Source organism: Homalodisca vitripennis, chromosome 8 (genome assembly GCF_021130785.1).
Source record: "Homalodisca vitripennis isolate AUS2020 chromosome 8, UT_GWSS_2.1, whole genome shotgun sequence".
Classification (NCBI taxonomy): Eukaryota; Metazoa; Arthropoda; class Insecta; order Hemiptera; family Cicadellidae; genus Homalodisca; species Homalodisca vitripennis.
Genome location: NC_060214.1, coordinates 3662931 through 3928705, shown reverse-complemented (window position 1 = coordinate 3928705; position 265775 = coordinate 3662931). Strand labels below are relative to the sequence as shown.

Below are 265775 nucleotides of genomic sequence, written 5' to 3'. Positions count from 1 at the left end.
ACAAACTTTCTGCAAAGACTGCACAGATAATCCAGCGATGTGTTTGGACTGTTTCAATAACAAACATTAGACGAAAAATGTCATGTTGTAGATTTAGAGTTTTTTTTTAATACTTAAGTTATTTTCATTACTTTATTTCAATTTACGAAGTATTTGTTAGGTTAGACTTGTCACTTTCTGCAGATTAAACTCATAACTTTATAACGTGAGCAACTTTTTTAATCTACCCGTAATAACTACTCTAAATGTATGAACATATATTAAGTTTAAGAAACATAAAGGTTTACAGGTTGTATCTTTGTCTGATAGGCTTATTAGCTATCACAAACACGGCAAACAACTATTCAGATACTATGCAATTTTTTACACCAATTTTGGGAAAAAAAACGAGTTTGCATTGAATGAAAAATATTATAAGAGTTTTATAGATGGCGTAGACAGAAATGTAGAACCTTCTAGGCAAACGTTAGTTTCAGAGAGCCATTTGAAAATGCATTGTTCGTGTACCACGGGTGGTACATGACGCGCTGCTGTAATGTGGGCCGTGCGCCACACGTGGTACACGACGCGCTCGTGAGAAGATCGCCGTGTACCACACGTGGCGCACGTCGTCGTGAATGTGTTAATTACTTTAAAAAAAGTAAAGATTTAACAATTTCAAGCTAATAAACATTTCATAGTAAAGTTGGAAAGTCCATATAATACTTCTTTATAAAATCCAGTAAATAAATACCCAAGTTCAATTCTAATAGGCGAACTAGAATTTTTTGTGAGTGCCAGTTGTTATTTTCAAACTTTTATTTTCAGACTACTAGAGAAGCATTAACTGTAAATGTTGAGTTGAGCTCCAGTTCACCATGTGAGTGCAGCGTCTGGAATCTGACGTTGTGACAGACTTGACTCCTGGAAACTGGAGTCATGTTAATCTGATGAGATTATGAGATCAGATTTAGATTTATATTTAGATGAGATTGATGAGATCAGATGATCTGATGAGATCCAAAAAAAGTCGGTGACGATAAAGCTCAAAATCGACTCCTTACATCGCTTCGATATCAGAGGTACATATCCTGCAAAATATAGTTTAATATAGGTGAAGAGGGTATTGTCTCATCCCGTGCACAAATAGGAAGGTAAACCTCAACATTCAATCACATAGAATCAACCCTTCCCACCATAGCTACGTTATGCGTTACTATTATAGCAGTTCGAAATTCACAGTACCCCCCCCCCTTCACCCCTTCCCCCTTCACCCACAAGCAGCTAACAATGAGGAATCCCAACAGCAGATGTCTGGAATACATTCGTACAAGAGATGAAATTCTACGAACGTTTCTTAAATAGCAAGTTTTAATGTTGCAATAACAATAAATAACGTGATGTGTAAAATTTCACGTTATTCTTCATCCGTCATATAAATGTACAATAATGCATAAAATATAGCTAGAAACAAAATATCAAATAATCCGCGACTTATACAAATTAATTAAGGTTTATCCATTGCAGGAAGTCAGTGTATACAATATTCATCGCCCCTTCAATTCAATACCGCAATTTGCGCCACAGTGATGTAACTAGTAGAACGAATCAATAGTTGAAGGCGTTATCAAAAAAATAACGTTCTGCTAGGAAAAATTAAAAACAACTTTATGTTGAAATAAGTAAAAGGATAAACTGAATAATTATGTATGACTGTAGTGTCTCAATACATGTCATATGTTAAACTTTCTAATCTGCGTATTCCATGCTTACTTTTTTATGTGTCTGCTTATTTTTAATAATAAGAATCTTTAGTAATAAGAATCATTTTACAGCACAATATTCATAATTTACATACGCTTGGCGTAAGGCTTTCATTTTAAATTTGACTTGTCTATTGACCATAAAGTTTAGGAATAGAATTATTATATTCGTGTATAATAAGAAAAACAAAAATACGATATTTTGAAATCCAAAATCTTTTTCCTGGCCCTCATTCCTAGTACTCTTACATGGTAACCTGGCGATAATTATCTCAATGTAAATATTACAGTACACTACGAGTCTTTGTGAAAGTTGTACCAAATTTTCTCAAATCCATTTTCTGTACCTATGTGCTATATGTGCTATTTTATTATAATTTAATTAAAATTTATTGTAGGCTATAGTAAACAAAAAAAACTACCTAATCATTACATGTTCTCTTTGAAGCTGCTCTAATATGTAACATTATTAACTTTGAGTTTCGATATATTTGCTACAAATACTTCCTATATAATATAATATGTGACTTCATGTTTTAATTTATTTTCGCAAGAAATACAAGAAATATTCAATGTTTATCAAACAGTTTATTATATAATATAATGGATAACCATTATATAATAATTATGATAGAAATGTTACGTTAATAAACTAAACAAAGGGTAAAAACATTGCAATTAAGTAATAAAGAGTAAAAGACATAGATTTTTGTTACCCCTTATTTTACAAACCCTATAACATATATCTTCTGCCTCTTAAGTTTCTTATTTGATTTTATGTACAATATATCATGATTGTTGTTAATTGTATTATTTAAAATAGTGAAGAACTAAGAGGCTATCTGCGTTAAACAATGGCACTGCGTTGCTCTGGAATTTGACTGCCAGCGCACTCAAGCGGCAATGTCTGCAACTAGATGCGCCTGTACCTAATAACAGACCGACTGCTAACCACCTAGAAGTAGAAGTAATAAATACCTAAGTTACTGTGTATTGCTAAATAAACTTGCAAGGTATGATACGATGGATGGTTACGTATTAAAAATTGATAGTGTTATAAATAATAATTCCAATCTTAACTAATTAAGGTACTCTCATATTTTAGTCGATGCTGTATCTTCAAAATTATACAGAGTGTAACAAAACTCTGTAAACAAACTTTAGGATACTGATCCATGGACCAAGATGAGGTAAAAACTAACTACAACCAAAGGTCTATCTAACTCTTTTCGTTTATTGTCTGTCTGTTCTTCCGTGTGTTTTTGTTTTTTTTTATTTCAGAAAGCAGTAAGATATAAAACTTAAATTTGGTGCTGTTTTTTGCAATCTAAAACCATGAGAAAATTAATATTATCTTACCATATAACGTTTCAAGATGATGGAAGGTTGAAGCTTTTGAAGCCAACGTAATAACTAAAACCATATGGACATACTTTAAAGAATAATAAATACTTTAAAGAATAATAAAAGTTGCTAAATGTAATTAAAACATTTTGTCAGCTAGATTAACATATGAATAATGATTGTATATAGAGGTTTTAACAGTAGTAATTCATGGTTGTGCCGTAAACGTGTAAACAATGAAAACTTTCCCGAGCATTACAACAGATAAAAACGTACATCTACATTATTCTCTGCCGGTTTTTATGTTTTGAGCAAAAATTTGTCAAATTATATTAGTACTTCGGTGTTAAGCCTAAAATACTTTAACTGCCATTATTCATATAGAATAAAATTTTTTTCTAAATGTATATTTTTCCCAGCTTCATACTCTCAAAACCTTTTGGGATGAAAAATGCAAATTTTAGTGTCATCATGTAATTGTCTGACAGGTGTATAACTTATTGTTTCTGTTCATTTTGGTTTAAAACCGAGTCAATCTAAAAAAATATGATTCGAGAAAAATTTCTTTAATGTTTAATCTTTTTGGGTACCCTCCAATTTTGACCCTGCCGCTAAAACGAGCGCGACTGACGTACGATTTCTTGCTAAGTCGAAATTTCTGTATCGATTTTAAGAAAAGAAAAATTGTGTGCTTATAGAAAACAATTTATTTCTTTGCACCTATTTTTAAAATTAAATCCCTGTTTAATAATAGCCATAATTTATAACCCTTATCGTGGACTAGGACAGTACAGTACAGAACAGTCCGTATAGAACAGTCCTATTGGCGTGACGGAAACACATAAATACGGCTTCGGAGAAATAAATAAACGAGTCGAAAGGTACTCTCGCGTGCTGCGGGACATTGGGATATTTTTTGAATTCATAAAAGTGTGCTGGACTCGGCAGTAAGGCAACCAAATCTCGGCACATGCGATCGACCGGAGGCTCATACTTTGTTACGGTTGGCAGTAAGGCAACCAAATCTCGGCACATGCGATCGACCGGAGGCTCGTACTTTGTTACGGTTGGCAGTAAGGCAACCAAATCTCGGCACATGCGATCGACCGGAGGCTCATACTTTGTTACGGTTGGCAGTAAGGCAACCAAATCTCGGCACATGCGATCGACCGGAGGCTCATACTTTGTTACGGTTGGCAGTAAGGCAACCAAATCTCGGCACATGCGATCGACCGGAGGCTCATACTTTGTTACGGTTGGCAGTAAGGCAACCAAATCTCGGCACATGCGATCGACCGGAGGCTCCTACTTTGTTACGGTTGGCAGTAAGGCAACCAAATCTCGGCACATGCGATCGACCGGAGGCTCGTACTTTGTTACGGTTGACAGTAAGGCAACCAAATCTCGGCACATGCGATCGACCGGAGGCTCATACTTTGTTACGGTTGGCAGTAAGGCAACCAAATCTCGGCACATGCGATCGACCGGAGGCTCATACTTTGTTACGGTTGGCAGTAAGGCAACCAAATCTCGGCACATGCGATCGACCGGAGGCTCGTACTTTGTTACGGTTGACAGTAAGGCAACCAAATCTCGGCACATGCGATCGACCGGAGGCTCATACTTTGTTACGGTTGGCAATAAGGCAACCAAATCTCGGCACATGCGATCGACCGGAGGCTCGTACTTTGTTACGGTTGACAGTAAGGCAACCAAATCTCGGCACATGCGACCGACCGGAGGCTCGTACTTTGTTACGGTTGACAGTAAGGCAACCAAATCTCGGCACATGCGATCGACCGGAGGCTCATACTTTGTTACGGTTTGACAGTAAGGCAACCAAATCTCGGCACATGCGATCGACCGGAGGCTCGTACTTTGTTACGGTTGACAGTAAGGCAACCAAATCTCGGCACATGCGATCGACCGGAGGCTCATACTTTGTTACGGTTGACAGTAAGGCAACCAAATCTCGGCACATGCGACCGAACGGAGGCTCGTACTTTGTTACAGTTGGCAGTAGGGTAACCAAATCTCGGCACATGCGATCGACCGGAGGCTCATACTTTGTTACGGTTGGCAATAAGGCAACCTAAATCTCAGCAAATGCGATCGACCGCAGACTCGTACTTTCTTACAGTTGGCAGTAGGGTAACCAAATCTCGGCACATGCGACCAACCGGAGGCTCGTACTTTGTTACGGTTGGCAGTAAGGCAACCAAATCTCGGCACATGCGACCGACCGGAGGCTCCTACTTTGTTACGGTTGACAGTAAGGCAACCAAATCTCGGCACATGCGACCGACCGGAGGCTCCTACTTTGTTACGGTTTGACAGTAAGGCAACCAAATCTCGGCACATGCGACTGACCGGAGGCTCATACTTTGTTACGGTTGACAGTAAGGCAACCAAATCTCGGCACATGCGACCGACCGGAGGCTCCTACTTTGTTACGGTTGACAGTAAGGCAACCAAATCTCGGCACATGCGACCGACCGGAGGCTCATACTTTGTTACGGTTGACAGTAAGGCAACCAAATCTCGGCACATGCGACCGACCGGAGGCTCCTACTTTGTTACGGTTGACAGTAAGGCAACCAAATCTCAGCACATGCGACCGAACGGAGGCTCATACTTTGTTACGGTTGACAGTAAGGCAACCAAATCTCGGCACATGCGACCGACCGGAGGCTCCTACTTTGTTACGGTTGACAGTAAGGCAACCAAATCTCAGCACATGCGACTGAACGGAGGCTCCTACTTTGTTACGGCTACTGGGTATTTCGGCTCTACTTCGTCGGACAATATTCCCTATTGTGGCTGTTGTGGCTTATCTGTTCAGTAAATACGTTGTCTGTTGCCACGACATACCACTTCCTTATACTACACAAAACGAAGGACGTCTATATGATTGCTAATGTATGTTTAATCTACTGACAACTTGAAGTAATGTTTAAGATGTGAACTACAAGAAAATTAACTAAGCTTTTCAAGAAGGAAAACGCGCTGTTTCGTTTACATTTGATAAAATTGGCTCTCTATTGACGCTTCCTATCTCATCTGGGTATACTTAATTAACTAATAAACTATAGTTTTATTGCAACTTCCATAATTTCCTCTAAAATAGATAACACATAGTTAGTTACACGTAAAGAAGCTGTAGTAGGAAGGGTTGATTCAATGTTAATGTTGAGTTCAGCTCCAGTTCAACTTCCTCTTAGTTCAGTGTCTGAAATCTGATGCTGTCAGATACTTGATTCCTGGAACCTGGAACCTGAAGAGATCCAAAAGGAGGCAACGAAGAAGCACAAAATGAACTCTTAACTTCGTTACGACATAAGAGACAACTAGACTAAAAAATATGGTGTAATATAGGTGAAGAGGAATTGTCGATGTCTCATCAGATGCATAATTGAGTGCACTACGATGTGATAAACACGATCTCTAAGCACTGTGGAGCAACCCACATGATGAAGGAAGGGTTGATGCAATGAGAATGTTGAGTTGGAAACTTAAAACACAATTTCTATAGTCCCTTAAATTATAGGCTCTCAGCTCTATTGAGTACAACAACGTTTGTGATTAATAGATGAAAAAACTGCTCATCCCTTTTTAAAATCACCTCAAGATAAAAAATAATATAAATAATTTGCATGTTGAGTCTGTTCTCATTTATTCGTAGCTTTAACTTCCTTTTAAGGTTTTGCTTATTTGCCTCCTTATTAACGGAGAAAACTGTAACCAAGTCTATTGGCATTACCAATTTGGAATTAAGTAAATGTATGTTATTAATTCTTGACGTGGAAGCAGTCTGTAATAACCGTCTTCACGAATCTAACAATTTAGTTATCCCTGAAGTGAGTTTGCTCCACAGCTTAATTAAAACAGTGATTAACGACTCCCTTTCAAATGTGATCCTCGCCTTGGCATCCCTGAGCCCCTAAATTATCGAATCCAGTCTCACAACCACTAGTCCTGAACTAGATCAAGGCCTGTAACAGTTCCATTTGCAAAGGCACGTCCACTTCTGTAGAGTTCTGTGTGACCTTTTCAATGGTGGGATTCAAAACTACGAAAAACTACGTGCAGTATATGAAAGTACACGGTTTTACCCATTATGACTGAATGTGCTTCAGTTCACCTGTGGGTTGACATTGACCTTGAGGCAGGTACTATGTAGTTTACACACACACAGAGTGGAGTGGCCCGGTCAAGGCGGTCGAGGCACTCACTCACTGGTCGCGAGGTTACGTAACAGTCGAGTTACATAACCTAGCCTGACTCACTGACAGTCGTCTTGTTGTTGCAGACATATCAACATCAACATGGTGTCCTGGCTCTTCTGTACACTCCTGGTCACTCCTTTCCTCCTGGCTGCAGCTGAGGTACGTCACACATCTGTATCTTAGTTTTGTACACACACTAAGCTACATTTGGGCAAAGGGATTATTTTAGAGAGTGTCTGTGTATGGCACTGCAATTATTTGTGATTTTTTAAAGCGTAAATGTATTAAATAATTTTGAAAGATTCCTCATGAAATATTTCCCAAAAATATTATCTCTGCATTGCATTAAGATTACATGATTGTTCATCCTTCTTAATATATTTTATGGATTTGTTTTAATCTCTAAATTAAAAAAACTATAAATATGTAATATTATATGAAAAAACTACATCTTTATAGTTCTTTTTGGCGAACTACATGACATTTTAATTTATTTTCTCACTAATTATTTATCTATGTTTAATTTGTGTTATTCGAAATAATGTTTTGTGTTTCAGTGTGCGTAGTACATTTACAGTGTTTGTGTTTGTGTTGTTATGATATTTGGTTCAAGCACACATTATGAAATGTTAAGGTGTGATTCAAATATAAAATAAAACCAGTCCTGTGTCAATTTGGATTTTTTCTCTGAATATGCGTTGGAAGCCAAACCATAGCGCACTTTCGGTCTCTTCCAACAATCAACCTCGAATATAATAACTGATAAAAATAATGCTTAACCGGATGCAAAAATTTGCATTGTCAATTTCTATGACGTAACAGAAACAAAATGGTACAATATTTAAAAATTCTAATGTGGTGTAAGTAGCAGAAGCCTGCAATTAACTTGAAACCGATGTTCATAGAATAACTCTCTTCCATAGTTGGCAGTGTTGTCGGAACCTGGTATAAAAAGAATACAATCACCAAGGGATTTAAATATGGTTGAACTGAGAAGAAATCGCCAAGGGATTTAAATGTGGTTGATGTGAGAAGAAACCATCAAGGGATTTAACTGTGGTTGAGCTGAGAAGAAATCGTCAAGGCTAACTGTAATTGAATTGATAAGACACCGTCAAGGGATTTAACTGTGGTTGAGCTGAGAAGAAATCGTCAAGGGCTAACTGTAGTTGAACTGATAAGAAACCGTCAAGGATATAACTGTGGTTGAACTGAGAAGAAACCGTCAAGGGATTTAAATTTGGTTGAAGTGAGAAGAGATCGTCAAGGGATTTAACTGTAGTTGAACTGAGTGGAAACTTTCAAGGGATTTAACGGTAGTTGTGTAGTTTGAGCTGAGAAAAAATCGTCAAGGGATTTAACTGTGGTTGAACTGAGAAGAAACTGTCAAGGGATTTAACTGTAGTTGAACTGAGAAGAAATCGTCAAGGGGTATAATTGTGGTTGAACTTAGAAGCAGTAGATATCTTTGTACACGAACTGTTAAAAGGTTCCTTTCATTAACATACTTTTGTATCTTCTTTCAAATATTTAATAGCGGTTTTATAATATTATAAAATTAAGTAGATATATAAACCAGCAATTACATTTATTTTAGACGTTCGGTACCTAATAGGAAACTAGGAAAAATACTTTAACTGGTTGACTTACGTCCCTTTGAATATTCAATAAACTTTAGGGACCGTTTTAGCTAGAAAGACTGCAGGGTTCAATTAAATAATGAATAAGATCAGTTATCAAATAATTTAAACTCAAGTCTTTAGTCCGTAATGAATATTATAAAATTAAAAAACATATTCTTTATTCATTTTCATCATCGATGGGGGTATCTTTAATTACTGCCTCCTGTACAAGTTGTTTGAAAAAGTCCTAGTGCGCGTCAATGGTATACGGCATTACTGTCTTTGAATCTTCAATCTTTTTATTTTTGATAAGTATTTTTCTGTGTGTATATGCTTCTTGATTTGGTAAGGAGCACATATAATACTGTCATTCTATGTTTAAAATACGTTTACTTACTATAATGTATTTTATATACTATGATTCATTGTTATGACATGGGAAATAAAACAAAAGGTATTTCATATTGAAAAAATCTCTTCACTGCGTTAAAAATTATTGTTCATTCATTTACAGCACTAGAATGTGAGTTTTGTAGACCAACGTAAATACTAGTAGCTCTATTTTCTCTTCACGAGTTCTCGCTTTCTGTTCAACACGACCTATCTGCGAGATGGAGAAAACGATAATTACATGTAAATTGGCATCTATATCCTTCAAAAACCGGTTTCCGCTGAGAGGATTCATTGACTTTGGTGCTTTTATAATTAATCGTTTTCCAAATATAGTTACTTCATAAATGGCTATAGCTATTGACTCTATTAGGTTTTCAAATTTCTGCGAAGCTTTATATTAGTGGTATTGATATTTTTAGGGTTAAATAGTATAAAAGCTAAAGAATCAGTAATTTTTTATTTGTTGCATATCTACTGATAAAAATTAAAAGTTTTATGCATCACCGACTGTACCAAGAGCCTGAGCCAAATACGGGATTCGGGAAACACCATTCCTACAGCATCCAGTCTGACAATGTGGCAGTATTGGCTGATTTCAGATCTTCATTCCACCCTGATAAATTATACCAGTGGGACCAAACTCTTTCCAACGCTATTCAAAACGCAAGTCAAAATCCTTTGCACATTGGGATGATTAACCATCCAATAGACAGGAAAGGAATAACAGGTATAAATTAATACAAGCTATTCCTTAAATGTGATTTAAATATACAAGCAGTTACCCGCGGCTTTTCACGCAATTTCATTTTTATAAACTGCGACGCCGTGAGCATATTTTTTGTAAATGGCATTCCAAGGAATATTGAGATAAGTGATAATCACTGGAAGATATTGCAATATCTGTTTTTCATAAATAATTCTGAAATGTCTCGAATTTCTCTCCATGATATTTTATTGAATAACTCCAACGATTTCAGTATAAAAAAGTGGTCAGTCAATTTCCAAAAGTGATAATGTTTATAATTATGTTTATATTGATTGGAAATAAATTCATTTATTCATTATTCATTTATTCATAACTAAACTACATAGGCCAGTATGGACAGATCCTAAGTCTGAAGGAGACTAAAGTCGAAGTTAGCTTTTCAGTTAACGCACTTGTGATGAAATAAACAATGGCATTTTGGTGTATCTGATTAAAACCTCAATAAAACAGACCTAGACAAAGAAAAGATGCCGCTCATAAAATGACATATGTAAATTAAAAATTCAAATTAAAAATAATTTATTTTTTATAAAGTTTCAAGAATAGTCGGTACCGCTATACATAATGCAACTAAATGATAAATGGAATCTAGAAAATTGTTTATATTATTAGTGTAATATTAAATCTGACTGACTACCTAACAGATTAAAAAGTCAGTACCGTTTATAAGTTTTACTTGTATAAGTGGGTGGTGCTAAAACATTAAGAAAATAAATTAAAACAGTTCTTTACGAGGAAGTATGATACTTATTTTTAAAGTATGAAAGGAAAGGTTGATTTTCAAATAATCTGGCTATCTGTTATAAACTATAGGTTCTAGATATTTTATTGATTTTCAGAAAATGTTATTATTATGATGGGGTACAATGACACTGTTTTTATTTCTGGTAGAATAATATGATTATGGGTGGTAATATCTTGAATATGTTTACAAGTGTAAACTGATACAGAGTAGATAAAAATAGAAGTTGTAAAGTACAGCTGACTTTTATATCTGAATAACAACAAACATTTAGTGTAACCTGTTAAACAGTTTAAGGACTATTATATACTTATTATTTTTTACTTTTACAGATGATAGAAAACCTATTATCATCTGCTGATCAACCAAAACCAAAATAAAAAGGGAGCATTCGAGACCAGTGGGGCGTAGCCCGGATTTCGGTACGCGTTCCCTATTATGGGGAAGACGTGTTGGTCGGCGGTCGGTGGACACCCATCACCTTGTGTGTTTGTTTGACTTCGGAAATAGGAATAGATCTATGTGTTAACCAAAAACCCTAAGAATATCCATGTAAAATAAATTTAAAAAAAATACACATAAAACACAGAAAGACGCCATTCGATCTTTACACATTAGTACAGATTAGAAGATTCTTTAAAATCAAAATTGGAACATCATTTAATAATTACGTCAATTAGGCTTATTGGAATTCTTAATTAACCTAACTAATTATTTCAGCTAAACAAGATATTGGGTTCTTTTACAACTGTTTCTTAAGCTGTACTAACTTTAGACTTAAAATATTAAACTTAAAAATAGAGTAAATCATAGTGTTAGTGTTAGTTTTCAATTTTGCAGATTTTACTTTTTAATAGTTGGGAGTCTGTTTCCAATACTTTATTATAATGTTCCAAGGAATAAAAACATGTTCAGGTTTACATAATAAAAATTCATATGTTAAATTCATCTTCAACAATGCGTACAATTGTATGTATTATTAAAATATAGACGAAATAGAACGCGACAAAAAAATTAAATGTATAATATAAGTTAAAACCTTTTGATTCATTAGATGAATTATTAATATCTTTAAAAAATATTTATTTTAAACATGCTACGTGATCATATAGTCGTTAGGAACCTTTACTATGTTGTAAGAAATGATAGCGCGAGATCAAAGCCCAAATAATATGTAAATTCAGCCATAGAACTATAAATTAAATACATTATACTCATACCTTAGAAGGAAATATGCAAATAGGAACGATTGTTTACCAATTCATGAAGATTATAAAAGTGATATTAAACTCGTGTACCGATTCTGCATTGGTAATTTCAATGTTTTATTTATGAACTCATTCAAAGGGAAAGGTCTCAATAATTGTGAACCAATTAAATAATACTCTACTCACAAAATTCTTTTGAAATGTATTGCTGTTGAATGTATTAATGTCAATTATTGCTTATAACTTGCTACGATGTCATTGCTTGAAGTTTATTGAACCCTTTTACGTCTTTGGACGTAATTTTACGTCTTTTGACGTAATTCAACGTCATTGAACGTAATTTAACGTCATTGAACGTAATTTTACGTCATATTTCTTTTGTACGAAACCGTTTCATCTTTCTGTAAAATCTTTTTCGAGACCGAAGATCTGTGAATGTGACCTCACTATTAGCCATCCGATAAGGAACCACTCTGAAGCTCTGTTAATACATAATGTATGACACAGCTTTTATGTAAATAACATGACACAATTGCCAGTACAATGCAAATCACAGAGCCTTTTATCATTAAATTTCTCTCATGAATGATTCACGAATTACAACCTATGTTCGGTTTTCAGGCCAATATTGCTCTTTATTGTCTGGTAAGTGAACGATAATGGTGCATAAATTTTGTAGGGCATCACCATATGGTCGCTGAACGTAGACTGTGGACATAACGTATTCAAGTTAGGACAAATGCACAAGCAAATATTGATTGTAAGATTCGAAAGTAAATGTAATTAATCAGCCTTTTCCATAATCCAAAATAAATATACAACTTATCAAAAACAACTAATAATTGAGAACGAATGTTTAAGAATTTACTTTTTTACGTAAACACGCGTCAGTAATTCAACTGTATCACCTTGAAAAACAGGAAGCGCAGAATTCTATTTCATATTTTTCACAAGGAAATTTCCTGATCTAGATTGAAAGGACAGACTGAGTTAAATTTGAATAACAGATTTTTCTTGTAGTGACTTAAAGATGACGATAAAAATAAATAATGACGTGTAATGATTTAATAAACTCGTTTTATGTAATAATAAGGAACAACTTCTTCCTACCTAAAAAGAGCAGACAAATACTATGTCCCTGCTGATGTACCAGTATCTTGCTTACTGCAAACTCTGTATTTGTAACTTCCACCAGTGCGAAGAATGTTCCACAGATATCCATGGCGGGTGATTAAGTCCGCTATCCCAGAAGATAACATCCTACCATATGGGAAGGCAAATGAAGAAAAATGTTTCTTGTGCTTGAGCACATATCCTCCGGTATCCCAAGGCTTTTTGCTGCTCTAGATCCTACATGTTGTGAACTCCAAATGGAAATCATTGAGCAAAAAAAAGAGGTCTGATGAGAAATGTCTTCCTGGTAGATATATAAACGTATTCCTGGTATCAGTAATGATTCCGAGGGGAAACATTACCTCATTTTATCTCGTAAAAATACCTTTTGGAAGAGCATCAGCAAAAATAGATATAAATTAGTAACACTGCATTTAAACGGTAACATCTTACATCGTATTAAGAGCTTCCTGCTAGAGTACGAACGGATTGAACGGATGACTCGCCCTAATATGCGTATTGATGCAATTCAAAACGGGTAGGGTACGATAAGCGGACCCGGTTTTTTATATCGAAGAATATAATCATCGATACCTAATAGTCGCATCTCGAATCCTAGACTATCAATTGATATAGGAATATCTAAAGTCCTAAATAACAATCATATGTTTTAAATTAAAATATGAATATAAAGGAATATTGGAAAACTCTAATTATGAGCCACAATTCATATTGTTTATGTCATAATTATTGAATTGTTTATAATTATACATTACGTGATATTATATTATTACGTGTATGTATAATAACAATAATTGTTTTATATATATATATATATATATATATATATATATATATATATATATATATATATATATATACATATACATACACACACACACACACACACACATATACATACACATATATATATATATATATATATATATATATATAATAGTTATACGATTGCGTGTATTATTTGAAAGTGTTTACAGCTGTTGATATAGATTATTTAAGTTAATTGTTAAAAATAATTAATCAGTATCGATTGGTTATATCAATGGTTATGATTAAGTAATATCGTTTGGCAATTTCGATATAAAAAACCGGGTCCGCTTATCGTACTCTACCCTTGAAAACTGCAATACAATTGCGTTCAATATGGATTTTCGTGAAAAAGATTCATTTTCAATCTCCCAGATCGACAAATTATAGTATAATATATGGCACATCATAAACCCCAAGAAATACCCTGGCGATGGTTGAATTACCAGTGAATTAATGAATGAAAATACATGATTTAAAGCAATATTCAGGTAACACATCGTAATCCATAATTGGTCCAGCTCATTTAGTAGAAAATATACGGAAAAATGTTACGTACTACTGTTTGGCAAATGTGTTATAACATTGGTTAGATCATGAAATAGCACATTTAATGATAAGAAGTAGGTGGATTTTGTACAAATGTAAAAATCAATACTAATACTGCTTGCTGTGTTATAATATTATTAATGAACTATAATAATTAGAATCATTGTTTGTCGAAAAACCCTTCCAGCTTTCACATTATATCTGGACAGAGAATACAAACTCCAACTTTTGAGTGAACTCGATTGGTGAGTCCGCAGGAAATATATATTGTTATTGAAGTGCTCTTGGCTCTTTGCGTTGCCCAGTTGAGTAAGCTGTTATCTCTAAATTTCATTCTTTATTTGTTATATTTTAAAATAATCTTTCTTCGTTTTTAACCACAAACACATTATGATATAATTTAAATAAAACACAATAAACCTAACAGACGTCTGTAGAAATAATATCATGGTCTATAATTCACAACGAAAATTTTTAGTCAATTGGTTATGTAAAATTCAATCGCAAGAACACAAAAGTTACCCACGTATTTTGCAATGTAAATGTATTACGAGAAACACAGTTTTAATTGAAAGGTTTATCGTACGAACTTACATTGCTGAATGAAACTACATCAAAATATTTCATTTTAACGTTTTTATCTGTAGTGATTCAAAGAAGTAAAAAGTCTTTTTGATTAGCTTTTTAACTACACCAGTTCTTTAGCTCAGTTTGTCTCGTAGGTTTTTACTATACGGACAAGTCAGTGATTTCTGAATAATAAAATATTAAAGCGTGAAACGTTCCATTTCCAATCAATTTTCTTAACAAGTGTTGTTTTTCCATTATGATCCTAAGATGGTGAAATACATTCTGTGTATGAATCAAAAGGAAATTACCTAAGGAACAGGTAATACAATATGTTGTATTGGGATTTATTGAATAATAATATAGTTTTATGTTTCTCAAGATAGTTTAAAGAATACAGCTCGAACCATGTAGCATGAAGCGCGGAGAGGAGAGTATAATGCGGCCCCCATCACCCAAAAATACCCCTCTCTTGGCTTGACCTAGTACAGTCCGCTCAAATTTTTGCGCCACTGACCACACATTCTGCCCCGGCTATATCAGTACTACTTTTGGTTCGACTGTACCGCGTGCTTCATGTGGATTGGAGGGGGAAGGTCGGTTCATCCTCTGACTGACCGCGCTTTTAGGTACATGGCTCGTTCTGTATCCACACTTATTTACATGACGTACTTAAATGTATTTTTGATACAGGAAAGGAGAGCCATCGTGATCTTGAAGGGAGACCCAGGGGTGTCAGGCAATGTGACGTTCAGCCAGGCCGAGGACGGAGGTCCGGTCACGGTCAGAGGTACAGTCAGTGGTCTGAGCAAGGGAAAGCATGGCTTCCACATCCACGAGAAGGGCGACCTCAGCACAGGCTGCAAGTCCACCGAGGGCCACTTCAACCCCGACAAGGTGAGTAAGAGTTTCTAGTCCAGGAGGGGCTGTAGGTTCAATTATCTGATGTTGATTCAATCAGCTATCTCTAATTTATCATTTATTTTAGTGTGCCAAGCTTAGAAAATGTGATCTTGAAAAAAATTACTCCTTTTTAACCCTTTTGATACCTTCCCATTTCGACCTACACCTGAACTAGTGCATCTGACGATTCGTTTCTTTGATAAGGGAGATTTCTCTATTATTAGAAATCTTGCAATTGGCTCTGGGCTCCTGAAATATCCCACATTGTAAATTACAATGTGCTATAAATTTTACGAAAACGGATTAAAATTGTGTTTAGCCTCGAAAGAAACGTTTGATGCAGATGGTAACCAGGCGTTATAAATAATATGTGAAATCTAACTTTGACTCGAACTCGAAAGCCAACGCTTATACTGCATAAAATAAAAAAAGCCAGGCACTATCAATAATATCTAATAGTGAAATATGTCGTATTGTGAGAAAGTGGGTTACTCAGAACATTAATTCGCAATGTTCCAAAATGTCTCAGGGAAGAAACTTAAATTCTAAGAAGAACGAATGTCGTGATACCTGTGTGATTTGGCTATCACGTTCATCACTGTGAAAATTTGGACTCTTAAATTCCTATTTAAGAAACTCTATTTAAAGATTCCTTGACGCATTTTACAAGTAAATTAGCAATACCGTGGTAAAAATAGAGCTTAAATGGACAGTGTAGAGTCTGTACAAATTACAATAACAATGGTTGAACTTGAAGAACAAAACACTAACTAGTTCAAGATTCTCATTATGAGCATTCTTGCAGATAGCTCTGAAAGGTCTCTTCCAACTTCTGCTGAAGTACCTCTTCCTCGTTTTTTCATAAGGAAGGCAAGATCATGAAGATCGTACTGTTTATCGTTACTTCAGTTCAGAAGGAGACGCCTGACAGCTGTCCGAGTTGAAACAAACAAGCCAGATTTATTTAACCCGCATTATGCATATCAATCCTCAAAAACATTGTGATCTATTTTTTTTTTGTTAACACAGCAATGCTAAATATCAGAGTTCTTTCAGATAATTCATCGTCGTTAACAAACTTGAAAGAAATAATTCAGCATATGTTGGAACATTTTGAGCTTAAAGCTGAACCAACGAGCTGAATTATTTAAACCAATTAAATGACGACTGGTGAGGCAAATAATCAGCCACAGATGACAGGTTCTTACTATAGAAACCGTACAGAGAGAGAGTAAGGTTGGGGAAGACTAAGGTTTCGTGTCATAACACTTGACTGTGTGGCAGTTAGGGGTGGGTTGGAGGGGAGGGGTAAGTGGCCCTCTTCCCCCTTCCCCTCCGTGGGAGGGGAAGGGTTGTCTACTTGTTGATTAAAATCATAATCTTCCCCACCCTCCCCTCCGTCTTATCGTCACGGAATAGTGAGAGAATCCCCTGAGCTGCTGACGCCCAAAATAGAGATCACCTTACTTAATTGTTTTAATTCCTCTGATTCTTTTAGAGGACAGTTTTATCGCATTGAATTGTTTCATGCAACAATACGCAAAGTTCACTGAAAAGTCTATATAACATTAGTTTGCAACTTGTAGTAATTTTATTTTAATTTAAGATAAAGAAGAGGATTATCCCCCGAGAGATCATAGGATTTATTTCAGTGAAAGTTAGTACAATTTTAAAAATTAGTTTGTTCCATTTCCACTTGAAACTTTTCGACTTTATTGCAAGTAACTTATAAAGGACCTCCCTGAATGAAAGGAAAAAACAGGAATGTCTCAATATGTACACATCGTGCACTGTGAAAGCTAGACGATAGCAGTAATCTATGAGGACTTTCATATCGATATTGTGAAACGGGGTGTCTTTATAGTAAGATAAAAAGTCGAGCGACGACGATCGAGGCTTGTGTGGTGTATGGTGACCGCTAAACGAACTTGTCCTCTAAAGCAGCTTGGTAGTTGAAGCGGTTGAAGTCATTGTAAGCAATTGGTCCTTATCACAAATCAAAATTAATAGCTCATAGGTTAACGTTCCTTCAGTGGGGTCTCTTGTGAGTAAAATATAGACGTTTAATACAAGTTTACCATTCCGGCCATATATGCACTATGAATAATAACTTTCTCACCAATCCAACGTCTAAAAGACATTATGTAGTATAGGTTGCAACTTTTTTCGTGAATAACGTAGCTATTGTCATGTATATCGTAACTACGATAATAAATAACGTAGCTATTATCATGTTTATAGTCACTATGATCATGTATAATGTATCTATTAGCATGTACGAGTATACAGTAACTATGATCATAAATAATGTAGCTATTATCATGTAGTATACAGTAACTATGATCATAAATAACGTAGCTATTATCATGTATATCGTAACTATGATCTTGGATAACGTAGCTAGTACGATGTATATCGTAACTATGATCGTGGACAACGTAGGTATTATCATGTATATCGTGGATAACGTAGCTATTATCATGTATATCGTAACTATAGTCGTGGATAACGTAGCTATTGTAATGTATACCGTAACTATGATCGTGGATAACATAGCTATTATCATGTATATCGTAACTACGATCGGGGATAACGTAGCTATTAAATGTATATCGTAACTATGATCATGAATAACACAGTTATTACGTGTATTTCGCAAATGAATAACTTAGCCATTATCGTGTATATCGTAACTATTATCGTGGATAACGTAGGTATTATCATGTATATCGTGAATAACGTAGCTAATATCGTGTATATCGTAACTTTTATCATGGCTATCATAACTACACTCATGGACGTATAATAAATATCATAGAAACTTTGCTAATGGACAGTTGAGTTTGATCATGGGTATCGTAGCTTTAATCATGGACATCATAAATTCGATCATGATCTTGATAGACTTTTCCCGCTGTTTCCAATTTAATGCGAATGGCAGATTTTAGTACGATATCTTAACCAACAATTTTGTCAGTAAAATTTCCTGCACTAAAAATTTGATTGTTCCAGAAAAACCACGGAGGACCCAACGACGAAGTGAGGCATGCAGGAGATCTGGGCAACATCTTCGCAGAGGATAACGGTGTTGCGGACATCATGATCACCGACTCTGTGATCTCGCTCGCGGGCAAATACAGCATCATAGGGCGCGCTGTCGTCGTGCACTCTGATGCTGATGATCTGGGACGCGGAGGCTTCAGCGACAGTCTGACCACGGGCCACGCCGGCACTCGTGTCGCTTGCGGTGTCATCGGAATTCAGTAATTATCCAATCCCCATTCCCATTCTTGTCTAACATTGCACTTGCACCCGTAGTCATAACGTAACCCCACTTTTAGTCAGTTCTCCTTTGGTGCTCACTGTGTTAACGAACAGTATTATTCCTCTCTGGATTTTCATGATACCTCTGTATTTTGTGATAATCACGCATTTATTTTGTTCACTAGTGTTAAGATCATCTATTTTGTAATAAAATAAACTGAACGTCTCATGTGGACAGTGGTTTGGTTCCCGCAACCCCCAATCCTTGCTTGTGTGTGAGCGTGTGTTCGTCTTTACCGAATCACTGGTGGCTTTGAGTTTTTATGACATGTATGAAGTTGATGGCACATTTTAACAGAACAAAGAACAAGTTCAAGTTTAAAAGCGAACATATTATATAAATTTTTTTCCGAATTTCCATATTTAAAATGTATGTTGAAGTAAATTAATACTTAGCTTTAATCAATTCTTTTGTCCGCAAAACCATGCTTTAAGAAACACAACTTTCTGCACGAGAGTTTTTCTCACTTCGTATTGTTATAATATAAATCAAAGTCTCTATAACGTAACGCTTAAAATCTAGAACGGCCTATTTAAAAAATCCATAAAGCCATAAAAACGTCTAGATATAATATGAATATTTTTAGTTTTAGTAATGCAGAGGTAAACAAAATACTTCATCGTACACGGCAATGTACGATACTTACTTCAAGTATTCCAAGTATTCGTATATTCGACATTTTTCGGAATATCATTTCTTGCAGTAAAAATAGTATGATTTGAAACTGATTTAATACCAGACATTTCTTACACATGTTTACAAACGAACCTAGCAACTATCTTTTGACGATTTAATCAGCCCTGTGACAGAAAGGCGAGACGTTGTTTGTAGTATCGATCAATAATTAGAAAGTCATTGAGTCACACATTCGACGTGTTTGTTCTGCCACTGGAACACAGCTGGAGAACAACAATAAGTTGATAAAGACAACTGGAAACTCCGGACGACTGTTGATTTAGTTCGAAACGTCAGCTCCAACCGACTACCAAGTCATCGCTGGGGCAAGATGCTATTGGTCGTTTTTATGTCATATATAAGTTTAACAACTTATAATATATAAATATATAGTCTTCGAGGCAAGAATATAAGGACCCAAATCTATTTCTAATCGATAATATCAGATAAATTGAGAAAGAAGCCGGTCGTTAGTTCCACTCGTTTTGGTGAGAACCAAAGTGGCGAGGTAGTGAAAGGGTTTAAAATCATGTTTTTTTTTATAAGAAATCGCGCTTTTTACTCTTAGGTCGTCAAGTGCCGATGATAGGTGCCGAGGGCTGACTTGATCGGCTTGCGAATATTTAATATTCTGTTACTAAACATTGACATTTTATTGTATTGCACTTAGTCTCATTTTATACATGATAATTCAATTAAAAATATATTCTCTATATTGTTTTGATTTGTTGCTGATTAAGTCATTGGCACTTAACATTTAGCTCTAAAAAGAAATTCGGAACTCAATTATGAAAATACTTTATTTTTTGAAACTTGGTATATATAGCTTCCTGTTTATATAGGAAACAATAAAAATGGTGCATACAAATAAATAATTATCAAAAATACAAATTTTAAAAAATAACAATTTATTTGTTTACTTTTTATTTTAAAAATATTAACAGATTGTACAGTTCAAATAAGTATTATAAGTATAGGCTACTTTCCCCCCTACAAAAAAATCATCGCACTGTTTTTTTTTTTAACAACTGTGAATTATAGTAATGATTTATACATTATCACCTCACAAATCCCAAGAGTGCTTTGCACTGAGGGACAAGACCGTCGTTAATGCAGGTTTCAACCTCAATGCGGGGCGCCACCCGTCAGTAAGCGCTTGGTACTCAAAGGGTTAAATTATACAAGTTAAACCAACCAGTCAGAAACTTATTACAAGTTACACCAGCATCAGTCAGAGATGAAATTCCTGAAAACAATCACTTTGTGTTTTTTGTCCTTTATCTGGTTGGCTGATACAGAAATACTCATAATTATTAGCCTATACTGTATAGTATCTGACGATTAAGTAGATAGTACAAAGCAACAAGCGTTTGGCATTTTAACGTTCTACCCTAACATTCTGAAACCACTAAAACAAACGTAATTGAAACTCGTTTCTTTCTGAGGAGAAACTATTTTTCACCTCAGGATATTGTAAATTAGCCTTCTGGAGATTGGCGAATTAAAGGTAGTATTGAATATGCAATAATTATTTTTGCAACAATTTAATATGTTTTCGAAAACCCAAGGGGAACTCTTGTCAACGATTTATCCTCTTTGCAACTTTCTTGTTCAATTTTCTTTCTCCTGTGATCGCGATTGACGAAAATCTTTAGATCGGCTCAATTCCTTGCTTTCCTAAGCGCGGCGATCCTTCTATTTTACGTGTTAAATTGATAATGTTTTACGTACATTCTTCGGTCAAACTCAAGCCGATTTATAGTCGTGGCCTGATACAGTCAAGATTTGCTGATACCATATTTTAATGTAATATAAATATCATATTTTCAAGCCGAGATGATACTAATAGAAATTATCAGATCTGACTACAATATTGTAAAGCAATAAAAAGTAATGTCAAATATTTCACATCGCCAGGTGTGAGGCTTACGCAGGCTACTAACATATCAACATGTGCCATTTAGAACCGTGATAATAGTTTCTTCAGATTATTCCAATAGAATCAAATCTGCCTTCTTTGAACTCTTGTACGAATCATACAACAACATGCCTTTACTTGGATACAATGTGGATCCGTGAAGGAAATGCACATAATGTTGTTCGATTTGTTGACATTTGTGTTGCCTTAGGACGTATATGGTGAACTTTTGCACTATTTACCAGACTCTTGCGGACTAGTATACTGATGATCACTCTTTACACTTTGTTATGTCATCTTCTAAATTTGTCATATTTTGACACACACACACATATATATATATATATATATATATATATATATATATATATATATATATATATTGTTACTTCGCCGTTGTCCTTCTATAAAATCTTAGCCGGTTCGCAATCACTATTTTCTCTCTTACTAGTGAATGAACATTTCGATTGGGGCATTAAGGCATGCCTCAAAGTCTTTTCAGAAGCTAGCTGAAACAGTTTATAAAATATTAACAGCCAAAACTAAACAACCAAACGAAATGTGTTGACAAGGACGTATCCAGGGAGGGGGCTTAAGTGGCCCGGACCCTCCCAAACTTTTAATAGTTTAAATAACATTTTTAGTAAACTATTATTATTTTTAATGACATGCTGAAAGATCGTTCTTAACATATAAACGGGCCAAAAATGGTGCCTTACTTTCGGTCCACTATGGGAAAATATCAGTTGTCTTGATCTCCCCCTCCCCAAATTGTTTTTTTTGGCTACGTTCATGTGTGTCGAGGTGTAGTTATAGTCAATCTGAGGAGCTTTATGGATAAATTTAATCGAAAGCAGTTTACCAATGCAAGTGTAGCCATTTCTCACTTGTTATGGTGATGAGCTCAAAATAAATAAATAACTTATGAAATTATAAAGAAAACTCCACAAGTCAGTTCCAATTCAGTTATGTTATTTATGATTTAAATTAATAAATTCTAGACGTAGAGTAAAAGAGTGTAAATATAACTTTCAAAATAATATTTTTTAACTTCTTCTATACTGTTGTCTTAAATTGGAACACCATTCTCTTATAGCCCTTATTCTCTTATTTATCATAAATTCCTTTGAAGAAAGCAGTACTATTTCCCCCATTATAGGGTTTACCATTTGTATAAAATACAGTTTTTATTACTTATAAATAGCGTTAGGAGCCGACAGTTAAATAGACCTATACATCAAACTGTGTGTACTTATCATACGCCCAGGTTAAAGGCATGGCAGACTTAGGGTGTGTGTGGGAGGCCTAGCGCTCGCGCTCTCCTCACATCATACAACCTCCTGGCTCGGGGAGCGGTTTCCAGTTAACCGATGTTTACCATTCTCAATGTAGAAACAGAGGTAGTGGAGACCGTATTTCAAAGCAAATTCAACCCTCCAAATTCTCTTTCGTTTATCGGTATCGTTTATGAAGGTGGACACACACACACGCACACACACACACACACGCACACACACACACACACAAATAGAGAAATCTGTTTTCGTCGTTACTGGTGGGAGAACCTAGAGGTGCCTATTTACAAAAATAAGAATACGTTTTAAGGATATAGCACTAGATAAAAAAACCTTGTAAATTTATTACTACATTTCCTTGAAACGTTGTCAGCCAAAAATATGTTTACCTGTTATGTTGCTTATCCGGTGAAAGGCAAAAATATGTTTACCTTTTATGTTGCTTATCCGGTGAAAGGCAAAAATATGTTTACCTGTTATGTTGCTTATCCGTTGAAAGGCATAAATATGTTTACATGTTACGTTTGCTTATCCGGTGAAAGGCAAAAATATGTTTACCTGTTATGTTGCTTATCCGGTGAAAGGCAAAAATATGTTTACCTGTTATGTTGCTTATCCGGTGAAAGGCAAAAATATGTTTACCTGTTTTCAGGTGAAACAATAATACAAAAGTGAAAAGGGTGATTTAAAAATGTATAATGAAGCATTCTTAAAACAGTCTTAACAATTAAATTTTGTTGGTAGCTTTCAATGTTTTCTGCTTACACTACGATTGGAACGTAAATATTGTAGTGTCCAAGATTGTAAATATTTTAATTTTTTATACATTTTTAAAACAAATTACTTTTTAAACTGAAAATATATGACAGTGCTAACGTAGTTTTGATGCAATACCAATGTCGGAGAAAGTTTTAAAATGTTAAGTAAAAAAAGTTTAAAATAAAGAAATCATACTGACTTATGCGTGTCACAACGCTCTGGTATTATTTGTATATTTTAAACTAGATTTTAATTATGGGTTAGGTTAGTTATATACCTGAAGAAGATCTCGAAACGTACCGTTAAAAAATTCTTTCCTTTTTGGGTTTCAAATGTTATGGAATACAACATTTTTGAAATTTGGTGTGTTGAAAACTGTCCTACACCTTTTGACTTTTTGTCGATTAATTTATTTTAGCTGGAACAAGTTTAAGTGGACTTGGATGGACTAGTTTGTAGCGTAGTTGAAGCTACATTTTAAAAAGTTGGAAACAAGTGTTAGTGTTGTTGCGTAGCTTGGATGGGTGACCATTGAGGGATCCTGTCCTTGCAAGCAGCCCGCCGTTGGTGGTGGTTCGGAAGCCACCTTAAACCGTTTTGGTTCCCGGTTAAGTGTTAAAAGAAGGCTTTTTAGCCCTAACTTTGCCTGATAAAATAAGAGATCTTTTCTTTACTTTACTTTATTATTTTCGGTTGTGTGATTTGCATACCAATAAGGGAGAGTTAACCCTTTAACCTTTTCTCAGCCTAAAAAATAGATTTAATAAAGTCTGTTGTATTTAATGTTTTCTCTATCAATTCTAGTCAGCAGACATGATCAAAATACCATTTAATAGGAAATTCAAGAACCATTATCTCTTAAAGTAATCAGGGACTTCATAGTAGGTCTAAAGATGTTCATCCAAGTTTTGTAAAAGACGAGGAATCAAGTTTTACAGTGAATAGCATGATCATCAACCAAGTAGTCGGGGAATTGTTATTGTTGTTGTTGTTGTTCTTGCTGGAAAGAGTCCGGAATGCTGAAACAGTTGTCTGGATAATCAAGTTGTGATTGTATTAAACATCGTGTTTTCTAATGAAAGCACCTCATAAATTTATAATTAGTTTAGTTCTCTCTGAGAACTCTACTGTCAGACCAGATCTTCCAACTGATTTATTATTTTGTGAGTAAACAAAATTTAATTATTCACGTAACATTAACAAAGTTGTTTGCCTATCATCTAAATTTATACAGATTGTTGTATATGGCATTTGCCTAATTAACATTCATTATATGAATGTACTATTTATCTATAAACATTTTTATATGCTGAAAAAGTAGACTAGTTACATTGCTAAATAAAATCACGGAGAAAACGAAATAGAAATATATCGCAACACTATACTCCTGCCACGTTTACTTCATATCACACATCACACATATTGCTACGTTTAATTCCTATCACACATATTGCTACGTTTAATTCCTATCACACATATTGCTACGTTTAATTCCTATCACACATATTGCTACGTTTAATTCCTATCACACATATTGCTACGTTTAATTCCTATCACACATATTGCTACGTTTAATTCCTATCACACATATTGCTACGTTTAATTTCTATCACACATATTGCTACGTTTAATTCCTATCACACATATTGCTACGTTTAATTCCTATCACATATATTGCCATGTATTGCTACGCTTGGTGCACATTTCAACAATAATATTATTTCATCTTGTGCAATATTTTTTACAACTGTAAAGTCAAAAGGATTTTAACATTATTAAAACAGATTTTGCGGTTGAAAATTTATTTTATGTTGTGAACAGTTATTTAAGCTATCTTCCATAATACAGGAACAAAAGTTTTAACACTCCACGTGAATTAACTCCACGGGCAGTTAAAATGGGTAATCATGGCAATTTTGTAATCGAAACCAAATGAAAACGGCTGCAGATAAAAATTTGAAATGTTTACTGAATGTAGCCTTTACGAATTATTGCTTCATGTTGGGAGTGGCCTGTTTAAAACAATTTAGTTTTGTTTCCAAAGAACATTTCAATCATTTAATTTTCTTAATTTATATTTAATATAAAACAGGCAGAAAGGAAAAGATTTCACACTCTGGAGCCTATAGCTCATGTTCTGGATATAACATTTTCACAATTTTATCTTCAGCCATATTTGTTTGGACTAGTTTATAAAGAGGCTGAAAAAACCTTACTCTATATGCTTGTAATTTTCACGTAGAGTGGTGAACAAAGTTTTAAAAAATTGTCTGTATTCGGGTAGTTATCAATTGCACCACCTTAAGAGCTAGTCTTGATCAATAACAAGGCTTATAACACATGACAATAAAACGTTCATAACCAGCTATTAACACAATCATGTAAGAAATCCTCCCGTTGATTAACACGAAACGATTTCTAATTGCTTACAATGAATGTTGTCAGATGAGAATACTTTTAGAGGTATTTTATGTCTTTTAGGACACAGCCTAAATAAATAATGATGTAACATGTTGCATCAAGCCTTAGGGCAACTGTACCCATTAGCAAAATCAGGGTAAGGTTGTTTTATAACTGTGAGTTTGGGGAAAGAATGCGCTGGAGTGTGCACGATGTTATTCGTACAGTTAGTAGCGAAGGATAACACAGTTTTTATGCTTGAATAATATTGTGTACTTTTATTATGGCAGTAACAACGATCATTTCATATTATTGAAATAAATAAATACATACAGGGTGTAAAAAAAGTCCCGCAAGGTCTTGATAATTCCTGAACAAATGTAGATAAAACAACAAACTTGGTTCATCATTACGGCAATTACCTCATTTTATTTTTAAAAGTAACTACTATTTTTTCATGCTAGGAGGATGACCTGCGGGGAGTGAGAAGGAGATCTTAATCAAGATTATAGGTAATAAATCAATACTGGACTTAAGAAATGGTTTCTAAAGTGGTTATTACCTCTTCACATTTACTAAAGGATAGTCTAGAGTTCGGCAAAAACATTTAACGAAAGCATAGCTGTTGATGTTTGATGACATAAATATAAAGGGTTTATTTTGCAGAGATGAATGATAAAAGGAAAAACCTGTTATCAGTTGTTATAATAGAAAGTTTCCTTTTGTTAGGATGGCCTTTGGACTTTACTTGATGTACATCTTACAGTGTACTTTTAAACGATGGACATGTACTTAAAGTCCAGTATTAATTTACTAAGTTGAACTTTCACAAGTCAAGAATGTTAAATCATGTAGAACACGACATACATTGTAAATTATACAAACTTTAAACCAGCGTATTTTCTTTAAATTGGTGAACCTTTAGGAGCCGGATTTTGCGGTATTTTACTCTTCTAAAAAAGACCTTTAATTTGAAGTACTACTCGACCTATGCTCTCATGATTCCCTTCTGATTCCTTGCGGGCCACCCCCCTGACAATACAAAAAAGGTAAATAGTTCAAAAATTTGACCTAAAAAGGTATATTGATATTATAACTTTCAAGTTGAAAATGTCTTAATTACTTTCTTCATAATGGTTTGCCAACTTTTCAAAAGTACAGGTACATCAATGATAAATAATCACGAATAATCATGGAGTACTTTTTTCATTTAATATGATTTTTTAAATCTCCCCAACTTGTCATGGTCACTACAGATTTATGTATATACCTGTATGTTGTAGGCACCCTCCAGGAGCATGGATGCAGGGATCCTCAGCCGCCACCAGCCCGCTACTCAGCACTGCTGCTCTCGCCACTACTCTTGCTGTTAGATGATCCATATACCTGTATTTTGTAGACACCCTCCAGGAGCATGGATGCAGGGATCCTCAGCCGCCACCAGCCTGCTACTCAGCATTGCTGCTCTCGCCTCTACTCTCGCTATTAGATAATCCACATACCTGTATGTTGTAGGCATCCTCCAGGAGCATGGATGCAGGGATCCTCAGCCGCCACCAGCCCGCTACTCAGCACTGCTACTCTCGCTGCTACTCTCGCTATTAGATAATCCACATACTTGTATGTTGTAGGCACCCTCCAGGAGCATGGATGAAGGGATCCTCAGCCGCCACCAGCCTGCTACTCAGCATTGCTGCTCTCGCCTCTACTCTCGCTATTAGATAATCCACATACTTGTATGTTGTAGGCACCCTCCAGGAGCATGGATGCAGGGATCCTCAGCCGCCACCAGCCCGCTACTCAGCACTGCTGCTCTCGCTGCTACTCTCGCCTCTACTCTCGCTGTTAGATTACTCATCTGAGTCTCGACGTCAGCACGCTAAGTCTGTGATGAGGACAAATCAAAATTACCAATCTAGTGTTTTAAGCTAATACTAAGTATTAGACTATTATTTATCCAAATATGTGGAACTTGTATTTAATATTATTAATTATTTAATTAGATGTACAAAAGTAATATTTTTCATTAATTTTATATGTGACGGAAAATGTTATGTAAGTTATTTCTATTCTAGCTGTGACCAATAAAAGTTGTTGATATTGAATGTTAGTATGAGTGTGATTTGCAAATAAACGTTTGTAAATTTTAAATACTCACTGTTTCATTACCTCTGTGCTACACTGCAATACCTCTTAAGTTCAGTGTAATTGTATACAGTAATGTGCACTATGTAGTTTCCCTGGTGGTTTGATTGGCACTAATTATCAGTAATGTGGACATTCCTAGAATACCAAGTGTCTCAATATAATTATTGTCTTGTTTGGGCAACGATATCTGGCGAGAAATGAGTACGAAAGTGATTGAACCAATACAAGAACCAGACTACGTTTATCGCTTGAACCAATTATAACAACTAGGGCATTGGTGTTTTAGTTTTATTTTATCCATTAATATCTCATCGGTAAAGTTTTTGTAAAATGTGTATGGATTTTATTTGTATAAATAGCCCAGCCCATTATTATATCTATTTTATCGTGTAGAAACCATTTAGCTTTAAGTTTTAATACAGGAAGAATACTTACAGTTCGTTATAAAATGTTTGTATAATTTTTATAATAACATTTGAAATGTTCGGGCAAAGAATTTGCTAACATACAAATTTCTAGAAATCAGACCGGAAGCACCATCTATCAGAATTGTATACAAAGTATAAGTTACTGATAGGTAGTTTTTTAATATTCCTGGTAGGTAGTGCTTATAGACAATGTCATTTTCTTTCCTCATGTTGGTTTTGCCAAGAAATGGGTTGAAAACAATGCTAATCCTATCATCTAACAATGGAATCACATCGTGTAAAACTTATCCGTAACAAAACGCTTCTTTAGAGATGATTAAACTGATAGCGACATTTCTTGCAGATCCTGATTTTATTTAATCTTGAACTTCTTGTGAGCACGGAAATAATGTAAATGTGGTTTGCATTATCTTTACTCACCTTACACTCACTTTACATTATAATGAGAACTACAGGCAAGTGATTGACAGATGGATCTGCCTGCTTTATTTCAAGAAATTTATAGATTATCACTTTCTTCACCCGACTTTTTCATTTCATAATAAAGATTAATAGAGAGCCCATCCTTTAACTACCAACATAACTTCTGATCTATATAAAAGTATTTCAGTTTCCCACCAGATAAGGGGTTTCGTATATTTTATCTTTCATCTCATTGACATTTTCCACGAAGTTCAATTTTGATACCGCCAGTTTTGTGGGCTCTAGTGAAAACAAACCACGAATTATATATGTATAACTTTAACTGTACTAATCTTAGAATATAGAACTCAACAAATATTATACATGACTGTTTTGAAAATTATTAATTCAGTGAAACACAACAATACGTAATTTTTGTGTATCCTTATTAAATATATCCTTACTTAATTTATGGTTCTCATTCATCCTTCTAGCATAGCTTTACAAGCAAGAAGAACATTAGATTTTAAAATATACTTTCACTACCTTCCATAGCTGATTGAACTTGTTATTATACGCGTATATGTGAATAGGTCAATTTACGTTGTAATATTGCTCATTTATGGTTCTCAAAAATATATTTTGTATACATACTTCATCCTGTAGTATGTTACTAAAAATACTGGCCTGGAAATTTACCCAATTGAATTAAAACGAGCCTACCAAAGTTCATTTTTTGGATGATATGTTATTTAAACCTTCCGTAAATCTTTTAAATCCAAAAATATGGTGTAGCGATGCTTTGCACTCACATTTGTATGAGAAAAATATTCAGATGAAATAATCGTACTCATAATACATTAAGTCATTATTAACAATTATATACACGGAAATGAATGCTTAGAATCTAGAAGGTCTAAGATAACAAACTAAATATTTATACCTACTTCTTGAATATTCAGAATCTATAAACGCAATAAACGCTTAGAGGCTAGGTCTAAGACACCAAACTACATATTTAAACCTACTTCTCGAATCTTAAGAATCTATGAAAGCGATGAACGTTTAGAATCTAGGAGGTCTAAGATATCAAACTACATATTTATACCTATTCTCGAATCTTAAGAATCTATGAACGGTATGAACGTTTAGAATCTAGGAGGTCTAAGATATCAAACTACATATTTATACCTACTTCTCGAATCTTAAGAATCTATGAAAGCGATGAACGTTTAGAATCTAGGAGGTCTAAGATATCAAACTACATATTTATACCTACTTCTCGAATCTTAAGAATCTATGAACGGTATGAATGTTTAGAATCAAGAGGTCTAAGATATCAAACTACATATTTATACCTACTTCTCGAATCTTAAGAATCTATGAACGGTATGAATGTTTAGAATCTAGGAGGTCTAAGATATCAAACTACATATTTATACTTACTTCTCGAATCTTAAGAATCTATGAAAGCGATGAACGTTTAGAATCTAGGAGGTCTAAGATATCAAACTACATATTTATACTTACTTCTCGAATCTTAAGAATCTATGAACGGGATGGACTTTTAGAATCTAGGAGGTCTAAGATATCAAACTACATATTTATACCTACTTCTTTAATCTTAAGAATCTATGAACGGGATGAATGTTTAGAATCTAGGAGGTCTAAGATATCAAACTACATATTTATACCTACTTCTCAAATCTTAAGAATCTATGAACGCGATGAATGTTTAGAATCTAGGAGGTCTAAGATATCAAACTACATATTTATACTTACTTCTCGAATCTTAAGAATCTATGAACGGGATGAATTTTTAGAATCTAGGAGGTCTAAGATATCAAACTACATATTTATACCTACTTCTCTAATCTTAAGAATCTATGAACGGGATGAACGTTTAGAATTTAAGAGGTCTAAGATATCAAACTACATATTTAAACCTACTTCTCAAATCTTCAGAAGGTATGAACGCAATGTACGCTTAGAATTAAAAAGGTTTCTGATGCCATCGGGAATTGTATTCCATAGTCGGCTTTTATGAAAATAGACCGACGGGTAGGAATTAATAAAATAAATGCTTGTTCACTGATGTTAAAATCTGTCGTTCAGTTTCGGAAAGATACAGTGTATATATGATGAAGTAGACCAAGAATGTGATAGTCCCGGAGTTCTTTCAATTTCAAGATGGATAGTTGGTGGAAGAAGGAGTGACATGATCACCCCGTCTTAAACTGAAAACAAATTTTGATGGAATAGTTTTGAGCTCTTTCCAGCCTGTGCGACAAGCTCAACACTTATGTCACTGAGTACAAAGTCACATGCGGCACAACTAGGGTCTTCACCAGCATAGTTTTAGCTTTATGCGAGCTGTTTACTGTTAGTTATAGACGCCTGGTTTTTGTGTCACTTTGCTGAACAAAGTTGGTGAATTTGGGTTTGCAAAACATCAGTGTGTGGATCAACTTTACCCATTTGTATCCTACACACAGACTTTACGTACCAAAACACTTAAGTTCTTATAATAATTTATAAACTTTTATTTCTAATTTAAAATAATTTACTAATGAGAGACTTTACTTTTGCAAACAAATTGATACGTCGTTTGGAAATGCATCGTTTTAAAATATTATTATTGTTAGTTTTATTATGTATTGACAAACAAGTATTAGGTCGACAAGGAAAATTCATTGTATTAATCTTGACTTGAAATATGATTAAAATTTTATCATAAGAGCGCTTCTCATTTTAGACAAGTACTATTATGGAAATTCCAAAGGACTGATAGGCTCTATAAACGTTCTTTTAGCGCCAATGTTTGAAAGGGAAATAATTTTAAAAATTTTACTGAACTATCCAGGAGTTGAACCCGTGATCTCTGGATTAGAGAGCCTCAGTTTACGCCTAAGTTACGTTGAAATTCGCCAGCTATTGTGGTAATTCTCATTATGACACCCAGCCATAAAAGAGTGAAATGGGTGCCGACCATAACCTCTAGAACATATTTATAATTTCTTTCAATACTTCTCAATTTACATTTTTCCAATCCTGTAAATTCGTTTTTAAATTTTTATAACTATCCAAAAAATTCAAATCAAATTCTTAATTGAAAGCAATGAAGAAGCATCACCTCCATGCCTTTTAACTTGTGGGTTTCGATTCCAATTTAACAACCGATGTTTTTGGTTTGGAAATTGGTAGCAAATTTTGGCAATTATTATTAAGTCCCACAAAGTTCTATAAAAGTGCTTCATGATATATTTTATGGGCAGCAATAATGTCAATGATAAAAGAATTCGCTGTAATATTTTTCATGTCAACGCTTCTAGGTAACAAAATATCTAATTTTCCACATCACTTTTAAACTTCAAACATAAAATTCATACATACATATTACGTTCTTGTTATCATCCACACTAGATATATACATCCATAACCGATACATGCGAATATACATTAACTCAGGTTTTAAAATATTATTTCCTTCAACCATCAACATTAATAATCTATTCAACAACGTAGCCTGAAAACTGTAATTAATTATGTTCTTTGTTATTAATTATAAAAGTTTCTTTGCAACCTTTACGGTGACATTCATTTGACCTTTACACACGCTTTTGTCTCGGCTGACAGCCATTAGGAACAACACCTTTAGCCAACAACCTTCTTGTCTTGCTCTATTATAGTTTATTAGCACTATAAGCCCTTCATTTTTAAATGAAGTAATTTGCTTTTGAGTGGTCAGTTGGCAAAACTGCTTAAAGATGTTAAGAAATCAAGATTATGTTTGTTGTATGGCAAAAAGAGATCGTAACGTAACCCAACGTTTTTCGTGAACTGTAGGTGATGGTGTTTAGTGATATAATAAACCCTGTGAAGTCAGAAAAGACACGTCGACCTACATCTTCCACTGAAGAGTTGAATTGAGTGATTTTGTTGCTGACTGTTTTGGCCACGACAAAAGTAAAGTCTTTAAGACAATATACTAAGGACCTTCTTGGAATTGTGGCGTGGTCCGTCCATTTGTCAACAAATCTTAAAAATGTACTGGACTAAAGATTTGTAATTTGAATAAGTTCTTCTTTGCCTAATGAAGGATTCTAACGATTTTTAGGTAAAAAGTTTATAGGAGAGCCGTCTGTCTGTCTCTGTTTGGAATGGTCTTGAAACTTGGTTCTCTCCTGGTCCAAGGTAGAACTGTATTGATTTTAAGGTCAAAATTTTGCATGATTTATTGAAGTTCACCTGAAACATAAGTCAAATGATTTTTTGACGGGTATGGCTACCCAAACATTATAAGTATATCAGATGAGATTATACGTATCGATGGTAGCTTTTAGTGCTTTTCTATGTAAAAACTGGACTTAGAATTCTTAAAGCCCTGGGCGTATATAGGGGGCTCATGGGGGCTAAGCACCCCCCGAAATCTTAAAGTTAAACATTACAATTGCACTCAATAGTTTGTTTTAAGCAAGAGCACGTTTATGAGATCTGAAAGCTCTAAAATTTCCCGGAGAAAAATTCCCGAACCCCCATATATTTTGAAGGTATGTTACACCTCCTAAACCTCCCATTATGGAAGCCCCCCGACATGATTTTCTATATACGCCGCTGCTTCTAGCAGTACACGCAGAGCTTAATTTTTCTATCAAGAAAGTATTACCAGGTTTATAAAACAACACTAGAAAACTTTAGCGAAGACATCTCTTCTATGTCTTGACATATACAATTTTCAAGAACTGAACCCTCCTTAGGGAATTTCACGTTAATCAGCACTTACCGGTTAGATGTGGTAATCCTTATAGCAAGCATGGGCTTATTTATTTTAACCCGTGATTTCAAAATGACCAACTACCCTGGACTTTATTTCTTTCATTTCCCCATCGTACATTTGTTTCAGTGGATCTGCTACAATATACTGAAAATCTTTAATTAATATATTAGCTTCATATTTGTACATCGTCGTTTTATTGTTAGACCCTGTTAGACCCTGCAAACAAGTAGAAGTTGTATACGTTATAAAAATTAAGAAGGCATACAAACATAAGACGGTTTTCAACCCTCATTAGCGTTTTAGCCACATGTTTCAGTTTATATTCAGAGTACCTCGAGAAAGGAATTTATTGATTTAAGATCTCTCGATTTATAGACTCATTCCTTATTTAATCTACCTTAGTTCTACTGCGTATTATAAAATAATGACCAGCTTCACTTTGCACTTTAGGATAAATATATTATTTTTGGAATATCGTTATCAAATTGGTTAATAAACTGTTATTCTTATTTTGATACCACTTCTCTAATTAAGGCAATATATACAATGACCTAAAGACGACAACATTATGAAGTTCAATTATTATTTCTAATAATCAATTGGTTTTCATTTTTTGTTGGTGTTTAATCAATTCAATCATAGAAACTAACGATATAATTGTAATGAAAATAAATTTGTTTCACGTTTTTTTTTTTTTGTTTTTTGGTCTCTTAAGACTAGCAGATTCATTTAGTCCTAAAAGGATCTTTGTGCAGCTTGAGGAATGACAGGATATTTTGGAAGATGACAGGTTAGGGGTAGGGACTGTCTCCTGTCAAGATTCATGAGGAACGATTCTGGTCATGAATCTCATTAATGTCTTCTAGGAAGAAGGGGAGGCCAGCTCTGTACCAGCCTCTCCAGCCAACCTGGGCAGAGGGTAGCACGCCCTTATGTCCAGTCTAGCAACAGACTTTATCTATTAGGGAGCTCCACCAACTCGAATATTCATCTTCCGAGGAAGAGTAAGAGTAGATTTTTCGATCTACCTTTGCAAACTAATATCTTGACATTTGCCACTCATAGTGATGTGCTACTCCTGGACATCTATAGGGTTGCCCAGATTTAAGTAACACGTCGGTTTTTGCTACACCCAGTCGTAGGTTCAACTGGAACGTATAAACCAGAAATAAGTCCTCCAGAGGATCGTTTCATGTTGCTAAACGTGCTAGTTGAAGATTTATGTTACTAAATTAGTTGCCATTAACTTAGTTTCGTTTTCATATCTCGTCGTTAAAAATATAGTCTATAAATATTTAAAATAAAGCCTTAATACGCATCTTAATGTTATTAATAAACGGGAACTCTTCTATACATTTCATAACTCTCACTAACTTATTTACTACTTTGATTTCTAGGTCAAATCATGAAATTAATTTTATAGCAATGTACATTTAACGTCTTTTATTCTAAACGTTCATCCCGTTCATAGATTCTTAAGATTCCAAAAGTAGGTTTTAAATATGTAGTTTGATATCTTAGACCTCCTAGATTCTAAACGTTCATCGCTTTCATAGATTCTTAAGATTCGAGAAGTAAGTATAAATATGTAGTTTGATATCTTAGACCTCCTAGATTCTAAACGTTCATCCCGTTCATAGATTCTTAAGATTCGAGAAGTAAGTATAAATATGTAGTTTGATATCTTAGACCTCCTAGATTCTAAACGTTCATCGCTTTCATAGATTCTTAAGATTCGAGAAGTAAGTATAAATATGTAGTTTGATATCTTAGACCTCCTAGATTCTAAACCTTCATCGCTTTCATAGATTCTTAAGATTAGAGAAGCAAGTATAAATATGTAGTTTGATATCTTAGACGTCCTAAATTCTAAACGTTTATCGCTTTCATAGATCCTTAAGATTCGAGAAGCAAGTATAAATATGTAGTTTGATATCTTAGACCTCATAGATTTTAAACGTTCATCCCGTTCATAGATTCTTAAGATTCGAGAAGTAGGTTTAAATATGTAGTTTAATATCTTAGACCTCATAGATTTTAAACGTCCATCCCGTTCATAGATTCTTAAGATTCGAGAAGTAGGTTTAAATATGTAGTTTGATATCTTAGACCCCTAGATTCTAAACATTCGTCGCTTTCATAGATTCTTAAGATTCGAGAAGTAAGTACAAATATGTAGTTTGATATCTTAGACCTCGTAGATTATAAACATTCTAAACAGAAATATTTCGTGATTAAATTCTGTTTCACGATATATCATAATTCAATATAGAATATCCAGAATAGAAGATGAAAGAAAATGTTAAATATAATGTGCAATAATTGGGATACATGAAACCCTAAACTATGTTAATTACCACACTAAACGGATGTAACGGATCGTATACTAAATGGTGTATTGACGCGGTTGAACAAAATACAGACTACGTGTACTCATTATTGAAATTTGAGTAAACTAATTTCCTTAAGTTATGTTATAGAGCGCAATTTACAATTTTTAAAGTTATGTCACAAGCTACTATCTTAATAATTAACAAAGTGATATGAAATCACATTTGAGACTGGACTGTTACATGCAAATAATTAATTTAATCTAGTACATATAGTTAGAAAAATACATTAATTAAACCGATACAACGAAATATCTATATATTGCAGTTATGTCACAAGCCACTATCTTAATAATTAACAAAGTGATATGAAATCACATTTGAGACTGGACTGTTTACATGCAAAGAATTAATTTAATCTAGTACATATAATTAGATAAATACATTAATTAAACCGATACAACGAAATATCTATATATTGCAGTTTATGTCACAAGCCACTCACTCAACTAACAAAGTGAATGGAACCAGTTTTGGGACTGGACTGTTTCATGCACATTAATTGCTTTGATGTAGTATGATAATTGGAGAAATAAACGACGTAAAATAAACCGATACAACGAAATATCGAAAACTAGATAGAAGGAAACGAAAGAATTCAGACAAAATCTTGTACAATTACAGAGCGAAATGTATAATTTTACTAATTTTGTCATTTATATATTCCTGAAATAAAAAATAAAAACGAAAATAAACGAAAAAAGATGTACTTTTGGTTACATTTCGTTTTTATCTCTTGGTTCGTGTAACAATTAAGTAATCAGTTTTATTACATCAAGTATTTTTCTCTGTTATATTTAATAACGAGATATAATTATTATTGTTTTAGCTACAGAATGATACGGCATTATATAAAGTTTTCAACATAAATATTTTATTTCATAGGAATGCAGTTCTCTCAGTTGAAACTCTGAAAGACCTAATACGTACCCTGGCTTTAGATATTCAAGTTAAAGCCTTTGGGCTCAAGACGTAATTTCAGTATGTAAATGGGGAGTCAACACCCCCCCTCCCCCCACAACTCAGGACGACGAACCGCTAAGCTGTTGTTCTAGCCACAATTACAACTTTGCATAAAGTATTAAACTTAGAATTTATCTTCACTTTGTTACTCTTCATGACGCTGCTTTTCGTATTTGACTAAGAACTTCTTCATAGCTTAAATGTGACAAAAAAGTACAGCGTGTATCAAAATGAATGACCTGATTTTAAAACTCAATATCCATTGCTAAAAATGTACTACAAAAATAACATTTATTGCAAAATACTCACAAAATCTTAAAGTTTTAGGTATGTTATTACAAGTGTTTTATATGTCCACCAGCAGCAGCACGAACAACATCCAGACGATAGCTAAATTCCTCATAAACCTTATACAACGTATCTGCGTTCACAGACCTTATTGCGACAGTTATTCTGTTCTTTAGTTCTTCGATGTCATGAGTTAGAGGGGGAACAAACACGTTTTCCTTCACATATCCCCACAAGAAAAAGTCGCATGGGGTCAAGTTTGGTGATCTTGGAGGCCAAGAATGAAGGGGATTGTCTCGAGGTCCCGTGCGCCCTATCCAGCGGTGGGGCAAAGTGTTGTTGAGAAGCTGCCGAAAATTGTTGTGCCAGTGAGGCGGAGCTCCATCCTGTTGGAAAATGAACCTAAAACTTTAAGTTTTTGTGAGTATTTTGCAATAAATATTTTTTTTTTGTAGTACATTTTTAGCAATAGATATTAAGTTTTAAAATCAGGTCATTCATTTTGATACACGCTGTATTTTATATGTTCATAGATAATTGTAAATTAGTCGATTATGGAAAAACATATTTCTGATTATCTGTCTCCCCATCAGTTAAACAAGCATGATGAATACAAGCATGCCCATCATCAAGAGTGTTTCCTAGAAATCTTAAGAGAGTTTTTAGAAAGAAAACTGGTACCTAAAAAAATTGTGGATATTTCTGGTCAGACTAACCATTTTTTGTCTAACCTGATATCTAACTACTCCTCATACGCCATTAAAAATAGTAAACTGAACTTTTTTGGAAACCTCATTATTTACCTTGGTTTGTCAAGGTCAAAGTCATGCTAATTTGCCAGATAAATTTGAATTCTTCCTATTGACACAATATTAGGCTATTTAACTCTGAAGTATGCGGCTTTCTGAGGCTGAAAAGGAAAAAGCCCCGATAATTCGTCAGTTTTATACATACATCTATCGTAAACATATCTCTACACCTGCCTATACACATGTATATATTATAATGTAGACAAAAGAGCACAAAAACCTACTTAATTCACTTTATTTTTATTTATTTTGTCAACATTTATAAAAACTTTGTATGAATTAATACAATATTAACAAAATAAAAAATGTACATAAATACAATAAATTTGTGAGACAATTGAACAGTTAGGAAATATATTAACACAATATTCTAATTTTTTACTCTGTTAAATAAAAAAATCCAAACTGTCGGAATAATTATAAAACCATACATTTGGAAGTCATGTCTATTTATCAAAAATAAAGTGAAGTACAATAAGATTTCTCTCGTACATTTGACATCGTTCAGAGATATAAAAAAATCAGTCAGTTTTTATGATGGTACGATTTTGAAGGAACAGGGGTTTCAGAATATTTGTGATCGTCCAGTGATACAAATGATAATGTAACACTACGTTACGAAATATACAATCTCATATATTCCTCGGTTCAATAACTAACCTATACACAACTACAATTAGGTTAAAATATCAGTAATCAGTAATGTATTGCCATTAAACAGGGCAATCTGTAATAAAAAACATTAAGAAGAATACAAATCTAAAAAAATTATTCCAAAAATTAATTTTTAATAATAACCTATTGCTAAGCGTTCTCACATTAATAAGACTATCAAGTTGTACTAAAAATTTGCACTGGAGTTGTAAAGTTACAGATGTAATCTAACTCAGTCAAGATTTTTATGTATTGTATGTACTTATAGTAGTCTGAAATATACAGTACTCTTCATAACGGTTTGAATATAAAACATATTAAAAAACAATTAAAGTAGGATAGAAACAATAAATCTTAAAAACAAGAACACCAGTAAACTTATATACAAAATTGTAGATATATCCGTCATTAAGTTCAAAAACAGGTCATACAAGTGACAAACGTTTCTTCTCTCTATATAAATTTACAACAAAAGATTATAACATAAATCAGTTTTATATATATATATATATATATATATATATATATATATATATATATATATATATATATCTATATATATAAAAATGAATGTTTGTATGTTTGTCCTTTATGGAATCGTGAACTATTGGACCGATCATGATGAAAATTTGTACGTATATGTATTTTTCCACGGAGAAGGTTTATAAGCTATGCCCATCCCTTTCCCGATTCAGGATTCCGCCCCACTGGTTACAGAAATACCCATAAGAAATGCATTGCAGCAAACATATGTTAACGTCTTTTCAAATTTTTAATCAGCTGTTCTTTGTAAACATATATTACACTTATAGTTTTAAAGCATAGAGTAAGCTTAAGAGAAACGACAAATTTTGTTTAAACTGTTTTTGCAATCACTGTTAAACATAGACTTTACTATCCAGATAATACAATTCAAATTTGACGTAAAAATTCACCTTTAACTGCAATATTTATTTAATATAAACCATGCTCATGCTTGATCAGAAGAGTAATGCAGATATCATAATTACTATCTTACGTTGGCTACAAATATAAAGAATGTTATAAAATCAACCTTAGTTGTTTTTTTTGACAGAAGTATGGTTCTCAAAACTCCGTGTGTACATATTCTCTCGATCGAGACAACAAAGCAAGCTCAATCGTGGCATCGGAGATATAACTAATTTAATCTAAAATTTATTATAGTAAAAAAAAAAAAAATTACTAAGTAATATAAGGACTTCGGTTCTTAAGATTTGCGTGCGAAGCCGTGGGTAACAGCTAGATAGAGGCAGGAATATGGTACATACCTTCATAATACGCCCAAGAGGCTCACGATGGAACGACTATCAATTATCTCAGCAATGTTTAGAATGTGATAGAAAAAGAATAAGTGAATATAGTGTACTGTTTTCAACGGGAAATTGCGTGCGAAGCCGCGGGCAACTTTTGCAAAAAATTATTGAAATGCGCAGCAAAGCGCGCCGGGCCCGCTAGTATATATATATATATATATATAGACTCAGAAACTATTTGACCGATATTATGAAATTTATATTTATATGTATATATATATGCTATGTCCATTGACGTATGCAAAATATATAAGTTATCAAAGCGAATGTGTGTGTGTGTTTGTCCTTTATAGGACTCAGAAACTATTTGACCGATCATTATGAAAATTTATATTTATATGTATTTTTCCACGTAGAAGGTTTATATGCTATGTCCATTGACGTAGCACCACCAGAAGGCGCTGCAAAATATATAAGTTATCAAAGCTAATGCACATGTGTGTGTGTTTGTCCTTTATAGACTCAGAAACTATTTGACCGATCATTATGAAAATTTATATTTATATGTATTTTTCCACGTAGAAGGTTTATATGCTATGTCCATTGACGTAGCACCACCAGAAGGCGCTGCAAAATATATAAGTTATCAAAGCGAATGCACATTGTAAACTACAATTACGAGATAGTTGTGTATAATAACCACACACTATGTGAAGGAGCTAAGTTTTTATGGATATTTGTCTTTGAAATGAATTTCTGTTTGGCCTTATAGTTTGAATGTTAGTCCACTTTATTATTAAGTACATGTACGTGTACAATGGTTATAAAAATACACTTTTGACAGATTTTCTTGATAGTGTCAACAAGGTAAACTCTACATCGGCGTTGACAATATAATTCACTTGAACCAGAAGTGCTCATACACCGAGCAAAGCTTACAAAAAGCGTGCGAAGCCGCGGGGAACAGCTAGTATTATTATAAAAATAATCATCTATACACTATAAACATTTATATTTAAGTCACTTTTCCAGGGTAGTTTTGTATTCTTAGCCTGAGTGTACATCAATTTGGTCTTTTTGCCTGGTACTGTGATCATAGATGCGACTTTTCTTAAGTTACAGTTCTTAAAATGTACTTTAACATATACTAAAATATACAGAAGTGGATTTCCAACTCTTGCTGAGAGTGGCCTACAGGATTCGGTGTCTCTTACCCGGTATTCACCTTACAGCCTTTTTCTGCCACTTGGAAACCACCTTTTCTACAAACGAGTTCCCTGAAAGCGTTATTAATCCATATATAAATGAATGTTTGTCTGTATGTCCTTTATAGAATCGTAAACTATGTGACCGATCATTATTAAAATTTGTATCTAAATGTATTTTTCGACGGAGAAGGTTTATATGCTACGTCCATTGATGTAACTAGCCACCAGGCAGCGCTGCAAAAGATGCAAGTTTTCAAAGCGCCTGCACATTGTAAACTGCAATTACGAGACAGTTATGTATATTAAACAGCCAAGCACTATTTGAAGGCTTTAGGTTATGATGTATATTGGTTTAAACATACAGTTCTGGTTGAACTTAAAGCTTGGGTGATAAACCACTTTATAATAAAGTACGTGTACCTGTACAATACACTTTTGAAAGTTTTCTCGATTGTGGCAACAAGGCAAACTCTACATAGGCGTTGGAAATGTAATCCACTTGAACCAAAAGTAATCATACACGGACAAAGCTTACGAAAAGCGTGCGAAGCCGTGGAAAACACCTAGTACCATGTATAATATGTACACGGAAAAAGGCATAATAGGCATTTAGTACAAGGTGAATACGTGCAGTCTCTAAAGTTTTTTTTATCAAGTAAGTACTACACTATTGCTAGCCTAGTACATAGATTGTCGGTATGTTTATTTCATGGAATTTGAAACCCAGTAATTGAACATTCTTACGTTCAGATTTTCTTGGACAAAAATGATTTCTTCAGTTTCTTCAAAATTTATTTCTTAATTTGTATGTATTAAACCAGAGTGTAAACAAAAGAGTTTACACAATCCATACCAGAGCGTTGTGACACGCAGAAGTCACAACAACCATGTTTTATTAATTTATTTATTTTTTAATTTTTATTACATTCTAACGGCAAATAAGCCAAAGTACAAGCGGGTAGTATACATATATAAATATTTAAATATCAACTGAAAGAAAGAAACAATAGAAGTGATAACAATCTAACAAAAACAACAACAAATTATTAAATATAACAATTAATAATACAAGTAATAGTTGCACGGAGTTTTGTCAACTCCGTGCAAACTAACTCTAAAACATTCACCTAATGAAAAAAAACCCTATATATCTATTATAACTGAACTACAGAATAGAGAACACAATAGTTCTGCTCTCAACCAGACCTATTTAACCAACCACAGAAAACCGACCAGGGGCCAATATTAAATGGCGATCGTCACAGCAGAAACAAGATAGCAGCAAAAAAGGAAGAAACGGAAGTGGACGTTCTTATTATTGGTTCATCATAATATGAACTTCTTAAACCCATACTGTGTCCCAGCATTGGTTTATTACAATTCTCTAATGTTTGATACTTAAGGTTCCCTTGTTTAGTTCATTTATCGGGATTGGCAACCAAAACGGTACAATTTCGACTGAGTGTTGACTGATCGGTTGGTCTGTCAATTTACTGTATGAAGGCTCGATTAATTTTCTTTTAGAGAAATGAGGTTCCAACATATTTTGTTGGTTTCATCCCAATTCATGCGATAGTCTTCGGACCAACAATGATGTGTGCAATGCTTTGTATCGCTCAACAATGGTAAATGTTCAGATGGATCCAGTTTCCTTCACAATCAAATCAAATCAGATTTTTATTGCCGGAACATTGTACAACGCATGGCAAATGTCAAATGTTTACTTTTTACTTGCTAATTTTTTTGTCAAACACACCACAAGAAATCTCATTCAAACATACAATTTTGCAAACGTACCTACATCCATTCATTCACCAATTATTCCCACTTCCAGCGACAAATTTTGTCAATCTTTTTAATTGGGGGTCTCCCAATCTTAAGCAAAAAAAACTCGTCAACATTATAAAATGTTTGCGACACTAAAAAGCGTTTCAAACGAGTTTTTAAAACTTTGAGCGTTGAAGTGTTTTTATCCTTCAATCCTTCTATCTTCTCACAAACAAAAGAAATACAAGTTAAAAAGTATTAAATATTATTTTTACATTAGTATTTTATAACATTGGACTTTCGTTTGGAATTATAGTTGAAAGATGTGTTTATAGATCTAATTAATATACAATGTTTAAAACGAACCATTGAAGTTCAAAGTATATTAAAAAAAAGGAAGTACCATTTGAGACTTGATTAAGATAATTATTTGTATCTGTAAACTAAACATATATTTTGTCAGATATGTTATAAACTTAAGGTGACACTCCTATAGCTTGTTTATAACTTATATTTGCATATAACATGTTTAAATAACTTTACTTAAAATTTCTTTATTGCCATAAAAAATAATATAATTCTGTCATTGCTCTATTTGTTTAATATTTTCAAAATTATATATAATATATTCTGATAGACATTCGAGAAAATCTTTATGTGACGTCTCCTAGAGGTGTTAAAAGACCACTTTACATTAAAATTAACATACTTTATAATAAATGATAAGATAAATATTAATTTAATGTACAATCCATCGTAGTCTTAAAATAATTAGCGTAAATAACAATAGATGTATAATTAGTTATACATAATTCAAAGAGTAAACACATATAACTTACGTAATGTTCTATGTCAAAGTAAATGGTTACATAAATTTTATGTCGTGTAAAATGGAGTATTATAATTGGAAATTTTATTTACATAGAGTCTAACAGATTCAAAACAATAAAACAACTTGGCATAAAATTTATTCTGGACTACATTGTTTTGTTTGGGACAGAGATCCATTAATTCGTAAATAAACACAGTATGTAAAAATATGTACATGCCAATAATCCCGCCTGACTTCAAAATATAAGTGACGATGTTGCTGACTGTATAATTTTTGTTTCACAAAATATTTAACACTCAGCTCATTTGAAGCTGAATATCACCAAGCACTGAAACAGTGTTTTTATGAGACTACCAATACAGATGGATCAGAGTTGTAGACAAGCTGATTTATCTTGCAATTGATATAGGTTTCTATCTAAGAAAGAAATCCAGCATCAGACAGTCGTGCTAGTTTTATTGGAGTTCGAAATCTAGGATTATAAAATTTATAATTTTGCTCTCAAATTGTACTTTTCTTACCTTGACACATTTAAAATCGTCATTCAGATGCAATAATAATAGTTATATCACAGTCAGAAAATTCTATAAAAAGACTGAAACTCGCTTCTTATCCAGTGTGTCAAGCTAGCTAAGAAAATATTACCGTAGAAAGTTTTCATTTTATATGTTTAACCCTTTTACACCATCCCGTTCTGACCTGAGTCCGACGGTTGATTTTATTCTTAAGGAAAATTCTGTATCGGCCCCAAGAACAATCAGGTTTTGTGATTGTATAATGCAAATTAGCTCTTTAATCCTGGACTTAAAACATGGTTTTTGTCTTAATTTATTCTGAAAAGGCTCTCGATGACGTGTTAACAGCTAATTGACTCATGAGTTAGTTTCGTTTTTATATAAACAAATTAATTAACGATCAAACCAAATAGTTTATATGCACCGAAAAGACTTTGTAGGTATATAAAATGGCACATGTAAGACAATTATAGTGAACAATACATAAAATACATTCTACCAGCTTCTTCTGATTGGAATAAAATGTTTAATTTATGAAAAAACACGCCAATAATTAAGAAATGTTATTTTTGTGAAGCCTTTCGTGTTCAATGAAAACATTATCAGACCCACATAACTGAATTAAAAGAACGGTAAAGTAATAATAAAAACAATTTGGACTTAAATAAAAACACGTGTCATTAAAAATACAAAGAGATAAAAATTTAAAGACCAGGAAGTAGGTGTACTGTATATGTAAAAATTAATATTTAATTAGATTAAAGGCAGTAACGGTGAATTTTGGAAAGGTCCAGCTCATTATTCACTAAATCATTTTGATTCTTCTGCATAACAATCGTTTCGTAAGCTTTGAGCAATTTGTTTTATATTTTGATTTCTCTTAATAATTTTACTTGTTACTTCCTGGTCTTTAAAATGTTCTCTCTTTGTATTTTTAATGACATGTGTTTTTATTTAAGTCTAAATTGTTTGTATTATTACTTTACTTTTATATCAGTTATGTGGGTCTGATGATGTGTTCATTGAAACATGATAGACCTCTAAAAAAATTTTTTTTCTTAATTATTGGAGTGTTTGTTCCTAAATTAAGCAGTATACACAAAATATAAACATGTTTCAAATCGTCATCCAGTTTCATGTTGATCATTAAATTTGTATTGATCAACAATATAGTGCTTCCATCCATTGTGGATTCAGTGGATGCGGGAGGGGGGAGGGTTAGTCTTTGAGATATTGATTGTAAAATAACATCAATACATTTAAAAATAACAACAACAAACAACTTTCCAAAATATCACAAATATCCACATATGCTCCCTATACTTCGTACGTAAGTCGATACAATGCTACAGGATTACAGTAGACACTTATTGTTTAGATGCCACAACAAGGCCGTTCAAGATAATCCATTGGTAGTGAATGGAAAATATGCCAATATCCGTGTTCACTTTGGAATGATTGAATATTTTTGTCGAAACAGCAGTGTTTAAGGAGCTGCTTTCGTTATTCAAAAGTAAGTTCAGGTTGGAAATACAATAATAATGGTTACTTACTATATTGTCGGTGATGTTAAACTGAAAACTGGCAGATCCTAATTTGCGTATCCACTTACGAACCTAGGCCAAATAACGATAACCTAAAAGGAATACTGATATTTGTTTTATGGTACATCACTCAATATTTAAATTTAAAATAAACCTCAATAAAACCTTATAATTAATTATCTATTTCAATAGGACGATCCGTTTCCTTTCCCAATCATACGTCACAAATAAAAGTGTATATGACATTTTGTAACTGTAAGGTTGGGGAAACCTAAAACGAGAAGTTAACAAAACGACTTTCTTCCTAATTTGGGTGTGTCATAATCTTATCATTTTCGGCAAGTATGATACCAAATAACAATAAACCATGGTTTTTTTTTAAATTAAAGACATTATTTAGAGTAATTTAATGTAATTTCTACAATGCACCAAGTGAATGGCTAGAAGTAAGACGGATGGACAAATTAAACATTTGCCTAAGAGTTTATGACGTCAGCGAGTTACATCAAATATGTATGAGAACATTTATAAGCACATAGTTTATGAATACTAAGCAGGTGTGTTTTTATTAAAAATTATAAAAACCTAGCTGTATACAAAACCCAAATACTGTGCACGATCAAGTTATTATTTTAAAACTTTATGGCTGTATATATATTTAGAGTTAGATTGAAGACTGAATTTTTTTATCAGTATTTATAATCTAATTTTGTACATTTTTGATTTCTCAAATCTTATCTTAAAGTTTGAGCATATCGAATTATCGCTCCCCACATCGTTGCAATCACAATTATCTACATTCTAAAATCCCTCTAAGTGCTATTTATTATTGCAATCTTTACGTAAAAATTGTTATATGTACAAAGTCAATGAGCTTAAATATTTTTAGATATTTTTTGAAATAAATCAAAAAAATTACATACTTAAAGAATGCATAAATTAATCAACAAAGGAAAAAAGTTTTAAACACATCTCAGGTGAAAACCACTTTGGTCTCAAAGGAATTTTTACTCTGTTGACGAGTTTATGATAAATCGCTGGCACAATTAAGAAGACAAACATTCACAAAATCGTATTGCCGGACCTTTAAACTGTTAGAGAGAAGTCATGTGTCGTATGTTTATTGTCAATAAAGCGGGTCACTGTCAGCGAGAGGTTTGATGTAAGACGATTGTGATACAATTTTTATATTGTATTTTCACAATAAACGTCATTATTATTATTACATCCCACATACACAACTCGTGTAGGTGTTGCGCGTACATTTTTATCAGTAAAAAAGCAAAAAAAATAGAATTTGTCAGTAGATACTGCATAGAACTTATCTTTGTTAACTCTGTTTATGGCGCGAGTAGTCACTTTATGTATTCTTCATAGTAAAGGTAAGGCACTTGAAGAAGAGGGTAGATTTCATTTCACGAAACTTAGTGATCTATTATGGCCATATAACGAAAGTCACTATCTAAAGTTTTCCGGTTCTTGCAACAGATTTCTTAGAGGATATATGAAGAATTTTTAGTGTATGGTACTATTCAAAATGAACTTTGCTGCTCATAGTAATAAACTCCTCTATAATTTATCAAAGACAAAAGTCAGATCCCAAAAGGGTGACCGGGATCTACGAGCTTTCGGATCCCAAAAGGGTCAAAGATAAAAGTCTGATTTGCAAAATGCAGTACTTAGGCAAGGTAATGTTGTTGTTATATTGTTATTATTGATATAAACAATAACATTACCTCCTCTATAAGTTGCTTTTGCTACGCTTTTATCTCTGAAATACAGACTAAAATATTTTAATATAGATGGAAAGTTTTATATAAGATTCAATATAGATAGAAATTAACATTACTTATATTTTTTTGAATACAGATTGAATTGTTCTAAAATATTCGTTTTACATATCAAAATACGTCTATGATGTTTTGCGTAAACTGCGTTTTCAAAATCTAAATTAAATTTTTGTTGAAAACGTGAAAACAAACTACCTCCGATAGCAAATATTCTAAATGCTGTTCATTTCGTAAATTCTGAATTCCAGAACAGACGAACATTATAAACATAAGTTTCTAAGTTGTGTGGTTATTTTAAAGCTGATATAGTTGAAATTTTTAAATGGTTGTGCCGTAGCATAAAATATAAATAACGGCATTTAAATTTACAATGTGTAAGTGAATATTCCTAATTTTCCAGCGATATTTTGAATTACTATATTATTATTATTATAGATTAAAATGCCTTCCAATATCAAATCTAGTAGGCTTTTCGGTTCACACAGTGATAGGATATTACTAAGGTAATGGAAATTCTGAGACGTTTTGGCTTAACTTGAGAGAACCATCTTTAATCAAGAGATTTTAAACTCAGCTTCTGATCGACAAATCTTGGCTAAAAGCAATGACATTTGATACGTGAGCCTAAGAGCTATTAATAATTAATATATATATATATATATATATATATATATATAATATATATATTTAATAATAATAATATATTTAAATAAATTAATAATATATTTAAAAAATATATTTTGAGTTTCCAAAATATTTTTAAAACGGAATTAACGAATAAAAATTAGTTCCTCACTTATAATATGGTAAGCAGAATAATAATGGCATGAACTACATAATGCATCACTTAATTACTTATGATACATTGTATCAACTTAGATAAATACACATCACCACTTCAAGTAACAAAAAGTTATGCAATATATTTCACGAACAAAAATAATCAATACCAAACAAAGTTCAATTGAATAAAGTAAAGTTATTGAATGACAAAACAAACATTGCTGTCTCATAATCATACTCGTGTAATACTTTCGTGGGGACACTTTAGGATAATTTTGGGGTTATTCCTTTTATCTGAGAAGACAAAAACGAGCAGTCTTCCATTAATTGATTTACAAGTAATTAAACACTCCTCTATTACAAGAAAGATTTAAAAAAGAACTTCAGTATATAAAAATGTTACTGTTTTCAATGGATATATCACGGATTTAGTTAATTATGTGTATAAAAAAGGTAAAAGGAAATATGACAAAAAGTTAAACACAAAACTTTGATGTATTAAAGACACAAACACAATTATTGTATTAGCACTACATGAATAAATATATGGAAAAATGTACAAATATCATTAAAAAAACATGCAAACAAAAAGGTCACTTATAAAACAAGTCACCTGAAGAAAAGTTTAAAAATCCAAAAGATGATGAAATTATTAATAAATCAGGCATATAAAGTCATCACTGCAACAAAAAATACATTGAAAAGACAAAAAAAATCTGATACAAGATATAAAGAACATTGCTAACACACTAAATTCAACAGAAAAGAAAAATGGCCGTCGCACACCACTGTATCAATACTGGACACACTATATCAAAGGAAACCCTAAAACTATTAAAACACGTTAATACACCTAGATAATTAAATGCATGGGAGTCATATTACATAAATCAAGAAAAAACAGAAGATATTAATTCAAGAACATGGATGGACCAATGCAAAGTTCAATATTAATTTCACGACGAATACAAAAATAATATTCAAAATTTATATAGTATCATTCCAGTATGATTTAACTTATTTTACACATTACGCCACACAGGACATATTAATATTACAATCATTTGTATTTAACTATTATTAAAATCAAATTTAGTTTTGCGATCTGAAGAAGATAGCCTTGGTATCGAAAGGCCTCACAAAAATAAAAGCTTTTAAGTATTGGTTTTGTGTGTTTTAAATGTAATTAAGTTACGATTCATAGAGAATACATCCTTTTATACATAAACACGTATCATAATAATCTGTATTTTAAATTCGTTGATCATAACGGTCAATGCGGTGTACATATCAATATGCAACTATCGAATGTATCATTTAGTATGATGTAAATCAGAAAGTTTCATTGGGTTACTTCGGAAACTTAACATATTAATTAATAAAAATCTTAATTAAAAGTAGGCTACTGTAATAATGACGGAAATGTGTGTAATTGGTAAATGTAATATTAATTGTTATTATAAGTGTCCATTTACAATTAGCACCGCTTTGAAAAATTGTGTAGTATTGGCTTTGAATATAACAGAATATTTCTTAAATATTTATTTTTAGTTTCTCGTTTTTAGTAAAAATATTGAAGTAGGTTTAGTTTTATTTCAATATTTGTATTATTGTTTACAGTTTTCATACCGTATTTTTACTACAGTACTAATGCATTTTTAATTTCAACTATTGTGGAGACCAGTACATTTGAAAATAAATATTAAGTATTTTCACGTTAATAAACAATTAAATTTTAAACATTAAAAATTTCAAAAGCTATAAATAAATGGAAAAATGTTATGATTTGTGAGTTTACAATGCGTAATTTTTGTGAAATGACAAAAGTGAGTGAAACAATAAAAAACCCACACACCAGAACGAAAGAGACACTGATATTGCAAGTCAGTCTTTGTTATTCATATGTAAATGTTTTACACGCCGTGTGAACATCTCGTATAAATACTGCTTCGATTTAACGTGGGCAGTCAGCGTATGCGTATTTTCCAAGAATCACATACGATTGAAGGCATTTTAAAACTCAAGGCACGTAAATTGTACATATATTATAAAATTTATTTATGTAGTATATAGGTATTTAGCAAAACCTGGTGTAAGTATAGTAGAGAAAAACACAATTTTAGGTTAACCTAATCCGCTGCAGAAGGTGCCATTGTATCGAATGGGCGAAAAACTTTGGGTTGGGGATCTCTGAGGTCCTAGTAATACATATTCGGTATTGCAAAGTTCAACACAAAGTAACATCCATACGATGTATTATTCAGTAGATAACACAGTCCAACTGTACTGATAAGCAGGCCAGCGTTATCAGTGAAATACTCAAAATGACTTCTGCCTCAAGCAGAGTTTCAGGTGGTGATCGGTTTATTTTACGTCTCAAGTGAAACCTGCACTTTACCTATGCAGTTCAGCATGCACCATCATCAAACTCGATGTTACGAACACATAAATGAATGTCCATGCAAACTTTCATGCCTTTAGATGAATTCGTTCTCAAGAATTCATTAGGACAGATTCTTTGTTTGAAGTTTGTTTTTCACGATGGTACGATCGTGAAGGAACAGGGGTTTTCCGAATATTTGCCAACGTCCAGTGGTACAAATAATCTGTAACACTACGTTTCGAGAACTGCAATCTGATCTCTTCTTCAGGTGAAATGACTAACCCTGTACATTCACCTGAGGAAGAGATCAGATTGCAGATCCTGAAAAGTAGTGTTATAGATGTTTTGTGTCATTGAACTGTGACAAACGTCCGGAAATCCTGTTTTCTTCAGACAGACAGAAGTAAAGATTTAAACAACCCCTTATGAAATAGTCTTCGCTAACTTTCGGTCAATAAACATTAAAAGATATTCAGTAACGATCGCATAAAATATACCGACACTCCTACTGGGTCTGAAGTAACGTTTTTCAATGAGATCGCAGATTTATTGAAAACAATTGTGTTCTTACTTGACGTGGGGTCGGGCTTTATGGCTCAAAGGAAGAGTTCGACAATCCAGTGTACGTAATGACTAGCCATTTGTCATTCAATTACAGGTTATCAATGATGAAAGAACGGTGCCGTGTATGTAAACACAAACCTTGATTGGACTGTAATAGAGCGCAATTAATGATTTATTCCCATCACAGCTTTAATTGCTACAGTTGTTAATTAACAGATGAAGTCGAAGCGACAACTGTAACAGTCCCGGCCTGTGATAGTCTGAGTTGTAAATGGAATACCTAATTAATTGCATGGAGTACCGTTTCACAGCTTGTGTTGGATACCGTGAACGATATGCCTTTGAAAGATACGAATTTCACTGCAATGATACAACACGTTCAAGGATAGTTATTGATTATTATTCCTTTTCTATATACAAGTATTGACTTCATGATTTCTAAACCTATGTCTAGTATTGAATAGTGGACTGACCTTTGATTACACAATGCGAGTCTTTCCATCATTACCATAGAATATCCTAGGAGATTACAACAAGACTTATATTTGGTGCCTGAGGACGAAGTTAACAAACAAGGGAACAATCAATGCAAATTTTAGGAGCGCGAGAACTAAAACACTGATATTTAATATTTTCATTGATGTCGTGGTTGTTTCGTCGACTCAAGAGAGGTCGATTTACTGCACTGCGATTTTCCCAGTCACAGTAACCCGACTTGGACAAACTAAATTTAGAATGTCGAGGATCCCTCGAGATAAAGATCTCTCACCATTTTCTTATATCACCACTACCAGTAGTGGGTGTGCCGATGGCTGAGCGGTCCAAGACGTTGGACATTGAGTCTGAGTTAGAGATAGCGCAGGTTCAAATCCTGTCTGTGACCGTTGCACTTTTTATCAGTACAATCAACCTCGTACTGTATCGACTCTTCCCCTTTTCTGTTTGATAAGATCCTCACAGTGGCCCATGAGGACGGACAGAGTAAGGCTTCAAAGGGGATCGGCTTCTCCTTTATTAAAAAAAAGTAATTGACAAACATTGATTGCAAGAGAGTATTGTTAATACGCGTTTTTCGTTATTATCACCAGATCTTATCAAAAAGATATTCTGAATGTTGAGTATTCTCGTTGTCTCATCCGGTGCACAATCGATTGCACTACGATGTTTCAGACACGATATCTAAGCGTGGTGGAACAACCGAGTGTTCTACGCATAAAATAGCTGTGGTGAGAAGGATTGATTCACGTGAATGTTAAGTTTAGTTCCAGATTACTACATATTTTGTAGTCTATGTGTCTCTCGTGTCGAAACGGTGTAAAGAGGTAGTTTTGAACTTTTTCCTAGATTCCAGGAGTAAACTCTGTGACAGTCAGATTCCAGACGCTGCACCAAGAGGAAAGTTAACTGGAGTTAAACTCAACATTCATGCTGAAATAATCCTTCCCACCATATTTAAGCTATATGTTTTATGTTATTAACGTGTGTGCTCATTTAAAATGTACGCTTTTTGTATCTTGTCTTTTTTAACTTCTCGGTTTTACGAAATGTACTTCATAATTTTAAAAGACTGCCATTTTGAAAATACGAATGATATTTTTTTTATTTCAGCAGTAATTTATACCCTAACAAGACGTAAAAATACAAAATTATAATGACGTAACTTAGTTAAGGCGGACCTAATCAAAGAAAAAAAACCATAGTGTTAGAGAATATTTTTGTTTATTTTAACCTATTGACCATATACCAAAATATTTTACATCTTTTTAAATTCTCTGTATTATTTTGCAATACAATGAAGATTTACTTTCTTAAACATTATTTTATACTAAAACAAAAAGAACTGTTCGTGGCTTTACTTACAATTTCTAGTACTGATCTAAGTAATAATTTTAAAGATTCCTTACATTCCAATAGAATAGCAAATGTATTCGTATTTCTTAAAATTGGATACTAAATCTTAAAACTTTAACTATAAAATAACTCTGATATCAAATTTCAAACATTGTGTTTTGATTTAAAATGGATCTTTATTCATTCGATCAGCCTTTTGTGTACCTAAATCCTTATTTTATTAAAGAATATATAAATATATCTTTGAAAGCAAAATCTATAGTGGCATGTTAATAATAGTTGCTAGGTGTTAAAAAATAAATAATACATTCATTATTAGTTACATTTATAAATCAAAACAAAATAATTTTGAATAGAGTTAGTATAAAATATATAAGTTTTATACTTAGGAGGAGAAGTTATAATTATTGTGGTTGGAACAACAGCTTAGTGGAGGTTGCGTGGGAGTGGGGAGGATGATGGGGGAGGGGGTGTTGTCTCCCATTTACATACTGAAATTACGTCTTGATCCCAAAGGCTTTAACTTGAATATCTGGATCCAGGATACGTAATAATCCCTTCTAGGTTTTAACGAAGACAGCAGGATGAGTATACGAGTATGTTTCAATGTTACTCACGCTGTCATTCTGTCGAAAAACATGAATAGTGAACAAATAAATTAGTACATCGACAAAACACAACGTTTCGACAGTTAGTATCTGTCCTCCTCTTCAAGTGTCAAATATTAAAGTTATTTAAATGAGTATCTATGCAGAAAAAAATGGTGTGATCGAATGAAAATAAAAGTTGATACAAAGATGTTACACATAAAATCATAATCAAATGCAAGTACTTCAGCCAGTAATAATTTTATTATTATATATTGTAGTGTGTGAGGGGTTTCACGGGGAATAATTTTCTTTATATCCTAAAAATGTTTGCAATTTTCTATTTCGTCACAAATTTATTTTCAAAATGTGTGATTTCTTGAGTACAATCATATAAAGCTTTTAACTCCTAGCACTCAATAATCTTCCAGTTATACCTCTTCCATATGCCTTCCAGTTGAACCTACCTGAGGCGAGCTAAACACTCGATGGAGCACCTGGACTTTGGCAACCTCATCCAGGAGCAGCACATCACTGTCGATATATTGGGGTAAAAGGCTGGATCGATAGGTCCAGTATGGTTGAGTGGATGGAGCTCCCTCAGTCTTAAGAGACGTTGGTAGCCTAACATGAGGGAGTACCTTTGGCTGAAAAAGACTGAACCAGAGTTAGCCTCTCCTTCCTAAAAGCTGACAAAAGTGGTATAGAAAAACAATAACCTTCCTCTTTGAATCATGACAGGAGGCGGCTTCTACCACAGTCCTTCTCATCCTTAAAGTACTATCACTCCGGAAGAAAGTGAAATGATGCAAAACTGCAATGAGGAGTTTCTTCACCTTCACGTACTAAGTGAAAAAACTTATTAGCAAAGAACTCTATCTGTATCTAAGTATAAATACCTAAAACAATACCATTGTCGCACATATTGTGACTTGAATCTGAATTAGATGTGATTCGTATACATCTGATGGGGTACGTTCTGTGTAATATATTAGTACAACTCCAAAAAACAAATTTTTGAAAGCATGTATTGTTTGAACATTCTATCGGGATCAAACACTGAGATGCTATTCCACAGACAATGTTTTCAGAAATTATAACTGATACAGTATAACATTTAAATATTTTTCCTGTTCGAAAACTGGAGTAGATATTTTTGCTCTATAATTTTTAAACATAATTTTAGAAGGAACATCAATTTTATCGTATAGCACTAGCTTAATTAAGTGTTATATAATGTAATTGTAAAATGAACAAATCCTACAGTTTTGTAATTTGTTTCAAAAACTAGCTTCCTTTCAAAGGATTATAACAAACATATTGATCCTTTCAACCAATACCTCATTACCTAATTGACGTAGTAGCAATTAGCCATCATGTCACTCAAGTACTAATCAATCAGTACGTTCCTGTAAATGTGGTTATATTTTCATGTATGATTGTACTTTGTTGAATGACATCTTGAATAGGATATCAAGCGGTTACCAACTATAAACCGTTACTTTTTTGTCTCTTTTGCAGTTCTTTGGTGATTGTGATTTCTAAAGTTTGTTCAGCCGTTGTGGTTCCCGACATGACCTCACATTTAGGGCATATTTAATAAGTTAACATAAATAATACATTAACCTCAAACTTCATAAATTTTCAAAAATTTTAACAATTTCTCTTTCATTAGTTTCTTAAAATCTTCGAGAAGCATGAAAGTAAGGAAATCGGACGATATTTACTACTTTTCATTCTAGACCCACTTTTGAAAACTGGTATTACACGTTACAGATGTAGCCTCGATAAGTGTTTTATAAATATGTATAACACAATATGAATAAACCTTTTAACACTTTTTTAAACTTTTATTTTTCTTACGATGTACATTTCGAAATCTGTGATTTCATCTTCAGGTACTAACTGAGGTTAAGATAATTATGGTATTACACTGCATTTTTTAATTGTACTGGAAAAACTCCACTACTGAAACTTAAATTTATTATGTACAACAGGACATCTATAATTTTAGGAGAGATCTTTTTAGCAAGAATGAACTGCTACCATCCATTCCTCCAGGTGATGTGTTATTTTTTAAAGATTTAATTACACTTGCCAGTTCCTCAGGTAGATCAGGATTAATAAAAACTGAATTAACCACATATTTTTTCGGAAACTGATACTTGTAGTGCATTAAAGAAAAGTGTTGAAGTTGAATGTTATGAAAATTTAGATTACCGACTATATTTAAAAAATAGTCATTGAAACAGTTTGCTAGAGATAAGAAATCAACAATATGTATGTCATTAATTTCCAGAGTTACTGCTTGATTAAAATGTCTAGTTTTACCAATTATTGCATTTACCACCATCCATGTGGCTTTAGAATTACCATTGCAACTATTTACAACTATCAATTATTTTCTTCCAAAAATTATTTTGTTCCTTTATTCTTTTTGTAATTTTTTTATAAATTTTAAGTAATACTGCATGAAACCTGTGAGTGTTTCTTAACCATTTTAAAATTGTAATTTCTCCTCTTAATTCTTTAGCACATCAAATCATTAATAAATGTTTTTACGACCCCCCCCCCCCACATATTATCGTCTGTTAGGTCTACTTTACATTGCAACAACAATTAATAGAACACATTTAAGAATTCATCAAACAAATTAGACGTACTCGCCTGATTGTAGACATCAGTCAAATGATCGTTATTTAGCAGCTTATCTAGCCTAGAATAATCAGTACGATAGCAGTGAGGAAATCAGGAGAGGCAATCTCAGACTTCCCCTCCACAGCTCACATTCGACATCGAATAGTAAGTTATGCCCGCGTGTATCACTGACCTTACTACACCAATCTCATTCTTATCAGATACTTTCGTATACTTTCTGTACAAGTTTCAGACTATTCCGTAACTCGTGTTAGTTCTTGTACTAAACATTCAAGTCCGTTTAAAGCCATCAGAGTTGTATAGTGCAGAAGAACTAGTACAGAAGGATTATGTATATGTAAGATATTAATGTGTATATCGCCTATAAATAACAAATTCTAATTATTATTTTTTTAATAATGTTTAAATCAATAAAATGAGTTAGTTGTTGTGAAAAGTAGCTGTAAATTAAATGAAAAACTTTACAAAACATAAATGTAATTAATAAAACATCCACTGATTGTAATTAAAATAACGTATAGTTAACATTTTTCAAATTATTATTTATATAAATTGGTATACCCCCAGTTCTTCAGTCATCATTACATTTAGTTATTTTTTGTAGTTTGGTATTTTTTAAACATCTTTTTCATTAGTGTTTATCCATATTTCAGACCAAATTATAACCAGGAAACGTTTTATTTGTATTTAAATCAACAATGAAAGTATCAAAGCTTTATCTCAAACTTCTAATGCTTTTATGAATTACTATAAACCGTTTATTCATTAAATATTAAAATATAATACCAACACAATTTTTTTTTACATTTTAAGGACGAATATGCGTCTTAAAATTTGAAATACAATACTGATCAAGAAAACAAAAGAATATAATACATAAACCACACTTAATATTAAGTGATATTTCTGTAAAAATAAATGAATGTAATCCTTTATTTAAGTTTGTCGAAAAGTAAATTACAATTTAACTACGTCAGGCATAATCACAGGGGTTCCATCCTCTTTCCGCAGAAAGATTTTTTCGCCACGGCCCCATACTTGTAATCCCCATACTTGTATCCCTTTTCCCTCTTCATCTGTTTCGCCGCTGCCAAAAGCCGCCTCCTCGCCGGTGTCAGGGCTTCGTTCACTGCTAGGTTCATGGCCATTTGTCTCGTAGAGAAGTCTCTCTTGATTCTACGTTACTTCATAACCTCTTTCTTATCATCCATTCGCCGCACAAACTGGACAATAATACCCGTTGGTGTATTGTTGGACCCCACTTTGTTACCTTGTCGATGGCATGCGTCAATCATGGAGTCAGGTCCACGACTTTTCCCACTTCAATGTGAACAATGTCCTCCTGTTGCTGCATCGGAATGTCGGGAATATTGTTCCATATCCTCGACACGGTCTGTTTCAACTAAGCTACCTTACGATTTAATTTTTTATTCTCTTCCTATAGCTCGTTAATTATTTTTGACACACTTTTCTACTGACTTATTTTGCTCCTTTATTTGTTTATTATTCTCCTCTACTTTTTTAGTTAGAAACTCATATAATTCATTAAAGCTCTTTTCCTCCTTTCGCTGGCCCTCGGTTATTTCCTGTATTTTTTCATTACGTACTCAAGAGTCAGCTTACATTCTTGAGCTTCGGAATCGAACTTTAAACTCTCTCTTCTCATGACACTGCATAGAAGGCACCTCCATACTAGGCCCTCAGAAGTAGTACAATCCAAATCGGCCTTACCCATTCGCAGATAAGTTCCATGGACTTTTCCACTACTTTTGACAGTCACTACACATCAGTTTAGGCTTTTTAGAGTTTTATAGATTTCGCACAGAAGTCACAGTTGACCATGTTGATAATATATAGATAAAAAATAGAGAAAAAAGTAGAATAAATCACTAAATAAGAGCATACTGCGAATATAAAACACCGCTAAATTAAAGCATAGCACAGAGTTAAATAGCAAACAAAATGTGTTCATGTGTTAGCACGAACTTAAAACTCATTAAAAATAGTTTCAACTGATACCAATATTATTTAAAGATTTTTCAGCTTTACTAATTTAAGTTATGATTACCAACAGATTCGCTTACAGAGTATTCGATGAAAACCTAAAAATCAAAAACTTTGGTTCTGTCTGTTATTGGCTGAGCGCTAGCGAACACGGTCACTCAAGGAGATGGAAAATTTTAATTTCTGTCAGCTTGTCTGCACTCGAAAACAAAGAAACCTTCAGGCTTGAAGTATTGAGTGAAGCTCCATTTATAAATAAGCAACATCGAATTCTATGATGGAGCATTTCATTGCATGGGATTTTGCTGAAGCTTTAGTGATTGTAGTGATCGTCATGGCATTAAGACAATTTCAGATGAAATAATATTTTTAGTAAACCGGCTACAATCATATCGTATTTTTGCGTATGACGTAGTGACAAACGTACCTATAGTATTTAAAAGATTGAATTTAGCCTTAGCGAAGCTTCTTACGGAACAGATAGGAAATAACACTTTTGTAATATACTCTTTACTTTAGGCCTAAAATATTATTTCTACGGTGTATTGTTTTATCATTGTAATTTTTAATATACCTGGTATAACGTTAGAAGGAAACTAACAACCGAAGCATCCAGTACGGGTAATTAACATAATTACTTTAGGAATTTATCAATGTAATAGTAATAGTATAATCATCTCTGTAATAATAATTGTCACTGATATTTATGGAAATCTACCACTGCACTGTATTGAACCATCGATGTTTTCACACGAACACACAGCTAATAAGTAATAAGGTTTTAAATATAAGTGAATTGATGATAGCACTTATTTTTAATTAACACTTCATTTGCATTGCTTTAATTCCTACTTTAATTTTGAAAGTATGATTCACCTTCCAGAAGAGTGAGAAAAGTAAAGCAGTTTATGAATGAAACATTCGCACAAGATGGCAATGAAGTCGCCGGGTCAGATTTAATATGTAAAAATATGTATGGAGCAGCTTTGTAAGCACATAACTTATATATTACTCTGGTGTCATGGCCATATCACACACCTGAGCTAAACTTTTCTTTTTGATAAATCCCAACCACCAATTACCTTCTATTAAAATTATCACTATAGTAAAAATATAACAAAACTGTACAAATATAGTTTCAAAAAAAATGTTTTGTTAAAGGTAAGTTTTTACAAATCTGTCCGAAATCTTAATTTTGTACGATAATAAATTATAAATGACGTATAAAATAAACGTTTTTATTATGTCAATATACCGGGTGTCCCAAGAAGAAGTTTAATGGTTTAATTTAATATTGCTTGCCCATTATGTACCGAATATTTTCAAACTCAACAACACACAATTCATTAAATAGAGTTTTAAAAATATTCTGTAAAAATTTTAGCTTTCTAGAAATTGGTGAAAAAATGGAGGCATTTGAAAAACTATACTTTAACAACAGTAAAAAATGTTTAGTTTCTTAAAATTAAATATTGTCATATTCTAGAGAAATAAAGCCTTTCAATCAGAAAATTAGAATATAGCCTATTAAAAAACCTACAATTACAGTCCACAATTTTTCGAACTGTAATTCATCCACAGCGACACACTGATAACAGCGCTTAACAAATGAATCGTACAAAGATATTCTGCGGTATCCGGAGAAGTTCCTCTTCAATTGATTGTTTTAATTTCTCATCACTATTGACGCGACGAGTATACACTTGTTCCTTTAAGTAACACCATAGAAAAAAATCACACACGGTTAAAATCGGCCGTCGCACACCACTATATCAATACTGGACACACTACATCAAAGGAAAACCAAATCTATTAAAACACAATAACACACTTAGATATTTAAATGCATGGGAATCATATCACATAAATCAAGCAAATACAGAAGATTTATTAAGAAGATGGACCAATACAAAATTCAATAGGCCTATTAATTTCACGACGACTGCAAAAATAATATTCAAAATTTTTATAGTATCATTACAGTATTGTTTTACTTATTTTACACACTACGCCACAAAGGACAAATTAATATTAAAATCACATTTGTTTAGCTATTAATAAAATCAAATTAACTTTTTCTATTTAGTTTTGTGATTTGAAAAGATAGACTTGCTATCGAAAAGCCTCACAAAAATAAAAGTTTTTAAGTTTAGGTTTTGTGTGTTTTAAATGTAATTAAGTTACGATAAATAGAGAATACATCCTTGTATCATAATAATCTGTATTTTAAATTCGTTGGTCATAACGGTCAATGCGGTGTACATATCAATATGCAACTATCGAATGTATCATTTAGTATGATGTAAATCAGAAAATTTCATTAGGTTACTTCGGAAACTTAACATATTAATTAATAATACTCTTAATTATAAGTACTGTCATAATGACGGAAATGTGTGTAATTGATAAATATAATATTAATTGTTATTATAAGTGTCCTTTTACATTTGGCACCGCTTTGAATAATTGTGTAGTATTGGCTTTGAATACAACACAATATTTATTAAATATTTATTTTTAGTTCCTTGATTTTAGTAACAATATTGAAGTAAGTTTAGTTTTATTGCAATATGTGTATTATTGTTTACAGTTTTCATACCGTATTTAGGGTGTCCCATTACTATTGTATTTTTAATTCCAACTGTTGTAGAGACCAGTACATTTGAAAAAAATTACGTTTTTTCACGTTAATAAACAATTAAAAAATGCTTTACAATGTTTATTTGTAATAAGTAAAAAATCAAAATGTTATTACTTGTGAGTTGAGAATGTGTAATTTTTGTGAAATGACAAAAGTGAGTAAAACAATAAAAAACCCACACACAAAACGGAAGAGACACTGATATTGCAAGTCAGTCTTTGTTATTCATATGTAAATGTTTTACACGCCGTGAGAACATCTCGTATAAATACTGCTTCGATTTAACGTGGGCAGTCAGCGTATGCGTATTTTCCAAGAATCACATACGATTGAAGGCATTTTAAAACTCAAGGCACGTAAATTGTACATATATATTAACATTTATTTATGTAGTATATATTTAGCAAAACCTGGTGTAAGTATAGCAGAGAAAAACACAATTTTAGGTTCAGCACTCCACTGCAAAAGGTGACATTATATCGAATGGGCGAAACATTTTGGGTTGGGGATCTCTGAGGTCCTAGTAATAAATATTCGGTATTGCAAATTTCAACACAAAGTAACTTCCATATGATGTATTATTCAGTAGATAACACAGTCCAACTGTACTGATAAGCAGGCCAGCGTTATCAGTGAAATACTCCAAATGACTTCTGCCTCAAGCAGAGTTTCAGGTGGTGATCGGTTTATTTTACGTCTCAAGTGAAACACGTTACCTATGCAGTTCAGCAAGCTCGAAAACTCATGTTACGAACATACAAATGAATGTGCGTGCAAACTTTTAAATCTTAGGATGAATTCGTTGTCAGGATATCATTAGGACAGATTCTTTGTTTGAAGTTTGTTTTTCACGATGGTACGATCGTGAAGGAACAGGGGTTTTCCGAATATTTGCCGACGTCCAGTGGTACAAATAATCTGTAACACTACGTTTCGAGATCTGCAATCTGATCTCTTCTTCAGGTAAATGACTAACCCTGTACATTCACCTGAGGAAGAGATCAGATTACAGATCCTGAAAAGTAGTGTTACAGATGTTTTGTGTCATTGAACTGTGAAATCCTGTTTTATTCAGACAGACAGAAGTAAAGATTTAAACACCATTATGTAAATAGTCTTCGCTAACCTTCGGTCAATAAACATTAAAAGGTGTTCAGTAAGATGATCACATAAAATATACCGACACTCCTACTGGGTCTGAAGTAACGTTTTTTCAATGAGATCGCAGATTTATTGAAAACAATTGTGTTCTTACTTGACGTGGGGTCGGGCTTTATGGCTCAAAGGAAGAGTTCGACAATCCAGTGTACGTAATGACTAGCCATTTGTCATTCAATTACAGGTTATCAATGTTGAAAGAACGGTGCCGTGTATGTAAACACAAACCTTGATTGGACTGTAATAGAGCGCAATTAATGATTTATTCCCATCACAGCTTTAATTGCTACAGTTGTTAATTAACAGATGAAGTCGAGGCGACAACACTGTAACAGTCCCGGCCTGTGATAGTCTGAGTTGTAAATGGAATACCTAATTAATTGCATGGAGTACCGTTTCACAGCTAATGTTGGATACCGTGAACGATATGCCTTTGAAAGATACGAATTTCACTGAAATGATACAACACGTTCAAGGAAAATTATTAATTATTATTCCTTCTCTATATACAAGTATTGACTTCATGATTTCTAAACCTATGTCTGGGATTGAATAGTGGAATGATATTTGACTACACAATGCGAGTCTTTCCATCATTACCATGGAATATCCTAGGAGATTACAACAAGACATATATTTGGTGCCTGAAGACGAAGTTAACAAACAAGGGAACAATCAATGCAACTTTTAGGAGCGCGAGAACTAAAAAACTGATATTTAATATTTTCATTGCTGTCGTGGTTGTTTCGTCGACCCAAGAGAGGTCGATTTACTGCACTGCGATTTTCCCAGTCACAGTAACCCGACTTGGACAAACTAAATTTAGAACGTCGAGGATCCCTCGAGATGAAGATCTCTCACCATTTTCTTATATCACCACTACCATTAGTGGGTGTGCCGATGGCTGAGCGGTCTAAGACGTTGGGCATTGAGTCTGAGTTAGAGATAGCGCAGGTTCAAATCTTGTCTGTGACCGTTGCACTTTTTATCAGTACAATCAACCTCGTACTGTATCGACTATTCCCCTTGTTCTGTTTGATAAGATCCTCACACAGGCCAGTGGCCCATGAGGACGGACAGAATAAGGCTTCAAAGTGGATCGGCTTCTCCTTTATTGAAAAAAGTAATTGACAAACTTTGATTGCAAGAGAGTATTGCTAATACGCATTTTTCGTTATTATCACCAGATCTTATCAAAAAGATATTCTGAATGTTGAGTATTCTCGTTGTCTCATCCGGTGCACAATCGATTGCACTACGATGTTTCAGACACGATATCTAAGCGTGGTGGAGCACCCGAGTGTTCTACGCATAAAATAGCTATGGTGAGAATTGTTGTTTCACGTGAATGTTAAGTTTAGTTCCAGATTACTACATATTTTGTAGTCTATGTGTCTCTCGTGTCGAAGCGGTGTAAAGAGGTAGTTTTGAACTTTTTCCTAGATTCCAGGAGTAAACTCTGTGACAGTCAGATTCCAGACGCTGCACCAAGAGGAAAGTTAACTGGAGTTAAACTCAACATTCATGCTGAAATAATCCTTCCCACCATATTTAAGCTATATGTATTCTTAGTTATTAACGTGTGTGCTCATTTAAAATGTACGCTCTTTGTATCTTGTCTTTTTTAACTTCTCGGTTTTACGAAATGTACTTCGTAATTTTAAAAGACTGCCATTTTGAAGTTTCAAAATGGCAGTCTTTTTTTTTAAAAAAAGCAGTGATAAAAAAATATCATTCGTAGTTACGAATGATATTTTTTTTATTTCAGCAGTAATTTATTCCCTAACAAGACGTAAACATACAAAATTATAATGACGTAACTTAGTTAAGGCGGACCTAATCAAAGGAAAAAAACAATAGTGTTAATGAACTTTTTATTTATTTTAACCTACAGCAACATATACCAAAATATTTTCCATCTTTTTTAAATTTCCCATATTATTTCGTAATACAATGAAGGTTTACTTTCTTAAACATTATTTTATACTAAAACAAAAAGAAACTGTTTGTGGCTTTTCTTACAATTTCTAGTACTGATCTAAGTAATAATTTTAAAGATTCCTTACATTACAATAGAATAGCAAATGTATTCGTATTTCTTAAAATTGGATTCCAAATCTTTAAACTTTAACTATCAAATAACTCTGATATCAAATTTCAAACTTTGTGTTTTGATTTTAAATGGATCTTTATTCATTCGATCAGCCTTTTGTGTACCTAAATCCTTATTTTATTAAAGAATATATAACTATATCTTTGAAAGCAAAATCTATAGTGGCATGTTAATAATAGTTGCTAGGTGTTAAAAAATAAATAATACATTCATTATTAGTTAAGTTTATAAATAAATAAAAAAATGTTGAAGAGTTAGTATAAAATATATAAGTTTTATACTTAGGAGGAGAAGTTATAATTGTGGTTGGAACAACAGCTTAGTGGAGGTTGCGTGGGAGTGGGGAGGGTGATGGGGGAGGGGGTGTTGTCTCCCATTTACATACTGAAATTACGTCTTGATCCCAAAGGCTTTAACTTGAATATCTGGATCCAGGATACGTAATAATCCCTTCTAGGTTTTAACGAAGACAGCAGGATGAGTATACGAGTATGTTTCAATATTACTCACACTGTCATTCTGTCGAAAAACATGAATAGTGAACAAATAAATTAGTACATCGACAAAACACAACGTTTCGACAGTTAGTATCTGTCCTCCTCTTCAAGTGTCAAATATTAAAGTTATTTAAATGAGTATCTATGCAGAAAAAAATGGTGTGATCGAATGAAAATAAAAGTTGATACAAAGATGTTACACATAAAATCATAATCAAATGCAAGTACTTCAGCCAGTAATAATTTTATTATTATATATTGTAGTGTGTGAGGGGTTTCACGGGGAATAATTTTCTTTATATCCTAAAAATGTTTGCAATTTTCTATTTCGTCACAAATTTATTTTCAAAATGTGTGATTTCTTGAGTACAATCATATAAAGCTTTTAACTCCTAGCACTCAGTAATCTTCCAGTTATACCTCTTCCATATACCTTCCAGTTGAACCTACCTGAGGCGAGCTAAACACTTGATGGAGCACCTGGACTTTGGCAACCTCATCCAGGAGCGGCACATCACTGTCGATATATTGGGGGTAAAAGGCTGGATCGATAGGTCCAATATGGTTGAGTGGATGGAGCTCTCTCAGTCTTAAGAGACGTTGGTAGCCTAACATGAGGGAGTACCTTTGGCTGAAAAGACTGAACCAGAGTTAGCCTCCCGTTCTTCCAAGCTGTCAAAAGTGATGCAGAAACAATACCCTTCCTCTTTGAATCATGACAGGAGGCGGCCACTACCACAACGCTTCTCATCCTTAAAGAACTATCACTCCGGAAGAAAGTGCAATGGTGCAAAACTGCAATGAGGAGTTTCTTCAAATTCATGTACTAAGTGAAAAAAACTTATTAGCACAGAACTCTATCTATATCTCAGTATAAATACCATTGTTGCACATATTGTGACTTGAATCTGAATTAGATCTGATTCGTATTATCTGATGGCTTACTTTCTGTTTAAAAATATATTAGTACAACTCCAAAAAACAAATTTTTGAAAGCATGTATTGTTTGAACATTCTATCGGGATCAAAGACTGCAATTTCTCTTTCATTAGTATCTTAAAATCTTCGAGAAGCATGAGAGTAAGGAAATCGGACCATATTTACTACTTTTCATTCTAGACCCACTTTTGAAAACTGGTATTACACTGAATTTTTTTAATTCTACTGGAAAAACTCCACTACTGAAACTTAAATTTATTACAACCGAACAATAATACTTTTAGGAGAGATCTTTTTAGCAAGGATGAACTGCTACCATCCATACCAGGTGGTAAGTTATTTTTTAAAGATTTAATTACACTTGCCAGTTCCTCAGGTGGATCAGGATTAATAAAAACTGAATTAACCACATATTTTTTCGGAAACTGATACTTGTAGTGCATTAATGAAAAGTGTTGAAGTTGAATGTTGAAAAATAGATTACCGGCTATATTTAAAAAGTAGTCATTGAAACAGTTTGCTAGAGATAATAAATCAACAACATTTATGTTATTAATTTCCAGGGTTACTGCTTGATTAAAATGTCTAGTTTGACCAATTATTTCATTTAACACTATCCATGTGGCTTTAGAATTACCATAGCAACTATCAACTATCAATTATTTTCTTCGAAAAATTATTCTTTTGTTCCTTTATTCTTTTTTTCAGTTTTTTTTATCAATTTTAAGTAATAATGATTGAAATCTGTGAGAGTTTCTTAACCAGTTTAAAATTGTGATCACCTCTTAATTTTTGAGCATATCAAATCATTAATACATGGATTTACGACCCCCCCCCATATTATCGTCTGTTAGGTCTACTTTACATTGCAACAACAATTTACATAACACATAATTCATTATGTATTATGTAAATTGTTGTATTAAAGAATTCATCAAACACATTAGACGTATTCATCTGATTGTAGGAATCAGTCTAATCAGCGTCATTTAGCAGCTTATCTAGCCTAGAATAATCATAGCAGTACGATAGCAGTGAGGAAATCAGGAGAGGCAATCTCAGACTTCCCCTCCACAGCTCACATTCGACATCGAATAGTAAGTCATGACCGCGTGTATCACAGACCTAACTACATCAATCTCATTCTTATCAGATACTTTTGTATACTTTCTGTACAAGTTTCAGACTGTTCCGTAACTCGTGTTAGTTCCTGTACTTCAAGTCCGTTTTAAGCCATCAGAGTTTTATAGTGCAGAAGAACTAGTACAGAAGGATTATGTATATCTAAGATATTAATGTGTATATCGCCTATAAATAAAAAATTATAATTCTTTTGTAAACATTGTCTAAATAAATAAAATGAGTTCTAATTTCATCTATGAAAACATTTAGTGAGTTAAAAAAGTATCTGTATATTGCGAGGGCATGAAAACCTTCATTACAAAACATAACAGAAATTAATAAAACATACACAGATTGTAATTACAATCACGTAAAGTTAAAATTTTTAAATGTATTCTTAATATAAATTCATATACCCCTAGCTCTTCAGTCATCATTACATTTAGTTATTTTTTGTAGTTTGGTATTTTTTAAACATCTTTTTCATTAGTGTTTATCCATATTTCAGACCAAATTATAACCAGGAAACGTTTAATTTGTATTTAAATCAACAATGAAAGTAGCAAAGCTTTATCTCAAACTTCTAATGCTTTTATGAATTACTATAAACCGTTTATTCATTAAATATTAAAATATAATACCAACACAATTTAAGGATTAATTAATTTTTACATTTTAAGGACGAATATGCGTCTTAAAATTTGAAATACAATACTGATCAAGAAAACAAAAGAATATAATACATAAACCACACTTAATATTAAGTGATATTTCTGTAAAAATAAATGAATGTAATCCTTTATTTAAGTTTGTCGAAAAGTAAATTACAATTTAACTACGTCAGGCATAATCACAGGGGTTCCATCCTCTTTCCGCAGAAAGATTCTTTCGCCACGGCCCCATACTTGTATCCCTTTTCCCTCTTCATCTGTTTCGCCGCTGTCAAAAGCCGCCTCCTCGCCGGTGTTAGGGCTTCGTTCACTGCTAGGTTCATGGCCATTTATCTCGTAGAGAAGTCTCTCTTGATTCTACGTTACTTCATAACCTCTTTCTTATCATCCATTCACCGCACAAACTGGAAAATAATACCCGTTGGTGTATTGTTGGACCCCAATTTGTTACCTTGTCGATGGCATGCGTCAATCATGGAGTCAGGTCTCACTTCAATGTGGACAATTTCCTACTGCTGCTGCATCGGAATGTCGGGAATATTGTTCCATATCCTCGACACGATCTGATTCAACTAAGCTACCTTACGATTTAATTCTTTATTCTCTTCCTATAGCTCGTTAATTATTTTGACACACTTTTCTACTGACTTATTTTGCTCCTTTATTTATTTATTATTCTCCTCTACTTTTTTAGTTAGAAACTCATATAATTCATTAAAGCTCTTTTCCTCCTTTCGCTGGCCCTCGGTTATTTCCTGTATTTTTTCATTACGTACTCAAGAGTCAGCTTACATTCTTGAGCTTCGGAATCGAACTTTAAAACTCTCTTCTCATGACACTGCATAGAAGACACTTCCATACTAGGCCCTCAGAAGTAGTACAATCCAAATCGGCCTTACCCATTCGCAGTTCCACTACTTTTCACAGTCACTACACATCAGTTTAGGATTTTTAGAGTTTTTTAGTTTCGCACAGAAGTCACAGTTGACAATGCTGATAATATTTAGATAAAAAATAGAGAAAAAAGTAGAATAAATCACTAAATAAGAGCATACCACGAATATAAAACACCGCTAAATTAAAGCATAGCGCAGAGTTAAACAGCAAACAAAATCTGTTCACGTGTTAGCACGAACTTAAAACTCATTAAAAATAGTTTCAACTGATACCAATTATTTAAAGATTTTTCAGCTTTACTAAATTACTTAATGATTACCAACAGATTCGCTTACAGAGTATTCGATGAAAACCTAAAAATCAAAAACTTTGGTTCTGTCTGTTATTGGCTGAGCGTTAGCGAACACGGTCACTCAAGGAGATGGAAAGTTATAATTTCTGTCAGCTTGTCTGCACTCGAAAACAAAGAAACCTTCAGGCTTTAAATATTGAGTGAAGCTCCATTTATATATAAGCAACATCGAATTCTATGATGGAGCATTTCATTGCATGGGATTTAGCTGAAGCTTTAGTGATTGTAGTGATCGTCATAGCATTAAGAAAATTTCAGATGAAATAATATTTTTAATAAACCGGCTACAATCATATCGTATTTTTGCGTATGGCGTAGTAACAAATGTACCTATAGTACTTAAAAGATTGAATTTAGCCTTAGGGAAGCCTCTTCCGGAAAAGATTGGAAATAACACTTTTGTAAGTAAACTCTTTACTTTAGGTCTAAAATATTATTTCTACGGTGTATTTATTGTTTATCATTGCAATTTTTAATATACCTGGTATAAAGTTAGAAGGAAACTAACAACCGAAGCATCCAGTACGGGTAATTTACATAATTACTTTAGCAATTTATCAATGTAATAGTAATAGTATAGTTATCTATGTAATAATAATTGTCACTGATATTTATGGAAATCTACCACTGCACTGTATTGAGCCATCGATTTTTACACACGGACACACAGCTAAAAAGTAATAAGGTTTTAAATGTAATTGAATTGATGATAGCACTTATTTTTAATTAACTCTTCATTTGCATTGTTTTAATTCCTACTTTAATTTTGAAAGTGTGATTCACCTTCCAGAAGAGGGAGAAAAGTAAAGCACTTTATGAATGAAACATTCGCACAAGATGGCAATGAAGTCGCCGGGTCAGATTTAATATGTAAAAATATGTATGGAGCAGTTTTGTAAGCACATAACTTATATATTACTCTGGTGTCACGGCCATATTACATACCTGAGCTAAACTTTTATTTTTGATAAATCCCAACCACCAATTACCTTCTGTTAAAATTATTACTATATAAATATAACAAAACTGTACAAATACAGCATCAAAAACATTTTTTGTTAAAGGTAAGTTTTATAGTGTCCGAAATCTTAATTTTGTTCGATCATAAATTAGAAATAACATATAAAATTAATCGTTTTCATTATGGCAATATACCGGGTGTCCCGCGCAGAAGTTTAATTGTTTTGTTTTTATATTGCTTGCCCATTACGCAACGAATATTTTCAAACTCAACAACACACAATTCATTAAATAGGGTTTGAAAATATTCTGTAAAAAAGTTCAGCTTTCTAGAAATCGGTGAAACAAAATGGAGGCATTTTGAAAAACTTTACTTTATCAACAGTAAAAAATGTTTAGTTTTTTAAAATTACATATTGTCATATTCTAGAGAAATAAAGCCTTTTCAATCAGAAAATTAGAATAGAGCCTATTAAAAAACCTACAATTACAGTTTGCAATTATTCGAACTGTAATTCATCCACAGCGACACACTGATAACAACGCTTAACAAATGAATCGTACAAAGATATTCTGCGGTATCCGGAAAAGTTCCTCTTCAATTGAATGTTTTAATTTCTCATCATTATTGAAGCGACGAGTATACAGTTGTTCCTAAGGGCACTGTGAAATGGAAAATATGAATTTTTTGACATTTTTAGATTTTTATTGATTCTTATTCCTTGAAATATTACCTTTAAAATGATATACAATACATATAGGTAGCTGTTTTATTTCATTTTGAAAAATTTGATTATATATGGTGATGTACGCTACTATGGAAACAAAAAATCTAGATCTCCCACGACATCACAAGTTTTCATCACTATACACAATGCTTCTACTTATTTCTGAGATATATTTTACTTTCCAGGTTGGCTATTCTGTCTATTACAAGGTGCTGTTGTTATTAGTGAACTCAGCTATCTGCTCTAAACAATATTATTGCCTTCATTTCTTTGCATTTAGTGAAAAGTGAAGTACAACAAGTATAGATACAACAAGTATAACTGTTTCATGTGAAGTGTTGTATTATAATATATCTTATTAGCCATTATAATGGGTAATAATACAAAGGTGGGATCTTTTAGAAGTTGTTACAAGAAGAGGAAAAACTTTGGAAAGCCTAAACCTAATGAAAGCTTAGTTGTTGAGAATAATGAACAAAGTAGGCCTAGGCTTCCACCTATTTCTTCGTCTAGGTTGAAGCTAGGTAAGAACTTTGAATATTATCGGAAGAATACTGATAAATTGGAGTATGAAATAGTGGACATAAATGAACTATCTGATGCCCTCACTGCTTTGGCAGTATGTAGGTTTTGCCACCATAGCCTAAAAATAACCAAAACAAACATATAAATACTGCTTCGATTTAACGTGGGCAGTCAGCGTATGCGTATTTTCCAAGAATCACATACGATTGAAGGCATTTTAAAACTGAAGGCACGTAAATTGTACATATATTATAAAATTTATTTATGTAGTATATATTTAGCAAAACCTGGTGTAAGTACATATAGCAGAGAAAAACACAATTTTAGGTTCAGCATTCCACTGCAGAAGGTGACATTATATCGAATGGGCGAAACATTTTGGGTTGGAGATCTCTGAGATAATAGTAGAAAATATTCGGTATTGCAAAGTTCAACACAAAGTAACATCCATATGATGTATTATTCAGTATATAACACAGTCCAACTGTATTGATAAGCAGGCCAGCGTTACCAGTGAAATACTCCAAATGACTTCTTCTGCCTCAAGCAGAGTTTCAGGTGGTGATCGGTTTATTTTACGTCTCAAGTGAAACAAGTTACCTATGCAGTTCAGCAAGCTCGAAAAGTCATGTTACGAATATGCAAATGAATTTGCGTGCAAAATTTCAAATCTTTGGATGGATTCCTTATCAGGATATCATTAGGACAGATTCTTTGTTTTGAAGTTTTGTTTTTCACGATGGTACGATCGTGAAGGAACAGGGGTTTTTTTTCCCCGAATATTTTCCATTTTTCAGTGGTACAAATAATCTGTAACACTACGTTTCGAGAACTGCAATCTGATCTCTTCTTCAGGTGAATGACTGACTAACCCTGTACATTCAACTGAGGAAGAGATCAGATTGCAGATCCTGAAAAGTAGTGTTATAGATGTTTTGCACCTAATTGTGTAATAAACATTAAAAGATATTCAGTAAGATGATCATATAAAATATACCCACCCTCCTACTGGGTCTGAATTAACGCTTTTCAATGAGATCGCAGATTTATTGAAAACAATAATTGTGTTCTTACTTCGCGGGGAGTGGGGCTTTATGGCTCAAAGGAAGAGTTCGACACTCCAGTGTACGTAATGACTAGCCATTTGTCATTCAATTAAAGGTTATCAATGATGAAAGAACGGTGCCGTGTATGTAAACACAAACCTTGATTGGACTGTAATAGAGCGCAATTAATGATCACTTTTGAAAACTGGTATTACAACTGCATTTTTAATTGTACTGGAAAAACCCCACTACTGATACTTAAATTTATTATTTATAACAGGACATCAATAAATTTAGGAGAGATATTTTTAGCAAGAATCAACTGCTACCATCCAATCCAGGTGATGTGTTATTTTTAAAAATTTAATTTCACTTGCCAGTTCCTCAGGTGGATCAGGATTAATAAAAACTGAATTAACCACATATATTTTCGGAAACTGATACTTGTAGTGCATTAAAGAAAAGTGTTGAAGTTGAATGTTGAAAATTAGATTACCGGCTATATTTAAAAAATAGTCATTGAAACAGTTTGCTAGAGATAATAAATCAACAACATGTATGTCATTAAGTTCCAGGGTTACTGCTTGATTTAAATGTCTAGTTTGACCAATTATTGCATTTAACACTATCCATGTGGCTTTAGAATTACCATTGCAATTATTTACAGCTATCAATTATTTTATTTCAAAAATTACTTTGTTCCTTTATTCTTTTTGTAGTTTCTTTATAAATTTTAAGTAATACTGCATGAAACCTGTGAGTGTTTTTTAACCAGTTTAAAATTTTGTTTTCACCTCTAAATTTTTTTAGGACCACCCCCACATATTTTTAATATGATAGGCTTTAATAATATTGTAAAATTATTTGTATTAAATGCTGCAATGTTATTGGATTTACATCTGTTTTGTAGCATCAATAAAGAATTAAGAATCAAGAATTATCGTCTGTTAGGTCTACTATACATTGCAACAACAATTAATAGAACACATGTAAGAATTCATCAAACAAATTAGACGTACTCGCCTGATTGTAGACATCAGTCAAATGATCGTTATTTAGCAGCTTATCTAGCCTAGAATAATCAGTACGATAGCAGTGAGGAAATCAGGAGAGGCAATCTCAGACTTCCCTCCACAGCTCACATTCGACATCGAATAGTAAGTTATGCCCGCGTGTATCACAGACCTTACTACATCAATCTCATTCTTATCAGATACTTTCGTATACTTTCTGTACAAGTTTCAGACTGTTCCGTAACTCGTGTTAGTTTCCTGTACCGTTTAAAGCCATCAGAGTTGTATAGTACAGAAGCATTATGTATATCTAAGATATTAATGTGTATATCGCCTATAAATAAAAAATTCTAATTCTTTTGTAAATATTGTCTAAATCAATAAAATGAGTTCTAATTTCATCTATGATAACATCTAGTGAGTTAAAAAAGTATCTGTATATTGCGAGTGCATGAAAACATTCTTTACAAAACATAAATTAAATTAATAAAACATACACTGAGTGTAATTAAAATAACGTATAGGTAACACTTTTAAATTTATTATTATTATGAATTGATATACCCCAGCTCTTCAGTCATCATTACTTTTAGTTATTTGTTTGTAGTTTGTTATTTTGTAAAAATATTTTAAATTAGTGTTTATCCATATTTCAGAACAAATTACTCCAGGAAACATTTTATTTCTATTCAAGTCAACAATGAAAGTATCAAAACTCTATCTGAAACGTATAATGCTTTTATGAATTACTATAAACCATTCATTCATTAAATATTAAAATATAATACTAACACAATTTATTTAAAACAATTTAAGGATGAGTATGCGTCTTAAAATTTTAAATGCTGTACTGATCAAGAAAACAAAAGAAAATAATACTTATACCCCACTTAATATTAAGTGATACTTCTGTAACAATAAATTAATGCAATCCTTGATTTAAGTTTGTCGAAAAGTAAATTACAATTAAACTACATCAGGCATATCACAGTGGTTCCATCCTTTGTCCGCAGAAAGATTTATTCGCCACGGCCCCATAGATACTTGTATCCCTTTTCCCTCTTCATCTGTCTCGCCGCTGCCAAAAGCCGCCTCCTCGCCGGTGTCAGGGCTTCGTTCACTGCTAGATCCATGGTCATGAGTCTCGTAGAGAAGTCTCTCTTGAATTTACGTTACTTCATAACTTCTTCCTTATCCATTCGCCGCACAAACTTTACAATAACACCCGTTGAAGTACCTTTGTACCTTGTCGATGGCATGTGTCGATCATGGAGTCAGATCCATGACTTTTCTCACTTCAATGTGGACAATGCCTTCCTGCTGCTGCATTGGAATGTCGGGAATATTGTTCCAAATCCTCGACATAGTCTTTTTAAACTAAGCTACCTTACGATTTAATTTTTTATTCTCTTCCTATAGCTCGTTAATTATTTTGACACACTTTGCTACTGACTTATTTTTCTCATTTATGTGTTTTATTATTCTCCTCTACTTTTTTAGTTAGAAACTCATATAATTCATTAAAGATATTTTCCTCCTTTCGCTGGCCCTCGGTTATTTCCTCTATTTTTTTCATTACGTAATCAAGAGTCAGCTTACATTCTTGAGCTTCGGAATAGAACTTCAAACTTTCTCTTCTCATGACACTGCATAGAAGACACCTCCATACTAGGCCCTCAGAAGTAGTACAATCCAAATCGGCCTTAATCATTCGCAGATAAGTTCCATGGACTTTTCCACTACTTTTGACAGTCACTACAACATCAGTTTAGACTTTTTAGACTTTTTTAAATTTCGCACATAAGTCACAGTTGACCATGTTGATAATATTTAGATAAAAAAATAGAGAAAAAGTAGAATAAATCAATATATAAGAGCATACTTCAAATATAAAAACACAGCCTTATTAAACCATAGCACAGATTTAAATAGCAAAACAAAATGTGTTCATGTGTTAGCACGAACTTAAAACTCATTAAAAATTGTTTCAACTGATACCAATATTATTTTAAGATTTTTCAGCTTTACTAATTTAAGTTATGATTACCAACAGATACGCTTACAGAGTATTCGATGAAAACCTAAAAATCAAAAACTTTGGTTCTGTCTGTTATTGGCTGAGCGTTAGCGAACACGACCACTCAAGGAGATGGAAAATTTAATTTCTGTCAGCTTGTTTGCAGTCGAAAACAAAGAAACCTTCAGGCTTGAAATATTAAGTGAAGCTTCATTTTTTATATAAGAAACATCGAATTCTATGATGGAGCATTTCATTGCATGGGATTTTGCTGAAGCTTTAGTGATTGTAGTGATCGTCATGGCATTAAGATAATTTTCAGATGAAATAATATTTTTTAGTAAACCGGCTACAATCATATCGTATTTTTGCGTATGACGTAGTGACAAATGTACCTATAGTACTTAAAAGATTGAATTTAGCCTTAGGGAAGCTTTTTCTGGAACAGGTTGTAAATAACACTTTTGTAATATACTCTTTACTTTAGGCCTAAAATATTATTTCTAAGGTGTATTGTTTATCATTGTAATTTTTAATATACCTGGTATAACGTTAGAAGGAAAACTAACAACCGAAGGATCTAGTACGGGTAATTTACATAATTACTTTAGGAATTTATCAATGTAATAGTAATAGTATAATCATCTCTGTAATAAATAATTTTTACTGATATTTATGGAAATCTACCACTGCACTGTATTGAACCATCGATGTTTTTCACACGAATACACAGCTAATAAGTAATAAGGTTTTAAATATAAGTAAATTGATGATAACACTTATTTTTAATTAACACTTCATTTGCATTGTTTTAATTCCTACTTTAATTTTGAAAGTAATGATTCACCTTCCAGAAGAGTGAGAAAAGTAAAGCAGTTTATGAATGAAACATTCGCACAAGATGGCAATGAAGTCGCCGGGTCAGATTTAATATGTAAAAATATGTATGGAGCAGCTTTGTAAGCACATAACTTATATATTACTCTGGTGTCACGGCCATATCACACACCTGAGCTAAACTTTTCTTTTTGATAAACCCCAACCACCAATTACCTTCTGTTAAAATTATTACTATAAAAATATAACAAAACTGTACAAATACAGCATCAAAAACATTTTTTTTTTTAAAGGTAAGTTTTATAGTGTCCGAAATCTTAATTTTGTTCGATCATAAATTAGAAATAACATATAAAATTAATCGTTTTCATTATGGCAATATACCGGGTGTCCCGAGCAGAAGTTTAATGGTTTGATTTTATATTGCTTGCCCATTATGCACCGAATATCTTCAAACTCAACAATACACAATTCATTAGATAGGTTTTAAAAATATTCTGTAAAAATTTTAGCTTTTGAGCCGGTTCAATACCTATATCTCCCCGGCTCATGTGTGTTTTATATAGTGTATGTGTGTGTGGTTTATTGGCTGCAGAGCCCACTGACCTTTTGAAGGCGTTTGGCCTTTCCGGTAGAGTGGTAGAGTGGTAGAGACTCCGAGCCGTGGTGTACAAGTTAGGAGTAGCTCCAGTTTAATATTTTGTTTAATTAAGTGTTTTTTGTTAGTTTTGCTGAGCTGTTCTCCTTCTGACATGTGCGGCTAAGTTTACGGCCCCTCACTGATGAGGTCCAGGAGATGAGTTGATTTTCTGCTGTCATTTCTCCATCATGCGTGGTCGCAGAGAACCTTCGCTTTTGCGCTCTGCTGAAGGACGGCCACCATGATGGACATTTCTACTAGTCAACATCTGTGATACCCTGATCATATTCTTTATTTATTTGTTATTGTTATTGTTGCCATTTATATAGTTTATATTTTGTTATTTAATTTTAAGTTAGTTTTAGATATTATTTAGTTATTTCTTGGATTTCATTAGGAGCCCGCCCTTAGCCGAAGGATACCGAGTGGAATTGGCATTTCTTGTTTCAAATTATGGCGTTTCTAATTTTTGTATGCAGGTGCACCTGACAAGGATTGTTTGAGGTATCTACTACTGCAGGCACTTTTTATTTTTTTTTATTTCTTTTATTTATAGTATATATACATATATATTTCTATTGACTGGATAGGCCTATGTTTTGTCTTAGTGAATGAACCTGAGTATACTGACCACGGTGTTCTTTATTTTACCTAGTTGGTTTTGATCCGGCATCCCGTTCGCCACCATGGGCGCGCGCTTCCCTGATGTTTGCTGTGGGTGTGCGAGCGGCGATGTACCGGTTTCAATGGTAGCAGAGCGTGGTTAGCTGCTCTCTTAGCTGTCTCTCAGTTCTGGTTTTGTTTGTTGGTGTAGGTTAGTGTTAGGTAGGGGGAGGTTTAGAGTACACAACTTTTTTTCATTAGGAGCTCGCCCTAGCACTGGATACCGGGTGGAATTGGTTTAGTGTCTTGCTTCCTGCAGACTTACCCTTTGCAGGGAGCAAGGGACTCTAAATTGCTTAACCGCTAAATTTATTTAACTGTACTCTACTTCTCCCCTATCAATGTGTTGTTTTTGTTATATTTATTGCTTCTGTGTTTGTAGGTTGTGGTTAGTGTATATTTGCAGGGTATCCTTCTATTAGGTAGCAGGTATTAAGTTCTTCACTTGGACCTCGTCAGTGTAAGCCTTTTGTGAGTTGAGTCCACTTAGGTTACTAAGTAATTGTTGCGTACGTTTTGTTGTTTATTGTTGTATTTATTTGTCTTAATTGTTTGGTATGGCGTTTTCCCTGGTGCCTGAACATCTACGCAAGCCCGAGTTGGTTTTTGAGGTCCTGGCGAGAGGACAGAAGCCCGAGGGAGATGTGAGGGCATTAAGAGCTCAATTACGGGCTTGTATAGCGTTGGACCGCAGCTGGAATGCAGAGTTCCAAATTAACACAGAATTTGAGTTTTGTAAAACCCGAATGGAGGAATTAGAAGACGATATTAATTTTGAGTCACTTCCCATGTCCGGGTCAGCAAAGGCTAGATTGGCATCTCAGCTTTTACATTGGCGTGACAGAATAGTTTTACTTATGTCAGCTCCTAGTTTAGACTCTGATATTAAAAGTTGGGCTTTTTCGGCCAGTAACAAATTAAAACAAGCCTTAGATGGTTTGAGTGAGGTGCGCTCGGTGAAAGAGAAGGGGGTACTATTTACCGCTGTCACTCCAACGGAGGTTCCCACTACCATTACTTTTGCTAACCATCCACCGGCTCTTTCTTTCGAGCCTCCCAGAGTTACTATGTCTCCGATGGGTAGTGTCCCTCCTGAAGCGGCTGGTGAGGCATCATCTATAGTTGTGCCTTCCTTTTCTAGCTTTGGCAAACTGCCCCATCCTTTGGGGAGTGTTTTACAACACTTCCCCAGAGTTGATGGGCTTGACACTAATTTACTTATCCATTTCCTTCTGGAAGTTTTTAAGCTAAGAGAATTTCCTGGTATGACAGATGCCATGCTTATGCAGATGTTAGCGCAGTTTTCCTTAAGGCCGCTTTTTGATCGCCTTCTAGACTGCCTTAAGAGAGGTGCCACCTTTGACCAGTTCCACGCCGAGATCTTGGAGTTCTTTGTACCTGCTCGGGTTAGGGAGCGCTTGCGGGTGGAACGCGTTTATCGTCCTCAGGCACCAGACGAGACGTTGAGCCATTTTGTCGGGGAGATACGGGATGTAGCCCAGGTGTTGCGCTTGAGCTTGAGCGAAACTGAGTTGGTGAGCCTTATTTTGGAGGGGCATTAAACCTGAAGAACGCTCCCGTTTGATTTTTTGTAGCCGTCCCGCATCTTTTGCGGATTTGGACCGCCTCTCCATCATCTCTAGAGGGGTTCAGGATGCGGATGATCAAAGGGAGGCCATGTCGAGGCATCTTCCTCACTTGCCTCCGGGGCCGGTCCATGCTCCGGTGCAGTCTGAGCCAGCAGCTGCTCCTTCCCGTAGGAAGCCTCCTACCTGTTATGGCTGCAAGCAAGTGGGACATATTAGACCGTTTTGTCCACTTAATAAAAAAAACTAGTAAGCTTGCGGACGAGTAAGCCCGACTCGTGCCGTAAAGGTAATTTTGAGGGCAAATATGTACCTGATTTTGATGGTAAAGGGGTAGCTGGTTTAATACAGAACAGAAAGAAAACAGAAAGAAATAGACTTGGGGACAGTTATCATCGTTGGCCGAGAGGGGAGGTTGCTGCTCTGGCTGCGCAGGGAGTAAGGGCTGCCCGCTCAACCTGCCCACAACTGGATGTACTTGTGGGGAATGTGGTGCAGAAGGCCCTGGTTGATTCTGGGTCAGCACGCAGCCTGATTTCTTTGTCGTTTTTTGAAGATCTAAAATCCTCTGGGCTTAATACGGCAGGTTGAGCCTAGTTCACTTATCTGCTGGACTGCTTCACGCACACCTTTACCTATTATCTGTAGTGCCCAGATTCACATCAAAATTAATTATTTCTCTTGGGATTGGAGCTTTTTGGTGGCTAAGGACCTGACTTTTCCTTTCATCTTGGGAGCAGATTTTTATCGGAAAAACTGGCATGATTTTGGATTTGGCCTCCAGTCATGTTTTCTTTGCTTTCGCCAGGCGGGTGCTCGTTCCCTTTTCAGATGTCGAGTCTCGTGGGACTGCTGCCTTAGAGATGGAAGATAAGAGCTTGACTCCTCCTGACCAACTAGGACATCTTACGCCGAAAGAGGCTGAGGACATAAGGCAGATTTGTTCCAGTTTTCCTGAAGTCCTAACTGACAAACTGGGCACGACCAATCTCTTGGAATACGAGATTCGTCTTACAGACACCCGTCCTGTACGTTCCCATCCATATAAGCTTGCTCCGCCCAAGATGGAAATTCTGAGAAATATGATTGATGATTTACTTAAGAGTGGGGTAATCGAGCCGTCTTGCTCAAATTTTTCCAGTCCAGCGTTTCCTAGTGCCGAAACCTAATGGGAAGTCCAGATTGGTCCTGGATTATCGAAAGCTCAATGCTTAGATAGAAATTGACTCCGTGCCTCTCCCCGATTTGCATTCTGCTTTCGACTGGTTTGGTAAGGCCAAGTATTTCTCCATTTTTGATCTTAATCAGGCATATCATCAGATTCCTCTAAAACACGAGTCTCGACCTCTCACTGCCTTTTGTGTGCCTTGGAATTTGTACCAGTTCACCCGAGTGCCAATGGGCTTGGCTATGGGGGCCCAGACACTCACCAGACTCCTGGATTCTATCTTTCATGATGTCAAATTTAAGTTCGTGTTCAACTATCTGGATGACCTGCTTGTGTACAGTGAGAGTTATGAGGAGCACTTGACTCATCTAGAGGAAGTTCTAACTAGGCTGCGAGAGTCTGGCCTTACCGTCAATCCTGAAAAGGTGAGTTTTGCTCAGCCTGAAATATCGTTTCTCTGGGTCATCTTGTCTCTTCTCGAGGTGTTTGTATTGATCCAGAGAGAACCCAGGCAATCAGGGAGTTTCCTCCTCCTAAGGATGCCAAGGGGATTGCCCGTTTTGTGGGAATGATAAATTTTTATCGTCGTTTCATCCCCAATGTTGCTGAAGTGGCGGCCCCTCTGAACTCTCTTAGGAAAAAGGGTGCCAAGTTTGAGTGGGGTGAAGCGCAACAGACTGCTTTTGAGCAGCTGAAAGAGGCAGTGATGCAGCCTCCAGTCTTGGCTATGCCTGATTTCAGTCGTAAGTTCGTCTTGCAAACTGATGCTTCCTCCTTAGCCGTTGCTGCTGTTTTATCGCAAGAAGTAGATGGTATCCGGCAGCCCATAGCTTATGCTTCACGCAAGTTAACCCCTTGTGAGAAGAAGAGTTGTTCTGTTTATGAGCTGGAATGTTTGGCTGTCGTGTTTGGAATTAAAAAGTTCAAGCGTTACCTAGAACATAAAGAATTTTTGTTGGAAACCGACAACCAGGCACTTTCTTGGCTCCTTGCCCACCCCCGTCAGCTCGGGAAGATTGGTCGCTGGGTAGTCCAAATTTCTGCCCTTAAGTTCACAGTGCAGCACGTGCGAGGCACCCAAAATATCATAGCGGACACTCTGTCACGCATGTATCACTTACCCAACGACCACCAGAATTTATCAGAGCCGCCATGTTGTGGCGTGCTCCTAGACTTTCCTCTGGCATTATCGGACATTGTTCCACACCAACTTAAGGATCCCGAGCTGACTGCTATCATCAATGAGCTTAAAAACGGAGGTGCCCACCCTCCTTATTTTCTGTACCGAGGTGCTCTATGCTGCCGTGACAAGCAGCGGAGAAAACCTAAGTTAGTGCTGCCAAGCTTTCTTGTACCGATGGTCTTTTCAGTATTTTCATTCTTCTCCTGTGGGCGGACATCTAGGAATTCATAAGACCATCGCGAAGATTAGGGATCAGTTCATCTGGAAAGGTATGGACCGGGATATTGCAGCTCGATTACGTTCTTGTGAACTGTGCTCGCTAAGCAAACCCGCTCAAAATACCAAGTTGGGTCTTTTGTCATCTGAGGTGGCGGAAAAACCTTTGGAGAAGGTTTTCATTGACTATGTTGGGCCTCTCCCGCGTAGCAAGTCCGGAAATAAGTTCCTACTTGTTTGTGTGGATGCCTTCTCCAAGTTTGTTTGGTTGTTCCCATTGCGGAGTGCTACCGCGCAGCTCACGGTGCAAGCACTTCGTAACCATTTTTTTCAACACTTTGGAATCCCCGCCACCTTAGTTTCCGATAATGGTTCACAGTTTGTCTCCAATATCTTTAAAAGAATGTGCTTTGGGCACGGAATCCGCCATGTGACTACTTCCCCTTTCTATCCTCAGCCTTCTCACGCCGAACGGTTTAATCGTAATCTTCGATCTGCTCTCATTGCCTTTCATGCGGAAAATCAGACCACCTGGGATCAACAACTACCTTGGATCCAATTTGCCTTTAATACGGCCCAGCATGAAAGTCACAAGGCGGTACCTTTCGAGTTATTATTTGGCTTTCCACCAAACAACCCTTTGGCGAACCTTTGGAAAATTAGCGATCTTCTGCCACCTCCTGGTACTCTCCCCAATGTGAAAGCCACTTAGGAGGCAGCCAGGCGGAATCTCATTCGGGCTAGGGAGTTAGTAAGGAGGAAGTACAACCGAGGTCGTATTGCCAATCCCTTCCAGGTGGGGGATCTAGTTTACTGCAAGGCTCACCCAGTCAGTTCGGCTGTGGATAAAAGAGCTGCTAAACTTTGCTACAAGTGGACTGGTCCCCACCGCATCTTGAAGTTTCTGACTCCGGTGACTGCCCGACTGGGAGATCCTCAGTCCGGGAAGATTTTCAGGAAGGCGCACATATCCCATCTGAAGCCTTGCCGGAATCATCCGTGATTTCTCTTTAGTCTGTGCGGGAGGGTTTTAGGTCCAGAGGCCTGATCACCTCTGCTCTTTCTTCCTGATCAAGGTTCCTGTTTTCTTCTTTGTACCCACGCAACTCTTGGAGTGATTTCTTGCCTCCAACTGGATTTTCTTGGTTTTCCCTTCTGCAGACTTCAGGGTTTCCGGTTTATAATTCTTCAACCATTGGGGGGGAGAGGCATTTCGTTTGGTTCTTCATTTTGAAGAAATTAACAGAGGGGAGTTCCTCCTTTTTGGGGGGGAGTCTGAGCCGGTTCAATACCTATATCTCCCCGGCTCATGTGTGTTTTATATAGTGTATGTGTGTGTGGTTTATTGGCTGCAGAGCCCACTGACCTTTTGAAGGCGTTTGGCCTTTCCGGTAGAGTGGTAGAGTGGTAGAGACTCCGAGCCGTGGTGTACAAGTTAGGAGTAGCTCCAGTTTAATATTTTGTTTAATTAAGTGTTTGTTAGTTTTGCTGAGCTGTTCTACTTCTGACATGTGCGGCTAAGTTTACGGCCCCTCACTGATGAGGTCCAGGAGATGAGTTGATTTTTCTGCTGTCATCTCTCCATCATGCGTGGTCGCAGAGAACCTTCGCTTTTGCGCTCTGCTGAAGGACGGCCACCATGATGGACATTTCTACTATTCAACATCTGTGATACCCTGATCATATTATTTATTTATTTGTTATTGTTATTGTTGCCATTTATATAGTTTATATTTTGTTATTTAATTTTAAGTTAGTTTTAGATATTATTTAGTTATTTCTTGGATTTCATTAGGAGCCCGCCCTTAGCCGAAGGATACCGAGTGGAATTGGCATTTCTTGTTTCAAATTATGGCGTTTCTAATTTTTGTATGCAGGTGCACCTGACAAGGATTGTTTGAGGTATCTACTACTGCAGGCACTTTTTATTTTTTTTTATTTCTTTTATTTATAGTATATATACATATATATTTCTATTGACTGGATAGGCCTATGTTTTGTCTTAGTGAATGAACCTGAGTATACTGACCACGGTGTTCTTTATTTTACCTAGTTGGTTTTGATCCGGCATCCCGTTCGCCGCCATGGGCGCGCGCTTCCCTGATGTTTGCTGTGGGTGTGCGAGCGGCGATGTACCGGTTTCACTTTCTAGAAATTCGTGAAACAAAATGGAGGCATTTTGAAAAACTATACTTTAATAACAACAGTAAAAAATGTTTAGTTTTTTTAAATTAAATATTGTCATATTCTAGAGAAATAAAGCCTTTCAATCAGAAAATTAGAATACAGCCTATTAAAAAACCTAATTACAGTCCCACAATTATTCGAACTGTAATTCATCCACAGCGACACACTGATAACAACGCTTAACAAATGCATCGTACAAAGATATTCTGCGGTATCCGGAGAAGTTCCTCTTCAATTGATTGTTTTAATTCCTCATCACTATTGACGCGACGAGTATACTCTTGTTCCTTTAAGTAACACCATAGAAAAAAATCACACACGGTTAAAATCGGCCGTCGCACACCACTATATCAATACTGGACACACTACATCAAAGGCAAACCAAATCTATTAAAACACAATAACACACCTAGATATTTAAATGCATGGGAATCATATCACATAAATCAAGCAAATACAGAAGATTTATTAAGAAGATGGACCAATACAAAATTCAATAGGCCTATTAATTTCACGACGACTACAAAAATAATATTCAAAATTTATATATTATCATTACAGTATTGTTTTACTTATTTTTACACACTACGCCACAAAGGACAAATTAATATTAAAATCACATTTGTTTAGCTATTAATACAATCAAATTAACTTTTTCTATTTAGTTTTGTGATTTGAAGAGATAGACTTGCTATCGAAAAGCCTCACAAAAATAAAAGTTTTTAAGTTTAGGTTTTTGTGTGTTTTAAATGTAATTAAGTTACGATAAATAGAGAATACATCCTTGTATCATAATAAACTGTATTTTAAATTCGTTGATCATAACGGTCAATGCGGTGTACATATCAATATGCAACTATCGAATGTATCATTTAGTATGATGTAAGTCAGAAAGTTTCACTGCGTTACTTCTGAAACTTAACATATTAATTAATAAAAAATCTTAATTAGAAGTACTGTAATAATGAACGAAAATGTGTGTAATTGGTAAATGTAATATTAATTATTATTACAAGTGTCGTTTTACATTTGGCACGGCTTTGAAAAATTGTGTACTATTTGTTTTGAATACAACACAATATTTATTAAATCTTTATTTTTAGTTCCTAGATTTTAGTAACAATATTGAAGTAAGTTTAGTTTTATTGCAATATGTGTATTATTGTTTACGGTTTTCATACCGTATTTGGAGAATCCCATTACTACTGTGTTTTTAATTTAAACTGTTGTAGAGACCAGTACATTTGAAATAAATATGAAGGTTTTTACGTTAATAAACAATTAAATTTTATTATAAGTGTTTCTAATACCTTCCAAATATGCTTTACAACATTTATTTGTTATAAGTAAAATATCAAAATGTTATTACTTGTGAGTTCAGAATGTGTAATTTTTGTGAAATGACAAAAGTGAGTGAAAAAATAAAAAACCTACACACCAAAACGGAAGAGACACTGATATTGCAAGTCAGTCTTTGTTATTTATATGTAAATGTTTTACACGCCGTGTGAACATCTCGTATAAATACTGCTTTGATTTAATGTGGGCAGTCAGCGTATGCGTATTTTCCAAGAATCACATACGATTGAAGGCATTTTAAAACTCAAGGCACGTAAATTGTACATATATTATAAAATTTATTTATGTAGTATATATTTAGCAAAACCTGGTGTAAGTACGTATAGCAGAGAAAAATACAATTTTAGGTTAAGCTATAATCCACGGAAGAAGGTGACACTGTATCGAATGGGTTAAACACTTGGGGTTGGGATATCTGAGGTCCTAGTAATAAATATTCGGTATTGCAAATTTCAACACAAAGTAACTTCCATATGATGTATTATTCAGTAGATAACACAGTCCAACTGTACTGATAAGCAGGCCAGCGTTATCAGTGAAATACTCAAAATGACTTCTGCTTCAAGCAGAGTTTCAGGTGGTGAACGGTTTATTATACGTCTCGAGTGAAACCATCATTTTACCTATGCAGTTCACCATGCACCATCATCAAACTCGATGTACGAATACATAAATGAAGATCAATGCCAAATTTCATGCCTTTAGATGAATTGTTCTCAAGAATTCATTAGGACAGATTTTTAGTTTGAAGTTTGTTTTTCACGATGGTACGATCGTGAAGGAACAGGGGGTTTCCGAATATTTGCCATCTTTCAGTGGTACAAATAATCTGTAACACTACGTTTCGAGAACTCCAATCTGATCTCTTCTTCAGGTAAATGACTAATCCTGTACATTCACCTGAGGAAGAGATCAGATTGTAGATCCTGAAAAGTAGTGTTGTATATGTTTTGTGTCATTGAACTGTGGCAAATCCTGTTTTCTTCAGACAGACAGAAGTAAAGATTTTGCACCTCCTTGTGTAATAGTCTTCGCTAACTTTCGGTCAATAAACATTAAAAGGTGTTCAGTAAGACGATCACATAAAATATACCGACACTCCTACTGGGTCTGAAGTAAAGTTTTTTCAATGAGATCACAGATTTATTGAAAACACTTGTGTTCTTACTTGGCGGGGAGTGGGGCTTTATGGCTCAAAGGAAGAGTTCGACAATCCAGTGTACGTAATGAGAATCCATTTGTCATTCAATTACAGGTTATCATTGATGAAAGAACAGTGTCTTGTATGTAAACACAAACCTTGATTGGACTGTAATAGAGCGCAATTAATGATTTATTCCCATCACAGCTTTAATTGCTACAGTTGTTAATTAACAGATGAAGTCGAGGCGACAACACTGTAACAGTCCCGGCCTGTGATAGTCTGAGTTGTAAATGGAATACCTAATTAATTGCATGGAGTACCGCTTCACAGCTTATGTTGGATACCGTGAATGATATACCTTTGAAAGATACGAATTTCACTGCAATGATACAAATATTAATTATTTTTCCTTTTTCTATATTCAAGTATTGACTTTCATGATTTTCTAAACCTATGTCTGGTATTGAATAGTGGAATGATATTTGACTACACAATGCGAGTCTTTCCATCATTACCATAGAATATCCTAGGAGATTACAACAAGACATATATTTGGTGCCAGAAGACGAAGTTAACAAACAAGGGAACAATAAATGCAACTTTTAGGTGCGCGAGAACTAAAACACTGATATTTAATATTTTCATTGCTGTCGTTGTTGTTTCGTCGACTCAAGCGAGGTTGAATGTACTGCACTGCGATTTTCCCAGGGAAAAGTAACCCGGCTTGGACAAACTAAATTTAGAATATCGAGGATCCCTCGAGATAAAGATCTCTCACCATATTCTTATATCACCACTACCAGTAGTGGGTGCCGATGGCTGAGCGGTCTAAGACGTTGGGCATTGAGTCTGAGTTAGAGATAGCGCAGGTTCAAATCTTGTCTGTGACCGTTGCACTTTTTATCAGTCAACCTCGCACTGTATCGACTCTTCCCCTTTTGTGTTTGATAAGATCCTCACAGTGGCCGATGAGACGGACAGAGTAAGGCTTCAAAGTGGATCGGCTTCTCCTTTATTAAAAAAAGTAGTTGACAAACTTTGATTGCAAGAGAGTATTGTTAATAAGCGTTTTTCGTTATTATCACCAGATCTTATCAAAAAGATATTCTGAATGTTGAGTATTCTCGTCGTCTCATCCGGTGCACAATCAAGTGCTCTACGATGTTCCCGACACGATATCTAAGCGTGGTGGAACAATCGAGTGTTCTACGCATAAAATAGCTGTGGTGAGAAGGGTTGATTCACGTTAAATTTAGTTCCAGATTACTACATATTTTGTAGTCTATGTGTCTCTCGTGTCGAAACAGTGTAAAGAGGTAGTTTTGAACTTTTTCCTAGATTCCAGGGGTAAACTCTGTGACAGTCAGATTCCAGACGCTGCACCAAGAGGAAAGTTAACCGGAGTTAAACTCAACATTCATGCTGAAATAATCCTTCCCACCATATTTAAGTTATATGTATTAACGTTATATTAGTTATTAACGTGTGTGCCAATTTAAAGTATATGCTTTTTGTATCTTGTCTTTTTTAACTTCTTGGTTTTACGAAATGTACTTCGTAATTTTAAAAGACTGCCATTTTGAAAATACGAATGATATTTTTTATTTATTTCAGCAGTAATTTATACCATAACAAGACGTAAACATGAAAAATTATAATGACATAACTTAGTTGAAGCGTACCTAATCAAAGAAAAAAAAACTATAATATTAGAGAATTTGTTTGTTTATTTTAACCTATATACCAAAAATATTTTTAAAATTCCCTGTATTATTTTGCAATACAATGAAGGTTTACTTTCTTAAACATTATTTTATACTAAAAAAAAGAACTGTTTGTGGCTTTTCTTACAATTTCTAGTACTGATCTAAGAAATAATTTTAAAGATTCCTTACATCCCAATAAAATAGCAAACGTATTCGTATTTCTTAAAATTGGATTCCAAATCTTTAAACTTTAACTACCAAATAACTTTGATATCAAATTTCAAACTTTGTGTACAGATTTAAAAATTATCTTTATTTATTCAATCAAGCTTCAGTGTACCTAAGTCCTTATTTTATTAAAGAATATATAAATATGTCTTTGAAAGCAAAATCTATAGTGGCCATTTTAACGCTTTCAGGGCCAGGACCAAATATGAGATGTTGCAAAATTTTTTCACATATCTATCCCCTTGTGACTAGTCAAAAGTGCCAGGCTAAAATTGGCGATTTTTGCAGTCTCTTAGATTAAAATTTATAAATTTTCATAAACATTAGAGAATGACCTAAAAGTTGCACCAAATTACTCGTATAGATATATACTATCAACAAAAAAATATAAAGAATGTAGTTTTAAGTAATTTAAAATTTAAAAAAAATAATGTTTTAATGGATTACATAAAAAAAATTTAATTTTTTAATTTTTTTCGTAAATAACTAAAAAAGGAAAAATAATTTTACCGTAGAAAGCTATGTTATTATATTGTACATTTATAAAGGAACAACCATACAAAATTTTTGTGTTATTTCTCTCATAAATAAATTTTTTATGACACATTTTGTATAAATACGCATAATTGTACTTCGCAACAAGTGATAAAGCAACTGACTCTTAACTGCAAGAAACTTAAAATACATATTCACATTACGGATGTACCGGTAAACAGATGATTGTAGGATCCATAAGCAAGTTTCAATACAGTTAAAAACACTATTTACCAAGAAATATTTACACAATTTTTATTTGAAATTTATTTACACTTTTTTCTATTTACAAATATGCTACTTACAATTTCACTCCCGTGAGATCGCAAATTGTCAGTCATTGTAACTACTACACACAATAGCTAAGCAGGTAACACTACTAATATTTACAACCACAAAATAAAATAATGAAGAAGAATCCAGCATACAATGGTACGATTGCACTAAAGCATAAAGAATTAACAACAATAGATCGAGTCACCTGATAATGTCACGTGACAATTACGAAATAAAAAATGCATAGACCTCCAAAATAAAAATTATATTCATATTAAATATCTACAAATATACCAGGGAATAAAAAAAACATAAAACTTTAATCATTTGATGTCGTATTTTTTAAAGAAAATTACGAATATCAAGGCGGCAATATATTTATGTCACCTATTTATTGCCGTCCGCGTATGTCACCGACGGCAATATATTGCCGCCTGGCACTATTCTGACACGATCTATGGCGGCAATATATTGCCGCCTGGCCCGAAAAGGGTTAATAATAGTTGCTAGGTGATAAAAAATAAATAATACATTCATTATTAGTTAAGTTTATAAATAAAAAAATGTTGAAGAGAGTTAGTATAAAATATATAAGTTTTATACTTAGGAGGAGAAGTTATAATTGTGGTTGGAACAACAGCTTAGTGGAGGTTGCGTGGGAGTGGGGAGGATGATGGGGGAGGGGGTGTTGTCTCCCATTTACATACTGAAATTACGTCTTGATCCCAAAGGCTTTAACTTGAATATCTGGATCCAGGATACGTAATAATCCCTTCTAGGTTTTAACGAAGACAGCAGGATGACTATACGAGTATGTTTCAATATTAATCACACTGTCATTCTGTCGAAAAACAAGAATAGTGAACAACTAATTAGTAACATCGACAAAACAACAACGTTTCGACAGTTAGTATCTGTCCTCCTCTTCAAGTGTCAAATATTAAAGTTATTTAAATGAGTATCTATGCAGAAAAAAATTGTGTGATCGAATGAAAATAAAAGTTGATACAAAGATGTTACACATAAAATCATAATCAAATGCAAGTACTTTCAGCCAGTAATAATTTTATTATTATATATTGCAGAGTGTGGAGGGGTTTCACGTGGAATAATTTTCTTTATATCCTAAAAATGTTTGCAATTTTTCTATTTCGTCACAAATTTATTTTCAAAATGTGTGATTTCTTGAGTACAATCATATAAAGCTTTTAACTCCTAGCACTCAATAATCTTCCAGTTATACCTCTTCCATAATGCCTTCCAGTTGAACCTACCTGTGGCGAGCTAAACACTCGATGGAGCACCTGGACTTTGGCAACCTCATCCAGGAGCAGCACATCACTGTCGACATATTGGGGTAAAGGCTGGATCGATAGGTCCAGTATACTTGAGTGGATGGAATTCCCTCAGTCTTAAGAGACGTTGGTAGCCTAACATGAGGGAGTACCTTTGGCTGAAAAGACTGAACCAGAGTTAGCCTCTCCTTCCTAAAAGCTGACAAAAGTGGTATAGAAACAATAACCTTCCTCTTTGAATCATGACAGGAGGCGGCTTCTACCACAGTCCTTCTCATCCTTAAAGTACTATCACTCCGGAAGAAAGTGAAATGATTGCAAAACTGCAATGAGGAGTTTCTTCACCTTCACGTACTAAGTGAAAAAACTTATTAGCAAAGAACTCTATCTGTATATAAGTATAAATACCTAAAAAAATACCATTGTCGCACATATTGTGACTTGAATCTGAATTAGATGTGATTCGTATACATCTGATGGGGTACGTTCTGTGTAATATATTAGTACAACTCCAAAAAACAAATTTTTAAAGTATGTATTGTTTGAACATTCTATCGGGACCAAACACTGAGATGCTATTCCACAGACAATGTTTTGAGAAATTATAAAAATGATTTTCCTGTTCGAAAACTGGAGTAGATATTTTTGCTCTATAATTTTTAAACATAATTTTAGAAGGAACATCAATTTTATCGTATAACACTAGCTTAATTAAGTGTTATATAATGTAATTGCAAAATAAACAAATCCTATAGTTTTGTAATTTGTTTGGGTCTTTTTCGTATAAGGGCCAGCACCTTACAAACATACTATACCTGAATGACAGTGCATTTAATCGTTTTTTCGGTGTTATTAGTTCTTAGGGCAGTAGTCCAGGTACTACTTCTAGTATAAAACTCGTCTTATCTTATCAGTGATAAACGCGCGCCGCTTATCTTTTGCCTGTAATGAAACCTGCGTTAGTTCTGTGAGTTATACTTAGTTTTTCTTGTTCAATAAAGCGTGGTGAGTTGATCTGGGCTTGGACTTTGCAGGCTCGAGTTAATTTTTTTTGTCTAAAAGAGCAAGCAGCGCATAGCGCTGCGCAGCGGGCAAGCATCGCGTGATCTGAGTTTTGAATAGGGTCTTTTGTGCTGGCCCTTAAACGAAAAAGACCCATTTGTTTCAAAACTAGCTTCCTTTCAAAGGATTATAACAAACATATTGGTCCTTTTCAACCAATACCTCATTACCTAATTGACGTAGTAGCAATTAGCCATCATGTCACTCAAGTACTAATCAATCAGTACGTTCCTGTAAATGTAATTATATTTTTCATGTATGATTGTACTTTGTTGAATGACATCTTGAATAGGATATCAAGCGGTTACCAACTATAAACCGTTACTTTTTGGTCTCTATTGCAGTTCTTTGCTGATTGTGATTTTCTAAAGTTTGTTCAGCCCTCGTGGTTCTCGACATGACCTCACATTTTGGGCATATTTAATAAGTTGTATTTTACATACATTATTAACCTCATTTTAACTTCATTTTTAACCTCATTTTCAAAAATTTTAACATTTTCTCATTCATTAGTTTCTTAAAATCTTCGAGAAGCATGAAAGTAAGGGAATCGGACGATATTTACTGCTTTTCATTCTAGAACCACTTTTGAAAACTGGTATTACACGTTACAGATGTAGCCTCGATAAGTGTTTTATAAATATGTATAACACAATATGAATAAACCTTTTAACACTTTTTTTAAACTTTTATTTTTCTTACGATGTACATTTCGAAATCTGTGATTTCATCTTCAGGTACTAACTGAGGTTAAGATAATTATGGTTATTACACTGCATTTTTTTAATTGTACTGGAAAAACTCCACTACTGAAACTTAAGTTTATTATGTACAACAGGACATCTATAATTTTAGGAGAGATCTTTTTAGCAAGAATGAACTGCTACCATCCATACCAGATGGTGTGTTATTTTTTAAAGATTTAATTACACTTGCCAGTTCCTCAGGTAGATCAGGATTAATAAAAACTGAATTAACCACATATTCTTTCGGAAACTGATACTTGTAGTGCATTAAAGAAAAGTGTTGAAGTTGAATGTTATGCGAATTTAGATTACCGACTATATTTAAAAAATAGTCATTAAAACAGTTTGCTAGAGATAATAAATCAACAACATGTATGGCATTAATTTCCAGGGTTACTGCTTGATTAAAATGCCTAGTTTGACCAATTATTTTATTAAACACTTTCCATTTGGCTTTAAAATTACCGTTACAACTATCAATTATTTTCTTCTAAACATTATTATGTTCCTTTATTTTTTTTGCAGTTTTTTTAATCCATTTTAAGTAATACTGATTGAAACCTGTGAGTGTTTCTTAACGAGTTCAAAATTGTGATTTCACCTCTTAATTTTTGAGCACATCAAATCATTAATACATGGTTTTAGGACCCCCCGCCCCATATTATCGTCTGTTAGGTCTACTTTACATTGCAACAAAAATGTACATAACACATTTAAGAATTCATCAAACACATTAGACGTATTCATCTGATTGTAGGAATCAGTCCAATCAGCGTCATTTAGCAGCTTATCTAGCCTAGAATAATCAGTACGATAGCAGTGAGGAAATCAGGAGAGGCAATCTCAGACTTCCCCTCCACAGCTCACATTCGACATCGAATAGTAAGTTATGCCCGCGTGTATCACTGACCTTTCAACAGTTTCAGACTGTTCCGTAACTCGTGTTAGTTCTTGTACTAAACATTCAAGTCCGTTTAAAGCCATCAGAGTTTGTATAGTGCAGAAGAACTAGTACAGAAGGATTATGTATATGTAAGATATTAATGTGTATATCGCCTATAAATAACAAATTCTAATTATTATTTTTTTTAATAATGTTTAAATCAATAAAATGAGTTAGTTGTTGTGAAAAGTAGCTGTAAATTAAATGAAAAACTTTACAAAACATAAATGTAATTAATAAAACATCCACTGATTGTAATTAAAATAACGCATAGTTAACATTTTTTCAAATTATTATTTATATAAATTGGTATACCCCCAGTTCTTCTTCAGTCATCATTACATTTAGTTATTTTTTGTAGTTTGGTATTTTTAAACATCTTTTTCATTAGTGGTTATCCATATTTTCAGACCAAATTATAACCAGGAAACGTTTTATTTGTATTTAAATCAACAATGAAAGTATCAAGATTTTATCTCAAAACTTATAATAATGCTTTTATGGATTACTATAAACAGTTTATTTAATAAATATTAAAATATAATACAAACACAATTATTTTAAAATATTGTAAGGATGAATATGCGTCTTAAAATTTGAATTAGTACTGATCAAGAAAACAAAAGAAAATAATACAAAAACCACAACTTGATATCCAGTGATATTTTCTGCAAAAATAAATTAATGTAATCCTTTATTTAAGTTTGTCGAAAAGTAAATTACAATTTAACTACGTCAGGTATATCACAGTGGTCCCATCCTCTTTCCGCAGAAAGAATGTTTTCGCCACTGAACCATATATACTTGTATTTAATTACCCATTAATACTTGTAATTAATAAGCAAAAAAAACTAAGGCACCCAATAAACCTATAGATATTGAAATCAATCGGGAAATTATTAAGGACCATTCAGGTGTGGCAAACATTTTTAATGACTTTTTTCCTAATGTTTCAAATCAAAATCTTAGGTGTTCTTTTGAAACGAGTCAAACACCAAGTCCATGTCAATGGCGTTAAACTCCTGTAACAGAGGAGGAAGTGGCTGGCGTGATGCGTTCTTTTAAGGGTGTCGAAGTCAAGCAATGTTTACATGCCTCTGCTGAAACCACTGACAATGATAATCAATACATCTTTCCAAGAAGGCATGTTTCCTACGGCACTGAAAAGAGGCTGCAGTAATTCCAATTTTTATTAAGAAACATGATCCTTTGAAAGTAAATAATTATCGGTCAATCTCAATCCTACCAGTGCTAAGTAGGGTTTTTGAAAAACTTTTCTTAAGTAGGATGCTAAATTTTCTTTGAGAAAAATAATATATTATCTCCAAATCAGTTTGGCTTTAGACAAGGTAAATCCACAATCGATGCAATCACGCACTTAATTGAGCTGATTGTTGATAGCTTGGACAAGAAAACAGTAACGTTTCAGCGTTTTCGTTGAATTGACTAAGGCATTTCGATTGTGTGGATCACACCATTCTCCTCTACAAATTGCACAGTAAACGGTATTAGAGGTTTGCCGCTAAAGTGGCTTCAGTCATACCTCTCTGATGGAAAACAACAAGTATCAGTTTAAAATTCATTTTCACGTACAACCAGTCTTAGATATGGGGTCCCTCAGGGATCCATCCTCGGACCAGTTTTGTTCCTGGTGTACGTAAAAATTTAATTTCCAAAGGGGTGGGGGGGGGGGGGTGGGGGGGGGGGGGGGTGGGGGGGGGGGGGGGTGGGGGGGGGGGGGGGTGGGGGGGGGGGGGGGTGGGGGGGGGGGGGGGTGGGGGGCCAACTTCTTTAGTGACCCCGCTACTTTCTTCGTGTGAGGGGTCATGGGGCGTATGAAACGCTGATCTTCTTCGAGGTTTCTCTAAATTTTGCTGTTGGAACTATTTAAAGTTTTTACTGTTTTGAGGTTCTCTACGTCGCGTCGTTAACGTTTTCAGATAAATACTATTTTTCATATTGCAATTATTTCCCTAATATGTGTTATAGTTTTATTCTTTTTATGACTATATTATTATTGGTACTAAGAAATTAAATTGTCATTCGTAAACTGTTATTATTATATTTCATTATATTTGACATTTTAACATACGACCACTATTGATATTACATCACTTGTATGTATTTTTTACTTGAATTACTGCTGCTTTCTACAGCAGGTTTTGGTCCAAATGTGCAATGTTGCATAGTACGATAACTTCGGTAACACACCGACTGGGTTTGATGCAACCTACTACTTCTCCAGCTCTCCCAAACTCAGTACATGACTGATGATTGCTGCTAGAATAAAAAATAAATATATTATTACTATTTTTTAAAGTTCATTTAATTACAATCGATGACTTGAAGGAATAACATTTCATGAAATGAAGAGACCATTTAGAGTGATGTCGTGTTTCTCTTATTGCAACACACTTGTTTAAGCTGTCGACAATCGACAATTTTTTGGCAAATTTGTTTAATGCCATCAATAATGTATTATTGTTTACATATTGGATCTTTTTAGAAGTTTTCGAAAAAATTAAAAGTGGAGGTATAAGTGTAACTGCAACCTATCTAATTAGTTCTCTAATTTAGCATACTTTTAAACTTTAAAGAACAAAAGAAATAGCAAACTACTTAAACGGTTAGAAACATCAACAGATTATCCCCCAAGCTTGCTTACACGACATATTGGTGTGAGATATCGGAAGCAGAAAGGAAACAAGAATTCTGATATAAGCTGTTATCAATAAAGGATCAGACGGATTATCTCTCAAGCTTGCTTCCACGACATATTGGTGTGAGACATCGGAAGCAGAAAGGAAACAACAATTCTGATATAAGCTGTTGTCAATAAAGTATCAGACGGATTATCCCTCAAGCTCGCTTACGCGACATATTGGTGAGAGACATCGGAAGCAGAATGGAAACAAGAACTCTTATATGAGCTGTTGTCAATAAAGCATCAGACGGATTATCCCTCAAGCTCGCTTACACGACATATTGGTGTGAGACACCGGAAGCAGAAAGGAAACAAGAATTCTGATATAAGCTGTTGTCAATAAAGGATCAGACGGATTATCCCTCAAGCTCGCTTACACGACATATTGGTGAGAGACATCGGAAGCTGAAAGGAAACAAGAACTCTTATATAAGATGTTGTCAATAAAGGATCAGACGGATTATCTCTCAAGCTCGCTTACACGACATATTGGTAAGAGACATCGGAAGCAGAATGGAAACAAGAATTCTTATATAAGCTGTTGTCAATAAAGGATCAGACGGATTATCCCTCAAGCTCGCTTATACGACATATTGGTAAGTGAGACATCGGAAGCAAAATGGAAACAAGAATTCTGATATAAGCTGTTGTCAATAAAGGATCAGCCGGATATAGTATCCCTCAAGCTCGCTTACGCGACATATTGGTAAGAGACATCGGAAGCAGAAAGGAAACAAGAATTCTGATATAAGCTGTTGTCAATAAAGGATCAGACGGATTATCCCTCAAGCCTGCTTACACGACATATTGGTGTGAGATATCGGAAGCAGAAAGGAAACAAGAATTCTGATATAAGCTGTTGTCAAGTAAGGATCAGACGGATTATCTCTCAAGCCTGCTTATACGACATATTGGTGTGAGACATCGGTAGCAGAAAGGAAACAAGAATTCTGATATAAGCTGTTGTAAAGTAAGGATCAGACGGATTATCCCTCAAGCTTGCTTCCACGACATATTGGTAAGAGACATGTCACGTGGTGTTGTAAACGTTATGTAAATTGTCTCTTATTTTTATATACATTTGTGATCAAACGCTCGTAATTAAACGTTTAGTTATTTGTAACATTATACGCAGCTTTAGATTAGTATAATAAACAAAGTTGCTATTTTAATTACTCTTAACAGTTCTCCTACAAATATGGAACAAATATGACACGTCACATTTCAATGTAAAAATAATATTGTAATTCATACATCTTACATTCGAATTACATACGGCAAGTAAGTTACACAATGGTTGGTTATGGAACAACTGCGAGCAAGTTTGTCTGTTTTCAATTCAAACTAAGTTAGAACAAACTTGGTTTCGAGTTATAATCAAGTTATAAGGTTCGTGATTGAACTTGTATTCGATTAATGTCGCTTTATACGACTGTGACAATACACTTTCGACGTGTAATACATATCGTAGTTGTAAAGGTGTAATTAATTTTAGAATATCAACGTCCACGTCGGCCAATTTTCTTACTTATACAGTTTTTGAGATAGTTTAAAAAATGTTAACCAATCTCAACACTTTGATTCCCTCTATACTATGGACTATTTTTAGAATTCTCCAGCCTCATGTATTGGTTAGCCAAGTTAGTTCTGTGCCACCAAAGATAATCCAGCAATAAGTACTTATGTTGAACTTTTTTCATTTGTAACAGCTATTCATTTCTAGAAGACCTATTCATGTGTAAAATATAAGCATTTTGAAGGTCTTATATGTTATTTCTAATTTTTATGATTAAGCAATTTTGCTTACTATATAGACTGATATTGTTTTGTGAATTTAAGGAGGTGGTATCTATAAATTTTGTATAAAAATTAATGAACAGTTTTGTTAGTACATCGTTTCACTGAAAACACTATTCAAATTTTTTGTTGTGAATTTTTCCGAATTTTATTTGGGTTTAGCTTGCGTACTAAAAATTTCAGTTTAAATTTATTAGGTTCAAAATTCTTGAATTCTTGGTCACACAAGCAAGATTGGAAAGTCTGATGTAAGTTTGTTTTGTGAAAAACTCCTCCGTCAGATCTTAAGTTGATGCCTGTAATAGTATCTCTGAAACTGTAGCAAAATAAATCATTTTAACTCGTACCAAGAATTCGTCTAATATAGCATTAGAGTCTTTGTTATGACTAGTAGAATAACATTTAAATCTCGAAAAACAAAGTAGATTTGTTTTTCGCCGATTTATATCCACGTACGTTCGCTGTTACGATAGTTATTTACCGATCGTTAGCATGTGTTTGTATCATGGTTTGTTAATAAATACATAAAATTTAGTGCATGGGCAGTACTGTAATCCAGATATAAAAAAACAAAGTTATTATCTAACCTTTTACTACTTTACTATAAATTAAAACCTTCCTATTTTATTTACTTCACCATTGCGTTCGAATTCGCAGTTTAACTGCAAGTGGAATGGAGCAAAGCAATACACCAGACACTAATTTCAATTTTTTATGTCATAAAATCGTTTGAAGGACTTTGTGTACATTTTTCGATCCATTGTTTTGTCATTAATTGCTTCATTAATTAAGAAAGCTAAGAACTTCGACTTTGAGGTTTCTTCACATTCGTCTAAAATAGTTTCAAGGTTACTGAAACAGTTGGAACTATTCAATGAAATACATGGAATGTTAAATGCAATGCTGAGAAATTGAGGGCGAAGCCGCGGGTAAATGCTAGTACTAAATATTGTACCCTTCTCCCCAGCCACATTCGGTCACATAATCTTTGTCTAGTCTAAGGCAAAGATTTCAACACAATTAACTGTGGTATTAAAATTGTATGTCGTCAAGAATAATGTCTCTGTCATTGTTGTCGGAGTGACTGCTCATTGGGGGGTGGGGAGTGGAGGGCTTTATTGAATAAACGTTGTAAAATATGTAAACAAGCACAGTAGCTTTACTGTCATGTAAGTTATACAGGCAGCATTATGATGCATGAGAAAGGAAGTCCCGGCAACCCCCCCCCCCATCTGCCACCCTCCAACACACCACACTCCCTTATCTTGTCAAACAATTTGTTCTAATTCCCTGCCTCGGAGCAGCCATTGTTTTCCACTCATGTTCCTACCACTGCCATTTATTTTCGTGTCACTTTCCCGCCATTGCGACCAATGAGATTATTGATCTATGTGAAAATAATTACGTTTATTTTCTAAACCAAAAAGTCTATGTATCATGTGGCATGATATTTTGAGAAAGATTTCATACGTATACTTTAAATTTCGCATGAAACATAGGCAACAATGAATTCCATAGAACTCATGGTGCATGTCCAACCATAGGCTTATGTAGGAAGACCGAATGGGGGAGTTTCCCACTTCCGGAGAATCTGGGAACTTTCTGTAGCCTACCTCTCAATTAAGTTGGAGTCCGTGGGCACTATCTTGTGTTCAAATGCTAACAATAATACAATTTACAAGTTTAATAGCCTTTTGAGATTATATTATGAGGTGATGGCGATAAAGGTAATAATTTGATTACATTATTAATATTTTGTGGTCTAGAAAAACGGCTAGCCTTTTCGGAGACCATCCGATAATACAAAGAACAAGCCAAGAAAACGGCGCTATTTTAAACGGATTTACTGAAGCTCTGGACAATGGCTATAACTTAAAACCACAATGACATGTCTTCTACATCCCTTACCCCTGCCCTTTTACCTTGAATTTATAAAATAAGTTTCCAGAATACATGTAGTTTTCTTTAAAAACGTGGGCATATATTTGTAGTAGGTATACTAAATTGATATGTATTGTAAATTTAAAATTTTATTTCAAACCATGTCATCCGCGATAAAAAAATATTAAGATATACCATACTCCTACATATACAGGGTGATTCATGAAGTTCTCCCCCCACTTCTACAGCACATTGTACTAGTAAAAATAATGAAAAAATGTTATATAAACATAGGTCCGAAAACGCTTCGTTAGCGAGTTACAGCTAGCGAAAGATTTCGCCTGAATTCCTGGGTAAAGAGCAAAATAAAGCCCATACTGAACTTTTGGAAAGGTTAATTAAGTAAGAAATATCGTGGATTCTTATGTATTTTTAGAATAAGTACCAAAAAAATCGATTTTATTCAGTATAATACATTTACTAGTTTTAAGCAAAATTAATCAGGTTGGGCCAACCGTACGCACCTTTTTATAATAGATGTTCGAAAATGAGGCCATCGTTATCAATACATTTTGCAGCACGTTTGTGTATTGCTTTTGTTGCGTTTCTTAATTTTTCAGGACTTCCCTGTATCTACACAGCCGAATCCATAATACGGGCAATTAATTCATCACGAGAATTCACTTTTGTCTTGTATACAATGTCTTTCATCCATCCCCAGATGCAATAATCCAATGGAGATAGATCTGGTGATCTTGGTGGCCAAGGGTGAGGCCCTCTCCACGACCAATCCAGTGTCCAGGAAATTGATGATGATTTAAGTAAGCAGAAACGGCACGTGAAAAGTGGGGAGGTGCTCCGTCATGCTGGAAGTACAAATTTTGTCTGAGATGTAAAGGAACATTCTCTAACAGCTGCGGCAACTCTTCTTGAAGGAAATGCAAATAGAACTCAGCATTTAGGCGTCCCAGGTAATATGAAAGGTCCAATCAGCCGATTGTGCAAAAGGCCACACCAGACATTGACGCTAAATCGGTGTTGAAAGTTCTGTTCCACTACCTCATGTGGATTTTGTTCTGCCCATGAGTGTTCATTGTGCAAGTTATTGACACCATCCCGAGTGAATTGTGCCTCATCCGTAAACAAAATACGCTTGTAGAGTTGATTATTAATATTCAAAAAGTTGCAAAACTCCAAGCGAAGCGGACCATCCCCTAGCTGTAGATGTTGAACCTTTTGTTTATGAAACGGATAAAATTTGTTTCGATTAAGTGACCTCCACAGCCGTTGACTGCGAAACTCCTATCCGCCTAGAAATACGTCGTGTACTTACACCTGGACTGCGATGAACAGCATTAATAACAATATCATCATCAAGTTGGACAGCTCGTTCATAATTGGTTCTAGTACTTGGTAGTGATCCTGTTTTCCCGAAGAGTACGAAAAGTTCCTGAAATTGTTTTGGTATCTGGAATCCTCCTATTAGGGTAACGTAGTTCATATTCTTCTACAGCAGCTCTAGCATTACCATTACAGTAACCCAAAATAAAAACCATGTCAGCGTATTCCCTCTGATGTAAATAAGTAAGGCATTTTTTCGCTAATAAACAATCGAATTATAACTCACAGAAAAATTGCATTTAATAACACGATTCACAGAACCCGATCTCCTGCTGTAGCTTGCAAAACACCACTAATACACAGTTCTAACGTAACAGTACAGAATACCATTGTTGATCAGCTGTTATTCGTGCGTTACCAACTTAGAAATTAATAAAACAAAAAACTGCATTTCGATGATTAGTAAACAATAATGGGAAAATGTTTGCTTCATTGACAACGTAATAAAACATGATATTTTTATTTACAAGCAAATTTATTTAACAGTTAATCTTGTTTTCTCAATTTATCTCATCATTAAGGAACAAACATTTTGTTTTTGTTTTATTTTAACTAAATACCGTACGGTATTTCTTTACAGCTAGTAATGTATTATACTGAATAAAATCGATTTTTTGGTACTTATTTCTGTTTTATTTTAGACTTTGATTATATCAATTTTCTCAGAATTAAATTCTCTACAATTAATGTCTGTTGATTTTATGTATTTATTAACAATTTAACAAAGTTATTGTACATCAAAACATAAAAAAAACATTGTTTCGTGCCCCAATTTTTTGCATTTAACCCTGAATCCCTCTAAAACTACTACAGGTACAGTTCTGAAACCTATTTTTATTAGCTTTATCAGGTAAAAATACATAAGAATCCACGATATTTCTTACTTAATTAACCTTTCCAAAAGTTCAGTATAGCTTTATTTTACTCTTTACCCAGGAATTCAGGCGAAATCTTTCGCTAGCTGTAACTCGCTAACGAAAAGCGTTTTCGGACCTATGTTTATATAACATTTTTCATTATTTTTACTAGTACAATGTGCTGTAGAAGTGGGGGGAGAACTTCATGAATCACCCTGTATTTTATAGAGGATATACTTACTATGTAATTTGTTTATTTTCACAAATCACAGTATAACCTTCTTGTATTTCTTATACAATTTCGCTTTAAAATAAGTTTCCAGAATACATGTAGTTTTCTTTAAAAACGTGGGCATATATTTGTAGTAGGTATACTAAATTGATATGTATTGTAAATTTAAAATTTTATTTCAAACCATGTCATCCGCGAACAAAAAATATTAAGATATACATACACCTACATATATTTTATAGAGGATATACTTACTATGTCATTTGTTTATTTTCACAAATCACAGTATAACCTTCTTGTATTTCTTATACAATTTCGCTTTAAAATATGTGACAGGTGTTCCTGAATAAAGTTGTAACTAGTTAACTTGTTATACTGTATTTGTATAACAATGGTAGACTATGTGGAGAGGGGTGAATAGGCAGAGGACATAAACCAGAATCACACCAAGTATTATCTCTAATGGTCCCATTCCCGCAGGAACTACTGTAAAGACTTGGCCCCGACCCAGAACTGACTCGCTCTCCTGCTTTATTGCCCTGATAATCCTTGATTTATAACTAAAAATATTCTGTCATTTTTTCCCTTCTTGACTCACTAATATCATTACAGTCAAATACAAATCTGTACTACATAAAAGGAGAAAAATTATTTTTTTCTGGACAATTGCAGTCGTTCAGTGATACAATCGTTCTACATTTTGAATCGGCCATTGTAAAACCTTTGCATCGAAAAGGTAGTACTATCGATAAAAATAATTACCACTCTATTTCCATAGCGTCAACACTTTCAAAAATGTAAGAAAAGATTTTCCTTGATCGCCTTTTTCTATTTATAACGTTGTTTGGTTTCCGTTGCTGAGGATGCTGTTTCATTTTATTTTGCATTTTTTTAAAAGCTCTGGATGATCACAAACATGTTTTGGTATATTTTTTAGATTTAAGTAAGGCCTTCGATATGATCAGCCATAGGATGCTCTTAAACAAGTTTGAACATTTTGGAATTGGAGTAAAAAGCCTTTCATTTCATTTCCACTTTTCTTATAGATAGAACACAAACAGTTCAAATTTATTATGTAGATGGTAGGAGGTGCATTTCTCATCAGGAATCACAGGGAATTGTTGTAAGCTTTTGAGTTCTTCAAGAATCAGCCCTTGAACCAATTCTCTTCTTGCTTTATTTTAATGGTGTTTGTAATGAACTTGTGCTGATGCATGCTTGTTTGCTGATGCCACTTCGATAAGTGTTAGCAATCGTTCTCGTAATGATCTTTAGATTGATGTGTTTCTAAAGACCTGAAATCCCTGATGAACAATGGTTGCTGGATGATAATTTGTTATTGAACACGTGTGCTCGTTGAGGAATTCTGATGGAAATGCTATCAGATTACTTGTGGGCGAGGACGAAATTTATTCAAGCCATCGCACTAATTTCCTCAGCCTTATGATTGAGTCTTATCTTGATTTCACAAGGCATATCGAGAGGTTTTTATACTCATAATCTTTCGATTTTTTGTATCTATATTTTTAACATCCTAACTCTTTACATGAAACATAAGAATTAATTTGAATTAAAAAAAATCCAAAATTTTAAATTCCATCCATAGCCTTAACAAATATATTCACATTCCCTTAAATGACATCAATAACAGACGCGTACTGGTGTTTCTTGACCTGGCGAAAGCATTCGATTCTGTCGACAGGCGAAAATTGTTACAGCAATTAAATTTTATTGGAATAAAAAATAACACCTTAAAGTGATTTTTAAACATAGGCTACTTAGCCAATCATACACAATACTTCACCATCAATAATGCCAACAGCAAGCAAGCATCTGTTGATTTTGGAGTAGTGCAGGGGAAGCACTCTAGAGCCTTTGTTATTTTTAAGATAAGTGAATAATTTACCAAAAATTAATATATGGAGAAAATTATACCTTTTTGCTGATGATACAGCAATTCTTTTGAAGACAAGGATTGGGATAAGGTAAGGGAAAAGACACCTAGAGATCTATCCATATTTTTAAGAAATGGTTTGATCAAAACATGTTGACGTTAAATGTTTCTAACACTAAATTTATCCCTGTTTCATTTCGGAGTGGTGAAACACTCAATAATGGGTTAAAATTACATTCATGTGGGATTTCGAAAATTTGAATTGCAGTTGTAACAATATTGAAAAAGTAGATTCTTATAAATATCTAGGGGTGATACTTGATAGTAAATTAACATGGACTGCGCATATAGATCATCTCAATAAGAAACTGAGGAAAATTATATTTGCATTTCACCAACGTGCCCAAATTTTAAATATTACAAAGTTAAGAATTGTATATTGTGCTTATGTGCAGTCAGTCTTGGAGAGCGGACTTATAGCGTAACCTCCGTGGGGGGGGGGGGTAAAAAACAACACTGCAACCTTTGGTAGTAACACAAAAAGCTACCAAGGCTGACCTTGGTAAGAGTCGATTGTACTCATCGGATGCGGTGTTCAACGATCTAAAAGCTTTTGATATTCGGTAATTGTATGTTAGAAACCTGATGACCTACATCTTTAAACGTTCAGAGGGAACTTTTCAGTGCAGTTAACGTGGGGATTTGTTTTCCAAGACTTCATAAAACCTGTTCCACTACAAATCCCTTCTTAATTGCCCAATACTTATACAGAAATATACCAGTTATGATATTTGAGGAGTACACGTTGTCTAATTTTAAATTTACAGTAAACAAGTGGTTACTGAGTGTAGGAAGGACGAATACAGAGTTGTCGGTAAACTCGCAGTATAGATTGCATTAACTCGGGTAGCTGATCTATTACGTGATGTTCCCGTATGTGTGAGCGCGCGCGCGCGCGTGTGCGTGTGTGTCTGAATGTAAGGTCCGAGTATGTGTGGGGTTTGGGGAAAGAGTGGTTTACCTATTTATATAAACCTATATAGCCAGGGCATTAAAACCATATCTCATATGAAAAAATAGAAGAACAATACATTTGTACCATTTGTAAATGGTAAAGTAAACTACGGGGCATAATTTTGTTTTGCTTTACTGCAATTACCCTTGGAAAATAGGCTCCCAGAGGCAATGTACAAATTGAGTGATTTGTTATCTTTCCCATCCGGGCTCTCGGTGGTCGCAGCTGCCCGAGGGGTGAGGGGGGGGGGTGGTCAGGTAGAAAGACTTTCTTATCTGACACGCGAGTTGGAACTTGCTCTGCGATAAGACGCTTCTAAGGCCAGTCTGACTTGAACGTACCAAGTGATATGACATACGAGCGCTGCAACTGAGCTGAGGCGACCTTGGCGACTGGATAGTACCGAGTAAGTAAACTACTCATTATCATTGCTAATTTTTAAATTGATTCTCACCTTTTGATTGTTTTAGGTACCCCAATTATTTAATGTGAATTAGCTAAATCAAAGTTATAGTTTGCCCATCTTAAAAACTGGTCTAAATCGCGTAAGATTGTAGAAGCCTTTTGTAATTTGTTGTTTTTGTCGCTAGGTGCTCTCAAGGAACTTTTTTAAATATAAATATACTCACTCAGTAAAGTGCCAATTTATCAATATATTATTGCAACAAATATATTGAAGTAGAGAACTAGGTTGTAAGTTGAGGAGAGCAGAAATGTATTTACAAGCTTAATAATAAAAACTGTATGCAAGGTATTTTTAATTTTATTTATTTGTTTTGAATAAGTTTATTACAAGTGACTTTTAATTTTATTTTATTTATTTAATGAAAAGTTCTTATTAAGAGGTGTTTAAATTTTTAGTAGGCCTATCATTTTACTCTAATAAAGTCCTTTATTTTCAAATCAAGTGAAGTTTTATCTTATGTTATTAGCAAGTAATAAGATCCACGAATATAGTTTTATATTCAAGCTTTGGGTACAAATTATAGAATTAAAATCCAAACAAAGAAATAAGCTAAATCAAAAATCGTTTTTGTTTTAAATAACAACTTAATTTATAATATCCTTATAAGCAAACATAACATATTAAGTATTAATTAATAGACAAGAAATTATCTCATATATTATATAACCTCAATATATTTGAGGTTAAGTGGTAGAGAGGACTTTATAGTCTTAACTTCACCTCTAATAAAGACATTTTTCATTTCATTTCATCAACCGATTTCCCTTTTTGGCACCTTAGTCTACAGCTGGTAGAGTTGCCCTAAATATTATGTTCATGTACATTCATCTGTCTTAAAATTATTCACTCCTTATAAATTCATGTAAAAATTTATAATGTAATGAATTAATAGCGACCCTTCCCATACACAAGCTAAGCTTATGTGGGAAAGTACATTTCAGTAAATAACTAATAACAGAGGCAAATGTTTTTTTGTTAGATGTAAGTAAAAATAGCTGCTATCAATGTTACATATGTTGTAATGAATGAAACAAAACATTTTTTGATTTGAAGAACATATTTCAACCTACACAACACAACACTAACAGACACAATTTTTGAAACTCCAGATCTTTAGTTACACCAAAGCCACAACACTACATTATTTGAAAGACATACTTATTATTCTGCAATTAAATTTAAATGCCCTTCCTCCAAAGCTTAGGTCAGAGTCGGATGTTGTTTTGTTTATTGTAGGGAGGCTTACCATATTTAGTCCATTTTCGAAATGTTACAGTGTTCGAGAGTATTATGCCCAACTGTCCAGTATGTAAAATAGTCATACTCTAATATCATATCTGATATTTAATATCGGTTCCACTGTATCCAGGTGCTTTTCAGAATCCATTGCTTATGCCAACTATTTTTATTGATAAATAATATTGATTTGGTCTTTTTCAATGCTATGTATACAGTGTGCTTGAAAAGCCCGGAACGGTTTAATAATTTTGTAATGATTTCTTGTAAATAAATGAAACTTGTTATATCAAAGTTACCCATAAAAATAGGGTAAGAAAAACTTTTCTGTTCATGTGAAAGGTTCACTTGCGGTCTCCTCATTTTTTAAGGAGCGGGATTCTCATAACAACCAATCAAATATCAGGGAAGGGTAAGCGATTTTAAAAACATGCCAATCTGGCAACGCACATCCTAAAGTGTGTGATGTGAGATTGATACAATACAATACAATCTTTATTTACAAATTCCCTTGGAGAATTGTAAGGGCGTCAAAATATCTTTTACAGTGCATAATTCTATATACGTATATATAAAAGTTTTAGTTGAGTTCAAAGAATTCCTCCAATGAGTAGAATGGGTGATCTTCAAGCCATTTTCTTAGCATGTGCTGGAAGTGATTACTTGTAACATTCAAGAAAGGTATCTCATAACAAGTAATGAATGAGTACACTTTAGAAATATAACTATTAACAAGCAAACTGCAATTCATTCTATTTAGTTTACATTCTTGTCGACAAATGTAATCACAACTCATTTGTTGTAAAAATTAGGAATTTTTACAAATTTTTCTCTGTTTTACCTTGTATTTATTATGACGAAGTTGTAGTTTTAGTAGATGTTTACGTGATATACAGTTCTAATTAATTATGGTGGGTGAGAAGTGGAGTGACAATTTGGGAGGTTCCACATTAGAAATTTGCTCTGGGCAAAAAACAGAAGCTAGGGGCCACCCCTGATTATTCTCAATGCCTGTTTTTGAAAATTACCTTTTACTGTTGGTTGCCCTATATAATCTAAAGTTAGATTCAACATGGGAAGATATGAAAGGGAAATAAATAATTTAAGTACGAGTATCAATTATTGACTATAAATAAATTATTTTTAAAATTATTCATACTAGCAGTCATATCTCTCTTCACAATGGATATGAATCCCAAGTATTTTTTATTTCAAGTAATTCTTCTTATATAGATACACATATCTTATATGTTAAGCGTAGGTATTTATATAAAAATATCAACATACCCTTCTATATAAATAAATATGAATATGAATTATATAAATATGATGAAACTACATTCCATATCTGTTTAACATACTTTTCCACTTGAACATCTCCAACAAATTAATATAAATCCAGTAGAAGAAAATTCTTCTATCTATGTTTTACTGAGCTTAAACTCTCTCCATTGAACATTCCAATTCCACTGAAATGTAACCTGTATGGTGCTTTACTAAAGAAAAAAACCCCACCAACAACAATACTACAATATTAGTTTGTGGGTACTAGGTGTTTGTTGTTGTTGTTTGTTTTTTTTGTTCTTTGTTGTGGGAATAGTCTTTTGTAGTTTTTGAAAAAATGTAAGATAGGGGTTTGTCCTTTAAATCTCTGGTTTATTTAAGATAAACTTGTAAAGAACTTTTCAGAATTCATTCTTTTTTCCTTCAATTTTGTTCCACAGTGGATAAAAATAGGTCTACTACAGTACTTTCATTACTATTTACTATTTTTATTATTTGATTCATTATACTCAAAAGTAAATTAAAGCAACTTGCTGATAGCATATGAATGGTTGAATTAAATATAAAATTTATAATTTTCACTGACAATGAAATACATTATTTGTCAACATCTTCACACTGAGATAAATTTAATATTGACTGTTTAAAGAACCTCACTGTTTGTCATTATATGCATGTCTCAAAGTATTCTGAAAACAGACAATATTCAGTATTATTGTTGAAAAAGAAAAACATAACAATGATTTGTATAGTATCAGAATAGTGTATAGTAACATAACAGCCGAGTAATTTTGATTATTGCAACTGAAATTTAATTTGGCGGGAAATATAATTTGCAAAGTAAAAATAAAAGGCAGTTTAAGAGTGGTAATTGGGAGGAAAATAAGTGGAGTAAAATGTTTTTTTAGTTTAGATATCCCATTGGCAATGTTTTTTTTTATTTCTCTTCTTTTGTAAAATAAAAAGTATGAAGCATTACTTAAAAGTTAACAAACAACTTTACACCAGGCAAAACGTTGACGGGGCTACTAATTAAGTAACTTTTATTACATATTCCCGAAACAAACAAAATAACACTGTCAGACAAGAAACAATGACTGCAGAGACAATAGAACAATAGCAAACAAAGGGCATTGTGAGGGCATATCAACAATCCGTTCTACCTCTCTTCTGAGTAATGTTGAATTATTCTAATGGCAGTTTTATGTTCTTGTTCACACAATTAGGATGGCAGTGGTTATATTTATGAGCAATTTGTTAAATTTAAAATAGTAGGTCACTTTATTTCATTTCCTTTATACTTATAAAAATTGTATTCTTCAATGAACACGCAAACGGGGTATTAATAAATTAGCTTTTTAGAGTAGTCTTAAATAGGCTACATCATACCAAATAATCTTAGTGTTTGAAAAATGTGTTTAAGAGTATAGATTTTTTAAATTCCTAAGACATTTTTGTCGGTAATGGATCTATAGGAGATGTCTCATTATAAAGATATGATGAATACACAATACATACACTTTTTAAGTTTTTTTGTAAAGTGTATAGTTATTTCATTGCATTTACAAGAGAAATACAACAAAGTTTTAGATTTTTGTATAAATAACTAATTAACAATAGTGAAAAAAATAAAAAGCATTTGGATGTGCATAGATTACAATTATATCTTATTAAGTACACTATGTAAAGGTTTGAGGACTATTATTTGTCTGAACAGAAATATTTTTAGGTAATCGAGATCATGAGGAAACCCTCTTTAATATTATTTTGTATTTAAATTTAAATGTTAAGTTTTCAAAAAATTTTGTTTTCTCAAAAAGTCTAGTTGTGAGCCATGGTGAAGATCAGACACGAGTGTCAGTCTGGACTAGATAATGAGCATGCTCACAGCAAAACTGAGCAAACCCCCAGTGATAAGTAAGGGCTCACACACCAATGTGGTCCAGCAGACAAGTGTGTTGAGAGCCATTTCAAATCCTATACACCTATCACAGTGTTCCACTGTAATTGCTTCACCCGCAAAATACCCGAGAGGATATCAAAAGGAATAAAAAGTATGAAACACTCAAAAACATTTTTGTTAGACACTCAAAACCGCTTGACACGCAAATAACAGTTATACTGCAAAGACAACTCAAAATCAAAATCTTTTTTAGTGCAGCAACAATATGTACATTGTATGGCAAACATCAATGCGGGTTTTCTAAAATTCCAGAATTCATACAAACAATAGACATTAATACATATAATTTTACAATCAATCACCCCTCTTTCATTCATTGCCAATTCTATTCGCTTAATACAGCGGAGTCAGTCTTCTAATTGGGCGGTCTCCCAGTTGAATGCCTAAAACTCACCCGCATTATAGAATGCTTGAGACACCAAGAAGCGTTTGAGGCGAGTCTTTAATGCCTTAGGCGTTGGAGCATCTTTAATTGAATTGGGCAGTCTGTTGAGGAAATGCACACCCGCTTACAAGGGCAAGCGTTCAAAATTTGCTGTTCTGTGTCTCCCAATTCGGTAGTTCGCTCTGCCACGTGTCTCATACATGTGTATGTCTCGGCCTCTGGTTAAGGCAGATTTACTCACACAAAACAAAGTAGTTTCTAAAATGTAGAACCACTGCATAGCCAACACCTGCAATTCCTTGAAAGCTTGCCTGCACAACTCTCTAAATTTGATTTTAGCGATTATTCTAATTGCTTTTTTTTGGAGTCTGAATGCTCTTTGAAACTGAGTGTTTGCACAAGTTAACCAAAGGACCACTCCGTACTACACATTGGGTAAAATCAAGCCACAATACGCCGTAATTAGTACCTGACTCGAGCAGTATTTGGCTTAAGATCTCAAAACAAAAATGTCTGAGCAGATTTTGGCACAAACATGGTGAATGTTCTCATCATTGTGCATTCCTCAATCAACGCATTCCTAGGTATTTTAAAGAGCTGACTTCTTACAGCTTGGAGTCAGCCAAAAAAGGTGGCAGGCCCACAGTGTGCAAGACAAAATTCAAAACGTTGATTTTTGAAGAGTTTGTTGTGAGATTGAGGCTGTGGAAGTAGATTCAAGATTTTATTCATCATTAAACATACAGTGATGCAATAGATTTTGTCAATAGAAATATAACACAATTTTACCTTTTCATAAGTTGCATTCTGTTTGGAACTACTATATTTAAGTAAACATTTTAATAAATATAGAATAACATTATAAATACTAATAAATGTTGAAAAATTTGTTATGGCAAGAACATAACAGATTAAAAAGACTCACACATTCACAAATAAATAGTTAGACATAGTTAACATTTACATCCACAAAATTAAGAACAATGAAAACAGGTAAAAATTAAATAAATGTTGTACAATAGTATTGTAATGGAAACTAAAATCCACTTAGTAAAGTAGCAGAACAAAGGTTTTAATCATCTCAATATAAACCGTAGAAAATTAATACAGCCAAACAATACAGAAAAATAAAATAAGTTTGGACAAAAAGACATGTGATGTAAACATATGATAGTTTGTATTAATTATTCACCACATTTACCCCCACCTTGGTAGGGAATAGTCTTCTAGGTATTTCGGAAGATGTCTATTTCTTGTAGTTCGTCTTAAAAGTGGGTAATCAGAATTATGAATGTGTTTAGTTGGTTGAGGGGAATCAATGTTTTGTGACGGAGCGTATGAATTACTTGGTTTAGATGAATAAGAAAGTGGTTGCAAGACGATCACGATCCAGCGAAGAGCTTGTAACAGGTCAAATTACGACATTTGAATATTCGCGGGGAATTGGCAGACTGTGACGTCAATGAATCGGCAGACTGTGACGTCAGTGAATCACATGTTGTCGGAATTGAGATTTATTTAATAACGAAGAAATTTATTGAACTTTATTCGGGAAAAAATTTGATTAATTAAAATGAAGTAAACATAACCAAAATTCGTGTTTTACAAAAACATTAAATAGAATTACGCAGAAAAGCCAATTGTGGTATGAATGACTTGTATATTGATGACGTCATAAAGCACATGTTGCTAAAAATTTAAATAAAAAGCTTTGAAAAAATAATAAAAAGAAAATAGAAATACTTAAATTGATTAATTATAGTAAACGTAATAAATTTCGACAATTATAAAGAAAGAATCAAATTATATTTATTCGTGAAGACGCTGATTTGAACGAGAGAAGGGATGACTATTGTTTTGAGTCGGTATCCGTCGTTTTATACGGAGATTCCTTCTTCTTTCACCAGACTCGAAGCAAGGAGGTTGTGTTAGTTCTCCTGGGATAGTAATGATCTGTTGTATAGTATATTGAAATTTAATCAAGGATGGGATATTGTTTAGACTTTTAAAATTATCAAAGCACTGCAAGGTGAGTGAAGTTATAATATGTGTTGAGAGTGTGACATTTAATAAATTAATCTCGTGGTCACTTGCTTTGACTTTCTTTAAATATCCCTTTTATAAAAAGTGTGGAGTGATGTTAAATTTTGTAATCATTACTTACCACATTTTGGAACCCTGACATACACACAGACTTGTCTCTGGTGATAACACCAGAGACGTTCAAATCTAATAATTTTTGAGTAATACCGAGGGAATACAGCTAGCATTGGGCAAGATGGCGACCGATACCATGATGAGGAACATGGTACAACAACGTGCCACTAGTGACAAGGGGCGTACAACTACATGGTGAGTCAATAACTCTAAAGAACTGACTTTCAGCAAATTATCGCAACCAAAGTGAAGGTGACACACAGCAAATTGGCGTTATAACCTGGGACTCTCATCAAATTGACATCACTTCAAATTTACATTCATCAAAAAGGCGCTGCAACCGGGGGACATATATCAAATTGGGGCAGCAACGAGGGGCCTTCATCAAATCTGAAATACATCAAGCTAATTCTCTCATCCATCATAGATATTCCCTGGTTTGATATTTGTGAATCTTCAGAGATATTAGTGTCCGGTTGGTCCACTACCAAAACAGATTGATCTGTGTTATCTTTTGATAGTACAGTGGCATTGCCTCAATTTTGGAGCTAGCTGATTCAGGGAAACTTGTCTTCTCATCTCCGTTATTGAGACGTATAGTTGCATAATTGGGATTTACATCTATTAGTTCGACCTAGTCTACCAGCGGATTGTACTTGCTCTGTCTTACATTTCTCTTCAAGAACACTTTTTCAGATTCAATTAGCCAGTTTGGTAAAAATTGGCCGTTTGAAGATTTTCTGGTGTTAATAAACATTCGTTCATGCGGTGCCACAATATTGTAGCAGTGCTTAGTAAAGACCTCATAGAATGTAAGGAATCATTTAAGACGTACTCCCATTCATTTATTCTTAAATTGCGACTTTTTACCAACAGTGTAATAGCCTTCCAGACTATGCCGTTGTAACGTTCGATCTGGCCATTTCCTTGAGGATTATATGGTGTAGTTCTACTTGTTGCTGTGCCTTTGGAGTTAAGAGAGTCTATAAAATCTTTTGACATGAAAGATGAATGTCTGTATGAATATATGAATGTCTGTATGAATATGAGAGGGTAATCGTAGTATTTTGAAGTCAATCTAATCAATTTACCCTTTGTATTTTTTTAAAAACACAGAACAGTATTTTATTAATTAAACTATAGCATTGCAAGTAAGCAAACTTATTCGTTCTCAGATAGCACAGATTTATCCAAACAACCTCATTCAAGTTTCAAGGTCAACAATCAAGATAAGAGTTAATCAATTGTCAATGTCAAAGCTAGATTGTACTGTGGTTGAGGGTGGAATAGTCTCCAACAGGAAAATACCACAGTTATAATGCACAGGAAAATGTAGGTTACAACTTACTGTCAAAGATAAAACTAGGAGATTGTTAATACTACTATTTCCTTATTGAGGCACTGGAAAGAGCGTCAGTTTTTAATAAAATACTAACTACTTGCAGTGTTTCACAGTCATAAGCTTGAAAAGACACACGATTCAGTGAAGTAAAAAGGTGTGTATTTTACAATTTTTCTATCAGTAATGTTTAAATTTATGAAGTAAAAATTACTATCTTAAAATTATTTAAATACTCAATCAAAACTATTGTGTTCTATTCTACATTTTATTATCAAAACCAAATATCCTGTTTATCTGCCCGATCACTTCAAATTTATCTCTGATATTAGTGAACGACCTTTAAGAAGGGGAGCTACATTACTATCAATACATCGTTCAACAATTTTTAATAATAATGCCATAGAACTCAAGTTTGTCGTGCAGTGTGCCATGGTCAACACAGTCGAATGCTTTGGACAGGTCTAGGAACACACTCATTGTGTGGTTTTGACATTCAATTCCCTCTACAATCATATTGACAAGACTCACTACTACTTTGTTGTCTATTTGCCCTTCCTGAAACAAAATTTTTCACTTGATAGCTGATTGCATTTGTTCAAAAAGTGAAACATCCCTATTAAAGCTGTTCAAAAATGTTGCTTAGCACTGGCAAAATTGAGGCAGGCTGATAGTAATTGAAACTGGGTCGTCCTTCTTGAAAATGTTAATAACTTTAGCAATTTTAGTTAATCGTCTCACTAAAAGCTTGCAGCATTTTGTTATGAGCCATGGAGACATTAGATTGATGTCTTTTGAGTTTTTGGCTGGGAGCTGCTGAATAATTCGGTGAAGCTCATCCTCAACGACAGGCGACAACACCATTGACGAAATGGGGCTGTCTTCGCGAGGGGCGTACTTGAGGTTCAGATGGCCGAAGACCTTGCCCAACAGCAACGGTGAATTGCACCCCAAGTTGTTTCTGGAAGAGGGAATTGATTTTAAGACATCATATACTTTTGCAGCTTAGGATCACTTTCCTGTATGTTTTTTATAATTCTTGAAAAAAATTGTAAATTGTTCATTTAATTGTTTTGTAAATTTCGGAGAAAAATTTTAGTTTCTCTCTAGAACTAAATTATCTGCTGTGATTCATTTGTTTTTGGAATTTTTTTCACAAACATTGATCATTTTTGTAGAGCAACAAGAATATGGATAAGAGTCACCAAGGAAAAAAGCACCACTGACGAAATGGAAGTGGAAGAGACCAAAAAGGTATCAGAGGTATCTGAACATACCTTCTACTCCTGTAGCCAGTGCGGCGGTCTATAAAGATAAACCAACTTGCTTCCTCTGCCTGAAGAAGAGACCCTCTCTATAAGGACCATCAGTCTCGGCTAGGGGAAAAAAGGGGAGCAGTGTCCCCAAACACTCCAAGAGGTCGGACAGGGATGGACCACCAGGAGGAGGTGGTGAAAAGGCTTAAATGTACGCCTCATACAACTGATATCGTGGGTAGGAGGTCAATCACAACAGGCTTGGATATCACCCTAATCCCGAAACCTTGGACCAACAGAGGTTACATCAGAGGATTGATGATTCAGGTTGGTAATCTCATATTATTATTGTTTATTGACATTCTTTTGTGCATTATCATAGAGATAAGAACAGGGGCCATAGAAATACATGTTAAAATTCATCAAGTTGGTAGAAAGGATGTTCTTGTAGCCAGTACTTCAGGAGTTGTCCAAACTGCAGCCTGCTGGTCTTCTTCAGGTCCTCTGGAAGGGCATTCCATAACTTGGCTCCAGCGTAGGTCGGTTTCCTTTCTGTGGCTGTCAGTCTGTGTACAGGGAGTTGGTAGCTAGAGGCAAAAATAATTTTTCCATAACTTTAGAAAAAGTTGGTATCAGTGGTATCGGCCGATAGTTAGCAAGTTGTTTGGTGTTTCCTTGTTTGAGCTTTGGATAAACTTTAGATATTTTTAAAGCAGATGGAAATGTTCCAGAAGTGAAAGATTTGTTAATGACATTCACTAGAGGACCAACTATTTCTTCTTTACATATTTTCAACACTTTTGTAGAGACACTGTCATATCCAGCAGAGGTTTTGGTTTTCAATGATCAGATTAGTTTGTCTACCTCTTCTAGGGATGTCAGTTGTAGTATTAAATTTGAAATATCTGGATTTGCGTCTGATAGTATTCTTTGAACACTGTCTTGGTTTTTATGTATTGTGTCTTTGTCTATGTTTATGAAAAAATTGTTAAAATGTTCTGCAATTTTGACTGGGTCACTTATCAGTTCTCCCTATATGTCTAATGCTAAGGGCAGGGGCTTAACCTCTTTTGACTTCCTCTCTGAATATATGATTTGCCATATTGCCTTTGATTTTTTATCTGCTACTGTTATCACGTCAATGTTTTCTTGTCGTCTCAGATGTTTCAGCCTAAGGTCATATTCTTTCTTTAATTGAGCTGCATTATTTTTGTGAATCTCACTTCCAGTTATATTGTGCAAGTCTTGAGCTTCAATGTAAGGTCTCCTCAACTGCGTTGCTATGGGGTCAGTCAGAATTTGCTTATTTCGTTTTTTTTATTCTCATTTTCGTTATAGGGCCTGTCATATTATTGCGTTAGAAAGAATACCGCTAAAACTGTTGTAAGACTCCTCTGCATTCGTTGAGCTGTAGACTGCTGTCCAGTTTTACTGGTGAAGGAGAGCTTGTAACTTAAGGTAATTGTAAGCAAATTTCTTGTACTCGTGTTTCTGCATTCAGCCGATGGTGGTGGGGGTAAGTAGTTTTCCAAGTTGACGGTACAGAGTTGTCCTGTGTGGTCTGAGATTGCTGTGTTTTAAAACCTTAACATGCTGCTTTTCTAGCTGCAGGTTAGTGCATACACAGTCTATGGATGTTCTGGAGGTTGGTGTGATTCTAGTGTATGGGAGGTCCAGTCTCTGGATGTTGTAACTAGTCAAGATTTCTGTCATTAGAATGTAGTCATTCTTTTTAGCCTTGCTGTCAATATTAATGTCACCCATGATTTTTTTTCCCTTGGGGTGGTCTACTGCCATGCACTTAAGCCTCAAGGGCTTTTTGCGCACCCCGGAAACACACCATGAGGCCCACCAGTCTACAACTTCAGCAGTTCAACAAACGGTTTGGGATTGCTCTCAGGCCGTTTCCTCCTTTGCCAGAATCAACAATGTAACCGTTTGTTGGGTTCCTGGTCATGAGGGGATTCTTGGGAACGAAAGAGCTGATGCCCTGGCCAACCAGGGCTCAGCGACAATTATGACGGGCCCTCAACCGTTCTGCAGTGTTCCAAGGTGTGAATTCCTCTAGGGTTGTCTCGAAATGGATTCGCGCGGAGCATGAGAGAAGGTGGAGGTTGCATCCGGGTTTGAGAGTGAGTAGAATGGTATTACAGTCAAGGTGGCTTCCTCCAAGGTGGCTTCGGACCTTCTCTCATTAAACAGATCAATGTCTTCTAAGGTCATTGGTCTCATTACGAGGCATGGTCACCTGAGGAAGCATCTTCACAGAGTTGGCATCCTTTAGGAGGATCCGCTCTGTGGAGGATGTAATGAGCAGGAGGAGACTGCTGAGCATCTGCTCTTTGATTGCCCTGCAATAGCAAGAGAGTGGTATGCCATCTTTGGTAGTTTGGACAGGGGTAGTGAATTTTCCCAGGAGGACTTGAATGTCACCCATGATTACTACTGGCTTGTTAGTTGGTAAGCGTTCTAATGCGTCAACTACAACATCCAGACCCGCCTCCAAGTTTCCTTTAGGTCCTGTAAACCCCAACTAGGTAGAGACTGGACTTGCCAAGTTCAATCTTAGCAATTGCTACTTCACATATCACTTCCATACTGTATTCATAAGTGTCAATTGTTTCAATTTGACATTTTAAAGTGTCATTTGTGAATACAGCAATTCCTCCCTTCTGATGGTGTTTTTCTGCAGTATTCTGCTATCAGTGAGTTTCCTATTAGTCTTGTTTTTGACAATGTGTCTTTTGCCAGTCCATGTTCCGTCACGATCAGGTCAGGTTTTAAAATGTTGAGGAGTGTTCAGGCGTTCAAATTTGTTCACAATTCTGTCTGTGTTTTAATGTAGGATAGTAAGGGATTTATGTTTCACTTTCTCTGGCACAGGGCTGTGTTGTATTGAACTGTTTAGGAATTGATTCCTTGTTTTTTCCGATGCTCTAAAAAAGAAACATGATTTTGCTCTGTGGAAGGAGTATCAGGCTGGTGAACATCCGCTATTACTTGGATTTGTTGACCAAATGCAGGTGGTGAGGATGGAAGCACGAGAGGCTGAGCATAGGTGGGGAGCATGGATGGTGCAGGTTCAGTATTTAGTTGTTGAAAGAGTTGACTATATTTCCTAGGCATGTGGTCAATATAAAAATTTATGTGTTAATGTAAAACTCTTCTAGACTCTCATTCTCAGCTCCTTTTTAGCATTAATTGGAGGTCCTTGCATTACTTTTACCTTGTGTTTAGGTAAGTTAGCAGGTTGTTGCCCTGGGTTGTTTGACTTTTTTGCAGCTTTTGCAACTTGCAGAGACACACTAAACTTATTTCTATTTGCCTTCTTGCCTGTTTCCAAATGGAGAGAGTGCTTATTTTTTAGGGGTTGGTTTTTTTTCTCTGTAGGTGTGATAAGTTTTTTGTTGCAGGTTTGGCTGTCTCCTGTAGTCATAGTTTGGCCTAATACTGTCATTGGCATGGTCGAGGTTTTGTTCAGTTTTTTATTACAGGTTTGTCTGTTTCCTGAGGTCACTGATAAAGGTGTAGTCACTAAATGATCCAGTTTTTGAATGCAGGTTTGGCTGTCTCCTGTAATAATAGTTTGGCCTAATACTGTTATTGGCATGGTCAAGGTGTTGTTCAGGGTTTTATTACAGGTTTGTCTGTTTCCTGTGGTCAGTGATAAAGGTGTAGTCATTGAATAGTCCAGTTTTTGACTGCAGGTTTTGACTGACTCCTGGGGTTGTAGTTTAGTTTGTTTCAGTCATAGGTATGGTCAAGGTTTTGCTTTGTCTTTGATTAGTCAAAGTTTTAATAATGACCTCTATGTGATCTACTTTTGTTTTAATTTCGGACATGCCCAATAGGAGAGCAATGTGATTACTCTCGATTACTGGGGTAACTTCCTCTGGGGGAGAAGTCTGTGAGTCAGAATCTATAGTCGGCACTTCATGACTTTTAATTTTCTTTTGCAGTCCTGAGATAGTTTTCTCGAGTTCTCATATTCTTATTGCTTAGTCATCTACAAGTTGACCTAATTTTAGGTCATTTTCCTCATAGATACTCTGAGCTTCTAGTCGTACGTGCCTCTATTATTTTGGGCTTGAAGATCTGCATTTAATTGTAATATATGATTGTTCAATTGATAATCCAAGAGCATGTGTTCTAATTTCAAAATATATAACAGCTTTTCCTGTTGCAGACTTGATCTCAAGAGATTTGGTGGCGGTCACTGTGAAAGTGGCACCACAGGAAGGGGTAAAAGAGGTAACCATAGCCTAAGCCTACTTCTCCAACTCTTCAACAAACTGTCCAACCATTAGAAGTAGAAAGATTATTGAAGAGCTGCAGAGAGAGAGAAGCTCAGTCTTTATTCTCAGCTGTGACTGCAATGTTCATCACATCTTCTGGGGAAGCACCAACTTAAACCTAAGAGGTGAGTTCTAGAAATAAGAGGGTCTGATCCCACTTCATTATTAGAACTAGATAAGGAGTTCTGGATACAACCTTATCCAAAGGACTAAAAAATATAAACATAGTAAGGTGGCAATTTTTCACAGGCCTCACTTTCGGACCAGACATAGAGGCGATAGGGGAGATAAACGTTACCCACAGGGTCCCTCTATATCTACTAAACTGGAGGGGATACTGTGTGTCCCTAGCCAAAGAGTTGGAGGAAATAGAACCCTACCAGAAAAATGAACTTTATTTAGAAAGGTCTGCTCAATTTGTTGAACAAGCCATCACAAAGGCCTATGAGAAAAACTGTCCTCTCAGACAAAACAGGCTAAAGAAAGATGTGCCTTAGGTGGGCTGGAAGCTTAGAGACGCTTAGAAACAAAACTCAGAAATTATTAAAACTAGCAAAAAGGACAGATGACTGGATCCCTTATCTACATGCCCAAAATGGATATAAAACAGAAATTAGAAAAAATAAAGAAGAACCTGGAGAAATTTGTGTAAAAATAAAAACACTACCAGAGGCTGCCAGGCTTAAAACAAACTCTCCAATCTGATTACTCTAACCCAATGGGGTCCTTAGTAAAGGCCAATGGTGATCTTACAGAGAACAGGAAGGACACTAGAACTGATCTTGGAAACGCACTTTCTGGGGGGGTCACTTGAATCGAAATGAGGATACTTATTCTCTAGTCGAGGAGAAATCCAGTTGGGAAAGTAGCAAAGTCCAGACAGAGGTCTAAAAGAATATTCACACATGAAAGAATTAAATGGGCAATAAGATCCTTTAAACCATTTAAATCTCTAGGGGCGGATGGAGATATTCCAGCCATTTTTCAAGAAGGGTTGGACATCTTATTAAATACTCTAATTATTCTGTTTAGAAGCAGTTATGCCTTAGGATATATTCCCAAAAACTGGAAGATGGCACTGGTGGTGTTCGTGCGGAAAAAAGACAGGGATCTGACTCAACCTAACTCGTACAGACCCACAAGTCTAACCTTCTTCATGGTGAAAACTATGGAAAAAATTAATCAATAGACACATTAGGGATGAAACCTTACAAGGACACCCACTCAGTCTATCTCAACACGCTTATGTAGAAGGTAAATCATCTGCCACCGCACTCCACAGCTTAGTGAAACACCTTCAATGAAAAGGAAGCCCTAGTCAGCGTCTTCATGGACATTGAAGGAGCTTTCGACCGAGTAGCATATCAATCCATGAGGGCTGCTATGGAACAATTTGGAGTTCCCTCAGATGCAAGTGGACAGTAACCCTCCTAAAAAGCAGACAAGTGAAAGCAAAAAACGGAGATGAATTGGTCACCTTCACGGCCCGGAAAGGCTGCCTCCAGGAAGGGGTTTTGTCTCCTCTCCTGTGGGAGATGTTGGTTGATGACCTTTTAATTAAAACAGAGAAGAGGGGAACTAGGCTACTATGTTATGCGGACGACCTTGTGCTTATGATCAAAAGAAAAAACAAAGGCACGCTGGAACGCCTAATTCAAGAAGAACTAAATTTCATAAGCAACTGGTGTCATCTGGAAGGTCTTCGGATCAACCAATCATAAACAAATATGATGACCTTTACCAGGAAAAGAAAGTTCCAGCTTACACAACCTGTCCTGGAAGGAATCAGAATAAAACAATCAAAGGAAGTCAAATATCTGGGTACAGTCCTGGATGAGAGGCTGACTTGGAACCTACATTTCAAGAACATAAAATCCAAAGCGACATTGGCCCTTGAGGCCTGTAAGAGACTCTTTGGATTTAAATTGGGATTGAAACCTAAAATGATTTACTGGATTTATGAAACTGTAATAAAACCAATGGTCACATATGCTTCTTTAGTGTGGTGGCCGAAAGCAGAACAACAGCTGCCAAGAGGCTATAAAGTCTTCAAAGGCTCAAACGATGAGCTCCTGCCCAACCCTGGCAATTGAAGCGGTCTTGAGATACACTCCTCTGGGGCAGGAGGTGATGAGGAGAGTTGCTCTAAGTGCAATGAAGCATTTAGGAACACAGGTATTAACCTTCTCAGAAGGTCACATGAAGATAGTGCAGGAATTTCCTGAGGCTGAAATGCTAACCAATGTGTCAGAAGCAATGGTTAAGAATTATTGAAGGAAGGTAGAAATGAGGCCTACCCTACAAAAGGAGTCCTGAAATTTTACACAGATGGTTCACGCCTTGACTCTAGGGTGGGATACGGAATATACAGACCAGGAGTTAACATAGCAGTGCCCCTGGGAAAACATGCCACGGTCTCCCAAGTGGATGTCACGGGAATACAATCATATGCCAGAAGACTCATACAAATACTTGACAAATACCTTGACAAAATACTTGATACTGTCTGATAGTCAGGCTGTAATAAAGGCACTTAATACTTACTTGTTTGACTCAAAAGCAGTCTGGGAATGCAAGAATGCTCTGGCTACGAATAACAGAGTAACACTCGGTTGGGTGCCGGGCCATGAGGGCATTCATGGAAATGAAAAAGCAGACATCCTCGCCAAAAAGGGAGTGTTGTCCTTTATGGTGGGGCCTGAGCCAGGTTGCAGGATAGCTTTCTCCTACAGCAAAGCTCTGGTCAAAGATTGTGAAAAGATAAAAAAACTTTAATCGGAGTAGAGCCTCAGGATTAAGACAATCTAAAATGTTTCTCTCCTTATGCTAAAGGGTGGGCATCTCTCCTAGATCAGAATATTGAGGATACAAGAATGATATTAGGGATGTTGACAGGACATAGCCTTCTTAGAAAACATCTTATGAGGGAGGCCCTTAGCCAGACTGATGAATGCAGACTCTGTGGGAGGAGGAATTAGCGGAGCATATTTGGCTTAATTGTCCTGCCAAAAAAAATTCAGAAAAGATTCCTGGAAGCATATTTCCTTAGACCAAAGATATCAGAGAACAGGAGCCCTCAAATCTGCATTTTTAAAATCATTTGGTGTTACTATGGTCCATTTAAAATTGACTGTATTATTAATAATACATGTATCCATAAAGACATGAAAAGTAAAACCTGAGCTGGGATTGTCAACTTTTTTTATATTTTGGGCAGATTTGAGAAAACATTTTTTAAATACATCAGGTTTAATACTACAAAACTTTTGTTTTTTATTTGCTGTGTTATGTTTTATCACATCCCTGGCAGCTTTACAGCTATTTTTACTATTTATGATAAAATCATAATTTTTAGCACATTTAGCCTGAATTACAGCATTTTTGTATTCACATTTTAACGTACTAAACATAATTTTTAAATTTGTATTATTTTTATTACTTGTATGTTTAATTACTCCATCCAAGAACAAAAGTCTTTTTTCATGGCTAGTTCAGCAGTATACCAATTGGTTTTATTTCTTGCTCTTTTTTTATTTAGGTTAGCAACAACCTTGAAATTATTTAAACTAATGTCATGAAATATCTTAGCAAATGGTGTTACAGAACTTTTATTGCTACACTCACTTAACAAGGATGACCACTAGTACAAAGCCAACAATAAGAAAAGAGGTTCAAAACTCTTTTTAGGCAATATCAATTTGTTTTGATTATTACACCGAGATATATCTTGATAATAATAATACATGTATAAATGTTCTAGTATGTTTCAATTTAATTCATTTACCCTTTGTATTTAATAAAAACACAGAAAAGTATTTTATTAATTAAACTTTAGGATTGAAAGTAAACAAACTTGTTCCTTATAAGATAGCTCAGATGTATCAGAAAACCTTGGTTAAGTTTCGAGGTCAACAATCAAGATAAGAGTCAAAGCTTATCAATTGTCAATCTTAAAGTGTGCTATGGTTGAGGGTGGAATAGTCTCCAACAGGAAAATACCACAGTTATCAAAAGCAGGTTATGACTTCCTATCAAAAATAAAACTAAGAGATTGTTAATACTACTATTTCCTTTTTGTGACACTGGAAAGAGCTTCAGTTTTTAATAAAATATTAACTACTTGCAGTGATTTTCACAACCCTAAGCTTTTTAAATAATAAACCACAGTTAATCCAACAGTAAAAAACACTGATTTAGTGAACTGAAAAGGTGAACATATAACAATTTTATTTATCACTAATTAAATATTAGAATTAAAAACTACTATCTAAAAATGATTTAAATACTCAACCAAAACACCTTTTACACTTTTCTTTCTAAAAAAAAACACCAAAATGAACTTGATATAAAACTGACACTTGTCACACACATAAGCTCAGTCACTCAAGTATTGGACACAGTTGTTGATGTCAACAAAAGCCCATAGCTCCGGTCTAACGGTTTGGATGGTTTATTTGATATCTGGAAAATTTGGGATCTGTGACTGGGAATGAGCTAAGCCATTTAAGAGGCACGCCTCGAATGCCGTGGGACTTAAGTTTGTCGAGCAGTGTACCGTGGTCAACACAGTCGAATGCTTTGGACAGGTCTAAGAACACTCATTGTGTGGTTTCGACATTCAATCCCCTCTACCTATGTCTTTTAATCTAATAATAATTTATGTTGTTAATGTTAAAACTATTACAGTTTAGTTTTATATAGTGTTATATTTATTATGTTATTCTATATTTATTTTAATTTTCACTTATCAACAATCATATCGACAAGATTCAAAACTGTGTATGTTGTCATTTGCCCTTTCTGAAACCGAATTGTTCACTTGAGAGCTGATTGTATCTGAAAGTATCACCTGGACACCACATATTGATCAACTTTGTTCAAAACTTAACTCCTGCATCTATGTCCTTAAAAGACTAAAGGCTACCAATACTCAGGAGATAACTAGAATTGCCTATTTCACACTTTTTGAAGCTCATCTCCGATATGGCATAACAGCCTGGGGCAACTCCTCAGCAAAAAATGTGCAACGTATCCTGGCAACTAAAAAAAAAGCGATTAGGATCTTAGCCAACCTCAATCTACTTGACTCCTGCAGAAGTACATTTAAAGAACTAAAGCTACTCACATCAGTATCCCTCTAAATCCAGAAAGTTATTCTTTACACTACTAATCGAAAATCTAACAAGAACAGGACAGCTCCATTATTACAACACCAGGCATGGAAACAATTTTATTTTACTGAACCACCGTCTCAGCCTATATGAAGAGAAGCCAAGCTACATGGGACCAAAATTGTTTAACTGCCTTCCTGACTACTTGAAGAAGATCTCCAGACAAAAACATTTGAAGAGGAAACTTCAAGAATGGCTCCTGGAGAGCTGATTGTATCTGCTCAAAAAGTGAAGCTTTATTATAAGAAAAATCTTTTCAAAAATTTTTCTCAGTACTGGTAAAATTGAGACAGGCCGATAGTAATTGAAACTGATTAGCAATTTTCAGAAGAGAGGAAAACACTCCTGTTTGGAATGAATTTACTAATTGAGTTAATAGTATCACTAAATGCTTCCAGCATTTTTTATGAGCCATGGGAACATTGGATTGAGATCATTTGAAAATTTTGTTCAGATGAGCGAGGACCTTGCCCACAGCAACGGATGCGAAAAAACTGATTGGAAATTTCTGTTTCATCCTCCACAAGCCTAGACACAATTTTAATTTTGATTGGTTTGTGAGCTTTTGTTTTATTGTTAATTATACCCCAAGTTGATTTTTGAAGACGGCATTCATTTTAAGAGTGCTTTTGCAGCTTGGGATCACTTCCCTGTGCCTTTTTCTAATTCTGGAAAATATTGTTCACTGAAGTGTTTTTGTAAATTTCAGAGAAAATTCTTATAACTAAATTACCCATTGTGATCCATTTGTTTTTGGAATTTTTTTCAAAAACATTGATCATTTTTGTAGGGCAACAAGTTAATATGGAAAAAAGTCACCAAGGAATAAAGCACTGCTGAGGAGATGGAAGTGGAAGATACCGAAAAGGTATCAGAGGAATCTGAACATACCCTACCTAAGAGGTCCTGTAGACAGCACAGTGGTTCAAAGAGATAAACCAACTTGCTCCCTCTTCCTGAAGAAGGGACCCTTTCTGAAAGGACCATCAGTTTGGGTAGGGGAAAAAAAGGTGGCAGTATCCCCAAACACTCCAAGAGGACTGACGGGGATGGACCACCTGGGGCAGGTGGTAAAAAGGCGAAGTATGCTCCCCTCATACAGATAAACCTTCACCATGCCAAGGACAACCAACATCTTGGGTAGGAGGTTTATCACAATAGGCCTGGATATCGCCCTAATCCAGGAACCTTGGATCAACAGAGGTTACATCAGAGGATTGAAGGACAGGTTGGTAATTTCATATATGATCGTTCAATTGATAATCCAAGAGCATGTGTTCCAATTTCAAAATATATAACAGCTTTTCCTGTTCCAGACTTGATCTCAAGAGATTTGTCGGTTAGGCCTACTGTGAAAGTGGCATCACAGCAAGGGGTAAAAGAGGTAACCATAGCCTCAGCCTACTTCCCCAACTCTTCAACAAACTGTCTAACCATTAGAAGTAGAAAGATTATTGCAGAGCTGCAGAGAGAGAGCCTCTGTCTCCATTCTCAGCTGTGACTGCAATGCTCATCACATCTTCTGGGGAAGCACAAACATAAACTCAAGAGGTGAGAACAGAAAATAGAGGGTGTGGTCCCACTTTTATTACTAGAACTAGATAAGAAGTTCTGGATATAACCTTATCCAAAGGACTCCAAAATATAAACATAGTAAGTTGGCACGTTTCACAGGAGGCCTCACTTTCGGACCACTGCCCCATTATGTTCGACATATAACAAAAGGAGATAAACGTGACCCACAGGGTTCCTAAATCTACCAACTGGAGGGGATACCGAGTGTCCATAGCCAATATGATAACCTTTACCAGGAAAAGAAAGTTCCAGCTTACACAACCTGTCCTGGAGAGAATCAGAATAAAACTATCAAAGGAAGTCAAATATCTACAGGGTACAGTCCTGGATGAGAGGCTGACTTGGAACCTACATTTCGAGAACATAAAATCTAATGCGACATTGGCCCTTGAGGCCTGTAAGAAACTCTTTGGATTTAAATGGGGATTGAAACCTAAAATGATATACTGGATTTATGAAACTGTAATAAAACCAATGGTCACATATGCTTCTTTAGTGTGGTGGCCGAAAGCAGAACAACAACAGCTGCCAAGATGCTATAGAGTCTTCAAAGGCTCAAACGATGAGCTCCTGCCCAACCCTGGCAATTGAAGCGGTCTTGGGATACACTCCTCTGGGGCAGGAGGTGATGAGGAGAGTCGCTTTAAGTGCAATGAATCTTTTAGGAACAAAGGTAATCCTTCTCAGAAGGTCACGTGAAGATAATGCAGGAATTTCCTTTGGCTGAAATGCTAACCAATGTGTCAGAAGCAATGGTTAAGAAAGTATTGAAGGAAGGGAGAAATGGATTAGAAATGAGGCCTACTCTACAAAAGGAGTCCCAAGCATTTAAGTATGCAACGACTGTGATAAAGTGTACATTGGCCAAACTAAAAGGAACATTAAGACACGATTCAAAGAACACTTTGCACATATAAAATATGGAAGAAATGAAAAATCTGCTGTGGCGAATCATTGTATTGAATCTGGACACACCATCTCTAATAAAAATTTACGATTATAAAAAGAAGTTACTAACACAATACATTTAAATGCTTGGGAAACATTTTACATTAACACAAATCAAGGAAAACTTATCAATAATGAAGACGGACCAATTCAAAATTCAGTTTTACTCTCATCTCAATTTATAAAGAAATTAAAATGTAATTCTGATTAAATATTTTATACTGGCTAACCGTAAATCCAAATTGTTTACCATATGTTATTATAAAATTAATTATTATTTAAAAAATGTAAACATTTGATAATTTGTAAAGTGCCTGATGATGGAATCGATTCAGAAAGGCCTTGCACAAAATAAAAATGATATTGAAAAATGTTGTATTCGTTTATACTGGTTTATACATGTCAAGGTAAGCAAAATATGATCTGAGAAAAAATTATAGTTTTACATTTTTAACGCTTTTGATACACTTATTTCACCCTCTACTAAACCTAGTACCGCAATTTGTTTTCAATCTTATAAAAATTCCTTTATCGATTTCAAGAAAACCCAGGCTCTGTGTTTATATGGTGCAAATTGGATCTCAGCTCCTGAAATACAAACAGTGTGAATTTCTCAGTAAAAGAATCATCAAACCAACGATGTGTTTCTCATGGAGTGTTCAGAAGGAGATTAAAACACAGTTGTTATCACCATAACTATATTTACTCTTACAAAACACAAAGAATGCTTAATGTAACTTAATAAGTCCCTTGGCGAGGATAAAGTTTGAATCTCAATAACAAATATGAGCTACATTACTGGATCACACATAGATTACAGTACGGTAATGTCCCCCTCAGCGTCACAGGCCGACTGGTCCTGTCATGCTCAACACACAAGACCGTGGTTATGTGCGCGTCACTGTTCAAAACCTTTTCTAACAAGGATTTCCATTAGGTCGAGTATCACACATATTAAAGCTTCGCAGTCGAAAATGTATAAACAAAATTCAACAAAAAATGTTAAAATAAAACAGATTAAAATGGTGACAAGAATAAATTAACATAACTATACGAGTTATATACTTAGTTTTTACTTTTTAGACACCTTTTACAGGTGAAAAATATAATTGGGCGGTATTAAATCCGAATAAAAATGAACCGCAGAAATATATATTTACTAACTAAAACAGTTCAGACAAATATTTCAGTATAAACCCCCCTTCAGTATCATAAATAAATATCGGCTTATATATTAGTGGCAAAGAAGACGTTGTAGGCCTACGGTTCTAAACAGCAATACTGAACGGTTTGACGTAAGGACTGACAGTATAATTGTAAATTTGCTGACGGAAAGTGTAAACTTGTATTTCTGTGATGGGAGGAGTTCACGAGAAGAACGATTTGTGCAAGTGATTGTGGTGACAGGGACCAGTCGGCCCCCCATCTAGGGGGTGGAGGGGCAGAGGGGGGTCGGGGGTGTAATCAAGTCAGCAGTGTATCGTCCAGCTCCTCTTCCTTGCCCTCGGGCTGGTTGGCCACCTTGCGCAGGTTCTTGGTAATGACATCACTCAGAGCATCTCTGGCGCCTCCGTCCAGCAAGTTCAGACATTGCTGCAACAGATAATACATATTAACACCTAAAACATTAAAACTGGTTAAGAAATATATTGTAAAGCCTTTATTGAGTGTTTCCACATTTACAGCATCACTACAACAGTCAGTTAGCCATCTTGAAATGTGATTTGATAATATAATAATAATAATTGTGCCAAATTTGATATTATTTGTACTGATTTCTTAAATAAAAAAAAAGACTCCATAAAGACAGACAGATGGTAAACTAAGCATTTCTGATCAATAAAAAAATTAATTTTGTATCTAATAAAAAAATAAATTAGTTTTGACACGAGATCAAATTTCCAAAATATTACCAGAGAGTTTAAAACACCCTGTAAATGAGCGTGTTAAAGCAAAATACAGATTTTAAAATAGCGATAGATGGAAAGATTTTCCCAACATTCCATGTTAGTGCATTATTTTGATTTAGACCAATAAATTTATATTTCATTAAACATTTATTTCCTCTTGCACTAACTCTGTCTTATCTACAGGACTAAGTGGACAAACCTGCTGCATGGTGTCGCCCTGCCGCAACCTCAACACTGTGACCAAAGACAGCTCACTGTTGGCTTTGACGTAGCCATTCTTCTCCTTGGTACCGTTGACCAGCATGGGCAGAGCGGCCTTCAGGAACTCGGGCGACAGTGCCGGCTCGGTGCGCGCCAGATACGAGCAGACCCGTGCCACCAGCTGCTTCACCTCATTGTTCGTGTGGTTCATCGTCTGTGTCAACAAACAGAAGAGGTAAACGTTGGTGTCAACTAAACAAACTGGTAAATACATGTACATTATGACAAAGTTTGATTTTGAACTCCTGAGATAACAGCATTTTACAAATTATTTAAGTTCCATTTTGTATAAGTACAGCAGACATCTTAGACATGTATTGGGCCCAAACATGCAATTATGACCAATTAGTTTGTTTAATTATTGTAATGTTATTGCACTTTGATGCTTTTTTGTTATCACATGAATTGCTTGTGTTCGTGCTGTGCATCTAATTAAAAATATAGAGCACTTGTAGTATGTACCCAAAACATTATCCTGTACAAAATGGCGGCCGATTAAGTTTTAATATTAAAACGACAATTACTTAAAAAACTATTTAAGCTAACTAGGCAATTTAAATGTCAAATTGAATGTGAAATAACTAAGTTATGTTTTCCTTGTAGCATGGGTGGGAACGTTGGCAATGTAATGTACAGAACTGAGACGCTGTCCGCGCAGATACGTATCGGATTCATCACACGTTAATACAGAACTGCAAACAAAATATTACAACAAAATAAGTTTTCGCATTCATAGTTAGAGAGTCATTGCCATTCAGTTGCTGTCTTTTAATACACATACAGACTCACTGCACGAATGTTAATGTAGGAAATACTTGTACTAACTGCAAGGAAAATATCAATTATAAAGGTATGATAATTTCAGCGGCAATATTCAAATTTGTATAGAAGACAAGAATTGGATCAGTCAGTACACAGGTGTGCGCACATGGATGTACAGCACTAGAAGGTGTCTGTGATTGTGCTGATTGTACACACTGGCTTGGCATATGTAGGGGTATGAAGACCCCGCCACTTCGCACCCTATTGGTGAATTCAATTAGTATTGATTATGTTTAAATCATATTGAAGCTAAAAAAAAACTTATTAGGATTTTAAGATTCGGAATCGGATTTGAGGTTCGATAATTCTGGATTTGTTGCCCATCAATAACTGATTATGAACAATACTATCGAATTTAAATATATTACACACGTAGCCTCAAAAAGTTTTTAATATAAGTATACAATAATACACCTTTTAACAGTTTTTTATAGATTTAATTTTAATTTAATTTTTATTTTGTATACTCCATGTTTGTTAAATTTTGAATTTTGGTTTGTTGAATTACTTTTGTTTTTTTTTATTATAAGGCTTGGATTGTTAGAAGTTTTGAAAACCAATTGGTATCCTTATTTATAAAATGATTTGTTAATTTTGTGGCAATGTTTTCAAGGTAGTCTGATTGAATGAATTTGATATCTCTCTTCTTATTTTCTTTCATTGTGTATTCATTTGTGTTCTTCGAAAATACATCAATCATGCTTGGCTTGTATCCATTATTTTGGGTGATGTTTTTAATAATATTTAATTCTTTATCAAAATGTTTAGTTTTTATTGGAATTTCATATAATCTGTCAATCACTGATTTGAATGCAGCCATTTTCAGTGACGTGGGTGATTCGATGAGGAAGGAATAACTAAATCTGGTTTTCTGTAAATTATGAAATTAATTGTGCTTTTTGTTGATGTTGGTTATAGTCAAATCAAGGTAGTTTATTACATTATTTTCTTCAATTGCACTAGTAAAATTACTAGTCAAATTAAAGAAAATAATGCAATAAACTACCTTGATTTGACTATAACCAACATCAACAAAAAGCACAACTTCAAAATTTACAGAAAACCAGATTTAGTTATTCTTTCCTCATCAAATCAACCATGTTACTAAAAATATGGCTGCATTCAAATCAGTGATTGACAGATTATATGAAATTCCAATAAAAACTAAACATTTTGATAAAGAATGAAATATTATTAAAAACATCACCCAAAATAATGGATACAAGCCAAGCATGATTGATGTATTTTCGAAGAACACAAATGAATACACAATGAAAGAAAATAAGAAGAAAGAGATATCAAATTCATTCAATCAGACTACCTTGAAAAAATTGCCACAAAATTAACAAATCATTTTATAAATAAGGATACCAATTGGTTTTCAAAACTTCTAACAATCCAAGCCTTATAATAAAAAAAACAAAAGTAATTCAACAAACCAAAATCAAAATTTAACAAACGTGGAGTATACAAAATAAAAATTAAATTAAAATTAAATCTATAAAAAAGTGTTAAAAGGTGTATTATTGTATACTTATATTAAAAACTTTTTGAGGCTACGTGTGTAATATATTTAAATTCGATAGTATTGTTCATAATCAGTTATTGATGGGCAACAAATCCAGAATTATCGAACCTCAAATCCGATTCCGAATCTTAAAATCCTAATAAGTTGTTTTTTAGCTTCAATATGATTTAAACATAATCAATACTAATTGAATTCACCAATAGGGTGCGAAGTGGCGGGGTCTTCACAGCCCTACATATGAGCCAAGCCAGTGTGTACAATCAGCACAATCACAGACACCTTCTAGTGCTGTACATCCATGTGCGCACACCTGGGTACTGACTGATCCAATTCTTCTTCTATACAAATCTGAATATTGCCACTGAAATGATCATACTTTATTACAAAATATTTTCCTTGCAGTTAGTACAAGTTTTTCCTACATTAACATTCGTGCAGTGAGTCTGTATGTGTATTAAAAAACAGCAACTGAATGGCATTACTCTCTAACTACGAATGTGAAAACTAATTTTGTTGCAATATTTTGCTTGCAGTTCTGTATCAATGTATGATGAATCTGATATGTATCTTCGCAGACAGCGTCTCAGTTATGTGCATTAAATTTACAACGTTCCCTCCCACGCTACATGGAAAACAAAACTTAGTTATTTCACATTCAATTTTACATTAAAATTGTCTAGTTAGCTTAAATAGTTTTTTAAGTAATGGTCGTTTTAATATTAAACCTTAATAAACCGCCATTTTGTACAGGATAATGTTTGATTACATTTTAAAAGTGCTCTATATTTTTAATAAGATGCACGGTATGAGCATATAAGCATTCATGTAATAACAAGAAAGCAGCTAAGTGCAAATAACATTATATTAACAAACGATTGGTCATAATTACATGTCCCATGAAGAAACGGAGAAACTGTCAGGACTTGTTCTTACGGTGAAAATAACGAAAAAAGTTCATATACACATAGGTCCAGAAACGCTTAGTTAGCGAGCTATTCAGGGTGAAAGATTTTGCCCAGATTTCAGTGCCACCTTTAAAAGGGAGCCCTATTAAATTATTTTGGGCGTTACCCAGGACGTAAAATTTAATGTATATTATGCAAATTGAACTGAAAAATTGAATAAAATTGGTTCCAGACCTCTAGCTGCAGTAATTTTTAAGATATCTGAAGAAATACGCAAAATTCGGTGTCCAAAAACAAGTTTCATTTAGGTTTCAAGTAGATTAACTTTGTTAAATGTGTAACAAACACGTAAAATTCTTTAACAAAACTTGTAAAGAATTAATTTCTTAAGATAATGATGTAAAATAAGCCAATAAAAATTATACGTAAACTTAAGAAAATCATTTGAATGCTAATTTCTTGAACTGGATTGGGCGTGGTGGACCAATCAACTGGCCACCACGATCGCCTGACTTATCGCCTCTTGTCTACTTCTTATGGGGACATATCAAAGCTATGGTGTATAAACGTAAAGTTGATACCAAGGAAGAATTACTCGTTAGAATTCGCAATGCATTTGACAGTATAAGAAAGAATCCAGACATAATTCGCAGAGCCACCACAAATATTTTACGTTGAGCAGAGTGCTGTGTGCATTGTGAAGGAGGGAATTTCGAACAGTTACTAAACTAAGGTTAGTTATTTTGTTAGCATTTATTTTTTTTTGCAATAGTAAGTGAAAATAACAGTTTATAAAACATGTACATTCAGTAAGAAAAAAAGTGTAACCGATTTTGTCTATTCTTCGTACGTTATTTATTTAATTAAAAATAGATTTTCTTAAAGTTTATGTATAATTTTTATTGGCTTATTTTACATCATTATCTTAAGAAATTAATTCTTTACAAGTTTTGTTAAAGAATTTTACATGTTTGTTATACATTTAACAAAGTTAATCTACTTAAAACCTAAATGAAACTTGTTTTTGGACACCGAATTTTGCGTATTTTTTCAGATATCTTAAAAATTACTGCAGCTAGAGATCTGGTACCAATTTTATTCAATTTTTCAGTTCAATTTGCATAATATACATTAAATTTTACGTCCTGGGTAACGCCCAAAATAATTTAATAGGGCTCCCTTTTAAAGGTGGCACTGAAATCTGGGCGAAATCTTTCACCCTGTATAGCTCGCTAACTAAGCGTTTCTGGACCTATGTGTATATGAACTTTTTTCGTTATTTTCACCGTAAGAACAAGTCCTGACAGTTTCTCCGTTTCTTCATGGGACACCCTGTATATACCGTATATATATACTAACTATATACTATATATATATATATATATATATATACATCCACTATATATATATACACTATATTATATACACACTATATATATATATATATATACTAACTACAGTAGAGTCCCGTTAATCCGACCTAATTGGGACCGAGCCCTATTCGGATTATGTGATTGTTCGGATTAGCCAGAATTACAGAAAAATACGGTTTTAAAGTTGAGAATGGGTCTATTTTGTTATAGAATTATCAACATTTTTTATTAAAATATGTTTTCTGACTGTTGCATTGTATTTCTTGACAAATAAACGTGTTTGCGAATACTAAGCACATTTACCGTATTTAGTGTGAGAGTTCTATTGTTATGCAATGTGAGCGTACTGGATATTGTACGGGTCCACGCGCTACGGGACGACGAGAACCTGGGTGATAAGGAGAGTTGGTGCCACACGCAGACGGTGCAGCAGCGCTTAACCTTGCACTACGATACTTAGAGCAACAGGCTACTGCTACACCTGCCGATATCATGTTTATGACACGATGGTGAAACTACGCGTCATCCAATAGACTCTCTTCAATGCGACAGAAGACAATAACTGAATTTATGTCTTTTAACAATTAATATTGTACTCAATAATAATATCAGTACTGTACGTCTAATTTTTGTTTGATTTCACTTCTTAATACAGTAATTTAACTCATACTTAACCTATAAGTTTCAATTTGGTACTGTATTTAACTTCATTATTTTTGTACTGTACCGTACACAATTTGTCTTAATAAAATACTGTATGTCTATTTAATTAAAGTTTTCTTTGTTTATGTACGAAATGATGCACCCATTTTCATTTTTTAAGTAATTAGTTCATATAACTGTTCATTATCGTTATAAATAATTCCTCCTGGACCTGTTCGGATTAACCGACGTTCGGATTACAAGTGTTTGGATTAGCGGGACTCCACTGTATATACTATATACTATATATATATATATATATATATATATATATATATATATATATATATGAAATGGCTTATGTATCAATATGTATTCTCTTCATGCAGAAATAAAAATAAAAAACCAAATATTCTCTTTATTAATTGCATAGTTCTTCAGATAATAATAAACCGTGTATAAATATTTACAAGATTAAATAATTGAACTAACTAAATATAAACAAGAAAAAGAACTTAAATAGAATAATAAACAGTGGAAAATACCTCACAGCTGATGTTTCATCAGAAATACCAAAGAGTAAAAAAGTAATTTTAGACATTATCAAATGTTAAAACCTAAAGGAAATTTTTATTTCAAAACAAGTTGATGAGAAGTTTCTCTCCATCTCAAATGAAACCTATTTATATTTTAGTTGGTATGCGCAATGGAACATTATTGATGCCTTTTAATCTATAACAGTTTTCACTTTTGTCCTGATTATGTTCCCTGGAATGTACAGCGAGGGGCTTGTCATCTCCATGAACAATACTGTAACTGTAACGGTGACCTGTCATTCTGATATGAAGAGGGTTAGAGGTTTGGCCAATATATTGTTTATTACAAAAATTATAATTTAGCTGATAATCAGTTGAATTATAATCAATAGTTCCTTTAATTGGATATGTTTTATTGGTTATGTTACTGCTAACATTTTGACTGGAGGACATAATTTTGCATGTACCACAACGTGGCTTTTGACAGAGTTTACAACCGTTAAAAATTTTCTCCCGAATTTTAAATTTAAATTTAAGTTTTTTACTCTTTGGTATTTCTGATGAAACATCAGCTGTGAGGTATTTTCTACTGTTTATTATGATTTAATCTTGTAAATATTTATACACTATTTATTTTTATCTGAAGACGTATGTTAAAGTTATACGAAAATTCATGAAGAGTTTACCAATAATTGGTTTTTTATTTTAATTTTTATTTCTGCATGAAGAGAATATATATATATATATATGGATTTGTGTAACTGAGCTGAAACATTTAAGTAGTTCACAATGATAAAACACTTACCCTACAGAAGGGAGAGAGGAGGGTCTGTGGTATTTTGACAGAGTTTCTCATCATGTGCTGGAACAGGTAGCCGAGGCCTCTCACACCATTCATCACGATGGGAACCTGGAGATCAATACATTGTACAGCTATGTAAGAAAACTAAACCTTGTACAGTGATTGTTTTAACATACAAGAGCCAAGTTGCCGAAGCAGGTGGAGGTAACCTTGTGTAGCTACGTCAAGTAGCGTTACAGTGAATGTTGCTACGCCATTCTAAACGCTCTGAACTAGTGTTCAAAATGGCCCACTCCCGCCCACTGTGAAGTGTCATAAGATTTCTTTTGGTAAACAAAATCCAGCAGGTGGAAATTGATTGTGAATTGAGTTCTGTGTATGAAGACATTAAGCATGAAGGAAACAGGATTTTTCCGGACATTTGCCATCGTTTAGTGAAACAATAAATCAGTAACACTACGTTTCGAGATCTGAAATCTGATCTCTTCTTCAGGTAAAAATAAACAAATCTTACCAAAGCGTTGTGGCACGCCTAAGTCAGGAATCACAACCTACATGTTGTTTGTCAACTTCACTAACTCTATAAACATGCACTTAATAAAAACTATACAAAGCACTAATCATTAAAACTGAACTACGGAATACAGGTCACAATACGTCTTCATTCGTCTACTAACCACCTACGACTGACCAAAGGGGCTAGCCAATGGTAATCGTGACGGCAGACTAAAACAAGATGGCGAAATAAAAAGGAAGGAGGACAGGAATGGGCCCTTTCGTTATTATTGGTTCATGCGAGATGAACTTCTTAAAACCATATTGTGACTCCGCATTGGTTTATTACAAATTTCTGATCCGTTTGATACTTTTGGTTTTCTCTTTAGTTCATTTTTTAGAATTGGCAACCAAAGCGGACTAATCTCGACTGATGGTTGACTGATTGGTTGGTCTGCCAATTTAATGTATGTTGCCTCAATTAATTTCCTTTTGAAGAAATGTGGTTCCCGATGTATTATGTTGGCTTCATCCCAATTCATATGATGGTCCGAAGGCCTCATCAGCAGATCTCGAAACGTATTGTTACTGATTTATTGTTTCACTGAACGATGGCAAATGTCCGGAAAAATCCTGTTTCCTTCACAATCCTTCCATCGTCAAAAATAACATTCAAACAAAGGACATTAAGCATTATACTCAAGTTAACAATGGTGCAAATCGAAACAAATGTTCACAATGAAAAGCAAAGTGGCTGAGCATTTGTCCCTACTTATGAACAAATCAACCATAACGTTAAGGATACCCAAAGGTTTAAGGTCACGAATCTAGTGTATGAAATTGTGACTCAGAAGAGTAAATTTTTGTGCCTAAAGGGTACCCAGACTCTTACGCTGACGAACTCAAAACAAAGAATAGAACCAGCTTTGAAGTTTCTTATCTGGTACTGTGTAGAAGGTGATGAATTATTTTAAACCACATACCCATTGGTGATGAAACATGGGTTTCTTATGTCAGTGTCGAACAAATATAACGATCAATGGAGTGGGGTCACACTGACCGTGCACAGGCAGCAGAATTTAATCAACTGATATTGAAAAGCTGTAACTCGATACGATCAGAGCTTACAAATGTTATGTATGTTAAAAAATAGTTTAAGAGTTGTTCTTTCAGATGTATGTAATTAAGTATGTAAAATAAAAAAAAGGTATAAAAGTTGTGTAATTTTTTTTATTTGTTAAAGCAAGCAAATTCCTTTCTGAATGACCATTGTATAAACTATTGATAGTTTCTGACGATCACTATCAGCTGTTTAATCACTAACTATGAACATAAATTTATTTGCTATAATAAAAGATAAAAGTGCTTACAAAACCCATGGAACTTTAACCTCACATATAAAGCTAGTTTCCTTAAAGGAAAACAAATAATAGAATTTTCCGATGTTGACAAATTCTACAAACACTGTGTACATAACAGATAACAAGACTCACCCTGTCAGCGACCAGGTAACCCAGAAGTGTCCTGTTGATCTTCTCCGCGTAGTCGTCGGTGTACACAGAGGAAGGTCCTTCTTTCAGCGCTACCATCAGAGCTGCACTACGACCGTGCCTCAGCGTCCAGTCCACGGATACATCGTCCTCTGAGACAATACAGTGTTTGATAACATCACATATTAACATATTAATATTTTCAACATAATTTAGTACATAATAATGAATAAAATCAACAGAAGTGCTTAAAATACACCTGAAATGTCAAAGATGAATCTAAATTCTAAATAAGTCTACGGACAACAGCTGATAAACAGTACGCAAATTACCAATTAGTAACACTTGTGTTATTGTTGTGATTTCTGAATGGAAAAATGTAGACAGATAAAATAATTACAGCAATTAAATAATATTTTACTCAGTTTGTAATTTAAATTTAAGATCCCCATGTTACTGAGACTTTTATCTGCACATTATACGAGTCTATTGCTAGTGATATTTTTGTACTTTGTGTACGAAAAAATGTAAATAGATTAAATAAAGTTTTTTCAACAATAATTTGGTTACAATTTGCATTTTCTATATTTATTTTCATGCATCACTGCAAGCCTGGTAAGTTTTTTTTAAAACAGGTCAACCTAATTAATAAATTATCATATTTTTGTAAATAATATTTTGTTTGCAAATTTTGTTAACGGAATTAGAATGAAATATTTTTGGCATTGACTCATCTCTTAACAAAAATGGTAATACAAGTCTTAATTTCTTAGAAACAATACAGGAATTTTTTTGAATGATCCATCCACTGAATAAAATTGGTATAAAATTGAGTATAGCAAGAGAGAGAAAAAAACAATTCGGAGACAGCTGTTACAAATTGTACAGATAGACATGGCAAGATATATAATCACTATAGTGAAAATTCACACCTAATATTTAAAGCTTTTTATTCAGTGAGGCCCTTCGATAGCAAGGCTATCGCATTGAAAGAGCTCAATAGTTTAATAGGAGATTAGCAATGATGCACTACAGTGGGTACTTACGCAGGAGGTTGTCAGTGAGTGTAGCACAGAGCTGGTCAGGGTTGAGCCAGCGCGCCAGAGCCCCCAGACACCCAGCGGCTGCAGACCGAGTGACATCCTCCGGGTGGGACAGCATGTTCGTTAGGGTCTGGTACACAGACTTGCGTAGAGCCTCGGACATCTTGTCTCCCGCCGGACTGATCACTCCTCGCAGCGCTTGCAGCATTGTCTCTCTGCGATAAGCAAAAACCCTTCTTAACTTCTTGAGCACTAAGCCTTATTGCAACAAATTGATCCTTAAGTCATTATCACTCGATTTGACTTCGCTAAGTGTATTGCCTGACAAGATCAAGGAAAGAAGCAAGGTTTGATTCAAAGGCTACACTTAGTACTTGCTGTATTTGCTAATTCTGAAAAGATTCTAAAAAGGATAGAAAGTTCAAATGACATGCGCATTTCCCAAGTCTTATAAAGTTTTATCCTCCAAATTCCAAGCAACATTCACAAGGCGTACCTGATGGCCGGGTCCTCTGCAGACTTGACGCCGGTGTGCAGCTCGGAGAAGAGGGGGTCCGCCCGAGTGTGTATGACGATAAGGTGGCCCAATGCAGCCGCAGCCTTCAGTCTGACTTGGCGATTTGCGTCGTTGAGAGCCTTGAGGAACGTGGTCTGTAGTTGCGGCAGGAACTGTTTCAGCATAACTCCCACCTTGGCCAGGAGCAGAGCCAGAGTCTCCAGGACTGCGGCCTTCACACTCCAGTTGAACCTGCAAGTGACACAAATGTCAACTATCTGACAGGCACTGATACGTCACCACAATATGTGACAGCCTGACAATACCACCAAGAAAAGCTATTTTGTAGGCAGTTTATATTGAATAGGGACTTACAGGTGTTTAAAAGGACAAATGATATTTAATTTTTGTTTACAAAATTTGTATTACGAATTATAATGTGTACAAATATGTACTACATTAAATATAAATAAAATATAAACTACTGTCTTTGACAATATATACTACTATGACAATAAATCTGAGAGTAATGATAATAAATACGAGAATTGAGTTTGTAATGGTTTGATAACATAAATCAATTAATTCTAAACAGTATTTATAATTGAAATTCTCCTTTGTGAACTATAAATGTTTGTTATCAATTATGCATGTTGCATAGCAGCCCATAAGTCGTAATACGTGTCATTGAAAGAAAACAATACAACATGTACAGTGTGAGTTAAAAGTATGGATACACTCTGTTTAGTTTTTGATGGATAAAGATGGAGGGAAGGACCGTTCTAAAAAAGCAGAAGTGAAGTTTTTAGTCACTGTTACAGCTTTGCCCATTTCTCCAAATTGGGATTTTGATAGGGCGGCTCAACAATTTTAAATGTAAAGAACCTTGAAAGGTCTTGATAAAAAAAAGAACAGTGGAAACTAGAGCTTTCTATCTCAACCCATCACAATTTTACAGTGAATTAATTAAGTTAAAAGCATGGATGGATCCTGATCAACCTTAAATGGACAAAGATAGAAAAATGAAACTCAGAACAACCCTCTAGGAATCAAAAGCAAACCATTTCCCCAAAATGGGCTTTAGAAATAAACCAATTAAGACTTACTAACCTGTGTTTTTTATCAATGCTCAAATTGCAGTCCCAGGACAGTTTGACAATGTCCAGGCCTGTTGTAGAAACTTTAAACGGCATGCTGTATTGATTCACACAGGATTTTTTAAAATTCCACTACTATTCCGTCCCTAAGGTCATCTGTCACACAAACAGTACAGCAGGATCCATCCATGCTTTTTAGTTAAATTTCAATGAGCTACCATTTTGTACTGGGTTGAGATAGAAAGCTCTTGTTTCCGCTGTTTTTCTTTTATCAAGACCTTTCAAATGAGGTGTAGTCTTTTAATAGCAGTGACTAACCCCTTCATCTTTATCCATTGAAAACTAAACAGAGTTTATATGTGCTAAGAACCTCCAAGAACATTGTAACACACAGACTGCCAGGAAGGATTGGGTTACCTGTCTCCCAGAATCCTGATGAGAGGCCCAGTGATGTGGACTACTGAAGGCTGCAGAGCCTCGGCAGAAGTTAGCTTGATGACCTCCCCCAGCCCCTGGGCGGCCTGCTCCTTCACCTCCGGCACTCCGTTCAGGATCGCTTCTCGGAACAGTGGCAGGATCGGAGTTATTCCCTGCACAACACTTCCTCTGTTACTATTGTACAATATAGTTTATTATTGCTGCATACTCAGTACAGACATTCCATCTGTCACAGACTTGCTGAATAGGTTTATAGAACTCTCTCTTGTATTTTGCCACTTATTGAGATTTTAAAATTAAAAGTAATTTTGTATATTTTTAATGTAATACCGTTCTTCATAAACATACTCTTCTAGACAATTAACTGCACACCTTTTTGACAATAAATTAAATAAAATCCTTTACTGGACTTGTCCAATGATGAAACTAAAATTAATCATCAAATATCAATTTAGATACGATTACATTTATACAAACCCAAAAGAGGGATAGTGGGAAAGAAACTACCAAGGTGACATGACCAAGATACAGTGACCTCTATCCCTCCCAATAGGGACTTGACAGGACGTGACCCCAACCCCCAACCTTACCTATCCTGAATATCCTGTCACTTTGGAAGTAAATTCAAATATCCTTCTAAGACTAGGTGCAATGAGAGGTTCCTCAGTTTCTTGTCCTGAATGAAGAAAATGGAAGTGAAAGACTTGGCAACTTATCACCTTTATACATACCTACGAGTTAATGTTTTCTTATGAAAACCTCAAACGGTTAAATCAATTTAGAAGCAGCAACTGCGTTCTCTGCTAAATAATTCTATTCGTTTTATGCAACAATATGCGCTACATGACAGTGACATTGTAAATATTTAGAGGTATAGGTAATGTAAAACGTTACTCACCTTGGGTAAACAGAATCCTGGTAGCAGGTCACTGCCCTTCAGATCGCTTACAGCAAAGCGAACAGCCTGTCTGATGTCGTTAACATGGTTTATCTGCTGCTCTGTGTCTAATGTCTGAAACAAAGTCAAAATATTCTTAGTGAATCTCAACAATCGCACATTTCTCACCATCACTAGAAAAACTTAGAAAATAATATTGATCATTATGGCCAGAGTCCCTTTCTAGGAAAACAACGCAGAACTTAAAACATGTTTTTTACACATTTTGGAGTCTAAAATTTACTTTTTTACAAAATAAAAACAAAAATATTTGTAGATGAAACTCAATTTGATTGTGGGCTAATAATTGTACAAAATAACAGAAATTAATGTAAATTGACACTGATAGATTGATTTACCAATATCCAATTAAATAAATCACTTTACATGTTTACTTGTCAGTGGAATCAAATGTTGGATACATCTGAATTATTGTAAAAGACTTAATCAAATATTAACGGTAATTTTTCTATTGTTCTCAGACTGAAGGTCCTACTTAGATAATGTTGTGTGGAGTAGATGTATGGTTTATGAGAAGAGGGGGAACCGTTCTAGTTAGTGCTCAAGCTCAGCATTGCTGTCAGTAGAGCCATGACCGAGCAAGAAATCCCTTGTCTGTTGCACAACGAATTATCACTAAGTTTTATATGATAATTATCATATAAAATATCAACGATGAGTGAGTGTAGTAGATTTCCGCCTTCAGCCCCAACTGCCGACCGCCACGCATATTTTAGATTTAGGCAACTAGTCATGATCTTGTAAAAAAAACGAATGGCCCCCTTTTCGCTCTTGGGTAAATTCCAAATTCTCATAATGTCACCCATCACTAATCTATTACACACACAGTAAAACACGGAAGTACAACAAAGCGACGTACTCGACAGACACTGCGGCACGAAAGTACAACATTGCGGCGCACCAGCTGAAAGGACAGCAAGACTCTGCAGTCACGTTATCTACTAGACTGCTCGACTTGGCGTCTGTCTGAGGATGGGGAGGGGTTTGCGATAAGACAATTCCTTTTTTATATTGACAAAATATTGTTCTACGCTAATCTAGTAATCAGTAGAAGCAAAATGTCAAATACCGGTTCATGTCTGGGTGTGGTCGGTATAATCCCAAAGTACCCTATTTTTTGTTCGGCCCTATGAAAGAATCACTGTGAGGAAAACAATTTGAGAGAAATGAAGAAGTTGAGGAGCACTTCATGTACCACTCATGAACGATAAAACTAAAAAACAAATCATCCGTAACAATTATATCCTAATATAATCACTGAAACAGCAGTGAGTGTGATTTCCTGCTGAATTGGTATAGATTTTAGAAATTTATTTTAATCCCTTTTTTTAGATACATCGATAATATTTTCTGCATAAAAACTGGTATGATCTTTCATAAAAAGTTTAAATAGTCCTTTAAAGCAATATTGATAAAAAAATACTAAGCTGCGTCCAATTTTAAATTGTTGTTTATTACATTACTTTAAATTTTGGTTTTGAATTTTTATTAAAAATCATTATGACATTATTCCATGTCAAATTATTACAATAAATTTCACAGATTTTGCTCTAGGAGCTCTAATTACCTAGAGTGTTGGGAGAGGTTTTTCCAAAAGGTACATAATTAAAAGTAGACTATTCAAAAACATTTCAATAAATGTGTTTATTAAATGTACTGGCTAAATAAATAAAAATAAAGGAAGATAGTGGGTTTCATTGTCAACAAAATGAAAAATGAGCTCCTAGAGCAATTTCAGAAATGTCTGTTTAATGTTTGGGATAAAATCTTAAAATGTCTCAGAATTAATTATTTGAGTACTAAAATTTCTAAAATCTAAAATGGTGACGTAAAATGCTTATCTAAAGAATGGCTCTAGTATATAGAAGTATTTTTAAACAATGTCTTAAATTTAATTGCTGTACTACAAACAACTAAACTCGTATATATTTACTCAATATAATTTCTGCAATGAGTAAAAGAGTAACAAATTCTGAAAAAGGCATTTGAGTCTACCTTAACCAATTATTGTTTGGAAAGAATCGTTAAGACACCTTGAGAAACTGACCTTAGTAACGGCGCTCAAAGCTTCCCAAGAGATCTGCAGCACCTCGCGGTCCTGGTCTGTGAACAGGTGTATCAACCCGCGCAGCAGCTGTGGCACGTACTGGCTGTAGTCCGCACGCGTGTGCGAGCAGAACGCACAGAGCAGTGTCGCGGCTGCACGGCGCATACACACGTCCTCACTGCGCGTCACCTCCATCAGCTGATCCATGATGGCTCGCACGCCCACCTCGTCCGTTACTGACAATACAACAGCCTGACAGTACTCCAACTCCTGCACACATACACAATCAATCATTATCTCATGCTAACAATGGGAAATCTAAACATCCTGCAAAATCACCCAAATGATAACATCCAAAAAATATATAACTTAATATTGAACTGTCTAGTATTTCAAACTTTAATGTTTGCTGTGAAGGTGTTCACCTGAGTGCTGGCAGGGTTGGAGGCCAGTACGGAGAGCAGGGCCGGCAGTATCTTGTGCAGATACTTGGTGAGAGCTTCGCCTGCCACAGCCGCCAGGATGGACAGTGCCTTGGTGTTGACTGGAGTGGCAGTCAGCTGAGGCACCAGGTACGGAAGCACCACCCGTGACTTGATAGCCATCACTTGGCGCAGACCGTCCAGCGCGCACTCGGCTATTCCTGGCTCTGGGTTGGTCTGGAATGTTAGATAGTGTCACAAACAATGTACCATCTACGAGACCTGTCTTTTGCTAGTATCTTCTGTGGACTGTGTGAACTGAAACTTTCAGAATGGGGTATGTTGCAACAAATGTAAGAAACACAAAACATATAACAACATTAAATTGTGAAGTATTTGTAAAAAGGTATAAGATTTCATTATTTCTTTTTAGATTCTAAAATTTTTAAGCTGAAAAATAAATGTTATTTTGTTTAGTGTAAGCTTCAAGTTTGTTTCAATAATGTTTATTTAGCACTTTAAATGTTGGCTCTAAATCACATGCTAATTTATTGAATGCTGGGCGTATCAAGTAATTTTCAAAAAATTAGTAAATGACTATTACACATATATAAAGAATGTTTATACACCCGTATAAACCTTTTTCTTCTATAACTCTTAGAACATTACGTCGTTGTCATATCTGACACAGTAATAACCTAGTAAATTTCTGGCGTCGATCGGCTTGATAATCCGTATTTTAATATACTACACAGCTGAATATCCAAGTAAACGATACAGCTGCATTCGATAAGTTACAATGAACTGATTAATACCAGTTTTCGATTTATTGGTCTGTCAGCCAATGAATTGTGAGAAAAATAAGGGAAAGTTATAACTACTTTAACCTCAAAAACAAAACAAAAAAACACTTTTGTAAAGAGTGACTCATGTAAGCAATGTGAATGACTGCGTTGAGCTCCAAGCAGCTCTACTCTACTCACCAGCTGGTTCAGCATAGATGGTAGGATGTCATCTAGAGCTCGGTTTGCCCACAGTCGAGTGCAGGCTGTCGAACGTCTTGGCTGCAGCTTGTCGCACCTCCGGTAACGGGTCACACAGCGCACGCCTGCCAACCATTCAATACCTTATATCTCTCTAAACTGTTTGTGGGTAAATATTATCACTCTATTTTCCTCAAACGCAATTCTTACATTAGAACTTTTAGAAGACTGTTGCATCTGCTTTTTAAAACTTTATGCAACACATTTCATCATGTAAGATTTCACAACGACAAGTACATATCCATTTTTTATGGGTATTGAGCAAAATTAAATAACAAACCAAATGTAGATAATTTAAATTAATGAGATGCTTTTAAATATATCAATAGGCAAAAATAAATATATTTAAGAAAACAACACCCACCACCTAACTTTAGTTGATACGGTACTGAAGAGTTAGATATCATCACTGGAGTGAAAAACAGCTCCATGTAAGGTAATGTTGTCTCTGGTGCACAAACCAGCAAATAAATTAATAGGGGGGAAGTAAAGGACAGGGAAGAGTTTAGTGGAGCTCTGTCATGAAACCCACACATGTTGTTCCATCCCAAAAGGTTCTTGGCTACTATTTATTTCCTGGCTGATTTCTTACCAGAACGATATAGTACGTACTACGTCCTGGAATATTTTGATATTTGAGATGTAAGATATTCAATTACATACAAGGACTACCCAGCAAGTAGCTTACGTTTCACTCTGTAGCCGCTAGGGGTGGGACTATAGTGGCCATTTTGATGTCAGGGCTTATCTCCATTCAGTGACTATCCACCTGTGCTAGTGAGAGGTTACTGTCTCTCCTTGTTGTTTAACAACAAGAGTTTTAAATATGTGGCACAATTGAAAATCCTGCGAGTTATGAAGTGCGGTTGGTAATACGGTTTTTGTTGGCTAAGCTAAATAAACCAATTGAGATTTATTGCCAACCTTGTGAAGTTTATTGGAACGATGTGATTACTGAAGGTGGAGCACGTCAGTGGTGCATTAGGTTTAAAAATGGCCGAACTAATGTGCATGATGACGAATGAAGTGGACCGCCAAGCACTGTGACAGATGAAATTGTCTCTAAAGTTGATGAGAAGATAATTGAAGACCGCTGATTCACAATAACAGAACCCTTAGCTTTCCTCAAATTTCAAGGAGCTTGTTACATGAAACTGTTATGCAAAAGTTCGGTTACCATAAATGTTGTGTGAGATGGGTACCAACGACACACGGCAAATCGGACTCGAGAAGTCTTGGATGCTTAAGTGGGAGGTGTTTCAAGTCCGGACCTTGCGACTACCACCTGTTTCCAGGAATGAAGACCTGGCTTGTGACCGCAGCACTTTGGTGATGACGTGGACCTGCGGGAGGGTGTGACTACCTGGTTAAAGTTTCAGGTGGGACAATTTTAATGCTGGAATTTCAAAACTAATTCACCGCTATGATGTGCCTAAATTTGAGTGGTGATTATGTTGAAAATTAATATTTTAGTGTCACTTTTAAATGTATATAATACAATTTTTTCTTGTACTTTTTTATATCCAAACGTAATCTACTTTCTGGATGGTCCTCGTAGATGTTTTAATGATATTTACAAATGGATTTTAAACAGGTCTCTGCTCAACTGATTTTTGTTCATTATAGTTATCATTATATACAGTACAATAATGAAAATTTTTTAATCCCCTCACAAAGTTAGTTACGGTATTGGAGATCAATGTAACTAAATAATTTCACTAAACAAATATTTTATTTATATCAAAACAAGAACGATAAGTAGTATTACTGTCAATCTCAGATTACAGTAGCTCTAAAGTTCCTCCAAATAATCCAGTAGAGCGACAGGCTGCAACTTGAAATGTAAACTAGGTCTAGAATGAAACTGGAATATTAAGCAAAGCCAGAACTCTTAGCACATACAGTAAAACGTTCTGACGGGACTTGGAGTTCTGAAGAAGTGAAATTAAAGAGAACATTCCAGTTCCAGAACATTTCAGTTTCTTTGGGCCACTTTAAATAGCACCAAATTGGAGATAGAAGTATCGATGCTGATTATCAAATACGATCTCTGGAAAATTTAGTGGATAATGAGATCACCTGACAGTGGGCACAAGACTGTGGACGAAGGTGAGCACCATGTCTCGACTGGTGGATGCCATGATCTCGGACAGACCGATACACACACCCTGTCGCTGGTCAGGCTGGTCGGACTCCAAGCCACGCTCCAGTATTGGTATAATCTCCGGCAGCACTCGCTCTCCCAGCTTCCTCACCAGGTCACCCAGAGTCCTCGCTGCCACCTGCATAGTCATTTCATTGTCAGTCTCTATTGTCATCAAGTGGACATCTGATATACATGGTTGGCTACAAGCCAAGATTACACTACTGCCTCAGGTCAAATGTTCGATACACACTAACCACAGCAGTTACGATAGAGTAAAATTACAACTTAGCTTGTTTATACACAGAATTAATTTATTTGTGGAATCATTATTGCAAATTTTCTGTGATAACAGCACTAGTACTCTTGTACTTTACCACCAAGTTGCAACTTTTGACATTCGTAATAAAGAAAGTCTAGTACGATTGAAAGAATTTGAATACAATTTAGTTCTTAGTAGAACCTATTATTACTGATTTTTGTAATTACATTTTTTTGTGTTATTCCAGTCTGCTTGCACTTTTATAAAGAATAACTTACTATAAAATTAACATGTTAAAAATTTCTTTGCGTTGGAAATTACCAAAATACGCCATTGGTCTTGTTATGGCCTTAAGAATGAGATTTTTTACATGACAGGAAAAAAATGTCATATGTATATTAAAAGCAAATATAAAAGGTTCTTCATTTAACTTGATTAATTTTATCTTCTCAGCTGAACATATAGCTGTGTATATTACTGCAAAAATGCAGTCTGACAGACAAGTGGAGTATTCAGCTACCAAATTTCAGCTCTGTAACTATTATTGTATTGCCAGCTTAAAGCACAATCATGGTAGTTACATTAAATGTTAGATCACCTGAAGGGATTATGTTACTGCCTCATTATGGTAAAATGTAATATACCGGGGGTATTGGAATTTTAACATCCTAAGGAGAGGCAAACAACTTGCAGGCAAGACACCAGTTGTTAGTTTTCCAAATTTTTCCTTATTTCCACTTTGGTAGACAACTTGTGAACATTCTAAATCGTGAGCCAACTAACGTTTACAAACAAAGTCACTGTTAAAGTAAACAAGAGGTAGATTACAATATAACAGAGATTACAACTGACCTGTCGCTTGTCGTAGCTGGTAGACGCGAGACAACCCAACAACAGGCCGAAGAGTGTCGGCAGGATCTCCCTCAATGTGCGAGGTGTGTTGGTTACCACAACCTTCCACACATGTAGTGCCGCCCTGCCTGTCGCACCATCAGTGACACATCACTGCGACCCATGTACAGTCCGGCCAGCACGCGGTTGCGCCTCTCTCCTCCCAGCGCCTCGATGATCGCCTGCATGAAAGTCTCATTTTAAGCATTGGTGATTTCTTCACAAAAACCAGGAAAGAATGAGAAATCAAATAATTGTTTTTAGTTACTCATGTGGGATCATTCACTTAATCCAATGTATTGGCTGTTTCAACACTTCAAGAGTCCCACAAAGTTTATCTTCTAAAAGTATCTTTTGAATATTTAAATTTGGTTTTCTAATAACTATACAAAGAGATAGTAAGATCTTAGTAAAATTATAGAGAAGGACTTAAATTTGGAGAAATTACTTTGTGAATTTAATTCAAGGTATGTAACTAAAGATGACTGACCTTGTGAGACTGCTCTGTACCAAAGTTGTCATCCTCGTTGGCCGTCTCTGTACTCATCTTGCCAGAGACACCAGAAATACGGTACAGTAGGTCTCCAAGCAGTTGTACAGAGCTGAAACATTCCATTTAAAGAAAAAAACATAGCTACAATTTATAATATAACAATAGGCTTTGAAAATATCCATAATTTTAAATTCGATAGTTTATGTGTTATTCAGTTCAAGTTCCAAATTATTATTTCATTCTTTAGTATGCAAATCAATGCAATATTCTCTTGACCATAAAAATATAAGAGGGCTGTCCAGAAAGTAATTCTTCAGCTATTTTTTAATGCAGTCTCCATATAAATACTTATCATAGTATTACATCTCCCATCGACAATCACCCAAGAGCTGTCAGATACTGTATTTATTGTAGTCTCGTCCAAGGGAATAAATCTGAAACACACCTACATTCTTCCAGAAAAACAGCTACAATGAATTTTCTGGCTCATAAATGTTCGGAAACATTCCCTCCAATCCATAAACTGCCTCCACACTTCACAACTAACACCATTCACCCATGTTTTAATCACCAGTTAAATGATACAATCGAGTTTATCGTAGTCTTCAAGAAAATTCAGTGATGCAGCAAGCCTTTGTTTTTGTGTGGTCTTCTGTAAACGATTTTTGTAATCCACCTGGCACAAAATCTATGGTGGCCAAGCTTCTCCGCAATAATTTAATGAACTTAACTTTGTGACATTTGGGACAAGTGTTCTGAAAGTTCAGTGATTTTCATGACAATTTTCATTGATTTCCCCCATCAAGTCCTCAGTAAGCAGGCTACACTAATCCTTGTTGTGAATGTTGGTGCGGCTTTTCTTCAAATCAATACACCACATTTTAACTAGTTACAGTGAGTGAAGTATTTGATATAGACTGCCCACTACAACGGCTTGTTCCGTACTAAACATTGGACATTTTTTACCCCAAATGTCAGTTACTTTCTGGTCAACCCTTCTACACAGAGAAACATAATGCTGAAATTTTCGATTACAATTAAAATTAGATATTAATCTATGAAAGACATAACCCAAAACACATTATATTATACACCTTGAGTATGTTTTAATGTACACAAAACATTTTAATAAGCTTATTACCACTATTTATAAACAGATATAATTTAATATCACATTCAATTAAAATAATAAAATGAAAACATTCCTTATTTATATTATTGTACAATAGAAATAGTGTTAATCATAAATAAAAATTAACTGCGAAACATATAAATCCCTAAACTGATATATTAAGTTTCCACAATAATATGGTTATTTTTGGTACTTTAATTCATTAGCATTTCAAAATTTACAAAAATATAAGATCAACTCAAAACTTACGGTGTAATATTTAAAAATCATTTGCGACCAGAACAGCATACAATAGGGTTGGAAAATCTTTATTTATATGAAAATACAAGTTGTACAACAAAATTTGTATTCAATACTGGAACAAAAATAGAAAATATTTATTGTTTAATAGTTACATACCTGTATCTGATCCTCCAGTTGTCATCAAACAGTCCACGCTCCAGTTCAGGCAACAGCAGCATGATGGCAGAGTCTGCGTACAGGTTCACTATCCTCTGTCCAGCCTTCAGGGCCGTGTCTCTCACATACTCGTTCTCATCCGCCAGCGCCTGCCAGGAACATACATACATACTCTCATGTACATGGTAATAATTATAATGTTTCTGATTAATGTATAATCAACAACCTGAGATGATTTTTTATCAGTAATGAGAAATAGACTGTATGAAAGCAAATTAATTCTATCAAAAAGGTTGCTGACTTAAAAAATGTAATCTCTATATCGTGTGGAAAAGGCCTTTTTCTATTTTCTCTGACAGCTTGTGTCTACAGAAGTTTCCAATTTACACTAGTCCTTCTGGTTCAGTCGGAATAAATAGGGTAGATTTTTAACAACTGAAATATTAATATAGTTTTTTTTTTAATATAGACTTTCAACTACAAAAAAATGTGTATGTCCATAAATAACAGAATTGTGAATTAAAAAAAGTTTGAATGGCAGCCATTTTGGAATGAAATGGAGTACCAAGTTGACCAATGAAATTAGCCCGGATATAAGATCACTGTACCTAGTTTGAACTTGTTTCAGCATTCCTTTAACCAGTTCTTGGCAATAAAAAAATTCTTTTTCAAAACTTTTTTATTTTTTCTCTAGGTCCATAAATAACAGAGTTGGGATCCAAACAAACATTTTTGAATGATCATAAAACTAGAAACGAAATGGCGTACCGATGTGGCCAACGAACTTTGTCAAGATAAATCTCGATAATCTTTGTGTAATATACATTTTTGTAACACGTCTCAGTGAAATTTTACGTCTTCCATCAATTTTGGAAGTCAACTTCCTGTTCTGGAAGCTTCCAGACGTTCGTAGCTTGAGTTTTAGTTCACCTTTCCTGTTTTAGGTAGTTAAAATAACTCTTTTTGTTTCCAGCTCTCATCCAGAACTTGGTAGTTATAAGGATTCTAAGATAAAGAAAACAAGCTGGTTGTCATGCTCCCTGAACATCCTAAATGATAAAATGTGTTTTATCCCTAGCTTCTATATAGGTCCTCATACCACTGTGATTAAAATTATGAGTCCAGTACGTTTTCCACACCATACATATCACTTCAGCAAATGTATACAAATATATAAATTCTAATATTTTGTCTGGCAGTATCAGCATACATAAAATGTGTTACCTAAATCTACATATTACATGAAAACAAATTTTCAGCTTGTTTTGTCACAATGCAATCATTATTCTCAACTTTTTCATAAGTCATAAGTCATAGTCATAAACCTTTATTGTCTGTAAGCAAAACACATAAAGTACATGCAATAGACAACGTCAATGGCCATCAACATATAGATTGATGAGATACAAAACAGTACAGTATTTTGATTAAAATTTAAAGCATTTACAAAAAGTTATAAAGATTTAAAAATTCACAAAGTTAACAAAGATAAAATTTACAAATTTACAGATCTAAGGCTAAAAAAATTCATTTAAATCATAAAAAGGATTTAAGCTTAACCAATTGTAACATTTGAACTTAAATAGTTTAAAATCTAAGAGTTTACTTTCATTGTGCAACTTGTTAAATATTTTCAGACTTACAATATAAAAGCTATTTTTACATTTACTTAACCTACTGTATGGCACATCTAACTGGAGTTGATTTCTGGTATTGTGATTATGTACATCAGATCTATGTACAACTAAACCTAAATTAAAATTCCTCTTCATATACAATAAACATACATAAATATACAAGTTTATCACAGTCAAAATCTTACATTTAATAAATAATGGTTTACAATGTTCTTTGAAAGTTGCCCTATTCATTATTCTTAAAGCTTTTTTCTGTAACACTAATATCCTATTAACATGACAGCTATTTCCCCATAGAATTAGGCCATAGTTTATCACAGACTGAAAGAATCCAAAGTAAGCTGTTCTTACATAATTCTCTGGAACAATGCTCATAAGGGATCTTAACAAAAATATAACTCTGGACAATCTAATACAAACAAATTCTACATGTGATACCCAAGACAATGAATTATCAAATATCACACCGAGGATTTTTACGTTACTATTTTCTATTAAACTATGGTTAGTGTTTTTAAGGCTACAAAGTAGGTTCTGGGTTTTATCATTATTTAAAAGAAGGCTGTTTGCACTAAACCAGGAGCAGGCCCTTTCAAGAGTGTCGTCAAAATTTAATTTTAAGAGGCTTTCATCTGAATGCACACTTAAAAAAGTAGTGTCGTCTGCAAACATGATGGTTGATGAGGCAATGATATTAGTCTCCAAGTCATTAATAACAACTATAAAAAGGAGAGGTCCCAGCACAGACCCCTGAGGCACCCCAAAAATGACCTCGGAACAATTTGATCTCTTACCACCTACGTCAACAAACTGAGTTCTGCCTTTCAGGTAAGATTTGAAAAAATTTAGGTGGAGACCACAGATACCATAGTACTCCAACTTACCCAAAAGTATATCGTGATCTATACAATCGAAAGCCCTGCTCAGATCACAAGCAGTAATCTGGGCATGACTTCCGCCCCTCAAAAGCAGAGAGAATTCCAGAGACCAAATGCTCCAGGGCATCTGTGGTAGACATTCCTTTGCGGAAACCAAACTGGCATCCCGACAAAAGTTGTTGGGATTCCAGAAAACGGTTTATCTGAGTTTTTACAACTGCCTCAATGATCTTACCTAAGACAGGCACTAGAGAAATTGGACGGTAATTTTTAACCTGACACCTGTCCCCTTTTTTTAAAAACTGGGACAACTCTTGAGATTTTTTGAGAGCTGGGGAATACACCTTCTAGCAGGCAGGAGTTAATACAAATTACAAGTGGTAATAAGATTGCATTAACAACATACCTTACAATGTTAGCTGAAATACCGTACACATCTTTGCTTTTAGAAGCTTTCATTTTCGACACAACACTAATCACATTTTCACTGGTCACATTTTCCCATTCGAAGAGTGAGGTGGGTCGCTTGGCTCGTTGCAGCAAATCCTCAGAAGAGGTTGATGGTGGCGGTATGCTGTTTCTTGCCTCGCTGACCGACTCAATGAAGTAGCTGTTGAAGTCCTCCGCGCTGATTGAATCATCTGCAATCTGCCGTCCCTGAGCTGACACCTTCCTGACCAAGGTCCAGGCAGCCTGACATTTGTTAGCTGATAGTTCAATAAATTTCACGTTTGCATTCAGTTTAGTTTTATTTACCTCTTGTTTATATAAATTTCTGAGATGTTTGTAGGCCCTATGTGACTCTTGACTTTTAATGCACAAGTAAACTGTGCGATAGGCCATAACATTATCTTTCATTTTCTTTAGTTCCGGAGTGTACCAATTTGATGTTGATTTTGTTTTTCTAGCCTGTTTGTTCTTCTTTGTCAACATTTTCAAAGGGCAAGCTTGGTTGAACAACTCCAAGAATTTGGTAAAAAATAAAGCAAACTTGTCCTTCAGCAGGCAAATGGTTTTCCTCGAGTAGTTTCACCCAATCCACACTACCTAAGAGTTCCGAAAAATTGTCCAGGCAACGAGAAGAAAGGTTACGGAATACATAATTTTTGTAGTTATTGGAGTCAGGAACAGATGATATTTTCAGACTTGTCTCTAGGCCACTATGATCACTAAAATCAACAGGAACTACACAGGTACTACTCAGCTCGAATGGAATATTGGTAAAAATGTTATCGAGGCAGGAATTAAAACGAGTAGGCTTATTATTAAGATATTTACAATCAAACTGCCTGAGAAGGTTTAATAATTTTCTCACACTAGGTTGATCTCGTGTAACATCAAACTTAGAGTTAACATCACCACCAATCAGGATGTGGGTTTTCATTTGGCTGAGATTTGTTTAATAGCAGCTCTAAATTGTTCAAAAATATATTTTCATCACCAGCTGGAGAATGGTATATACTAACAACGATGAGTCTAGGATTTTCAACCTCAACAGCAACACATTCAAAGTTTATTTCGTCACACAGCCACTCAAAATCAAGTACATTGCACATAAATTGTTTGTTTTCACAAGCAAAAATCCCAACACCACCTCTGATATGGTTCTTGCGACAGTACATTGTCAAAGGTATATATCCCTCCACTTGAAGGTAATGAACTTCATCTGCCAGCAGCCAATGTTCACTGATACATAAAAAATCATATTTACTATCAGAACCCAGTAGACTTAGTAAATTTTCTTTGCTGTTTAGGCCCTGGATGTTCAAGTAAAGAACCCTTGTTTTACTCGCATCTTCTACTGGGTTTAGGCTATCTTTGACCCAGTGTCTACCTTTATTTGTGAGTTTAAATTACGTCTGTGTTTAGGAAGATTAAAAGTACTTATTAGAGTACCCTCTGGCCAAAATTCTTCACTGAAAATATCCTCCCACAGATTTTCTGGTACCCCCACTTTGAAGGAACTATAAGTTGGATATTTTGTGGTTAATTTTTCTACCACATAGCTGCCTTGTTTATTTGCTTTCAAAAAGCTTTCTATGTCATTTTTTTCAACTGTCGGTTCCAATCTTGAAACAAATATAAAACTTAGTCCTTTTGATTGTGCTGAGGTTATTTTTGGTAACTGATTTTCCAGTCAAAATCTTTTGGGTAGACCGGTTTATTAGCCTAGGTTTGGCAATCCCCTTATTTAGGTTATGTCCATTTGGAACTTGATTTCTTTTATTTACAACTGTTTTCCACGGATTTTGGTTTACACTAATACCAACGGAATCTTGAAGGAACGGAAAATCTTCGTTTTCTGGGCGTTTCAAATGAGTTTCACGTTCTTCATCGTATTTTGCTGTGTTATGATTCCAAACAGAAGACACCGAATTTGAACACTCGATTTCCGATGAACAATTTTTGATGATTGAACTCGAATTCGGGACATCGATTGACGATTGCACTTTCCTAGTGCTCGTTTTGGACGTCTTTGAGCAATTTCTGTTTGAAGCGTTGACAGAATTTAACTTGTCAACGTCAACGGTTTTACCGGCAGACGAAAACACTTGACCTAACCTCAAATTACTCTCAGTTATCTCGTCAATTTTATTATTTAATGCTAAATTGTCTTTTACCAGCCCTTTAACAACGGCAACTAAATTCTCAACAACTGATTGTAAATTTATAAGGTCATCCACATTCCAAACACTAGCAACTAACCTGTCGATCTTCTCGGCACAAGCTGTACAGTACCACTTCACATTTTCTGAAACTTCATTTATGAGTTTATATCTATGATCAGAAATGTCCACACAAGATGGGTGATACCACTTCTTGCAAAACCCGTCACAATAAAGTCCTTTTCCATTTCCAGGAATAATTAAATTGCAGACTGAACACGGAGCATCTTCTGGTTCACCCGCCATTTTTTCCATAGAATCAAAGCATGACATTTCTTCCACCAAACGAAATTGGAATGTTTGGAAAAAAACTTCTGGAGACCTTAGGCCCAGAGGCGAACTGGGAAAAATTCCTTAAGAATCACATACATTTTGATTAGTTACAAAGATTTGTGTTTAGAGACAATGAGAACAATAACTTAGGCAGCATAATTGTTGCTTGTGTTTATCAATATAATAGATATTGTGTCTGCATTAAACACACACCTTAAGTATGGGTGTGATGATCTGTCCGATGTACGGGGTGAACTCGTTGGTGAAGACGACAGGCATGTATATGAACATCATGATGTAAACCATCCTTCACGTGAGGTGCTATGTCAGTCCTCTCCGCTGTGCTGATGATTTCTGTTACAAACAGTACATTGTTAAGCATGCAACATATGTAACACTCTCAGTACTATGTTCAGGTAAACAGATATTAAGACATCAACATCCAATTATTTATTTTTTATGCTTATTTGAAAAATTTGTATGACAAATTAACGTTCCCTCTGATAATTATATTACTAAATATTATATATTTATGAGCATAGAGACAGTTAATCAATCTCAGCAATGATAAAATTCAAAGAGCAATAAAAACACTATAATTAATTTTAATATTCGTAGATGATTCGATAAAAATGTATAGACAAGTTTATGAGAAAGTGTTCTAGGATATTTTATGTGTAGGTCTTGTATGCACTATTAGGCATTGTACGTGAAAATTATTCAAATGAAATTTTCAAAATATGATTTGTTTTTGAAATTTTTTAAATGTGTATAAAAATTTGTCTAAAAAGTTCTGAATAAAAAATAAAATAAGATAGAAGATTGAGCAATAAGTAACACAATTAATACTTGTCTTACATGAATTTTTGGAAATTGTGTGGCTTTTTTGACTAATATTTCAATTTGTCTGCCTCCAAAACATTTAACCGAATGCTGTAGATGAATATATATCCGGTTACTGAATGTTGCTGCAAACACCAGTTACTAGTATGTAACTGATATACTTCAAATCCGAGGAGTGCCGAAGCATGTTGTGCATGGTCGCCAGCAACATTCTATTGTTGTCAACCGACCTATGTTGTGACAGGGAAGATATACTGGTACAAAGTTACCCCTGCAGCGCCAGTAGCTTACTACAGAGCCATAAATGGATGCGTTACTGCTCCTGTGACTGTCCTACACCAGTCTACTGTGTTTTGTCCATTTTATTTATTACTTTGAGAAAGTTTTGTTTCATTAGTGTAAATATTTTTATAATTTATAATACTTCTTCTTCTTGTATGGGGCATGCACTTAAACCTCAAGGGCCTTTCGCACACCCCGGAAGCACACCATGAGACCTACTAGTCTACAGTTTTAGCAGTTCTACAAACCGCCGCCGAAAACAACCAATGAGATCCTTGTGGGGAAATTCACCACCTTGTCCAGACTACCAAAGATGGAGTGCTCCATTACTATTGCAGGTGTTTAGCAGTTTCCTCCTGTTTCAGGCAGCGGATCCTCCTGAATACCAACTCAGTGAAGATGCTTCCTTAGGTGACCATGTCCCGTAATGGGACCCATAACCCAAGAAGACACTGATCTACTTAAGGAGAGAAGGATATGAAGGTCAGGTGCCACCATGGAGAAAAGTTAATTGTAGGACCATTCTACTCATTCTCAGAATCAGATGCAGCCTCCACCTTCTCTCATGTTCAGCGTGAACCCACTCTGAGACAACTCTAAAGGATTCACACCTAGAAATATAATAGCATAATGTCAAAAAAAAAGGCTACCAAACTCAACATTCACAAACGAGGGTGTGAACATAATGTGTAAAAAAGTGTTTAACTTAAATTTTTATCCATTAAAAAATATGTATCAAAGAAGGAAAAATTGTCATAAAGGTGCTTAAATACAAGTTTTTTTAAAATTAAAATTGAACAATAAATTAAAATATGTAATTACAAAATGAGCAATATTTTGTTCATTTTTAATAAATCATTAAAGGGTAACAGAAATATATTAATTTAGAAAATGAAGTTTGATAAATTTAGGTACATTGAGCCCAGCTCTGAATAGTGGTTTGTACCTGGCATCAGTTTGCGCAGTTTCTCCACTCCCAGGCCTCCTACCACCTCACTGATGCCCTGTGCCGCTCCCGATCTGTCTACAGACGAGGACTCGGAGGTGAGTGTTTGCATGAGCCACGGCAGCAGATCCTCAAAACTGGACTCTCCCATGCCCCTCACCATTGCACCCAGGGCACGCGCGCTGACACGCTGCCGCACCTGCACACGTAATGTACAATAAACACGGAGTCACCTCAAGAATCTTAAACCCAAACAATAGATTTTTTGTCCTCTTTTCAAAAAAGAACTTGGGGAAGAATCCACAAAGATAGTAAATTCTCATATACGCAGAAGTGCCTTTGTAATAAAGTGAATTGGACAGTAAGGCACCCCATGTTACACACCCTGTTGGGTATTTAAACTTGATATTTTTTACAATTTTAGCTTCAATTCCACAGGTAGTTTTTTACAAGATATAAAAATTTTAAAATATGTATTTTAAAACTTGTTAAACATGTTTTCTGTCCTAGTTTAAGTACTGGTGATTGTTAGATTAGTTATATCTCTAGATGAGAAAATTTAAGGTGTAAGAAAGTGAATTTGTTTAACAAATTCTATCTAGTTCTATTCTATCAAGTCTAACTGATACGTAGACATTTCAAGTTAATTTAGTTTCCTATTGTTCTGTCTCGTAGCATTTCTTTGCACACAATACACCCCTTTAACATTTTGACTTACAATCGTAAGTACAATAAAAAACGCTCAAGCTCAACTTGAAATATTATTGCAAGCAGAGTTAAGTTACTATTTTTAATTAATTACATGTGCAGTTGTATCAGCTGGAGGGTTAAACTGACCTCAGGCACAGGGTCCAGTAGGGAGGACTTGAGCCCTGGAATGATCGTGGGCAGGTACGGCGTCAGGTCCTTCTGGTCTGTAAGTGAGTACATGTTGCCGATGATCTGGGCCGCCATCTTACGTGTCTCGGTGGACCGGTCCATGAATGCACGCTGGACCACGGGCATGATGAGCGCGAGTGACGGTGCGTCGATGAAGTGCACGAACTGTGTGTCCAGCAGCGTTTGTAGGCAGGTGGCGGTCTTGTGGCTTGGATCTTGCAGGGCTTCTAGCAGCACGGGCACGATCGCTGCACAACAACACGTCACGTTACTTGGCCGCATTTCATTATTGAATCATTGAACCAGATGAACACGCTTTAATTATACTATAGCTAAATAAAGTGGTATTTGCAAAAATATTTTTTGAAGTACATTACACAATTAGTTCAAGATATTTTGACAGAAGAAAGAGGTGTGAAAAGTCTCCGATAGGTATAAACACCAATAAATGTTAAGAACATTATTATGATAAACCATCAACAATTGTCTGCAAACTATAAAGGATGATTTCTTGAGTGCTATATTTCCACACTGTAAACTTAAACTTCTTTTCAAGATAAAATTACAATTTAAGAATCATTTTTTTTCAATTTATAATGTTGAAACCAATCTGAAATATGTTAGACTTACTCTAGAAACATGTAAGACATATAAAAATCACCACAAAAAACTGACATTAATTTAATTAAGGTAAAAAACTCACACTTGAAAAGTAAAAATAATAATGTTTATTTCCAATTTGAATATAAAAGATTCATACATCACGTCGTGAACTAGAGAGGGTCTGTTTCTTTTAAATATTTGCAAACTGCAGTGGAGTATATCGTCACACTCAGAGCTAGAGCTACACCGATATGCCTCACCTTGGATCTCAGGATTACGGATGACTGAGCCGATCTGCTTGAGTGCCTGAGCTCCTGCCTTCTGCACCTTGATGTGGGAGTCGCTGAGCACTTCTATTAGCTTGGGCACGATGTTGGGCAGGCAGGACGACAGCTGCTTGGGTGCGCAGAACGCCATTGCTCCTAGCAGCTCCACAGAACCTGGCACAATACCAAACATTGATATCTCAGCCTGGACACAATGTTGAGCAGGCAGGACGACAGCTGCTTGGGTGCGCAGAACGCCATTGCTCCTAGCAGCTCTACTGAACCTGTCACAATACCAAACATTGATATCTCAGCCTGGACACGATGTTGAGCAGGCAGGACGACAGCTGCTTGGGTGCGCAGAACGCCATTGCTCCTAGCAGCTCCACAGAACCTGGCACAATACCAAACATTGATATCTCAGCCTGGACACGATGTTGAGCAGGCAGGACGACAGCTGCTTGGGTGCGCAGAACGCCATTGCTCCTAGCAGCTCCACAGAACCTGGCACAATACCAAACATTGATATCTCAGCCTGGACACGATTTTGAGCAGGCAGGACGACAGCTGCTTGGGTGCGCAGAACGCCATTGCTCCTAGCAGCTCTACTGAACCTGTCACATTACCAAACATTGATATCTCAACTGGAGTGTCAACCGAGGTTTTCTCTTGAAAAATTAAACATTTCCTGTGATATGGGAGTCAAAGTTGTCGGGCTCGGAACTGAATAGCAAATGGTTCAATTCCTGTCAGTACCATAGCACTTTTTATTAGTAGCATCGACCTCATACTGTATTGGCTCTCCTCATTATTGTTTGATAAAATCCTCACACACCGGTTAGTGGCCCATGAAGATCAAAAGGGCAATCAGCCTCTCCTTTAAAAAAATTTAATGATAAGAAATGTGTTATTTATTCACAATATTTATTAACAAGTTTTAATTTTTTTTGACAAGGTGTGATCATAAACCTTGTACCTGTCAGATAGAATACCTATGACCATTCATGGTGATTCCCGAGCAGAAAGGACAATCACATAACTCGGAGCTCTAAGGGTTAATATTTCAAACTCTTGTTATTGATAGTTAATTTATGAGTGAAGACATACATCAAACAACTGTTGGATGCAACCATTGCTACAAGACAAAAATACTGAATTTGTCCTACAATACGCTTTGCATATGTGGTTCGCTCAAAGTAACACTTATAACAACCCACCAGTTTTGGTCCGCCACGAGTCCTCCTCCAGTGCAGCCAGCAGTGAGGGCAGCACCAACTTGACCCCGTGAGCCGACAGCTTGCCCATGACGACACGTGCGCAGTCTTCTGTGGCGTCGCGAACATACTGGCTGCCATCACCAAAACATAGCAGCAAGTGCGGCAAGACGTGCACGATGTACGGCTCAAACAGTCGGCCCAGCACGTGACACAGCATCTCAAATGCGAACAGTGCCCCTGTCACATTAATTCCTCATTAAATATGATGTGACAATTTTAATTTTATAATTTCAAAATCAATTACTAAATACTTTGCATATAAAAAGCATAAAGATGTAGAATGCAATTGTTGAGGATTTAAAGAGCAACAGTACATAGACCATGAAGAAGTACTCCGGAAAGCGTATTCTACAAACTGGAGGAGTTCTTCAATCGTAGGGACAATTAAAAACATGAGAACCTTTAAGAAACTCTTAAAGAAGAAAATATTTTTATTTTGGTATATTAAATTTTAATAAGAAAACTGACTTGTATTATAATCCTACAATTACGAATAAAGAACTTCTGATATCTAAGTTTACCCATCCTGGAGCCTAAAATATCAAAATAATTTATTCAGACAACTAATAATTTCCATGTCTAAGTAATAAATTTTGAAACTCACTTATTCCAAATATTTTTGCAATGCAAAATTGAATAGAATAGATCCTGAAACTTAAAAGATAAATTCCATTAAGAGTATTTTCATATGTTGATATTCCTGTAATACTAAACAAAGATCAGCAATTTGTATTTGAACAGTGTTTTGTACTAAACGACATAACTTAAATACTATTTAATTTGTACTAAAATATTTATTAATTATCCATCTCTTCAACCCAAGTACGTACGTACGTACCTTCCCTGTGCCTGTAGTTCTTCTTGTCCTGTATGGCGGTGGTGAGTGTACTCATGATATCCAGTTGCTTCAGAACCAGGATGCCCATGCCCTTGACGAGGCCAGTGGTACCCAACCGAGTGTTAACGTACGTACCTTCCCTGTGCCTGTAGTTCTTCTTGTCCTGTATGGCGGTGGTGAGTGTACTCATGATATCCAGTTGCTTCAGAACCAGGATGCCCATGCCCTTGACGAGGCCAGTGGTACCCAACCGAGTGTTAATGTACGTACCTTCCCTGTGCCTGTAGTTCTTCTTGTCCTGTTATGGCGGTGGTGAGTGTACTCATGATATCCAGTTGCTTCAGAACCAGGATGCCCATGCCCTTGACGAGGCCAGTGGTACCCAACCGAGTGTTAACGTACGTACCTTCCCTGTGCCTGTAGTTTCTTCTTGTCCTGTATGGCGGTGGTGAGTGTACTCATGATATCCAGTTGCTTCAGAACCAGGATGCCCATGCCCTTGACGAGGCCAGTGGTACCCAACCGAGTGTTAATGTACGTACCTTCCCTGTGCCTGTAGTTCTTCTTGTCCTGTATGGCGGTGGTGAGTGTACTCATGATATCCAGTTGCTTCAGAACCAGGATGCCCATAGCCCTTGACGAGGCCAGCCAGCCCATACGCTGCGCCCTTGCGCTCTCCGTAGTTCTCCGACTCCAGCAGCTGGTGTAGCAGCTTCTGTACCAGTGCCGGTGCATCCTCTTTCATAGCGGGCACCAATGGGGGGAGACAGTTGGCCACAGCCTCCTGGACCTGGAACACGACCCGAGTTTTCAACAATTGTGCAGGCATTGGTTGATGAAAATGTCAGTCCGATACAAATTAATTCATAGGCCAATAACAACATTGGTTTTCTAAGTGACGAACAGCTTTTGTGGTGTGAATAAAAAATAACTTATAATGACTACAGTAATAAGGGTTCTGAGATGGAATTTTAAAGGTAGGTTAGTAAATAAAGCAAAGAAGCCATAAATAACAATTGAGTGAAGAAATCTTAAAGAACATTCTGTAGAGTAGTTCAAGAGAAAAAGGACAAAGACAGAGTGTTTCAACACATTCTCCAACAATTGAGATATTGTTAATATGACTCACAGACCTAATTTTGCTGTTACATTTTCTCTCATATATCATATCATATTTCGCCACAAGTATTACTAACAGTGGTTGTACAGAGATACTAAGCTTCACCATCACAAGCGTGCTTCCCGTTTTTGTTTGAAGAAAAAGTAAGCAAAAACTGTCTAATGTAAGTTTTTTTTTCCAAGAAATGGCAAATATTCTCTCAGTCAGCCAACAATTGTTTGATTAAAACTGAGTACTTCATATTTATAACAAAATTTTCAAGTCATTCCTGAATGTCTAGACAGAGTGAGTGAGGCTAAGTTTTTGTAGTGGGGGGGTGGGGGGGGGGGGGGGTGGGGGGGGGGGGGGGTGGGGGGGGGGGGGGGTGGGGGGGGGGGGGGGTGGGGGGGGGGGGGGGTGGGGGGGGGGGAAAATGTTCTAATTTAAAACTAACTATTTACCACATAAAAGGATATTTCCCATCTAAAGTGAGCTGTATTAATAATGTTTTTTTACAAAGCTAAAATAACATACCGGGAGGAGAATCAGGTAGGGGAATACGTGAGCGTGGTCCCCATCGGTCCAATATGTCGGACTTTGGACAAATCCGACAAAGATGTGGTCCGATTTTTTTTTTTGATAATTAGAGATAGCGCAGGTTCAAATCCTGTTTCTGACTGTTGCACTTTTTATCAGTACCAATCAACCTTACTGTACTATATCGACCCTCCCCCTTATGTTTGGTGGGATCCTCCCACAGTCCAGTGTGCCATATGGACGGGTAGAATAAGTCTTAAAGGGATATATCAGAACGCTTCACGAAAAAAAATGAGCAAAATCGGCAGCTAAGTCAGCATTCTGTTGAAGTTAGGTTACTTAGGCTACCAATATTAGACATATCATTTACACTTAGTTCTATGATAGTTCAAATCACCTCCCTGAGGTTTGCCTAAGCGTTGACGAATATTTTACACTGGTCTTATGGTAATCATGATGGCAACGAGAAAAATATCAGAATGAATACATTCGTAAGCAAACTGTGTGTGAGGTTTCAACAATGTGACATGTTTATTCATAGGGCGAAAGAAAAATGAGTGGGAAGTCAATTTAAAAATTGGTTTGACCCAATCAGTGACCCTTCTCTGTCCGGCCTTGGTGAACTTTTAATGAGGTTTGGACTAGAGTCGTGAGCAGAATGTAGACGATTTCCTCTACAAACACTCCTCTGACACGTGGCGCTGCTCCTCTCTGTCTGCACATACAATTATAACTCCTTTAATCCTTGCTTTGAGAGTGACGTTCGTTTAGTTAAACCTTTGGTTATGAATAAGTCTATGAGAAAACATATAATTTATTCTTGGAATCTGTCACTACTTGAATCAATAATGTAATACGCTATCTAGTGGCAAACGAAAGAAACGGCATATATGAATGCATTATAGTAGTAATGTCGTAATGTAATAAAGTATCAAACGATTGCTAAGTTGGTGCAATCAATGCTGGGTTTGAAATATATATTTTATGTTGAACTCTAAAGAAAAAAATATTTGACGGTTTATTTAATGTAGAAAATTTATAAAAAAATTTCTAATCAAGCCAGATAAGAAACTGTTTTAGATGATTTGAAGGTTTAAAAATAACATTCTTCCTCACTGAATGAAAACAATTGTTTGAATGTGGTGCGTTATTATTACTAAATACTTAAGGAAAACTACCGTCATTCTTTACATTGTCTATTCTTTATTTAACAGTTCATTGAGTAGTACGGTACATCAAACCGAACTTTCTAAACAAATGTATACAACACAACTCTAATATGCAAGGTATATTGCAATGTATAATGATATGTCAATGGTCAAACTTAGTTTCGTTTCACCTAAATCGGTTTATGTGTCATCTATAGTATTAAATATAATGACTTTCCTGAAAATGTATATGCATTCCAATTTTTCGTAGGAACAAAATCAGTATACAAAATATTTTATAAATTTTTTTGAATTTGTAGTTAGTATTGATATTTACGATAAGACACGCTTTGTCACGTAGAATCGATCGTTTTTTTTGTGTTCAAGTTTGCTGCAACACGTTGTTCAGAGTGTCAAGGAGCCATTTAAGCCAGTTCCAGAAATCTATTGTCGTCTGTGACAGATACATTGTTGAAAGAACACAAGGGTTGAGAGAGAAAGACGTCTGCTGCTGTGCTACAAACGTTTCAAAACGCATTTGTTCTTTGAGAGCTCAGAAAACATCTGCTTCCTTTCACTGTTGCGAGTTTAATAGGAAACTCTTCTTTTCAAACGAAAGATCACAGCGCTTTTTACTACAATAGATGTCATGTACAGTTTATTTGAAATATATAAATATTTACCTTCGAATAAATAAAAGTGACATTATGGTTCTGGAGTCACAGGCCAATTTGTATTGTATAAGCAAATAACCTGGTATTTCTTAAAATCAATAGAGGAATTTCTCCTTAGAAAGGAGTTTATCTTCAGCCACCCGATTTATGACGCAAGTCAAAATGTAGGGAGGTAATAAAGGGTTTAAAATACTAAATAATAAATTAGTTTAATATATTTAAAACTGATCGTTGGACGTATAAATTATTGTTTAAACAGCGCAGCGCCGTCTAACCTTTTATTTTTAACCTGAAGGTGACAATGTTCAGTCTCTGTGTATAGTTGTCTGGTGGTGAAAATAACTTTGGTTTTAAGTGTTAAAATTGAAAAAGTTTATATTTACTCATTTGATACTACCAGTTCGAGAGCTTCCATCATAAATAGTGCAGTGCGACTGAAGATTTATTACTTAGTTGGGAATAATTTATCAATGGCTAAAACGTCGATTTACGCTTTCGCAATGCAAATCAGTTATACTGAGGCGTGAACATAAAATAAAGAGAGCATTCAAATTCTCACCCATGTCCTGTTACGAATGCATTTTTGAATCACGATTCATTTAGAATGAAACTTTTGTGTTAATTTTTTTATCTTAATGTAAGCATTAAATACGCTAGGTTCCATACTGGAGAACACAAAAAAGTCAAAGTTTGAGTATCTTTAATGTTTCTGACTGAGAATCTTGAGGGATATATTTAAGACCGAAGATTCCCTTATTCATGTCCAACCTCAGCACAAGTTGGAGACTTATTTGCCAGACTTCTTTCCATGTATCTATAATAATGTAATACTTCCACCATTTCCTTCTGTACCAGTACCTGTACATGTAATCGAATACCTAAACCCTGTACATCTTTAACTCCTCACAATGTGCAGTGCGTTCTGGATCATTGTTCTTAACTCTTCCTCTCCTTAATAGATTACACCATGGGACTGGTGTTGTGGGGTGCTTACGGCAACAAACACACATTTTCTGAAACTGTTTTGATTGGAAAAACAATAAATCCGCGTAAAATGAAGTTCAGAGAGCCATGCAGGCCAGGTTTCAAAAGTTTGCAACTGTTGACTCTGCCAAGCCTCTTCATTCCGGAAATATCATTTAATTATATGTCACATTGTGCATTGACCAATGTCCGGGACATACCCTCGTGACGGACTAGAGGCAGGGAGAACAACCGGACTGTGAGACACATTACGACGATTCATGAATGCTTGCCCTCGCAGGCTGAATGGAGTTATTTGAACAACAGATTATCAAATTATATAAAAAACGCTCGAGGCGTTAGAAACACTCTTTAGATCTCTAAAATCTTTATAATGTAGACGATTTTTGGCAATACACTGGTAGACCGTATATTAATTAGAGTGATCCCCGATTGAAGTGGATGAGTGCAAATGGACAAAATGTATGTCTGTGACAGAATGTGGTATACAATTTCAAATTTTAGTTTCGGCAATTGTAACGATATTGTACTGTCGCTGCAGTAAAGATTTGTCTATTAAACTATCATAGGCGTATTTTATGAGTCTAGCATTAAACAATTCCTAAACTTTATTATTTATGTTGCTCACCATTTCATAGCCTGATAATCCTTTATTACTACACCGTACTTGTAGCTTGACATTTAATATCATACTCTATTGAAATAATAATATTTTTCTTTGTAACAAAACTCTTTTTACTCGAGACGTTTGAAATACTTCCTGCTTTGAGAATATCACTCAGTTCGCAATTTCCCGTTCATTACAGAGAAGAGGTAACTCTTTAAACGCTTTAATAGTTCCTTGTGTCAGTTCATTTGAGATGCAACACTTAAGAAATGGAAATATTTTATGTAAAACATTGAAGATGCGATGAATGATGCGATAGTACTGAGACATTAGTATGCAGAGTGGCTTTGACTAAATGTCTCTTAACGAGGGAAATACTTCGTTTTCCTCCTTCAGTTGATTGTCATTGTTGTACACTGAATCTAGTTATGTCTTACATACTTCTCGTGAAATTTTCTCTCCGCGATTAAGTTTCTGAAATTTATTGATATGCATTTTGTAATGTGATCTAATACCTTTCCTAATGTCGAAACGTTAATAATTGATGATAAATAAATACATAAGGTTTTATTGAGCATGTTGGAGATCTTTTTTTAGTTTTAAATGGTTTGCTATGTAGATTAAATTCAGAAATATTATACTAGAGTGGCCAAAATGGGGAGCAATGTATAAGATCATATCAATCTCAAATCAAAGTCTTTGGTTGGCATTATTCGTTACGATGTTGTCAATATAATCGTAAGATATAATCATAATGACATAACAATGATATGTGTAGAATGCAAGGTATGTGTGTTTATGATACACCTCGTGCCGCGTATCAGGCTTCTTTGAGTTTGCATGCAAAATGTCAAGTCTATAGTTTATTCTTGAGTTCATTCTATTTTATTCCTGAGATGACGGGCGAAAAATAACATTTTTACATCCTCTCTGTATGAAAAAAGAACTTGTGCCAAAAAAAGAACGTTGTGTTATACATTTTGTAACATATAACGATGGCAAATATTCCACAATCCTATAACCCTTATCCTCACCTTTACTGTATGTATCGTACAGACTAGCTAATTTGAGGCAGCTTTTCTTGGTAGCCAGTGAGTGTACGGCAAAGTTCACAGAGATATTATCGGATTTAAATTTTCTCAAAATTAATTGTACTCGTATTAGGAGCTGATGTAACGACCTCCAGTTGTACCTTGCAAGAACAACACTTTTACATCCTTATTATTGGTCGTAGAGTTTTGGGAGAAGTCTCGTTTTAAACATGATCTACACGCGTTCAAATGAGGTACACACGTATAACAATTGTGTGATGTTCTTGTCTGGATACACGTTTACAGTTTGAGTACTGAAATCCTAATACATGTTCACCCACATCTTATCGATTAAACTTGCACATATGTTGATTATAAAAAATTAGATCGATTTTTTACATATTTGTTTTTTTTATAGATGTTGTATCATTATTAATTATGGATAGTGCTAAAGTGGAGTTGTTTAATTTTTTACTTGTACATGGAGTACTTGTACATTTTTTACTTGTTGATGGAGTAAAAAAAGAAAACAGCCCAGGTGGCAGCGTGATAGTTTTCAAGAAAGAGCAACAGGAAAAAATGAGCTTTTTAACAGTGTGCTATTTAGTTTATTTAGCAGAGAAATTGAATTCTTGTCCAATTGCATTGGAGATGGCTTTCATTTTGTTACTATCCTTGTATTCTTTGGACGTCACAACCCGCAGGAGGCCCTAATCTTCTCAATTAGTGGTAATATTACTTCTCGACTTCAACCCAAACACATAGCAACTTTAAAATTAAAAGTATACAGATAATTCCTACAGTTAAAACATAATGAAATTACCTAAAACTGTATTTTATAAATCAGAAGAGCTTAATTTATCACCTCACACAAGTCAAAGTTAAAAAAATTGTTCACTAACAACGCATAAGGACAAAATGTGTGAGTTTTTGAGTGAGCAAATATCTTCTGATTTGTTAATTTAACGAGTACCTATCTCACATGTGTACCAGTGTAAACGCACCTTAGTTTTGTTTGTATACTAAACCTATTAAATATGTAAATGATAAAGTACAAAAGGGGTGGGATTTTTTTCTGAATAACCAATGGCAATAAAAACACTAAAATGCCATTAATTGCATAATAAACGTAAGACCATACAAGAGGTAAAGTTTAACATCGTTCTAGCGGGGTTAAACCAGTCGGAATTTAATATCATCTTAGGTCCAGTTTTAGTAACTTGTCAAATAATACCTTAAGACGTTAAATTGCAACGATGCAAATATTCAGTATGTAGATACAATCTGTAAACAAAGTGTAGTTAGTTGATGTTTAAATATAAATAAGATCGCACAAGAAACAAATCAATTAAAATAATTTATCATAATTAGTTTTTAAAATCACGATGAGTTTCTAGTTATAAAATATACGGTATTGCTATTACAACAATAAAACACCGAAGTAACAATAACTGCAAAACGGTTTCTTTTCGTTATGTTCAAGACAGCGAACAGTAAGCTCAGAGCCTAAACTCTCTTATGATCCCTGACATCTTATGACAAGGAAGGGGTTAGCGACTGTGTTATCCTGACCTAAGGGGTTCTCACACCACCCCAGACTGGCTGGAGTAATCTGCCAGATAAAGGGATCCGAATGTTCCCATTCTTTTATTTTATAATAGAAAAATAAATTATTCGTCTTCAAATGAAGATAGTTTATTCTGGAGTTTTACAAATTTGCAACTTATAGTTTTAAATCAATACCAGTTTATAATTCGGTTTGAACTTCAATTACTGGCCATATATTGATTGTAAGTTATACCGAATATTACTGTAGTCATGGAATTACTCAATATAAAGTTACTTTTATAATCAGTTCAATAACAACACTGTTGTAAATTAGTAGCAATTAGTGAGCGCGTAATCTGAGTTTTATTAATTGGAAATTAATTGCGTTCTAAATAAATCAGCGTTGACTGGCCTTTTGATATTCGTGGGTGCAAAAGTGTATTTCTTGAAAATAATAATATTTCAGATAATTATATCTAAAATATTATTATTTTATGTTTTATATTTCAACCAGTAAGTTGCAATATAAAACATATTTAAATTACTCATCCCGTTTTGTTTCCATATCGTAGGTTTAGTATTCTAAACTAAAATTAAAATAAAATAATTTAATTTATTAAAAAATTACATATTTTTATCATATTTTTCTGAAAAGTCTACTAATACGAATTCTTTAAAGAATCATTATTATGTTGCTAATGTACAGTTTATATAATTTTTAATACTTAAAGTTTAGGAACTTAAAACTTTGTAAAGTTTTTTGTAAAACGAAACTTAAAAAGTGAATATTTCTAAAAAATTAACCCACTAATTGTTCTGTTATTTAGTTGTATTTTATATATACAGTACATATTTTCGCAAGTGTGTTACTTGTTAATGGTTAATATAAGTTACATCCGATCTTCTTGGAACTAAATTCTTGGCGGATTAATAACCTAATTGGCACGCGTATTAATTTTTGTCCATCGTGAACTTTGTAGCTGCCGGTCCTGCAGCCGAGCAACACCTCGCGCGCCTTGCCGTAAGTAAAATTTACATTTTTATGTTATAAATTAGCCCTTTCATGCGATACATCTAGTTTTGAATGTAAAATAAAGTAAAGTTGTAAATGGTAAAGTAACTTACCTTGGTTGATGTTTTATTTGGCAGATTAATATGGATAATAGTGACGTGATGTCCTTCTGACGAGACCACGTTGTCATGAATCTTAAGTTGTCTTGATAAATGGCTAATACCGTCGTGATTTTGTTTTAGGCGACTTTAACTTTGAGTCTTTGAGTTTGATTAACAATGAGAACAAATTCAAGTGCTTCCACAGCATTAATGTTTTAGACTTTTAGTCTACTAATTTTCACTTTTTCCGACTACAGCTGCAATGCCGAGCCAAGATGCTGCCGCCCGCGCTTGTGAGTCGACATCAACGTGAAGGGAAGTCAATTTCAAAGTTTTAATAATTATTAAGTTCGTATGCAAAATTCCCAAAGAACATTGGAACTATTAGGTCTACCCAGTGATATCATTTAGTTTATTATCACTCTATTTGGCAGCAACGTGTCAATAATACATCTTTAACATCTAGAAGCGGTTTTTAATGTTCATTTATTAAACATATAAGTAAACTCTGCAATCGAGTATTCATTACTTATGACCTCAGCGGTATCTAACCTCATGTGTTTCGTCCATTCGGTAAATAATAATGTATAATAATTTCGAATAAGTTGTTTTCTGTAATGTAGCTCTCTTCCTTCTGATTTAAGCCTAACTTACTGAACAGACTAATTGTATTAAGACGATATTTCACTCATTAGTATTCCGTAGTGTTTTTGTGTGCCTCAAAAAGTTTATTAATACCGAAGTCTTATTTGAAAATCTTATCATTGTATACTATTAGATCTATTAATCGAACTCTACTGATATGAAAATACAAGAATTATATTGCTGTGATCTTCAGAGTACCAGGAATATTAATTTACCATTAATAATGTTGTAGTCTAACCTTTGATTATGTTTCAGTCTGTAGGAAGATGTTGCAGCAAGTGCTAAAATACTTTTTTAAATGAAACGTTTTGGTTGTGCGCCATCTATTAACAGATAAGAAATTTCTACTACATAGTCCCCCAACGTCGATTCACAATTTATAGACTATGAAAATAGTGTCTGGAAAGTAAAGGTCAAATTTTTTTTCTTGATACTCTGGGTTTTCATGTTTATATGTAATTTGTTGTTTTAAGATATACAAAAATTGCATAAGCATTGATTACTTGAGGATGGGTTTAAGGATTAAGGACTCGAATATAGCAATGTATATTTTCCCTCTTTATACTGTAGAACAACTGTTAAAAGTGGGTATAGAGTTTGTAGGAATCTGTGGTAGGATCTTTCAACAGAGCGTTGTCCTTGGCTAATCAAATTAAGGCTACGTATTTAAAATTGCGTTTTCGATTACATACTTCAATTTAATCGATATCAGTGGAACATATTCTATAAAATTATCATGGTATATGGTGGCTATAAGATTGAGCACTTTCAAAATCCTTATCGCTATTTATTATTTATTTATTTTATTATTTAAATCCTTATATTTTAAAATTTATCAGGTGAAGGAAACAGGAATTTTTCCAGACATTTGTTACCGTTCAGTGATACAAAGAAAAAAAGTAACACTATGTTTCGAGATCTGCAATCTGATCTCTTCATCAGGTGACATCTCGAAACGTAGTGTTACAGATTTTTTTGTATCACTGAATGAGTGCCAATGTCCAGAAAAATTCTGTTTCGGTCACAATACTTCCATTGTTATAAAAAAACTTCAAACAAAGAATGTATCAGTTGCTGTTAAACGTACATAACTGTGAACTGAATTGATATCACAGGCCAACGATGAAAAAACTTTTTTACTAAAAAATACCTTATTCTAATGTTTTTTAGGTCGCTGAATCCAAATATGATGCTTAAAAAGCTGTATCACCCACAATTTCTTCACATTTTGAAGTAAACATTTTTTTAACTAAGCGATTTCTACAGAGTTTAAATATAATCAAAAAAGTAGAGGTAATGGACTTAAATTGTGTTGGTAGGCACTGCTGAAACACACTAAAAGATCAAAAAAGGTAGATTCCATTTGAACGTTAAACAGCTGATGTTTGTTTACTGTCAATCTAACCTCACTTTCACACGGTTTTTGGTACACGTGCTCAACACAATGTCTAACCGCGGTTGTAAAAAAACTCTGTTGACAGTTTTTGTTATATTTGTGGTGAGTTTGTGATTAAAAAACACCAAAGAAACATTACGGACTTTGTGAAAAAGGTTTATCGATCATTACTTTGGAACTTTACTTGGAGATCAGGATAAATATTGGGGCGCCGCATAAGGTATGTTATGTATGTGTTGAAGATCTAAGAAAATGGTCAAAAAAGGAGAAAAAAATCCTTCAAATTTGCTGTTCCTATGATATGGAGAGAGCCAAGAAATCATTCTGATGATTGTTACTTTTGCAGTGTTGATGTAACTGGTCACAACTCAAAAAATAAGAAGGTAATAAGCTACCCTAACCTTATGTCTGCCATCCGACCAGTGAAACACGGTCAAGATTTGCCGGTCCCTGAACCTCCAGATGATTTGGATTCCATTCAAACTGAACCATCTTATGATGTAGAATCTGAGTTTAGATGAACAAGATGATGAAGAATTTCGATGTATTACAGAAAATGTAGAGCCTAAATTGTTTACTCAGATTGAACTTAATGACTTGGTTTAGGGATCTAGGCTTAACTAAAGAAAAAGCTGAATTGCTTGGCTCTAGACTAAAAGAAAAGAACTTGTTGGGTGCTGGAACCAGCATTTATGTGTATAGAAAGAGAGAGCAACAATTTTCAAAGTTTTTTGAACAAGATGGTGATTTGGTGTACTGTACAGACATTCCAGGTCTGATGAATGAATTTGGTGTTGAGTACAAAAAGGAAGACTGGAGGCTGTTTCATTGACTCATCCAAAAGAAGTTTAAAGGCTGTTTTATTACACAATGGAAACCAGTACGCATCTATACCTGTTGGTCATTCTGTACACATGAAAGAAACTATGAAAACCTAGAAATAGTGCTGAATAAAATAGGCTATTGTGATCATGGTTGGATGATATGTGGTGATTTAAAAGTAACATGTATGCTACTTGGTCAACAAGGTGGTTTTACCAAGTTTCCATGTTTCTTGTGTGAATGGGACAGTAGGGCTAGAGATCAACATTGGTGCAAAAAGAACTGGCCTGCTAGGGAATCTTTAAAACCAGGTGAAAAGAACATTCTTCGCAAAAACCTCGTAGATCCAAAAAAAGTGCTCCTACCCACCTCTTCACATAAAGTTAGGCCTCATGAAAACAGTTTGTCAAGGCTTTGCCTAAAGATGGGCCATGTTTTATGTATCTCTGCCTAAAGTTTCCACACCTTTCAGAAGCTAAACTGAAAGAAGGCGTCTTTGTCGGACCAGACATTAGAAAAATGATGTTAGACCTTAACTTTGAATCGACAATGACCTCAAATGAGAAAGAAGCATGGGTGTCATTCAAGCAAGTGGTTACCAAGTTCTTGGGGAATAAAAAAAGATCCAGAATATGTTGCTATTGTTGCTAACATGTTAAAGAACTTTAAAAAGTTAGGATGTTTGATGAGCCTGAAAGTTCACTTCCTGAACAGTCATCTTGATTACTTCCCGGAAAACTTGGGCGATGTAAGTGAGGAGCAAGGAGAGCGTTTTCACCAGGACATTAAACTGATGGAAAAAACGCTATCAGGAGGCCGCTGGAACACTAACATGATGGGGGACTACTGTTGGTCACTTCACAGAGAAGTTCAGCAGGCGACTCATCGTAGAAAAAGCTACACAAGAAGTTTCAAAGAAAAGAGGGAAAGAAAATACAAACCAATCCCAGATGACTAATGGAACCTGTATTATACCACATGTATAACTCTTTCAAGTAACCTATTGTATTAATATATTCATAATTATGATGTAACATAGTGTTTCATTAATTTCACCATATACCGTATTTATACTACATAAACTACATAAAAATGTATACTACATAAAAACCCAAATTGCAGAAAAACTATGGGTGATACAAAAAAACTAAGGCCAGATTTGGATTCAGCACATAAAAAATCTATAAAATCAGCTATTAAAGTAAAAAAAGTTTTCACAAAAAAATTTTTCGTTGGCTTGTGTATCTGGTGGCAATAAATTATAACACCTCGATATAGAATAGGCCAATGCCCAGGAATGTAATATTCGATGGGGCATAATTTGGGAATGTAAGGGATAGTAACTTCGTGTCGGTACTCGATATTTGAGCCTTGCATTTAATACTAGGTATTAATTGCAGGATGGTTTCAGGTTCATGTACACCATTTTATTAATAGTTGATCCTATGAACATTAGATCTTGCGTGAGGGACACAAAGATCAACCTGAACTTGATTTATATTTATGTAAAAATTTTTTATGATGTTTCTGCATTTGTAAGGTGTTGACATGGCTGTCCCTAATTTTTACAGGTATTTTAAATACGGTTTCAAAACAAAAGTATGAATATTATAGCAGTTAATATTCAGTGAAAGTTATAACAGTTAATTCTAAGTATATTTAAAAGAATTTTATTCAATTCCAGGTACTGTAGTAGCTGACTATTTTCTTACAAATTCGTATGTAAAACGAAATGAAATCTATCTTTAAGCCTTGAAAATAACACAGTTTCTATTCTGTTACTACGATTTCTGCCTTTTAAACGTAACAAATAATACACGAGTATGAAATTTATAATGTAACAAGTCTCTTGTGTTATGAACAACACAGCCTCTGATTACTAAGTGATTACAACTCTTTCGTTGCAGAATATTCTACTTAAGAACAATGCTGTAACAATTCTGTTACATTAGTATGCTGAGATGTCTCCACTTGTGTCTCTAAACGAATCAAACCCGCCGCCTGCTGCTCTGTCGTCTCCAGTTTGAGTTGATTTAACTGTTGTACATCCCACCAGCTTATTTGCTGACTAAATTACTTCTCTTTTCGTCACTTTAATTTTTCAATCACGTAGAGGAAGAGCATTTTCAAATAGAAAAATGAATTTGCACAATTTCTTATGAGAGATTTGTTTCTGCAGAGAAAGAAGAAAGTTACAACCTAAGTGTAAAACACTCGAGGCTATTATTACCAAAACGATCCAAATAACCAGCATGTCAGCTCAGATTCTTGTCCAAATCCGTTAAAAAATGTATGATATTAAATACACTGTTCTTCATCGTATAGTATAGGACACAGATCATCGAGAGATAAGTTAAACCCCAGCCGCTAATCGATTGCGATTACGGTAAACTGCAAATCGTATGATTGATGTCACACTTTTTTTACATTTTAATGAAAGAACGAGATATAAATAAAAACCAACTTTTGAGGAGCTGTTGGTATTAAATTAAATTTCTTGCTGCGTTTGATCGCCAATACATAGAAATAATTTCCTTCCAATTTACTTCGATATATAATTATAATATTATAGTTACCGGTGAAAATGAAAAGACATGTTTCTTTATTAGGGACGAAATTAAGACCTCTTGGCCCTTTTTAACAGTAACTCTCATATAAAGACTAATATACAAAGTACCTAATAATTAAACTGAATATTTTTCAAACAATGTTTCAAATTAGCAACTAAAAATACAACTTTATTGGGGAGTGTAAACTAAGCAAATCTTACAACGATAAAAAGTATATAAGCACATTTGTAAACACGCACTCGCTTAGAAAATTATAATAACGTGTTCTTATATAATGTTATATTGGAAACATAATCTCCCCACACATACTACTCATGCCAGTGCAGCTGCAGAGAAGAGACCTATGGCGACCCCGTATCAACCATCCGCTCCAAGGTAGTGCTTTTGCGGCGACGCCATTAACCGAGGACGACTCTCTAAGGACTTGATGCTACGAGGAAGAGCATTCGATAGATAAAACGCCGTTATTGGAAAAGAATTGTAATGTACAGAAGTTATGTACAATGCCATGCAGAGCCTAGACGAACCAGAGCGAGTTCTATCCACACCACTTTGAGAGACAAATTCAAAACAAAACTGTTCAAGAAATAATTTGGAAAACCAGAATTTGAAATTGAATGGACCATTTTAAGAACATTAAGTAGATCTGAGATTTTTCAGCTTTGGGATGTTTGAATCAATATATTAAGGCATTATATGCTAAATGAAATTGAATATAGTTTTATTTTCTCTGAAGATTTTCTCCAAAAGCCACCGTCATATTGATCTTCACAATCTGCAGCAAGACAAATAAGGCTTTATAAGAGGTTTTGGCAACAACAGTTTTATATGAAGTGGGGAGGAAACCTCTGAAGTATATTCAGTGAATGTACTGATGCAAAAACTTTCTTAAAAGTCTCTGCCACTGCATCAGTCCAGCTTAGAGTACAATTTATTGTCAGTCCTAAGTTCTTAACTTTATCATGGTGGTACAGTTTTTATTTACAGTAACACTACGATAGCTTGAGTGGTAATGAGATATCACGGATTGGGTTAGGGTTTTCGAGGTTTAGTATAAGTCCATATTTACGGTACAGTCCAGTATATTGTTAATGGCAGTGTTGATCATGGTGTGTAATCATCGATCAGGTGTGTGTAAAGGTGGACATGTATCTGGAGGTCATCAGCATACATGTGGAACTCGCAATGTACAAGTACAAAGCCATTAACGTACAACACAAACAACAGAGGACCAAGTATGAAACCTTGAGGGACACCAAACTCAACATAGTCAAGATGAAGAATGAGAATGATAAGGTCTAATCCTTCTTGTATAGATATGAACTATTGAAGATTAAAGTTATATTAATAAAAATGTTTTAATTGGCTGAGAGGTAGCGATTATTACTTGAGGGACTGGAAAACTTTAATTTATGTCTGTTCGTATCATCTGTCTGGCTTAACGATATCTCGAAAACGAACTGACGTACAGAATTGAGTAAAACTTCATTTCTATATAGCGCACACCGAGTTAGTATATATAAATTAGTATATTGTATATATGCCTTATAACAACATGGCAGCCAAAGTCAGCAGTGTAAGATATTCAATGCCATGAATCACTGGAATTCGGACTTGACTCCTAGAATCTGGAGTCATACGAGTCTGAAGACATCCAACAAATCAAAGGTGAAAGAGGTGTAAGAACAGTTCTAGTGTACAACTTTGAATCAAACCCTTCCCACCATAGCTACTTTTAGAATAGTTTTAAGTTGAAAAAGAAAACATTTTGCAAAGAAGTAAAAATGTTTTATACATTAATTACGTTAAAAATAGGAAAACTACAAAGGTGGAGTAGTCATGAAGGTTTATATTCCTTTGAGTTGCAATTAGTTTGTCAGCATGCAAAAAGTTATTAAAGCCAGTACTAATATAGGAAACTACAACACGGATTCATTGTGACAGAGAAAATAGCATCAAAAGAGAAAAAATTTCAACATCTTCTGTTTCACAAACGAATTTGCTTTGTTCTGTCACAGCCATAAAAACATTCGCCTCCTTCCGCTGTTGCGACTTTAATAGGAAAATATTTTTTAGAAAAGCAACTGTTATTGGATAAAATGTTTATGTAAAATATAAATTTGTATATTTTGCAAGAAATATTTAAATATCGTCACAATTATAAATAATAATATGGAAAGGGTTGGCTTAAACGTGAGTAGAAAAGGTTCTAATTAAAAACTAACTATTTACCACATAAAAGGATATTTCCCATCTAAAGTGAGCTGTATTAATAATGTTTTTTTACAGAGCCAACATAATACATCATCACGAGGAGAATCAGGTAGGGAATATGTGAGTGTGGTCTCGAGCGGTCCAATATGTCGGTCGGACTTTGGATAATTAGAGATAGCGCAGGTTCAAATCCTGTCTGTTACCTACCCACTTTTTATCAGTACAGTACCATCAACCTTACCGTACTGTATCGACTCTCTCCCTTTTTATGTTTAGTGGGATCCCCGCACAGTCCAGTGTGCCATATGGACGGGCAGAATAATTTTAAAGGGATATATCAGCCTCTATTTTAATAAAACAGTTCAAACGTAAACATACTGACGCTTCACGAAAAGAAATTAGCAAATCGGCAGCTAAGTCAGCATTCTGTTTACGTTAGGTTACTTAGGTAACGGTCACTATGGATGCGAATTCTGACGAAAATCTGTTCTGAAGAGCATTGACGAGTTCGTACGAAGTCGTCCGAACAAACAAAAGCCTGTTTTCTAATGATACTGTTTATAGTGGCAGCGACTTTTGCGTCAGAAAAGATACGAAGCCGTCAGAACAATTTGAGCGATCTAACAAGTTTGATTTTTTCGTGCGGCCAGCAACTTGTTTCACCCTGTGCGTCGAATTTTAGAGTTATTAACTTAAATTAACCATGGATTGTTAATTGATAAATTAATCGGCTAATTATTTTAGGCTATTTAATATTATTTTCACGTCTGCCTTACTTTCTAACAATTTTATAGCGCTTCTGAAAAATTGCGTTTGCACGCTCCTTTTTGTCATATGCAAATGGAAATAATTACAACAGCTGAAAATGTGAGTAATTTGTGAACAGCTTGAATCACAGAAAATATTGTTCATCGAGTTCATCCATTTAGCTGGACGGCTATGACGCGTACTGACTACAATCACATTATCTATATTAGTTAAATGTTTTAGTATAATATCTGAAAAAGTTGTCATTTTCGTTCACAGTACCCACGTTGACAAAAAGTAAAAATTAAAAACATTGTTAAAACTCACCTTAAAGTAACAGCCAGTCTTTGTTGTGTTGGAATACATTAACGAAAATTTGAGAACTTTGTTATTCTTTCTTCTAACCCCTGTAGGATGTATTCAAATGTTGCTGGTTCCATCCGAAAATATTCAAAAAATCCTTCCGATTAATCACATAAATCTTTAAATAACACTTCAAACTCTCCTTCTCGTCTCTACTACCAAATATCGGGTTAACATATTCGTTTTTTTACCCTTTTCAATAACATTATTAATTTGTAATAACGGGCTTTCAAAAACATATTGTTCATCGAGTTCATCCATTTAGCTGGGTGATTTTGACACGTACTGACTATCAAAAGATCTGAAAACGCACACACTGTAACCGCCTTGGTCTGACAAGGGTTTCGTACGTACTCGTCAGAACAGATTTTCGTCAGAATTCGCATCCATAGTAACCGTTACCTTAGGCTAATAATACAAAAAACAATAATTCACACTCAGTTCGATGAAGGTGCATATGACTCCATGAGATTTGGCTAAGCGTTAACTAATATTTTACACTGGTCTTATGGTAATCATGATGGCAACGAGAAAATAACAGAATAAATAAATTTGTAAACAAACTGTGTATAAGGTTTCAAGATGTGGCATTTATATTCGCAGGGCAAAAACAATGAGTGGGAAGTCAATTTAAAAAATGGTTTAAAATGATTTGATTTCAGAGCACTTTTGCGTTGTAGTAGACTTCCGTTCCTAGCTCACAGGAACTTTTATTATTTTAATACTGATTTACAGCCTTACTTAACAAATAGAAATTTTAATGTGGCACGTGAAAAGATATCTTGAAATGGTTTCCGTGTGTAAACTTTGAATTTTTTATTCTTATTTCTTTACAGACAAGAATGAGTTCAATGATGGTTCATGTCCGTTTATGAGATTTGACTGAGCGCTTCTAAAGCTGTTTCGTACTTCAGCCAAGATATGAGGCTAACAGCCAAACTGCTAACATGGCAACTGGAGACACTGTTCCAAGGCCATCTCAAGAATGAAATGAGCTATAGACTTGATATTTTCCATCCAATATCCGAGAAGCCTGTTACGCGACACGTGGTGGTGCGTACTTCTACCATGTAAGGTTAAAGGTAAATTGAAAAAAATATTGAAGAAAATATTAAAAATCACTAATGGATCTTAACGCGTCTTTCTCATAGAGCCAAATAAAGCTAGTTATGAAGAACACACCAAAGTTTTAAATGATCTCAATGGATGATTACCTCAATGGAGATCTCAAACATTTGCAGGGTGTCTCAACAAAGAAAAAGACAGATTCTTCATGAATAGAAGTACACATATTGCGTACATCTCAATTGTGACTTTCTCCAACAGATCATCCACTCATACTCAACATTATTGATTTGTGAGTGAATATTGAGGGCAACGTACGAATCATTAGTGATCGAAATACGCCTCTGCATGATTGCAGTGGAAGCAAGCTATTAACGATGAGCACTACTCTTTTATAGACCACGACAACCTTGGATGCATGTGGAGAACCACCCAGACCTCAAATCAATACGTTATGCTGGAGAAAAACAGCCATAATAGACGATGAGTAATACATTGATATTTATTAGAAATGCAACTGAAGATTGTTAAATGATAACCAACTTATGAGCGACTGTACTGATTCCTTGACTCTGTCCCTGTAAATTGGTATATGGCATCCAAAAAGCAGGGTTGCGTCGTCTGCACAAAATAGAGGGTTTGTAAAATTGAGTTGTGCTGCAAGATAATTTATGTAGAAAATAAAAAGTAATGGTCAAGGATATGGTCCTTGGGGGACTCCATATTTGCAAAGAGTCTCAATAGTCTACACATAGGCTACGAAATGTAACATGGCAACGGTGTTAGCTGGATCTGATCCGATGAGAGACAACCCTCAGCCCGGCCTTGGTGACTTAATCTCAATTAGTTGCAGATGGGTGTCTCAATAGTCTACATGTAGGATATGTAATGTAACATGACAACGCTGTTAGGTCTGACCCAATCAGTGACACTTCTCTGTCCGGTCTTGGTGAACTTGATCTCAATCAGTTGCAGATGGGTGTCTCAACACGTGTCTCAATAGTCTACATGTAGGATATGTAATGTAACATGACAACGCTGTTAGTTAGGTCTGACCCAATCAGTGACACTTCTTTGTCCGGTCTTGATGACTTGAACTCAATCAGCTGTAGATGGGTGTCTCAATAGTCTACATGTGGGTTATGTAATGTAACATGACAACGGTGTTAGTTGGGTCTGACCCAATCAGTGGCACTTCTTTGCGCGGTCTTGATGACTTGATATCATTTAGCTGTAGATGGGTTTCTCAACAACGTGTCTCAATATTCTTCACGTAGGTTATGTAATGTAACATGCCAAAACTGTTAGTTGGGTCTGGCCCAATCAGTGACACTTCTCTATGCGGTCTTGGTGAAATTTTAATGAGGTTTGGGCTAGAGTCGTGAGCAGAATGTAGACGATTTCCTCTACAAACACTCCTCTGACACGTGGCGCTTCTCCTCTCTGTCTGCACATACAATTATAACTCCTTTCATCCTTGCTTTGAGAATGACGTTCGTTTAGTTAAACCTTTGGTTAAGAATAAGTCTATGAGAAAACATAGCATTTGTTCTTGGAATCTGTTACTCCCTGAATCAATAATAAAATACGATATATTGTGGCATACAAAAGAAACCGCGTATAAATGCATTATAGTAATGTCGTAATGTAATAAAGTATCAAAAGATTGCTAAGTTGGTGCAATCAATGCTAGGTTTTAAATATTTATTTTATGTTCACCTCTAAAGCATAAAATTTGTGAAAGTTCATTTAAAGTAGAAAATTTGTAATCGGGCGAGATAAAAAACTGTTTTAGATGATTGAAGAATTAAAATAACATTCTTCGTCACTGAATGAAAACAATTGTTTGAATGTGTTGCGTTATTATTACCTAATACTGTAAAAAAACTACCGTCATTCCAGACATTATCTATTCTTATATTTAACATCTACTTGAGTAGTATGGTACACCTTACCGAACTTTCCAAACAAATGTATACAACTCAACTCTAATATGCAAGAGTATATTGCAATGTATAATAATATGTCAATGGTCAAACTTAGTTTCGATTCACCTAAATCAGTTTATGTGTCATCTATAGTATTAAATATAATGACTTTCCTGAAAATGTATATGCATTCCAATTTTTCCCTAGGAAGAAAATCAGGATACATAATATTTTATCACTTTTTTAGATTTCTAGTTTTTATTGATATTTACGATAAGACACGTTTTGTCACGTAGAATCGATCGTTTGTTTTGAGTTCAAGTTTGCAGCAACACGTTGTTCAGAGTGTCAAGGAGCCATTTAAGCCAGTTCCAGAAATCTATTGTCGTCTGTGACAGATACATTGTTGAAAGAACACAAGGGTTGAGAGAGAGAGACGTCTACTGCTGTGCTACAAACGTTTCAAACGCATTTGTTCTTTGAGAGCTCAGAAAACATCTGCTTCCTTTCACTGTTGCCAGTTTAATAGGAAACTCTTCTTTTCAAACGAAAGATCACTACAATAGGTCTTTTACTACAATAAATGTCATGTACAGTTTATTTGAAATATAAAAATATTTACCTTCGTATAAATAAAAGTGACATTATGGTTCTAGAGTTACAGGCAAATTTTTATTGTATAAGCGAATAACCTGGTTTTTCTTAAAATCAATAGAGGAGTTTCTCCTTAGAAAGGAATTTATTGTCAGCCACCCGAGTTACGATGCAAGTCAAAATGTAGGGAGGTAATAAAGGGTTTAAAATACTAAATAATAAATTAGTTTAAGATACTTAAAACTGATCGTCGGACGTACAAATTATTGTTTCAACAGCGCACCGCAAACTAACCCTTAATTTAGACCTTGAAGGATGAAGCACTTTAAGTCTCTGTATCCTGTTGTCTGGCGGTGATATAACTTTGCTTTTAAGTGTGAAAAGCAAAAAGTTTATATTTTTTACCCGTTTGATACCCTTCTATTTCGAGAGCTTCCATCAAAAATAATGCGCCTGTCGGTTGATTTTATTTTTGTTGAGAACAATTCATGTATCGATACAAATAGGATTCTTGTTTTCACATTGAATTTAGCGTCAGCCACCATTGAAGAGTTTAAAATACTAAATAATATATTAGTTTAACATACTTAAAACTGATCGTCTAACGTATAAATTATTGTTTAAACAGCCCAGCGCCAGCTAACCTGTTATTTTTAACCTGAAGGTGACAACCTTCAGTATCTGTGTATAGTTTTCCGGTGGTGAAATAACTCTAAGTGTGAAAAGCGAAAGGGTTTATATTTTTAACGCATTTGATACTATTCCAGTTCGAGAGCTTCCATCATAAATAGTGCAGTGCGACTTAAGATTGATTTCTTACTTGGGAACAATTCATCTATGGATAAAAAGATGATTAACGGTTTCACAATGCAAATCAGTTATATTGAGGCGTGAACATAAAATAAAGAGAGCATCAAACTCTCACCCATGTTCTGTTACGAATGCATTTTTGAATCACGATTCATTTATAAGGAAGTTTTTTTGTTCATTTTTTTTCTTAATCTAAGTATATAAATACGCTCGGTTCCATACTGAAGAACACAACAAAGTCAAAGTTTGAGTATCTTTAAGGTTTCTGACTTGGGATCTTGAGGGAGATATTATAGACCGAAGCCCTTATTCATGTCCAACCTCAGCACAAGTTGGAGACTTATTTGCCAGATTTCTTTCCATGTACCTATAATAATGTAATACTTCCACCATTTCCTTATGTACCAGTACCTGTAAATGTACTAGAATACCTAAACCCTGTACATCTTTAGCTCCTCACAATGTGCAGTGCGTTCTGGATTTCCTAGATTTCCAGCGTTCTTAACTCTTCCTCTCCTTAATAGATTACACCATGGGACTGGTGTTGTGGGGTGCTTACGGCAAACACACATTTTCTGAAACTGTTTTGATTGGAAAAACAATAAATCCGCGTAAAATGAAGTTCAGAGAGCCATGCAGGCCAGGTTTCAAAAGTTTGCAACTGTTGACTCTGCCAAGCCTCTTCATTCTGGAAACATCATTTAATTGTATGTAACATTGTGCATTGACCAATGTCCGAGACATACCCTCGTGACAGACTAGAGGCAGGGAGAATAACCGGACTGTGAGACACATTACGACGATTCATGAATGCTTGCCCTCGCAGGCTGACTGGAGTTATTTGAACAACAGATTATCAAATTATATAAAAAACGCTCGAGGCGTTAGAAACGCTATTTAGATCTTTACACTGTTACAGTTTTGTTTTGAAAAGTTAATAGTTCTTATTATTTTATGTTTGTTTATAAAAGATTAATAAATAACTTAGGAGTTTATAACACATAAGTACACACACACAAAGGAATCCATACAAGAAGAAGAACATACACCCATGCAATTTTGATAACTTACAATAAACATATATAAATCAATAGATTTTAAAATTAAGAAAAACTAGCAACCTATTTCAGAGTTAAAATTAACATAAAACAAATTATCATACATATAAGATAGAAATACATAAACTATTGTAAAATTGAATCATCAGATTAAAAAAAAAAAAATATTTAGACCAAATACCACAGAATACATTAAATCTTAATATCAAGGAGATTGTTATGCAAAGTAAGTTTACAACACCTGGAGTTATAAAGTGAATTTAGATCAGCTGGGGACTTTACAATAAAGGAATTTTATTCTTTTGAATGATGGCTTAATATGAGACTGAGAAGAAGCTTTTCTCATCAAAGTTAATAAACATTTGAGTTATTAAATACAGTAATACTTTTATTATTTGTATTAAATTGGTGAATCTCTATTTTTGAATCCAAGAACAGAAAAGACATTTACTAGATGATGAACACTTGAATATTGGATGGCAACCAGAACTCTCAGATCTGCAAGGGTAATCCTACAGTACCAGTATTAAATCTAAACTAAGCCGACAAGGATGATTGGAAGATGAATAAGTGTCAATGGAACATGCAAAGTAAAACTGGATTTGAACTCAAGTAAGATCTACCCAATTTATGATTCCAAATTTTTCAAAATTTAAACCTATTCAAATTCAAATTTAACATGCATCACAATTTTTCCTATGTTGGAGATAATTCTTTTTATATGCGCATGGCAGTATAATCCACGAAACCCTGTATGTGACAAATAAACTCAATAACAATAATTGTAAATCAAACGTTTATTTATTTATAACAATAGCTAGTTAAGCAAGGGAAAAGTACAGGTTAAATAAATAAATAAAGCAAAAAGAAAAATTTAACAACACTCTTTACAATGTAGAAGATTTTTGGCAATACACTGGTAGACCGTATATTCATTAAAATGATCCCGGTTGAAGTGGATGAGTGGAAATGGACAAAATGTATGCCTATACAGAATGTGGTATACAATTTCAAATTTTAGTTTCAGCAGTTGTAACAATTGTACTGTAGCTGCAGAAAAGGTTTGTCTATTGACTATCATATTTTATTAGTCTAGCATTCAAAAATTCGTAAACTTTATTATTTATGTTGTTTACCCTTTCATAGTCTGAGCATCGTTTATTATTACTAAATCGTGTCTGTAGCCTGACTTTTCAAATCATCCTTTCAAATAATAATATTTTCGTTTGAAACAAATTCTGTGCTCGAGAAGTATGAAATAATTGTCCGCAATTTCCCGTTAATTACACAGAAGAGGTAACTCTTTAAACGCTTTAATAGTTCCTTGTGTCAGTTAATTTGAGATGCAACACTGAAATAATGGAAATATTTGATTTAAAACATTGCAGATGCGATGAATGATGCGACAGTACTGAGACATTAGTATGCAGAGTGGCTTTGACTAAATGTCTCTTAACGAGGGAAATACTTCGTTTTCCTCCTTCAGTTGATTGTCATTGGTGTACACTGAATCTAGTTATGTCTTGGGGTATTTCGTATCGTGTCTCTCTCCCCCCCTCTCTCTCCCTCCCCCTCCCCCCTCTCCCCTCCCCCTCTCCATCCCCCTCCCTCCCTCTCTCTCTCTGTCTCTCTCTCTCCATAATTGAGAATGGAAAGAAAATTGATGATATTGGGAAGAGTATGGGAAAAGTTGTAGCGGACATTTCTGTAATTTATCAGGAAAATGCAAATTAAAAAAAAAAATTGCAAGATTTGACAGTAAAATTAAATGCAATGGAACAGGCAAATAGAGATAAAGATTTGGAAATTAGTGGAGTTCCTTTTATGGAAAGAGAGAATCTCATTGGATTGATCAGTAGAATCTCAGAAGTTATTGGCTTCTCTTTTAATGAAAACATGATTGATAATGTGTTCAGATACAAAGGAGCCGGTACAAAACTTGGAAGTATTGTTGTTCGATTCGTACGCAAGTTGGACAAGGAAGCAATGGTGACAAAACGCAGAGAAAAAAGGAACCTTAATTCTCGTGACATTGGATTTATGGAAGGAGAGGCGACCGTCATTTACTTCAATGATAGCTTGACGATGGAAAGAAGAAAGTTATTGAATGCAGCATGTGCTGTGAAGAATGAGAAACAATACACGTATTTGTGGGTTCGAAATAGTCGAATCTACATGAGGAAAAATCAAGGTGATCGGTATGTGATTATCAACAGTCAAGATGACATTGATAAACTTGTATGAAGAGTGAGAAGTGTCATGAGGAAAAGTGTTTTATCAAGCAGTCAAGGAAACGTATTTAAAAAGGGATATGTGTTAAATGTTAAATTAGTTATACCCCTGTGTTTTGTTGTTTTATTGGTTTTTCATACGAATCTCAAGGAAAAGGTCTTTTTCAATATTGTGTGTAGGTTTAACTATTTGTTTTCAACATGTATTGTAGTGGATAAATTTTGTAACTGTCATTATGGAAAATGTATTGTGTTTTGTAAAATTGTTAAAATTAATGACAAATAGTACTTTTAATATTGCTAATCAGAATAGTTCTAGAAAAGTTTTAAAAATAGCACATGTAAATGTGGAGAATCTTCAGGTTCATAGAGAATCTTTTTTTAATGTGTTTAATGACGGTGTATTCGATGTCATTGCAGTAACAGAAACCTTTTTGAAGCCTGTGGTTTCCTCAGAGCCATATATGTTAAACGGTTATGATATTTTAAGACACGATAGACAAGATAAGGAAGGAGGAGGGGTAGCTATTTATTTTAAGAAAAGTTTTAATACTAGGGTAGTATCGTTTTCGCAGGTTTCTTACTGCAGAAAACCTGAGTTTTTGATTATAGAAATATCATTAGGGTGGAAACATCTTCTTTGTGTGGTATATCGGCCACCTAAAATTGGTTTTATTAATGAGTTTTTTGAGATTATTGCTAATTTATTGCCTTTATATACTAATATTTTAATTATTGGTGATTTCAATACAGATCTAGCAACAAACAGAGTTTTTGCTGATAAAAATGAACTTGTAAATTTAGTTAGTAATTTGAATTTGTCTATTTTACCTTTAAGACCTACTTTTCATTTACCACAGACAGACACATGGCTAGATTTGATAATATGTAATGAGCTTAATAGAGTTAAGAATTTTGGTCAAATACCAGTACCAGGAATCTCATATCATGAAATGATATATGTTGAATTGAATTTGAAGGTGCGATTAGCTAATAATAAGGAATTAATAGTGATTAAAGATTATAAAAATATTGCAATAGATGAACTTAATAATGAGTGTAGTAATTTAGAATTTAATGAAATGTATTTGAAAACTACTATAGATGAAAAAGTTGATATTGTTTCAGATAAAGTATTACAATTACTTAATAAATATATTCCAGTAAGAAAGATTTCAAAAAATAGAAATCCATGTCCATGAATTAATTCTGAAATTAAAACTCAAATGAAAGAAAGATATAGGTTATATAAACAATATATAAGAACAAAAGATGTATTTATTTGGGAATCTTATAGATTGATAAGAAATAGGGTGAAGAGATTGACTAGAGATGGTAGAAACAGGTACTTTGATAAGTTGTTACGAGTAGATAAGCCTAGCAAGGATGTGTGGAAAGTTATAAAAAATCAAGGAGCGGGAAAGCAATGTAATAAATTAAAAAGTAAAAAAAAAGTAAAGAATGTCTTATTTTACCAGGCGAAGTTAGGGCTAAGAAGCCCTCTCTAACACTTAACCTGGGGACCAACGGCTTAAAGGTGACTTCCGAACCACCACCAATGGCCGGGCAGGATAATAATCCGCTTGCAAGGACAGGATCGCTCAACGGTCACCTGTCCAAGCAGCAGCCACGCTCGGCGTTGCTTGATCTGGTTATCTTGCGATAACCGCCGTACCCACTACACTGCGCCATTGGCAAATTAAATTAAGTGAACCTGTTGTAGATTTAAATGATTTAAATAATTATTTTTGTGGTATAGATAATGTAATTAATAGGGATTTAGTAGATTATTATGAAGCTCTGAGAGACGTTGATGATAATAATCATACTTTTCTGAAATTTTCAAATGTTAGTTATAAAAATATATCTGAAGTGTTAAATGAGGTATCTTCCAATGCAGTAGGTAGTGATGGTATTTCATTGAGGGATGTGAAGTTGGTGTTTGAAAATATAAAACCTGTAATTTCGCATATTTTTAACTTCTCTCTGCAGTGTGCTAAATATCCTGATCAGTGGAAAAGGTCAATGATTTTACCATTACCTAAAGTTGTAAATCCTATAGAATGTAAGAATTATAGACCTATAAATATATTATGTGTTTTGGGAAAGGTATTAGACAAATTGGTGTATAAGCAGGTTATTGAGTATGTTAATGACAATAATATACTGAATAAATATCAGTCAGGTTATAGAACACATTTTAGTACACAGTCTGCTTTAGTAAAAATAACTGATGATGTAAGACTAGGGATGGATAGAGGGTGCCTTACTGTACTAATGTTACTTGACTTTAGCCGTGCCTTCGATTGTGTAAATCATAAGTTGTTAGTTTCAATTCTTAAATCTTATAATTTTAGTGATAATGTTGTTCAATAGTTTGAGTCGTATTTGGAAGGGACGCTACAGCAAAATTAGAACTGTCGAAGGTAAGAAATCTGACTGGAGACTTAATCCTCTAGGTGTACCACAAGGTTCAACTTTGTCGTCATTATTGTTTTCTTTGTACATTGATCGAATTAATGAATGTGTTATTTTTAGTAATATTATGTTGTTAGCGGATGACATACAGTTATATGTTCAATGTACACCTGATAAAATAAATGATGCTGTTAATCAATTAAACGTAGATTTAACTAATGTTTTCTCTTGGTGTAGTGATCATGGGTTACAATTAAATATATTGAAGCCGATAATATTAGGAACCTCTAGATTGTTGAATACTATTAGTGAAGACAATATTACGCCTATAGAAATCAATGGGCAGATTGTTAAGTTTGAAAATTCAGTTGTAAATTTAGGACTTAGAATTATGGGTAACTTGTCATGGGAAAAGCAAGTAAATTATGTTTGTAAAAAGGTTTTCCAAAGTTTGTATCAATTCAACCGTTTATGTTTCAAGCCACTAACTCATACAAAAAAACAGCTTATGATGTCATTGATTTTCCCAAATTTTGATTACGCTATGTCAGCATATTGTGATATAAATGACGAACTAAGTAATAGGTTACAAGTTGCACAAAATGCTTGCATTAGGTATATTTTCAATCTACGATTGGATGATCATGTAACTAGGTATTATAAAGAGTTGAATTGGCTAAAGATTAAAGAAAGGAGGGAGTTAAGTATATTGAGTTTAGCTTTTAAGACTTTGAAATATAAAACGCCAGAATATTTGTATGAAAAATTTGTTAGAATGCAAGATGTTCATTTGAGACAAACAAGATTTGGTGATCATATCTTGCAATTTCCAATCCATAGAACGGTGATATATTCTAAATCTTTTCGTGTCCAATCAATTAGATTATTAAATAAACTAGAACGAACATTAAAAGAAGAGCAAAATGAGAGAATATTTGTGAAAAATGTAAGACGTTTATTGCTTTTAAAATATAGTGAATAGGGTTAGAAAATAAAAATGTTATTATGAAATCATGCTTAAGATAAACAGTGTAATAAAATAAGGCTATATTTGAGTTGTTGATATAGATTGAAGTGTATTTGGATTATAATTGTTTTCTTCTTTATATTATGTGTTTGATTTGTAGATTGTATTTACAATGTAATGAAATGAAGTGTTGGAATTATATTTACGTAAGAAACATGATAGTACATTCGATTTTCAAATATATATATATAATTAACAACTAGATATATAATTAACAATGTATTCCTTGTACAATGTATAAATCATGTTTGTAAGGTCAAACGTTTGTAAGACCACGACCTATGTTCTGAGTTGTAATGTTTTGGTGCCTGTCCCGGTGGAAGAGTGGACCTTTGGTCTAAACCGGGGCAGGTAAAATAAAAAAATTGGTGTAAAAAAAAAATTGGTGTCTCTCTCTCTCTCTGTGTGTGTGTGTCTCTCTCTCTCGGAGTAAGGAGTAATTCCTCCCAGAGAGACCTTATCCTATAGAAGCAAAGATTTCCCACCAATGGGTTACTGATAGCTCTAAGATCAAAGGTTTATAACACTTTCTGATTGTTTATCCAAATGTTGCATTAAGAAAAATAAAAGACAAGTTGCTTTAGAAGCTACTTGTCTTTTATTTTCAGAGTTTTGCAGTTCTGCTAAAACTGTAAACTTCTGCAGATTCATTTCATAGTTCTGTGATGAGCAATAGTCCTTTGGGACTCGAGTGCATGGCATTATGCTTCCTTTTATAAGATGAAGAAGACAACTCCATAACCTAGTATTTAAGTTCTTGAAGGGTTTGGGTTTTGTGTCACGAGAAAAGTAACTATTTATAGCTACATGAATAAATGCTGTAAACGATGTCTTGAAAACAGGCTTTGCTAATTTTACATTCAATATTCAAGATAATTTCATCCTCGAGATGCAATGTGGACAAATAAACGGTCAGACATGAAATTTGTACAACCCTCGGCAGACAAAATATAAGCCTATGGAGCATAGGCTTCAATGAAGATCAGTAATATTCTATGGCTGATCATGTAACATCATAGAACTTATTTTTATCTATGTAGAAATGAAATATCATGAAATGTTAGAGTCTAAATATGATATTTCTCGCGATACCTTACCACATGATGCATCAACAATTTATTATGTTCGTTATGTTAAATTTCATAGCAGTTTTTTAAATAATAACAATGCGAAGAGTTAATCTTGTGTATCTACTTTTAAGAATGTTAAAATTTGTCATAAATTAAAATCACGTAAGGTAATACTCAGCTTGTGTACATATTTATTTAAGCTGTTATTTTTCTTTTTCCTATCATGGCTACCCGTAAGACCAACGTAAAAGTATTTGCTAACGCTCAGCCATAACCAATGGAGTGGTGGAATGAACCATAATCAAACTATGCTGCTTACCTTCATACAGAATTTCAAGCGTGCAGATAATTTCGTTTTTTGAGATACTGGGCAAATAGAATCACAGATATTAAAAGATTTCCTCAGCCCCTCGAGTTATAAGCTGAGCTGACGATCAGCCAATGATTCTCAAAAATATTTAACTTGTGTCACTATTATTGAAATGTGTTACTACAACTATTATCAACTATCAAATAATGGATACACACACACATTATGATCATAATTTATTTAATTAATTAAATTGTTAGAAACCAAATAGTAATATCACTCTCGTTCTATGAGTTTACACATCCTCTTCGATCTTAATTAATAACATCGACATAACAAAGAGGGAGACGCAATACATTAGGATTAGTGGATCCTTATCCGGGACATTAACCTGATTGGGCAAAATTACATCCGATGAGAACAACCTTGTTATTACACTCTTAAGAATTTATAGGTGTGTTTGTAAGTAAACATTGTTTTTACTACATAGAATATCTGAGACACATCAATGGCTTTCCTTTTTACTATCTGGATAGTAAATGCACAAAGACAATATTTTACATAAATTGCAATATTTATTGCGTACTATCTGTACAAGTATGTAGAAAAATGTAAATAAGGCTGAAAAGTTACATGTTTCAAAATTACAGTCCTGTGTTGGCAGTTTGTTTATATTTATCTTTCCACCATTGCAATGTGAGACAACAGGCACAGCAGAGAGCAACTCTGCTAAAAGAAAACAATTCTGGTGTTACATCTCTGTAAGTGGCACGGGCAAACATTACGGTTTTGGTCTTTGTGCTCCTTTTTTGTATTAGTTGTACTGAACAGGTTTCTTACCAATTACTTGATGCTCTGTAAAATGAAATTATTGTAATGGAAAATATGTTTTATTGCCTAATAAATTATTTGAAAGTTTCGATTGGTCACGTATAACTTTACTACGTCATCGGAAGCCTTAGATCTACACTAAATGCTCTAAATAACGATTAAAATATGAATAAAAATCCTTAACTAAACTATATGCTAAATAAATAAAAACAGTTGCTCATTTACAACTCGCTGTTTGAACTGTTGCTCATGGTTACCATTTAATTTGGCAATATGTCAAAACAAATAACTATTGTTAACAATGTGAATGACAATTTGAACTCCAGTTAGATCTTCCTTTTAGTGCAGCATCTGGAATGTCTGACGCTCTCACGTGCTTGACTCCTCGAATCTGGAGTCATGTTTGTCTGAATAGATCCGAAACGTTCGCGATGATGAAGTTCAAAATTATGTTTTCGAAATCCGAGACACATGGAGTACTAAATATATTGTAATGCAGGTGAAGAGATATTGTCATTGTCTCACCAGGTACTCTACTGAGTGCACCGCGATGTTTTAGACACGATCTCTAAGCACCTTGGCGCACCCGAGTTTGCTGCACATAATGTACTTAGGGTGGGAAGGTTTGTTTCAACGTGAGCTGGAAGGTGAACTGGAGCTAAAATCGACATACACGTTGACTCAACCGTTCTCATCATAGCTACGTTATGTTTATTACAAACAGTTTGTAAGTTATGCGTTTTAACCAAACACGAAAACAGACGTTAAAATACTTGTAATAAATCGGACCCTCCTTCATGAAAACCTTTCTTATGCTTATTTTAATAACTTAAAGTAAATTTAATATAATTTATAAACCTTGAAATACAATAAATATTTCTAATCATCATTGGATTATTAGACTACATACATTAGATTAGAGAAAGGAAATATAATTAGAGATTTATTTTAAAATAAACAGGATTGAAATACTATAGCTTCCCCCTATCGATAAGGTATCAGGTTGCTGCCGATGGAATTAGTTTACAGTTTGCATACGTCTTGCATGGTCCACAAGATCTCGTCATACACAGAACAACCGGAGTACCTGGGTGATTTTTGTACCGAACAACAATTTTAGTAGACAAATTCATGTACTTAGCAATGTTGCAACGTCTAAGTACATGTTCATGTACTAATTGTCTTCTCATCTGACGAAGAGGATAGATTTCAATCCTCGAAACGTAGTATTATACGTTTTGTAACATATAACGATGGTAAATGTCTAAAAAGTTACATGTTCGAGTTGTATATAACAAAACAAAGACGTCTAGATAGTTTGTAAGACATATGCAGTTCTAATGCCTTTGTTTTTTTTCTCTGTAATGTGTCTAGATAGTCTACCAGATGTGTTTCTCAGACTGATTTAACGGATGATCCCCAGTCAGAAACCTTAATGATACTCAAACTTTGACTTTGGAGTTGTTCTCCAGTATGGAACCGAGCGTATCTACACCCTTAAATTAATATATAAAATGAACAAAAAACCTTCATATACACCAGTAATTTCTAAAAAATGGGTGAGAGTTGAATGTATTTTTCTTTTATATTCACGCCTCAATACAACAATTCAGTGTAAATAGCAGTCCAGGAGCCAAGCACCGATTTGCATTGTGAAAACAAGAATCCTATTTGTATCGATACATGAATTGTCCCAAAAAAAACTGACAGCCACACTATTTATGATGGAAGCTGAACTGGAAGGGTATCAAATGTGTTAAAAATATAAAATTTTTGCTTTTCACACTTAAAAGCAAAGCACCGACGACAAAAGGATATAGATATCTAAAGTTGCCACCTTCAAGGACGAAATTTAAAGTTAGTTTGCGGTGCGCTGTTTAAACAATAATTTATACGTCCGACGATGAGTTTTAAGTATTTTAAGCTAATTTATTATTTAATATAACTCCTTTAATACCCTTCCCCCCTCCTTTTCAACTTACACCGAAACTTTGGATTCCTGACGATCGAGTTATGTCTAAGGAGAAATTCCTCTATTTATTCTAAGAAAAATCAGGTCTCGTATTTGCTTATACGATACAAATTGTCTTGTGACTCCAGAACCATAATGTCACTTTTATTTATATGAAAACAAATATTATATATTTCAAATAAACTTTACATGACATCTATTGTAGTAAAAGACCTGTGATCTTTCGTTTGAAAGAAGAGTTTCCTATTAAACTAGCAACTGTGAAAGGAAGCAGATGTTTTCTGAGCTCTCAAAGAACAAATGCGTTTGAAACGTTTGTAGCACAGCAGTAGACGTCTCTCTCTCTCTCTCTCAACCCTTGTGTTCTTTCAACAATGTATCTGTCACAGACGACAATAGATTTCTGGAATTGGCTTAAATGGCTCCTTAACACTCTGAACAACGTGTTGCTGCAAACTTGAACACAAAAAAATGGCCGTTTCTTTGTGACAAAGCGGGTCCTATCCTAAATATCGATACTGACTACAAATTCAAATAATTGATAAACTATTATGTATACTGATTTTTTTTCCTATGGAAAAATTGGAATGCATATATATTTCCAGGAAAGACATTATATTTAATACTATAGATGACACATAAACTGATTTAGGTGAATCGAAACTAAGTTTGACCATTGATATATTATTATACATTGCAATGTACCTTGCATATTAGAGTTGAGTTGAGTAAAGAATGACAGTAGTTTCCTTACAGTATTTAGTAATAATAAGGCAACACATTCAAACCATTGTTTTCATTCAGTGAGGAAAAATGTTATTTTAAACTTGAACCATCTAAAACTGGTTAAATTTTTCTAAATTTTCTACTTTAAATTACCTGTCAAAAACTTTCTGCTTTAGAGTTCAACATAAAATATATATTTCAAACCCAGCATTGATTGCACCAACTTAGCAATGGCTTAATACTTTATTAAATTACGGCGTTACTACTATAATACAATTTATACGCGGTTTGTTTCGTTTGCCACTAGATAGCGTATTACATTATTGATTCAAGTAGTATTCTTGGAATCATTATAGATTCCAAGAATAAATTATATGTTTTCTCATAGACTTATTCATAACCGAAGGTTTTACTAAACGAACGTCACTCTCAAAGCAAGGATTAAAGGAGTTATAATTGTATGTGCAGACAGAGAGGAGCACCGCCTCGTGTCAGAGGAGTGTTTGTAGAGGAAATCGTCTACATTCTGCTCACGACGCTAGCCCAAACCTCATTAAAAGTTCACCAAGGCCGGACAGAGAAGTGTCACTGATTGGGTCAGACCCAACTAACATCGTTGTCATGTTACATTACATAACCTACATGTGGACTATTGAGACACGTTGTTGAGACACCCATCTACAACTGATTGAGATCAAGTCACCAAGGCCGGACATAGAAGTGTCACTGATTGGGTCACACCCAACTAACATCGTTGTCATGTTACATTACATAACCTACATGCAGACTATTGAGACACCCATCTACAACTGATTGAGATAAAGTTCACCAAGACCGCACAGAGAAGTGTCACTGATTGGGTCACACCCAACTAACATCGTTGTCATGTTACATTACATAACCTACATGTAGACTATTGAGACACCCATCTACAACTGATTGAGATCAAGTCACCAAGGCCGGACATAGAGTGTCACTGATTGGTTGAGACCCAACTATCACCGTTGTCATGTTACAATAATGATGAAAATTTTTTAATACAATTCCACCCAGGTCTTTTTAAAATTAACAATATCTTTCGAGTAGTATACAGTTTATTGGAGAACTCTGCTTTAACTAACAAAATTTTCATGTACATTCTAAAAATAAGATTTAAAAAATCACCAGTTTTGAAAGATATTTTGGTACACCTTACAATACCTACGCAAAAAGGACAAGAAAAAATGACAGTTGAATCACATCTTTGCAATAAACCCAATTATGCAACATGTGTTCTACTTCAAAAAAATTTACAAGTCGTTCTACAAAAAATCTGTACCGATTGGACGAACCACATGAGGTTGGTTGGATACTGCTGAGGACGTAGTAATGAATACTCGATTTGCGAAGTTTACTTATATGTGGCAAATAAACATAAAAGCAACACTTCTAGATGTTCTAGATGTTAAAAATAAAATAAATTATTGCTAAGTTGCTGCCAAATAGAGTGATTATGAATTTGAATACGAACGTAATAATTATTAAAACTTTAAAATTGGCTTTCTTTCACGTTGATATCGACTCACAAGCGCGGTAGTCAGCATCTTGGCTCGAAATTACAACTGTAGTTGGAAAAAAGTGAAGATTAGTAAACTAGAAGTCTAAAACATGAATGCTGGAAGCAGTCGAAGTTAAATCAGGGATTCGAAGTTCAAATCAGAGATTCAGAGAGTAATATCAGAGATGTTACTCGGCAGCAGGAACGGCAGCTACAAAGTTCAAAAAACGAGAGAAAAAAAATAAAATGCGTGCCAATTAGGTTATTAATCCGCCAAGAATTTAATTCCAAGAACATCGGATGTGACTTATATTAACCAGTAACGAGTAACAGGGTTCCAAAAATATGTATTATTTAAAATACAACTAAATAACGGTACAAATCGTATAGTATATTTGAAGACTTATCATGAGAATAAAAAATATTGTTTATCAAATTCAGTGCAAGTTATGCCCTAAAGGTTGGCAGAGCAATAAATTCTCTTAGAACAAGGCGACAGGGAAAAGGTATACATTTGAAATAAAATTTGAAAATTATCAATGAAAAAAGGGTTATTTTACAAAATTAATCGTGACGCATTCTTTATCTTTAATAGTTTTATTTCCAGTAACTTTTAACTGTAATTTATCATTTGTATTTATTTTTTTAATTTTCTTGTCATCTAGAACTTTTAAAAATCTATTTGGCAAATGAACTTCGGAATTTTCCAGTTCTGCAATGACTGCTAAACAACATTTTTCTATAGTTTTCTAAAATTTCACAATTTTATATTTCTTATTTTCTTATAAATCAATTAATTTCTTATAGTCTTTAAATGTTAAATCACCAACTTCATTCAACTTTTGTAAGTCCATTTAATACGAAAGAAATTTATATTAGAAAATATTATTTTGTGTGGCATTACTCTATAACATCTACTAAAAATCACAAAAATGTATTAATAATAACTTAAAATCAATAAAAAATCTGCTACTGCAAAATATCTCATATTTAGAAAAAATAATACTCGATTACAAATGTTTTTCAAATATTCTTCCGACCAATGAACTTTCTATTAGAAACGTTGGCAAATCTGGTATGTAAAAGAGCTTCGTGAGAGAGAGCTATTTTCAAATCAATTTGAAATCTATACAAATTTTGATAAATCAACTTAGAAACAAATCTATTATTTTTTCAAATCTACCTAGAATAAAATCTATTGATTTTTTCGAATCTGTTTGGAATCAAAAGTATTCCAAATTTACCAAATCTATTTAGAATCAAAAGTAGAATATTTTATACTCATTAGAGATAAAAATATTTTATATTCATTGATTAGAATGAGTCAAAAATATATTTATATAAAAATAGAATAAAATTAAAATAATAATTTTAAATAATTTTCAAATTTTATATGAACAATTTTAAAGAGTTTTCATTCAATTTCAATAGCCTTTGACATGTAGACGCAAACAATAATCAATAAAACAGCTATACATTCCATTAATTTACATTCGAAATTTATTGTTTAAAATTACAGATCGTTTATAGCCTTTAGAACAGTATTTTACATTGACTTTCAGCCTGTCCTAAAAGTACGCTATAACCGGCCACATACATATCTACAGACGTCATCTAGAGTTTGTAGTGAATATTAACTGGGTTAGAATTCTAAACTAACGTAAAATATCTATAATTTAACATAAAATAACTTAACCTATCGATTTACATAACTTATAATGTATTCTGTGATGGTGAAGGCTAGTGTGAAGTTGGCCTGTACGAATAACGTCATCAACAAAAAAGTTTCTAGTTAGATTTACCTGAAGTAATATTTTTAACGAAATTGAAATATCTGTAAACTGACGTAAGTTAACGATTGACAATTGTTGTTTTCACGGCCAGAAATGAATATTTCAGAGTGAATGTGACAGAGACAGAATCTGTCGTTGAAGTAGCGTTAATCTAGCAAAAAAGTGAGAGTTATTGTTTTCACCGTCAGTGTCTTGTGAATGTAGCAGAGACAGAATCTTGTCGTTGAAGTAGCGTTATTCTAGCAAAAAAGTGAAGTTATTGTTTTCACCGTCAGTGTTTTGTGAATATAACAGAGACAGAATCTGTCGCTGAATTAGCGTTAATGTAGCAAAAAGTGAGAGTTATTGTTTTCACCGTCAGTGTCTTGTGAATGTAGCAGAGACAGAATCTTGTCGTTGAAGTAGCGTTATTCTAGCAAAAAAGTGAAGGTTATTTTTGACGATGGAAGGATTGTGAAGGAAACAGGATTTTTCCGGACATTTGCCATCGTTAAGTGAAACAAGAAAACAGTAACACTACGTTTCGAGATCTGCAATCTGATCTCTTCTTCAGGTAAAGAACTAACCTAATACATAATTACAAACTAGGTTAAAATAAACAAATCTTACTAAAGCGTTGTGGCACGCCTGAGTCAGGAATCACAACCTACATGTTGTATGTCAACTTCACTAACACTAAAGACATGCACTTAATAAAAAAAACTATACAAAACACCAATCATTAAACTAAACTACGGAATACAGGTCACAATATGTCTTCACTCGTCTACTAACCATTTACGACTGACCAGAGGGGGTAGCCAATGGTAATCGTGACGGCCGGCTAAAACAAGATGGCGGAAATACAAGGGAAGGGGAACAGGAATGGGCCCTTTCGTTATTATTGGTTCATGCGAGATGAACTTCTTAAAACCATATTGTGACTCCGCATTGGTTTATTGCAAATATCCGATCCGTTTGATACTTTTGGTATTCTCTTTAGTTCATTTTTTAGAATTGGCAACCAAAGCGGCCTAATCTCGACTGATGGTTGACTGATTGGTTGGTCTGCCAATTTAATGTATGTTGCCTCAATTAATTTCCTTTTGAAGAAATGTGGTTCCCGATGTATTATGTGGGCTTCATCCCAATTCATATGATGGTCTTCGGACCAACAATGGTGTGCAATTTTTGACTTTTCTGTGAAACCCTTTCTCGTGTTTTCTTTGTGTTCTTTTATCCTTATGTTTAGTGGTCTTTTTGTCTCGCCTATGTATTCCCTATTGCAGCTACATTTTATACTGTAAACACAGTTTTTGGAATCCTGTGTGCCATTTTTTGGTTTTGTTTTTACGAGACTTTGTCTAAGAGTGTTGTGTGTTTTAAACGCGGTTCTAATGTTGTACTTTCTACCTACTCTTCTAATTTTCTCCGATAATCCCGGCACATAAGGGATTGACATAAACGCAAATTTATCACAATTCTGTTTTTCTGACTCAGGAATGATTCTTCTGGTTCGTTTGCACTTATTAATTACTAATTGAGGGTATCCATTGCTTCTGAGATCCGATTCAATTTTCTTAAATTCTTCTTTTAGTCCATCTTTATCTGAGCACAAGCTCTTAGCTCTATCAAACAACGAGTAGGCTACTCCTTCTTTGACAGATTTTTGATGGTTGGATTGATAATTTAAATATTTTCCTGTGTGTGTTATCTTTCGAAAAACAGTTGTCTTAAGGACATCCCTATCTCTTAATACACACACATCCAAAAAGGGAAGCTTGTTTTGGACTTCCACTTCCATTGTGAGGCGGATGGAAGGAGAAATACTATTAATGTGATTCAAAAAATTATTTAATTCAATGTCTCCATGAGAAAAAATAACAAAGGTATCATCCACATACCTCCACCAAATCTTCGGTTTGAACTGAGCTGAAGCCAAAGCTTTTCGCTCGAATTCCTCCATAAAGATATTGGCGAAAATAGGAGACAGTGGAGAACCCATTGCCATCCCCTCATCTTGACGGTAAATTTTACCCTCTAACTCAAAATAATTGCATTGAGTGCATAGTTCTAACAGTTCCATAATTACTGGCACGGGAAGTTTAGTTCTATCCTTTAATGTTTGGTCTTCTTTGAGACGTGATTTAATAATTCCGAGAGTTTCTGGAACTGGTACATTTGTAAATAGACTTTCGACATCAAAACTTACCAGTTTGTCAGTTTCAGTCAACTTTAGGGATTTTGACTTCTCTACGAAATCCCTGGAATTTTTGATGAAAGAGTCAGTTTTTCCTACCAATGGTGTTAAGATGTCCAAGAGGACTTTAGACAATTCCCTGCAAGGTGAATCACGAGAACTAATGATGGGCCGGAGAGGGATGGTAGGTTTGTGGATTTTGGGAAGGCCATACATATGGGGGATTTTGGAGTGGTGAGGAGTTAATTTAGATCTAAATTTATCTGAAAAAAATTCTTTATGTTTTCTTAAGGTGTTTGCTACTTTGCGTTCAAATGAATCAGTCGGGTCTTTATTTAAAACTGTATATTTGCCAGTATTTAAAGTTTCCGCAATCTTTTCTTTATACGCTACTGAGTCAAGTACCACAGTAGCGTTGCCTTTGTCGGCAGGTAAGATTTTGACCGTGTCATCTTTCCCAAGGATCGACCTGGCCTTTTTCTCCTCTATTGTTAAATTGGGTTTTGTGGGAGGAATTTTTCTGAGTAAAAGACTGGCCTCGCAGCGGAAGCGGTCACCCTGTTCCTCAGGTAACTGTGAAACAGCCGACTCAATTCCAGCTACGAAATCCAGTGCCTTTACCGATTTTTGTGCCACAGAAAAGTTTAAACCCTTGGATAATACTGATATTTCCGCTTCATTCAGGATTTTCGAAGAGAGATTGATTACGTTTTTATTATTTGCATCCGTATTCACGTTGCCATCCTTAGGCAAATCACATTTTTTAGGCCTAATTTTTTCCAGTTTGGAGATTTTCTTTTTCTTATCTGTTTCAGAAACTTTTATACATCTATTTTGGATGCTTTCGAGAATGTTGTTGAATTCTGTACCGATCAGTGTTTTTAATTCAGTTTTTTTACACTCAATACTATTTTGGAGGAGGTATTTTTCACGATGATGATATGCAATTCTTTCTTTAAGTAAAGATTTAGAAGCAGAAGACAAAATTTTACTGGCTTTCCTACTATGAAAAGGAGTTTTTAGAGTTAACCCTATAGGCATAAGGTCTTCAACCTTACATATGTATGACCATATGTATGGCCTTCCCAAAATCCACAAACCTACCATCCCTCTCCGGCCCATCATTAGTTCTCGTGATTCACCTTGCAGGGAATTGTCTAAAGTCCTCTTGGACATCTTAACACCATTGGTAGGAAAAACTGACTCTTTCATCAAAAATTCCAGGGATTTCGTAGAGAAGTCAAAATCCCTAAAGTTGACTGAAACTGACAAACTGGTAAGTTTTGATGTCGAAAGTCTATTTACAAATGTACCAGTTCCAGAAACTCTCGGAATTATTAAATCACGTCTCAAAGAAGACCAAACATTAAAGGATAGAACTAAACTTCCCGTGCCAGTAATTATGGAACTGTTAGAACTATGCACTCAATGCAATTATTTTGAGTTAGAGGGTAAAATTTACCGTCAAGATGAGGGGATGGCAATGGGTTCTCCACTGTCTCCTATTTTCGCCAATATCTTTATGGAGGAATTCGAGCGAAAAGCTTTGGCTTCAGCTCAGTTCAAACCGAAGATTTGGTGGAGGTATGTGGATGATACCTTTGTTATTTTTTCTCATGGAGACATTGAATTAAATAATTTTTTGAATCACATTAATAGTATTTCTCCTTCCATCCGCCTCACAATGGAAGTGGAAGTCCAAAACAAGCTTCCCTTTTTGGATGTGTGTGTATTAAGAGATAGGGATGTCCTTAAGACAACTGTTTTTCGAAAGATAACACACACAGGAAAATATTTAAATTATCAATCCAACCATCAAAAATCTGTCAAAGAAGGAGTAGCCTACTCGTTGTTTGATAGAGCTAAGAGCTTGTGCTCAGATAAAGATGGACTAAAAGAAGAATTTAAGAAAATTGAATCGGATCTCAGAAGCAATGGATACCCTCAATTAGTAATTAATAAGTGCAAACGAACCAGAAGAATCATTCCTGAGTCAGAAAAACAGAATTGTGATAAATTTGCGTTTATGTCAATCCCTTATGTGCCGGGATTATCGGAGAAAATTAGAAGAGTAGGTAGAAAGTACAACATTAGAACCGCGTTTAAAACACACAACACTCTTAGACAAAGTCTCGTAAAAACAAAACCAAAAAATGGCACACAGGATTCCAAAAACTGTGTTTACAGTATAAAATGTAGCTGCAATAGGGAATACATAGGCGAGACAAAAAGACCACTAAACATAAGGATAAAAGAACACAAAGAAAACACGAGAAAGGGTTTCACAGAAAAGTCAAAAATTGCACACCATTGTTGGTCCGAAGACCATCATATGAATTGGGATGAAGCCCACATAATACATCGGGAACCACATTTCTTCAAAAGGAAATTAATTGAGGCAACATACATTAAATTGGCAGACCAACCAATCAGTCAACCATCAGTCGAGATTAGGCCGCTTTGGTTGCCAATTCTAAAAAATGAACTAAAGAGAATACCAAAAGTATCAAACGGATCGGATATTTGCAATAAACCAATGCGGAGTCACAATATGGTTTTAAGAAGTTCATCTCGCATGAACCAATAATAACGAAAGGGCCCATTCCTGTTCCCCTTCCCTTGTATTTCCGCCATCTTGTTTTAGCCGGCCGTCACGATTACCATTGGCTACCCCCTCTGGTCAGTCGTAAATGGTTAGTAGACGAGTGAAGACATATTGTGACCTGTATTCCGTAGTTTAGTTTAATGATTGGTGTTTTGTATAGTTTTTTTTTTTATTAAGTGCATGTCTTTAGTGTTAGTGAAGTTGACATACAACATGTAGGTTGTGATTCCTGACTCAGGCGTGCCACAACGCTTTAGTAAGATTTGTTTATTTTAACCTAGTTTGTAATTATGTATTAGGTTAGTTCTTTACCTGAAGAAGAGATCAGATTGCAGATCTCGAAACGTAGTGTTACTGTTTTCTTGTTTCACTTAACGATGGCAAATGTCCGGAAAAATCCTGTTTCCTTCACAATCCTTCCATCGTCAAAAATAACCTTCAAACAAAGAATTGATTCTCGGTACGGACCCGGAACCAGTAAACAAATCAAAGACCTTGAGAGCTTGCATCTTAAATTAACTAAACACATTAATCATTTAACTTTCTTGCATAAATGTAAGGTTGAAGACCTTATGCCTATAGGGTTAACTCTAAAAACTCCTTTTCATAGTAGGAAAGCCAGTAAAATTTTGTCTTCTGCTTCTAAATCTTTACTTAAAGAAAGAATTGCATATCATCATCGTGAAAAATACCTCCTCCAAAATAGTATTGAGTGTAAAAAAACTGAATTAAAAACACTGATCGGTACAGAATTCAACAACATTCTCGAAAGCATCCAAAATAGATGTATAAAAGTTTCTGAAACAGATAAGAAAAAGAAAATCTCCAAACTGGAAAAAATTAGGCCTAAAAAATGTGATTTGCCTAAGGATGGCAACGTGAATACGGATGCAAATAATAAAAACGTAATCAATCTCTCTTCGAAAATCCTGAATGAAGCGGAAATATCAGTATTATCCAAGGGTTTAAACTTTTCTGTGGCACAAAAATCGGTAAAGGCACTGGATTTCGTAGCTGGAATTGAGTCGGCTGTTTCACAGTTACCTGAGGAACAGGGTGACCGCTTCCGCTGCGAGGCCAGTCTTTTACTCAGAAAAATTCCTCCCACAAAACCCAATTTAACAATAGAGGAGAAAAAGGCCAGGTCGATCCTTGGGAAAGATGACACGGTCAAAATCTTACCTGCCGACAAAGGCAACGCTACTGTGGTACTTGACTCAGTAGCGTATAAAGAAAAGATTGCGGAAACTTTAAATACTGGCAAATATACAGTTTTAAATAAAGACCCGACTGATTCATTTGAACGCAAAGTAGCAAACACCTTAAGAAAACATAAAGAATTTTTTTCAGATAAATTTAGATCTAAATTAACTCCTCACCACTCCAAAATCCCCCATATGTATGGCCTTCCCAAAATCCACAAACCTACCATCCCTCTCCGGCCCATCATTAGTTCTCGTGATTCACCTTGCAGGGAATTGTCTAAAGTCCTCTTGGACATCTTAACACCATTGGTAGGAAAAACTGACTCTTTCATCAAAAATTCCAGGGATTTCGTAGAGAAGTCAAAATCCCTAAAGTTGACTGAAACTGACAAACTGGTAAGTTTTGATGTCGAAAGTCTATTTACAAATGTACCAGTTCCAGAAACTCTCGGAATTATTAAATCACGTCTCAAAGAAGACCAAACATTAAAGGATAGAACTAAACTTCCCGTGCCAGTAATTATGGAACTGTTAGAACTATGCACTCAATGCAATTATTTTGAGTTAGAGGGTAAAATTTACCGTCAAGATGAGGGGATGGCAATGGGTTCTCCACTGTCTCCTATTTTCGCCAATATCTTTATGGAGGAATTCGAGCGAAAAGCTTTGGCTTCAGCTCAGTTCAAACCGAAGATTTGGTGGAGGTATGTGGATGATACCTTTGTTATTTTTTCTCATGGAGACATTGAATTAAATAATTTTTTGAATCACATTAATAGTATTTCTCCTTCCATCCGCCTCACAATGGAAGTGGAAGTCCAAAACAAGCTTCCCTTTTTGGATGTGTGTGTATTAAGAGATAGGGATGTCCTTAAGACAACTGTTTTTCGAAAGATAACACACACAGGAAAATATTTAAATTATCAATCCAACCATCAAAAATCTGTCAAAGAAGGAGTAGCCTACTCGTTGTTTGATAGAGCTAAGAGCTTGTGCTCAGATAAAGATGGACTAAAAGAAGAATTTAAGAAAATTGAATCGGATCTCAGAAGCAATGGATACCCTCAATTAGTAATTAATAAGTGCAAACGAACCAGAAGAATCATTCCTGAGTCAGAAAAACAGAATTGTGATAAATTTGCGTTTATGTCAATCCCTTATGTGCCGGGATTATCGGAGAAAATTAGAAGAGTAGGTAGAAAGTACAACATTAGAACCGCGTTTAAAACACACAACACTCTTAGACAAAGTCTCGTAAAAACAAAACCAAAAAATGGCACACAGGATTCCAAAAACTGTGTTTACAGTATAAAATGTAGCTGCAATAGGGAATACATAGGCGAGACAAAAAGACCACTAAACATAAGGATAAAAGAACACAAAGAAAACACGAGAAAGGGTTTCACAGAAAAGTCAAAAATTGCACACCATTGTTGGTCCGAAGACCATCATATGAATTGGGATGAAGCCCACATAATACATCGGGAACCACATTTCTTCAAAAGGAAATTAATTGAGGCAACATACATTAAATTGGCAGACCAACCAATCAGTCAACCATCAGTCGAGATTAGGCCGCTTTGGTTGCCAATTCTAAAAAATGAACTAAAGAGAATACCAAAAGTATCAAACGGATCGGATATTTGCAATAAACCAATGCGGAGTCACAATATGGTTTTAAGAAGTTCATCTCGCATGAACCAATAATAACGAAAGGGCCCATTCCTGTTCCCCTTCCCTTGTATTTCCGCCATCTTGTTTTAGCCGGCCGTCACGATTACCATTGGCTACCCCCTCTGGTCAGTCGTAAATGGTTAGTAGACGAGTGAAGACATATTGTGACCTGTATTCCGTAGTTTAGTTTAATGATTGGTGTTTTGTATAGTTTTTTTATTAAGTGCATGTCTTTAGTGTTAGTGAAGTTGACATACAACATGTAGGTTGTGATTCCTGACTCAGGCGAGCCACAACGCTTTAGTAAGATTTGTTTATTTTAACCTAGTTTGTAATTATGTATTAGGTTAGTTCTTTACCTGAAGAAGAGATCAGATTGCAGATCTCGAAACGTAGTGTTACTGTTTTCTTGTTTCACTTAACGATGGCAAATGTCCGGAAAAATCCTGTTTCCTTCAAAAAAGTGAAGTTATTGTTTTCACCGTCAGTGTCTTGTGAATGTAGCAGAGACAGAATCTTGTCGTTATAGTAGTGTCTTGTGAATGTAGCAGAGACAGAATCTTGTCGTTAAAGTAGTGTCTTGTGAATGTAACAGGGATAGAATCTTGTCGTTGAAGTAGCGTTAATCTACAAAAAAGTGAGAGTTATTGTTTTCACCGTCAGTGTCTTGTGAATGTAGCAGAGACAGAATCTTGTCGTTGAAGTAGCGTTATTCTAGCAAAAAAGTGAGAGTTATTGTTTTCACCGTCAGCGTCTTGTGAATACAACAGAGACACAATCTGTCGCTGAATTAGCGTTAATCTAGCAAAAAAGTGAGAGTTATTGTTTTCACCGTCAGTGTCTTGTGAATGTAGCAGAGACAGAATCTTGTCGTTGAAGTAGCGTTATTCTAGCAAAAAAGTGAGAGTTATTGTTTTCACCGTCAGCGTCTTGTGAATACAACAGATACAGAATCTTGTCGTTGAAATAGCGTTAATCTAGCAAAAAAGTGAGAGTTGTTGTTTTCACCGTCAGTGTTTTGTGAATGTAACAGAGACAGAATCTGTCGCTGAAGTAGCGTTAATCTAGAAAAAAAGTGAGAGTTATTGTTTTCACCGTCAATGTTTTGTGAATATAACAGAGACAGAATCTGTCGCTGAATTAGCGTTAATCTAGCAAAAAAGTGAGAGTTATTGTTTTCACCGTCAGTGTCTTGTGAATGTAGCAGAGACAGAATCTTGTCGTTGAAGTAGCGTTATTCTAGCAAAAAAAGTGAGAGTTATTGTTTTCACCACCAGCGTCTTGTGAATACAACAGAGACAGAATCTTGTCGTTGAAATAGCGTTAATCTAGCAAAAAAGTGAGAGTTGTTGTTTTCACCGCTAGTGTTTTGTGAATGTAACAGAGACAGAATCTGTCGCTGAAGTAGCGTTAATCTAGCAAAAAAGTGAGAGTTATTGTTTTCACCGTCAATGTTTTGTGACTATAACAGAGACAGAATCTGTCGCTGAATTAGCGTTAATCTAGCAAAAAAGTGAGAGTTATTGTTTTCACCGTCAGTGTCTTGTGAATGTAGCAGAGACAGAATCTTGTCGTTGAAGTAGCGTTATTCTAGCAAAAAAGTGAGAGTTATTGTTTTCACCGTCAGTGTCTTGTGAATGTAGCAGAGACAGAATCTTGTCGCTGAAGTAGCGTTAATCTAGCAAAAAAGTGAGAGTTATTGTTTTCACCGTCAATGTTTTGTGAATATAACAGAGACAGAATCTGTCGCTGAATTAGCGTTAATCTAGCAAAAAAGTGAGAGTTATTGTTTTCACCGTCAGTGTCTTGTGAATGTAGCAGAGACAGAAACTTGTCGTTGAAGTAGCGTTATTCTAGCAAAAAAGTGAGAGTTATTGTTTTCACCGTCAGCGTCTTGTGAATACAACAGAGACAGAATCTTGTCGTTGAAATAGCGTTAATCTAGCAAAAAAGTGAGAGTTGTTGTTTTCACCGTCAGCGTCTTGTGAATACAACAGAGACAGAATCTGTCGCTGAAGTAGCGTTAATCTAGCAAAAAAGTGAGAGTTATTGTTTTCACCGTCAATGTTTTGTGAATATAACAGAGACAGATCTGTCGCTGAATTAGCGTTAATCTAGCAAAAAAGTGAGAGTTATTGTTTTCACCGTCAGTGTCTTGTGAATGTAGCAGAGACAGAATCTTGTCGTTGAAGTAGCGTTATTCTAGCAAAAAAGTGAGAGTTATTGTTTTCACCGTCAGCGTCTTGTGAATACAACAGAGACAGAATCTTGTCGTTGAAATAGCGTTAATCTAGCAAAAAAGTGAGAGTTGTTGTTTTCACCGCCAGTGTTTTGTGAATGTAACAGAGACAGAATCTGTCGCTGAAGTAGCGTTAATCTAGCAAAAAAGTGAGAGTTATTGTTTTCACCGTCAGTGTTTTGTGAATATAACAGAGACAGAATCTGTCGCTGAATTAGCGTTAATCTAGCAAAAAAGTGAGAGTTATTGTTTTCACCGTCAGTGTCTTGTGAATGTAGCAGAGACAGAATCTTGTCGTTGAAGTAGCGTTATTCTAGCAAAAAAGTGAGAGTTATTGTTTTCACCGTCAGTGTCTTGTAAATGTAGCAGAGACACAATCTTGTCGTTAAAGTAGTGTCTTGTGAATGTAGCAGAGACAGAATCTTGTCGTTAAAGTAGTGTCTTGTGAATGTAACAGGGATAGAATCTTGTCGTTGAAGTAGCGTTAATCTACAAAAAAGTGAGAGTTAGTGTTTTCACCGCCAATGGCTTGTGAATGTAACAGAGACAGAATCTTGTCATTGAAATAGCGTTAATCTAGCAAAAATGTGAGAGTTATTGTTTTCACCGTCAGCGTCTTGTGAATGTGACAGTGACAGAATCTGTCGCTGAAGTAGCGTTAATCTAGCAAAAAAGTGAGAGCTGTTGTTGTCACCGACAGTTTCTTGAGAAGGGAGTATTTTACAGTGAATGTGGTAGAGACAGAATCTGGCACTGAAGTGGCGTTAATCCCGCCAAAAAAGTGACAGCGTTTGGAGTTGATTTCTTGAAAGGAAATATTTTCCGGAAACGTTGTTAATGCTTCGCTGTTTCGAAAGAAGGAGTATATTTCAAATTGATATAAACTGTGTTTGACTCTTTATGAGTAGACATTTTCTTAATTTTGTTTTAAAGAATTTTATTGACCATTGTTAGTTTTTAGAATAAATTACTGGAAAGCCTCAGATATTGACGAGTAAAAGTTGTGACGGAAACTGGTGTTTCTTCCGGATGTTTTCTATCGTAAGTGACAAAAAATTAATAACACTACGTTTTAAGATCTTCAATCTGATCTCTTCCTGAGGTGGTAACTAACCTAACACGTAACTACAATTGGGGCGTAAATAAGCCAATCACACCAGCACGTGGCGACACAACTCAGAAAACGCTGTTAGAATATTTTTCTTTCTACCCACTCTTATAATTTTCTCCGATAATACCGGCATAATTATAAGGAATTGACATAATAGAAAATTTACCTCTATTCTGATTTAAAAACTCAGGAACGAGTATTCTGTTTCATGTTCACTTATTTATTACTGACTGACGGTATTCATTCTGTCTAAAATTCTATTCAAATTTCCGAAATTTATTTTTTAATCTATCTTTTTCTGACTTTAAATTTTACACGATACTTCGTTTCTATATAGACAAGTATGAGTTATTTGATGGTACTCATCCAACGCACATACTAGGGAAGCCATATTAGAGAGAAAAATAATCAACGCTGACTTACAAAATATCTAAGTTAACTAATGACCCTAAGTAAAATATGTATCTTAAATTGTTTCCACCATCCATAAGTCTAAATAAAAAACACAAAGTTAATAGAGAATGTTGTCTCAAAGAACTGATTATTAATTCTTCTCACACACAAAAAAACAGAATATAATAATGATTGATACACAATAAACATTCTGAACGCTTCTAAAAAAAGAAATACTCAATGCCAGGTTTTCGCGTCATTAAAGTCAAATTTGTGATAATCAAGTCCCATCAGTTTAAACTGAGTGACAGTGAATAATTTATCCACACACTTTGCACTAATATAGAGAATGTCAAAAGCAGTACTCTGCAGTGATTAGAGAAATTCTTTCTACAAAGCACATGATGTGAGATAGTAGTTAAAAGTTAACTAAAACATGCATAGTTTAGTTATTATATGAATATTTTAATGTGACAAGTTAAGCAATGTGTTATTTACTACTGCCGTTCTTCCAAGAAATAAATCTTAAAATTTAACTAACGTTTTCACGTTGAAAGTATTTAAGAAAAGTGTTTAAATGCAAATTAGAATTGTTTATATTTTACTACATTGTGTTTGTTAGAAAACGATTTTATGTTTGGATAACTACTGAGAAAATTCATGTAGGAAGTAAGCATTGAGTACACCCAGGATCACTTCTGGCTGGTTTATACCTACCAGTTGAACCAACCACTGGGCACAGCAAAAACCGATGTGCCACTTCAATCTGGGCAACCTTATGGATGTCCATAAGCGGCACATCACTTACCGCAAATGTTGAGATTCTGGGGTTCATGGGCAATTCGATAGGTCTAGTCTACTGTGGAAGATGACTGTTGGAGTCGGTGGGGTTTGTTTCCTTACCTCAGAGGTTCTTGTTAACCTCAACAAGGGTGTGCCACTCCCTGCCTACTTTGACTGGAGAGGCTGGTTCACAGCTGGCCTCCCCTTCTTCCGGGATGACTTTGAGATGTAGTGCCCTAATTCTTCCTCATGGATCTCGATAGAAGGCGGCCCCTACTCCCTAACCTTACCTATCCTGAATATCCTATCACTCCGGAAGGAGCGCAGAGGTTCTTACAGGACTAAGTGCAATTTGTAAAGCTTCTTGTCCTAAGAGAACAAAGAAAAACAAAAAAGCATTGAGTAGTGGCAATACGCATAAAGCGACATAAAAAAAAGTTGAGAGCAACGTATTTCAGAGTGGTGAGGTGTTTCCCGCGGTGACATGACTATCCCGCGCCGGCAGATGAGGGTTTACTTCTGAATGGAATGATAAAACACACATCTCCATTGCTTATCTAACTTTCTTCCCGTAAGTACGCTTTGAAAATAAAACCTCTAATATGATATCCAGATACAACAAAACGGGATACCTCTAAGAACTTTACAAAATGTTTGTATCCAAATTCATAGAACTACCTGTTTCCTGTACAGTAAAGAAGCTTCATGCATAATTTCAAATCATACGTCACGAAATATCGTGTGGACAAAGAGATAGATATACAGATAAACAGACAGAAACTAAAGTTTGCTAGCCCTAGGGTACGGCTTGGGGTATTGGCTAAGCCAAAAACTTTCATGTTGAGCAGGTAAGGACAATATTGCCACGAGAACGGTTTAATACCGTCTGCTTAGATACGATGTGGCTGGTAATTTCTTTTGTATTTTGTCATTGGCCACCCTGAAGCCATTGGCGATATTTTGAGCGATAAGGGAGAGTTGTATGAAGAAGACAACTTTGGTGCCACATACAGTAGTAGGATAGGAAAGGTCATTGGTGGCGTTTTTCTAGCCGTGGTGTCGTACCGTAACAATGGTGGTAACCGAAATCAGTGAGATGGCTATGACCCTAATTCTGACCTTGATTTCTTTTCTCCTTAATTGACGACCACTGAAGACCTTCTTGAGAGTGTCACAGACTCGTTGTTTGAAGTTTGGTTTTGACGATGGAAGGATTGTGAAGGAAACATAATTGTTTCCGGACAGTTGCTATCGTTCAGTGATAAAAAAATCAGTAACACCACGTTTCGAGATCTGCAATCTGATCTCTTCTTCAGGTAAATAACTAACCTAACACATAAATTAACAGATAAAATCCAGTTTCATGTCAAAGACATCAAAATGTCCGTCAAGTTGGCCCACCCAATTAAAAATAGATGGATTCGTTAGTTTACGACTTTTTAGACACTTTTAATGTTTGTTTTTAAATCCATTTATTATTTTTTGACATTAAAATATGGGTGAGCCAACTTCACAGTAGTCCACCAACTACGAGATTTCAAGACTAAATTTCAGCCAGTCGATTGGTTTTCGTTAGTTTTGCCATTCCCGACGTTTGTTTAGACCGATTTCTATTTTTTTTTATTATTTAAATGTCCCGTTTTTTTGCAGGTGGTCCAACTCCACAAACATGGCATAAAAAAGCCTTTGGTACTTTAGGACGCAGGCGAGAAAGTGCTAATTATACAGTCACCGAGGGTTTACCGGTTTCACCTACATCCCACATTGGACGATAGTCTGCACTGGTCGTTAAATCCGAATACACGGTAGCATAAGGGAGTCTCTCTTCAAGAAGGATTAACAATGAACTCCAGAAAAATCCTAGCAAAAAAATCTTTATGAACTTGATCTAAATCAGTTGCATATGGGTGTCTCAACAACGTGTCTCAATAGTCTACATGTAGGTTATGTAATGTAACTTGACAACGGTGTTAGTTGGGTCTGACCCAATCAGTGACACTTCTCTGTCCGGTCTTTGTGAACTTGATCTAAATCAGTATCAGATGGGTGTCTCAACTACGTGTCTCAATATTCTACATGCAGGTTATGTAATGTAACATGACAAAGGTGTTAGTTGGGTCTGACTCAATCAGTGACACTTCTCTGTCCGGCCTTGGTGAACTTGATCTCAATCAGTTGCAGATGGGTGTCTCAACCACGTGTTTCAATAGTCTACATGTAGGTTAAGTAATGTAACATGTCAACGGCGTTAGTTGGGTCTGACCCAATCAATGACACTTCTCTGTCCGGCCTTGATGAACTTTTAATGAGGTTTGGGCTAGAGTCGTGAGCAGAATGTAGACGACTTCCTCTACAAACACTCTTCTGACACGTGGCGCTACTCTTCTCTGTCTGCACATACAATTATAACTCCTTTAATCCTTGCTTTGAGAGTTACGTTAGTTTAGTTAAACCTTTGGTTATGAATAATTCTATGAGAAAACATACAATTTATTCTTGGAATCTGTCACTACTTGAATCAATAATGTTATACGGTATCTAGTGGCATACAAAAGAAACCGCGTATAAATGCATTATAGTAATGTCGTAATGTAATAAAGTATCAAAAGATTGCTAAGTTGGTGTATTCAATGCTAGGTTTTAAATATTTATTTTATGTTGACCTCTAAAGCATAAAATTTGTGAAAGGTCATTTAAAGTAGAAAATTTGTAATCAAATCAGATAAGAAACTGTTTTAGATGATTGAAGGTTTAAAATAACATTCTTCCTCACTGAATGGAAACAGTTGTTTGAATGTGTTGCGTATTTATTACTAAATACTGTAAGGAAACTACCGTCATTCTTTACATTGTCTATTCTTATATTTAACATTTACTTGAGTAGTACGGTACATCAAACCGAACTTTCTAAACTAATGTACACAACTCAACTCTAATATGCAAGAGTATATTGCAATGACATGTATAATAATATGTCAATAGTCAAACTTAGTTTCAATTCACCTAATCAGTTTATGTGTCATCTATTGTATTAAATATAATGACTTTCCTGAAAATGTATATGCATTCCAATTTTTCCCTAGGAAAAAAAATCAGTATACATAATATTTTATCATTTTTTTAGATTTTTAGTTTTTATCGATATTTAAGATAGAACACGCTTTGTCACGTAGAATCGACTGTTTGTTTTGTGTTCAAGTTTGCAGCAACACGTTGTTCAGAGTGTCAAGGAGCCATTTAAGCCAGTTCCAGAAATCTATTGTCGTCTGTGACAGATACATTGTTGAAAGAACACAAGGGTTGAGAGAGAGAGAGAAAGACGTCTGCTGCTGTGCTACAAACGTTTCAAACGCATTTGTTCTTTGAGAGCTCAGAAAACATCTGCTTCCTTTCACTGTTGTGAGTTTAATAGGAAACTCTTCTTTTCAAACGAAAGATCACAGCGCTTTTATACAATAGATGTCATGTACAGTTTATTTGAAATATATAAATATTTACCTTTGTATAAATAAAAGCGACATTATGGTTCTGGAGTCACAGGCCAATTTGTATTGTATAAGCGTATAACCTGGTTTTTCTTAAAATCAATAGAGGAATTTCTCTTTAGAAAGGAATTTATCGTCAGCCACCCGACTTATGATGCAAGTCAAAATGTAGGGAGGTAATAAAGGGTTTAAAATACTAAATAATAAATTAGTTTAACATACTTAAAACTGATCGTCGGACGTATAAATTATTGTTTTAACAGCGCAGCGCCGTCTAACCTTTAATTTGATCTTGAATGCGACAAAGACAGTTTCTGTATGTAGTTGTCTGGTGGTGAAATAACTTTGGTTTTAAGAGTGAAAAGCGAAAAAGTTTATATTTTTAACCCATCTGATTGGAGCAGCTTGCCAATATTAAATTCAACGAAAATTACTTTTTGAGAAGCGAAGCTCTCAATAAAGCTACGTGGGCTATAGTGTTCTGCCTACCACGTAACCTATAAAAAAAACTTGAGGAAAAACGTCCACTTCACCATATTTCAACTTTGACACTCGATGGAAGGTCTGACTTTATATCAGCAAAGGCAAGGAACATTTTTAAAATTCTACGTTCAGACCTCTATTTATATGAAGAAAATAGGATTTTCCGGACATTTGCCACCGTTCAGTTAAAAAAAATCGGTTTCAAGTTCCAAGATCTCCAATCTGATCTCTTCTTCAGGTGAATAACTAACCTGACACATAATTACAAACTAAGTTAAAATAAACAAATCATACCAGAGCACTGTGACACGCCTAATTCAGGTATCTCAACCACCGTGTTGTACGTCAACTTCACTAACTCTAAAACACGTACTTAATACAGAACTAAACACAGCACTAATTGTATATGAAAGGGGAGCTTTTCCAGCTAATGTCGACGACACAGCTCGCAGAAGCAGTCGAGACTCGTAATTCTACTACAGAGGAGGTGGTAGAAGATGGTGTGTGTCTTTAGAACGGCGGCACATCGTTATACTATTGCTGGCTCGTTAAAATGGACGCTTGAAACACATCCAACCCGGCCGGATAAGCTGATTTGGTGGCAACCAAATGGAGTCTCTCTGCGGCCCTGTCTGTATTAGAGGGAGTTTTACAGAAACGGATTGGATCATTTAGCAGGTTCTCAAAATCATCTGGTTCTCTAAACAATTTGTATAGTAGAAAATAAAAAAAAATGTAAAGGCAGTCACGGGACTGACCGACGGAAGCGAGTACTTCTTATAATGCGCTGTGAATATATATTTTGAAAAAGTATGTTTGCTAATTATTAAACTGTTATTCAAATATTTTAAAACAATATGAGACACTAAATTTCTCAAATTTATTTTTATAATATTTTTTAAATTTCACATATTACAATGAACACTAACTTCTATACAAAAGTAATACATATTTATACATTTTCCTTACTATACTTTATATTAGCTTCCATAATGTGGTTAGTACAGTTTTCACTACAATTTTGTATTTATGAAGTAATTACTTGGTTTTTACTGTGTCAATACAATTTCTAAAAATAAAATTATGGGGTTTTGATAACTGACATAAGAAATAAAACTTCTGGAATAAAGTATTGCTAAATATCTTGTAAACACATAATCTATGTGTTACATATCTCGTTGTTCTTATATTTTTATTGCTTGACACCGATAAATTAAATTTGTCTTTTAAAAAGTAAATTCATGTTTTTGATGTTTCTTCAGCAAAATTTGTATTGAAACCTGTTTTTACCTCATTTATTTTTTAATTGAATGTTAGGTAAGACCAAATGTAATTGAGAAAAGATTATAACTATAGTGAAAAGAGAAACTAGTGTTCTTCCAGGATTTAATTACACTACAGCTTTGCAACTAGAAAAGATGTAATAAATTTATTTTTAATCCTTGAAACCTACATCCATAGCCCACAACAAAAGAAGTAGTCACTTCAACAAGAAATGACGGTAACCTTTCACTAGCACGGCTGGATAGCCACTGAAAGGAACAGCGAAACTCACTGTCAAAATAATCAAAATGGCCGCGATAGTCCTGCACCTAGTGGCTACAGAGCGAACATGCGTGATGCGTGACGTGATGCTAAACGAAAGTTTTTTTTTCCCGGGCAAGACACAAACCCATAGCCCGCCTAAAGACGTATTCAGTTAAAAAACAAAAATCTTTATTTGGGCAATGAAACTTTAATATCAACTAACTCCACGACCTGTCTATCTGTATTAAAACTTACGAGATGTGTTAACGTTGAAAACATTTTGATTGAAATAAAACCTAATTGTAATACTTTCTATTGGTATACTACATTCAGCCTAATGGTTATCATTTAAATCAAACCAGTACGAATGTATTTATTTTTATATAAGCAACACGGTAATATACCTTTTTACAATAAATTACAATGTGTTTTATTAAGAGCTTGAATGGTATATCAAAATCAAATAGCAATAATAAAGCAACATCAATAGCAGTAGCAATAATAATAACAATAATAATGACAATGATAATTGATTAATCATCTCCTTCTATGATAATAATAATGATAATGATAATGATGATAATATTAATAATAATAGTAATAATGGCAATAATAATTGATTAATCATATCCTTCTACTGCTAATGTGGAAGAAATCGTTAAAATTTTAATGCGTGATTAACAAAACAATAAATAAAAATATTTTCATTATCACTAAACATTGAGGTTTATAGTAATATGACCCATTATACTGCAATATTAAACATAAACTATCATTAAAGTATAACCGATTTTAATGCAGATTAACTATGTAGTAAAAACAGTAATGAACGCAATTAAATAATTTATACACTGTTTTCCTTACTTTTCAAGTAGAATAGTCGTAATACTGTTGTTCCTTTGCACATTGAAACGACACACCATTTCCTTATTGACGTTTACAGAAATATATAAGAGGAGTATATACTTTTACAAAGTGAAAAGCTATACTTAGAGTGGTCGGCTGAGCTGGTAGTCGAAAAGCAAACAGAACTAAGTCAAAGAGAACGTTTCTCGTTGCTTTTCTGTTCTGTTTTATATTGCTCTCAAACACTCTGGGGCTGTTACTTTAGTTGAAATCATGACCAGACTTTTCTAGGAATGATCAACATGGTTAGTCACTTTCTAAGATTAAAAACTGGTTACTTTTTAGTGTCTTAACTTTTTTTATGGGTTTTGTGGTTGGTTAATTTTAATTTTTAAACTGCATAGTTGTATTTATTTTTTCGTGGTTGCCTGTACTGTAATGTAAATATTTATAAAATTTAATCACTAAATGTGTTGCTAAGTACGCCAAGAACGCCTGGACGATTTTGGCAAATTCTTTCCTTTGAAAAATTCGTTGAAACCCGAGAAGGTTTGTATGAAAAAGAAAGATCGGAAAATATTTTAATACTGTTTTTGAATTCGGAATACATTATGATAATGTTTATGGAACATAAACAAAATTGACAATTGGAGTTCACCAAGGAGGCTGAAACATTAAGTTACGTTTAATTTCTTAAAAATATTAGGTACTAACACATACCCGCGGCTTCGCCCACAATTTCAAGCAACATTCCGTGTATTTGTTTGAATAGCTCCCACGAGTTCAGTAACACTTAAACCATTTTAGATCAGTGTAGAGGAACTCCGAAGTCGAATTTTATACCTTTCTTAGACAAAGCACCAGTCATGTAATTCGATAAGGGCCTATGGTATTTTAAAATACCAGGCATATCTTGCATTAGGTACTCATTTTTCATTGTTCATGTTAAACAGGACTAAAGATTAAGCAAATTTGCAGTAATTCTTATTTCAGTAGTAAAAAATGTTTAAAATTAATTATATTTCCAACTTAAAATTGGAGTTTGCTATTTTACCCTGAGAAAAAATACAAATAGACCTATGCACAATTTTGTAATGATTTTGGATTTAAAATAGGCAACTTTTATAAATGTTATGGATATAGATATTGTTATTGAGAATTAAAAACTAAAATCAACATCAATAATATTGACACATTTCAATACCTACAATATGCCAGTTGTAATCCACATGTAAAGAAAATACATGAGCAAGTAAAGTACACGTCTTGCTCCCCAAATCCATGTTCACTATTTCTTCGGTCCAGTCTAGGAATTATATCAGCATTTATATACTTAAGCAGTATCGTATACCTCATCAATGAGAAATGGATGCGGTGTCCTCTTGACGGCTTTCTCATAAGAATTGAATTTAGTATTTCATGTTTAGCTTTGTGATTTCAATTGCTATTATGACAGACTCATGCAATCAAGCTGATGCCCAGAACTTCCGGTTTTTCCTTCAGCTACTGTAAATATGCGTCCCACAAAGTATAAGGAAACCAAATTCAATACCCTACATGTACACATTCACAATTAAGTTAAATATGTAATAAGTTAATTGGGTTCTCTTGTTGCCACGATATTGAAATAAGAAGTGTTGTAACTTCTTTTGTTTTCAATCTACAGTGGATATAAATTGAGAATAGTGGTTTAATTAATTCTCAATTAAACCATTAATTTCAATTAATTAAACATATGGTTGTGTAGTCATAATACAATGTTTACACGGAACATTCAACTACATTAGATATGCCCTTTTAATTGATATTTCAAAACTTTGGAGACCAAGATGGGATTTTAGCCACTTTAAAGACCAGTGGGGCGTAGCCCGGAGGGATTTTCGAAATAAGAATAGGCCTATATTCATCTCAGAGGTCGTAATAATGTCTATGTAAAATTTCAGTACAATCGGTTGAATAGTTTACGTATGAAAGCAACACAAACAAAGGGACTTTCGAATTTATAATATTGTTAGTATTAGGTTACAGTGTTTGATCTGTGGTGGAATGCAGATCGCAAAGAGAAAATCACTATCTAATTTGTACTGCAGATTGCGCTAGTGGCGAATTTAAACCAACTAATGAATTTAATGTAATAAACCCCACTTTAATGAACAATGCTGTGCATGATTATTGGACGATTAATAAATGCTGTGAATGTGGATGATTAACACATAAGGTACTTGACTATGACTATGTATCCGCAAGTCATCTCGGTAATGAAATAAGCCTTAGATATGAATTTTTTTTCCACCTCAGCTAAGCCAATTACCTCCAATTACCTCAAGTTGTATTACCTCCTCCTTCTCTAAAGTTTTATTACAAACATCTTTTTATGAAACTCCCAAGGGTTTTACGATTGGGAGTTTCAAAAAGGTGTTTATAATAAAACCTTAGAGAAGTCTGAACAAGAAATGGTTATATTTAGATTTTTGAATTCTTATATTATTAACTTCACTATAATTAATAGACAATTCATAAATCGTTGTTGATTAATGAATCGATATTACCTTGCTCTTATCTTAGAAGAAGAATATATACCATGAGAGTGCTATTATCTGCCTTTGTATATTAATCAAATTAAATGATTTATTATTTATAATGTCGTTATGATTAGACACTATTACACTAGAACACTATATTCTTAGGTATAGTAAATAGTTTAAACTTAGGCAGTAATGTTACAAATCAGTTTTTAGAATTTGCAGTATAAAACCAATTTTCCTGTAAAATTAGAAAGAAAATCAATTTTTCTTGAGCCAGTTTTATCTGAAGAACTTATTGCTGTAGTAAATAGTTTAAAGAGTAAAACACAGCCCCAGGCATTGATGGTATCAGTACGCAGTTAGTTAAAAGAGTTTATTTGAAAATAATTGGCCGTCCTTCTTTACATTATTAATTTAAGTTTTAAAAGTGAGTTTTTCCTGCAAAACTTAAGGTTGCTGTTGTAATACCTATTCATAAAAATGGATCCAAAAGCCTTTGCAATAACTATAGACCAATTTCTTTACTGTCATGTTTTTCGAAGGTTTTTGAAAAACTTATGAAACATAGGCTCCTTAAATTTTTACATAGCACAAACTTTTTTAGTGATAAAACAATTTTGGATTTCGATCTGGGATGAATACAGAAAATGCATTGATAAATTTCATGAACTAATGTATTTGTTGGATTGAATGAAGGTAAATGTGTTGCGGGTCTGTTTCTCGATATCAAGAAAGCGTTTGATACCGTCAATCATAAAGTTTTACTAGATAAGTTGTATAGTTGTGGGATCAGAGGCAATGCATTTAAGTGGTTTCAAAGTTATTTAGTAGGAAGAAAGCAATGCGTTAAAAATAGGCTCAGTTTTTAGTGAGGTGGGTGATATACAGAGTGGCGTGCCCCCAGGGCTCGGTCTTGGGAGCCATTTTGTTTATCATATACATTAACGATTTGTGTAATGCTAGGCTTAAAGGAAAGTTAACTTCCTTTGCAGATGATACTGCTTTCTGCTATGATAAATCCAACTGGGACTTAGTGCAGTCAGATATGACAAACGACCTTCGGGCTTTTGCAGTGGTGGTTTACCACAAACCATATGCTGCTGAGCGCAGAAAAAACTAAGTTCATTTTATTTAGTCTTAAGGGTAGTTTTAACGCTTTTGAACAAGTAAAATACTCATGTGCTGATTGCCTCGATCAACAAGGTGTTTGTGTGAATAAATAAATGTACATACATAAGTAGAACCAATGAAATCAAGTACCTAGGGGTTTTTGTGGACAAGGAGGTTTCTTGGAAAATTCATTTTAATAAACTTAAGGGTAAAATCAATAATATTTTAAGGTACTTTTATTTCTTGAAACATTTAAGTAACAGTGATGTGTTTTGCGAAACTTTGTATTTTGCTTTGGTGCAAAGTAGGTTAGAGTACGGAATTATACTATGGGGTAACACATTTAAACACATATCTAAACCCAATTTTAATTCAACAAAAACATATAGTAAGATTAATTTTGTACAAGTCTAAATTTGAACACACACAACCTTTGTTTGTATCCCTAAGAATATTGCCTCTTAAGTATTTGTTTGTATATAAAGTTCTTAAAACTGTTTTATTTAAAAAGTGGGAACATGCCCCAAAACGACAATGCTTATAAACAAAAACTAAGAAATGTTGATACTTTCATAGTACCCTAAACCTAGAAATGTCTTTTTTACTAAAACCTACAGTTTTCCTTGCGCCTAGAATGTTCAATTTGCTACCTAAAAAAATTAAGGTTGCAAAAAACAAGTATTTTTTTTCAGTTCAGATTAAAAAATGGCTTATTAAATTAGAAGATATAAGTTTTCTATTTACAATTCAACAATAGGTTTTGTCCTAGTTAGTTAATATTTTGGTCACAATTTATTTAATAAAACCAATTTAGCTCAAAGTTTTTTCTTACACACAAATGCAACAGTTTGTTCAAGCTAAAGTTAGTTTAGAAGTAAAGAACACATATTATTGCCATATCTTTAGTAATTAGAGGCTTTTTTGAAAAACCGACAACATTGTAAACTATTGCTTTCTGAACGCTCAATTTTCAATGTTTAATGTGAGCAGAAGGAACCTCTAATCAGGCTCTGCCTTAGAGGCCCTATATTTTCTTGAGAAAAATTGCAGTGTTTAAAAAAATACGTATTAGTAGTTTATAAGTATACATTGTTATTAGTGTGTAGTTAAATACTCAAATGTAAACTAATTCTTGATCAGTGCTGTATTTTGTATTTGTTGTAAAAATGTGTTCTCAAGAAATAAAATCATTTCTTCTTCTTCTTCTATAGATCATCTGAAATATTTTTGTCTTTACGAAAGACCCACTGAAAGATTATTTGATTAATCAAATAATCATGAAATCTATACCAAACTGTGATTTTAATCGTACACGTTTTTTAAAGAATACGTATATAATTAATAAAGGTTCATTATTATAAATATTATTTGTTAAAATAAATTTTCCAAGGTAGCAGGCGTCCCTGCAGAACCTATGATACGATCTGTGAACTGCTGTGCGTTGTGCGCCTTCAAATTTAGAGATGTAAAAGTAAGAGCGACCAACCAATCTCTCTTCCTTGACCTTGGATGGGTTTTCTCAGACGAAAAAGTAGTGGGTCGCTTTCCCAAACACTTATCTTTGGTGGATAAAACGTCAGGTCGCGTTGATCCTTTCCCAGCCCGAAAAAGCGGCAAATTTAATTTAAACAGCTCAGTCAAAAAATTTAATGCTCATATTAACAATATATCGTCTGCTGACAATTTATGCAATTTACCAATTTATGTTCACTATTGTTTGATAAGAGGATATGACGATTTATTTGATTCTTCAGAATGAAACACACGAACTGATCTAAAAGTTTACAAGTAAAAAGGACAAAACGGAGGGAAAACATTAAAGACAGTGAAATAGTAATTCTTATCAACCTAGCACAATGATATTTACTGTACTCAAATAATATTTTCATCGTAGAGTCAAGACGGCTTTGGTTTTTTGAAACACGAATGTATAAAATGTAAAATGAACAAAATGGTTGTTCAAAAACTATGTACAATTTTATTTATGCCTGTTGCACATTTTGAAGTGTAATGTTTTAAGACTCGCTTATACTTGAAATAAAATTATTATCTTTACGGTTGTAATGATTGATAATGTTGTATTTTATGTACCACAAAATTTATGTAAACTATTAAAAAAGAAATAAAACGGCGTTGGGTATGAATTAGGAACATTTTATTAATTAATAAAGCGGCCTTCGAACAATGCAAACTGAGTAAAAAAGGTTTCAATTTAGTTTAAAACACCAAAAAGTTCTTCCATGATCTTCTCAGCAGAAACAAGTCTTATAACTTCAGTGTAAAAAACACCACTAGTGATAGTGCAAGTTAGGAAGTTGCCTCAATAGTTTAACTGTGTTGGAAAGTTTCCTTAATAGTTTAAACTGTGTTGGGAAGTTGCCTCAATAGTTTAACTGTGTTGGGAAGTTGCCTCAATAGTTTAACTGTGTTGGGAAGTTGCCTCAATAGTTTAACTGTGTTGGGAAGTTGCCTCAATAGTTTAACTGTGTTGGGAAGTTGCCTCAATAGTTTAACTGTGTTGGGGAGTTGCCTCAATAGTTTAACTGTGTTGGGAAGTTGCCTCAATAGTTTAACTGTGTTGGGAAGTTGCCCTCAATAGTTTAACTGTGTTGGGAAGTTGCCTCAATAGTTTAACTGTGTTGGGAAGTTGCCTCAATAGTTTAACTGTGTTGGGAAGTTGCCTCAATAGTTTAAACTGTGTTGGGGAGTTGCCTCAATAGTTTAACTGTGTTGGGAAGTTGCCTCAATAGTTTAACTGTGTTGGAAGTTGCCTCAATAGTTTAACCGTGTTGGGAAAGTTGCCTACATTGTATAGTAGGATCAATAAAGAATTTGAGTTCTAAGCATTTTTCATATTTTACTGAGACAACCGAGACAGTGATTTATTAAAAAAAATTGCATCAACAAAAGTTTTGTAATATTTCTTTATATTTGGTCATTTGCAACTCGGGCCGGTCTGTCTTCGTATCCTCTTCATTTTAGTTTGTTTGGTGCCAAAGCCGACGTAAACCATCCATATGCCCAATTTTTCAATTTATTTGCTTGGCCGAGATATTATCGGATTTAAATTTTCTCAAAATTAATTGTACTGGTATTAGGAGCTGAAGTAGAGAAACGACCTCCAGTTGTACTTTGCAAAAACAACCCTTTTACATCCTTATTATTGGTCGTAGAGATTTTGGAGAAGTCACATTTTAAACATGATCTATACGCGTTCAAAGCAGGTACACACGTATAACAATTGTGTGATGTTCTTGTCTGGATACACGTTTATAGTTTGAGTACTGAAATCCTAATACATGTTGATTGACACCTGAGCGTTTACACTAGCACACAAGTTGATTATACAAAATAAGTTCATTTTTGTAAATATTTGTCGTTTTCATAAATGTTTAATCGTTGTTAATTATGGATAGTGCTAAAGTGGAGTTGTTATATTTGTCTACTTGTACACCGCTGTTGATGGAGTAAAAAAAGAAAACAGCCCAGGTGGCAGCGTGATAGTATTCAAAAAAGAGCAACAGGAAAAAATGAGCTTTTAACAGTGTGCTATTTAGTTTCAATCTTTTTAGCAGAGTAATTGAATTCTTGTTCTATGGAAGTGGAAATGTCTTTCTTTTGTTACTATCCTTGTACTCTTTGTACTTAACATCCCACACGAAGCCCTAATCTTCTCAATTAGTTGCAATATCGATTCTCGACTACAGCCTAAAGGCAACTATAAATTTTAGAGTAAAAAAAAAATCACTACAATTTAAACATAATTAAGATTGTCTATACAATGTACTTTATAAATCAAGAGAGCTTCAATCAAATAATTGAAAACAAATAACCTCACATAGGTTAATTTTTAAACAAAATTTTGTTCACTCACAATGTATGGTCAAATGTTGAAGCCCACGCAAAATACAAGTATTCAACATGTGTACCAGTGTACATGTACCTTAGTTTTGTTTGTGAACTAAACCTATTGAATGTGTAAACGATGAAGTACAAAAAGGTGTGGGATTTTCATTGAATAGCCAATGAAAATATAAAACACTAAAAAGCCATTAGTTGTATAATAAACGTGAGACCATACAAAATGTAAAGTTTAACATTGTTCTCACGGGGTTAAACCATTACAGACGGACCTTAATTTCATCTTAGGTCCAGTTTTAGTAACTGGTCAAATAATACCTTAAAACGTTAAATTGCAACGATACAAATATTCAGGATTTAGATACAATCTGTAAAACAAAGTTTAGTTATTTTCTATTATTTTACAAAAGAAAACTCACATTTCTCCAATAATTTGTGTATTTTACCACGAGGCCTTTCGACATCGAAGATGCCATCATCAGGACGGTGTGATTCAACAAATTAAAAACAAATATCAGCTGAGTAAAACTAACAAGATTTATATGGTTAAAATAAAAATAAAATAAAATAAATATTAGTATATGTATAAAAGTTTGGTTAAAAAATAATTTAGTTATATTTTAAAGGAATGGTAAATTTTGAATCGGTCCAAAATCATTGTTTAGTATTTTATCTTTATGTTTTGTTATGTATAACATTATACCAAAACTTTTATACATATACTAATATTAATTTTATTTAATTTTAATTTTAACCATATAAATCTTGTTAGTTTTACTCAACTGATATTTGTTTTTAATTTGTCGATTCACACCTGATGATGGCATCTTCGATGTCGAAAGGCCTCGTGGTAAAATACAAAAATTATTGAAGAATTGTGAGTTTTCTTTTGTAAAATAATAGAAAACTGATATTCCAATAAGAAGAGCTCCTCCTCCTTCAAAGTATAGTTAACTGAGGTTAAAATATAAATAATATCGCACAAGTAACAAATCAGTTAAAATAAGTTATCATAATTAGTTTTAAATTATAACGAGTTTCTAGTTATAGAAATATACGGTATTGCTATTACAACAATAAAACACCAAAGTAACAATAACTGCAATACGGTTTCTTTTCGTTATGTTCAAGACAGCGAACAATAAGCTCAGAGCCTAAACTCTCTTATGATCCCTGACATCTAATGACAAGGAAGGGGTTAGCGACTGTGTTATCCTGACCTAAGGGGTTCTCACAGGACCCCAGACCGGTGTAATCTACCAGATAAAGAGGATCCGAATGTTCCTATTCTTTTATTTTATAATAGAAAAACACATTATTTGTCTTCAAACGAAGACCGTTTATTCTGGAGTTTTACAGATTTGCAACTTATAGTTTAAAATCAATACCAGTTTATAATTCAACTTCAATTACTGGCCGTATAATGATTGTAAGTTATACCGAATATTACTGTAGTCATTGAATTACTCAATATAAAGTTACTTTTATAATCAGTTCAATAACAACACTGTTGTAAATTAGTAGCAATTAGTGAGCGCGTAATCTGAGTGTATTAATTGGAAATTAATTGCGTACCAAATAATCCAGCGTTGACTGGCCTTTTGATATTCGTGGGTACAAAAGTGTATTTCTTGAAAATAATAAAATTTCAGATAATTATATCTAAAATATTATTATTTTATGTTTTATATTTCAACCAGCAAGTTCCAATATAAAACATATTTAGATTACTCATCCCGTTTTGTTTCCTTCCATATCATAGGTTTAGTACTAGAAACTAAAATTAAAATAAAATAATTTAATTTATTAAAAAATAACATATTTTTATAATAATCTTTCTGAAAAGTCTACTAATACGAATTCTTTAAAGAATCATTATTATGTTGCTAATGTACAGTTTATATAATTTTTAATACTTAAAGCTTAGGAACTTAATATTTTGTAAAGTTATGTATAAAACGAAACTTAAAAAGTGAATATTTCTAAAAAATTAACCCTCTAATTGTACTGTTATTTAGTTGTATTTTATATAATACAGTACATATTTTCGCATCCCTTTTACTCGTTAATATAAGTTACATCTGATGTTCTCGGAACTAAATTCTTGGCGGATTAATAACCTAATTGGCACGCGTATTAATTTTTTCTCTCGAGAACTTTGTAGCTGACCATCTTGCTTCCGAGCAACGCCTAGTAAAATACATATTTTCGTGTTATAAATAAGCCCTTTCATGTGATACATCTAGTTTTGAATATAAAATAAAGTTGTAAATAGTAAAGTAACTTACCTTGGTTGATGTTTTATTTTGCAGATTAATATGGATAATAGTGACGTGATGTCCTTCTGACGAGACCACGTTGTCATGAATCTTAAGTTGTCTTGATAAATGGCTAATACCGTCGTGATTTTGTTTTAGGCGAGTTTAACTTTGAGTCTTTGAGTTTGATTTTAACCATGAGAACAAATTCAAGTGCTTCCACAGCATTCATGTTTTAGACTTCTAGTCTACTAATTTTCACTTTTTCCGGCTACAGCTGCAATGCCGAGCCAAGATGCTAACGCCCGCGCTTGTGAGTCGACATCAACGTGAAGGGAATTCAATTTCAAAGTTTTAATAATTATTAAGTTCGTATGCAAAATTCCCAAAGAACATTGGAACTATTAGTCCCACCCAGTGATATCAATTAATTTATTATCACTCTATTTGGCAGCAACGTGACAACACATCTTTAACATCTAGAAGCGGTGTTTTAATGTTCATTTACCACAATAAAACATATAAGTAAACTTTTCTAATCAAGTATTCATTACTACGACCCCAGCGGTATCTAACCTCATGTGTTTCGTCCATTCGGTAAATAATAATGTATTATTTCGAATAAGTTGTTTTCTGTAATGTAGCTCTTTTCCTTATGATTTAAACCAAACTTGCCGAGCAGACTAATCGTCTTATGATGACATTTCACTCATTACTATTCCGCAGTGTCTTTGTGTCCCTCAAAAAGTTTATTAATACCGAAGTCTTATTTGAAAATCTTATCATTGTATACTATTAGATCTATTAATCGAACTCTACTTATATGAAAATACAAGAATTATATTGCTGTGATCTTCAGAGTACCAGGAATATTAATTTACCATTAATAATGTTGTAGTCTAACCTTTGATTATGTGTCAGTCTATAGGAAGATATTGCAGCAAATGCTAAAATATGTTTCTAAATGAAACTTTGCGCTTGTGCGCTATCTATTACCAGATAAGAAATTTCTACTACAAAGTCCCCCAACGTCGATTCACAATTTATAGACTATGAAAATAATGTCTGGAAAGTAAAGGTCGAATTTATTTTCTTGATACTCTGGGTTTTCATGTTTATATGTAATTTGTTGTTTTAAGTTATACAAAAATTGCATAAGCATTGATTACTTGAGGATGGGTTTAAGGATTAAGGACTCGAATATAGCAATGTATATTTTTCCTCTTTATACTGTAGAACAACTGTTAAAAGTGGGTATAGAGTTTGTAGGAGTCTGTGGTAGGATCTTTCAACAGAGCGTTGTCCTTGGCTAATCAAATTAAGGCTAGGTATTTAAAATTGCGTTTTCGATTACATACTTCAATTTAATCGATATCAGAGGAACATATTCTATAAAAGTATCATGGTATATGGTGGCTATAAGATTGAGCACTTTCAAAATCCTTATCGGTATTTATTATTTATTTATTTTATTATTTAAATCCTTATATTTTAAAATTTATCAGGTGAAGGAAACAGGAATTTTTCCAGACATTTGTTACCGTTCAGTGATACAAAGAAAAAAAGTAACACTACGTTTCGAGATCTGCAATCTGATCTCTTCTTCAGGTGACATCTCGAAACGTAGTGTTACAGATTTTTTTTGTATCACTGAATGAGTGCCAATGTCCAGAAAAATCCTGTTTCGTTCACAATACTTCCATTGTCATAAAAAAAACTTCAAACAAAGAATGTATCAGTTGCTGTTAAACGTACATAACTGTGAACTGAGTTGATATCTGGTGGCAATAAATTATAACACCTCGATATAGAATAGGCAAATGCCCAGAAATGTAATATTCGATGGGGCATAATTTGGGAATGTAAGGGATAGTAACTTCGTGTCGGCACTCGATATTTGAGCCTTACCTTTAATACTAGGTATTAATTGCAGGATGGTTCAGGTTCATGTACACCATTTTATTAATAGTTGATCCTATGATCTTGCTTTGATCCAAGATCAGTTTGATCTTGCGTGAGGGACACAAAGATCAACCTGAACTTGATTTATATTTATGTAAAAATGTTTTATGATGTTCGTGCATTTGTAAGCTGTCAAGTACATTCTGTCCCTAATTTTTTACAGGTAATTTAAATAAGGTTTCAAAACAAAAATATGAATATTATAGCAGTTAATATTCAGTGAAAGTTATAACAGTTAATTCTAAGTATATTTAAAAGAGTTTTATTCGTTTCCAGGTACTGTAGTAATTGAGTAGAGTAGAGTCTGTGGTAGGATCTTTCAACAGAGCGTTGTCCTTGGCTAATCAAATTAAGGCTACGTATTTAAAATTGCGTTTTCGATTACATACTTCAATTTAATCGATATCAGTGGAACATATTCTATAAAAGTATCATGGTATATGGTGGCTATAAGATTGAGCAATTTCAAAATCCTTATCGGTATTTATTATTTATTAATTTTATTATTTAAATCCTTATATTTTAAAATTTATCAGGTGAAGGAAACAGGAATTTTTTCCAGACATTTGTTACCGTTCAGTGATACAAAGAAAAAAAGTAACACTACGTTTTGAGATCTGCAATCTGATCTCTTCTTCAGGTGACATCTCGAAACGTAGTGTTACAGATTTTTTTTGTATCACTGAATGAGTGCCAATGTCCAGAAAAAACCCTGTTTCGTTCACAATACTTCCATTGCCATAAAAAAAAAAAACTTCAAACAAAGAATGTATCAGTTTCTGTTAAACGTACATAACTGTGAACTGAGCTGATATCTGGTGGAATAAATTATAACGCCTCGATATAGAATAGGCCAATGCCCAGGAATGTAATATTCGATGGGGCATAATTTGGGAATGTAAGGGATAGTAACTTCGTGTCGGCACTCGATATTTGAGCCTTACCTTTAATACTAGGCAATAATTGCAGGGTGGTTCAGGTTTATGTACACCATTTTATTAATAGTTGATCCTATGATCTTGCTTTGATCCAAGATCAGCTTGATCTTGCGTGAGTGACACAAAGATCAACCTGAACTTGATTTACATTTATTTTCGTCACTTTAATTTTTCGATCACTTAGAGGAAGGGCCTTTTAAAACAGAAAAATGAATTTGCACAATTTCTTATGAGAGATTTGTTGCTGCAGAGAAAGAAGAAAGTTACAACCTAAGTGTAAAACCCTCGAGGTTATTATTACTAAGACCATCCAAATAACCAGCATGTCAGCTCAGATTCTTGTCCAAATCTGATAAACAATGTATGATATTAAACACACTGTTCTTAATCGTATAGTATAGGATACAGATCATCGAGAGATTAAGTTAAACCCCAGTCGCTAATCGATTGCGATTACGGTAAACTGCAAATCTTGTGATTGATGTCACACTTTTTTACATTTTAATGAAAGAACGAGATATAAATAAAAAACAACTTTTGAGGAGCTGTTGGTATTAAATTAAATTTCTGCGTTTGATCGCCAATACATAGAAATAATTTCCTTCCAATTTACTTCGATATATAATTATAATATTATAGTTACCGGTGAAAATGAAATGACATGTTTCTTTATTAGGGACGAAATTAAGACCTCTTGACCCTTTGTTACAGTAACCCTTATATAAAGACTAATAAACAAAGTACCTAATAATTAAACTGAATATTTTTCAAACAATGTTTCAAATTAGCAACTAAAAATACAACTTTATTGAGGAGTATAAACTAAGCAAATCTTACAACGATAAAAAGTATACAAGCACATTTGTAAACACGCACTCGCCTAGAAAATGATAATAATGTGTTCTTATATAATGTTGTATTGGAAACATAATCTCCCCCACGTACTACTAATGCCAGTGCAGCCGCAGAGAAGAGACCTGTGGCGAACCCGTATCAACCATCCGCACTAAGGTAGTGCTTCTTCGGCGACGCCATTAACCGAGGACGACTCTCTAAGGACTTGATGCTACGAGGAAGAGCATTCCATAGATAAAACGCCGTTATTGGAAATGAATTGTAATGTACAGAAGTTATGTACAATGCCATGCAGAGCTTAGACGAACCAGAGCGAGTTCTATCCACACCACTTTGAGAGACAAATTCAAAACAAAACTGTTCAAGAAATAATTTGGAAAACCAGAATTTGAAATTGAATGGACCATTTTAAAAACATTAATTAATCTGAGATTTTTCAGCTTTGGGATGTTTGAATCAATATATTAAGGCATTATATGCTAAATGAAATTGCATATAGTTTTATTTTCTCTGAAGATTTTACCCAAAAAGCCACCGTCATATTGATCTTCACAATCTGCAGCAAGACAAATAAGGCTTTATAAGAGGTTTTGGCAACAACAGTTTTATATGAAGTGGGAAAGAAACCTCTGCAGTATATTCAGTGAATGTACTGATGCAAAAACTTTCTTAAAAGTCTCTGCCACTGCATCAGTCCATCTTAGAGTACAATTTATTGCCAGTCCTAAGTTCTTAACTTTATCATGGTGGTACAGTTTTATTTACAGTAAAATTACGATAGCTTGAGTGGTAATGAGATATCACGGATTGGGTTAGGGTTTTCGAGGTTTAGTATAAGTCCATATTTACGGTACAGTCCAGTATATTGTTAATGGCAGTGTTGATCATGGTAATGCCATCATCGATCAGGTGTGTGTAAAGGTGGACATGTATCTGGAGGTCATCAGCATACATGTGGAACTCGCAATGTACCAGTACTAAGCCATTAACGTACAACACAAACAACAGAGGACCAAGTATGAAACCTTGAGGGACACCACACTCAACACAGCCAAGATGAAGAATGATAAGATCAACATCTTTCTTGCATAGATTTGGTTATGAACTATTGCACTTTTAAGATTAAAGTTATATTTCTAAAAATGTTTTAATTGGCTGAGAGGTAGCGATGATCACTCGAGGGACTGGAAAACATTAATGTATGTCTGTTCGTATCATCTGTCTGGCTGAACGATATCTCGAAAACGAACTGACATACAGAATTGACTAAAACTTCATTTATATATAGCGCACACCGTTTGTATATTGTATATATGCCATATAAAACATGGCAGCCAAAGTCAGCAGTGTAAGTTATTCAATGCCATGAATCACTGGAATTCAGACTTGACTCCTAGAATCTGGAGTCATACGAGTCTGACGACATCCAAAAAATCAAAGGTGAAAGATGTGTAAGAACAGTTCTAGTGTACAACTTTGAATCAACCCTTCCCGCCATAGCTACTTTTAGAATTGTTTTAAGTTGAAAAAGAAAACATTTTGCAAAGAAGTAAAAATTTTTATACATTAATTACGTTAAAAATAGGAAAACTACAAAGGTGGAGTAGTCATGAAGGTTTATATTCCTTTGAGTTGCAATTAGTTTGACAGCATGCAAAAAGTTATTAAAGCCAGTACTAATATAGGAAACTACAACACGGATTCATTGTTGACAGAGAACATAGCATCAAAAGAGAAAAACATTTCAACATCTTCTGTTTCACAAACGAATTTGCTTTGTTCTGTCACAGCCATAAAAACATTTGCCTCCTTCCGCTGTTGCGACTTTAATAGGAAACTATTTTTCAAAGAAAAGCAACTGTTATTGGATAAAATGTTTATGTAAAATATAAATTTGTATATTTTGCAGGAAATATGTAAATATATTCACAATTATAAATCATAATATGGAAAGGGTTGGCTTAAACGTGAGTAGAAAATGTTCTAATTTAAAACTAACTATTTACCACATAGAAGGGTATGTCCTATCTAAAGTGAGCTGTATTAATAATGTTTTTTTACAACATAACACACCGGGAGGAGAATCAGGTAGGGAATATGTGAGTGTGGTCTCGAGCGGTCCAATATGTCGGACTTTGGATAATTAGAGATAGCGCAGGTTCAAATCCGGTCTGTGACCTACCCACTTTTTATCAGTACCATCAACCTTGTACTGTACTGTATCGACTCTCCCTCTTATGCTGTCTGATAAGATCCTCGCACATATGAGTGGCCCATATGGACGGGTAGAATAAGACTTAAAGGGATATATCAGCCTCTATTTTAATAAAACAGTTCAAACGTAAACATATTGACGCTTCACGAAAAAAAATTAGCAAATCGGCAAGCTAAGTCAGCATTCTGTTGAAGTTAGGTTACTTAGGCTACCAATATTAGACATATAATTTACACTTAGTTCGATGGTGGTTCAAATCACTCCATGAGATTTGCCTAAGCGTTGACGAATATTTTACAGTTGCCTTATGGTAATCATGATGGCAACGAGAAAATAACAGAATGAATATATTTGTAAACAAACTGTGTATGAGGTTTCAACATGTGACATTTTTATTCATAGGGCAAAAGAAAAATGAGTGGGAAGTCAATTTTAAAAATGGTTTACAATGATTTGATTTCAGAGCACTTTTGCGTTGTAGTAGACTACCGTTCCTAGCTCACAGGAACTTTTATTATTTTAATATTGATGTACAGCCTTACTTAACAAATAGAAATGTTAATGTGTCACGTGAAAATATATCTTGAAATGGTTCCGTGTGTAAACTTTGAATTTTTTATTAAACCTTATTTCTTTACAGACAAGAATGAGTTCTATGATGGTACATGTCCGTGTGTGAGATTTGACTGAGCGCTACTGTAGCCGTTTCGTACTTCAGCCATGACTGCTAACATGGCAACTGGGGGTGTCTGACTGCTCCAAGGCCATCTCAAGAATGAAATGAGCTATAGACTTGACATTTTCCATCCAATATCCGAGAAGCCTGTTACGCGACACGCCGTGGTGCGTACTTCTACCATGTAAGGTTAAAGGTAAATTCAAAGAAATATTGAAGAAAATATTAAAAATCACTAATGGGTCTTAACGCGTCTTTCTCATAGAGCCAAATAAAGCTAGTTATGAAGAACACACCAAAGTTTTAAATGATCTCAATGGATGATTACCTCAATGGAGATCTCAAACAGTTGCAGGGTGTCTCAACAAAGACAAAGACAGATTCTTCATGAATAGAAGTACACATATTGCGTACATCTCAATTATCAATGAACTTATGAATAAAAAATATAGTCATCTAGTTTATAATAAATCAGCAATTAAATAGAAATAAGCAGAGAGGAATTCCTGTATACTATAAAACTCTATCTCTCAATTAAAAAGTTTCTTAAAAATTTGTAAAAACCCTTTAGTTTCATCCTGTGCACTATTTTATATCAGTTGGAAGTTTGTTAAAGAAAAACACACCAGTGAAATCAAGGTTTCTTTCGGAGAGTGTAAGGCGATGACTAGAAGTGCGCAGGCCACTCCCGTGACTAGTTGGATATCTGTGACTGTCTCCAACAGATAGTCTACTTTTAGGACTGCTCATCCTCAGCATTATTGATTTGTGAGTGAATATTGAGGGCAACGTGAGAAGATTTAGTGATCGGAAGACGCCTCTGCATGATTGCAGTGGAGGCAAGCTATTAATGATGCACCCGGTTCTTTTCTGGACCAAGAAATCCTTGGATGCATGCGGAGAACCACCCCAGACATCAATTCCATAAGTAAAGGTGGAGAAAACAGCCATAATAGACAATGAGAAAAACATTGATATTTATGAGATATTCAGCTGAAGATTGTTAAATGATAACCAGCTTATAAGCGATTGTACTGATTCCTTGACTCTGTCCTGTAAATTGGTATATGGGCTTCCAAAAAAGCAGGGTTGTGTCGTCTGCATAAAATACAGGGTTCGTCAAATAGAGATGTGCTGCAAGATAATTTATGTAGACAATGAAAAGTGATGGTCAAGGATATTGTCCTTGGGGGACCCCATGTTTGCAAAGAGTCTTAATATTCTACATATAGGCTCCGAAATGTAAAATGACAAGGGGTTAGTTGGGCCTGACCCAATCAGTGGCACTTCTCTGTCCGGCCTTGGTGAACTTGATCTCAATCACTTGCTAATGGGTGTCTCAACAACGTGTCTCAATAATTTACGAGTACATGTAGGTTATGTAATGTAACATGACAACGGTGTTAGTTGGGTCTGACCCATCAGTGACACTTCTCTGACCGGCCTTGGTACACTTGATCTCAATCAGTTGTAGATGGGAGTCTCAACCACGTGTCTCACTAATCTACATGTAGGTTTTTTAATGTAACATGACAACGGTGTTAGTTGGGTCTGACCCATCAGTGACACTTCTCTGACCGGCCTTGGTAAACTTGATCTCAATCAGTTGCAGATGGGTGTCTCAACAACGTGTCTCAATAGTCTACATGTAGGTTATGTAATGTACATGACAACGGTGTTAGTTGGGTCTAACCCAATCAGTGACACTTCTCTGACCGATGTTGGTGAACTTGATCTCAATCAGTTTGTAGATGGGTGTCTCAACGACAGGTCTCAATAGTCTTCATGTAGGTTTTGTAATATAACATGACATCGGTGTTAGTTGGGTCTGACCCAATCAGTGACACTTCTCTGACTGGCCTTGGTGAACTTTTAATGAGGTTTGGGCTAGAGTCGTGAGCAGAATGTAGACGACTTCCTCTACAAACACTCCCCTGACACGTGACGCTGCTCCTCTCTGTCTGCACATACAATTATAACTCCTTTAATCCTTGCTTTGAGAGTGACGTTCGTTTAAGTTAAACCTTTGGTTATGAATAAGTCTATGAGAAAACATGTCGCCTATTCCTGGAATCTGTTTCTACTTTTAGCAACAATGTAATACGCTATGTAGTGGAAAACGAAAGGAACGGCATATAAATGTATTATAGTAGTAATATAGCAATTTAATAAAGTATCAAACGATTGCTAAGATGGTGCAATCAATGCTAGGTTGAAATATATATTTTATGTTGAACTCTAAAGTAGAAAATATTTTACGGTTCATTTAAAGTAGAAAATTTGTAATCAAGCCAGATAAGAAACTGTTTTAGATGATTGAAGAATTAAAATAACATTCTTCGTCACTGAATGAAAACAATTGTTTGAATGTGTTGCGTTATTATTACTTAATACTGTAAAAAAACTACCGTCATTCCAGACATTATCTATTCTTATATTTAACATTTACTTGAGTAGTATGGTACACCTTACCGAACTTTCCAAACAAATGTATACAACTCAACTCTAATATGCAAGAGTATATTGCAATGTATAATAATATGTCAATGGTCAAACTTAGTTTCGATTCACCTAAATCAGTTTATGTGTCATCTATAGTATTAAATATAATGACTTTCCTGAAAATGTATATGCATTCCAATTTTCCCCTAGGAAGAAAATCAGGATACATAATATTTTATCACTTTTTTAGATTTCTAGTTTTTATTGATATTTACGATAAGAACACGTTTTGTCACGTAGAATTGACCGTTTGTTTTGTGTTCAAGTTTGCAGCAACACGTTGTTCAGAGTGTCAAGGAGGCATTTAAACCAGTTCCAGAAATCTATTGTCGTCTGTGACAGATACATTGTTGAAAGAACACAAGGGTTGAGAGAGAGAGAGAGAGAGAGAGAGAGAGGAGAGAGAGAGAGAGAGAGAGAGAGAGAGAGAGAGAGAGAGAGAGAGAGAGAGAGAGAGAGGAGAGAGAGAGAGAGAGAGAGAGAGAGAGAGAGAGAGAGAGAGAGAGAGAGAGAGAGAGAGAGAGAGAGAGAGAGAGAGAGAGAGAGAGAGAGAGAGAGAGAAGAGAGAGAGAGAGAGAGAGAGAGAGAGAGAGAGAGAGAGAGAGGAGAGAGAGAGAGAGAGAGAGAGAGGAGAGAGAGAGAAGAGAGAGAGAGAGAGAGAGAGAGAGAGAGAGAGAGAGAGAGAGAGAGAGAGAGAGAGAGAGAGAGAGAGAGAGAGAGAGAGAGAGAGAGAGAGAGAGAGAGAGAGAGAGAGAGAGAGAGAGAGAGAGAGAGAGAGAGAAGAGAGAGAGAGAGAGAGAGAGAGAGAGAGAGAGAGAGAGAGAGAGAGAGAGAGAGAGAGAGAGAGAGAGAGAGAGAGAGAGAGAGAGAGAGATGAGAGAGAGAGAGAAGAGAGAGAGAGAGAGAGAGAGAGAGAGAAAGAGAGAGAAGAGAAGAGAGAGAGAGAGAGAGAGAGAGAGAAGAGAGAAGAGAAGAGAGAGAGAGAGAGAGAGAGAGAGAGAGAGAGAGAGAGAGAGAGAGAGAGAGAGAGAGAGAGAGAGAGAGAGAGAGAGAGAGAGAGAGAGAGAGAGAGAGAGAGAGAGAGAGAGAGAGAGAGAGAGAGAGAGAGAGAGAGAGAGAGAGAGAGAGAGAGAGAGAGAGAGAGAGAGAGAGAGAGAGAGAGAGAGAGAGAGCGAGCAGAGAGAGAGAGAGAGAGAATAGAGACCATATACAATTATACAATTCTTTATTTATCCTGCCACAGTTTAGACCTAACGGTTGTCCCAATCTCCCCCACTCCCACGGGGACAGGCCAACAATACATATATACAATATATAAAGCGAGAGTTGTGACTGTTACATATTCAACAACAACAAAACAAAATTATTAGATTAATAGTTAATTGTATTACTTTCACTATTATGACTATTAATGAAATCACTTTTAAAAATATTACACTCTATCATACAGATAGTTTATATACAACAATGAAAAGGTTAAGAGTAAACATTTATTAATATTAAGTCTATTTACAGTTTAAAAAACACTACCTATTTCACCAACCACTACTTTCTTTACAAATATTTCCATAATCTAAAGACAATTCTATTAAATACTTTGATAAATATATACACACTATGGTACTGATGGTTTATACAGACAATGTAAAGGTTAAAGATTACACATATATTTATCATAATTAAGGTGTTTAAGTTTTTACAATTACATTGAGATTTCCTACTTTCATTGTTCCATCATCTAATCTTTTCACGAATTACATTTGAGCTTTTTCAAGAAATTTTTTGATACTGGTCACTATCTTTAATACTATTATCTAGGGTTAATTTATAACAATCTTATTTGACTGAGGAGTGTGAAATGCCTTGCCATACACAACAGTATCTGGTGTATTGGCAACTGTAAAAATTGTACTAACTAACCAAAACGTGTTTTGTCTCAAATGTACATTTTCCATGAATCTATATATTTTTCATATAAATATTGAGGCTCTCTATTATTTAAAGTTTTTATATGCTAATGATATTATATTATAATTCTAAACGTTCTCTTGATTTTTAACCATCCTAACTGTTTGTAGTAATTAGTCACATGGTCATCCAAACGTAAGTTAAAAATAAAAATCTAATCTAATACAGGCGTTTAAAAAAAAGCCTTTTGCAAACGATCAATCATCATGTTATATTCATGTCACAATAAGTCACCAAAGCATAGTCAAACAATGGAAGTACCAAACCAGAAATCAACATGATCTTACATCTCAACAGATGGTCTGAAACATAGACGTTTGAACTGATATATGCATTGAAACAATGCAATTGAAAAAACCCTTTATATATACATAGTTAAATAACCCCGTTCCTGTTCTGACCAGGATAACAGTATTCATTATTCTAATCCCAAGATTTAACACACCATATTCTCATACTTATAGAAAATCTAAACCCATTGTTTATAGAAAGATCACGATTGACGAGCTGTTTAAGGATCTATAGTGTTTAATTTACCAGTCTACTAGTCCCTAAAATTATTGATTTACCATTTGGCAATATTTAAGCTCAAACCATGATCATTACTACAACCACTGAAATAATGTGCTTTAATAAATCAGCATTCAAACTACCAACTTAGCCACTGCATTGTTTTTATATCCTTAACATTAGTGTGTACAAACATACAATTGTAGATCGATCGTCAGCATATAACATTGAATTACTAAAAAACCTAACGATTCACATATTTTATTTATATACAAAAGAAAATAAGCATTGCAGAGGAGAGTTGAACCTTGCGGAACACGAACACCCACAGGATTATGCCTCCAATTAGACAGTAAAACCCACTCCACTCACAGTTTTTATTAACCCTTTGAACCCTATTTAAAAACAAATATGACTGAAACAATTTGATAGCATTAAATCAACTAAAACAATATGAATTTAAAGGATTGATAACAACAATTCATGATGGACGCAGGTCGAATGCACGTGTGAAATCAGTAGAACCATCACAGTTAATAATGACGTTTGTTCCATAGCAAAGCGCACATCAGTAATACGGACCAGGGCAGTTTTGAGTACTAAAGTATGGTTCTATTCTATACCCAACTGATACTTATACAGTACATTAGTAATGCAAATAAATGTATACACCTGTTCATAGATTAACTTATCAAATACCTACTTTACCGAATACACATAGAAAATTTTTAATTGCTCTATAGTTGTTTACAATCAGTAGGATTCTGTACTTTTAGGCAACGGTAAAATAAGAGCTCTTTTTTTCCATTGCTGGGATAAACGTTGTTCAATTAAACAAAAATTAATAACATGTCTCAGGATAATCTTAATTTCCTCGCTCTCAAAAATTATAACTACTAGAAACTTAACATGAGAATTCCATCGCTGAGCCTACTACCGCATTCGATGAAATAATCAGTATATCGCAATGATGTATAAGCTTCACAATTAATTTCGTTAAAAACTAAAACAATTATTTTGATCATTTGGTCCCAGACTATTATAATAAGCAATTAAGTCCTAAATTTTACATTATTACTTATGCCACAGAAGAAACGAATTCAAATCATTAACAGAAACAACTGGATCAGAAACTTTTTAAGGTTCTTTTCCTACGCCTTGATTTTTTACAATTTTCCACATAGACTTATTATTTAGATCAGATTGAAAACAGTTCTCAAAGTAACTATGTCTAGCATCCCTAATTAATCGTTTAATTCTATTGCGTAACAACTTATAGTTATTAAATAACAACAGGATCTTTTTGTTCTAACATACCTTTTATACATAGTGTCTCTTTCTTTCTCTTTCATCAGTAATCTGAGCTGGACCATCAAATCCAAGGACATGGATTTTTGTTTTGTGTAAATACTTTCTCTCAGGAATATATTTATCGTACAAATAAACCAACCTATTACACAGAATATCAACTTTGTCATCTATATTCTCACATAAATATACCTCGTTCCAATTCAACATGGCACATTCGTTTTTTCAAATGATTTGTATCAATATTTTTAAAATCCCTAATAGTAATAAAATCCTTTTTCAAAATCCAAGTCTTAACTTTAAATTTAAGTTTCACAACAAATATCAAATCATGGTAAGAAATCCCTGACACTGCTAACTGTCCGTGTTTTTTTTACTCTGAAAGTGTCTTTATTACAAAAAATTAATCAGATCCTCCCAACAGAGTACCTGTTGACGTGAGGCATAATTGAATAAGAAGTATCCGCATTTGATATCGTTTTGAGGATGAGAGGCCAATTATTTGCAAAGTTTAACAAAAAAACAGATTAAAAACTCAACATCCAGTAACGCTGGAGTTTTTATATCATAGACCCGACACACACTCTAATCTAACTACTTTAAATCTATCATATTAATTCTGAGAATTAAGTCTCCCAATTAATAAACCTAAATTAACATCATACAGATAAAGGTTAAAGGCCAAGTTTCGACACATATCGAAAAGATATCAGGCAGACTATATATATAATCGAGAAAATTTTCTTCAGCCCAAGTGGACCAGCTTTTTTTTTTTTAGTTAGGATTAAGGCGGGTCTGTACAATTACACAATAGCAAAAAAGTTTCCTCGCAACCGCATGACATATACATCCCAAAATATAGCAAAGTTCTGGTTTTATTTTTTTTTTTGCAGTACTTGTGGTGGTCATCCAGGGCCTTAGTGATCTAGCTAAAACACATTACATTTTAAAAAAAAAAAACTCCTTAATAATAATACGGCAAACACCTCGCCACCACCTCACTTTGGCCTTCCCTCTATCGTTGTCTAATTAGTTGTAATAATTTTTATACATTAAAAGGCAATGACCACAATTTCCGGGTTTTTTCAAAAAACGTTCTTTCGTGGTAAACACATAAGATAAATCAAAAATTATTAGTCCTTGAAAAAAACCAAAACTAAACAAAAACTGTCCCTTCCTCCCAGTGGTAACTCTAATATTTCCTCCAATCATTTACATGAGCTATCTATTTAAAAAAAACAGTGTTTTAGGAATTATTATTAACCTGAAAATTGACCTTTCCTGATATGCCCATTTTACGAATACTAATGGTGTGATCATATATTGACGTTTGACATTTTCCTTCTAGGGTGGATTGAACATTATGAGAATATTCTCGATTCTCAACACTAAACCTAAAAAAAAACCAAAAAAGCTCAATAGGAACAACGTCCAACGTACAACACCCTGAATTTAATTAAGAGCTTATATTCAACGGTAATAAAAAACAAAACCCCCACAAGTATTGTATTTCTAGATTAACCAAAAAGATTGAATAAGAAAATAAAATATAATATGCAGTAGAAGTGAGCCCATCCACACTTGCTTGTCGCCCAACACAACCATTCACGAGCAAGAGTTTTTCTTTTCTGGAGATCAGCTCTTTATCGGTGTCCGCACGATTAAACACTTCTGTGCCTCTGGGTTGGGGGGCGGGTCGTCAGTGCTCAAGGATTCCTTTGCTTACCTCATGTAAGATGAAAACGAACGGATAAGCCCGAACTCCTTTCTTTCACCCATAAGAAATGGGTGGTAAACTGTACGGGGGTACTGGCCTGTATCTCTGGCGCCTCTCTACTTGCTCTTGCCTCTCGCATCCGCACGTTTGCCGCGCGCCTTGCGTGCGCCTCTCTTGCTCTGAGGGTAGAAAAAATAATTTGCGAACGGCTCCTGGGTCAGTCCTCTACAATTGACATATGGATCACATTTGCATGGTCCTATTCCACTGTATCCCAGATCTTCTAGAATTTAGATTTTTTTTTTCTTTTCTCATTTCCCTTTTAGAAGCCAAGAACTGGCTAGGCTGTGTCAAGTCCTAATACTACGTATCAAAAGACTTATACAAATATACCCTCCACTCCAGTGGCCATAACGATCTCCATGCTCCCGACGCGTAAAAAAAAATTTTGGTAGCGGTAAACAATTGGTCAATTTGGGTTCTCATTAAAGGGTGAAACCAATAACGTGCTGTCACTACTTTATGAACTATGTCCGATAAAACATTTTTCCTTCTTTCTCTCAAATTTTCATTTACCGGCACAAGAGCACAAAATTCGACAGCAATCCACAAGAGAGAGTACCACCCCAACACGATTGATCTTTCAAGTAAACGTTGTTCCTTGTGGTTCCTTGCGCTATGTCCAGACACCTTGTTCCAACGCAGACCCTCTACTCGGTCAATTTTACTCTGAGTTTACAAAAAAACAAACTGGTGACAGTTTTTCTTTAAAGTGTTTAATATTTTTCCTTGCCTGGTTATAAAAATGTTTCCATCCTAGAATACAACTGTACTTTTCAAGCATTATTTTGGTGACACCCTCGATGGTTTCCAAGTATGGTATTATTTTTTTTATTAATATAATCCTCAATTTCCAGTCTAGAACATTTATCCTTTCTGCAAAGGTAATTCATTTAACTATCTTTATATTTGTAGGTTTTTTTAACTTCCCTCCTAAACGCTTTAACCATTTTTCAGAACAGGATATCGGAGAGTGATATCTTTTTTTATGCCAGCTGAATGCACTGCCTGCTTATTCTGCAGGGCAAACCACGCCGCTAATCAGTTTGAACCAGCACCGTGCGACCCGCCACCCACCGCAGGGCAACCCGGCAGGAGATAGATGAGAACTAACTGGGGCCCACCGCAACAACCTTGACTACCAACATCACACTAGCAAAGCTCGTCTCCCCCTGAGTCTATGTTTAAAAAAACATTTACAATTGGCAATAGGATAGTTCCCTCCATTAGCTTATGATATTCCGTAACAACACTTCTTAAATGAAAAAATAAGGAACATGACATAACTTTAACAAAAACAAAAAACACGTGAGCCTGATGAGCAATTGGGATTGGTGAGCAAAACAAAACTAAAACAAAACCACCCTGTTTGCACCTTATTTGCAAAAAACCACTTTATTCTTAGTAGTAGAACCTGTACATAGACTGCTACCGAGTTAGTCCGATTACACTGTAAACTTTTAACATTATTGTTCCTTTTTCCCCTCCCCCCTCTCACCCCTTTCCTTCCAAAATAGGTGATCAGATAGGAAAGTGAATTGTCCCTCCTGTTTGGTAATGTCCTAAAATAATAATTCGGTTCAACAATCAGGCAGAGAACTTCCACATTCTCAGTCAGGACATTTCCCAATTAGCTTTAAGAGTTGGACCAACAAATTATAAAAATCGAAAAAAAACATGCCCTTTGGTAATGTAAATATTGGCCAAATGGTGGGGGGGGGGGGGGGTGGGGGGGGGGGGGGGTGGGGGGGGGGGGGGGTGGGGGGGGGGGGGGGTGGGGGGGGGGGGGGGTGGGGGGGGGGGGGGGTGCCCTTAGGATCCTTTCAACAGCCGATATACTATGTTGTGATGACATTCAAAATAAGATATTGGTCAAATAAAAATTTCAGTCAAACTTTTCTAGTGGTTAAAAACTTGTGAAGCGAACGAACATTTGAGTTAGTTATAATATAAGGGTTGTATACGAAGTACAGGGAGTATTGTCGAAGCATTTCAATAACCCATTTCAGTTGGCTTTAGTGTACGTCTTCGCTTTATACCTTCGCGAAGCACAAGCAAAATTGTTCGTCACAAGTCTAATGCACTCCTCAGCAGACCTTGTTAAAATTTTAAAGCATGGGTTTTCGAAAACTGAAATTATTGTCTTCAATGTTTGACAACCAAGGTCAGCGACCCAAATCAGTATTGTTTAGTAGGACAACTGAAATTGTTATTATGGAAAATATGCTTTCTTGAAGAGTTTATAAAATTCAAAATAGCAAGAAGCTGAGGGTTATAAAGCTATACTCGTTGTCATTATTTATACGACCCGCCGGTAAGAAAGCGTTGCCTTCAGATATCTATAAATAGGCCCTGAGGTCATACAGGACTCAAGGACCAAAGCCGCGTCTGAGCGGTGACGGTGACAGTAGAAGTCGCAATGAGCTTCTATTGTGGTTTAGCTGAACTTAGGAATTCAACGTCATACTTTTGGACTTCTATTGTTTGGTGCTGGTTCTTGAAATACACTTTAATGATACTGGTTAATAATAGGCGGTAACAAATTTATTTGTCTCAACAATACTATAACTCGATACATTTCATCTCCGATGTACATGACCGAAAAATATGTATAATGTAATTTTTTATTCAAAGTTAGTTTGAACCTGTTATAAGTAAACGTGCAAGTATAAAATTGTTGTACTGAAATATTGAAGAATTTGTTGCATTTAAGATTATTTGTAAGATGGTGCATACTGTTGTATAGAAAGCAAAAAGGCCATTATTGGGTATATAGGAAGATTCTGAAGATGGAGAGAGGGAGTGAGAGGGAGGGAGAGATCGGGGAGAGAGCTAATAAGGGGTTACTGCTACATCTAAACTTAGCCTCAGAGAGAAATATTAAGTTTATGATAAAGGGAGAGAGTGGGAGGGAGGGAGGGAAAGATGAAGGGAGCCGAGAGAGAGGGAGGAGGAGGGGGACGAGGGAGGGGGTAGAGGGGGTGGGTAGAGGGGGAGGGTAGAGGGGGAGGGTAGTTGGGGAGAGAGGGAGAGGTTGAGAGGGAGAGGGAGAGGGAGGGTGGAGAGAGCTAATAATGGGTTACTACTACACCTAAACTTTGTCTCAGAGAAGATGTATTTAGTTATGATAAAGGGAGGGAGAGGGATAAAGGGAAACACAGAGGGGAAAGTGAAAGAGGGAGGGAGGGAAAGAAGGAGGGAAGGAGAGGGAGGGAGAGGGGGGAGATAGAGCGCTAATAATGGGTTACTATTAAATCTAAACTGAAAGGTTAAAAGAGAACATTATCTGCAATAATATTTATAATGAACCGTTAGTAATATCTCAAATATAATAAGAGTATTGACAGTCAGGCCTCATCGCCTCGGATATCCTATATACCAAAGACCTTGTCTGAAGAGAAAAAGCGGTTATCGCTTGAGGTCGTCAAGCAACAACAAGCGCCTCATTGGTTGGGTGACCGCTGAACGAACCTGTTCTTTCAAACCAATGTATATATCGGTCATTGGCAAAGTACCAAAACTATCCTGTATTATGGCTAATTTTCCCGTAAGAAGTTGGAGAAGTTTTGATTTAAAATGTCTTTGCTCTATCCTACCAGTACTCCTACCAGTCTATCGTATCCAGATTTGGCTGTAAAAATTCAAAATGTGTTCTGCTGTCTAGGCATTCTAAAACTGCCGAATTTTTAAAATTATTAGCTAGAAAGGTGCAGTGAACAGTTATTTAATGTAACTGTAAAAATAAAAAAGACGTCTAATTGAAAATTATATTTAATATAAAAAGCTTTAAAAAAATTCACTTTGTATTCAAACATTTTTATTATAGGAAACAAAGCATTCTATTTGGTTTAAACACCCGTAGGCACTTAAACCTTTAAACTTTTAATACGAAGTAGATTAAATAATAGTAAGGCTCAGTATTGCTTTATTTTCAATGTCATATGGTTTATTTATTTATTTTATTCACGGTATTACCATTTACAATTTCAAATCAATAACAAATAAATAATAATAAATAACAATATATTTTAACAGACAATAACAACAAAATGATGAAAATTATGTTGTTTCTTCTCATGTATTCTTCATAATATTATTATCTTCATTCGCAATAATAATAATAAATTATTTATTGCGTAGAACATAAAAACAATGTTATAGCAATCGTCACGTATATCGAGCTAAATTTTCCATTCGTTCTACCATCGAAGTCCCTTCCATACATACAATTTTTGCGTTCACTCTCTCTCACTCATTCGAATTGATCCACCACTTCCCCGGTCAGTCAGCCAATTGAGAGGTCTCCCAATTGTGTGCCATAAACTCGTCTATACTGTAGAACGCATGTGTAATCAATGTTGTTTTTAGACGAGCTTTGAATGCCTTCAGCATGGGGACACATTTAATCGAGTTCGGCAAGTTGTTGACAATTCGAAGGCAAACGCTCGTGAGCTACCGTCCTGTGTCTTCCAGTTCGGTAGTCATCCCTGCCTCTAGTTGCATAAGAGTGTAAATCACTACCTCTTGTGTGTTCGCATTTGGACTTGAAAAATGACACGTTTCCAAGACGTAGAGGCAAGGTAATGTCAACAATTTTAGATTTTTGAAAGCTGGCCTGCACGACTCTCTCCATTGCAGTTTTGCAGTTGTTCGAACTGCTTTTTTTTGAAGGATGAAAATTCTGGAAAAGTTTGCGGTTGTGCAACCTCCCCACAATGCCAATCCGTAAGAAAGGTGTGGGTAGATCAGTCCATAATATGCCGTCATCAGTACCTGCGTTGGGCAGTATTTCGGACAGTTTCCTCAAGACATAAATGCTTGAGGATAACTTTGAACAAACATAGTCTACATGACAATCCCAAGTCAAACCTCGATCTAGGTGTATTACAAGGAATTTCATTGAGTACACTTCAGTGATTTCAGATTCGTCTAACATGACTGTAGGAGTATAATCTGAATCTGTTTGTCGCAAACTAAATTGAATGGAATTTCGATTTCAAAAGGATTTTTTTTTTTTAGATTGAGCTCATTGAAATGTTGAACTGCACTGTTGAGCTCAATGAACGTAATTTTTTTCAAGTTCTTCTTGTGATTTGAGTTGAGACAGAGAGTCGTGTCATCTGCGTACTGGACGAGTCGCCCTTGTTGTACCGATGAACCAACATCATTTACGTAGATCAAGAAGAGTAATGGGCTAAGTATGGAGCCCTGAGGAACACCATAGCTCAGACTCTCCTCTCCCGATTTGACGCCTGAAATGCCTACAAATTGGTGTTCGATCACTGAGATACGATTTGAGCCACTTGAGCGACACTCCTCGCATCCCGTAATACTCCAGTTTGCGAATGAGGATTTGATGGTCGACACAGTCAAACGCTTTGATAAGTCAAGGAAAAAAAAACACAAAGTATCTCCTCGACCTTCAATTCCCTCTACTATCGCATCGACTAGACGCACGACTGCGTTCTACCGTCGATCTACCACATCGGAATCCGAACTGGTTTACAGACAGCAGATGGTGTTTGTCCAGAAAATTCACACAACGGGAAAGAAAGAGCTTCTCAAAGATTTTGCTGAAGACCGGCAATATCGATATGGGGCGGTAAGTTTGAGTTGAAAGAGGGTCACCCTTCTTAAAAATTGGAGTGACTTTAGCGATTTTGAGAGAGGAAGGAAACGCTCCCGAGTGAAAAGAGAGGTTGATAAGGTGTTCGAGCGGGCCCAATAAATGCTTAGAGCATTGCTTTAGGAGCCACGTCGACACATAATTTGAGTCATTAGACCGTTTTGATGGGAAGCCTCGTATCACTCTAGCCAATTTCCTCCTCTGATACCGGGACCAAAGCCAATGAAGCTATTGGACTCGGCACTGACATGTGAACCGGCTGGCTATATGGAGGGACGATGTCCTAGTTCAGCTCCAACCGAGGAAAAGAATTTTATTGAACTCCTCAGCTACCCTTAAAGGATCATTTGGTGAGTTTTATCTTTGATCTGTAGTTCAATCGGTTTATCAATTAATAATTTTTTTATTGTTGATGAAGGCCCATGCAGTTTTTGATACGTTTTTCGACGTGAGCAACGCTTTGTTTACATCATAGGCTTTCCGCAGCTTTGAATGACTTTTCTATAAATTTGTTTGTTTGTACTTTTGAACTCTTCGTTAACTGTGTGCTTGTTTATTTTTTTTAATTTCCGAGAAAAATAAAAATTTTTCTCTAGAAACCAGGATACCTTTGGTAATCCATGTGCACTTTCGTTTCTTAGGTCTTTGTTTGGTTTTCCTTAGAGGACAGCAATGAATATTATGTCTTTTGTTTTATAAACAGTAAAAAATGGCAAAGACTTGATATTATATAATCAGAATAAATACCGGGAGAGTTACGTGGTTAAATGTGGAGACATCGTCTGGCGCTGTTTGGGAAGGAACTGTAAAGCGAATGTTAGGACTGATAATAAAAAAACTATCATTTACACCGCTAATGAGACTCATAGTGGACCACACCCAATAACCATGAGGGTCCTGACACCATCTCCACCTACACAGAGACGACTTCCCCTCGTCACGACTCCAAGACCTGCGGGATCTTCACCTTTTACGACCACATCTTCCAGCGCACCTGAGTCCGCATCCTCGACTGATATTCCGCCTGCTCCCGCACCCGCTTCGCCACTCCATTCCAGCAATACTCCAGCCACTTCATCACACAAAGCAGAAGACTCATCGGGAGAAATCTCAACATTAAAAAATGAAATAACTCGTTTAAATAACGAAATGCGGGGTCTTCTAGACCACGCCATCGAGTCGGATATGCGCTTGCTAAAATTTACTGACCAAATCTTTGTATCAGACGCAATCAATCTCCGATAATAAGGAAAATAGGCCAGCGACTCAAGACTGCAGTATACAGTGTGATCTTCCTGTGAACGAAAGCTCGTCTGAACCTATTGCAACACGTACATACACAGACGTGTCTGCGCAGTGTGACCTAACAGACCAACGGGCAGCGTGGATGGAAATGGAAGAATCGGTGCGTAGTTTAAGAGGAACAGTGGAAGTTTTGGAAGTAGAAAACCATTGTTTAAAGCTCCAACTAAAGTCCTGCAAGTGTGCTGAACAGTCTCGCCAACCATTGACTGTGATTCGCAGCAATTTAGATACATCTCCTCCAGTAACAACTCAAAATACTGGAGTAAAAAAACAGCCGGTCTTTGGATGGCTGTTTGAATTGTAACGAACTTTTGCTAGTGGTTTTTTTAATTTGTGTTTATTTGCTATTGGTTGGTACACAAGTTGTCCTGAGTTTGTTTTATTGCATCATACAGACTGAGTGAGTTTTAACTATACAGGGTGTACATAAAGTCCTGCACTGGTATAATATTTTCTAAACGATAACAGATAAATGAACAAGATTTGGTACATCAATACTACACCTAAAAATCTACTTTTTGAAGGAACTATCAGTTTTCTGTAATATCATGGGGACGTCCCGCAAGGAGTCGGAAGGAAATCTTAAATAGGAGCATAGGTCAATATGCACATCATTTTAAAGGGCTTATCTAGCAGAGTTTAATGCCGTAAACCGCACTCAAAAAGATTGATCCAGTACAAAATGGCGGCTGTTCAAAGGTTTTACTTGGTTACATTTCATTAGTAGCCATAACCCCGGTAAAGCAAAACTGCAACCAAACGAATACTGCAGATAAATACTACATTATGATTGTCAGTTGTACAGAAGTGAATTATGACGTAGGTTATCCTCAAGGGGTACAAATATGGTCCTAATATATTGGTAACAGTGTTTAAATAGGCTCTTACGTCAATGCCGTAGTGTGGGGGTGCTCCGTCCTGTTGAAACCAGATATTCTGGTAATGTTCTCCAAACATGTTTCGAAGTGCTGGTGTAATTTCATTTTCTAGCAAACGTTAATATGATATTGCACTTAAATTTCCCCATCTATATCACCCCGCTCTTAGGATTGCTCTTCCTTCCGTTCCCACAGCTGGCAACAAGACTTCCTACGTCCATAACTTCAAGAAATGTAACCTTATAAATGTCTATCAAGAACTGCAGCATGATATCCCGCGTGTTTGTTACAAAAACTCTTTTTCACCTGATGACGTAAACATGCAATTCTCTAACCTTGCTGAAACGTTAAAAAACCTCTGTCTTAAAACATACGCCTTTGATTAAAGTCGGATCATCATTCCCACCGTGGTTCAGTCCGGAGTTGAAGAGACTGGTAACTGAAAAGAAACGACTTCAATTACAATATAAGAGAACTTTGAATGACTGCACATACTATTCTTACTCTCGCACCAGGTCAAATTGTAAACGGCTTTCTCAAGAATGCTTCGAAAATTACATAAACCATGTCCAAAATATCCTTCCTTCTAATCCCAACAGGTTCTGGAGCTTCGTTGATGGGTTAAAGAAGAACCATGGAACTCCGTCAGCTCTGGTTTATAATGGCAACCCGATCCCATCGTCCTGTGTGAATGAACAATGCGAAATGTTTGCTGATTTCTTCTCCTCGGTGTTCACGTCTCAACAACAACCTCCTACTAGTTTAGACAGTGTCGACTCTTGCAATGTTATCTCTCATTGTATTTTTTAGTGAAGATGAAGTCAGAAAGGAGCTTCTCAATCTCAACGTAAATAAAGGCTCCGGGCCTGACATGATACCTCCTGGTGTCCTGAAGTATTGCCACCTCCTTTTATCTGGTCCGCTCCAGGAGCTCTTCAACAAATCAGTATCCAGTGGTGTTTTTCCTGACGTTCTTAAAAAAAGCTATGTTGTACCCATACACAAATCCGGGACAACATCTGAAGTTACCAATTATAGACCTATTGCTGTCCAGTCAGTGATCTCCAAAGACTTTGAGAGACTGGTGCTTTCTAGAGTGTCTCCCCTACTACAAAGGTGTATATCATCTTCCCATCAACATGGGTTTTCGCCTGGAAAATCGGCAGCAACGAACTTAGTAGTCTTCCAGTCCGACATTATCTCATCCTTCTCAAGATGGAAACAGGTTGATGCAATTTTTCTGGACTTCTCCAAGGCTTTTGACAGAGTACAGTCACTTGCATCTGCTTGTAAGGCTCTCTGCATATGGCGTCCATGGCCCTCTTTTAGAGTGGTTTTTCATCATACCTTCAAGATCGCAAGCTAATGGTGAAATTCTCTTCTTCTTTCTCCAGAGAGTTCGTGGCGATTTCAGGAGTCCCACAGGGTTCGCACTTGGGTCCCGTATTATTTAATCTATTCATCAATAATATATCTGACGTAGTTCCTGCCAATCACCTATTGTTTGCTGACGATATTAAAACTTTACTCTGAAATCACATCTGAATGCGACTTTGAAATCCTTCAGCGAAGTATAAATGCTGTTGAGAAATGGTGCTCTGATAATGGCATGTCCCTTAAACTCAACGAAATGCTCCGTTATCACCTTTCACAGGATAACATCTCCTCGTTTCCATGATTATCAATTGGGTGGATGTAGTCTCAAAAGAACAAGCGAGATTAGAGACCTAGGTTGTGATGTGTGCTGCCTCTCTGAGTTCTGAAGATCACGTGAATCACATTTGTAGCAAAGCAAATAGGAACCTCGGCATGATAATCAGGTACTCACGTTTTTTTCACGGCTCCTTTGGCGTTAAAGACTCTATATTGTTGCCTTGTTAGGTCTCACTTGGAATATTGCACAGTTGTGTGGTCTCCTAATCAACAATATCTCCAAGACAGACTCCAATCGATTCAGTCTCGTTTCATCCGCTTAGTTGGTTATCGCCTGGGTCATCGTTATGCTGATGTCCCTGTGAACTCTTTGGCAGCTGAACTTGGCCTTCAACCACTTGCTTTGAGGAGAAAAATTTTTGATCTGGTGTTTTTATATAAGTTGGTTAATGGAGATCTCAACTGCCCTCAGTTACTGGAGCGGGTAAGGTTCCACGTTCCTGCCAGTACAAGATCGAGTGACCTGTTTGCAAAGACTGCATCACTCTACAAACTACGAAAGGAACAGGCCTTTATGGTCCGGATCCAGACGCTTGGGAATACCCTACCACTGGAACTAGACATTTTTAACACTGGTGCTGTATCGTTTAAGAGACAGATTAACCAACTGCTCTCCATGGAAGATTAAGAAAAGAAGGCTCCATGTAAAACATGCATTGTTTTTTTTATGTTCGTATAGTAGATATTTGTTATTACTAATTATTTATTATTATTATTTTTAGATTTCTTTATTGCTTGTAATCACTTTATTTAACGCTTCTTACTGTTTAATCCTTTTTTAATACGGTATATTAACTATTTTGTCCTTAATCGCGGTTTAAAATTTATCGATTCGTATCTATTTCTGCTTGCTTGCACTGTTCATTAGTACCAAATTGTTCATTTGTTATTTATTTATGTTTTCATTGTTCATAAATTATTTATCATTGTTATTTATTATAATGTTAAAAATTGTGTTTTTTTTTCTCTTTCGTTTGTTGATATTCTAGACTTTGTTTTATTTCTTCATAGTCGATCATTGTTAGCTCTTTCATATTTTATTGCCTTGTTGTCTGTTAGTCATCATGTTATTTTTCATAGTTTATTATTGTTACCTCTTATTGTTTGCTAATTCATTTGGTCTTTTGCATCTTGCATGTATTAATTCATCTTAGGTTGTTTTGTATCTATTATCATACTACAGTACTTTGTTAATATTACTGTTTTGTGTTGCAGCTTATCTATATTAGCCATTGAAACTTTGTACTATATTTTGTTAAAATGGGTTGTCCGTATATAAATAAATAAATAAAAATAAATCTGAATTATTGCAAACAAAAAATACAAAAAACACCGACTACAGCTAACGACTCTAGAGTGCCGACTACTAGCAATGATTCTGTGCTGAAGAACATGGACGAAAAATCTACCTTGTAATACTTTTTTATTTATATTTCTTGGTAATATTTTAATGTTTTAAGGTTAGGATCAAATGGATAACTAGAACAATGAACCAACAAACGATAAACTGAAACTGCCAATAATAAGCATTCGTCTGTACAGTCGAGTAGCTTTCTCGTGATTGGCTGAAGCTTAACCAACCATTGACTAGTTATGATCAATATGGCTTCTGTATCACTGGTTACCAGCTTTTAGACAATTCCACACTATCTTCTTTGTTGAATTTTTTTTTGTTCTTGACTATGTCTGAGGTTTCTCTTGTTACTGTTGGATAATAGTAGGGAGATTTGGGGAGTACTTTTGTATTGTCTAACTCAAACTTTGCTTAATGGCTTTATGTGTCTACCCATTCGTTTGTATATTAAGCGATTTGTCATCCCAGTTTAAACTGGGACACAACTGCATGGGATTTCGTAGAATCCCAACGATCCCGTGGAATCTCGTCCTTCACTGGTCTCAAAAAGTTCGTCAACTTTGGGGCTCTCTTGTTTGTGTCTCTTCAATATCCTCCCTATTTTATCAATCGTTTCTTGAATGTAAGGATGATAGATTTGAAAGGAAATCGAAGTGGCGAAGAACTATCTTGTACACATTGAAAGCCCATATTTAGCGCCAGCAAATGAACAGTTTTTTCAACAAATCGCTGATTGAAAAAGGCAAGATTATTTAGAACCTGCAAACTTTGATTTTTAATAGAAATTGCTAGTTTTTAAGAAATCTGGCGTCCACAATACAGGAATAACTTAATTGGGAAAGCAGTGGTGTATATAGGTAAATCTATATTTCTTGACGGGCGGAGTTCTATCTACGTCATCCCTTCAGAGTTGCGTCACTGCTAAAAAAGTACACATCCAGTATTACTCCGATCCACGTTGTTACTTAAAAAAATGGCCGAACGTCTTTCCTTACAATCAGTCTAATATATTCCACAACATGGAGTTATCAACTATTGTCACTATTTCATATTAAAAACAACATTGAAGGTTACATTTAACTGCAAACATTGAAGATCCCATTTTAAGCGTTAATCTCCCCGTCTTCGTAGGCCGCTGGCCTGTGGAAGGATCTCGTCAAGTAGCATAAGGGAGAGAGTCGATACAGTGGTGATAAAAAGTGCTATGGCCACAGACAGGATTTGAAACCTGTGCTCTCTCTAACTCGGATCCAAAGTCCACCTGCACGACCCCCTCACCCCCCCCCCCCCGAGGTGATTTGTAAATTACCTCACCTTATCGAACAAGGCATCAATCAATTTATCTGTTGACTGAACGATGACGAGCTGTGTGATGTAGGACTGAACACCTTGCACAATGTAATTAACTCATCATGAGCTCACTGACTGTTATACGAGGAGGGCGCCCGAACCGAGGATGACTCATGGAGTGCGGAGTATGGAGTATGGAGGGCCCTCGGCGGAACAGAATTGTGAGTGACGCCACGGTGAGTCACCCGTTGTTCTGCAAGTCATCCGGAGTCTGGGAGACCGCAAGGAGGATATCCGGCCTCCAGGAGGAGATCAAGAGGAAAAGAGAAGAAATGAGAATCGAGTGTTGTCATTACTTCTGATTCGTGACCAAAGAAACTTAATCCAGCAACCCTCATTGGAACTATTTTTGTGCCATTATCTCACTTTTATTTCGAGTTCTCAACTAAAAACTGAATTTATAACAAAATGCTTCAAATTGACTTTATTTAAATCTGATACAATCATACAAAATTTATTTTTGTGAGACTCTTAAAACTTTGCCTACAAATTTAGTTTTTTGTAATAGGTACTTAAAACTAATGAACCAACAGTTCTGCACGCAAATGACGAAATACCTGAGCATACTTATATGTCTTATTATTGTTAATAATTAATTTGTTAGGATATGAGTACCTAATGAAAATTATTAATTGATTTTAATATTTTTTATTTTGTTTTCTTAAATCTACAGAAACACTGAAGTTACAAGCAATTTTATTACGTGATAAAAAACATAATGTAAGATAAGTATTTAAGAAAACATTCATACATTTTTATTGCATATGTTATAAATAAATAAATATATATATATATATATATATCTATATTCTTTAATTTTTTTAAAAGGCCAAATTTGTAAATTGTTACAGCCTACACTCTTAGTTGATAGTATATTCAACAAGTAAACCCAAACAATTTGTCTAAACATAATTAAGCCCTCTCTGAAATTTTTTATGTGATCTGAGCTCTTAAAATGGTACAGATTGAAAACAATATTAATTTGTGATAAATGTATTGTGTTACAGAAGGACATCTTTTTCCATACACTATAATAGTTTTATAGCATAAAATAACAAAATCTCTTTCATTCATACAAATTTAGTTTATAGCCCAATTTTCGTATTGTGCGTAACCCTTAAATCATTGCAATTTTAAGACACGTGTTGCTTTCTCCGTACTGTATCTGTTTTAATGTAGAATTAAAATTAATTAGTAATTTATTAATACAATTAATTAATTATGTAGAATTAATTCCACGTAGTTGAGAATTTACAGGATGAATTCCACAAAATAATGCAAGTAGTCTTAAAGTCTACTGCACTTTGATATGTGAATCGGTATGACGATAAAATTAGATGGGACAATTGTGTTAGGTTGTTGGAGTGTTTTACGTACGCCGTGTGGGAGCTTTGTGTGGGCGGTCTCTTACCGGTCACCCATGGTAGTGTCTCCCTTCAGAGAGGGTGATATCGTCAACTGCTGCATCCCTTGGATTATACATCACAATTAACTAAAGACCGTTCCTAAGTACTTATTCGTTTTGGGTAATGTTTTGTCCTTACCAATAAATTATTTGTTAGCTGCTCTTTTTCAAAGCATTTCACAAAGATAATTTGAGAAAGACACCCTCCGCGTATTCCATGAAATATTGGAATTTAATAATGATGAAATTACAAGTAGGTAGTGTCCAGAGAGTATTTATGATTATTAATTACAATAATTGTGGTTTTACTACACTTTAATAAAACAGGTTAACATAAATCAACCACAAATTCGTACTGAAACAATCTGCGAACGTAAAAAGTCGTGTATGGGAAACACGATGAGTTTTTGAGTTAATGGGTTTCAAATTTAAAAATTAATTAATGTTTGACAATCATAAACTGCATAATAGTGATAATTAGAATCAAATCAATAGAAACTTACCAATAGTGTGAACATAACCTCTTTAATAAACATAGAAGCAAAGTAGGGTCTAACTGGACTGGAACTCTATATAAATGTGCACTGATTCATAAGCAGTCATTGTTGTTCTTCACATTGTATTATTGTAGTCTAGCCTCAGTGCAAGAACAGAGTACAAGAGAGACTGTACGGAAATGTTAAGATCTTTTTTCATAAAGATCTGCAGGAAAAACGGCGTTGTGTTTATATATCAGATTTTTACTGCCCGAACATTCTACAACGCATAGGCAAAAGTCAACTTTTTACTTACTAAAAGTTTTGTCATACACCCCACAATAGATATCATTCAAAAATAAAATTTGCAAATTTACATATCCATGTATTCGCCAATGATTCCCACTTCCGGCGAGGGATTCAGTCAGTCTTTTTAATTGGTGGTCTCCCAATCCAATATACGACCTATCCTTTGGAACCCGATGGGTTAAAGAAAAGGGTTTTCTAGTGTTCTTATGTCCCCAAATCGCACTTCCGTAGGACGACCAAATAAATATTAATCCACAATAATCGGTAACTAGCAAAAACGAGTCGACAAATCTTGTTAAGCTTGTTAAAACAATGCTGGAGGTATGTTTCCTGCACCTGTCAAACAGAGTGATATCTCCTAAAGGTCAACGTAGGGTAACCAATTAAAATTACATAACTAAATGTACTTGAATCGGAGATTGACTATGTTATTGATTGTATTTTACGTTCGTCCACTGTTTGGGCCCAATATGCTGTTCATTATTTGGCTAAAACTACAGTATATTAATGACCCTCGTGTTTCCACGTTGATGATATCAGCACCACAGTGAGGTCGTTCTGTGTCAAGGCAGCTGGAGTCCAAGACGTGAAGATTTTGTTGATAAGTGAATAAATTGGGTGTAAACTGGTTTCTCATGACGGTTTCTTAAATTTGATAAATATTAATTCCTGATCGGTTGAATCCCTTTAGAGGTTTGCATTTAGAACATTCCTTATTCGGGATGAACATCTGGATTTATGGAATTTATAATTTTCAACACAACACAACTGTCATCCACTTACGGATGACGTACGAATATTACATACATTATAACGTCCAATTACAGGTTTTAGTGGACAAGAACGTCATCACTGTACAGGGTTATCGCTTGCCTCAACCTCATCCTTTATCTCCTCGTGCCCGATTTTTAGAGTAATGACAGCCATAAACACACCCAGTGATCATCACACTATCAGGGCCGGAAACGTTACTGAATCCTCCCATTAGCTCCGACGATTCGTGTACAGGAGGTTCGTTAATGCGACCTTTACATAAGTGGGACCGTCACTTGCACAATCATACATATCCACACGACACGCCACGGGCGCGTTGACAGTTTATGTAACCTCTATGGCATTGTTGGTCGGCCTTGGAACAGCTGATTGCCGTGTCAATAAGGCGCTAACAGCTGTTGAAATTGAGGTTATGTAAGGGAGATGCTCGCCGCCACGCCGCGCCACCGTTGGGAAACGCTGGTACTGCAGATTAGCGGGCTTTTGTGAGTTCGTTAGGCAAGGTTTTCTCGGCTCCTGAAACGTTTACTTCCCGATGTCGAGATGGAGTCGTCAGACCGAAACGTGAATTAATAGATAATGCAATCACTTGCTCTACAATGGAAAACGATAGTTGATCAGGAAAAATAAATAAACCAGTTGTGTGGCAAAAACTTTAATAACTTCCTACGTAACGGTATCGGAAATACTCCTACGTACTGTAGGCCGTAGGCCTACTAGTGGCTGCAGGGGCGTATCCAAGAATTTATTTAGGGGGGGGGATTAATTCCGGGGCTACGAGCATAACTGAAAATACTCATTAGGTAAAACCAAATTTCAGAAAGGGATAGGTCCAACAAATGCTGTCAATGGAACGAATTTTATTTAAGCGTTTAATCTTAGAAATAGTATTAATTTTGAGTTCTAAGAATCCAGTTAATCTGACAAGGGGGTGTAATCTTCTAAATGGTGGAATACTGTAAGATAATTTTCGAATGTCTGAAAAGAATCTCATCCCTACTTAAGAATTATATCAAATATACTTAAGTGTACGTTATAAACGCAAGTGTATTATCATATAATGTGTGTGATGGTTATTTATTTTTTTTAGTGAACACACAAAGAATCTATCAGACTCGCAACATGCAACAAGTACAGGGGTACAATGTACACGTAGGAGTATTCAACTTGTTAATGCGTTAAATATAAACTAGAATTAGTAATTTTAAAAGAGTCTACTGGTATTATAATAGTGTGTAATAAGAAATGGGTTACGAAGTGCGTATTTGAAATGCATTGCTCGATTTCAAACTACAAGCCTAAATTAAGATAATCAATTTTCCAACCTGTTTTGCTTTTTTACAATTACTTGTTTTCCCCGAATTGCAAAATAAATTGTAAAGCACGTTCGCAGTTTAATATATTGTTTGTTTTTTATTAATCAAGTCACAAAATAAATCTCATCTCGTCTACTTAATTGATGATGAATCAACGATGAATACTCAACCTCGTCGGAACTTTTTTTTAATTAAGTGGTTATGGATATATACCTGAATGTAGTTAATGTTGCTGTCAAGGTTGAACAACGTAAAAAATGGCTCACGTATCAACTGGTTTTGCAGCCAAATTAATTTGTTCGTCCTATTAGTTTAAATCAAATCAAAATCGCATTAATTTCTAAAAAATATATAATCGAACATAAGGGAGTGTATAACTTATATTAGCGAAGTGCAATAAAAGATAGGGATAATCGGTGATGGTACATTGATTCGGGACAGTTTAAATGTAAGAATTAATAGCTAGGAATAGAAAAAATATTATTACCCACTATAAATAAGACTATATTTATTTGTTTAGCACAATATTAATAAATCCATACCTCGTCGAAATTATAAAAGACGATTTAATTAAAAATAATTATTTTTACATTGAATTTGCTACTTAAATATTGTAGAATAAAGAAATACGAGAATGATAAGAGCCCTTAAGGGCCTTGTACATAGATGATTTGAAAATGTTACATTTTTATTTTTGTTTATTGTGTGAGCAATGTGTGGATTTATTCTATAGAAATTGAAATGAAAAAAGTACGTTGGACTGAAAAATAGATGGCGGAAGTAATTTAAGAATGCAGATAAATCGTAAGCTAATATTTTACAAACAGTAAACAAGAAAAAAAGTTAAGAAATTAAAAAATTTACAAGATCAGGATAACTATTGCCAAACTGAATTGTTTGGAGAGATGTCTCAATTTTCGTAAGGATTTCAACTTTGGGCATTTGTGAAGGACATTTTCTACATCATAAACGGAAATTTTAGTAATTAAAGAACAACGAGACAACTAAACACTAATTTTTTCTCGTTCAGGTTTAGGTGTGACAGTAACTGAAGACGAAGACATACAGGTGTCGAGTGGGAAGTGGCAGAGTGCGGTTATCGCCTAGCCGCCGCCGCCGGAAACCAGCTGATGACCTTGAAGGTGGAAGGCCGGCTCACTTCCGGTTTGCAGAAGAGACTTGTCAACAACGTCAGGCACATTGTCGTGTACAGTCTTCGTCACATATCTGTCATTTCCTCAAGTCCATTTTTGGGTTTTTACTTTAATTTTAGTGGACCGATGGAACAACAACTACCAATAACAGATTATTTATATCTATTTACTACCCTTATTTAGATGTTAAGATTATCACTACGTTTGTATTGTTCACTGCCAAATTTATTGTTGACCTACTTATTTTGAAACGATAATAGGATTTCGTGCATTTGCCATCGTTATATTTCACTAAATTGTGTTATAGGCCACATTTTGTAACATACAGTATAAGGACAGCAAATGTACAAAATTATTTTAGCCTTTTAAACTATCCATCATATTTTATTCTAATTTATCCATCACATTTATCCTGTCATATTTTATAGCCCTTTACAGTGTAGTCTATTGAAAGTCGTATTTATGTTTTAACCCAATGTATCGGATTTTTAGTTAGACCCTTGGCCAAAAATACTCGATTATCTCACTAAATCTTAAAGTTAGCTCTCTTGATCAAGATCAAGATTTTTATGTGAACAGTAATCTATTATATATCAAAGATATATATACATACTGTGAAAGATTAAATGAGAAATATAATCAATGCCAAAAGATCGTAGGATTGGAAAATTGAACTTATTCTTGATTTCAAGTACTAACATTACCAAAACTTGTATGAATAAAAACTATTGTTTTTGAAGAAAAACTCTTTCCTACAAAATATTTTGTTCCAAATTGAATAAGTTTGAGATGTCTTGTAAAATATTAAATTAAATTTTTTTGGGAAAGTTACGAATAAAAATTTTAATCAAGCTTGCAAGAAAAAATTGAACACAAACCATGCAAAAACTATGTGTAGTGAAATATGCAACTTTGTCATGAACCTTGGAAATAGTGTACTGTATAAAATATTGCCCATTCGTAAAATATGTATCAACTCAAAATATGCTTTAAAACCTTCCTATTAAAAGAATAAAAATGAGCCTTTTTTCCATTTTGTAAGTACGAGTCGATAGTGATGAAACACATTCTAATTCAAGGCTCAAGAAATTCACCGTACAGGCCAACAGTAAAAGCCACCAGTACAAACCACCATAACAGGCTCCCAGTACAGGCTCTCAGTAAAGCCCACCAGTACATGCCCCCAGTTCAAACCACCTGTACAGGCCACCAGTTCAGGCCACCAGTAAAAGCCACCAGTTCAGACCACCATAACAGGCCCCCAGTACAGGCTCTCAGTAAAGCCCACCAGTACATGCCCCCAGTAAAAACCACCTGTACAGGCCACCAGTTCAGGCCTCCAGTAAAAGCCACCAGTTCAGACCACCAGTACAGGCCCCCACCCACCAGTTCAGACCACCAGTACAGTCCTCCAGTACAGGCCCCAGTAAAAGCCACTAGTTCAGACCACCAGTACAGCCCACCAGTTCAGGCCCCCAGTGAAAGCCTCCAGTTCAGACCATCAGTACAGTCAACCAGTTCAGGCCCCCAGTAAATGCTGATAACGTTTACTACAAATACAAGCCACTAGTACAGGCCAACTAGCAACAGGCATACTCTTCTTGCTGTACTTGTTACAATTCTGTAACAATGCTCACATTAATGTGTAGTATAAAAGCTAATCTTAAAAAGACCAAATTTACAAATCAGCTCGTTATAGAATTATTATAATCTCAAAGCAATTACGATGATCATGAATCCACATCGTGTTTCCTCATAGAATAGTAATAACCGACTACCGGCCCATCTCGTTTATGCCGCTGGTTTGCAAGCGTTAGGCCTCGACTGGCGCGCATGTCGCTCTGAGCCCCGGCCTTGGGTACTGATGTACGGTCCACCGTCACGCCAAGGCTAATAGGTCTCCGTCTGCCAACCTCATCTCCGAGTGTTTACCTTTTTTTACTACAACTTCCATTCAATTAATGAATAAACCCGCAAAGTCGTAATTCAGATGCTCTTCCTAATTCATCATTGATTAAATTTTCTCGTCTGCCTCAAGGTGCACACTTTTTATTTACGGTCACAGCTCAATAAAACACCGTAATGTAGCAATACAATTGCAAATATTCCAGGGCAACGATAAAACATCAACACTCTGTCAGTTTGCCAGATGATTTCGCTTCTCCTTTACATTCCCGTTTTGGTACTCGTGGCATTAACTTCAACATAATTCAAATCTCCCCCTTGAAACCACACACTGTGTTTTTTTTTTATTGAAACGTGAACATTGATTGTTTATACGATGAATGATGTATGGGAACTCTGATACTGACCGACTTCCTCCACGTTACACACAGTATAATGCGTACATAATTACAGAACCCGTTATATAAGGGATTGTCGTATTACATAAACCAACCCGTTTTATTCATTGACAATAACTCTTTAGATTAATAAAGCAGCAGTTTATTTTAAAAGAGTCAAAAGAGATGATTGTTGTACACGTTTGGTCACTGTAATCATTATACACTAGATGACGTCATAGTTTATTAGCTGGAACAATGTAGGAGTACACCACACCAGGTGTCTTGTAACAGTCTTCTCTAAGGTTGCATGCAAAATGTCAAGCCTACATCTCATTTCATCCCCTGCGGTCAGACAGACATCATACATTATTATGTAAAATTTCTATTGAAATTTTATACCCTCCGGCAGCAAAAAGAATAGTGTCATCCTACTAAGTGATTACACGGTTGGTCATGCACGATCATAGGACTCATTCTTGTCTATAAAATTTCAAGTTGCAGGCAAAATTTAAAGGCTACAAAAATTTATGTTCATTCAGTTAAGTTCCATAGCAGTGTGTTCCGGCGATGTAGGGAAGATACCGAACGTAAGACTGCGCTGTAATCGTATCTTGTTACCAACTACGAGCACTGACTTTCACTCTATTATCTTTTATTTTTACTGTATGATTAATCTCCATGTGTTAACGCGTAACATGTTAAAGTCTCATTGGATTGAAGACTCTTGGAGCAATTGGAAAAACTTATAAGTCAGTTGTTTTGTTTTTGATTGGAATGTTGATTTTAATAAACTTTGGGAAAATCTTATTTTTTTAAATTTTCTTAAAAACTGAATATCTAATTCTAATAACCTTACTTTTTGTTTGTATTTGTGAAGTCTGTTCAGCTCACTGGACTTGAGTGTCATGTTCATTGAAGACTCTTGGAGCAATTGGAAAAAACTTATAAATATTAATAAATATAAATAATATATATATATATATATTTATATGTATTAATATATGATATATATATATATATATCATTTTCCAATCTATTTATTTTTCGTGCGAGGCCTTTCAAAGTCGAAGGTTTCCTCATCAGGCGACTCCACAAATAAATATTTACATAATTTTTATTACAACTAAAATACCATATGGTGTAAATATGTAAACACAAAGATTTTGGAAATATTTCAGCCAGTATGAAAATTAGATATGGCTACGGTGTAATTTTTGAATAAATTGAGAAGAACGAAGACGAATTTTGTCAATAGGGCCCTCTTCATTGTTTATGAGTTTTTCTTTATTTATGTTTATGTGTAGTGTTTCCCAAGCATTTAAGTTCATTGGTTTTGTTACTTCTTTTATTAAGTAACAAAATAAAAGAAACCTTCGGTTTTGAAAGGCCTCGCACGAAAAATAAATAAATTGGAAATGATTTGTATTACTTATATCTCACTGGATTGTTGTCAGCTTGATTACAAATTTGATGTTTTCTCGTTGCCCATAAGGGGAATCTAAAACAATTTGCTACCACTCGGGCAAATCTCATGGAGCAACATCCACCATCACATATGGATGAAACTTCACGCAAAATATGAAGCCTATAGGACAGATCGTTTTTTGAGATACCGTGTGGCCAGACAGGAATTTAACTTTTCAGTCCCACTAGTCGTAGGCTTCGCTAACGCTCAGCCACTAAATGTTAAAATCCTCAGATTTCATCTATTCAGTATCTCCAAGTATAATAAGTCCTTAGGAGATTTTAGTTGCGACTCGAGGGCACGTTTTCAGAGAGGAAAGAAAGACGGTGTGAGAGGTGAGAGGTCGAAGAGGCATCGTGTAGAAATAATAAAGTGATAAAAGGCAGATAACACATTAACACTGCAATCTGCCACTGAACACCGCAATCTGCAATCAACGCGTGTGCTAATGGAGGAGGTGTGTGTTACTCAAGGCCTACTAATAACTGGTCGGCGCAGATCTATAATGTCAGGCTTTCGGTTGGGATTATCCTTCTGTGACTAAATTGTAAGCAATCTGAGTAGTAAAGTGCTTTTTTATGAATACAAATTTTGGAAAGTGGTTTGCCCAAGAAAAGATCCGCGTCTCATGGAATTTATAGTCATGAATCATAAACGCAAGATTAAGAGCACATGCAACCTTGCTCTTAATCTTGATGAAACAGCCTTGCTTTTTCCCATGTTAAACAATGTTAAACCTCGTGCAGTATTACGCTCTTATACTCGATCACGGCGTTATGGGAAGAGTCTCATTTTAAAGATCTTATCAGTATGAATCCAAAAAGTATTTACTCTCTTTTTAAGTTTAAACTTTTTTCACATTTAAAAAATTAAGTATAAACCACATTTTTTTGCGCAACCAATAACAAATATCGAAAAACTAAAAAAGGTATGGATCGTTATATATTTAAAATGGGACTGTTCCCATAAATCTATAATATAAAAATGAAACTGTTCGTGTGTAACAGCATCACTCACAAACGGCTGGACGGATTCGCCTAATTTTTTTTTTTAATTTGTTCGTCTTGATCTGTAGAAGGTTATAGGATACTTTTTATCCCTTTCCCGATTCAGGATTCCGCCCCACTGGTTACAGAAATACCCGTAAGAAATGCATTGCAGCAAACATATGTTATTAAGTGAAAGAGTCTTTTCAAATTTTTAATCAGCTGTTCTTTGTAAACATATATAATGCGACAAAAAATATATTTATATATAAATTTCTTTACACTTATAGTTTTAAAGCATAGAGTAAGCTTAAGAGAAACGACAAATTTTGTTTAAACTGTTTCTGCAATCATAATATATAAAAATGAATGTTTGTGTGTTTGTCCTTTATAGACTCAGAAACTATTGGACCGATCACTATGAAAATTTGTATTTTTCTATGTAGAAGGTTTATACGCAATGCCCATTGATGTAACTAACCACCAGGCTGTACTGCAAGATATAAAAGTTATCAAAGCGCCTGCACATTATAAACTGCAATTACAACACAGTAGTTACGTATATTAAAATATCCAAACACTATTTGAAGGCAAAGAAATATACGGGCAAAGCTTAAGAGACGCGTGCGAAGCCGCGGGAAACAGCTAGTCTAAAACTAAAAATTGAGCTTAAAAGTGCACAAAGTTTAACAATGTTCTTATGGTGCTAAAATCAAGATGGCCGCTACTCCAGCTGGCTCTTGAAAGCCCACGTAGTTCTCTTTGGTAGTACTAACCTCCAGAGTACACTTTTGTACTCTGACAAAGGTCTCCGATTTTCCTAAATTAATGTCAGAGAATTTCAGGATATTTGGGGAAAAAGGGAGTATCGCCCCTTATTAATCATCCAATATTCGTCTTACAACCTTCAAAAATTAGAAAAAATACTGGCGCTTTAATGTTTTTTCATTAATGTACTATGGGGTAATATGGTCCAGCTTAGCACGGTTAAAATACATTTTCATTTCTTTGAAATATTTTTATATCCAATCATAAATTATAATTTATTTTTATCTTCAAGATTCTAATATTGATCAGCATATTTCCATAATACCTCAAAATAATATAATGTACTAATCTGGCTAATTAATAAACAATCGCCTTACAATAAAATGATGTTATGAAATAATATCAATTTATCTAACATTAGACTGTTATT

General features: G+C 34.8%; 2 protein-coding genes across 4 annotated transcripts; one reads left to right on the top strand and one right to left on the bottom strand.

Moving 5' to 3' along the window:
- The first annotated feature begins 7318 nt into the window (after positions 1-7318).
- LOC124367215 (superoxide dismutase [Cu-Zn]-like) lies at positions 7319-28526 on the top strand. 3 transcript variants are annotated; one of them, XM_046823869.1, is made up of 4 exons: positions 7319-7471; positions 15794-15997; positions 19016-19266; positions 28123-28526. In XM_046823869.1, the coding sequence occupies exons 1-4, from the start codon at positions 7412-7414 to the stop codon at positions 28235-28237; spliced, it is 630 nt and encodes a 209-aa protein (XP_046679825.1). In that variant the 5' UTR covers positions 7319-7411; the 3' UTR covers positions 28238-28526. The 3 variants fall into 3 exon arrangements, with proteins under 3 accessions (XP_046679825.1, XP_046679827.1, XP_046679826.1); XM_046823871.1 differs by lacking the exon at positions 28123-28526 and adding an exon at positions 27891-27999; XM_046823870.1 differs by lacking the exon at positions 28123-28526 and adding an exon at positions 27659-27774.
- Positions 28527-127986: 99460 nt separating this feature from the next.
- LOC124367187 (eIF-2-alpha kinase activator GCN1-like) lies at positions 127987-248906 on the bottom strand. Its single transcript, XM_046823838.1, is given in 26 exon segments — positions 127987-128895; positions 129412-129627; positions 136085-136189; positions 138070-138218; positions 139113-139324; positions 139606-139857; positions 141120-141292; positions 142039-142152; positions 144146-144415; positions 144571-144804; positions 145551-145592; positions 145594-145675; positions 147690-147892; positions 148868-148993; positions 148996-149088; positions 149397-149508; positions 150931-151079; positions 156598-156684; positions 156686-156738; positions 158456-158654; positions 159293-159582; positions 160198-160377; positions 161421-161657; positions 162861-162948; positions 162950-163108; positions 248802-248906. Coding segments are annotated over 26 exon segments (4059 nt in total). The 3' UTR covers positions 127987-128766.
- Positions 248907-265775: the final 16869 nt, after the last annotated feature.

Coding starts and splice junctions, on each gene's coding strand:
- LOC124367215 (XM_046823869.1), top strand. CDS start 7,412: ATGGTGTCCTGGCTCTTCTGTACACTCCTGGTCACTCCTTTCCTCCTG. Junction 7,472..15,793: donor TCCTCCTGGCTGCAGCTGAG/GTACGTCACACA, acceptor TTTTTGATACAG/GAAAGGAGAGCCATCGTGAT. Junction 15,998..19,015: donor GCCACTTCAACCCCGACAAG/GTGAGTAAGAGT, acceptor TGATTGTTCCAG/AAAAACCACGGAGGACCCAA.